The sequence below is a fragment of the Mobula birostris genome, chromosome 11, assembly GCF_030028105.1.
Source record: "Mobula birostris isolate sMobBir1 chromosome 11, sMobBir1.hap1, whole genome shotgun sequence".
NCBI classification, from domain to species: Eukaryota; Metazoa; Chordata; class Chondrichthyes; order Myliobatiformes; family Myliobatidae; genus Mobula; species Mobula birostris.
The window spans coordinates 78,746,260-79,022,149 of record NC_092380.1 but is presented as its reverse complement, the minus strand read 5'-3'; the positions used below and the strand labels follow the sequence as shown (position 1 = coordinate 79,022,149).

The 275,890-nt window shown below is 39.9% G+C and overlaps 2 protein-coding genes and 2 non-coding genes across 4 annotated transcripts; 2 read left to right on the top strand and 2 right to left on the bottom strand.

Annotated features, from left to right (window-relative positions):
- The first annotated feature begins 5,318 nt into the window (after window positions 1–5,318).
- On the top strand, window positions 5,319–5,391 carry trnav-aac (transfer RNA valine (anticodon AAC)). The gene has a single exon. It is a non-coding gene; the product is annotated as a tRNA-Val (tRNA).
- A 29,286-nt stretch (window positions 5,392–34,677) lies between these two features.
- trnaa-agc (transfer RNA alanine (anticodon AGC)) lies at window positions 34,678–34,750 on the bottom strand. Its single transcript has one exon. It is a non-coding gene; the product is annotated as a tRNA-Ala (tRNA).
- A 621-nt stretch (window positions 34,751–35,371) lies between these two features.
- LOC140205539 (uncharacterized) lies at window positions 35,372–216,703 on the top strand. The gene is made up of 14 exons (XM_072273156.1): window positions 35,372–35,531; window positions 106,120–106,193; window positions 119,909–119,985; window positions 120,128–120,167; window positions 121,882–121,962; window positions 133,140–133,247; window positions 133,899–134,008; window positions 160,857–160,905; window positions 161,297–161,417; window positions 168,762–168,856; window positions 173,626–173,691; window positions 174,938–175,037; window positions 192,549–192,701; window positions 213,366–216,703. Exons 2-14 carry the CDS (start codon window positions 106,128–106,130, stop codon window positions 215,168–215,170), a joined length of 2,871 nt encoding a protein of 956 aa, XP_072129257.1. The 5' UTR covers window positions 35,372–35,531; window positions 106,120–106,127; the 3' UTR covers window positions 215,171–216,703.
- A 42,590-nt stretch (window positions 216,704–259,293) lies between these two features.
- adma (adrenomedullin a) lies at window positions 259,294–261,932 on the bottom strand. The gene is made up of 4 exons (XM_072273155.1): window positions 261,794–261,932; window positions 261,203–261,312; window positions 260,946–261,080; window positions 259,294–260,258 (listed from the first exon to the last, which is right to left on the bottom strand). The coding sequence occupies exons 2-4, from the start codon at window positions 261,301–261,303 to the stop codon at window positions 259,988–259,990; spliced, it is 507 nt and encodes a 168-aa protein (XP_072129256.1). The 5' UTR covers window positions 261,304–261,312; window positions 261,794–261,932; the 3' UTR covers window positions 259,294–259,987.
- Window positions 261,933–275,890: the final 13,958 nt, after the last annotated feature.

Genomic DNA, 275,890 nt, shown 5'->3' with positions numbered 1-275,890 from the left:
GTTTGCAGAGAATATGAAGATAGGTAGAGGGGCAGGTAGTTTTGAGGAGGTGGAGGGCTTACAGAAGTACTTGGACAGATTAGGAGAATGGGCAAAAAAAATGACAGATGGAATACAGTGTTGGAAAGTGTACGATCATGCACTTTAGAAGAATTGAAAGGGTTGACTATTTTCTAAATGGAGAGAAAATACAAAAAAAGTGAGGTGCAAAGGAACTTGAGAGTCCTTGTGCAGGATTCCCTAAAGGTTAATTTGCAGGCTGAGTCTGTGGTGAGGAAAACAAATGCAATGTTAGAATTCATTTCAAGAGGACTACAATATAAAAGCAAGGATGTAATGTTGAAACTTTATAAAACACTGGTGAGGCCTCATTTGGAGTATTGTGAACAGGTTTGGACCCCTTATCTTAAAAAGGATGTGTTGAAACTGGAGAGGGTTCAAAGGAGATTCACAAAAATGATTCCAGGAATGAATGGCTTATCATATGAAGAGCATTTGATGGCTCTGGGCCTGTATTCACTAGAATTCACAAGATTGAAGAGTGACCTCTTTGAAACCTATTGAATGGTGAAAGGCCTTGATGGAATGGATGTGGAGAGGATATTACCTATGGTGGGAGAGTGTAAGACCCGAGGATACAGCCTCAGAATAGAGTGGAGTGATTTTAGAAAGAAAATGAGGAGGAATTTCTTTAGCCACAGAGTGGTGAATCTATGGAATTTGTTGCCACAGACCACTGTGGAGGCCAAACCTTTATGTATATTTAAGGCAGAGGTTGATAGATTCTCCTTTGGTCAAGGTATGAAGGGATACAGGGAGAAGGCAGGAGACTGGGACTGAGAGGAAAATTGGATTGGCCATGATGAAATTGCAGAGCAGACTCGATGAGCGAAATGGCCTAATTCTGCTCCTATGTTTCGTGGTCTTATAATGGAGTTACAGGCATCATTTGCAGTTACAGTTGAATATCACTTATTTAACACTGTATACCTACTTACTGCATATGTACAATTCTATAGTACATTTAAGTATAATAAAATTTTAAAATATATAAATAAAAATATATAATTAAATTGTATAAATGGGCATAATCAGGATTTTGCTGCTATCTGATGACTGCATCATGTAAATACTTATTTCTTCACCTAACAAGTGTCACAAAATGAGTAATATAAATCACTCACAAGGAATTCTGCAGATGCTGGAAATTCAAGCAACACACATCAAAGTTGCTGGTGAACGCAGCAGGCCAGGCAGCATCTCTAGGAAAAGGTACAGTCGACGTTTCGGGCCGAGACCCTTCGTCAGGACTAACTGAAGGAAGAGCTAGTAAGAGATTTGAAAGTGGGAGGGGGAGGGGGAGATCCAAAATGATAGGAGAAGACAGGAGAGGGAGGGATGGAGCCAAGAGCTGGACAGGTGATTGGCAAAAGGGATATGAGAGGGTCATGGGACAGGAGGCCTAGGGAGAAAGAAAAGGGGGAGGGGAACCCCAGAGGATGGGCAAGGGGTACAGTCAGAGGGAGAAAAAGGAGAGAGAATAAATAAATAAATAAATAACGGATGGGGTACGAGGGGGAGGTGGGGCATTAGTGGAAATTTGAGAAGTCAATGTTCATGCCATCAGGTTGGAGGCTACCCAGACGGAATATAAGGTGCTGTTCCTCCAACCTGAGTGTGGCTTCATCTTGACAGTAGAGGAGGCCGTGGATAGACATATCAGAATGGGAATGGGTGGTGGAATTAAAATGTGTGGCCACTGGGAGATCCTGCTTTCTCTGGCGGACAGAGCATAGGTGTTCAGCGAAACGATCTCCCAGTCTGCGTCAGCTCTCGCCAATACATAGAAGGCCACATCGGGACGAGGGAGATGTCCTTTTTTAAAGAAAGGGGCTTCCCTTCCTCCACCATCAACTCTGCTCTCAAACGCATCTCCCCCATTTCACGCACATCTGCTCTCACTCCATCCTCCCACCACCCCAGTAGGAATAGGGTTCCCCTTGTCCTCACCTACCACCCCACCAGTCTCTGGGACCAACATATTATTCTCCATAACTTCCGCCACCTCCAACGGGATCCCACCACTAAGCACATCTTTCCTTCCCCTCTCTCTTTCTGCTTTCTGCAGGGATTGCTCCCTACGCGATTCCCTTGTCCATTCGTCCCCCCCCATCCCTCCCCACCGATCTCCCTCCTGGCACTTATCCTTGTAAGCGGAACAAGTGCTACACATGCCCTTACACTTCCTCCCTTACCACCACTCAGGGCCCCAGACAGTCCTTCCAGGTGAGGCGACACTTCACCTGTGAGTCGGCTGGGGTGATATACCGCATCCAGTGCTCCCGGTATGGCCTTCTATATATTGGCGAGACCCGATGCAGACTGGGAGACTGTTTCGCTGAACACCTACGCTCTGTCCGCCAGAGAAAGCAGGATCTCCCAGTGGCCACACATTTTAATTCCACGTCCCATTCCCATTCTGATATGTCTATCCACAGCCTCCTCTACTGTAAAGGTGAAGCCACACTCAGGTTGGAGGAACAACACCTTATATTCTGTCTGGGTAGCCTCCAACCTGATGGCATGAACATTGACTTCTCAAATTTCCACTAATGCCCCACCTCCCCCTCGTACCCCATCTGTTATTTATTTATATACACACATTCTTTTTCTCTCTCTCTCCTTTTCCTCCCTCTGTCCCTGTCACTATACCCCTTGTCCATCCTCTGGGTTTCCCCCCCTCCCCCTTTTCCTTCTCCCTGGGCCTCCTGTCCCATGATCCTCTCGTATCCCTTTTGCCAATCACCTGTCCAGCTCTTGGCTCTATCCCTCCCCCTCCTGTCTTCTCCTATCATTTTGGATCTCCCCCTCCCCCTCCAACTTTCAAATCCCTTACTCACTCTTCCTTCAGTTAGTCCTGACGAAGGGTCTCAGCCTGAAACGTCGACTGTACCTCTTCCTAGAGATGCTGCCTGGCCTGCTGCGTTCACCAGCAACTTTGATGAATATAAAGCCCTCACTCAGCAAATAAGAAACTTGTAGATGGTAAACTATAAGACAGTTGTAGCTGCAGTTCTAGTAGACAATTATGAGTTTTGGTAAGCTTTGAATGCGAAGTATAATGATGGCATAGAGAAGTTACATAAAACATACAGAAAAACATGCCTAGACTTCAAAGTCAAAGTAAATTCATTATCAAAGTACAATATGTCACCATATACAACCCTAAGATTCATTTCCTGAGGGTATTTATAGGGGAAAAATGCAACAGAATTTATGAAAATACTACATAAATAAAATCCGACTAACAATGTGCAAAAGAAGACACATTAAGCAAATAATTAAAAATAAATAATACAGAGAACATGAGTTGCAGAGTGTTCGAACGTGAGTTTCAGTTCGGAGGAGGTGAGTGAAGTTACGCTCACTGGTTCAGTAGCTTGATGGTTGTAGGGTAAACAACTGCTCCTGAACCTGATTATGTGGTACCTAAGGATCCTGTACTTCTTGCCGTATGGTACTGTATTAGCGAGAAGAGAGAATGGAGTGGATGGTGGGGATGTTTGATAATGGATTCTAGTTGCTTGTGGTCAACGGTGGGGAGCGCTTTGCTTGAGATGGTGCCATCTGGTGCCTCAAGGAGAAACTGGGAGAATCAGCAGTGCACGCCTGCACTATAAGTTTAATTTTAAGTGATGTATCTCAATGTTGATCACTATTTTACATCAGCTGTGACTCACCTGGTAGAATCTCAATTTATCTACCTATCTCTCTCTCTCACTCTCTCACTCACAGTTGAATGAACCCTGCAATGTTATGTGAAGTGAAATATTAAATCAAAACCTGGTCGATTTGTTTGAATGGAACTGATAGCACTGGCACTGTTTTAAGGAAGAACAACAGGGCGAATGTCTGTCTGTCTCTATCTTGTTTTACGGCGGTTGGCATCCAGCTTAATGGTGCATTACTGCCACCCTCTGCTCCAGAATGTGCACTAGACATACATTCTAAATCCCTTCACCCAATCACACACACACACACACACACACACACACACACACACACACACACACACACACACACACACACACACACACACCCCTACACTTCACCCTCCCACCTTTGACCATCCTAGTATCCTATTCCTGTTTATTCGTCATATTCTATAAAAAACCCCTGTACCCCTTAAAAATGCTAAAAATACCCGGACGTGCTCTCTCACCCATGCCCAGCAACCCTTTTAATGTGAATTCCTGCATCCCCAACTCCCTTAATTTATTTCTCATCATCTCTCTCTGTATCCCATACTTCCTGCAACTCAGAACTACATGTTCTACTGACTCCTCTTCCTGACATTCCTCACACAATCCTGTCTGGTGTTTCCCTATCATTTTCAATGTTTTAACAGGGCGAATGTCATTTTCCAGACCAAAATTTATCTCTCACAAAACACTAGAAGAGCAGATTAACTGGTTATTTTCACGGGCTGCATGGACAAATTGTCATGTTTCCTCCACTGCAATGGTAAAACACTTCAAATTAATTAATTAATAATAAAATAGTTTGGTAAATCTCAGTCAGCTGACCTATTCATACACCTGCTCGCAACAGAGGCATTCAGAGATTATAACCCAGGAAGTACTACATTTTCATCAGTTATTTAGCTCCTCAAATTTAATGTACAGGACCTCATTCCTCGTTTCCTGTGTCATTTGTACCTGTATGAACAATGACCCCTTATTGTTTGCCTTCCTCTTCAGAAGGTCCTGCAATTGTCCTGTCTTGACCCTGTAGGATTTTGTTAATAAAACGTGCGATAGTTGTTTTATGACCTTAAAGCCGCAGCACTTCCATTGCGAACAAACCAAAAGCCTTGCACTGATGTCATTACATCAGACACCGTCTCTTAAAGTGAACACAACTTAATGACGGTGTTTGTGAATTATGTAGAACCGTTTATTTTTTGAACAATGTGTGTCATCTGTCACCCATTAAATTACACTACAGTCCTGGCACCGAGGAGGCTATTTTATCAGCCTGTATTCAAATCCAAGACAAGAAAAGAACGTGTTCCCTCCTCTGCGGTGTCTCCTAAACACAAGACCAAGGCAGGAGGAACTCGGTAGGTCTGGCAACGTCTATGGAAATGAATAAATAGGCGAAGTTTCAGGCCGAGACATAAAACGGGGGTGAGCGTGGAGTTTTCGCTCCACTCGCGGGAGATTGCCGGAGTGACCCCGCTCGTACCGGAGCCAGCGGCTCGCTTGCGCGATGTCCTTTTGAATTGTGGGCTTGTGGCGCGAAGTGCCGGTAGGGTGGTTTCCGTAGTGTAGTGGTTATCACGTTCGCCTAACACGCGAAAGGTCCCCGGTTCGAAACCGGGCGGAAACAGTTTTTAATTTTCAAATCATCAGTTACGAGAAGTATAAATATAAATTTTCATCAGTTTTAATTAAATATGTCATCTATTCAACATGAATGGATAATTTCACACAAACACAATACATTTTGCAGATGCTGGAAATCTGGAGGAACTCGGCTGGTCAGACATCCATGAAAAATGAACAGACGACGTTTCGAGCCGAGACCCTTCTGGAAGGAAAGGGGGAAAGACGTCAGAATAAAAAGGTGGAGGGAGGGGAAGAAGAATATCTAGAGAGTGATAGGTGAAGCCGGGTGGGAAAGGTGAAGGGCTGGCGATGAAGGAATCTGATAGAAGAGGAGCGTGGACCATGGGAGGAAGGGAAAGAGGAGGAGACGGGGGTGGGTGGAACAGGCAAGTGAGAAGAAGAAAGAGGCCAGAGTGGGGAATAGAGGATGAGGGGAGGGGGAGGGATTTGAGAAATTGGTATTTATGCCATCAAGTTGGAGGCTACCCAGACGGAATATAAGATGCTGCTCCTCCACCCTCAGGGTGACCTCACCGTGGCACAAGAGAAGGTCGTGGACTGACATGTCGGAATGGGAATCAGAATTAAAATGTTGGGCCACCGGGAAGTTCCGCTTTTGGCATATGGAGCATAGGTGCCCGACGAAGTGGACTCCCAAGTTATGTGGAGTCTCACCAATGGTGAGGAGGGCGCACCTAGAGCAGCGGATACAATGGGTGACCCAAGCAAATTCGCAGGTGAAGTGTTACCTGACCTGGAAGGACTGTTTGGGGCACTGAGTGGAGGTGAACGGACAAGTATAGCACTTTGGCCGCTTCCGGGGACAAGTGCTGGGAGAGACGCATGGACAAGGAAATCGTGAAGGGAGAATTTCACATTGTGACTAGATGTGAATAGATAATTTAACAATAATTTCACAACAATAATTTTGGGGCATCCTAAGTTGACATATTTCAAAGAATTCAATTATCGGTTAAGTACGTTTCAATGATATGTTAGGTAGACAAATTATAATAAAATGCATTGTTTCTGTCCCTTTGTACTTATATAGTCCTTGTGAAACTGAGATTAAATAGTTATTAAATATCCTAATGATTATTTAATGCAGTGATGTTTGTCTCACTGAAGAAACTAAATTAATTTTTCAAAACCACCTGCAGAGACTGCACAAGAACTAAAGGATGTGAGAACTATTATTAGCCGTACGAGATGGGAAAGCAAAATATATGTGGCAACTATTTAAAAATCACAATTTGTTTCAATTTTGCTTGTTGTGATCAATGAGTTTCTTATAATGTCATGGTCTGGTCCGTGAAGTCTGCATTCCGGTTCACGGTCCGGTCCATCGATCCGTATTCCAGGTTTTCTGGTTTTCCATTGTTCTATTGGGTGCTCTAATTGAGGCACACGATTCTCGTTTGGACAGACACATAAATACCTCTGGACACCAGGGCTTGGATGCTGGATTGTTCCTGTCAAAACACCTTGTCCGAATCCCTTTTGTGCCCTTTCCTCCTGAAGCCTTGCCCTGCAACCAGTGTCTGTAACATTGCCTCGTCTCGCCTCACCTGAAGACTTGCCTCGCCTTGCCTGCACCGTTGTCAAGTTCAACTGCCAGATCAAGACCAGAGCCTTGCTGTGTCTAGATAAGGAACTGTCTATTGTTGTTTGGAACTGTCCCTGTGTCCACACCTTTGCTAGGTAGATCGGGCCGTTTGCCGCTACCTTGTGTTGGGGATCTGTCTCTGTGTCCACGCCTTTGCTGGGTAAGTCCAGCCATTTGCCACCACCTTGTGTTGGGAACTGTCTCTGTGTCCATGCCTTTGCTAGGTAGGTCCGGCCATTTGCCGCTACCTTGTGTTGGGATCCGTCTCGTTGCTTTCAGCATTCTGTGTATGAGTCCTGGCCCTACATCTTGTTCCCAAGGAGGGGTCCTGGCTCTGTGTTCTGCATTCCTGTCTCTCCCTCGACCAAGTCAAGGCTTCCTGTTCTCGTCCTGTCCTTGTGCCTTGTCCAGCCCAGGAGTACCTCACCCAGCCCGGTGCTGGAGATTCCTCGTCCTGGGATGGAGTTTTCTCGTCCTGCCCAGGAGTCCTGCATCCTGCCCCCATGTCCAGTCCTGTTGCCTTGCCACATCTTGTCCTCGCCTGGATCCGGAGTCTGAGCCCAAGTCAAGATCCAGGTTCTGGGTCCCTGTCCAGTCTCTGGCTCAGAGTCCTTGTCCAGGTTTCAAGTTCCTAGTTCCTCGTCCAGGTCCCGCTTTCTTAGTCTAATCCTAGCCCAGGACCTGTATCGTAGCCTCGTCCAGGGCCTGTGTCTTTTCTAGCATCGTTTCTTCCCCATTTCCCTTGCTTGCTTGACACACCTAGTCCTGTTCCTAGTACTTCAGTGTCTGTGTCTTGCATTTGGGTCCACCACCAGCACCTCCGTATGACATATAGTCCAAAATTCTGTTTTTTTGGAAACTTCAGTGTTCCCTCAATAAGGACACAGAGGTACCATTCAGTAAATTCAGTAGTTATGTTTTGAGTATTTACTCAAACTGTTCCAAATAAGCTGGAAAATCCAACGACTGGGTGAATGATGTGGCATATGTTAGCTGGTGCCAATATGAATGCGAATGGCATTAGACTGTTCATCATCAGATGAGCTAATGAAGTATTTATTATTTATTTTGAGATACAGCCCTTCCAGCCCACTGAGCTACCCACCAATTTATCCCATTTAATCACAGAACAATTTCCAATGATCAGTTAATCTACTAACCGATATGTCTTTGGATGGTGGGAGGAAACCAGAGCACCCGGAAGAAACTCACGCACACACGGGAAGATCATACAAAATGTCTTATAGAGGATGCCAAAGTTGAACTCTGAACTCCGATGCCCTGAGCTGTGATAGTGTCGTGCTCACTGCTGTGCGATCATAGCACCGTGTGTAGTAAAGTATTTTATTCCAATGTTGGATTTCTATGAAAATCAAAGTTTTTAATTGTCAGGATCTGTACTTGAAGAGTCGTAACATGCAGAACGATGAACTCAGAGTGAAAGGTGAAATAAAGTTTTGGGGATCTTTTTTTGATCTCCTTCTGCATAGTATAAACACAAGAGATTCTGCAGAAGCTGAAAATCTACAGTTACACACAAAATACTGGAGGAAATCAGCAGATCAGACTGGGTCCAAAGAAGGGTCTCAGCCCGCAATGTCAACTGCTTACAGTACTCCTCTCTGTAGATGTTGCTTTTACCTGCTGAGTTCCTCCAGCATTTTGTGTGTGTTGCTCCATCCGCATAGTGGATTTTCTGTTGAGATAAGGGCTCAGAAGAGATGTTTCCATAGACGAACCTGATCAGAGAAGCCTAGAACAAAAACATTTCAGAAACAAATAAGAAATTAGAGTAACACACACAAAATGCTGGTAGAATGCAGCAGGCCAGGCAGCATCTATAGGAAGAAGTACAGTCGATGTTTTGGGCCAAGACCTTCCGTCAGGACAGAAATTAGAGTAGTTCTTCTACACAGAATAGTTGTACGCGTAAATTAATTCTATTTTTCTTACATCAGTGATGTAAGATTTTACCAGTGATTGCTATTGCTATTATTTGTTGATTTTTTGTTGTTTCAATACAAAATTAATGTAAACAAAATGCTGAAAATCTGAAACATGTGTGTCTACCAGTAGATGGCACCATTGGCTCACTAAACTTGTTAACATTTTTCCTTCTCATCCTGAAACGTGGAAAGAAAGAACGAACTAATTGTAAACAGAAAATCATCAGATGCTGGAAATCTAAGCCAACCACACAAAATGCTGGAGGAACTCAGCAGATCAGGCAGCATCTATGGAAAAATGTACAGTTGACGTTTCAAGCCGAGACCTTTCAGCGGGACTGGAGAAAAATTATAAGCAGTAGAGTTAAAAGGTGGGGGGAGGGAAGGAGAAACAGAAGGTGAAACCGGGAGGGGGAGGGGTGAAGTAAGGAGCTGAGTAGTTGGTTGGTGAAAGGAATACAGGGCTGGAGAAGGGGGTCTGATAGGAGAGGAACAGAAGGTGCTCCAAAGCAGTCTCCCATTCCACGTCAGGTCTCGCCACACTGGGAGCACTGGACGCAGTAGGTGATCCCAACAGACTCACAGGTGAAGTGTCGCCTCACTTGGAAGGACTGTTTGGGGCCCTGATTGGTAGTAAAGGAGGAGGTGTAGGGGCAGGTGTAGCACTTGTTCCGCTTGCAAGGATAAGTGCCAGGAGAGAGATCAATGGGGAGGGATGTATGGACAAGGGAGTCACGTAGGGGGTGATCCCTGTGGAAAGTGGGTGGGAGGGAAAGATGTGCTTGTGGTGGGATCCCATTGGAGATGCTGGAAGTTGTGGAGAATTATGTGCTGGATGTGCATGCTGGTGGAGTGGTAGGTGAGGACAAGATGAACCATATTCCTGGTGGGGTGGCGGGAGGATGGCGTAAGAGCAGACATACATGAATTGGAGGAGATGCAGTTGAGGGCAGCGTTGATGGTGGAGGAAGGGAAGCCCCTTTCATTGAAGAAGAAGGACATCTCCTTCGTTCTGGAATTAAAAGCCTCATCCTAAGAGCAGATGTGGTGGAGATGGGGGAGTTGAGAGAAGGGGATGGCGTTTTTACAAGTAACAGGTTGGGAAGAGGTATGGTTCAGGTAGCTGAGAGAGTCTGTAGACATCAGTAGATAAGCTGTCTCCAGAGACAGAGAGATCGAGAAAGGGGAGGGAGATGTCGGAAATGGACCAGGTAAATTTGAGGGCAGGGTGGAAGTTGGAGGCAAAGGTGATGAAGTTGACAAGCTCAGCATGCGTGCAGGAAGTAGCACCAATGCAGTCGTTGATGTAGCGTCAGAGAAGTAGGAGACAGCCACCAGAGTAGGCCAGGAACATGGACTGTTCCACACAGCTGACAAAAAGCCAAGCATAGCTGGGACCCATGCGAGTGCCCATGGCTACACCTTTTGCTTGAAGGGAGTGGAAGGAGCCAAAGGAGAAATTATTAAGAGTGAGGACAAGTTCTGCTAGACGGAGGAGAGTGGTGGTGGAGGGGAACTGGTTGGGTCTGGTGTCCAGAAAGAAACGGAGAGCTTTGAGACCTTCCTGGTTGGGGGATGGAGGTGTACAGGGACTGGACATCCAGACTAAAAATAAGATGATGGGAGCCAGGGAGCTTGAGATCACTGAAGAGATCCAGAAAAGTGTCACGGATGTAGGTAGGAAGGGACTGAACTTGGGCGGATAAAACAGAGTCGAGGTATGCAGATATGAGTTCAGTGGGGCAGGAACAAGCTGAAGCAATGGGTCTACCTGGACAAGCAGGTTTGTGGATCTTGGGTAGAAGGCAGAAGCGGGAGATGTGGGTGCAGGAACTATGAGGTTGGTGGCAGTGGATGGGAAATCCCCAGAGTTAATAAGGTGGGTGATGTTGTGGGAGATTGTGGCCTGGTGCTCCTTAGTGAGGTCCTTTTCGAGGGGTAGGTAAGAGGAGGTGTCTGAGAGTTGACACTGAGTTCCAGCAAGATAGAAGTCAGTACACCAGACTACTACAGCACCCCTCTTCCCCCCCCCCCATGGATAACTAATTGTTATCTTTCGTAACTCCAAAACTTAAAAACTAATTGAAAGGAAAATCAGGGAGCGGGAAGTAACTGGTTTATGATGTGGTAGTGTCTGATGTATGCAATTCATGTATTTTGTACACACAACCATAGTTAATTATTTAAACAACAAAGGATTCTTAATCAAACAATATATTTACATATTACTGATATATAAATTACACAACACCCCTCCCTCCTTAGCTATTAACTCTAACTGAATATAGAATGCATCTCAACTAGATACACAAAATACTATATAATACAACTACTCTACGGACATCCACAGAAAGTTTTAAATTGTCTCATTCAGGCCTGAAGATTTAATCACTTTGGAGGCTTTCTTACTGTGCCATAACTTCTTTCCTGGCAATGGAGGTTGCTCTGCCTGGCAGGTGAGATTTGTGGCTGTGAAGACAATCTCAAGTTCTGGGGCCTCCTCCGTGATGGTTGTAAGAGTTGACTCTAAGACTGCAAGATGTGGTTCTGACAGCTCTGGACGCTTTTCTTCTCCTTCCTTTTGCTTCTGGTTTGTGCATCTTGATCTTGGGAAGGTCCCTGTAGTTCACTGGAGTTTTCAAATTAATCCTTCTATTGCTTTCTTTACGATCTGGTCTCTCCTCTGGATTTCCTCATCTCATTCTTTTTGGCCTTCGATTTATCCAGCTTGGCGTTGGTCTTTGCATCCCTTTTTACAAGCAGCTTTTTGTCTCCCACTTAAAGTTCCTGCAATAACCTTAATGCAAACAGAGTAATTTCTGGTTCTTAATACTCACAAAAGCCAAATGTCTGCAACTTTCCTGAAGCTCCCTGAACTCTCTTCCAGCTTAAAACCAAACCACATTTCACCTGATTAACATATCAGAAGCTTTGTCAAATATGTGGCCTACAAGAACTATTGTAGTCAGAACTCTACTTTTGTCACTTTCATGGTTCCTCTGAGCTACATGGTCTTTCCTTCGTCCAATATGCTTTCCAACCAGAGGCACACAGGCTGGCACCAACACCTGTTTGCCTTCTATTGGGTAATGGCTCACACGGTTATGGCATCATCCAGTACCTTTCTTAGTTCACTTTCAGTTGACTCCATTACAGGGGATGCAACTTGCAAATGGTGAGTGGATCGCCAATCAATTTTTTAATTGTCTCAGCCAATCAAACCCCCACAATGTTATTTTTTTTACCATTTACAATCCCAATGTGTCTTGTTGACTGTTGTATTTCACTGTTATGAATGTCATTCCCACAGGAGTTATCCTTTCTCCAGTATAAGTTCTGAGTTGGATATTTGCAAGCTACAGTTTAGTATCTTTGAAATGTGGTTCAAACTAATTTTGTGGAAAGATTAAAACAGCTGAGCCAATGTCCAATTCTATTTTAATTAATTTGCTATTCACTTCTGATGTAAGTCACAGTGTATATCTTAAGGCTAGTCAGTCCTGTGTCATTCTCATTATTAACAGATTTTTCATCAACAGCATGCAGATTAGCGTTCTACTTGAAATTGCTACTTGACTTTTTATCTTTTACTTTTCCCTATGCAGTGCATTTACTTTTGTCTGCTCAACATGCTCTTTGTATGTGTTCTACTTGGTTGCATTTTCTGCAAGTTTCACCTTTAAACATGCATTGGTCTGGTATATGTGAGCCTCTGCCACAGCGGTAATACAATTTGTCTGGCCAAGCCAATTTCTGTTTAGATGTTGCAATTTTGTACACACTCTGTTTTATTCCTGACTGCAACTCAACTGCGTCTCTGAGTGCTGTTTTCATTTATACCACCATTTCAACTGCTCTTTTAAATGTACATTGTGCTTCAGTTAGGAGATGTTTTTGAATTGAATCTTGTAAGATTCCACAAACTAAACAATCTCTCAGTTCATCATTAAGACCATTACCAAACTGACACGGCTCATTTTCTTCAGCTCAGCTATGTATGCTGAAATGGACTCCCTTTCCTTTTGATTCTGCTTATGAAACCGAAAGTGTTTTGCAATCAACAATGGTTTCGGTTCGAAATGTTCCAGTATTACTTCGCTAGGTAGGTCTGGCTGTTTGATAAATCATGTACGTTCATTTTCACTTTAAGCAAGATATGCGCTTATGACTTGGTGGCTTCATGGCGTATGCAGTTCATATATTTTGTATAAATAACTATAATGAACAATTTAAACAGCAAAGAATGCTTAAACAATATTTTTAAATATTACTCAAATATTACCGATACATTAAATATACAACAATAATCAGAACATTAGGGATAACAGTAAAAGGTAGCATAGGAAAAACACAACGTATAACAGTATGTTTGGCTAATTTACTTTTTTTAACTAGATTTCTTAAAACATTTAAAATGTGGAAAAATTTATTGAATTTACTAAATTACATTAAAATTAATGAAATATAATAGTTTAATTTGGTACAGATGTGCTAAAATGCCTAATTTTGAATTCCCACATGTCTTGGCTTTTCACAAGATCTCATTTACTTGTTTATTTATCAACATTCAGTAATTACAAACGTTCTGGAAAGCTGCGGGTGTCATGGTCCGGTCCATGAAGTCTGCAGTCCTGTTCAAGGTCCAGTCCGTCGATTCCTTATTCTGGGTTTTCCTGTTTTCCCTTGTTCCATTGGGTGCCTTAATTGAGGCACCTGATTCTCATTTTGGGCTGGCATACAAGTACCTCTCAAACTAAGGATTCCTGGCTGGACTGTTCCCTTCCCCCTTCCTCCTGAAACCTCGCCTGCATCCCCGTCAAGTTCAACTGCCGGAGTGAGACCAGAGCCTTGCCACGCCAAGATAAGGAACTATCTATCGTTGAGTCTGGAGCTGTCTATTTGTGTCCCTGTCTTTACTGTCTGTGTCAAAGAAGAGTTCTGGCCCTAGGTCCTGTTCCCAAGGAGGGGTCCTGGCTCTGTGTTCTGTGTTCCTGTGTTCCAAGGTCCAGGTGCCGTGTTCCAGTCCTGTCCAAGTCAAGGCTTCGTGTTCGCGTCCAGTCCAGGAGTCCCTCGGCAGTTTACCTCGGCAAGTGTCCTTGGCAGTCATCCCGGCCCTGCGTCCTAGAAAGGGTCCCAGCCCTGCGCTCCAAGGAGGAGTCCTGGCTCCATACCCAAGAGCTGAGCCAAACCTAGTCCTAGAGCCTCGTCCTGCTCTGGAGTACCTCGTCCAGTCCACGTCCAAGGCTCTGAGCGTCCAGTCCACAGTCAAGGCTCTGTGTTCCTGTGTCCCAAGGCCAAGTCCAGGTGCTGTGTTCCAGCCCGGTCCAAATCTGAGCTTCGTGTCCTCATCTAGTTCCGGTACCTCTCCCAGCACTGGAGATTTCTCACCTATCCCAGGAGTACCTCGCCCAGCCCGGTGCTAGAGATTCCTCGTCCTGTGCTGGGGTACCTCATCCTGTCCTGTAGCTCTGTCCTGTCCTTGCCAAGATCCTAGTCCCAGTTCCAAGTCAAGACCCAGGTTCTGAGTCCCAAACAAGACCCAGGTTATGGGGCCTTGTCCAGGCTCTGGTTCCAGAGTTCCGAGTTTCTAGTCCAGGCTCCTTGTTCCCTGTTCCATGTCCGGGTCCCGTGCTTCTAGTCCAAGTCCTAGCCCAGGCCCTGAATCCTGTGTCAATGTCCAGCGTTGTTTCTTCCCTAGCTTTCTTGATAATCCTAGTCCTGTTCCTAGTACTTCAGTGTATGTGTCTTGCATTTGGGTCCGCCTTCCATTACCCCCCTTATGTCAGAGGGCAGGTGAGTGAAAGAGACAAAAGTAAAGACTGCAGAATTCTGCAGACCTTTCGAGTTAACTCTGGGTTAGGTACAAATGAAAATTAAATACACCCTCATTTTGCTTTAAAACACCCCAGGCAGTATCTATGGAATGAAAAACAGAACATAGAACATTACAGCACATTGCAGGCCCTTCAGCCCACAAATGTTGTGCTAACCTTTTAACTTCCTTTAAGTTCAGTCTAAATCTCACCTCCATTTTTCTATCATCCATGTGCCTATCTAAGAGTCTCTTAAATGTTCTTAGTGTATTTGCTTCTACCACTATCCCTAGCAGCATGTTCCATCCACCCACCACTTTCTGTGTAAAGCCTTATCTCTGACATCTCCCTGTACTTTCCTCTAATCACCTTAAAATTGTGCTCCTTCATGTTAGCTGTTTCCACCCTGGGAAAAACAGATTAATATTTCATATGAAAGACCCTTCGTCCAGTTCTTTAGAAAGATCCTTAACCTTAAACATTAACTCTGTATTTTTATTCCAAAGATGCTGCTTGACTTGCTGGTATTTCCAGGAATTTCTCTTTTTATTTCAGCATGCCAGCATCTGCAGCTTTTTCTTGATTTTCATTTCCTGTTTCCCAACACTATTGCTTGACAGAACATTTATAATCACTTCACATCCAGCCTGCTAGTTTCCAGTTGAGCTTTGATGATATCATTGAGCCCCGACATGCTTTTAGGTTAATTAAAAAGAAATCCAATGACTCTGTGCAAGCATCCTTGGTACTGGCTCTTTGGCTAAGACAGCAGCAGACTGACTCCAGGGAAATAAGTGACCCAGTCACTTCTAAATGACCGCTTGCCAGATTTCACAAGGAATAGATGCACCACAAAAACATTAAGAATTCCCCATCATGTCTGACTAAATCTGATTTACAGGGTGGCTAGAAGTTGAGCTACAAATTAAATTAAATTTAAACAAAACACGTTGTCAACTTGAGAAAATTCACATTTGAAGAAGCTCTGCAAGAAATGCTGGATAGTCTTTACTCATTCCTGAAGCCAGAATGAAAAAAACAGGAATATCCCATTACTGAGCACTGAAGAAAAAGCTGGGATTCAACTGTATAGTGGCATCAACATAAGCTTTACTGACAATTAGTGAAAGAACAACCAGAGGAGGCAATGAATTTAAAGCTGGGCACAGTCCCACTTCTCATCTCCACTACCTTTCATAGACTTCCTTAAAAGGAATTTATCTCAGAGAGGGGTTGCAAGTTTGAAATCTGCCACCTGTTCTTAAAGTCTCCTGGGAAGAAATGAAAAGTTACAATCGCTAAAATAACAGGGTATTAAATTCATTCTCGACATACGTCTGATGGTTGAAGTGCTAGATAATAAATGCAATGGTCAGTGAGATTAAATTGAAATATTCATTATGATTTAGTACTCAAATGAAGAATCTTATTAGGACGAAAGACAGAGTTGACTCTGTTCTGAATCAGTTACCTGCCCGTTATGAAACAGCTGTGCTTTAGCATTTAGAACGTTATATAACATTTACTCTGAATTGTGCACCTTTTTTGATTACTATTACAAAACCTTCCTTGTTTCACTGTGAGATAACCAGTAATATTCATGCAAGAGAAAGCTTCTCTGTTCATTTCTGTCATTACTGGGGTACTGCTTTCAAATTTCCATCTTCTTATAAATAAAGGATTCTACTCCCGACCAAGACAGATACACCGTTTTGGTGATCTACCGACTTAAGATAATTTTGTACTTGCAATGACAATTAATGTTAAAAGTTAAAATTTAACAGGTTGTTGCTATTTGCTAATATTTAGAAAACCATTTTGGAAGGATGAATTGGAAATGGAATACGAATTAGTTCAAATTGCTTTGGACAGTTTCTAGAGTCATAGAGCCATAGAACAGCATAGAAATAGGATCCTTGGCCCATCTATTCCATGCCAAACTAATAACCTGCCTAGTTCTATCAACCTGCCACTGGCAGCTCAATCCACACTCTCACCATCTTCTGAGGGAGGAAGTTCCTGCTTTAAAAAAATTGTTTAAAGACAATTAAAATTTCACTAAACTTATGCAAATACACAATGAGATACAGAGTGAGAGTACAATAGGAAGAACAAAATAACGAAAGAAAACTAAGACAGCTCTTAGGCGGAGAATATATAGATGGGAAAAATGAAAAATGGGCTGGATTTCATATATTTTAATAGTGTCTAACAAGCATGATGACGCTGATTAACACATGCCAAAATAATATTGTTATAACTTAGATGTGGTGAATGATGGACACAACTTTGAACTCAATAATTCAAGGTACAACATCTTCAGGGGGCATGTAAAAGAGATAGCATTCAATATTGACCTATTACTGCAGGATTTTTAAAATGTGCCCGTAAAATTGAAGTTTAGAAATTGGAAGGGCCCATCACTTTGTTGGGAATCTACTACAATCCTCCAGACAGTTTGCAGGTGTCAGAGGAGCAGATACATGGACAAATCACAGAGAAAATGTAGTTGTCTGGGATTTCACCTTCCTCTTTGCTAACCAGGATCATCTTGGTGTGCAAGATTTAGAAGGGAGAGAATTTTTAAAGTGTGTACAGAAGAGCTGTGAGCCAGTACATGGACAGTTCAGTCCTACCAGAAAAGAGACAAACAGGGATCTATCTTTTGGGAATGTAACCAGGGATCTTCTCATAACTACGTGCTGTATGTGACAATACAGTATGTACTGTGTTTTGCGCCTCAGCGCCAGAGGAACAATGTTTCCATATACATGCATATGGTTGAATGGAAATAAACTTGAATGTGAACTTGAAGTGTCAGTGAGAGAACATTAGTGACATAACTCAGCAGGTTGACAGGTCATATTGCAGAAAGATGGCACAGCTATATATAACATCAGGCTAAGGCTGGAGCACTATGTACGCTTCAGATCCATTAAAACATGCATGTGATTGCACAGAGGAAAGAGCAGAGAAAATCACAAAGGTGAAGTGGAGAACCTGATTGAGATAGATATAATCATGAGTATGGATGATAGTGAGGAACTCTTTTCCTTAACAAAGGTATAACTAGAAACCATAGATTTAACATCAGGTGTAGGAGATTTAGAGGTGATCTGAAGAAATCTGAAATGCACAGCTGTAAGGATGGTGGAGGTAGGTGCTTTCACAACTTTTAAGGACTATTTGGAAAAGCATTTGCAGATCTATATTGTTACAAATATAGTTGAAGGTTGAATGACAATAGTGATTATTTGAAAACAAACCAAACCGCTGAGTCTGAGTGAGGGAATTGACATTGTCTGATGCACTTCCAAATAACTGAGTTCCATGTTTAAAAAAAAAAGTATGTTTGATCCTTTATTATGAAACCAGCAAGGATGGAACAATCTTATAGCTATAAAAAAAACTCATAAAACTTAATTAGCAATACAGCAAAATAAGAGTATCGTTCAAATTAGCGTAATTAAGTGGGAAACAAAAAAATCTACTCAGTCCCTAGCTATTTCTAACTAAACTAACTAACTAGGACAAAGTGTGAATACATAACTATACTCATTTGCTTCTAACACGCCCCAACCCAAGTGACAAATTACCAAAGCCCGTAATAAACACGCAACACAAAATACAATACAGACAGAAAATAGATGTGTGGCTCTTACATCCCAGCCTCTAAATATTACATTACAATAACTACAGCTACATACTGTACTACAAAAAATAGGAGACATGAAACCTTCAAGGATAATCATCTTAACATTTATGCAAATGTCCGTAAGATCATAAGACATAGGAGCAGAATTGGGCCATTCAGCCCATCAAGTCTGCTCCATCATTCCTTCATAGCTGATCCCGGATCCCACTCAATCCCATACAGTTGCCTTCTCACCATATCCTTTGATGCCCCAACCGAACAGGAAACTATCAACTTTTGCCTTAAATATACCCTCGGACTTGGCTCCCACCACAAAATGTCCTCTTTCTTAAGCAGTCAACAAAAAAAAATCACCCCTGTCTCTGGCTGCCTCTAACTAAACTAACTAGGACAAAGTGTGAACCTGTAACTATACCCATTTGCTTCTACCAAATCCCAATCCTCGTGACAAATTATCTAAGCCCATAATAAATGCACAACACAAAATACAATACAGATAGAAAATAGATACACGGCTCCTACATGGAATTAGTGCAGACAAGAACTTAATGGCCAGCATGGACATGGTGCCATTTCCTATGTTTCTATTGGCCAAGAACAAATGGTTCCTGGTATTTTAATTGATGATACAAACAAGCAAAAGAATGTGTGACTTTTACCCACTTTTCAGTATAGTACATTTTGCAATTATTACTTTTTGTTTTCCAACTTATTTCATGTGGCTGAAAACGGAAAGGAACTCTTTGTAAAGTATATTCCATATTGCTATTGCTCTTTATTGAAATATTGATATCAAATCACAATCCCAGTCCAGTCAAACAGGCTATATCCCAGATATTTATTAAAGAAGAAAGCTGTCCACTGAAGTTTAATAAATCCATTCAAAACATTTTTAGACTAACTCTCAGTACCAACCATTCATGCCAATCTACTAGTGCACCACAAAACTATTTCCAAAAGGACTCCAGGGGTTCATCCCCACTACTCTGACCAGAACTCCATTTCACAACTTTTCACCCTTTTCAAGAATAAGAGACTGCTGATAACACTCTCATAATTACTCTTCAGTTAGACTGGAATTATTTTCCCTGTGGGTAAATTTCAAAGCGAGAGGACATAGCCATAATGTTTCAGCTAAACTACTTAGGATCAAAATATATAATACTTCTTCACTCATAATCCAATGGAAATGTAGAATCTCTATAGATCTGGTCAGAAAAAAATCAAATGATAATTTAAAGAAAGGATTTTACAAAGGCAAAATAGTGTGCATGCTGGAACACTGAAATATAAATAGAAAATGTAGAAAATACTCTGGAGGTTAGGCAGCACATCCAAGGGATTTAATGTTGTAAACATTTGTTATAAATGGAAAAAAGCCTAGAGGTGACAAGTTATAAGTAAGCACAGATCTGAGGAAAATGAAGTGATCTGAAAGAAAAAATGAAATATAAATGAGATGAGATTGAAGACAGGAACAATTTAAATGGCAAACTTAATGAACTACTCTACAAATGAAGTGACAATGGGATAAGCATGGAGAAAAACTAATCTATTTTTAAACATAGGAATATTATTATCTGTGTGTCATTGTGTGAGTTCATACTGTGATCCATATTGGACAAGGGAATCATATGATGTACCTGTTTTGTAATAGTGTCTGTTTTGCAGACAATCAGTCTGTAAGCACAGCTTGAGGATTCAGCATGTGTTCAATAAAAGTTCTGCATTACAAATAAACTGTTACAGTACTACATTTGACATGCATTCTGTGCAAGTACATTACAAAAAAGGTGAGGCGTAGGGTGCTGTGAATGGCAATAACAGCATCACTACTAGAGCTGGCAGTTTGAAAACATGAGAGTAACATTTAACACCTTGAACTGTTGGACTCATTCATAAATCTCATAATTGCATAACTGAAAACTTCACTGAAACAGTGTGAGCGTTCTAGAGTGGTGAAGTCTGAATGGGAGAACTAAGATGGTAAGTCATCTAAAAGTGACAAGGATAAAGTCATAAAGTCTAGCAAGCATCCTAACCTTGCCCTTTTCAATGCATCAATAGTATTGAAGAAAGTGGAAAAAATGCAAGGAAATTGCTTTTTCTCTTCAAAGGGACACATGGAGTCATTGACTGTGAGAGGGAAATAGTTGTACAGAACATATCACAGTACACTACAGGAATAGGCCCTTTAGCTCACCGTATCTGTGCTGACTATGATGCCAATTTAAACTGCACATCCATCAACACATGGTCCATATCCTTTCATTCTCTACCTGTTCCCTTTGTTTGTCTAAGTGTCTCTTAAACATACAGTAGCTACTATTTTGCCTTTTAAAAGTTGTTATTGTAATGCAGTTGAAAGGGTAAGTTTTGTTGTTCCTGTGCTTGCTTGGGAATGTGGAAGGGATGCGGTTACTGGAGGTGATGGATATTGCTCAGGGAACCGTCTCTTCAGAGTGTTATACAAGGAAAGGATGATATGTTTGGTGGTGTCATTTCCGTGATGGTGGTGGAAAACGCTGAAAAATATTGGTAATGGTTGGAGTCACTCATCTTGTAAAGACACTGCCCAGAAGAAGGCAAAGACAAACCACTTCTGTAGAAATATTTGCCAAGAACAATCATGATCATGGAAAGACCATCATCGCCCACATCATTCAACATGACTCGTAGCGTAGTGGTTAGCACAACACCTTACAGTACCAGCAAACCAGGTTCAGTTCCTGAGCTGCCTGTAAGGAGTTTGGATGCTCTCCCTGTTACTGAGTGCTTTTCCTCCGGGTGCTCTGGCTTCCTCCCACAGTCCAAAGACAGCTGGTAGGTTAACTGGTCATTGTAAACTGTCCCGTGATCAGGCTAGGGTTAAATTGGTGGTTGGCTGAGCAGCATGGCTTGAAGGGCAGGAAGGGCCTACTTCATGCTGCAGCTCAATAAATAAATAAATGAAATGTGAACAAACAAATGATCTACAGATTTCACTATTTTTGAAGGAGTCAACAGGCAAAGCAGGTACAGCAAGTGTATGAAGTTTCATCGCTGTCAGTTCTAATTACCAAGGGAGTTCTCCATAATCCTGTCTGCAGTTTACATACCATCTGTGGCAGAATATAATCAAGCACCTGTTATACTGCATGATGCCATCTCCAAGCAAGAAACAGTTCATCTCAACACATTTCAAATCGTAGGCAGTGACTTCAACCAGATTTATTTGAAGAAAATCCTGCTCAATTACCAGAAGCGTATAACATGCAACACCAGAGGTCCCAATACACTAGACCATGTTATATACTAAGATAAGGAACGCCTGCTGTTCCACGCTCAGACTGCATTTCAGTAAATCAGATCACTTGGCCGTCCTTCCCATACCTGCATATAGCCAGAGGCTAAGAAGCAAGGAACCAAAGGTTAGGAAAACAAGGAGGCAGTCGCAGGAGGCAGAAGAGCGGCTATGAGGTTGCTTCAGATCAGTGCACTGGGCCATGTTCGAGGACTCATCTGTGGACCTGAATGAATACACTATGGTTGTAGATGAGTGTGTCCCCACAAAATCATTCAGAATCTTCCCCATTCAGAAACCCTGATTAAACCATGAGATCCACAATCAAGTCTGGAGACCAAGAAAGTTGCTAGAGGTCCAGGTACAATTTTTGGAAAGCCATCTCATGGGCGAAGTGCCAATTACAAACTAAGCTTGTATCAGTGAAGGATGTTTGACAGTTGGGGCAGGGCTCGAATCTTATCACCTCTATGGCACAGGCAACAACAGGGCTTCACTACCAGATGAGCTCAATGCCTTCTATGCACGCTTTGACCATCAAAGATGGAGGATCTATCACCAGCTCCCGTAGCTCCCAATGATCTTCTGATTTCAGTCTCTGAAGCCGAGTTGGAGCAGCCTTCAGGAGGGTGAATCTACGAAAAGCATTTGGTCCAGATGGGGTACCTGCCCTCGTACTAAAGATCTGTGCTGATTAACTGGCTGGAGCGTTCACTAAGATCTTTAACCTTTCACTTCAGCACTGAGTTACCCAACTGCTTCAAGCAGGCTTCAGTTATACCGGTGTCTAAGAAGAACATGGTAATCTGCTTCAGTGACTAACATCCTGTAGCACTTACATCCACAGTGTTTAAGCGTTTTGGGAGCTTGGTGATAAAACATATCAACTCCTGCCGGAGAAGTGACTTGGATCTGATCCCATTTGCTTACCAAAGCAACAGCTCCACAGCAGATGCCATCTCGTTGTCTATTCAATCAACCCTGGGACACCTGGACAACAAAGATGCATACATCAGGATACTCTTTATTAACTACACCTTGGCATTCAATACTATCATCCCCTCAAAAATAATTAATAAACTCCAAGATCTTGGCCTCACTACCTCCTTCTGCAATTGGATTCTCGATTTCATCACTTGCAAACCTCCATCAGTTCAGATTGACAACAACATCTACTTCATGATCTCCATCAGCACAGGTGCACCACAATCCCAGCTGCTTAGCCCCTGCTCTACTTGCTTAACACGTACGACTGTGTGGCTAAGCACAGATCCAATGCCACATTCAAGTTTGCTGGTGACACCACTGTGGTAGGCCAAATCAAAGGTGGTGATGAATCGGCAGATAGGAGGGATATGAAAAGTCTGGCTGAATGGTCCCATAACAACAACCTCTTACTCAATGTCAGCAACACCAAGGAGCTGATTATTGCCTTCAGAAGGAAACCAGAGGCCCGTGAGCCAGTCTTCATCAGGGGATAGGAGGTGGTGAGAATCAACAACTTTAAATTTCTTGGTGTTATTACTTCAGAGGACTGTCCTGGCCCAGCATGCGTGCAATTACAAAGAAAGCGCGGTAGTGCCTCTACCTAGGAGTTTTCAAAGATTCATCATGACATATAAAACTTTGACTAACTTCTATAGATGTGCGGTGGAGAGTATATTGACTGGTTGCATCACAGCCTGGTATGGAAACACCACTGCCCTTGAACAGGAAGTCCTAGAAAAAGTAGTGGATACGGCCCAGTCCATCATGGATAAGTCCTTCCCACCACTGAGTGCATCTACTGTCGCAGGAAAGCAGCATCCATCATCAGGGACCCCCACCACCCTGCAAGTTTCTTGCTGCTCCCATCAGGAAGATAGTACAGCCACCTCAGGACTCATATCACCTGGTTCAGGAACAGCAATTACCTCTCGACCATCAGGCTCTTAATCCAAAGGGGATAACTTCACTTGCCCCATCATTGCAATGTTCCCATAACCTATGGATTCACTTTCAAGGACTCTTCACCTCATGTTCTTGATCTTTATTGCTTATTTATTTATTTATTCTTTCTTTCTTTCTGTATCTTTCATAGTTTCTTGTCTTTTGCACACTGGTTGAACACACAAGTTGGTGTTCTTTCACTGATTCTGTTTTGGTTATTATTTACTGAGTATGCCCGTAAGAAAATGAATCTCAAGGTTGTGTATGGTGATATGCTTTGACCATAAATTTACTTTGAACTTTTGATAGGGGCTCATCTCTTGAGCTCTTCGAAAGCGTGGTCCAGACAGCAGACCAGGTTATCCATCAGTTAGTTGATTTGGTGAGGAGTAGCGATTTAGCTGTAATTCCTGAAGAATTGGCAGTAGAAGTTGGAGAAGACTAAGAAGCACTGTAGCTACATGAGGAAGCAAGGTTGAGCCATTCAATGATGGCGGGCACTTTCTTTAGGTCCATGGTTATGCTGTAGGGTAAAAGGATGTAATACAGACTGGGGTGTGGAACTGGCATTTTTCTAACTTGCTGTACAGCTGGTTTTAGAATAGACACTGAAGGACTGAACAGATGTGGCAGATGTGGTATAGGGGTCCTTAGAGAAGATAAGTATGTTATTGAGGTAGATGAACACATACCTGTGCAGCACGTCTTGGAGAATCTTCTCGATGAAGACTTGAAAAATGGCTGGACTGTTCGAAAGTCTGAAAGGCATCACTTAGTACTTGTAGCAACACACATAAAAGTTGCTGGTGAACACAGCAGGCCAGGCAGCATCTATAGGAAGAGGTACAGTTGACGTTTCGGGCCAAGACCCTTCGTTAGGACACTTAGCACTTGTAGTGGCCAGTGAGTGTTATGAATACCGTCTTCCACTTATATCCCTGGCGGATGCAGGTCAGGTTGTACACGCTCCACATATCCAGTTTGGTGAAGATCTGGGCTCTGCAGAGTGTTTTGAATGCACTATCCATCCAGGGGAGAGGGTAGCAGTTCTTAATGGTGATTTTGCTGAGTTCACGGTAATCAGGGACAAAGACTCACATCCTTCTTTTTGACAAAGGAGAATCCTGCACCAGCCGGAGACTGGGATTGTTCAATGAAGCAGTGCTGTGGCTTTTCGACGATGTAGTCATTCACAGTTTGGGTCTCAGGAGGGGAGATGGAGAACAGGCGTCCTGGACTTGGTCAATCACGCTGACGTGTGGTCTGTGAGGCAGCAGGATGCTGGCTTTCCTTACACTGAAGGCGGTGGCTAAGTTATGGCATCCCTGCGGGTTCAGGGCGAGGTCGACAGTGTCCTCCGTTCCCATGGATTTACTGGGTGAAGTCAATTGAGGTTGCAGGCAGGTGGAGCCCCCACTGAGCAGTGAACTGATTGACCAGTTGAAGTGAGAGTTGTGAGTGGAGAGCCAGTGGTAGCCAAAGATGAGAGGAGTATTGGGTGAGTCAATAAGGAGGAATTGTACGGCCTCACATTTCTCTCCGATGCTCATGTGCAAAGGCAGGGGTGTGTGCTTTGATCGCCTCAGACTTCAAGGGATGTCCATCAGTGGCTGTGATGCAGAAAGGATAAAAGATAGGCTCGGTAGGGAGTCTAAGCTGCACACACAGTCCGGTCCAGAAAGCTGCCTGCTGTGCCGGAAGCCACTGGAGCCTCCTACGTGTGTAGAGCTGTAGGGGCATATGGAGGAGGACAGAGAGAGTGAGTCAGACTAGTGTCCTCAGACAAGAGGTCGGGGCAGCTTACCAGATAGAATGCCCCTTGTCTCTCCAAGGTGGTGCTGTTCACCCGGATACAGTGGGCCTTTGATGTGTGGGTGATTGCTGGCCCCACAGTAAGCGCACGAGCTGTTTCTCCACCGACAATCAGAAAATGGCAGACAGGAAGCAAAGATTGGGAATAAACGGGACCTTTTCAGAATGGCAGGCAGTGACTATAGTGGGGTACCGCAAGGCTCAGTGCTGGGTCTCCAGTTGTTTACAATATGTATTAATGACTTAGATGAGGGAATTAAATGCAGCATCTCCAAGTTTGCGGATGACACGAAGCTGGGCGGCAGTGTTAGCTGTGAGGAGGATGCTAAGAGGATGCAGCATGACTTGGATAGGTTAGGTGAGTGGGCAAATTCATGGCAGATGCAATTTAATGTGGATAAATGTGAGGTTATCCACTTTGGTGGCAAGAACAGGAAAACAGATTATTATCTGAATGGTGGCCGATTAGGAAAAGGGGAGGTGCAACGAGACCTGGGTGTCATTATACACCAGTCATTGAAAGTGGGCATGCAGGTACAGCAGGCGGTGAAAAAGGCGAATGGTACGCTGGCATTCATAGCAAGAGGATTCGAGTACAGGAGCAGGGAAGTACCACTGCAGTTGTACAAGGCCTTGGTGAGACCACACCTGGAGTATTGTGTGCAGTTTTGGCCCCCTAATCTAAGGAAAGACATTTTTGCCGTAGAGGGAGTACAAAGAAGGTTCACCAGATTGATTCCTGGAATGGCAGGACTTTCATATGATGAAAGACTGGATCGACTAGGCTTATATTCTCTGGACTTTAGAAGATTGAGGGGGGATCTTATTGAAACGTATAAAATCCTAAAGGGATTGGACAGGCTAGATGCAGGAAAATTGTTCCCAATGTTGGGGAAGTCCAGAACGAGGGGTCACAGTCTGAGGATAAAGGGGAAGCCTTTTAGGACCAAGATGAGGAAAAACTTCTTCACACAGAGAGTGGTGAATCTGTGGAATTCTCTGCCACAGGAAACAGTTGAGGCCAGTTCATTGGCTATATTTAAGAGGGAGTTAGATAAGGCCCTTGTGACTAAAGGGATCAGGGGGTATGGAGAGAAGGCAGGTGCAGGGTTCTGAGTTGGATGATCAGCCATGATCATACTGAATGGTGGTGCGGGCTCGAAGGGCCGAATGGCCTACTCCTGCACCTATTTTCTATGTTTCTATGTTTCTATGTTCTTGAGGGGTTAAGGGACCTCTCCCTACCAGTATGGGTTCTGGAGGTGTTGATGATGATGAGGGTCCTGCGGCCTGAAATTGTTCTGGGAACAGAACAAGGGATCTGGCTGATGACTTGGAGGGTCAGTCCATAAGACACTTGTCAATGATGAGACTTTCAAGGTCAGTGGGCATCTCCCAAGCAGACAGCTTGTCTTTCAAGCACTCCAAGAGGCTGTGATGGTAGTAGGCCAGCAGCGCTTCTGCACTCCAGCTGCAGTCTACTGCAAAGGTCCTGAACTCCGTGGTGTAATCCAGCACAGAGTGTGAGCCTTGATATAGGCAAAGTATCTGATCCATTGACCACCACCCTTCCACTTCCCAGAACATGTCAGCATATTTATTATAAATGGTGGGTTTATTGTCCCACTTAGCAGTGGCCCAGGTCAGAGCTCGCCCAGTCAGAAGAGAGATGAGGAAGGCAACCTTGGCTCTCTCCATAGAATACACCGATGGCTGGAGCTCAAAGTATAAGGTGCACTGGGACAGGAAGTTGCAGTATTAGGTTGGAGATCCATCAACGTGTTTGGGCAGTAGAACCTGGGGCTCCGAGGCAGGAAGTTGTCTGGTGCAGGGTTGCTGTCTTGAGACAGAGAGTTGGTTGAGAGTGGTGAGCATGTGGTCAACGGTTTTTTGCTGCTTCAGGATTGCATGCCCCTGTCGATGGATGACTTCCCAGTGAGCGTACTCTGCTGGGTTCACCCATTCTGTCAGGAGATGCAGGGAGGCTTGGCCCAAAAGCACAGCAAAAAAAGCTATTTAGAAAAATGATATTTTACCAATAAACTGCAAATTAACAAGCCACAAAACAAGAGACAACAGATAACTTAACACAAGGTAACTGAAGGCTAGGAGAACCGGTTGAGTCAGGCTGGTTCGATGGTAAACAAAAGACTGTGGATGAGAGCTGGGTTTAAAGAGGCTGCAGGTGATGAGTTGGAAACAAGCAGGAGGTGACTGCTGTTAGCTGGGTGGAGACCGGAAGGTACTTGCCTGTGCAGGCCTGACAGCAATTGCAAAATGAAATTAGCACTTCATACCAACTGATTTAGGCCACTATTTAATCACCCGATGAACCACTCCCATCTGATGCTTCAACCAGCCTGATTGTATACCCTTATATTACAATTTTCTCTCACATATTTATCTAACTTATTCAATGCACCCATGGTACTTGTGGATGTTATATTGTGCAGTGGTTTAGATCTTCGCCATAGTATTGAACTGCAAAATAGTTAATAGTGAGTTGTCAGCATGTTTCACATTGTTTTCATTTTCAGTGTTATTGTTGTCCATTTTACTTTACAAAATCAATGTCTGTAAAATATGTTTAGTCCTTCTTTACAGCAGAATCATTTTCCTTTAAGACTATCTTTTAAAATATCCAAAAAAGGGTTTAATATATGTTAAAATTCTTTATTTTGTTTTTGTATGAGAAAGCTCAGTTTTCAATACTGTCGAAGGAGGAGTGCATGAATGAACTTTCACATTGTAAATGAAAAAGATTTCATAATCTTAAATAGAAATGACTTTCTTAATTTTAAAATATAATTGAAAACCAACATAAAAACCATGTACTGTCACGTTTAAAAGTATAGCGATTTAGATTAAAAATCCAAACATAGATTAGTTTGCTTTGTTAAAATTGTGCAGTAAAAGGCAGGACTTTCTAGCCATTGTTATCTGAATTTGGAAATCAATATTAAAAATGATGGAAATGCTAATTAATCTTCAGCATTGGCTCTGAAATAGGTTCAGCAGGGAATAAAGTCAGGTGATCTTAGGGCTCCTTTCCATATTCTGAACAGTCAATCACTGCTTGTTTTCACAAAATGTTTTAAATTATTTAAAGAGATTTGATATTAAAAATATTGCATTATTTGATATATTCAAAAATTCCATTCATACTCCTCGTTTAGAATTTGTCTGTTCAATTAGCTATTCAACCAGGCAGTAAATCTACCATTTTCTTTTACACACAGCCATCTGCAAGCAATGGTTCTTACACCCCTTCCCCCATTTCACAACTGGCCATGTGTCAATTGGTTGTCAGCAAAGGAAGCAGCATGACTAATATAAACTGAATAATGGAAATTAAAACGTCAGGCTATCCAATTTTCTGCCACTTCACTGTGTTGCATGATTAAATCTCATCTCCGTTCACTAACGAGTTCTATCATTATTGCTTACCTCCACATAGCAGGCAGAATAAAAATTAAAAATCAAAGTTTTAACTATGAAGGCGCAGCTGATAATCATTACACAGCTTTGTGGAAACAGCGATGCTAGGACTGGATAAAAAATGATTCCTGTCTCTGAAGCTGGAGAATATATTCCTGTATGGGGCTGCTTCAAATTAAACCATCTCACTGACAGCCTTGGGGTCTGGAAGTTGTGTGGTTGTAAAGGATACTGAGTTTGGGGGAAGAGGAGAAGAAGGGCAGGCAAGAGCCATGAAATATGAACTCAAGACTTCTTATTTCTTTTTTTATTGCTCTTTTAGAAGAATTTTTCACAGCTTTAACCCACCAAATCATCTGTATATTGCAATAAATCATTTCTTATGGCACCAGTCCTAAATCTCAATTTGTGATTAAAAGAAAAGTCTAAACTTAAAAGTTTTGGTCTATAATTTCCCTTGCAGATTCAGACATGCTATGCATTTTTATGATTTTTCTGCATTTATTTAACCGCAGGTATTTTCCATTCAATTGTAACATTCTATACTTCTGAAAATAAACATACCTATTTGATCAAATGTGCTTGGAGCCAACATCAATCTTTTAAGTCATAAATCTCATGTCTATTCTCAAAAGCACAGTCCTCTGTTTTACAGCTCAAAAATGAAAGAAATAGGGGAGAGGAAACCTCAGTGTGGTTCCTTGAGCTGCATCCACTGTTCAATAACCCCAGTTACAATTTTCTGTCCTGTTCCCACAAGCTTTGTGTAAAATTTAAAGTTCCTTAATCTGATCAAAGCACGTGAAATTCCTGAGCAGCCACGACCCAATGGGGTAGAGACCTTTGATAATTCACAGAGCTCTGGGAAAAGAATTTTTTTGTCATCTTAGTTCTCAATGGGCTTTCCACAAATATTTGGCAAAATAAACCAGGCAGTCCTTCTAGTTAGACTAAGTTTAGAGCTGCACCCAAACCATTTATTTATGTAAAATTAAGCTTTACCAAAGGTAAATGAATGACTCAGTGCTTAACACAGATACTCCAATATGTTTTACAGTGCTGCTCCCTACTGCTCATCAGAATGCCTACTATGTATAACGTACTGTATTCCAGTTACATGGAGATGAGCAAGATTGCTCGTGTTCCAGATAGGTCAATCAGAATAAGGTTTATTAGTACTGATATATGTCATGAAATTTGTCGTTTTGTAGCAACAGTGCAGTGCAAAACAAATAAAATTACTATAAGATACAAAAATAAATAAATGGTGCTTAAGATTAATCTGAAAAAAAGCATCCAATTGAAATATGATTAGAGATCCACAAAAGAAACAGGAAGCTAACATTCAGGAATACAGAATCTGTGAAAATATAATGACTTGCAAGTAAATTGATAGAAAAACACTTCTGCAGTTGTGTGTGGAACTATGAGCCCTCAGCAGTGCTGGCAATGCACGTTCTGAAGAATTGCAATCTTCATTGTGACAACACTACTGGAGCTACACCTTGTGTGAAGGACCTACATGAATCAGAATCCAGTTTATTATCATCGGCATGTCGTGAAATTTGTTAACTTAGCGGCAGCAGTACAATGCAATACATGATAAATATGGAAAAAAATTACAGTAAGCATACATAAATGTATATATATTAAACAGTTAAATTAAAAATAGTAGTGCAAAAACAGAAGCAATAAAAAAGTGAGGTCATGTTCATGGGTACAATGTCTAGTTAGAAATTGTATGGCAGAGGGGAAGAAGCTGTTTCTGAATTGCTGAGTGCGTGCCTTCAGGCTTCTGTACCTCCTACCTGATGGTAACAGTGAGAAGAAGGCATGTCCTGGGTGATGGGAGTCGTTAATAATAGGCGCCCCCTTTCTGGGGCACTGCTCCTGGAAGATGTTTTGGATACTACAGAGGCTGGGACGCATGATGGAGATGACTAATTTTACAACTTTCTGTAGCTTCTTTTGATCTTGTGTAGTTCCCTCCCCCAATACCAGACAGTGACTCAGTCTGTCAGAATACTCTCCACAGTACATCTATAGAAGTTTTTGAGTGCTTTAGATGACAAACCAAATCTCCTCAAGCTCCTCATGAAATATAGCTGCTGTCTTGCCTTCTTTATAGCTGTATCAATGTTAGATCCTCACAGATACTGATTCCCAGGAACTTAAAACTGCTTGCTTTGTCCACTCCTGATCCCTGCATGAGGATTGGTTTATGTTTCCTCATCATACCCTTTCTGAAGTCCACAATCAGCTCTTTGGTCTTACTGAATTTGAGTGCAAGGTTGTTGCTGTGACAGCGCTTAACTAGCTGGTATACCTTGCCTGTAAGCCCACTGGTTCTATGTACGTACCGTATACATCAATTACTCTGCATTTTTCTATGCCACTGGGCCTCTTCAATATTTATTTCATGTGAAGCAGACCAAAAAGATTGAGTTTGTTTCCATGATTACCTCACTTTAAAATGTATGTCACTGCATCTTCAGAAACTGCAGCATTTTAAAATTCCAGTTAAAAGAGTCAACAGGAGACAAAACAGCACTTTTCTCAAAACAACATTGACACATATTCCAAAATATAGATAACAATCTTTCATCTCAGGATCCCAGTGCATGAAATACAGTACTTCTTTGGAGTCAGTCCAAATCAAATAAAAAGCCTAATTTGAAAAAGTGACCAAATAAGTCCCTTGTGCCGCTAGCAAGGAAGTAGACTATAGATACGTACAAGTTTGACAGGATAAAGTATTCTGGCCGGAATGTTTTAAATGCAATGTATCAGAATTACTTTTGCCTTGACAAGAAAGTGAATCTATCTGTTATTTTTGTCACATGCAATTGAAACAATATGCTCTTGTAGTAATTTCATTACATCATGTTTGTTTAAACAAGTGTTGCCCAAGCAAATCTTCATGAAGACAACGCTATATTCAAAAGGGATTTTGAAGACTTGAAAGCAATCACTCCCCCTTAAACATGAAGTAGCAAATAGCAACAAAGCCCTTTTCTCACTAAAGTATATGTCTGGTGGACTAAAGAACGCAGCTTGCTGGTTGCAGTACCACAATGCTTGGGCTTGAACTCTGACAAGAAACTGAGGATGTATATAGTGATGAGCATGCAAAATGGTTTCAATGGCCCATGGGCAAGTGTAGTGGGCAAGAGTGCAATAGGTGGAATAGACAAGCGGCGGCTGGTGGCGCAGTGACATCAGCGCTGGACTCCGGAGCAAAGGTTCCAGAGTTCGAATCCAGTCGGGCCGCTCCCGGGCACACTTTCCATCCATGCCGGGTTGAGTGTCCAGCTCGCTACTCGGCCCTGCGTTGTGAGAAGGACCACTCACAGAATCTTTCCTCCAAGACAACCACTTGAAAAAGTGGTCTCCGAGGCTCTGGCAGAGTATGGCACACACACAAAAAAAGTCATTTACTTCAGCAGAACAAATTGAAATGGGTGTTTATTTTCTAAATTTGGAAATTTTGATGCCTGTAAGTCACTGACAGTACAGTACAGTGGAAGGCAGAAAAGACACTGAGATCATGGAAATCTGGAGCAACATATACAAAATGCGGAGATCTCAGAAGGTCAGACTGCCAATATTTCAGGCCAAGATCTTTTATAATTACTGACCTGCTGAGTTCCTCCAGCACTGTTGTATGTACAGTATGTTCAAAATACAATTAGGAAGACAAGTGTCAGTTCGCTTTTATTGTAAGCAGTGTTTGAGTATAAGTGTAAAGGTGTCTTATTACAATGATACACAATAACTCTTGCAGATACCACATTTGAAGGATTTTATTCAGATTTTGTTTTAAAAAAAGGCATTCTTACTACTCAGGGAGCACAATAACATATTGTAGACCAATCTCTTGGATGTCAGGTCTGTCATATAAAATAAATCAGGTTTATAATCTCTAGTATTTATAGGGTAGCTTCATAGACACATACAAAGTTATTACAAGGCTTGACAGTATAGATATGGGGAAAATGTTTCTCCTACCCAAGTACTCTAGAACTTGAGATCACAGTAAGAAAATAAAGAAGAGACAACATAAAGCTGAAATGAAGATACTGTACATTTCTTCACTGAGAGGGTTCTGAATCCTTGGCATACTTTAGCCTGTAGGGTTGTGGAAACTCATTTATTGATCATTCAAAATGAAGATTAATAGATTCCAGGACATTATAGTGATCAATGAATATGGAGATAAGGAAAGAAAATTATGCTGATGTAGAAGATCAATCATGGACTTGTTGAAAGTTGGAGCAGGCTCAAGGAACCAAATAGCCCCAACTCATTTGGAGTTGCTACTTTTTCTTATGCTCTTATCTGGTTGCAGGTTCAGAAAAAGACCCTTGAGATTCAGCTCCCCCCCATGAAATTATGGGCTACACTGTGTCTAGGACTTACTGAGAGACAGATGCTATTCCTTGTGGGATGAAGAACTGGATTTGTTGCACCAATTTGTCATTAGATTCCACATGGAGTCCAGCTATGTAATTCATTCTTGCTGTGATTCTTACCCTGGAAAATTGCTGTTCCATCTCTAAGCCAGAGCAAAGCTGGTGTGGTGTTGGAGACCAGATTTGAATAGAGAATTTTGGTGTGAAGAATAGCAAAGTTAAATGATTTCTCTTTTTTAAAATTTCTATGTGTCAAGTGATTTGTAAGTATTTGATACTATTTTACATTGTTTTAAATTAATTATACCATTCTTAATCATTGTATATGTTCCTGAATATCAATAAGTATAAAAGTGAGGGAAAAAAATCTCATAGATATGCTAGGTCGTTAAGATATGCACCCAGCTTTGCCTGCTGTCCAAAACTGTTAAGGCTGCTAACCTGCAGCCAATCTCACAGTACAATATCTACGGGCAAACAGTCCACTGAGATTGATGTAGACAAATGTACAATCCATAACGGACACTTGCTGCAAGCATCTGAGTTCGATCTTGCCGTAGAGCAATACAGCAAGGATGCAGGTCTTTTGGCCCAATGACAACATCAAGCTGATCCCAATTTCCTGCATTCAGTCCAAAAGCCTCTCCCCTCCTTGTACCTATCAAAGTGCTTCTTAAATGCTACTATCGCACCTGCCACACAACCACTTTCTCTGGCAGCTCATTCATATAGTTATCTTCCTCTATGTGAAGAGGTTACCTCTCAGATTCCTTTTATATCTTCCCTTCTCATCCCAAATCTATCGCCCCTAGTTTTAGTCTCCCCTAGTCTATTATCATCCACTTTATCTATGCCTCTCAAAATTAAAAAAAAATTATATAACATCACCTGGAATTCTCCTATGTTCCAAGGAGCAAAGGAATACTTGGTTTGCTGACCTGGCTAACCTCAACCCTATAACCAGACCTGCTATCCTGGCAACACCCTAGTAAATCTTTTCTGTACTCTTACCAGTTTAACAACATCTTTCCTAAAGTATTCCAAACGTCAACGACTTACACCACGGCAACATTATGTCCCAACTCCTGAATTCAGTGGCTGATGAAGTCGAGCATGCTTAATGCCTTTTCACCACCCTGTCTACCTGTCTTTGGAGCAGTTAGGTTAACATTGACATATATTGCTGGAGGAAAGCTTATCAAGCAAAATTTCTAACAAATTTCTAAATTTGCAATTAATACCAATTGTACATTATAATAAATTTTAAAAATAATGATTATTAATGTTATTTGGAAACTAACAGTTATCTATAACAGGTCATTGAATATTTGTTAATTATTAATTTATAAACAAATAATAGAAAATTGTAGGGAAATGCAACCAAAAGATTAGCTGGAGAATGCGGGCATCGATCCCGCTACCTCTCGCATGCTAAGCGAGCGCTCTACCATTTGAGCTAATTCCCCACGTTAAATTGCTACATCTACCCACGTTTCTCTCTTTGATTTCGTATATGAACTGCACTAGATCATTTTATGATAGTTATCTATTATTGAAGTCATTTTGTAGTATCAGGTCATAGCTTCCTGAAGATTGAATTGATAAATTAGCCTTCAACTCGAAACTTTCTGCACTCTTTAACCTAACATCAAATCAGACACACATGCCTCTCATCTTATCAATATGGTGAATGTGCTGCTTTCAGCAAAAGACAGTGTAATGGCTGGGTTAACCTATTTTAAATATGACGCAAACCGAAGTTTTGTTGTGATATATGGTGCATTTTCTTCCAACTGGCATGCATTCTCATTTTTATCGGAAGACAGGAAGGCAATTGGAGAAAAACAACAACCGGGACAACGGATGGGGCAGAAATATTCAAACGAAATCGCAACTCGCTCCCAAACTTGCACCCTGCAAATGCAGCTCGCGACCTCCATGGGCCGCCGCCGATCATCAGCACGAGCCGCCCGTGATTGGCGAGGCGGCGGAAGGAAGGCGGGCCACGCTCGGTGTGTCAGCCGGGGGAAAGCGCGCGGGCGGGGAGCGCCCTTTGCGACGTCGCATGAACGCGGGCTGCGATAGCGCGTGAACGCGGCCGAGGAGCGCGGGCTGCGATAGCGCATGGACGCGGGCGAGCGCGCGGGGAAACGGGCAGAGGCAGCGCAGCATCTCGGTGTCAGGAAGAATGAAGAGAGAGCCGCACCAGCGAACTGTCAGCGACCAGCGAATCAGACCCTACACAAGGTAACAAAGCGGTCGAGCTTGTCTGCCTTTGTCGATCGAACAGTCCGTGGACTCTCACTTACGGTGCCGCTTTTTGAACTGAAGGCAAGGGGTAGTAACGTCGGAGGGATCGGTATCTGAGTGTGGCTGGCTCGCAGTTACTTGGTCTGCTGGTTGTTTTTGTTCTGACAGACATCAAGCTGTAGCCGCAGTCTTTTATTTAACGAGACGACAAATCATTGTCGATGTGGATTAATCTTGTAGTATTCGTTAAAACTGGATGAATGTTAAGGCTGTTTGGGAGAGGGGGTGTCGCTAATAATTTTAATGGTTTTGATTCTCGGGCTGAGAGGTTGGACCGCCCTGCTATGATAATTGGAAACTGTTAGTGGTACACATTTCAAAGCGTTGAGCTAAAAGAAGAACGCGCTACACGGAATGATTTGAAACTGCCTGTATAGTACAACATAGCAATGCATCCGGCGCAGTACTTTAAACTAAGGTAACAGAAATTGAGAACGGTGATCGTCGACACTAATCTCGGGAGAATTGCTGTTTTTTCCCCCTCAATTGGAAATCGGATATTGTGTTGCTTAGAAACCCCATTTTATTTCACGTCACTTTATAAATAATGAACAACTGAAATATTTTAAAGCTCTCACGTGTTCTCTTGTGGATGTAATCAAACGTATATAAATTGCTCAGAAAATATTTCAATATATCTTGTCCTGAAGAGGAACATCCTAATCTGACAGTATAGTACGTGTGTATTGTAGCAATAATAGTAGCAAATAGTAGCAATAATACAACAACGGAGTGTGTATTTACTTAAATATTGCAGCTAATAGTTGATTTAACAAATTTATGGGAAAATTTGTTTAATACTCAGAATATAAGACTTTTTTGCAACAATTCATAATGAGCTTAAGTCTATCATCATAAGCAAGGTGTAGAGAACATTTAACTGTTGAAAGAAATACCAGAAATGGAACTGAAGAAACACATTGCAGCAATTGGCTAGCTAGCTGATCCATATTTTTATTATAGTACTCTCTACTCAAACCTCTTCTGATGGAATCTTCCTAATTTTCTCATAATCACATTTTCCCCTTTTCCTCTTTCATCAATACAACTGCTTTGACCTTTCAGTGCAGAAACTCACTCCTCTATATCTAAGGAAATTTGCCACAATTTGATGTGCTAGTGGCATTCTGATTATTATGTGCCATTGTTTCATTTCCTTCACACAGGTAAAAATTGTATGTGCACTTAAGAGCCTTGGCCTGCAGTGACAGAGTACAGATGTTGTGTCTGCACATGGTTTAAGTAGCTAATTTTCAACTCATTTACAGATGTAGTTTATTGCAATCCTTCTTTGTCAGAAATGTTCTGTGATTTTATTTGATAGCATCCCCCCAAAAAACATGTGTTATTTCAGAATATGATAACATCCAGCTATTAACCATTTGTATTAAAGGAGGAAAAAATTTAGGATGGAACAAGTTCACATTGAATGTTGGTTTTAATTGGGTTCAAATTTTGACAGTTTTTGAATCATGATTGATCTTGTTACTTTTTTTGCTATCTAATTCACTATCAGAGAAAGAATGTCTCTCCCCCCCCCCCTTATAAATCAAAAGGGTATCTATGTGTGGAGCTTGGGGATGTGGGTGGAGGATAGTGAGTTCAGGGAAGATCAGTCGATGGAATGAAATATATCAATATTAGAAAGATAGGAGTGTTAGATTCTTGGAATGCTTGGTTGATAAGTCCCTAGGGCCAGATGAGATCTATCCCAGAATCCTAACCCTACTGTACCTGTGTACACTCGTGGCCAGTTTCCTTTCTAATTCCATCTTCAAGTTTGCATACCATACCAGTGTAGTGGGCCTATATCAAGTAAAGATGAGTCAGAGTACAAGAAGGAAATACAGAGTTTAGTAATTCGGTGTCATGACAACAACTTTTCCTCATTGTCAGCGAACAAAAGAGTTGCTCATTAGTTTCACCCGAAGTGGGGCAGTGCACCTGCCCCCATTTTCATCAGCGGTGCTCAGGTCGAGAGAGTTGAGAGCTTCATGTTCTGAGGAGTGAACATCACCAGTCTCTTGTCCTGGTTCAACCACGTAGATGCCATGCCAAGAAAGCTCACCAACACCTCTACTTCCTCAGCAGGCTAAAGAACTTTCGCATGTACCCATCAACCCATACCAATTTTTATCGATGCATTATAGAAAACATTCTATCTGGATGTATCTTGGCCTGGTGTGGCAATTGGTCTGCCTGTGACCACAAGAAACTGCAGAGAGTTGTGGACACAGTTCAGCATTCATGGAAACCACCCCGCCCAACCTCTTCCCCCTCCCCCCCGCCGTGGATTCTGTCTGTATTTCTTACTGCCTCAGTAAAGTTGCCAGCATAAGCAAAGACCTTGCTCACCCCAGACTCTCTTTTCTCTTCTTTCCTATTGGGCAGAAGGTACAAAAGCTTGAAAATCATACCGCCAGGCTCCAGGACAGCTTCTATCCTGTTGTTATAAGACCATTGAATGGTTCCCTAGTACAATAAGATAGATTTTTGACCTCACAGTCTACCTCATTATGATTTTGCACCTTACTGTTTATCTGCACTGCACTTTCTCTGTAGCTGTTACACTTTAATATGCATTCTCCTGTTATTTTACTTTGTACTGCAGTACCTCAACTCACTGTGTAATGAATTGATCTATAAAGACAGTGTGCAAAACAGGCTTTTCTCTGTACTTTGGTACATGTGACAATAATTTTCCAATTTCAATTCTATGGAAGAGACTTCCGTAGACAAGAGATTGCTGGGGCCCTAACAAATTTTTGCATCTTTGTTAGCCCAAGGAGAGATACCAAAAGACTGGGGGAGTAGCTAATGTTGTTTCTTTACTTAAAAAGGACAGTGGGCAAATAATACAGGCAATGAGTCTTCTGTTAGTGGTAAACAAATTATTGAAGAAAATTCTCAGAGACAAGATTTATGTGAATTAGGAAAGTCAGGGACTGATTAGGAAAGTCAGTATTGCTTTGTACAAGGGGATTTCAGTCTCACTAATTTGATTGTATCTTTTGAGGAGGAAACAAAGGGAATTGATCAGGGCAGAATGGTGATTCTTATCTATGTAGACTTCAGTAAGGTATTTGACAAAATCCTGCCAGACAGTTGAAGCACTTGGGATCCAAGACAAACTGGGTACTTGGATCCAAAAATTAGCATGGTGATAGGAGGCAAAGAGTGGAAGGGTGCTTTTCTGATTGAAAGCCTGTGACAGATGGTGTACCATGGGATCAGTGCTGTTACCTTTGCTGTTTGTGATGTATATTAATTACCTGGATGTGAATGTGGGAGGCATGATTAGTATGTATGTGGATGACACAAAAATAATGGCATTATGGATAGCAAGGAATGTTGTTTAAGGCTACAGTGTGATACAGTTCAGATGGAAAGTTAGGTGGAGTATTTTACAGATGGAGTTTAATCTTGACGATGATAGTGTGATGTGTTTGGAGATGGAAAGGATAGGATAGGTAGTAAATTTTTTCCCCATGACTGGAGCACTGAAAGCAAAAGGAAATAGATTCAAGGTGAGAGGGAGGAATTTTAAAGGAGATTTAAGGGGTACGTTTTTTAACGAATTGTAATTGATATCTGGAATGCTGCCGGAGGATGTATTAGTATCATATACAATTGCAATGTTTAATGAATATTAAGGTGGACGTCTAAATAGACAAGGCATGGAAGGATACAAACCTGATGTAGGCAATTGGGATTAGTGTAGGTGGGTAGAAAGGCTGGCATGGATATGATGGGCCCTAGACCCAAATTTGTACTGTACAACTTAAGGACTCTGTGTTGTGATTCATTTAACTTTCAATTTGGAGTGTCTGAAAATGTACTCAATTGCTTTTCTTCCTGTGATAGTTTAGTGCAGTCTAAATGTTATATGATTTTGATAAGTTGTGATGATAATGCAAACAGGTGATTCCAGGAACTGGAACATTTTTTATCTAAACTTAATGAGATCAGTAGTAAAATGTTGTTTTCTTAGAAACCCCCTCAAACTAGAATAGCTTGTTGCAGTGATGAGACCGTAGAGGTACGCCATACATGCAACAGAGGCTTCTCCTTCATACTGCACATAGTGAAAACATTGGTTCCATTCTTAACATTGGAACATTTGTTTTCTGTTTTACTGACTGGGGTATTGTTTTACAAATGCATAAACAAAAGTTAAAACACTATGTTATAATGAGTTCATTCATTTTACTGGACACAAAATATCCTGTTAAAATTCATACATTGTAATGTAAGCCAAAAGAGCATAGACAATCAAATTACTTTGTCTTGTTCTTTGTTCCATTGCCAGTGATATAATACACCCTTCACCAAGGTGAAGAATTAGTTTCATGTCTAGAATGAACTTGATTCAGTCATGATGAGCCAGTCATGAAGATCAAGTTTCTTCATGGTTTGATATCATACAGTTGTGTGAATGTGAAATCATTGGGTGGAAAACAATTGAATCATTTTAAAGAAAAAGAAAAGAAAAACCTGGGATCTATAGGCCAGTAATCCTAACATCTCTGATAGGTAAGTTCCTTGAGATTCTGACGGGTAAGATATATATGCTTTTGGAAAGACATGAGTTGATTAGGAATAGACAGCGTGGTTTTGTGAATGGGAAATCGTGTCTCAAAAATTTGACTGAGTTTTTTGAAGAGTTAGCTGAGAAGTTGACGAGGGCAGGGCTGTAATCTATATGGACTTCATTAAGAACTTTGATAAGGTTCTGTGTGGTAGGGTGCCAAGGAAAGTTAGATAGTATGAAGTCCAGGGAGAGCTAGCTAATTGGATACACAATTGGATTGGTGATAGGAAGTTGAGGGTGATGATGGAAGATTGTTTTTCTGGAGGTCTGTACCTAATGGGGTTCCCCAGGGATCAGTGATAAGCCTATTGCCAGTTGTCATCTATATCAGTGATCTGGTTGGGAAATACAATGGTTAGTATGTTTGAAGATGACAATGAAATAGGTGGTATCGTAGCAAGTGAAGATAATTACCAAGATTTGCAGAGGGATCTGATCAGCTGGGTAAATGGGCTTAGAATACGCAAAAAAGGACCATAATTTGGGTAAGTGTGAGGTGTTGCATTTTGGGAAGACAAATTAGCCAAGGACTCTCACAATGAACAGTAGGGGCCTAAGAAGTTTTATAGAACAGTGGGATCTAGGTGTACAAGTACATTGTTCCCAAAAAATTACATTCCAGGTAGACATGATGGTGAAGAAGGCATTTGGCACACTAATCTTCATTAATCAGGACACTGAGTAGAGGAATTAGAATGTTCTGTTGTAGCTGGTGAGGTTGCAGTTGGAATATTGTGTTCTGTTTTGGTCACCCTGCTGTAGAAAATACACCATTAAGCTAGAAAGAATGCAGAGGAGATTTAGGAGGATGTCATCAATACTCAAGGGACTGAGGTGTGTAGAGAGGATGAGCAGGTTGGAGTATTATTCATTGGAGTGTACAAGAATGATAGGTGATATAGAGGTATATAAAATCATGAGGTGCATAGACAGCACAAATATGCACAATCATATGTTTAAGTAAGTGGGGAAAGATTTTATGCGAACCTGAAAGGCACATTTTCATCCGGGGGTGGTCAGTGTATTGAACGAGCTACCAGGGGATGTAGTTGAGGCAGGTACATTAATAATATTTAAAATGCACTTGGTCAAGTACATGGATAGGAAATATTTAGAGGGATACGAGCCAAACACAAGTTAAAATGAGAATCTTGATTAGCATGAACCATTTGTGGTGAAGGGACTGTTTCTGTTCTGTATGACTCCACACTTTAAGAAACATTATAAGGGATTACTTTATATAAGTTCTATATCTAAAGTTTCTTCTCAGCTCCCTTGAAATTCAAGTGATTGTTATTTGTTTTGAGATGTACTCGTATTCTATTATTTGCCTAAAATCCATTTTCCACTTTTTAACTGATTTGCTTATTTCTACCCTCCCCCTCCCTCCTACCCCACTCTCCTTTCCTACTGTCCATGTACATACTACATCAAGTTTTTATCAAAATATTCTCAGCTATTTTATCTTTGGCTTCAACCTCTTTGACTTATTAAACTCCATTATTTTGTGTTTATTGTCTTTCTAATCAATTTCAATTTTGTTACCTATTGTGGTATAGTGATTAGTGCAATGCTCTTGGAGTTCAATTCTGGCACTATCTGTAAGGAGCTTCTACATTCTCCCTGTCACTATGTGGGTTTCCTCTGGGTCTTCCAGTTTTTTCCCACAGTCCAAAGATGGACCGGTTAGTAGTTTAATTGGTTATTGTAAATTGCCTTGTGATTAGGCTAGTGTTAAATAGGTGAGATGCTGGGAAGTGTGGTTCATTGGGCTGGAAGATTCTGTTCTGTGCTGTATCTCTAAATAAAAAAAAAATAAAAAATTCACATCTTGTTAATTGCAAACAAGACCTTCCCTGATTCTACTCTGCATTCCCTCTCCTAAAGCCTCATTTGCTTATGTAAAAAAACAATGTCCTCTTTGTCATTTACATGGTGCCTTCAAACTACTATTTTTCAGACAGTCAATGCTAATAACAGTGCTTTACAGTGTCAGCGATCGAAAGATCTTTGTTCAATTTCTGCCGCTGTTCTCCCTTTGACCATGTGAGATTCTTCTGGGTGCTCCAGTTTCCTCCCACATTCCAAAAGACGTACGGGCTAGGGTTAGTAAGTTGTGGGCATACCATGTTAGCGCTGGAAGCATGTAGACACTTGAGGGCTGCTCCCTCAAGTGTTGGTTGTTGATGCAGAACAGCACAGTATGTATGTTTTGATGCACATGTGACGTACAGTATAAAGCCAATCTCTTTATCTCTGTTGCCATTTATAACTCCTGAAGGTCCATTTTTTTTCTTTGTGCACACATGCATTCATTATTCTCTTTGGCCTCACCCCATTATGCTTTTATGCTTTTAATGGTTTAATCACTTCTCATCACCCCGTGGCAACTCTTTTCTATGACCCAAAACTTGACAAAAAATGGTCATATCCAGTATTATGATACGTCAGTGAACTGAAGCATTAACTCTACTGTTTAAATTGCAAATTTCCAATTGCTATGTTTTTGATGATTCATTTGCATAGATATTTTTGTACTCCTTATCTTCTCAATTACACCTTGTCTCTGCCTTCGATAAACTTTTTCCTTAAGGTATGAGCTATTCATCCACTTGTCCTTACAGTTTTCCCTAACCCAGCAAGCCAAGTAATCTGGAAAATTTTCCTATCTCCAGCTTTGAATTGTCATCTTTAATTTTCCACTTATCTCCTCTTATAACATTCTGAGCTCATCTTGATCTTGAGACTCACTTCCTTCATCCTTCTATTCTTATTAACATTTAATCATTAAATTTCTCTTCTTGATCTTCATGTTAGTGAATACTGTTAATAGGTTCTTCGCCTCAGGTACTATTTCTATCCCAATTAAACGCCATGCTTGACTTCCTATGTCCTTGCAAACTACTACTACATCATCAACTTTTCTCTCCCATTCTTTTTGATATTAATGAATACATTGTCCCTTCCCAAATCCATGTAATTCTTTTCTGTGTTTGATGTGTGTTTGAACACCCAGCTTCATTGCCCTCCCTGGCCTCACCACTGGCTGTAACAGGCACATATAAAAATCAATGTAAACTACCTTCCACATCCCTTTCATCCTCTCTGCACCTCACATAACTACTGGGATATCTTCCCATTTCAACTAAGTTGGATTTGATACTTCTAGGGAATTCATAACAAAAGATTTAGAAAATCACATTTGGTGATATAAACGTATTTTATGAAAAGCAAATTGTGCTTGACAAAGGTATTAACAGCATGACGAATAAAGTAAAACCTGTGGATGTAGTGTATTTAATTTACAAAAAAGATTAAATAGGGTGAAGCTCAAAGGATTATTACACAAGTTGCAGACTCATTGTTTTAAAGGTAGTATATTGATTAGCATTGAATTGGTAACTGATTGAAACCAGAAAGTAGAGGCAAACAAACAATTTTTAATTAGCAGACTATATCTAACGGGGTGCCTCAGCTATTTATGAAGTGACCGGATGTCATGTAACCATGTTTGCTAAAGATGGTTGGGAAGGTGGGGAAAGTAAATTGTGAGGAGAGCATAAGACTATAAACAAGCTTAAAAAAAGTATATGAAGGAAAGTATAATGTCACCTGCTTTATTGGGAAGAACAGAAAAGTAGGATATTATTTAAAATTATGGGACGAATAAGTACAACGCAGAGAATTCTGGGTGTCATTTAACAAGATATATAAAGTGTGCACAAAGGTACAGTTAGTAATTGGAATGTTTGACTTTACAGAGGTGATGGAATACAAAACTTGGAAGATCTCACTACAGCTGTATAGAACCTTGTGCCTACAGTTGTTTACGGCTACAACTGTCCTGATGAAGTGTCTCAGTTCCTTTCCATAGATGCTGCCTGACTTGCTGAATTATTCCAGCATCTTGCAATTGTAACTCTGGATTTCCAGCATCTGCAGAATCTCTTGATTATATTAATGTTAGAAAAAAGTAAAATAAGTAAAACACCATTGTATACCTAAACATGAGAAAATCTGCATCCTGCTGGCGCAAAACTGATGGTCAGATGCACAGTACACCCAAACTTACTTTTGAACGAATCACTGTTTTACCACTGGACCAAGTGGTAAGTCTGTCAATAGAGTTGATGGTTTAAAGTGCAGTCACATGAATTTGAGGAAATTTCTACTGCTCTGTTCCACTTTGAATGCCCCAAATCCCAAGTTTTCCTTCTGAATTGTTCTCTGAGCCACCAGGATTGAGTCCATTAATTTGTGGATTTTAATATGTCCATCTGTCTTGTGGAGAATATGGTATTAGAAGTACAGCACAAGTTCACATAAGATGCTTAAATTGGCAAGGGTCAGAAAACAGCTGACAATAAACTCGTCTTTGACTTTAGCTTTGGACCAATAACTAGAGAATAGAGTTTTTGGTAGTGAAAATAAATGATAATTTAAGTTTTCCCATTTGAAGGAAATGTTTGCTTATTTATCACTGGAAATCTGAGAAACAATTTAATAAAACAGAGCAAGTAGTTGATAAGAGAGGTAATGGTGAGCTAGAGGTGGGAATTGTCCAAATAAATGAGTCATGCCATGTGTACTTGATTTATGGTAATGGAACCAATCCTTAAATTTTAAGTACTGTTTCTAACAATATTTTTATCTTTTGTCCTTCTCCTAATTCTGAAACAGTCTACAAATATACAAGTGTGCAATTTAATTGAAATATTACACTGAAATTAGGGAGAGTTAATTGAGAACAACATTTTTGGGCAAGTTCATATCTGACATGTGGAGGGTGTTTAAAGTACAGGACAGGCATTTTCCAGTAAAAAGGAAGGACAAGGTAAGGGAATCTTGGGTGCTGAAAGAGATGGTGGATTTAGTCTGTCATCAATTATACCAGTGCCCAAAAAGGATGAGCTGCTTCAACCACTATTGTTTGGTAGTCCTCACATCTTTGGGCACCACGGTAGTGTAGTGGTTAGCGCAATGCTATTACAGCATGGTGTGTTGGAGTTTGGAGTTCAGTACTGGTGTCCTCTGTAAGGAGTTTGCATATCCTCTCTGTGGAATGTGTAGCTTTTCTCCAGGTGCTCTGCTTTCCTCCCACACTCCAAAGAAGAAATGGTTCATAGGCCATTGTAAATTGTCCTGTGATTAGTCTGGAGTTAAATGGGGGGAGGTGGTTCGCTGGGTGTCATAGCTCAAAGGGCCAGAAGGGCTTATTCCACACTGTATTTCTAAATAAATAGTCTTTTTTCCCAGGGTTGAAATGCTGTAGTAGCAAAGGGCATGCATTTTCGGGAAAGGGAGGTATAGTTCAAAGGAGATGAATGGGGCAAGTTTTTTCACACAGAGAGTGGTGAATGCTTGGAATGCACTGCCTGGGGTGGTGCTAGAGGTAGAAACAGACTTTTGGAGAGGCACATGAAAGTGAAGAAAATGGAAGGATATGGCCGTTGTATGGGCAGAAGGAACTAGTTTAGCTGAGTTCTAATTTAATTAGTTTAGCACACTATTATGGGCTGAAGGGCCTGTTCCTGTGCTGTACTGTTTTCTGTTTGCTGAAATCATTGACACTGTACTGTTTCCAAAATACCTTTTACATAATGATTTCCAGTCATTTGCTAAGCATCATCATCAACCAGAGAAGCTTAAGTGTGAAGTTAACTGTGAAAATAATCAAAATATCTGGTAATTTAAATATTAGATACAGCTAATTATCAATTATCTATCTATCAATTGCAAAAAGACAGAATGTATGGTGATATCCAAAAAGAAGGAGAATCCTATCTGCAGGCTGAGAATAAATGGGGAAGACATAAAACAAGTACAGAACTTTTGCTACTTAGGAAGCTGGGTGACATCAGATGGCAGGTGCGACATGGACATCAAAAGAAGAATAGGAATGACAAAAGATACCTTAATGAGATTGAAGAGTATACTGACCAATACTAAACTAGGCATGACAACCCGCCTCAGAGTACTGAAGTGTTACGTTTATCCAGTTATGTTATATGGCTCAGAATGTTGGACAATATCTAGTAACATGAGGAAACGAATTGAAGCAGCAGAGATGTGGTTTTTGAGGAGGATGCAAAGAATATCATGAATGAAATGAGTAACTAATGAGGATGTCATGAACAGAGCAAGCACAAAAAGAGAAATAATGTATGAGATCATGAAAAAGCAACGTAACTTCATTGGACATGTGATTAGGAAAGAGGAGTTAGAATGCACGGTAATTATGGGAAAGATTGAAGGGAAGAAAGCAAGAGGAAGACAAAGACAAATGATGATGGAGACAGCAGCCAGAGAACTGGAAATGGATACCAATGATTTGATCTACTTGACCCGAAACAGGAGTGTGTGGGCCATTGGCAGTCAAAGCTCAAACTGGGCGTGGTACCTGATGATGATGAATTATTTAATTTTAGATAGTATGATTAGAGGATGAATGTGAATTGGACATAGTTGGTAATGAAGAAACTCATGCAAATATTTGAAGTGAATTTCTGTATTTAATCACTAGTAGTCAATTCAATAGTTCTCAATTCAGACACAACTCAAATTTGGTATCCAATTTTAATGTATTGTGTTTGAAAAAGAAGCTTGAAAATGTACTTTCTACCTTATGAGTCATATAGGTGAATTCCAAGAGCACAGATCTATAGTTGTGAGACAGTTAACTAATGATTGCCATTCAAAAAATTGCAAATATTCTAATTACAGTGCAGCTTAACCCTGCCCTGCTGAGGTTAGAGTAGGCCTGTATCCCTTAAAGCAGCATTGAAATTGCATGCATTGCATGAAATTGCATGACAGAATTGCAACTGATAAGAGTACCATCAGTTACAATAAATGCTGTCAGTGAAATCAAACAGTTAAAAACATGTTCAGAAATTCTTAGTACAGTTTCATTCACCAGCTGTGTTTGCAGGATTTTCTTCCTGACAGTGCCACTGTCACATGTACGTGTGAGCCATATGCTTTCATCCAGTCAACAGATCTGGTCAACAGTTCCGTGATCATTACAATTGCTCCTTTGAAGTTTTTCCTTCCTTTCTTAGCTAGCTGCAGCAAAGAACTTGCTTCAAGTATGTTCGTACTTTTGCACCTGACCAATGTGTGAACATGGTATGGTTTCGTTCTCTGCTGTCCCACTTCCTCCCACACTTTTTCAGTGCTATCTTCATTTTATAACCTGAAAATAGTAAAATACGAATTAACTTTAAGATGAGAGACACTGTCCTTCTCTACCAGTGTTTGTCCACTGAGTGGAGGATTCTTACTTTAATAATATTGTGCTAGATTGATTGAAGTCCTGAACTTAAAATCATTTTAAAAGAACTGCATATCACCAGCTACTTCCTTTTCCACAGACTAATCTGATTAGAATACATTCAACTGATACATTCAAGATGGTGAAATAAGTTGTGAATTTTGCAAATTTTGCAAATGTGGCAATTGGATCAATAGTTAACAAAATGAAAACTTGCTTGTCTTGCTAATTACCTAGCCATGAATTTGAATTCCAGTTATTGTGTATAAATAATAACAATGGAAATTGTTTGCAATACTCAGCAGATCAGACAATAATGTTGGCAAAAGAAACTAAGCTGACTTTTAATGACTCGTATCTTTGAGTTGGGCAGAGAAAGGTGAAAAGTTAAAGACATATTTATTACAGGGTGGAGATCCAGAGAGGTTGACTTATGCAAGTGATGGTGGTGCTGAGAGTGTAAAAGAGGTAATATAAAGAGCTAGTATAAAGAGATAAGCAGGAATGTGAGGCAAGAACTGGTGAGCGCTCCTGGTGCCAGCACCTGCAATCTCTTGCATCGACAAGTCGTGATGGTGTTGGCTAACAGAATGAATAACAATAAATAAATCTGAAGAAATTAAAGGAATATGGATGTGGCTACCCAGGTTTAATCAAAAATCAAATGCTGGAAATGTGAAATATTAAACTGGAATGGCTGTTATCAGAAATTATTGAACTAGTAATTAAATCCAGAAGTTTCTAAGGTGTCAACTTGGACGATGAGATGCTTTTCCTCAAGTACATGTTGAGTTTTGTTTGAACAGTTTAGGAGGCCAGAAACAGGAAGTCAAACATGAGTAGGAGATTTATTGGAAGGCTAGGGCCAACTTGCTGACTAAACAGGAGTGTTTTCCAAAAAGGCCACTCAATCTGTGTTTGGTGTCTCCAGACAGCAGAGGAGACCATACTTTGCTTTGAGCACCAAACACATTACACTAAATTTGAGGGAATGCATTTGCTACTTTACCTGGAAAGAGAGTTTGAGACCTGGTCATTGAGAAGGAAGAAGGCAATAGGATAGGTGTTGCAACTATCCTTTGGCATGGGAAGGTCCCACATAAAGTGAAGCAAGTATTGGTGAAGAAAGAATGAAGAATTGGAGAACCTAGGAGGAAAGAATTCCTTTTGAATGCTTGAAGGAGAAGGAAAGGGAAAGGAAATGGAGGGAGGAGACTCCCTGACAGTTTTTCCCAGCTAGACTGAGAAAAGATGAATAGTTATCAACTGAAACATTAATTCTGTTTCTCTAACCACAGATGCTGCCTGACTTGCTGAGTAATTTCAACATTTTCCATTTTATTTCATGGAGATGTTGTATTTCAAACTTCCATGAATTGGTGATCAGAATGTGTTTGAGGGAACTAGAGCACAAGTGTTAAAGGAAGTCAGGAGTGAGTTATATGAGTGACTACTATTAGGCTTTTTATCTGAAGAAAATCTCTAGGTTGAGGAATGCTGTCCAGCCAAAGAGGGAAGCAGACAGCAGCTTCCTTTACATCTATCAGGAGGCGTAGAGAGAAACTATAGGATCCAACAGACTGCAGCTATTCCATGTGTTCATAGTCATTTCACAGCAGGGGCCTGCACTCATCATACCTTCCCGGGTGAACTCTGAGTCTCATACCTCAGCAGAAAGTGGCTCCACTGCTTGCCCCAGCCCAACCCAATACCAGTATATCCATGCAGCCTTCCCCATGCTGAGTCATAAATTAGTTGTTGCTGTGAGATTACTAGTAGTAGTCAGTTTTTGCACCAGCTCTCTGGCACAGCTGAGTGGAATAGCAGGGATGCACAGCAAGAAACTGACATAGCCACACATAGCCCAAGGAGATATCTTTTCTAAAGTACAATGGGTTTCATACCTGTGGTGTTTGAACTACAGGACAAGAGTGCTATAGCAGTGTTTTCTGGAATAGCATCAAATGGGATACTAGTGTGTTTGAAGGAAGTGGCAATTACATGGAGAATATTGCTGTCATTCTCAAATTATTTTTCATTACTCATAATTAGTATCGTCACCATAAAATATATTGTTACCATATGTAGCCAAAGAAGCATTACCTTCATGCCGTTTGATACTTAATATATGTTTGTAGATTGATCAAGTCAGCAGTTTGTTATAACACTTATGTAATGCAGACTAATTTGAATGTAGCCTTGATTTAGAGAAAAGAGACTACAAGTTAAACTTCCCATAAATTTCCCAAAACCCATCAGTTTACCATTGCTTTGTCATTAGACTTGTCATGAAGAAAGTGTTGAGCAGTTTCAACATCCTGGGAGTCAACATCTCCAAAGGTCCATATTGAGCCCAACGTATTGATGTAATTACAAAGTGGGCATGCCATATGAATAGTTTCTCCTTATTTAATATCAAGACTACTAATAAGCAAAACAAATCAACACTTTTGTTCTTTTAGCTTTCTTGAACATGGAAACTCCACTTTCAATTGTTTTCTTCTGTTAATCAAATGCTGTCATGGGAGCAAGCCAGAAAGGTCTGGCTTGTCTTTCTGGGTCAGATAGAAAGATGTATCGTTCTGGGTCAGATAAAAAGATTCCTCTTTTTTTCACTGTTACAAGTTTCTTGAAATTAATTATTAGAGATCTTTCAATCATGAGATGGATGGATCTGAATCTGGAATCATTCCATTCTGTTCATGCGCATGCATGTTTTTAGAAGAATGAATGTAAATAAACAGGCTTCAGTTGTAAAATGGATTTTGTTCCATGTGATGGATGGTAATCAATATATGATTGTTACTGGCAAAATAAAAAGATAAATAAATTTGTAATGTCAAACTGATTTAACATAAATACCAGTGAATGGAGAAAAAATCATCCTAGACCAAGATAGTTGCTGTGAAAATAGTCAGGAATAGATTCGTAATACTACCTCAGATTTGAATTCACAGTTGGAAATTCCCTCTTCCCCCCTTCCCCATGTAACTTGATAGAGTAACAATTTGTCCCAGATCACCTTACCAGATGGTAGTTAAAAGTGGGGGTGAAAGTTTCAATTGCTTATACCCATCAACAGGGTAAAAATTCTAAATAAGTATGTGAATTGTCATGATTGTGTTCATTGTTAAATTCATCCCCTTAGTAAAAAATGTGAAAGGGGATATTCCATCTTCTGCTGTGGTGGTGAGATGAAAAGAGAAATCTACTTGAGAAAATAACAGTTGCAAGTGTAATTAAAGGAATGATCGTGGTTCTAATTATCAAAAGATTTGGATGTAAGTTTGTGGTGAATTTAATTAATGAGAGTTACTATCGGACATTTCAACATTTATCTTGATTTCAAAAAATACTTGAAGCGTTATGTGCTATGTTTACCAGATGCTGATATGCCTTGCTGTTTATTGTTCACAGGTTACAAATACCTGCGTGGTGTGTGTTAAATCAGCTGCTCTCTCATGGGAGAGCTTACACATATTTAGATCATTCTCAAAATTGAGATCAATTGATGCTTTTTATTCTCATTGAAGATGGATATAATTGTGAATTACTTTTTCATTTTTTTTAGCTGTGGAAACAGAAGCTCCATCATGAAATATTGGTACTGTCTATATATGGATCATTATCAGTGGTTAAAAATGCCTGATAGCACTTTGGCTCTTTGACCACACCTCTGATATCTTGCATTTCCGTTCTCAATTGCAGAGCAGCAAAGCTATTCTCTTTGGATGATCTTATGATGGTTTTAATGTAAATCTAATTTGTTGATTATAGAGTCTGTCTGACCCTTTTATCTCTTGTCTTTCTCTTCTCCCACCCTCAAGACCTGCTCATCACCCAATCCTTCCTTCCTTACGTTCCCTACCTCTTCCTTTTATTCTATGGTCTACTGTCCTTTCCATTTAGACTCCCACCTGTTTAGCCTTTTGCCTCTTCCAACTATCACTTTTCAGCTTCTCACAACATTCCAGCTCTTCTCTCTCTCCTCCCCACCTACCTATCTTCTTCTGCATACGTGGATTCACCTATCACTCACCAGCTCATGCTTCTCCCCCTTCCTCCCACCCATTCTTTCCAGTCCTAATGAAGGGTCTTAGCCCAAAGTGTCAACTGTTTTTTTCCATCTATCGATGCTGCCTAACCTAAATTTACTTTGAACTTCAATACGTTGTGTCTCTCCAGCATTGTGTGTGTTGCTGCAGCTAATTAAAGCCTTTTATCTGAGAGTCTATCGTTCTATAAAACCACAAGACATAGGAGTAGAAGTAGACTATTTCGCCCATTGAGTTTGTTCCACCAACTCATAATGGCTGATTTTATTACCCCTTTCAACCCCATTCTCCCTATAACCTTTGATGCTCTTACTAATCAAGAATCTATCAACCTCCATTTTGAATATACCCAATAACTTGATCTTCACAGTTGTCTGTGGCAGTGAATTCCACAGGTTCACCATACTCTGTCTAAAGAAATTCCTCCTCAGCTCTGTTCAAAAGGGACGTCCTTCTATTCTGAGATCGCCTTCTGATCCTTGACACCACCACTTATGGAAACATCCTTTCCAAGTCCACTCCATCTCCCCAACATCAAGGAAATCTTCAAGAGGCAATGCCTCAAAAAGATGGCATTATGGACCCCTATCACCCAGGACATGCTCCCTTCTCTTTGCTACCATCAAGGAAGAGGCACAGGAGCCTGAAGATACACGTTCAATGTTTTAGGAACAGTTTCTTCCCGCCCACCATTAGATTTCTGAACAGGCAAGGAGTCCAATACCTCACTTTTTTTCTCTTTCTGCACTAATTTAATACATATATAATATGTTTTATTTATTTATTAGAATGTATAGTTATTAAAATTGTGTTGCACTGTCCTGTTGCTGCAAAAGCACTGATTTCATGACGTTTACCTGTGATATTAAACCTGATCTAATTTTGATTCTGATTTTGTTACGTAACCGGCAACAATGAATATCAATCGAGACAGGTTGTATAAAAACAACCAAACATTTATTAAACACTTATAAACAATACAAAAACAAATGAAAACCTTAACCGGAAGTTAACCGCTATGCAGCCGTTCAACAAATCATCACTCGGCACTGGTGCTTAAAGCGTTAAATGCGAAAACAGTTCTTAAAGCGGTAAGGTCAAATACAGTTCTTAAAATGGTAAATTTGAACAGATTTATACGTTCAATTGGGAGAGACTTCTCTGGAGAAGGATTTCTTCATAGACACGACTTTCCTGTTGGTTCTATCCAAAGGATTCACGATGCAGGAACTAAATGGTTTAAAATAACTGACCTTAGTTTCTAGAGAGCAAATCCCGCATGAACTTCGTTTCTCTTTTGGTAAGAGTTATCTTTGATGCAGGTTGCTACTTCTTCAACGAAGACTCAATAAGGTCGATCCTTTGTTAAACTGCTGAACGATACCAACTTCTCTTAATCCTTCAGGTCCTGTACTTCGATAAAGTCTTCACTCTCCCATACTTCGATTAAGTCTTCACTCTCCCATACTACTGGAAAAAGGTACATCAACAAATCTAGCAAAAATTGCCAATCCAGCATTATTGTACCTTGCAACAGAATGTAACACTCCATTTTAAAAATGAAGCTGCATCATAAAATAAATACACAACAGAAATGGGGACACAGACGCACGTTCTAGCTTGAAAACTAAAAACTAAAAACTAACTGCGTCATCTGAGGTCTTCCCTTATATACCCGTGGTGCATATGTCATCACGTGACCTCACATCGGCGGGAAAATTACATCAGGTGACCTCCAAAAGACCATTACATCACTCTCACAAAAAAAAAAATCAGGGATCTCTTTGAGGTATGTAACAATATCTAGGCCTCTCAATATTTGATAGGTTTCTGTCTAATGTGAGTTTTTTTATTGGACTCATTTGCAGCCTCAAATCTTTTGTTGTCACTCTATAGATGTTGAAAGTTCAAACGAGTGTAAGAATATAGGGTACCACAATTTATATTTTCCCTATGCTTTTTAATGAAAAGTGTGAATAATGAAAGTGAAATAAACATGAATAAGAGCAGCACTGAAATTATATTATTAAAAATTTGAATTAGATAAGAATAAGATTTTTGTCACAGTTGTTTGATGTTAACCCAGAGAGAATTGCATAATACTACTATATTTTGCAAATTGCATTAAGTATCACATATTCTGAAAGTAATTCAGAGAGTTTGATGTACCTGCAAAACACCGCGGAAATAGAAAAACCTTCTCAATTAAAATTTCAGTTTTTAAACACAGTTCTCAAGGATTACTCAAACACGAGGAAATCTGCAGATGCTGGAATTTCAAGCAACACACATAAAAGTTGCTGGTGAACGCAGCAGGCCAGGCAGCATCTATAGGAAGAGGTACAGTCGACGTTTGGGGCTGAAACCCTTCGTCAGGACTAACTGAAAGAAGAGCTAGTAAGGGATTTGAAAGTGGGAGGGGGAGCGGGAGATCCAAAATGATAGGAGAAGACAGGAGGGGGAGGGATGAAGCCAAGAGCTGGACAGGTGATTGGCAAAAGGGATATGAGAGGATCATGAGACAGGAGGCCTTAGGGAGAAGGAAAGGGGGAGGGGGGATGGGCAAGGGGTATAGTGAGAGGGACAGAAGGAGAAAAAGGAGAGAGAGAGAGAGAAAGAATATATATATATATAAAATAAATAATGGATGTGGTATGAGGGGGAGGTGGGGCATTAACAGAAGTTGGAGAAGTCAATGTTCGTGCCATCAGGTTGGAGGCTACCCAGACGGAATATAAGGTGTTGTTACTGCGTCCAGTGCTCCCGGTGTGGCCTTCTATGTATTGGCGAGACCCGACACAGACTGGGAGACCGTTTTGCTGAACACCTACGCTGTGTCCGCCAGTGGCCACACATTTTAATTCCACGTTCCATTCCCATTCTGATATGTCTATCCACGATATCCTCTACTGTCAAGATGAAGCCACACTCTGGCTGGAGGAACAACACCTTATATTCCGTCTGGGTAGTTTCCAACCTGATGGCATAAACATTGACTTCTCTAACTTCTGTTAATGCCCCACCTCCCCCTCGTACCCCATCTGTTATTTATTTATTTATATATATATATATATATATATATATATATATATATATACACACACACATATTTATTCTCTCTCTCTCTCTCTCTCTCTCCTTTTTCTCCCTCTGTCTCTCTCATTATACCCCTTGCCCATCCTCTGGTCTTCCCCCTCCCCCTTTCCTTCTCCCTAGGCCTCCCGTCCCATGATCCTCTCATATCCCTTTTGCCAATCAACTGTCCAGCTCTTGGCTCCATTCTTTCCCCTCCTGTCTTCTCCTATCATTTTGGATCCCCCCCACCCCTCCCACTTCCAAATCTCTTACTAGCTCTTATTTCAGTTAGTCCTGGCGAAGGGTCTCGGCCCAAAACGTCGACTGTACCTCTTACTAGCTCTTATTTCAGTTAGTCCTGACGAAGGGTCTCGGCCCAAAACGTCGACTGTACCTGGCCTGCTGCGTTCATCAGCAACTCTCAAAGATTACTGATACAATTGGTCTTGGTGAAATATGCGTCAAGTTCTGATTACACCTGTACCCCACTTAGTGCTGCCCCACAGAACATTGACTTGTTATAGCTCTTAGTTGTCCAGTCTATACACTCACAGTTATATATGTAGTGTAATTAAGAAAGACAGCTGCTCAGGTTTCTGGATGTTGTACAGAAACTTGGCAAGAATCCTTGCCTTCTATTGGTGCTTGTAGAATGATGAGTTGTCCACGGCTCGATGAAGGAGTTGATTGTGAGGGTGTTGGGTGGCTGGGCTGGGTGATTGGTGCAGCTCCTTAGCAATAAAAATATTTCAGCTGCAGCCTATGGGAAACAGGACCCGGGGGAGTCGAGTTGTGACTGGAAAATGGTGGAGAGAGAGGACATCAGGGAAAGAGCCAAGCTGTTCAAGGAAGTTTTTGGCGAGAGTGGAAGTGAACTAGAGATGGAGGTTGGCAGGAAAGAGGAACAGAATGGAAAGAGGAAGAAAAGAAAGCAGAGGTACGGGATATCAAACTCTGAGGAATCAGCAGATGATCAAAGCAGGACAGCAAAACAATGGAAAGAAGATGAGATTAAAGCAATTATAAAACTAAGTGAAGACGGGGCGTCATTTGGTGATTGGAACCCGATTCATTTGACGAAGGTGCTCAACAAAATTATAGGCGAGATTAAAGGAGCAAAGATTTTACAAAATGGATTGCTATTAGTGATTTGTCAGGATAGTGCTCAGCAAGGTAAAGTGATAAGGTTATGTAAAATAGATGGCAAAGAAGTACAATGCTCAATACCCAACAATAGAAAGTGGACCAGAGGAGTTATTTCGGGGATACCAACAAAAGTTACAATGGATGAGATTAAACAGAACATAAAAGGAGCAAAAATTATTGAGGCCAAACGTTTGAAAGTTACAAGAAACGAGAAAAAGTGTGATAGTTGATTGGTAATGATTAACTTTGATGAAGAGAGATTGCCGACTAACGTTTTCTTAGGGTATATGTGTTATGCGGTTAGAATATATATACCACCACCTTTAAGATGCTATAGATGTCAGAAATTCGGGCACATTGCGGCGGTCTGCAGAGGAAAACAAAGATGTGGGGGATGCACTGGAGAACATGAATATGGGAAATGTGAAGCGGGAGCTTGGCTGAAATGCTGCAGTTGTGGCGAGGAACACAGCATAGCTTATCGAGGGTGCATTTATAGCAAGAAGGCGGCTGAGATACAACATGTAAAAGTAACTCAAGGAATGAGTTATGCAGAGGCAGTGAAAGAATTTGATGAAAAAAAGGCTGTCAAGCAAAGAAATACAGGGAATAATAAAACTGTGAATTGTGAGAACTTAATATGAAAAATAAGGATACACTATTAATGAGTAGAAAGGATTTCGTGCTTTTTATGGTGGATGCAATTAATTGCTCAGCACAAACAAGTAAAAGAACTGAGAAAATTAAAATTATCGTCAAGTCTGCGGAAAAGTATCTTGGTATTAAAGGGATTAGATGGGAAGAAGTCAAAGAAACGCTGAATGGAGGATCCAACGGTTCACAGGCAGGGGAGATAGAATCTTAATGGCAGTATATTTATCGCAAATGGTCAAGAATTTAAGAAATGTTTCAGAACTTAAGGAAAATCCTCAGATTTTATAGTTGAAGCCCAGGGTAAATGTGCAGAACTCCAACAACAAATAGAAGTACCCGACAAGAACAACGGTGAGTTGGAAAGAGATTGGAAAATGGAGGAAATTATTACAAGTATACAAAAGGAAAAGGAATTTGTTGCAGTGTATTATCTACATTCAGATTATAAAATGAAAACATGGAAGCAAATGAAGAGGAACTCCGACGTCTCAGTGAACAACTGCAGGCTACGATCCAAGAAAAGGAAAACCTGAAAAAGCAGATAGACTTGGAAAAACAACAATTTTAAAAGTATAACGTGTGATAACTACTATCCTTTAACAAGACGATTTTAGTCTTACAAGTGATGTAGATGAAATCAATGTAATTGAGGTAATGCAACTACACGTAATCATGTGACAAAATTAGGGAAGAATAGCAGTTTACGGCATTATCTAATGAGTGCATTAAGCATTCACGAGGAATTGCAATTACAGAGTGATGCTAATCGAGAACTGCAGGCTGAACTAGATTGTCTAAAGTAGAGAACTCCAGGACATATTTGGTTGGAACACAAGAAGTCTAGCAGGTGGTGGTAATGCACTGAAAGCTGGTTGCCAACTGCCATAAAACAAAAAAAGAAGAAGAAGAAGCTGCAGTCTATTTTGGTATAATGAGTTCAGGCTATTGGTAGAGACTTAGCAGCACTAACCCGGTGTGTTGGGAGTCTGTTCAGATCCTAGCATCTCTTTGATTATCTCCTATTAAATGTTATGGAAGCTGCTGCTCCTCCTCCATTCTCCTCCCCATCCAACCCTTCTCAAACGCAAAGATCACTTTAAAGGTTGTCATCACTGAGGAATCTTGGGCTGGGGTGAATTGTCCAACCAAATAAAGAAATGGGCAGCTTCTATCACATCCAGCAGATAGTGCCAAGAGAAGCTTGAGAGGATCTAGCATTCTGTCAGTATTTGAAGGAGGTGCTGCCAGTCATTAGCTATGTCCACATCCCAGTGCTGAGCAGCTGCACCCCATGCTCTGGGCTGCCAACAGCAACACTCATAGACATGCTTTCTACTTCAAGCCAAGGGCAATTCATTTCTAGATTTGTGCCAGATTCCAAGTATCCTTGTTTCTGAAACAGCGATGAACCATGACAGGAAAGGCAGGCATTCATGCAAGGTCCTTTGCATTGCAACTCTTTCAGTAATGTATCTCTAAATGCACAATGTTAGAACAATCCACTTTATTTATTTATTTATCGATACAGTGCAGTTCGAAGAAGGCCCAATTTTGTCTCTTCGAGCAACGCCACCTCAGCAACCCCACAACTTCGATTAACTCTAACTTAATCACAGGACAATTTACAATGACCAGTTCACCTACCTGGTACACCCTTGGACTGTGGAAAGAAATCGGAGCACCTGGAGAAAACCCACACATTCCAAGGGGAGGATGTACAGAACAGTGCTGGAATTGAACTCTGAGCTCTAGAACACCCCAGTATCACACTAACCATTACACTACCATGACACCTATTTTAGTTTCAATTCTAATAGTACCCTCATCCCTCAGAATACATACATACTGCTTAAAGGGGTGAGTATATATTGAGGAAAAAGATGACAAAATGGTTGTTTTCATCTAGTTTCAATGGTGTTGAAAGAAGAATTCTCCATTTGTAATATCGAAGAACGTCAAATATAAATAAAAAGATAGATGAGAAAAAGAAGCAAAATTAAATGGCCAACAAATGTGATATAGATGGGAAAACTCTGAAAGCAATGTGGAGCAATGACATGTATTCACTGGATTAATGCCAGACCCTCTGTGGGCATGGTCAACCATGATGTTGCAGCCCAGCTGTCTACATGATACCCAAGCAAGGGCAATAGGATATGGAGAGCAAGCTGTGACCTATGTAGCAGGCTTTCCCTCTGCATGTAGCTGATGAATCCAAGGGAACTTTAGAGACCGATATAGCCATGTTGCATGAGCTGCCAATCAGCATTGAACTCAACATAATACTTAGGGACTCCAGTTCAAAATTTTTCTTTGGGGTGTACTCCCAACGTCTTCCCCATGAGTTGGTATAGCCGCAAAACACAGAGGTTAAAGATCAGAGTTTTCCTTCTCCTACATAAGCTGCCAACCACGGCAGACCAGCCCCATCTGTCTGAAGTGACTGCTTTTAAGGCATCAGTAACTCACATTTGCCCCATTCTCCTGTCAGTAGAAACAGTTCCATTGGGTTTAGTAGCTAAGCCACATATGAAGGCCGGAGCTAAATTTGATTGTCGAAGGCTACTTGAGAGCCATGCCTTTGGGAGCATTTAATAGATCGTGGGAACTTGTGCCCATTACCACCCATGACTATAACAACCTTAAAGAAGCAATTAGTACCATGATCCAATTAAATACGCAAACTGGAACTGATTATAATTAATATTGCAGATCTAAGACAAGTGCAGTCTCTCTTGAGTCTGAGGCTGCACACAAACTCCAATCCAGCACTTGAATATGCACTCTGCATTAAAAATTGATTGTAGTATTGTGATCCATCTTATTGGAGCAGAAAATGCACCATACAGTACAACATGCATTTAACACTATTCAGTTTAATGATGCTGAGCAATAGACAGTCTGCTGGAAGAACTAAGCAGATCAAGTAGCATCTGTGAGGGAAAAGAATTGTCAATGATTCAGGTTGAAACTCTGTATGACAACGTACACGTCACTAGCTGTTAAATGATGGATGCAGAATTACTCAGAAGTTTCAGAAAGGAATGAGATAGACAACTGTGGCAGAAGAGTGCTGAATTAATTACTGCAAAAGGAACTGATGTAAGCACAGTTTATGAATACAAACATGAGAAAATCTGCAGATGCTGGAAATCCAAAGCAAAATGCACAACTCCTTGGCTTGAAACATTGACTGTTTACTCTTTTCCATAGATGCTGCCTGGCCTGCTGAGTTCCTGCAGCATTCTGAGTGTGTTGCAATAGTTTTTGAATATCATCCTTCAGTGCTGTAACAGCTATTATTCCATTCATGGAATCCACACATACAGAGTGTTGTCCATTGGCAAGTAACATATGCCTGCTTGCTCCTACTGTCTTTTTGGCCCTTGCACACCTGGTCGTTCATGAGAAAGGAGCCCTTCATGTAAAGTCTTCATTGTTAGCTAAAGGGGATGCACATGACTAAGTCCCACATCATGGAATCTATCACTGGGATTCTGTCTCAGGTAGATCTTATTTTGAAATAATTGTTCATCAAAGCAGTCCTCCAATCTCCCACCGTATTTCACACACTTGATCTCCAGGTCTGCATCCCCAGTGCCTGTTTGTGACATTCCCAATCCCTGGGCATTTTCTCAGTAGTGATCTGTCAGGCAAAAACCTGAGGCTCAGTGTACATACTCCAATAATCATTAACGATCATGAGACACTTTTTCAAGTCCAGAAACATCCCTCAGCTAATACTGTGTACATAAGGTGAATTGGTAATGTGTTTCTTTGCAGTGTGAACATTAGTTGTCAGTTTTGCCTACAAGACAAGTTACAACAGTTCAAGCAATCTTCTTGAATTGAAGATATCTGGTACATTGTGAAAATATTTAATGTAAAGTTAAAACTGAAGGGATTCTGTAGGTGCTGCAAATCTTGAGCAACATACAGTACATTAAATGCTGGAGGAACTCTGCAAGTCAAGGTCTCAGCCTGAAACATTGACTATTTATTTCTCTCCATAGATGCTGCCTGACCTGCTGAATTTCTCCAGTATTTTGTGTGTGTTACATAAATATAAGTTCTCTTGTTTATGATTATTTATTTTGCCTCTTACTTACAGAGCCATGTTGGAAGTTTCCAGGCTGAATTTACAACACTTTTAGACAACATTAAATTCAGCTCTCAACCAGAAAGACATTTGTTCCTATCAGTAAAACAGCAGGACTGGCAGTCAAGTCAACATACAAATTTCAATAGACAATAGACAATAGGTGCAGGAGTAGGCCATTTGGCCCTTTAAGCCAGCACCGCCATTCACTGTGATCATGGCTGATCATCCACTATCAGTATCCAGTTCCTGTCTTATCTCCATAACCTTTGATTCCGCTATCTTTAAGAGCGCTATCCATCTCTTTTTTGAAAGCATCCAGAGACTTGGCCTCCACAGCCTTCTGGGGCAGAGCATTCCATATATCCACAACTCTCTGGGTGAAAAAGTTTTTCCTCAACTCCGTTCTAAATGGCCTACCCCTAATTCTTAAACTGTGGCCTCTGGTTCTGGACTCACCCATCAGCGGGAACATGCTTCTTGCCTGCAGCGTGTCCAATCCCTTAATAATCTTATATGTTTCAATAAGATCCCCTCTCAGCCTTCTAAATTCCAGAGTATACAAGCCCAGTCGCTCCAATCTTTCAACATATGACAGTCCCGCCATCCCAGGAATTAACCTTGTGAACCTACACTGCACTCCCTCAGTAGCAAGAATGTCCTTCCTCAAATTTGGAGACCAAAACTGCACACAGTACTCCAGGTGTGGTCTCACCAGGGCCTTGTACAGCTGCAGAAGGACCTGTTTGCTCTTATACTCAATTCCCCTTGTTATGAAGGCCAGCATGCCATTAGCTTTCTTCACTGTCTGCTGTACTTGCATGCTTGTTTTCAGTGACTGATGTACAAGAACACCTAGATCTCGTTGTGCTTCCCCTTTTCCTAACTTGACTCCATTTAGATAATAATCTGCCTTCCCGTTCTTACCATCGAAGTGGATACCCTCACAGTTACCCACATTAAACTGCATCTGCCATGCATCTGCCCAGTCACCCAGCCTGTCCAAGTCACCCTGCATTCTCATAACATCCTCCTCACATTTCACACTGCCACCCAGATTTGTGTCACCCATTTCACTCCAGACTATTTGGAAAACTGCAGGAAGAGTAAACATAACAGGTTGCTGTCTTGATTTCAGATTTTGTGGATTCATTGGAATGTTCTGCCTGTATGTAAGACTGCTGTAGGATAGATACTTGCTTAAGACATACGGAGATGATGAGAGCTGCCAGAATGCCAAAATAAATTCTACAGTTGCCTGGCTGTTTTCCACCATCGTTAAAACATTCCACTTTCCTGTCCCCAAAAAAGGTCCTTATTGCCACCTTGGAAATTTTTCCCAACTTGTACCCATACCTGAAATCCTCCTAAATACCAATTAGTCCTGGTCTTCCTGATCCTCTTACCCATCCCATTTCCCCATCAGAACTCCAACACATTTACTCAAAATTATCATTCCACAATTGCAAGAGGTCGCTGAGAAAACACCATGGTGTGAGTTTTGTTGTGCATGGCCTATTTTATTGCATATGACATTATGGATTCCCTAAAGGTTAATCTACAGGTTGGGTTGGTGGTAAGGAAGGCAAATGCGATGCTAACATTCATTTCGAGAGGACCAGAATATAAGAGGAAGGATGCAATGCTGAGGTTATATAAGGCATGGTTAGACTGCATTTGGAGTATTGTGAGCAGTTTTGGGCCCTTTATTTAAGAAAAGATGTGATGGCATTGGAGAGGGTCCAGAGGAGGTTCATAAGGATGATCCCAGGAATGAAAGGGTTAACATATGAGAAACATTTGACTCTGGGCCTGTATTCACTGGAGTTTAGAAGGATAAGGGGAGATCTCAATGAAACCTATTGAATATTAAAAGGCCTAGATAGAATGGATGTAGAGAGGGTGTTTCCTATAGTTGAGTTGTCTAAGACCAGAGGACACAGCTCGAGAACAGGGAGACATCCATTTAGAACAGAGATGAGAAGGAATTTCTTCAGCCATGGAGTAGTGAATCTTTTGAATTCATTGCCACAGATGGCTGTGGAGGCCAAGTCATTAGGAATATTTAAAGCAGATGTTGATATGTTCTTGATTAGTCAGGGCATCGAGCATTACAGGGCAAAGGCAGGAGAATTGGGTTGAGAGCAATAATTAAACAGCCATGGTGGAACGGCGGAGCAGAATCCAAATGACCTAATGCTGCTCCTTTTTTATGGTCTTATGGACCTGTGTGCAGCAGAATTTCACAAATTAGGCTTCCATAAAATTGCCATGATCTCTCTTGGAAGGTTGCTTATTAACCTCTCAGTTTTATTGATTAAGGGTATTGCCCTAATTTTCTTTATGTATTGAGATAATCAATGATCATTCAGCTTTTGAGTCCTAATAGTTTACAATTGCAGTAGATAACGTCATACAATGTAGACAGTAGACAAGTACAATTTTACCTTCAATTGTTTTCTTACAATAATTCTTAAGGCCATACATCCCACATTCATTAGTGTAGTGCACAAGTATTTTTATACATACTTTATTTTCTTGCTTATTTAAAAATTATTAAAATAAAAGCAAAAGTGGTTTGTTTTATTCTTGAAAAGAATAAATTGGTAAATTAGCTTATTGTCACAAGTATCAAAGTACAGTGAACAATTTGTCTCATATAGCGTCAATGTCAATCAATTCATTACAGTGGTGGATTGAGGCAGTACGAAGTAAAATAATAAGGATGCAGAATAAAATGTTACATACAGAGAAAGTTGTATGTGAGGTTAAAAGACCAGTTTATTGTACAAGGGAATCCTTCAATAGTCTGAATAGTAGGATAGAAGTTGTTCTTGAGCCTCGTGGTATGGGCTTTCAGGCTTTGGTATCTTCTGTGCTGGGGAGGCTAGTGCCCATGATGGAGCTGGCTGAGTTTACAACTTTATGCAGCTTTTTCTGATCCTGTGCAGTGGCCATTCCATTCCAGACATTAATGCAATCAGTTAGAATGCTCTCCATAGTACTTCTGTAGAAATTTGCAAATGTCTTTGGTGCTATACCATGTTTCCGCAACCTTTTAATAAAATATAGCCACTGTCTTGCCTTCTTTGTAATCAAATCAATATGTTGGGTGCAGGATAGATCCTCAGAGATGTTGACACCTAGGAATCAGAAACTGCTCACCCTTTCCACTGCTGATCCTCGTGAGGACTGGTGTATGTTCTTTTGACTTCCCCTTCCTGAATTCCACAATCAGTTCCCTAGTCTTACTGACATTGAGTGCAAAGTTGTTGTCCCGGCACCACTCAAACTATCTCGTTCCTGTATGCCTCCTTGGCACCATCTGAAATTCTGCCAAGCTTTTTTTTTCCACCAAGTTCTGGTTGAAGCAGATGATTCACAATCTGTTGAAGACTAGGATTGTGGTATTTAAGATCAGCGATCCAATATCTTACAAGGAATCCAGGTATAGCCTACGGAAAATTATTGTGAAAGCAAAAAGTTGGAGAAACAATCAGATGAATGACAGGGTTTGCATGCTATTTACTGCTATAAGGCAAAACCTAATAGAATAAATGGCTGTGATATATTATTCCCTGATGAGCTCAGTGAACACTTTGAAAGGGAGAATAATATTTCAAGAGGGTGAACCTTTGCAAGGCGTGAGGTACCAATGGTGTATCTGGCAAAGTACTGAAAGACGGTGCTGACAAACTGGCTGTAATGTTCAAGGACATTTTCAACCTGCCACTGATGCAGTCGGAGGTTCTCACCTGTTCCAAAAGGGCATCAGTTATACTAGTGCCCAAGAACATCAGGGTGAGCTGTCCTAACGATATAGAGCAATAGCACTCACCTGTACTATAATTAAGTGCTTTGAGAGGTTGGTTATGACTAGGAATAACTTCCTCCAGAGCAAGGACCTGGAACTGTTATAATTTACCTAAAACCACAACAGTTCAACTGCTGATGCAGTTTCACTGGCTCTCCACTCAGCTTTAGAACAACAGCAATATATATGTCAGGATGCTGCTTATTGATTACAGTTTGGCATTCAACATCATTATCCCTTCATTACTGATCAACAAGCTTTAAAAGCTGGGCCTCTGTGCGTCCCTCTGAGACTGGATCCTTGACTTCCTTATCAGGAGACTGCAGTCAGTGCAGTTAGGTAGTAACATCTCCTCCTCACTGACCATCAGCACAAGTGCACCTCAGGGATGTGTGCTCAGTCTTCTGCTTTCCTCTGTGTATTTATAGTTGTGTGGTTAGGTGCAGCTCAAATGCCACCTATAATTTCTCCAATGACTGTACTGTTTGTAGAATCTCAGATAGGGATGAGGGCGCATACAGGGGTGAGATAGACAGGCTGTTGAATATGGCTGTGACACAATCTCACACTCAACGTCAGCAAGACCAGGGAATTGATTGTGGACTTCAAGAAGGGGAAGCCAGGAGAAGACATACCAGACCTCATTGAGGGAGTTAGTGTGGAAAGGATGAGCAGCTCCAAGTTCCTGGGTGTCAGTATCTCAGACGATAAATCCTGAGTTCAAAACATTGATGCAGTCTCCAAAAATATGCCGGTGGCATAACGTCATTGGGAGTTGAGGAGATTTTGTATGCCACCAAAGACTTTTGCAGGTTTCTGCAGATGCATGATGGAGAGCATTTACACAGGTTGCATTGCTGCCTGGTATAGAGCCTCCAATGCACAGGATTGCAAAAGGTTACGGAGTGTTATAGAGTCGGCCAGCTCCATCATGGATATAATTCCCCCCTGCCGTCATGGTCATTTTCTAGAGGTGGTGCCTCAGGAAGGCAGTATCCATAATTTCAAAGACCTCATCATCCAGGGAATGCCCTATTCTCATTAGAACTATAGGGGAACAGGTACAGCAGTCTGAAGACCCACACTCAACGTTTTCAGAACAACTTATTCCCTTCTGCCATCAGACTTCTGAACAGTCCATGAACTATGCCTTGATAGTTGTCCTTTGCACTATTTATTTTGTAACTTATAATAACATTCATGCTTCACATGGTACTGCTGCTACTACAAAACAACATATTTCACAACATATGTCAGTGATAATAAACCTGATTCTGATTCTAGAGCAGAATCTACCCATACATTTGTGAGTGTACAGGGATTTGAGTATGGGGCTGAGAACTTAGCCTTATTGGCTACCAATGTTGAGGATAATCATGGTGGAGGTATTGCTGCCCATCCTTACTTTGTAAAGAGAGAGCTATTGTGCTCCAGGTTTAGGAGCTTGGAAATGAGTTTGCTTGGAATTATAGTATTGAAGGCTGAGCTGTAGTGTTGAGGGAACAGGTGAGATTCTCCGCCAGGTGAACACCAAGAAATTTGGAAATTGTTAAGAGCACCAAAATTCTTCGTGTTCACCTGGCGGAGAATCTCATCTGGTCCCTCAACACCAGCTCCGTAGCAAAGAAAGCCCAACAGTGGCTCTACTTTCTGCGAAGGCTGAGAAAAGTCCATCTCCCACCCCCCATCCTCACCAGATTCTACAGAGGTCGTATTGAGAGCATCCTGAGCATCTGCATCACTGCCTGGTTCGGAAATTGCACCATCTCGGATCGCAAGACCTGCAGCAGATAGTGAGATCAGCTGAGAAGAACTTTGGGGTCTCTCTTCTTGCCATTACAGACATTTGCACCACATGCTGCATCCGTAAAGCAAACAGCATTATGAAGGACCCCACGCACCCCTCATACAAACTTTTCTCCCTCCTGCCATCTGGCAATAGGCACCAATGCATTCGGGCTGTCATGACCAGACTATGAAACAGTTTCTTCCCCCAAGCTGTCAGACTCCTCAATACCCAGAGCCTGGACTGACACCAACCTACTGCCCTCTACTGTGCCTATTGTCTTGTTCATTATTTATTATAATGCCTGTACTGTTTTGTGCACTTTATGCAGTCCTGGGTAGGTCTCTAGTCTAGTGTAGTTTTTGTGTTGTTTTATGTAGTTCAGTGTATTTTTTGTGTTGTTCTGTACACCATGGTCCTGAAAAATGTTGTCTCGTTTTTACTGTGTACTGTACCAGCAGTTATGGTTGAAATAACATTAAAAAGTGACTTGACTTGATTTAAACAATAGGAGAAATGCTGTAACTGATGCTTGGGGATGCAGAGGACCATGTGTGGTCACTTGTTAATTCTGTCAGCCAAATAGAAAACACAATAAGTTTAATTACAATTGTTAACTATATGTTGTTTTGTCTTGGCTTTGTTTCTAACAACTATTATGCAGATTGCTATTTGAAAATTTTCTCTCTGTTAGCCTCCCTCTTTTGTACTGCATTGCTTTCACTGTCCAGAATGTGTACAATAAATTTAATTTCCCATCTGTTCAAAATAAATTGATGTATCATATTGCTCATACATGTGAACAGAGTTGATATTGGCTGTTAGGTTTTTTGAACGTATAATGATACAAAGAAGGTCGTTACAATTGGCACAAGTGTCACCAGGAGCCTTGTCCTTAGTGGGTGAAGTAAAGATCTTAAATAATGTACAATCAGTCCTCAAATTACGTAAGAATTCTGTTCCTGAGATCTATCTGTAAGCTGATTTCTCCGTGTCAGAATTGTCCGATTTCGATGATAATCCATATTATATCACTCTGCATGCACGTACTATAATTCCTGAACACTTTCCCTAATTAAACAATATATATTTTATCCAGTATTTAATTATTCTTCTTGTTTGTCTTCTACTTCTTTTTATCATTACTATTATCAGCTTTAAAGTGCTTCAAAAATATGCGGGAGAATTTTCGTAAAATGGGATTTCCATAAATCAGGTCATTTGTAATCTGGGAATCCTGATATTTCACTTTGGCCTCTAGTCTCTTTGTTTGGAGATGACAAGTTTTTGTATGCTTAATCGTAATTTGTTAAATTGAAAATAGTTGAACCATAGCAAACATTACAAAAAATATTGCAAGAATGGTTACGTGTTTGTAGTAATATCTCAAGCACAGAATCTTGAAGTAATGAGCAATCTTAAGGATTAGTAATGTTGGATTGTCTCAGCAGTGGATGAAATTAAAGTGTTATCATCCCTCTTTATGTTTAGTCGGGAAGTACAACTGATTGGAAAAACAAGCAAATTGTTAGAATAATAGAATAATTTAGCATGCTGCTAAAATGCTTTTCAGAGGAATATTAGCCAAGAAATTGGATTTATTTACTTCCATTTCTATTGTCAAATTGTGTAGAAAGCAATTTAACCTAAGTTAAGTAATGCCAGCAATCATTTCTGCATGCAGTTCACCTCAGTCTATGTGATCCTTTACCAGTATCAGACATTACAACTAATAATATCGCTATTTACAAAATGTTCATTTCCATCCTTGCTAGTATAAATTGAAGCCTTTTGGTGCAACCTGTGTTTGTCATTGAACGGTAGAACCTGTCCTACAAGTAAAACATCACACTGTCCTGTTGTTTATTTTTTCATTATTTTACAGAGAGCTCTTTCGACATTGGGGACCTGGATTGTATATACATGTCAGCGAATCTTTCCCTGATCCTATACAGTGCCTTGAAAATATATTCATCCCCTTTGTAATTATTATACAGTACTAACTTTCCTCAGGTGCAGTACTGTATATTACCTTACCAACTCACCCAATTTGTTGATGTAGAAAATTGGAGGACAAAAGAGCAAGAGCTTTCAAGACATAGCAGGGTAATAATAATAGAGAAGCACAAATCTGGAGAAGGGTACAAGGCAATCTCAAAGGCACTGAACATACCTCGAAGCTCAGTGCAGTCCATTATGAAAAGGTGGAAAAAATGCAAGAGAGGTCAACAATCATTCTGAAATCAGTGACTGCAACTGGAGATGAAGTTCATGGCTCCACAATCTCTAAGGCCATGCACAAAATGGGTGGTTATGGAAGAGTGCCAAGGAAGAAGTCCTGGCAGAGAAAAAGCATAGACTTGCCCATAAAGTGTCACGAAGAAGATACTGTAAAGATATGGAAGATGGTCTTGTGGTCGAATGAGACTAAGGTAGCTCTTTTTGGCCTCAACACTAAGTGATGTGTGGCGTAATTCTAATACTGCACAATGGTCAGGTAACACAATTTTACTGTAAAGCATAGTGGAGGTAGCATCATGCTATGAGAACGCCTTTCATCAGCAGGGACTGAAAACCTGGTCAGGATATATGGGAAGATGGATGTTGCTAAATACAGAGAGATCCTGGATAAAAACTTGCTAGCCTTAGGAAGCTTAAACTGGTTAGGAAGTTTGTCTTTCAGCAAGTCAGCAACCCAAAGCACACTGCCAGAGCAGCCATGGAGTGGCTTCAAATGAATAAAATTGATGTACTTAATTGGCCCAGTTAGAGTCCTGACATTAACCCAATCAAACATGTCTGGCAAGGCCTCAAGATTGCTGTCCAATGCCACTCCCCAACTAACCTGACACAGCTTGAGCAATTTTGCAAGGAGGAATGGAAAAATCTTGCTGTCCATCACGTTGTGCAAAGCTAGTAGAGAAGTATCCAAAAAGACTGCTGTCTGTAATAGCTGTGAGAGGTAGTTCAACTAAGTACTGAATAAAGGGGGATGAATACTTTTGAACTGCTGACATTTCAGTTTTTGAGTTTTTAGTTATTAAGTTTTTTGGGCTGTACTATGAAAAATGGAGCATGTAATTCACAAATAAAACTTCTCAGTTAAATTGATCAATATCCCTGGTTGTAATACTCGTTTATGTTAACAAAGGGTTGTGGGCTGAATACTTATAAGGCATTGTATTGTAAGTTTTGTCAAAAAGAAAAAGGAAGCAGGAAAGCACTTAAGAAATTAGGAGAACCAAAAAGGGCTATAAAAGAGAGTTACTTACTAGGACTGAGTTTCTTGGACACAGCAAGAGGAATAAACCCTAAAGTGGAGTAACTACTGAACAATATACAAGAACAGCGGAAAACTGAAGAATTCAAATATAAAATGAAGCATCATGCTTCCATCTGCCATTTTTGCTCCATGGAATTTGTCTGCTCCCATGCAGAAATCAGAAATTACCCTAGGTTTGTGCTCTCAATCTCCAGTAACATCTCATTAAAAGAAAGGTCTCCAGCAAAAGCATGGAAAACTAGAACCACTATCACAGTCAACGAAACTGAAGTAGAAAACTCTTTTATGAACCCCGATAGATAATGCCCTGTCCATAAGAAACTTCACCCCTGAAGGAAATACAGAGGCTTGTAGTTCAGAGATGCTTTCCAAAAAAGCATTCAATATGTTTCAAATGTTGTGCTTCAACAGCACACGAAGTAAAAGACTGTAAAACTATCACACTGAATGCAACAGTGACCAACACATATCTGCACTTCATTCAGGGCCAGTAGCTTGGGCTGCTTCTAGTTTCAGCACACCCACAACAGAGCACGGCAGGGAACCAGCTGAGCATGCATCAGATGTAGCTACTTCCTCATGCACAGAGATATGTGGGAAAGGCTTCTAAGGTATTGTAAATCCTTCTCTAAAATATACCCAAAAGGACATCCTGAGCAAAAAATAAAGGCATATGTGATTTGAATGACCAGAGCAATGTGTTATTGGCAAAATTAACATTCTTTGATACATTCAGTATTCAAAGTTCTCTTTTCCCATACACTCTAAAGACATGTTCAGTCAAATCAGAATTGGCCGGAAGAAGAGCCAGTGAATTTGACATAGAGTCAATTTGGGGGGGCGGGGATTCTGCTTACTCTTGCCAACCCTCATTGAGCATGGCCATATTCCCAACAATAGGGATGAAATCCCAAATCCTAAAGCTGCAGTGGTCATTCAAATCTTAAGACCTTTGCTGACAAGTTTCCCTACATGATTCTTCAGTTGAGATTCTTCTATTGCTTGGCAGAGACAACATTTCTACAGATAAGGTTCATGAACAGCGCAATGGTCAGCACAATGCACCTTATGCCCAATGACTGGATCTGGGTTTGATCATAGTGTTTGAAGTATGCCTCGATGGTGCTCAACAGCCCACTTTCAGCACATTTTAAACTAATAACCCAGAGAATGAGTGACCAAGTACTTTCAGACCCTGTGAAAGTAAAATCTGTAAGAAAGAGAAGATTGTAGGTAAGTAAACCAAGCCCCCGACGTACTTACTGTACCTCTGCAACAAGGTTTAGGCAAGCTGATCTTCTGTCACTTGGAAAATGATTATAAGTTGGCACATTCTATTGAAGATGAGGTCTTCCTTCAAATCATGAACAAAGAGTTTAGCACAGATGAGGTAAACAGTTGGGTAGCTCCTCCACCAAATCCCAACAAAGAAAACTGGTATTTGCTCAGCTTTGGTGTTTACCACCCTCAGAAACCTGCACAAATATGAATTGCCTTTGATTCAATTGCACAGTTCAAAGACATATCACTGTATAACGCTCTCCTTGCAGGGTCCAAACCTCAATAACAGTCTGCTGAGGATCCGCATTTGTTTTGGAACTGAGTCCTTCGCAATGATGATGGACATCAAACAAATGTTCCATAGCTTCCTAGTGAGAGAAGATCATCAAGGCTACCTCATATTCTTCTGGTTTCATGACTACCAACTGTACAATGAGACTCGAGAGTACTGCATGAAAGTTCCTGTATTTAGTTACTGTCCCTCATCAGCTGTGACAATCCTTGACCTTAAGAGGGCAGCTATCGAGGGAGAGAAGGAGTTCAGGACTGAAGCTCAGAAGTACATAGAAAGACCTTTCTATGCTGATGATGGTCTTGAATCATTTTTAGTGTATATGAAGCAGTCGTCGTGCGGAAAGACTTGTTGGCGCAGTCTAATTTCATTCTGCATAAGACCGTATCCAACAGTGCTGAGGTCATGCAACATTTCTCATTGAAGATCTGGCCAGAGGTCTACAGAATCTTGATCTTGGACAGTACCTACCTTTTCAGTGTAGTCTTAGCTTTGGATGGGACCTTGTTACTGACACCCTTACTTTCCAGGGCGCTGATACTGAAATACCCTTTACTGTAGAGGTGTGCTATTGACTATCAACAGCCTGTTTGACCTTCTTGGATTTACTGCTGCAGTCAATATCCAGGGACTCTTCATATTAAGAGAGTTGACCTCTGACACCTGTGGATGTACTTCCCTTCAGGATCTTATAGGCTTGAAAATTCTTCGAACCAACATAACAATTTCACTATCTACAGCTCAAAAGAAGGAGGTCTGCATCTTCTAATGCATCAATTAAAGCTATTCCTGCTGTTGCATACTTGAAGGTCACTTCAAATAGTGAAGTTGGATTCATCCTGGGCAAGGCAAAACTTACTCTGAAACCAGATCTCACCTTACCAAGGCTTGAACTAGGTGCTGCTTTTCTAGCATTTGAAGTGACAGAGATGATAAACAACAAGCTGGACACAGAATTAAATGATATCAAGTTTATTTATTGACAGCAAAGTTGTGCTTGGTTATATATTTTGTGAAACAAGGAGATTTTGTTTCTGTAGATGATTTGATCCAATGTAACAGGCAATCAACTCAGAGAGGCCAGTGGAACTATGTTCCTATTGATCTCAACCTGGCTGATCATGCCAAAGGGGACTCTAAGCTATCACCTTACCCTCTTCTTACGGTTAACTGTTCCAACATTTCTTGCTGATCCTCAACAGGAGCATAGTCAGCAGGAAACTTTTGACTGAGCTGACTTTGAGGCAGATGTAGAAATATGTCCTCAAGTGTCGACCAACATCACTTATTTATCACCGCTCCAACTCGGCAGTGCATACTTTGAGCATTTTTCCAACTGGAAGACATTTACCAGAACAATTGCCCAGCTTTCACATATTACCCATTCCATTATAGGAGTAGACAAAGGCAGTATTTGCAGTGGTTGGCATATCTCTAAGCAACCTCAGTACAGAACAACCGAATTGGAATCTTCCTTGTTGGCCAAAGGAATGTTTCTTGTTCAAACTGTAAGGAAGTGCAGTACATCTCAAAGCAAGAATCTTTACCAAAACAATGTTCCCTTAGTAAATTGTCTTTTTCTTGGCTCTGAGGAGCTACTGCAAGTTTGAGAATGTATTAAGAAGCCACAACTTGCTTCAAAGGAAAATCACGCGATTATCATTCCGGGTAAGCATCATGTCACCTCTGTGTTCATTAGACATTACCACAAGCAAGTATGTCATTAAGGATGGAATTTTCAATGTGAGAATGGTTAAATACTATGTAGTAAGACTGCCTTCAAGACCAGTGTCTGATACTGTCCTTCTTTTACCAAAGCCTTTGTGGAGTGTTTACTTGACTTTTAGTTTCAGTTGTTAAGTTTGACATTCTGTGTATGCCAGGCTGGGAATGTTTTGGCCTCGAGAGACACGGTTCATTTTCTATGAACATTGCTTTCTATGTAAGCTGTTTTTTTATATAATTTCCTGTGCAGGTCAGTTTTGATTCAGTTTGAAGCACACAGTGAAAAGACTCATATCTCCACCCTCTCTTTATTTGCCCTTGAAATAGCAATTTTTTTTGACAAGTAAAAAATCTCATTAAAAACCTTGAAGGCGTCTGTCTTGGGTGATTTTTGAGAATTTGTTTAACTTCTCTACAGAGCTGTGTAGATGCTCACTGCAAGGGCAGTAGAAATAGGTTTAAATATTTCAAAATTATTTGTTGTCCTGTAGCAAGTCTTTGATTTTTCAAGGGGAAAAAGCATCACTAGATGTGTCAAAACAGTTAAGATTCTTCTTCAGCATGTTTACATGACTTGCATGATATTAGAAACATTTTTAAGTGAAAAATGGTATGGTGTACATGATAGCATTTGCCTCACTAGTGAGATTTATATATTTTCAATAAACATGTTATTGACAGTAAATGACAATAGTTTTCAAAAATGGAAGTGTATTTTTTAGCAATGTCAAATCAATATGAACAATCATAGAAAATGTATGACAGATCCTGGTGTTTTTTTCTTTTTCTATACATTGATTTATGTGTCAAGTACTATATGTCAGTGTCCTTTGCACTATGACCGCTGGAATGCTTTTTTGTTTCACTTTTGTGTCTGAACAGATGTCCTAAACTGTGTCACCATAGAAATATGATCTGTTCATGCATGCCGTTTCTTTGTTCATGCAAGGAAAACCATCTGTTGACGTGTGCTTGTGTAGAATAGCTAGCTGTTTTGCTCATGCATATATTTGCTCCAGAGTTTCTTGTATGTAGTTTTGCTATATACACAATGAGGTGCAATTTACTTGTAAACATTGACCTGCTAGTCAATGTGGCTAATATGCTCATGTCAGGTACCTCTTTACTTATACGTATGTATGTGTATTTTTCCCTCCATCTCAGCCTGGGAGTTTGAGGGTTCAGCGCAGTTTCTGCGCTGTTCCTGGTAGTGCACTCTTCTGGACCGAGATCTCAGATATTGTTACTGGGATTTGTTGGAACCACTCTACCAGCCCAGGTGTCACATCTCCAAGTGCTCCTATCACCACCGGGTTTTCTTTGCCTTTAACCTTCCACGGCCTTTCTATCTGCTCTTTCAAGCCTTGGTATTTCTCCAGTTTCTCATATTCTTTCTTCTAATGTTACTGTCATTCAGGATTACCACATCTATTACTATCGCTTTCTTCTGTTCCTTGTCTAATATTACTATGTCTGTTGGTTGACCGGTACCTGCTTATCAGCCTATATTTGGAAACTCCACAGGATCTTATCTCCGTCATTCTCCACTATCTTCTAAGGTATTTCCTATTTGGACATGGGAGTGTCCAATCCATACAGCACAGATTTCCTGTAACAGTTTCTGCAACTTGGTTGTGCCATTGTATATATATTTTAAATAGTCCTATTCAGGCATAAAGATTTAATCTCTGTGGAGGCTTTCTTATTCTTGTTGGATAATGTCTTCCTGATTTTTGGGGGGGGTGGTCACTCTGCTTGGTAGGAGAGGCTTGTGGCTGTGAAACAATCTCAGGTTCTGGAGTCTCCTCCATGGTGGTTGTAGGAGTTGACCCTGGGACTGCAGGAAGTGGTTTTAAAGCTCTGGACAGCTGTGTTCCGGATCTTTCGGCATCTCAAACAGTACATGGGAAGCTTCAGTGAACAATGTGAATGATAATGTGTACGTACAGTGTCTGAAGTCATCATTTCCTTTGTCTTTTGGAAAGCCACTTCACACTGCTTTGTCCATTGCCTTTTTTTCCCTATCAATAGTAATGAGTTCAAGGGGTGGAGTACAGTAGCCAGGTTTGGCGGGAACTCATTACAGTATTTGACAATTCCTGAGCAGGACCATGACTATGGCATATCTTTTGCCCTTGAGAAATCCGCCACTGCTTGAATTTTCTCACTTGTGTAATCTTGTGCATCAGTGGATGTAACCACAGTAAGTGATGCTTGGTTTAAATAAATTATACTTGTTGCGTAGTGCTCTGAGCTCATGATCTTCCAATCACTTCTAACACTGTCGTGAGATTTTGAAGATGTTCATTTTCATCCACACAGGTAACAATAATGTCATCCAGGTAACACTGAGAGCCTGGGCAGCCTTGCAGCACCTATTCCATAGCTTTCTGCCAGAGTGCAGGTGCAGCTGCTACTCCAAAAATAAGCCTATGATAGCGATAAAGCCCTTTAAGAGTATTTATGGTGAGAAACGCTTTGGAATTTTCTTCCATCTCCATCTGTAGTTAGACCTCAGCTAAGTGAACGTTGCTGAAGTGTTCCCTCCAGAAAGGTTTACAAAGATATCCTATATCCTGGGCAGACGGTGCTGATCTACTTTCGATACTGGGTTAATGGTGACTTTAGTGTCACCACAGAGCCTAATAGACCCAATCTTCTTTGCTACTGGGATTCAGTAGCATTGCCTATGAGCTCCAATCAACCTTGCAAAAAATTCCTTCAGCCTCCATGTGATCTAACTCACTGGCTACAGTACTTTATCATGGATGGTATAAGGAACCAGATGAGCTTTGCAAAACTTGGGTGTGGCATTGTCATTTAATACTATTTTACTCTTGGCAGCAGTGACAGGAGAACATGGCCTGGATGGTGGGGGTCCTTGATGATGGATCTAGCTTTCCTGTGACAGCCCTCCATGTATATCTGTTCAATGGTGGGGAAGACTCCACCTGTGATGGACTGGGCCACATCCACAACTTTTTATAGGATCTTCCATTCAAGAGATTTGGTGTTTCCATACCAGGCGATGGTGCAACCGGAAAATATACTCTCCACCAAACACCTATAGAAATTTGTCAATATTTTAGGTGTCATGCCAAATCTTTGCAAACTTCTAAAGTAGTAAAGGCACTGCCATGCTTTCATTGTAATTCCACTTGTATGCTGAGCCCAGGCAGATCCTCTGAAATGATAACACTGAGAAATTTAAAGGATTACATCTGCAGCTTGCTACCAGCCAAACTGGACCCCTACATTTTGCCTACCGACACAACTGATCAACAGATGACACAATAGCCACTGCTCTACATACCGTCCTTGCACATCTAGAGAAGAATGATGCTTATGTGAGAATGCTGTTCTTGGACTACAGTTCAGCATTCAACACTATAGTTCCATCCAGACTCGACAAGAAGCTCAGAGACCTTGGCCTTGACCCTGCCTTGTGCAGCTGGATCCTGGACTTCCTGTCAGATCGCCAGCAGGTTGTAAGAGTGGGCTCCCTCACTTCCAACCCTCTGACTCTCAATACAGGAGCCCCTCAGGGCTGTGTACTGAGTCCCCTCCTTTACTCCCTGTATAACCATGACTGTATCGCCACCCACAGTTCGAATCTGCTAATTAAATTTGCCGATGACACTACATTGATTGGCCTTACCTCAAACAATAATGAGGTGGCCTATAGGGAAGAAGTCATCTCTCTGACAAGGTGGTGTCAAGAAAACAACCTCTCCCTCAATGTCGCAAATACAAAGGAGCTGGTTGTGGATTATAGGAGGAATGGAGACGGGTTAACCCCTATTGACATCAATAGATCTGGGGTTGAGGGTAAACAGCTTCAAGCTCCTTGGTATCCACATCACCAAGGACCTCACGTAGTCTGTACACACCAGTTGTGTGGTGAAAAAGGCAAAACAGTGCCTCTTTCACCTCAGACGGTTGAGGAAGTTTAGTATGGGCCCCCAAATCCTAACAACTTTCTACAGGGGCACAACTGAGAGTATCCTGACTGGCTGCATCACTGCCTGGTATTGGAAACTCTACCTCCCTTAATCGCAGGACTCTGCAGAGAGTGGTGCAGACAGCCCAGCGCATCTGTTGTTGTGAACTTCCCAGGACTCAGGACAGGTTTGTGAAAAGGGCCCATAGGATCACTGGGGACTCAAGCCATCCCAACCACAACCTGTTCCAGCTGCTACCATCCAGGAAGCGGTACCGCAGCATAAAAGCCAAGACCAACAGGCTCCAGGACAGCTTCTTCCACCAGGCCGATGAACTCAAGCTGACTTGAGTGTACTCTATAGTACATTGACTGTTCTATTTATTATGTTATTATTAATTGATTGCACATTGCACATTTAGATGTAGGCCTAACATAAATTTTTTTACTCCTCATGTATGTGAAGGATGTAAGAAATAAAGTCAATTCAATTCAATGAAGTTGCTGATCCTGTCCATCTCTGATCTCCCAATGAGGACTGGCTTATAGTCATCTGGTTTCCTCCTCCTCTTCCAGTCAATAATCAACTCCTTGGTCTACTCAGTCAGATTTTCACTCTCTCTCCTATATGCTGATTCGTTACGACAGTGCTGTTGTCAGCAAACTTAAATATGGCATTGGATTTGGGTTTAGGCCCTTAGTCATAAGTATAAAGCAAGTAGAGCAGGGAGCTATGCACGCACCCTTGTGGTGCACCTGTGCTGATGGAGATTGAGAAGGAGATGTTATTGCCAATCTAAATAGACTGGGGTCTGCAAGTGAGAAAGATCAAAGATCAAGTTGCACAAGGAAGCTTATGGATTAGCTTATCATTGTTGGCAAAATTTCAGATGATGACGAAGCGGCATACTGGAGTGAGACAGATCAGCTGGTTGAGCGGTGTTGTAACAACAATCTTGCACTCGACGTCAATTAGACTAAGGAATTGATTATGGACTTTAGGAAAGGCAAGTCAAGGGAACACACACTAATCCTCATTGAGGTGTGGACAAGGTAAACAGTTTCAAGTTCCAGGGCGTCAACATCTCTGAAGATCTATCGTGGGCCCAACATATTAATGCAATTACATATTGATACAGCAGCTATATTTCATTTGAACCTTGAACCTTTGGAGTTTGAAGAGACTTAGTATGCTACCAAATATCAGCAAATTTCTACAGATGTACCATGGAGAGCATTCTAACTGGTTGCATCACCTTTGGGTATGGAGGGGCAACTGCAAAGGATCAGAAAAAGCTGCAGAAAGTTGAAACATCATAGGCATTACCTTCCCCAGCATTCAGGAAATCTTCAAAAGGTGATAACTCAAGAAGGCTCCATTGATCGTTAAGGATCATCATCACACAGTTCATGCCCTCTTCTCATTGCTACAGTCAAGGATGAGATACAGAAGTCTGAAGACATATTGCTTCGTCCCCTCCCCCATCAGATGTCTCAATGGACAGTGATCCCATGTACACTACCTCACTATTGTTTTCTTCTTTTGATCTCTTTTTGCACTACTTAATTTTTTCAAAGATAGAATGGATTCTGGTTAATTGGGCCATCAGTTAATCAGGGCAGCCACTCATTTGGGTCAACTTTTAAAGAATAAAAACTAATGGAGAAAATAGCTTAGAATTCCTTAGTTTATGTGAGATACCGTGCCACTTAATTGGGACAGGAAATTTACCAAAGTTTCTAACTAGCATCAGTCAAGTACACTTGTGTGGCTGCTAGACACTATGCTGTGCTTAGAACAAGCAGTTTTTAAATACCGTCAGTTGTGTGTGCTTGTGTTCAAATTTCAGTGATTTTTGTCACTAATAATTGGCAAGAAATAAGCAGTAAGACAATTCATAACTGTTTTACTCACTGCAGTTTCAAGCATTCAGGCTTGGAGATGTCAGAAACAGCCGGGAATGAAAATGAAACAATTCCACTACTTTAAGTTAGGAACTATGAAGAATTTGAAGGTATCGACAATCATCTTGAATGTTACAATGAAAATGAAGATTTGGAAGATGCAGTCATTGACAGCATTGTATGAATATAGTCTATTATCTACATTAGATGTCTGCGCTGATTTTTTTTCATTTACAGTTAATCAAAAGCACACATCAGCATCAACTGGATGAACTCCACTGCCAATAACTATTAAGAAATAATACACAGTATTATTGTACTGTAGTAATATTGATAGTGTTCTAATTTGTTCTGCATTTCATTTAACTACATAATGTCAAAGTAAATGTATTATCAAAAAACACCTAAAAAAAACTAAGTCTGATCACGAATCAGGATGGAATTATCACAACACAGTACTTTCTTGACTGGATAAATTGTTAGATCACATGGATTCGTAGAAACAGGATTTATGAGCATTTGGAGAAGCATAATCTGATTAGGAATAGTCAGCATGGCTTTGTGACATGGAGGTCGTGCCTCACAAGCCTTATTGAATTCTTTGAAGAAGTGAGAACAAATTGAAGGTAGAGCAGTGGATGTAGTGTATATGGATTTTAATAAGCATTTAATTCGGTTCTCCATAGTAGGCTCATTCAGAAAGTTAAGAGGCATAGATTCAGAATTGGCTTGCTCACAGAAGGCAGAGGGTGGTAGGAGATGGGAGTGTATTCTGCCTGGAGGTTGGTGACTAGTGATGTTCTCCAGAAATCTAATCTTGGAACGCTGCTATTTGTGAATTTAATAAATGACTTGGATGAGGAAGTGGAAGAGTGGGTTAGTACATTTGCAGATTACATGAAGGTTGCTGGATTTTTGGATAGTATAGAAGGTCATTGTGGATTACAAAGGAACATTGATAGGATGCTGAGTTGGACATCTTCCTTCGGTATGTTAGTTGTGAAGCTAAGCCAGAAGGACAAGTTCAATTGATAATATTGTAATTCTTCAGTCTGTTGCCAGAGAGATTAAATAATGCAACATTCGTTCAGTATATATAGCCAAATGTGAAGTTGAAAGCCAGAGTAACATAATGACCAATTTCTTGGATCACATCTACATTCAAAACTTAGCCACAGGTTTGGCCCATTCTTGTTTTCTAAGAACGTCAATAAAACTACATTTATGCCTTTTTATGCCCTGCATTTTGCTTGTAGTTTTCTTCCATTTACACAAAGGAAGTTGCTGTGGTAGCTTAATGTAGTGTAGTGTTGTTCCTATGACATGAATTAAGCTACCACATTTGACTTCCATTGTGTAAAATTGTCACCTTATAGCCTTAATAAAGTGTTTGCTATGCCAAACTACATTGAATTTTATATTTTTGGAGTTACTGGCATTTTATGGATACAGATTTGACCATTAATTTTATGTATTTACAAAAGCTTTGACAGGGTTATTGGCATTATTTTGATGATAATATGGAAAAAGTCTCCTCAACTTTGCAGTGTTAGTTTGTAGATATCCTTACTGAATACAGCCTGCTGATTGGCTTATGAATTTACCCATACCAATTGTGCTTGATATTCCCAGAAAATATCCGCTTAAAATACAAAGCAAGCAGGAGTTTGTTTAATTAAGAACTCAAGGGGAATGTGATGAGAATGTTGATTTAATGATTGCTCCATTTGTCTTTGTTAAGAATGTATAAATACAATGCCCAGAAATATATAGAAGTTAATGAAGTATAGTTTTCCTCCTGTGAATGCTGTCTCCTTAGCTTCTTGCTCTACTCACTTTATGCCTATCATTCTATGTATGTATAGCCCCAATGCCATATTTGCTGATAACTCCCTTGTTGTTCACTGAATCAAAGGTGGTGACAAATCAGCACATAGGAGAGAGATTGAAAATCTGTTTGAGTAGTGCCACCACAACAACCTCACATTCAATGTCAGCAAAACCAGAGAGCTGATTACCAATTACAGATCCTGGCCTCCATCAGTGCAGAACGCTTCACAATTTTATGCCATTTCCAATCCTGAACCTCGAACACTCCCTTCGATACCATGCTGACCACTATCCCAGTCCTACCAGCACATCACAAAATATAATGCAAGTCCTTGTGGTGGGGGTGGCAAGGGAAAGTAGGATTGAGATCAGACTGGGACTGAAAATAGCAAAGACAATGCAAGAGTGTGGAGTTAATGTGGAAAGGAGGGAGGGCAAGGCAAAGGTTGAATATAAGTAATTAATTACTGGTAGGTGTCCTCAATAGTTGTTTAAGGAGTGCGCAATGATAGGTGCCTCCAGGACTAGTTTGTCCAAGTTCCCCTATAATAAACAAAAGGGGTATATAGTTTGAGTAATGATGAAAAATATGTCAGGGAACATGATAATCATGCCCAGGATACCAGGTGAATTTCTGGGGCAATGCAAAATGGACTGTGTTTCACTCTCTTAAAAACAGCTCCGTACAGTTCAGATTCTTGTTACTAAGTTTCAGAGGTTTCAAGGTACATTTAATGTCAGAGAAACATATACAATATACATTCCGAAATTCTTTTTCTTCACAATCATCCACAAAAACAGAGGCGTGGCCCAAAGAATGAATGACAGATAAATGTTAGAACCCCGAAGCCCTCCCCAGCTCCCCCCTCACACATGTAAGCAGCAGCAAAGTTACAATCCCCCCTTCCCCACCAGCTAAAAAAAAAGCATCGGCACCAACCCTCCCCCCCACCAAACACTCAAGTGTACAGCAAAGCAACAGTAAAGACACAGACTTGCAGTACCCCAAAGACCACTCAGTCACCCGGTAATTCAACATACCACGGGCTCTCTCTCTCCCTAATAAGGGAAAAAGAGAAATCTCTGTTTCACAGTGAGAGGGGAGACATAACAAACAACTCGCTGATTTACGATGTTAGAAGTCCGTTGCGTCGCCATTTCCGAGCTCTGTGCCCAAAGAACTTGGGTCTCTGGGCACACGGCCAGAGATCTTCCGTCTCCCACAACACGTTGGATTCCTGCAGAGGAATCAACCTCAAGTCTGCCCGGCTCCAGAGCCACAAAATCCCGTAACTCCAAAGGGAAGCTAATCTTCTAGGCAACTTCCTTGTTATATTGAATAACAGCCAGTCATGAGACCCTGAGAGCGGGTCCCATTCCCACAAAGAACTGAAGTCAGCTTGTAACTCCAGGTCAGGGTCTTCAAAAGAACCCTGAAAGGGAAAAATAGAGCTATTAGAGATAGAAATAGAGCTATTTCCAAAGATACAAGCAAAGGAGTTGCCGTTAGTGCAATACTAACCAAAATGGTGCTTCCACGTTGAATGTATTTTTCCTATATTTTTGCTCTGTTCATTCTTGGTATCATTCTGGCTAATGATAATTCACAATAAATTTATTTATTCTCTGAAATCAGCTACAATCTTTTACAAATTTCTGGATCATAGAAGGCATTGGGATAGAAGAAGTCTATTTATTCCCTTAAGTAAATTTCTCCTCTCAATTAGATCTTTGTTAAACTGTTACTTAATTCCATATTCTATATAAAATATAGAAGGGGACCGAAGGTCTAGTGAGATGGAGGAACTGAGGGAAATACATGTTAGGAGGGAAGTGGTGTTAGATAAACTGAAGGGATTAAAGGCAGATAAATCACCAGGGCCAGATGGTCTGCACCCCAGAGTGCTTAAGGAAGTAGCCCAAGAAATAGAGGACGCATTAGTGATAATTTTTCAAAACTCTTTAGATTCTGGATTAGTTCCTGAGGATTGGAGGGTGGCTAATGTAACCCCGCTTTTTAAAAAAGGAGGGAGAGAGAAACTGGGGAATTATAGACCGGTTAGCCTGACATCAGTGGTGGGGAAAATGCTAGAGTCAGTTATCAAAGATGTGATAACAGCACATTTGGAAAGCGGTGAAATCATTGGACAAAGTCAGCATGGATTTGTGAAAGGAATATCATGTCTTACGAATCTTATAGAATTTTTTGAGGATGTAACTAGTAGAGTGGATAGGGGAAAACCAGTGGATATATTTGGATTTTCAAAAGGCTTTTGACAAGGTCCCACACAGGAGATTAGTGTGCAAACTTAAAGCACACAGTATTGGGGGTATGGTATTGATGTGGATAGAGAATTGGTTGGCGGACAGGAAGCAAAGAGTGGGAATAAACGGGACCTTTTCAGAATGGCAGGCATTCACTAGTGGGGTACTGCAAGGCTCAGGGCTGGGACCCCAGTTGCTTACAATATACAAACCCCATTTCCAGAAAAGTTGGGATATTTTCCAAAATGCAATAAAAACAAAAATCTGTGCTATATTAATTCCCGTGAACCTTTATTTAACTGACAAAAGGACAAAGAAAAGATTTTCAATAGTTTTACTGACCAACTTAATTGTATTTTGCAAACATACACAAATTTAGAATTTGATGGCTGCAACACACTCAACAAAAGTTGGGACAGAGTTAAAATAAGATTGAAAAGTGCACAGAATATTTAAGTAACACCGTTTTGGAAGACTCCACATTAAGCAGGCTAATTGGTAGCAGGTGAGGTATCATGACTGGGTATAAAAGTAGTGTCCATCAAAGGCTCAGTCTTTGCAAGCAAGGATGGGTCGTGGCTCACCCCTTTGTGCCAAAATTCGTGACAGAATTGTTAGTCAGTCAAAAGGAACATTTCTCAACGCAAGATTGCAGAGAATTTAGGTCTTTCAACATCTACAGTACATAATATTCTGAAAAGATTCAGAGAATTCAGAGACATCTCAGTGCGTAAAGGACAAAGTCGGAAACCACTGTTGAATGCGCGTGATCATCGAGCCCTCAGGCGGCACTACCTGAGAAACCGTCATGCTACTGTGACAATTATAACTACCTGGGCTCGGGAGTACTTCGGAAAACCATCGTCACTCAACACAGTCCGTTGCTGCATCCAGAAATACAACTTGAAACTGTATTACGCAAGGAGGAAGCCATACATCAACCCTATGTAGAAATGCCGGTGGGTTCTCTGGGCCCGAGCTCATCTCAGAGGGACTGAAAGACTGTGGGACCGTGTGCTGTGGTCAGATGAGTCCACATTTCAGCTAGTTTTCGGAAAAAACGGGTGTCGAGTTCTCCGTGCCAAAGATGAAAATGACCATCCAGATTGTTATCAGCGAAAGGTGCAAAAGCACCTGTGATGGTATGAGGGTGCATCAGTGCCCACGACATGGGTGAGTTGCATGTATGTGAAGGTACCATTGACTCTGAGGTGTATATTAGGATTTTAGAGAGACATGTGTTGCCATCAAGGCGATGTCTCTTCCCGGGACACCCATACTTATTTCAGCAGGACAATGCCAGACCACATTCTGCACGGGCTACAACAGCGTGGCTTTGTAGACACAGAGTGCGTGTGCTTGACTGGCCTGCTGCCGGTCCAGATCTACCTCCTATTGAAAATGTATGGCGCATCATGAAGAGGAGAATCAGACAACGGAGACCACGGACTGTTGAGCAGCTGGAGTCTTATATCAAGCAAGAATGGACAAAATTTCCAATTGCAAATCTACTACAATTAGTATCCTCAGTTCCAAAATGATTAAAAAGTGTTATTAAAAGGAAAGGTGATGTAACACAATGGTAAATATGCTTCTGTCCCAACTTTTGCTGAGTGTGTTGCAGCCATCAAATTCTAAATTTGTGTATGTTTACAGAATACAATTAAGTTGGTCAGTAAAACTATTGAAAGTCTTTTCTTTGTACTTTTGTCAGTTAGATAAAGGTTCACGTGAATTAACATATCACAGATTTTTGTTTTTATTGCATTTTGGAAAATATCCCAACTTTTCTGGAAATGGGGTTTGTATATTAATGATTTAGATGAGGGAATTAAATGTAGCATCTCCAAGATTGCAGATGACACGAAGCTGGGCGGCAGTGTTGGCTGTGAGGAGGATGCTAAGAAGATGCAGGGTGACTTGGATAGGTTGGGTGAGTGGGCAGTTTCATGGCAGACGCAATTTAATGTGGATAAATGTGAGGTTATCCACTTTGGTGGCAAGAACAGGAAAACAGATTATTATCTGAATGGTGGCCGATTAGGAAAAGGGGAGGTGCAACGAGACCTGGGTGTCATTGTACACCAGTCATTGAAAGTGGGCATGCAGGTACAGCAGGCGGTGAAAAAGGCAAATGGTATGTTGGCATTCATAGCAAGAGGATTCAGGTACAGGAGCAAGGAGGTTCTACTGCAGTTGTACAAGGGCTTAGTGAGACCACGCCTGGAGTATTGTGTGCAGTTTTGGTCCCCTAGTCTGAGGAAAGACATTCTTGCCATAGAGGGAGTACAAAGAAGGTTCACCAGATTGATTCCTGCGATGACGCTACTTTCATATGGTGAAAGACTGGATCGACTAGGCTTATACTCGCTGGAATTTAGAAGATTGAGGGGGGATCTTATTGAAACATATAAAATTCTAAAGGGATTAGACAAGCTAGATGCAGGAAGATTGTTCCGGATGTTGGGAAAGTCCAGAATGAGGGGTCACAGTTTAAGGATAAAGGGGAAGCCTTTTAAGACCGAGATGAGGAAAAACTTCTTCACACAGAGAGTGGTGAATCTGTGGAATTCTCTGCCACAGGAAACAGTTGAGGCCAGTTCATTGGCTATATTTAAGAGGGAGTTAGATATGGCCCTTGTGGCTAAAGGGATCAGGGGGTATGTAGAGAAAGCCAGTACAGGGTTCTGAGTTGGATGATCAGCCATGATCATACTGAATGGCGGTGCAGGCTTGAAGGGCCGAATGGCCTGCTCCTGCACCTATTTTCTATTTTTCTATGTTTATCAGCATTGTTGTGCACACTTTAATATCTTCTGCCAATAAGTCTATCAATTTCAAATTTCTGAATAATAATTATATATAATTGAGTAACTTTAGAAAGCTATTATTTAAATTATGTTGTTCAAATATCCCACCCCATGACATCAACACGCCCCTTCTCCATTATCTGTGGACTTCTCTCACCACCCCCCACCCCCCGCCTGATCACCAGCCATGATCCCTGATCACCCTAGGCCCTGACAATTTAGGATCCCAGTGACTTTACTGCTATTAATGATAGTACCAAATCTCTGATTGAACCAAACCAGCACGCTATTAACCTACCTCCTACCTACAGCTCTCAGTGGTTCACCAACTTTCCATCTGTAATATCGGCCACCTCCCCAGTTCTAGCCTTAGTCATGGATGATGCATTTACTTTGCATAAGAGTTGTCTGGGATTTGCATCATCCTTTGATTTTTATCTGATTTCAAAAGATCTAGCATCAGCAAAGCAACATCCTTTCATATCAGACTAAAGATCAGCTTTAATGTTATAAACACAAGAGGTTCTGCAGATGCTGGAAATTCTGTGCAACACACAATGCTGGAGGAACTCAGCAGGTCAGGCAGCAACTATGGAGAGGAATAAAAAAATCAACATTTCGCACTGAGACCTTGCGATTGGTTATTTAAAAAGGTGCAAATGATCTTGAAGCAATACCAAACTCTATAAAGATGCTCTTCATGTCCTGACCACTACAATACCTCTCACAAAACAGACACCCACATAACTTCATAGAAGATGCCTACGAGGTTGACAATGCACCAACCAAGAAGTGACCAAACGGGTTGTCCTTCCTTGCATTTAAAATAGCTCAGAAATGGCAGCCTGACTGTTTCAAGAACATAGAATTTTGGTTGCGCATAAACCAACAGCAACATAGAGGAGAGTACTCTGCAGACCTAAAGAACAAACCAAGCTATTGGACAAGACCAATGGTCTACAGAATCCAATGCAGGGACTGCAGCAAATGCTGCATCGGCCAAGCTGGGAGAAAACTATCCACAAGGACCTATGAGCATCAACTGGCTGTTAAGAAGCATGACCAACTGTTTATCAACGGAACTAGGTTAGGAAACTCACTATGCAGCTTTTATTAATCAAGGCACACTTTTTTTTGTCTCTGCACAGACAACAATGTAACTATCTATGGAAAAGAGTACAGTTGACATTTTGGGTCAAAACCCTTTGGCAGAACGTTTCAGCCCAAAATGTCAACTGTACTCTCTTCCATAGATGCTGCTTGGTCTGCTGAGTTCCTCCAGCATTTTGTGTGTGTTGCTCGGATTTCCAGAGTCTGCAGATTTCTCTTGTTAACGGTGTAACTCTGTTGAACCTGGGCCAACAGTTAAAGCATGAATTCTACTGTTCCTTTTGTACCAATATTCATTCAGAACATTTTTCCAATTTATAACACTGAAATAGGGCATCTCCATTCGCCAGACAATCGATTTTTTCTTCTCCCTGCTCCTGGCATGGAGGTTCTTCTTTAAGGTGGTGGATATCTTGGGAGAGTTATTGCTGCTAGCGCATTCAAAGTGTCACTTTTATGTTCAGTCCCTATTAATTCAAATGTTGCATTCCAGTGCCATTGGCTATATATCACCTGATTGAACCTTAACCTTAACACCTCTTTTTTTATTGACTCTGGTCCAGGGCTACAACCAACATTGTTCCATGGTTTCTGATCCTTGATCCTTGCCCCCTCCCCCCACCATCACCCCCTTCCCCAGCCTCATGCCTTTCTTTGTTCCTTTCAACTCTGAATGGTTAAACTAAGTGACCCAGACACTGAGTCTAATGAGATTACAGATTGCTTCTCCGGTAGGTCTTCACATAATGAATAGCTACTTGTCTGAGAATGGTCTCAGGTTTAGCAGGTCATTAGTTGAAGCTCCTTGTGTCCACATTCAATTTCTCTGATTAATTTATCCCAAAGCAAGCATCATTTCAGAGTCCACAAAATCAGGGGGTGGGGGGAGTGGGGGGAGAACAATCAGGAGAGTCTCACAAAATGAGAGTCTCCATCTCCCTCAAGCATATGGGCAAGAACAAAGAAAATTGATTTGTCTTCTTCCACTGTCCTTGACCCAATTGAGTTCAATGTGTTGTTCTGTATTTTAAATTCGCCATAGTCAACACCACTCTCCCTAGTCTCTACCCGTGAAGATTGAGAGGGGCACAAATTCAAATGGGCATCAGTGAAAGTAATGGTGCAAGCAGACACTCGGCATGCAAGAGAATTCCTAGAAGCCTGGTTTTCTGCAAACATTTCTATAAACATGTAGACCTCCATCCCAGTTATAAGCCAATGTGGGCAAAATTCCGGACAGCGCACAGCGTTCGCCACGCAACCAATTAGTGACGAGACCCCCTCCCTATGTTACAATTGAGATTCTATAATGATGACCAATCAACTGATAGAAAGGTATATAAAAGCCAAACATTCAGAGGACACACCACATGAACAGCACACTAATAATGTTTGCTCATATGGTGACATTGATTGGCTTTATCTCAAACAATAATGAGGTGGTCTACAGGGAAGAAGTCGTCTCTCTGACACAGTGGTGTCAAGAAGACAACCTCTCCCTCAATGTCACAAAAATAAAGGAGCTGGTTGTGGATTACAGGAGGAATGGAGACTGGCTAACCCCTAGTGACATCAATGGATCTGGGGTTGAGAGGATAAGCAGCTTCGTTCCTCAGCATTCACATCACCGAAGACCTCAGATGGTCTGTACATACCCATCTGTGTGGTGAAAAAGGCACAACAGCGCCTCTTTCACCTCAGACAGTTGAGGAAGTTTGGTATGGGCCCCCAAATCCTAAGAATCTTCTACAGGGGCACAATTGAGAGCATCCTGACTGGCTGCATCACTGCCTGGTATGGGAACTGTACCTCCCTTAATCGCAGGACTCTACAGAGAGTGGTGCGGACAGTCCAGCGCATCTGTAGTTGTGAACTTCCCAGGACTCAGGACATTTGCAAGGACAAGTGTGTAAAAAGAGCCCGTAGGATCATTGGAGACCCAAGCCATCCCAACCATAACCTATTCTAGCTGCTACCATCCAGGGAGTGATACCGCAGCATAAAAGCCAGGACCAACTGGCTCGAGACAGCTTCTTCTGCCAGGCCATCAGACTGATAAAGGCATGTTGATTTGACTGTACTCTATAATATTGACTGTTCTATTTATTATAAGTTTTTAATTGATTGCACATTGCACATTTAGATGGAGACGTAACCTAAAGATTCTTACTCCTCATGTATGTGAAGGATGTAAGAAATAATGTCAATTCAATTCTCTTCAAAATGTTTGCAAATGGATTGCCAAGATCCGAGAACAAAAAAACCCAACTGTAGTTGTTACTGCTTGTACAAAGATTCAATTTTCTGAGCAACATTTCGTCACTCAGTAGGTTTACATTCAATCCATGAGTTGTGTCAATCCCATGATATATGTCCTTGAAATCACATTACATTATTTGACATATATTTTGTCATTTAAAGTGATAAAAAAATAGATTACTCAGATTTAATGCAATTGAAGGACATGGTTGATGCAGTTCCTACACCAAGACATGATTATGTAATAGCTGGCCTTTTGCCAATACACTGACTGCTTTTGCACATCATGATGTGTACGAAAATTTATAGTTTGGTTAATGAGTTACAATAAAACCCTTTCAGGAAGGTTTTAATCTGTGAACTTCAAACAGTTTAACTGTTGACTGAAAATTTGAAATGTTGAGTGAATTCATAATTTAATCTCAGTAGATCAAGTTTTAGCTTGAATAAGATAGGCAATAGCCATAATTCAAACCAGTCTGGAATTGTTTTAAAGTTGTATAGTCCTATTTGTTTAAGGACTGACTGGTATAAGCAATTTCTCTTGTCACAGTACACCTCTGACAATCTGCCATCTGACTATTCAGAAAATTAATAGTTCTGCAACTGGCTCACCGAGTGACGTTTGCCATGTTCCTTGTCAACTCACTAGGCTCCAATTCCCTTGTTTCCCATCTACTCACACAGCCTTAGTCTCCATTCATTGGGGCCTATTTTCCATGTTTTCTTTCCAACCAGCTCTGGTTCCCGTGCTCCCTTTAACCATAGCACGGTCTGTTTCCTGCGCACCCTTTAAATTACCAGAACCTTGTTTCCACAGTCTTTTTAAATTTACTACATTCACTAAAAAGTTATTCATTCTACCAGATTACATCTGAACAAAATTGAATAAAATGTGTGTTAGAGTAGTAAAAGAACAATTTCTGGTAGCCCAGAAAGCTTTCTAGTCTAGCATAATGAAAATTCCAAGCATGCTTGATTGGCAGAGCTTTACGGTAAATATTTACCATGCCTTATGTAAAGTGCACATTACTGAAGAGATTACTCTGTTTCAGGTATTACCATTTTGTCTTCATGACTTTATTTTTGGAATGCTTTGTTTAGTGGGGTCCATTTTAGTTTTATTTTTAATAGATGTAGTTCCTGATTGAGTGGTTACTTAATGTTCAGTCACAAATTATTTTTCATTTATTCGATATACCATGATTATAACATATTTCAAATATTGTTCATCAAGTAATCAGGAAGAAATGTTGAAAATTAATCTTGCATCAGAAATGGATTGGAAAAAGTTTCAGTGTCTAAAAATGTATTAGAGCCCTACCTAAGATCCACTATTTTCTGAAGCAAAAGGAGAAGTAAACTGTTTACTGATAAAAGTTCTCGCCAATCACAACAGATCACACCAGTATGGTTGCCATTTATCTTCTACTTTCATTTTATACTTTAATGCTGAATTTCATACTATATTTAGAAGATTGTTAAATATTCGTACAACATCGGTATTTTTCCCAAGCCAAGTACATAACAAAGGAAATAAGCTGTTCGTATGCAAGTGTGGAATTCATTCAAGTGTTTCTTCTTTTGGTGGAATTTATTATTTTAAAAAAATTGTATTTAGTGACACAGCACAGAGACCCTTCAAGCCACACCACCCAAACGGCCCCCGACAAACAAGGGCTGTCGGGGCTGTTGTGGAGCGAGCTTCCAGTATAAGTGGTAGAGGCAGGTTCGATTTTGTCAATTAAAGCAAATTGGATATGTATATGGACAGGAAAGGAATAGACAGTTATGGGCTGAGTGCAGGTCGATGGGACTAGGTGAGAGTAGGTGTTCGGCACGGACTAGAAGGGCCGAGATGGCCTGTTTCCATGCTGTAATTGTTATATGGTTAACCCAATTTAACCCTAATCTAATCACAAGAGAATTTACAATGACCAATTTACCTACTGACCAGTACGTCTTTGAACTGTGGAAAGAAACCAGAGCACCCAAGGAAAACCCATGCGTTCCAGTTGAACTCCAAACTCCAGAATGCCTTGAACTGTAATAGTGCCCTGCTAACTGCCGTGCCAATTTAAGCAGGAAGCTTTCATCAATTTTCACTTAAATTGATGAAAACAGTTTCTATTCAAGTCACTGAAATGCTTCATCTTCACAACTACTTTGAAATATTTGTTATGGTTCGAATAGTATTCGCATATAGTGAATGTGAGGAAATTTATTAAGGTTGTTTGACTAAAGGAATGTAACCATTCTCCATTAGATCACTGTGCTTATCAAACTTATCTTATCATCTGTATGAATATGCGAGTGGATTCTTTAACATGTGAGTGGATTGGGAAAATCAGGTTGGCACTGGATCTCAAGAGAGAGAATTTGTAGAATGTCTGTGAGATGGCTTTTTAGAACAGCTTGTTGTTGAGCCCACTAGTGGATCGGCTGTACTGGATTGGGTATTGTGTAATGAACCGGAGGTGATTAGAGAGATTGAGGTGTAGGAACCCTTAGGAGACAGTGATCATAACGTGATTGAGTTCACTGTGAAATTTGAAAAAGAGAAACCGCAATCTGATGTGTCGGTATTTCAATGGAGTAAAGGAAATTACAGTGGCATGAGAGAGGAACTGGCCAAATTTGACTGGAAAGGGACACTGGCGGGAAAGACGGCAGAGCAGAAATGGCTGGAGTTTATGCGAGAAGTGAGGAAGGTGCGAGACAGGTATATTCCAAAAAAGAAGAAATTTTCGAATGAAAAAAGGATGCAACCGTGGTTGACGAGAGAAGTCAAAGTCAAAGTTAAAGCAAAGGAGAGGGCATACAAGGAAGCAAGAATTAGTGGGAAGACAGAGGATTAGGAAGTTTTTAAAACCTTACAAAAGGAAACTAAGAAGGTCATTAAGAGGGAAAAGATTAACTATGAAAGGAAGCTAGCAAATAATATCAAAGAGGATATTAAAAGCTTTTTCAAGTATATAAAGAGTGAAAGACAGGTGAGAGTACCGATAGAAAATGATGCTGGAGAAATTGTAAAGGGAGATAAGGAGATGGCAGAGGAACTGAATGAGTATTTTCACTGAGGAAGACATCAGCAGTATACCGGACACTTAAGGGTGGCAGGGAAGAGAAGTGTGCGCAGTCACAATTACGACAGAGAAAGTACTCAGGAAGCTGAATAGTCTAAAGGCAGATAAATCTCCTGGACCAGGTGGAATGCACCCGCGTGTTCTGAAGGAAGTAGCTGTGGAGATTGCGGAGGCATTAGCAATGATCTTTCAAAAGTCGATAGATTCTTGCATGGTTCCGGAGGACTGGAAGATTGCAAATGTCACTCCACTATTTAAGAAGGGGGCAAGGAAGCAAAAAGGAAATTATAGACCTGTTAGCTTGACATCGGTGGTTGGGAAGTTGTTGGAGTCGATAGTCAAGGATGAGGTTACAGAGTACCTGGAGGCATATGACAAGATAGGTAGAACTCAGCATGGATTCCTTAAAGGAAAATCCTGCCTGACAAACCTATTTGAGGAAATTACCAATAGACTAGACAAGGGAGATGCAGTGGATGTTGTATATTTGGCTTTTCAGAAGGCCTTTGACAAGGTGCCACACATGAGGCTACATAACAAGATAAGAGCCCATGGAATTACGGGAAAGTTACATACATGGATAGAGTGTTGGCTGATTGGCAGGAAACAGAGAGTGGGAATAAAGGGATCCTATTCTGGTTGGCTGCCGGTTACCAGTGGTGTTCCACAGGGGTCCATGTTGGGGCCGCTTCTTTTTACATTGTACATCAACGATTTGGATTATGGAATAGATGGCTTTGTGGCTAAGTTTGCTGACGATACGAAGATAGGTGGAGGGGCCGGTAGTGCTGAGGAAATGGAGAATCTGCAGAGAGACTTGGATAGATTGGAAGAATAGGCAAAGAAGTGGCAAATGAAATACAATATTGGAAAGTGTATGGTTATGCATTTTGGCAGAAGAAATAAACGGGCAGACTATTATCTAAATGGGGAAAGAATTCAAAGTTCGGAGATGCAACGGGACTTGGGAGTCTTCGTACAGGATACCCTTAAGGTTAACCTCCAGGTTGAGTCGGTAGTGAAGAAGGCGAATGCAATGTTGGCATTCATTTCTAGAGGAATAGAGTATAGGAGCAGGGATGTGATGTTGAGGCTCTATAAGGCGCTGGTGAGACTTCACTTGGAGTACTGTGGGCAGTTTTGGTCTCCTTATTTAATAAAGGATGTGCTGATGTTGGAGAGGGTGCAGAGAAGATTCACTAGAATGATTCCGGGAATGAGAGGGTTAACATATGAGGAACGTTTGTCCACTCTTGGACCGTATTCCTTGGAGTTTAGAAGAATGAAGGGAGACCGCATAGAAACGTTTCGAATGTTGAAAGGCATGGACAGAGTGGATGTGGCAAAGTTGTTTCCCACGATGGGGGAGTCTAGTATGAGAGGGCATGATTTAAGGACTGAAGGGCGCCCGTTCAGAACAGAAATGCGGAGAAACTTTTTTAGTCAGAGGGTGGTGAATCTATGGAATTTGTTGCCATGGGCAGCAGTGGAGGCCAAGTCATTGGGTGTATTTAAGGCAGAGATTGATAGGTATCTGAGTAGTCAGGGCATCAAAGGTTATGGTGAGAAGGTGGGGGAGTGGGACTAAATAGGAGAATGGATCAGCTCATGATAAAATGGCGGAGCAGACTCGATGGGCCGAATGGCCAACTTCTGCTTCTTTATCGTATGGTCTTTACGGCCTGTATTTCTGTTTTTGCACATTTTTAAGTCTTTTCAATATACAGGTGTCCCCCGCTTTTCGAACGTTCGCTTTATGAAACCTCACTGTTACGAAAGACCTACATTAGTTACCTGTTTTCGCTAACAGAAGATGTTTTCACTATTACGATAAAAAGGCAGCGCACGGAAAAAACAACGCGTGAAAAAAAAGGCAGCGCGCCGCGCACCCTGATGAGCCGCTTTCCCCGGGACAGCCCCGGGAACAGCATTCTAGCCGGCATTGCTTAAACACTTGCCTGCGAGCAGTGGTTTGCAAGATGAGTTCTAAGGTATCGGAAAAGCCTGAAAGAGCTTGTAAGGGTGTTACACTTAGCGTAAAACTAGACATAATTAAGCGTTTCGATCGTGGTGAACAAAGTAAGAACTAAGTGAGTTTGGCTTATGGAAGTTGACGAAGATGATGTTGAAGAGGTTTTGGCATCCCATGACCAAGAACTGATAGATGAAGAGCTGATGCAATTGGAAGAGGAAAGGATAACAATCAAAACCGAATGCAGTGACGAAAGTGAAGTCGTCCAGGAACTGAACGTGAGGCAACTACGTGAGATTTCCACTGCAATGATAAAGTACGACTTTAATTTTGAAAGGGTACGTCGGTTTAGGGCATATTTGCAGGATGATTTGAGTGCTTACAAAGAACTGTATGATCTAAGAATGCGTGAGGCTAAGCAGTCAAGCAAGCCTTCCACATCAGCCACAGCAGACGATGAACCCCGACTTTTGACATCGAGGCAGGCAGACATAGAAGATGACCTGCCTACCCTCATGAAAACAGACGATGAGATGACACCCCAGTGTTCCACTAGCCTAACCCCCAGGCCGCGGACAGATACCAATCCGTGGAGAATGCAGCAGTAACCGGGACGCACCCAGCACATCTTTAAGAAAAAAGCCAAAATAAACAAGCTAATTAATTAGGTGCCGCCTGGCACATAAATGTCGGCTCAGATCAGAGATGATTGCCGATCGCATAAATCCAAAAGGCATAAAGTTAAAGATGACATATTTCTTTAATATTTGCGGCATTGTCCACAGGACTTGTTTCCAAAATGCATCAGGCTTGTTTAGATGTTCCTTTGAACCTTTTGAATGGAACTTTTTGGCTGCAGTGAGCAAAGGTATGTTTGGAGAAAAAAGGGTGCAGAATTTCATGAAAGGAACCCCTCTCCAACTGTTAAGCACGGGGGGGGGTGGATTGATCATGCTTTGGTCTTATGTTGCAGCCAGTGGCACGGGGAACATTTACTGGTAGAAGGAAGAATGAATTCAATTAAATACCAGCAAATTTTGGAAGCAAACATCACACCGTCTGTAAAAAAGCCGAAGATGAAAAGAGGATGGCTTCTACAACAGGATAATGATCGTAAACACACCTCAAAATCCACAGTGGACTACCTCAAAAGGTGCAAGCTGAAGGTTTTGCCATGGCCCTCATAGTCTCCTGACCTAAACATCATCGAGAATCTGTGGATAGACCTCGAAAGAGCACTGCATGTAAGACAGCCCAAGAATCTTACAGAACTAGAATCCTTTTGCAAGGAAGAATGGGTGAAAATCCCCCAAACAAGAATTAAAAGACTCTTAGCTGGCTACAAAAAGCGTTTACAAGCTGTGATACTTGCCAAAGGGGGTGTTACTAAGTACTGACCATGCAGGGTGCCCAAACTTTTGCTTCGGGCCCTTTTCCTTTTTTGTTATTTTGAAACTGTAAATGGTGGAAATAAAAGAAGTTTTTTTGCTTAAAATATTAAAGAAATGTGTCATCTTTAACTTTATGCCTTTTGGAAATCAGTTCAACTTTTACTCGCTTAGCTATTCACAGTAACAGAAATTTTAACCAGTGATGCCCAAACTTTTGCATGCCACTGTATGCCTGCAGACATCCCACCTCTCCCGGAAGTTCTGGGAGTCTCCCGCATATTGATAGCAGCTCCCTGACACCAGCAAATTATATACAATATCCTGGAAATTGATTTTTTTGAGAGGGAGAGCAGGAGCTGGAGCGAGATCGAGAGCGAGAGCGAGCATCCTGATTGGTTCTCTTTGTGCTAAGTAGACCTATCAGTTTTCTCTGTGGGCAGGCTTTACAGTCAACCTCTGTCTCTCCATCAGTTCAGTTTCGTGTCCTGCACCGCCATGGCAGAGTGTTTCAAAAAAGTATATAAAACACAATTCACCCCAGACTACACTAAAGTGTACCCCTGCCTAATAGGGGTCAAAAATAATGACAGTGTTGCTTGCTGCACTGTTTGCAACAGTGACTTTTCTATTGCCCAGATGACTGTAAAAGACAAGTTGAGGTGAGCTTAACAGGTGTCAGTCGTTCATTAGCGTCTCTAACGTTATTTAAACTAGCTGGCTGGCTGCTAAGGAGCTACTCTATTGATGTCCTGTGTGATGAGGCCAAACTCCCCGTAGGCTTGCTTAAAGTTGTAATACAATAAACATGATAATATAATGTAAGTACATATTTTAATGTCACATTTTCTGCATATACCCAACTTGGTTTACAGATTAGACAAAATCACTAAACAAAGTATTACATACACCCTTGGAGGTTGACCGGGGGTAGGTGGGGGGGGGGCGGGGGTGCTACCTTCCTGAAATGGTGGTTCTACCTCCCTGAAATGAGTTTTTGCAGGGTGGGATGTCTGTGTCTGTGACGCGCCAACCTATTTCCTTTCTTGGAAAGATGGTATACCTTTTTCTATCAGCCATTCCTTGCTGCTGCCTATTAACCAGTCACCATGAAATTCTGTCTTTCATGCAGAGACATTTAGGTTCAAAGCCAGCAACTATTCTAGGCCAAGAGCTAATAGAGGTCATCCTCTTTTGATGTTTTTGTCTGTTTTCTGTGGCTATTCAATTTTCTTAACTTCATTGTTTCGTTGCATAGTTTTTCTTCTGATCTCAGAATTAGTAGTTTAATTAAAGAAGCCTGTTAGAGTTTAAGTAATGTTTAGTTAATATATTTTAAAACTTTTTTGTCATTGCCATATGAGAGCCCAAGGACTATATAAGTAGTATTAAATCTTGTTTGACTTGCTGCTGAGGGATTACTTTGTGGCAATTTGTATTGAGGAACTATTGTAACTGTTGTTTATTTAAACACATTTGGCTTTTAAAATCAGAAAGTGGAGTTTAGAAATAAATTATATTAAATAAACTTCTGATGTTTAACTCATATGTAGAATTTGAAGCAATATAGTCTTATGATAGAGTGCATTCTTCAGAAGAAATTGCATCAACTGGTGCTAATGTGATACTGCACAAGTACCATTATACAAAATGGGAGACTTCACATTGACATATACTGGCATTTTCCACAAATCTACCAAAAAATATTCTGTAAAAATAAAGCCATAATGTTTCATGCAAAATTCACAGCATTTGCCTCTCTTAATATGAGAAAGTTAGTCGCTCCTCTGTAAGTCTCTACTGAAACCAAAGATCAATTTTCTATGTAGCTGATTTCCATTTGTCAAATACATTTTGTTCTGACATAGGACTCCTGGAATCTGGAGACAAGATGCAAACTTTCTTCAAGTTGTGAATTTTATTTTGGTTCATTTAATTCCTTATTATAAACTTCTTTTAAATGTAAGAATTAAGTAAATGAAGTATACTTCACTGTGACTTATCAGTAGCAAGATAATACATAACTTGACACCCATTTGGCATAATAAGGAGTAATATTTTGCAAACCCAAGTGTTAAATAAAAGTTGCTCACCACTGGACCAGCTTTTTTTGGTTCTGATAGTCTAAAGATTCACTTTTTTTTGTTCAGTCCATCTACGAACAGGATTTTCTTAATGATAAATAATTATTTGCTTTTTGTAAATGTACAAGAACTGCATTTAAAAACAGCTATCCTATAAGTGGAGCCTCCATTTCCTGTGTGCAAAAAAAAGTCAGACATTTAAATTTAAGTAGATCACTTCTCTCAAATAACTCAGAGACCATCACATGCTTACTCAACAGAAGTAATGTCATTTCTAAGAAGGTTACTTTTGCCATCTCAGTCCAGTCCAGAAGCTTATACACCTATTCCAGAATGACAACACTGGAGAGCTATATTGCCTAATCGCTGTCTCACAGGTTGTAGTTAAACCTTGAATGTGTGTATGTGTGAGACTTCTCTAACAATTCTGATGTGTATATATACATATATATTTGTAAATAATCACATAGCACAGACAGCATTGTGTTTCATGGAAAATTACTGGTGAATCACATTAGACAAGGGAATTCAAAGTCCTGGTTTAAATTACTACCGGATTTTAACTCTGGTCCTAATGTAGCCAGCATTTTAAACATGATCATTAAATCTTCAATGGGCTGTAGCAAGCATCAAAAACTAATAAAAATAGAAACAATGGAAATACTCGAATCAAGCAGCAACTGTAAAGAGAGCGAAACATAATTAACTGTGAATCAACAACTGCTGTACTCTCATTACTGTTGTGAGAAAACCATCCGATAAGAATGCATCTCCGCTTGTAATACATGATTCAATGAGAAAAAAGTTTTTTTTAACCAAAAATCAAGTTATAGACAGTTTTCTAGGAACATATTCCCTCTGTAATGTAGAGTTTGCCATGATTTGCAGAAGAGGGAGTTTAATGAAGGTTTAAGTCCTGGGATGGTGGGTTGATTATATGAAGACAGATTAAGCCTACACCCACCTAAGGAATGATTGTGGTGGTATGGACACCGAGATGATGAAGATGACACAAATGCTGTTCGTACTCTCTGAGAGGAATGCTTGTTAATCACAACTGGTCTGTCCAAAGGAGATATAAATATAAGTAGATGAACAAGGATGGAGAGGAGGAGAAAAATCAGAATATGCAGAACACAGTGGGTGCTAGAAATCTGAAATATCTTCACTCAGGTCCTAACAAATCTTTGGAGTTCTCAGCTTTAAGATGGCTATGGAGCCATCACATTTGGAAAGTCAGACCAACATATGACTTGGTAGGACATTAGGGTGTGTAATGGAATACAGGCATATAGGAATACAAATAAATAATATGTTGAAAGCAGCATTACAGGTTGACAGGATAGTGAAAAAAAGGTCTTAAGCATACTGGCCTTCATATGTCACAGCAGTAAGTATATGAGTTGGGACATTGTGATGCAATTGTATTATGTAGTTGGTGAGACCGCACTTGGAGTACTGTGTACTGTTCTGATCACCCTATTATAGGAAATACATGGTTAGACTGGAAAGAATGCAGAGAAGGTTTACAAGGATGTTGCAAGGACTAAAGGGCTTGAGTTATAGGGATAAGTTGGCCAGGTAGGTTTTTATTCCTTGGAAAATAGAAGAATGTGGGGTGACCTTATAGAAATGTTTAAAATTATGAGTCATAGATAAAGTGGATGGTAACAATTTTTGCCCCAGAGGAAAGGAGTCCAAAACTAAGGGGCATAATTTTAGTGTGAGATGGGAAAGATTATTAAGGGGTAACTTTTATCAAGCAGAAGGTGGTGAATATATGGAACAAGCTGCCAGAGAAAGTGGTTGAGGCAGATAAAAATAATATCAGTTAAGAGGCACTTGGCCAGGTACATGGGGACAGGGTTGTAAGGCTTAGAGGGATATGGTCCAAACACAGCAAATTGCGACTAGTTTGGTGGACACCATGTTCAGTATGGACTTGTTGAGCAGAAGGGCCTGTATCCATGCTAAATTGCTCTATGCTCTGTACTCTAGAACCTTTCAAGTCAATAACCTTTCATCAGAATAGGAAAAGTGAGAACATGAGCTGGTTTCAAGTTCCAGAAAACGGTGGCAAGACCAAGGGGAATAACTGTTGTAGGATGGAGACCGAGATTATCAAGATGACATAAGTGCTGTTGGTACTGCCTGAAGAGAAATGCTCATAGCTGGATCTTCAGATATAAATAGATTGAGATGAACTAGGATGGAGGAGGGGGGATAAATCAGGATGTGAGTGTGAAATTGTTCAATTCACCATTGAGTCCCAAGGCCTGCGAGTTTCCTCGAAGATAGATGAGGTGCTGTTCCTCAAGTGTATATTAGACTGCAATAGACAGCGCAGAAGGCCAAGAGCAGAGAAGTCATAATGGGATTGGGATGAAGAATTGAAGTGACAGGCAATTAGAAGCTCAAGATCATCTTTCTCGATTGAAAGGAGGTGTTACTGCAAAGTAATCCAACCATTTCCTTCAAAAATCAGATCCTTTATCAAGGCACCCTCCCATACAATCACAGGAGATGCAACCCTTGACCTTTTACTTTTTCCTGTGCACTATTTAGCAACTCAAACAGTACTTCCAGGTGAAGTAGAAATTCACATGTATGTTTGTACTTCCAAATTAATGTATTTCATTCAGTGTTCATGATATGGTATTCTTTGCTTTGAAGAAAACAAATATAGATTACTATCTGATAATTTCAACTCTCCAAAGCCTTTATGGCCCTGATTTTCTGAGAGTGAAGGGGGAAAGATCACACAGTACTGTAGTAGTTAGCGTAACGCTATTGCAGTGCCAGTAACATCAGTTTAACTCCACCACTGCAGGGAGTTTGTACGTTCTCACAGTAATGGTGTGAGTTTCCTCTGAGTGCTCCAGTTTCCACTTTTCAAAGATGCATAGATTGGTATGTTAATTGGTCACATATGTAATGGGCAGCATGGGATCTTTAGGCTGGAAGGGCCTGTTAACATATTGTATCTCCAAATAAATAAGAGAAAGAAAAAAACTCATCCCCTTTCCAATTCCACTGTTTGTTGTTACTAAGAGCTTTTCTGCCCAGGGTACAGCAGGTGTGTGACAGAATGTCATTGGAAACTAACCTTCATTTTTATTTTACAGTTTAATTTTTGTTAAATTCCACTGGACTCCTGTTTAATTAGAAAATGCAGTTGCAATGGTTTCTTACCTTAAAATCTTGCATGGATTTTGCCCTATGCACTACTGAACTAATCATTGAATTCACTTTATTTTTTACATCCTTCACATACATGAGGAGTAAAAATCCTGGATGGTAGCTGCTTGAACAGTTTGTGGTTGGAGTGACTCGGGTCCTCAATGATCCTTCGGGTTCTTTTTACGCACCTGTCTCGATATAGGTCCTGAATAGTGGGAAGTTCACATCTACAGATGTGCTGGGCTGCCTGCACCACTCTCTGCAGAGTCCTGCAATTGAAGGAAGTACAGTTCCCCTACCAGGCAGTTGTAGAAAGTCCATAGCACATGGGGACTCGTGTCAAACTTCTTCAACTATCTGAGATAAAAGACACACAACCAGAATGTACAGACTACGTGAGATCCTCGGTGATGAATATGCTGAGGAACTTAAAGCTGTTCACCCTCTCAACCTGAGATCCATTGGTATTAATAAGAGTTAGCCTATCTCCATTCCTCCTGTAGTCCACAACCAGTTCCTTTGTTTTTGTGACATTGATGGAGAGGTTGTCTTCTTGGCACACTGTGTCAAGGTGATGACTTCTTCCTCGTTATTATTTCAGATAAGGCCAATCAACGTAGTATCGTCAGCAAATTTACTTTGCAGATTGGAGCTGTGGATGGCGACACAGTCATGGTATACTGAGAGTAAAGAAGGGGGCTTAGGACACAGCCCTGAGGGGCTCCTGTTTTGAGGGTCAGAAAGGCAGAGGTGTCTGATTCATAATACAATCTGCATTTGTTTTAATGGGCAAAAAATTGAATAGCATACTGCCATATTCTCGTACACTACACCTTTCAATTGTAATTGAAACACTATTTCATAACTGAATTAAACCTCTTTTGGACGTTATGTATAGTCTTGCAAACTTCCTCACATTTTTTAGAATCTTGAATTATGAAAACACCTTTCTTTACTGTGTATTTTGTTTTTTTAATGTAAGGGTGAGAAATACATATCTTTATCTCTTAATTTTTAGCACATATTTAACTCTAAACATATTTAGCACTAAAGATTCTGGTCATCTCAAGAAAATTAATTGTGCAACATGTGGGGTATCAATAGAAGGAATGAAGAGTAAATATGAGGTGAAAGCTCGGCTATTTAAAAATATTGGGCTCTATACATTGTTGTAGTTCAGATCTACTGGTATTTAGACCAGTCACTCTGAACTAAGTACTGGGCTTGTACATGCAGTATGTGCAATAAGTCCAGGGCTTATGAACAAATCTCCCACTAGGATCCAATGGTGAGCACATGATAGATAAAACTTACTGCAGGATCTGAAACCCCATTTATTTCAGTGAGATTCAGGACCTAAGTATTAGGAAGATTTAGGTAAACTAAGTTGTTTTTCAATTATTTTGCATTAGCTTAATGTTTATAATAATTTCTAAGTAATTTTGTGTGTTTACATTAATTTTATTTTAAATATTTTTATCATTCTAATTTTCCCATTAGTTATTTTTACTTTAATAATTTGTAAAAGTCTCTGTAGGTCAGAGACATTTAAAGTTATTGACAACTTTGACAGAAGACAAAACTGTGCCCTCATCTTTTGTCTTCTGTCGGCGTTGGAATTCTGTAATTGATTGCCCATGGCTATGCCAGTGATATACGTTAGGTTGTCCATCATCCACCCCAGGTAAACCAAGCAAGTGGGTGGTTACAAATAGTAACTCTGGGCAGCAGGCCCAATCCCACAAATTAATCTCACAGATAAATCCCAGCCTTTTTGCTATGACTTCAAAACCCCACATAGTTAAATTTGTGATATTTTCAATATAAAAACAAAAACATGATCTTTCAAAGCAAGTTGATTCAATGCTGAATGCCATGAAATCAGGTTCATTTTGAAAGCATTTTAATCTTTAATAAAAATTTATATAAATTAAACACATCCAGTTGGCGTTGGATGTCAGGACCAGTTATGTCATGGTCTTATAGTCTTATGGTTATGAAGTACAATACATGAAAGTTCAGCTTAACAGCTTTTGAGACTACAATTCACTAAGCTAACTTGAAACACTTCAACCTAGTTAGCATTAGAATGTGAAAGTAGTTAGTGTGTTGAATCATTAATGCAAGTGTAAAGAGAAAGGTGGATAAGAATTTTAAGGTGAAGGGAATATGAGGTCATGCTATCGAAGTAGATATGTAAAGGTGGGAAGAGGTTTGTATGGAGCACAGCTCTCTATATGAACTGTACTGTATGTTTCTTTTTGACTTTTAAGTAGCCACTGTTGCAGCTATTCATAACTGATGACTAATTTAATGTTAGCTATAGCTGAATATATTACTGTAGAATTATGTCATAGGAATTGATTCAAGGCTGTCCTAGACATTAGAGTTCAAGAACTTGGTACAGGGATATCACTGGCAAAATCACATTGTCCTTATGATGCAAATGTATGACAATATAAGCCAAAATCCAGAAATTATGTTTATGATTACTGATTAATTTACTCCTGATCGGTAGCACAAAGACCCACAAAACTAGAGAGGAAACATGTCATCCTCCATTCTGAGGAACCATTGAAGAAGAAAGAAGTACATCGTGGCAATATATTTTCAAAATACCACCACAGAATTTAATTTTGAATGCAAAATGTCATGTGCCGCTGGTTTTGGGAATTACATTTCTCGACAGTATTAATTTATATCCTCAATACAATCTAAAGAACTGTATTGTCAGTGGGCTACTTTCGAGGGGATCTCACCTTTGTTACAGTGAGATCCCTTCAAAGCCACGAGCTTCTCAGACAATAAAAGAATGAATAGCAAGATGATCACTTCACTGAATTTGGTTGAGTAATTAATTTTGTCTTAGATTCGGCCACCTAAATTAGCAGAAGGTGAGACCTCCAATACCGCTTAATTCCCCTATTAGTACACTAATTAACCCAGAATACATATTAAGATCTAAAATTGCACTTGAACACACATTTTCCAAATGACAGTTCATCTTCCAAACCAGTTTGCTCAAAAGCACAGTTTATTGAAATTGAAAGAAAACTGCAAACCTTTGGAGTAGAAACTGGCTGATTAGTAATATATGATACATATTAATAGACTTGGTAGTGCAACTGAGCAGAACTTGGCAGTGTAGATTTGGGGCTTGTAGTTTTCTGTTTCAATAGCTCACAGAATTCAGATCCTGGTCAAGAACAATGATTAAATTGTTTCCTCAGGAGACACAGATTTTTTGATGTAGATACATCAGACTGCTGCTCTGCTCAATTACAGACTGTTAAAGGCCTGAAAGAAGTCAGACTGGTCTATAAATGATTCATGGCTCAAGTATGTGGTATGAATGGGCCACAAAGTATCTTTTTTAAAAGGAATTGAGTCTGAAAATCAGCTAGTTTATACGACGAGTGACCAAAATCATAACAGGTGAAACAAGAGGGCTTACATAAATGATGTGTCTAACATAGTCTGCAACAGAATGGAAATGAATAAAATGAGAGGGGGACAGAGAAGGTATTTGTAAAGGATTTTATTCGGAAGCCCCAAGCAATTTGATGAAATTACTATGGTGATGAATTTTATGTAACTAATGATGGTTCTGTCTTATCAGTAACATTTTAAAAATATGAAAGTAATGTTAGAGTATATTATGTATTAAAGCAAAAAGAGCACTTGTGCTTACCATGAGTATAATATTATTACATCTTTCAGAAAAGTTTACGCTTTTTGTGGGCTTATTGTTTACTTCATTGCTTATTGGTATCTGTGTACCGCAAAATAATAAACACCAAATAATCAAAATCATTGTAATAATTTAAATAATTAATGCAGAATCCTTATCAACTAGTTTGCTATGATAGCACTGATAATTTAAAGGTTATCTCATTGTCCATTGTTTGCAATTAATATTGTATTTTAAAGACTTATTTGAAGTACATTGCAGTGGGGAATAATACAGTACCTTGTAAAAGTACTCAGCCACAAAATTATTTTCACATTTTATTGTCTCATTTTCTAAATTTAAAATATATTGAAGTAGGATTTTTTGAGCTAATCTACAAAACATTGTGCATCATATCAAATCAAAAGAAAAAAATCCAAAACCTGTCAAAAATTGTGAGGCTGAAAAAGTATTCATCTCCTTTGTAATTACTATCCTACCCTTTCTCAGGTGCAATGTATTACCTTACCAACTCACCCAATTTGTTGATGTAGAAAATTGGCAGATAACCTGTTTTCAATGAATTCATAGAATAAATATGAATTCATAGAATAAATATCCCCTCTCTCAGTAAGGCTTAACAGTATAGTAGATTTCCAACAATTCAAACCAAAATTAAGACAAAAGAGCATTCAAGACAGGTCAGGGAAAATATAATAGAGGAACACAAATCTGGGGAAGGGTATAAGTCCATTTCAAAAGCACCGAACATAGCTTGGAGTTCAGTATAGTCCATTTTGAAAGTGGAAAAAAAAATGAAACCACAGCCATGCTGCCTAGGTCAGGCTGCCCTTCTAAACTTGGTCACAGGAGAACAATGGTACTCGTAAGAGAGGCTACTGTGACACCAGTAGTCACTCTGAGTGAGTTGCAGAAGTCAGTGCCTGTAACTGGAGATGAAGTTCATGGCTACACAATCTTTAAGGCCTTGACAAAAAGGGTATTTATGGAAGAGTAGGAAGGAAGCATCCCTTGTTAAAAAAAAAATGCATATCCTTGCCTGTAAAGGCATTGCAAAGCATCACTTAGAAGATACTGTAAAGATGTGGAAGAAGGTCTTGTGGAACCTTTTGCCCTCAACACTAAACAGTATTTGTGGCATAAATCTAATACTATGCATTAGCCAGGTTACACTGTCCTAACTGTAAAGTGTGGTGGAGATGGGGACTGGAAATTTGGAAGGATTGATGGGAAGGTGGATGCTACTTAATACCAAGAGATCCTGGATAAAAACCTGCTACCCTCTGCCAGAAAGCATAACTTGCGGAGAAAGTTCATCTCTCATCAGGACAACGACCCAAAGCACACTGCCAGAGCAATCATGGAGTGGCTTCAAATGAAGAAGATTGATGTCCTTGAGTAGCCTAGTCAGAGTCCTGGCCACTTCTCCTCAGACATGCAATGCTCCGACAAGGAGGAACAAGTAAATCTTGCTCCATCATGTTGTGCAAAGCTAAAAGAGACATATCCAAAAAGCCTACTGGCTCTAATAATTGTGAGAGGTGGTTCTACTAAGTACTGAGCAAGGGGCAATGAATACTTTTGAACCGCTGAATTTTGAATTCCTAGTTTTTCATGCTTTATAATTTTCCCTGTTTTTGGGGTCTGTTGTGGGGGGGGGGGGAAGGAACATGTGATTCCCAAATAAAACTTCTTAGTTAAATTGAGCAATCCCTGGTTTAATATTCATTTATGTGAATCAAGGGTTGGGAGGCTGAATACTTTTACAAGGCACTCTTTCCCCATAACAGAAATAATCTAGAACTTTGAGGTTAGTGTACATTTGATCTGTCCATTTATATGATTTCTCTTATGACAAATGAAAGAACTAGAATAAGTAGTTGCATATTGATAAACATGCAAGTTACTAAGAGTTTTTAATTTCTTTACAGCTTTTGACATGAAGAAAGATTTGGAGGCATTAATTGCAGAAGAACGGGCTGAAATCATTTCTAATTATAACAAGGTACTGTACAATTCAGATATTTGGACAAAGGAAATTGCTCCTCTACAAGTTAATATTGTCTTTATGTAAAACAGATATTTGCAAATTGGTATATGTTTAATATCAGGAAAATCACAGTTATTTGAATCTCCTGTATTTTAAGTTCCTTAAAATCAGAAAAAAATGTATTATAGAGTGCTTATTCACTTCCACCCATCTTACTGTCAATATACCATGTCAGCATTCAACAGTGGGAATTGTTGGGAGCTGTGCTTGATGTGGATGTGCAGGGACAAATGAGTCTTGATGTAAACCTCAAAGAGATGAAAGACATTGTCAGGGAGAAATTAAATGATGTAGAAAAATAAGGCGTGTACTTGCCTGAAGTCCACCTGTTTTTACAATTCCAGAGCTCTGTTAGCAAGGCCAGTGCTCCCTTGGCACTGTGCGTTTGCTGTGAAAGGAGAAGTACATGTAACCAGGTGATGGTTGAATATCATTTTTAATAGTTAATGTGCACTATGTATTCATCTTGGAAATGCTAAAATAGCTGCCTGTGCCTTTAAGAGAAAACGGTGATGTCATTTTACATGGGTGGAATAGAACGAAGAGTTGCCATGTTCTAGAAAGGACGATGTTCAAATGTTTTTCCCAGGTTTGGGGAGGAAAGATTTTTGCGAGTATATTGATCAGCACTGGATTGTGTGATTGCGAAGCTCCTTAATCGGCCTACTGGTGTGAGTGAGGAGAACTCAATTCAAGGTCTAGCCTATATGTGTTTGGAAGTTAAACACGTGTGTGCCAAATAATTGCCACTACAGTATTGGTTTTGTATACTTTGTTTTAATTATTTTCATACTGCATACGTAATAAGGGTGTGTTCCAAACTTAAACTGAGATTGTAATAGCAGGAACTGTTTTTAAAATTTATTTTGATACCCTCTTTCTGCAACAAAATACCTAAAACAGATAAAGGAATGTAAGACCCAAAGAAGTATTTGTTCTCCTACGTGTGTTTTTCCCCCAGGCTACAAATTATAATACTTGCAAATATTTTAAGTTTTAAAGTGTAACCACTGTGTTTAGTTGATAAATGAACAGCCCATTTGTATATTGCACATAAAAGCAAATTGCTGATTTAATTTCATATGTATGCATGTGGCCTCCGTTGGTCATGGTCGACCATGGGTACTGCGCCTCTGGTAGTCACTGGTTTGTCGAGCAGCGTTGACTGTGGCTATTGAGCCTAATCTTGGAACGACAGGGTCTGCCATAGTTGCCGCATGTGTTCGGCGTCATGGAATTGTTGCCCACTGTCTGCTGTGCTCTCTGCTCCTCAAACTGACTCAGGATCACTCTTTCACCTTGCTCTAGGTGTTGCTGAAGAGTACCTCACCATTTGTTGCAGTCATCTACTGTATCCTCCCAGCACTCTGTGTTGATTTTTAAGGCTTTCATGTCACGCTTGCAGAGGTTCTTGAAGCGAAGCTGGGGTCTACCAATGTTCCTCTTGCCTGTTGCTAGTTCTCCGTAGAGGATGTCCTTTGGCAGTCTACCATGAAGGAATTCCATAATGATATTACTTTTAAATAATCATTTGGTGTTTGTAACATAGGCTGGCCTCCCTGATCTTAGGGAATAAGAATGTTTGCAACATACTTATAAAATTTAGTTTGGGATGAAGTGGTCCTTTCAGGCATTCCTTTTTTTGAAGACAGCAAGTGCAGCTTATTTGGAGCCATTTAAAAGACAAACAGAATGCAAGCTCATTGTGACTAAATAGAAAAAAAGATTACTGGTTTTTATAAAGTTGCTATCATACTGCGTTCGCAGTTTGCTTAAATCCACAATGTTCTCTTGTTTTGCCAATTAAACATAAGAATGCTTTACTGCAGTGATGCCAAGTCCACCTATAATAGGCAGAAGTGAGCTAGGTGTTCTTAAAGGTGCTTTCATTTTTTGAGTTGCATTCAGAGCCTGCATATCATTGCAGTTTAAGTGTCATCACATCACAGGTTTATCTTGTTGATTTGATGCAGGTCTCAGTGTGTCCACTTATATGGCTGCTACAGTTGTGGACTGCCCTCTTGAGTAGGCTTTCACCGAGTTGGCCATGTTCTGTACTTAATGTTGCTCCACATTTTAAACTCAAATTAATACCCAAATTCTGTGAATTGATAGATCTTCCAGCTGGGATTTTAAAACCAGATGTTCGTTGAGGCCAAAATTGATTTTCTTATGATATAAACCAATAATTGATATGTTATCACTATGTTACAATGCACCTGTGGAGAGAGAATCAATATTTAAGTATCAAATCAATGGCCTCTCAGAAAAAAATAGAAATAAAATGAAGTTTTAGATGCAGGGAAAGAAGCAGACGGAATCTAAAGAAATGGCGAGTACAGGGTGCATGGCAGGAGTGATTAACTAACAGAAAAAGTGATGAAACAAGATGAAAAATAGTGGTGTAGACATTGGTATATAATCTGTGATACAGTAGGTCTGGCAGACTATTTTTTGTCTGAAATTACCAGTAGAGATAAAAAAAAACTGAATGCCGAAAATGTGGCTTACAAAGTATGACAAAGAGGCTCTTTGAAACTGGTCATCTTCATGTTACGAAGGCTGTATCGTGCTTTGTTCTTCTTTGTAACAGAGTCTATGGTTTGTAAGGTGATGTAATTTTCTTCAAACCCACTTTAGGTAATGTTGGAATGGTTTCTGAGAACAAAAATGGAGCATGATCGCTGGATAGGAAATTAAAGTGGTGCACATATAGAAGTTTGGAATCATGCCTGAAGATAAACAGTGTTGTTCGTCTGCAAAACAGTCGTCCAGTCTGTAATTGGTTTTCATTAATATGAACTTCACAAAACCAATTTATCAATATCCTGGAAGTTACCATTGATCAGAAATTCAGCAGGACCAGCCACATAAATACTATGATGACTTCAAGAGTATATCAATGATTAGATATCCTGTAAGTGATGCACATCCTGACACATCAGAGCTTTTCTGGCATCTGCAAGTTAGGAGCATGATGGAATATTCTTCATATACCTGGATCCATGCAGCTCAAACAACACTGAAGAAGCTCAGTACTATTCAAGATAAAGCAACCCATTTGACTGGAACACCATCCACCTTAAATATTTACTCACTCCACCATTAAAGACTGATTGAAATGCAGAATACACCAGGGAAAATATGGTGGAAGAAGTTACTGTCATAACATTTAAGAAGTATTTAGATGAACACCTAGAACAACATGGATAGAAGGCTGAGTGCAAGAAAGAGGAATTAGTATTCATAGGTACTGAATAAGCCAGTATGATCAAGGGTGTGGGGGACAGGGGTGAAAGGCCAGTTTCTGAGTTCTGTTGTTTGATCATTTGTAGGAGCCAGTGCCTTCACTTGGACATCCTGCAGGCCTCTGCATAGTTAAATGCAGATGAATAGAATCAGCATTACTTCACCCTAAATGTGCATAAAATATTTATTTTTACATAAGATTACTGCATGTGGTTAATTCCTCATCAACATTTTTTCCAGTTGACATCTGGCAAGATTCCACAAACATGAGTCATTGCCTTGTTACTACTACTACTACTACTACTACTACATGATAGAGAGAGTTTTTGAATTTTGATTTTCTCAAATGAATAAGTTATTGCAATATGAATCAAATAAGGTAAATGTGCTTTTGTGCAAGCAAATAATTTCTTTTTCAAAGTGGGTGGCAGCAAATTGTCAAGAACAAAACCCAAGTAAGTACAAAGATAAAGAGACCAAATTTAGCATATCTATGATCCCTATTGCTAATCAACTAGCAGGAATATTCAAGGGCATTTTCAACCTTTCACTGCTACGGGTGGAAGTTCCCACTTGCCTCAAAAAGGCAACATTTTTCCAGTGCCTAAGAAGAATAATGTGAGCTGCCTTAATAACTTTTGCCCAGCAGCACTCACATCTACAGTGATGAGATGCTTTGAGAGGTTGGTCAACCTCAGCAAGGACCTAGACACACTGCAATTTGCCTATTGCCATAATAGGTCAATGGCAGACGCAATCTCAGTTGCTCTTCACACGGCCTTAGACCACCTGGACAATACAAACACCTAAGTCAGGATGCTGTTCATCGACTATAGCTCAGCATTTAATACTATCATTCCCACAATTCAGATTGATAAGTTACAGAACCTGGAGCTCTGTACCTCCCTCTGCAATTGGATCCTTGACTTCCTAACCGGAAGACCACAATCTGTGTGGATTGTTGATAATATTTCCTCGCTGATGATCAACACTGGTGCATCTCAGGGGTGTGTGGTTAGCCCACTGCTCTACTCTCTCTATACCTGTGACTTTGTGGCTACGCATAGCTCAAGTACCATCTATAAATTTGCTGATGATACAACCATTGTTGGTAGAATCTCAGGTGGTGACGAGAGTGCATACAGGAATGAGATATACCAACTAGTGGAGTGGTGTCACAGCAACAACCTTGCACTCGATGTCATTAAGACGAAAGTGCTGAGTGTGGACTTCAGGAAGATTAAGACAAAGGAACACACACCAATCCTCATAGAGGGATCAGAAGTGGAGAGAGTGAGCAGTTTCAAGTTCCTAGGTGTCAAGATCTCTGAGGACCTAACCTGGTCCCAACATATCAATGCAACTATAAAGAAGGCGAAATAGTGATTATACTTCATGGAGTTTGGAGAGATTTGGTATGTCAACAAAAACACTCAAAAACTTCTGTAGATGTACTGTGGAGAGCATTCTGACAGGCTGCATTACTGTCTGGTATGGGGGAGGGGCTTCTGTACAGGACTGAAAGAAGCTGCAGAGGGTTGTAAATTTAGTTAGCTCCATCTTGGGTACTAGCCTACAAAGTACCCATGACACCTACAAGGAGCGGTGTTTCAGAAAGGCAGCGTCCATTGTTAAGAATCCCCAACACCCAGGGCTTGCCCTTTTCTCATTGTTACCATCAGGCAGGAGGTACAGAAGCCTGAAGGCACACCCTCAACAATTCAGGAACAGCTTCTTCCCCTCTGCCATCCAATTCCTAAATGGACATTGAACCCCTGAACACTACCTCACTTTTTAAAATATATATCATTTCTGTTTTTGCGTGATTTTTAATATATTCAATATACATATACTGTATTTGACTTGCTTATTTATTTTTACTTTTTTCTATATTATGTATTGCATTGAACTGGTGATGATAAACCTGATTCTGATCACTATTGTGTTTGCTTCAGTATTTCTCATGATTTTTATCAGATTTAACAATGATGCTTACACCATTGTATCAGGTACTTAAAAAAAAATATCCAGTAGATGGGAAGAGGATAACATGGACCATATGAATTGCACAGGTAGAGCATAAGCATGAAAATATCATTGGTGAAATTTGACACAAGCAGGACATTGAATCTTATTTTTGACACCTCAAATTAGGTGCACATGTTAGTCAAATCACATCCAAGATAAGCCAATAGCATTTGTATTGCAGATTTTAAATAAAAGTGCACATATATAAAATAAAAATCCTCAAGGCATCAGTTTTAAAATAAATTAATGTTTCATTAGTTTCCACTAGAAAGATATTTCATTTAATCAGAGATCACAAACTCTTATTAACAATTCCAAATCTAAAATTAGTAAGTCCTTCTGTTTCCAGAATGTTTAGAAGTGATTTTATTGTGTCAGTAAACCACAACATTGGATATTGTTCTCCCATAAAAATATTAATCACTGATTTTTTTATCCAGAATATGAAATGGTGACTCTGACATGGGCACTGAGAAAAGAATATTTACCTTACACTTAATAGTAAATTATGAGTTTTCTAGTCATGGCTACCAAAACAGGTGATACAGCAAAGAAAGGTAGTTGAAAGTTAGTAAAGCGGCATTTGCTAGAAATCCAGAATAAAAACAGAAAATACTTGAGATACTCAGCAGGTCAGCTAAATCTGTGGTTTGCGAAACTGTTAATATTTAAGGTCAGAGACGAATCCGAAGAAGAGTATCAGACTTGAAACTTTAATTTTGTTTCTCCTGCCCAGATGCCGTCAGACCTATTGAATGTTCCCAACATATTCTGTTTGTATAGAAATAATACTCTTCAGAGATTGAACTAATTTAGATAAATGTCTAAATATGGATAGACAATAATTTTAAGTACATTTGACTTGTCTAGGGATGTATGAAGTTACAGCATGGAATACTTATACCCAAAGTCTGAGAAATCAAATCTTTGAAGAATCACACTCCTAACTTACTGCATAGTGATTATGTAGGTAATTGCCAGAAACTTCAATAGCTGCACTGTTGTTGATGTACTGCTGAAATATTTAGCGTTGGTACATATAATCTATCAAGAGTGCAAGCAGAACCATCCATCACTGTCCTACAAGCATGGGGGTTGCTTGCATGATCATTTCAGAGAAATCATGTCAAGTTTCTGATGGAAAAGTCATGATTATTTCTTAGTCCTATTTGATGCTATTTGAATCACATCATCAAGTTCGCCAATGACACGACTGTGGTGGGTCTCATCAGTAAGAACGACGAGTCAGCATACAGAGAGGAGGTGCAGCCACTAACGAACGGTGCAGAGCCAACAACCTGTCTCTGAATGTGAACAAAACAAAAGAGATGGTTGTTGACCAGGAGAGCATGGAGTGACCACTCTCTGCTAAACATTAACGGCTCTGCCGTTGAGATCGTTAAGAGCACCAAATTTCTTGGTGTTCACCTGGCAGAGAATCTCAGCTGGTCCCTCAACATCAGCTCCATAGCCAAGAAAGCACAGCAGCGTCTCTGCTTTCTGCGAAGGCTGAGAAAAGTCCATCTCCCACCCCCCATCCTCACCACATTCTACAGAGGATGTATCGAAAACATCTTGAGCAGCTGCATCACTCCCTGGTTCGGAAATTGCACCGTCTTGGATCGCAAGATCCTGCAGCGGATAGTGAGGTCAGCTGAGTAGATCATCGGGGTCTCTCTTCCCACTATTACAGACATTTACACTACACCCTGCACCTGTAAAGCCAACAGCATTGTGAAGGACCCCACGCACCCCTCATACAAACTCTTCTCCCTCCTGCCATCTGGCAAAAGGTACTGAAGCATTTGGGCTCTCACGACCAGACTGTGCAACAGTTTCTTCCCCCAAGCCATCAGACTCCTTAATACCCAGAGTCTAGACTGACATCTACATCATTTATTATTATATTGTAATTTATCCTCTACTGTGCCTGTTGTCTTGTTTATTATTTATTGTACTGCCCTGCACTGTTTTGTGCACTTTATGTAGTCCTGTGTAGGTCTGTAGTCTAGTGTAGTTTTTGTGTTGTCTTGCGTAGTTTAGTGTAGCCTTGTGTTGTCTCACTTAGACTAGTGTAGTTTTGTGTTGTTTCATGTAGCACCAGGGTCCTGGAGGAACGTTATTTCGTTTTTACTGTGTACTGTACCAGCAGTTTATGGTCAAAATGACAATAAAAAGCAACTTGACTTGACTTGATGCTCATTCTAAATTTGACCCATGGGATCGCAAACTACACAAAATGTATATTGGAAAGTTGAGGTTGATTTTGCAATTCATGATCGATCAAATGAATTAGTGTCTGATGATTGGCTTCTTCAGAATATATCTGTTTGAAAGCTTTATGCAGAGAACAATATTAATATGTTAACTCCTGCATACCATCCAGCCCCTTGCAGTGTAGCTAATCCATTCATCCTGAGAAAAAACTTTGAGTTAAGTTTTCCAAGGTTGTTTGAATTTTGCATGAATCATTGTTTAGTTAATTTCCAATTATTGTATAAAACCACAGGATACATGTCAGCAGAGCTGAAGCTACATCACAGACTCCAAATATGTTTCAGTTTACTGCATCTCAACTTAGAAAAGGATGAAGGGACAACATCTGAAACAAAAGCAAAATCGTGACTCTCATGCTAACAACTCATTGGGAAGAGGCAAAGGAATATGACACCGCCGAGAATGACAAGCAAGCATGACATGCAGAATGTCAATTAAATGGCATTAGTGTGCAGCACTAAGTGACATCCTGCACAAATCCGAAGAAAGGTCAGGATACCCATGTTATTGAAATATTTGCAGCAAGAGGCATACCAGGGTATATTGAAGACATTAGTGTCGATAAGTATATTCTAGAAGACTAATCACTGAAGAGGAAACACACGTCAAAAGCAATTGACATACACAAAATGCTGGAGGAACACAGCAGGTCAGGCAGCATCTATGGAAAGGAATAAACAGGCAATGTTTTGGGCTGAGACCCTTCATCGGGACTGGAAAAAAAGATGACAAGTCAGGATAAGAAGGGGGGGGGAACGGGAGGAAAAAGTACAAGGTGGTAGGTGGTAGGTGAAACTGGGAGAGGGGAGGAGGGTGAAGCAAAGAGCTGGTAAGTTAGTTGGTGAAAGAGATATTGGGCTGGAGGAGGGAGAATCTGATAGGAGAGGGTAGAAGACCATGTAAGGGAAGGAGGAGGAGCACCAGAGAGGGGTGATGGGTAAGTAAGGAAAAAGTTGAGAGAGGGAAATAGGAATGTGTAATGATGAAGGGGGGGGGGGTTCAATTATCTACCACCTTGTACTTCCAGCCTTCTTGTATTTGTGATTCAAAATCAAGTTGAGTCGGGATGTCACACATTTATTCAGATCAAGAAATGACTAGAATACCTAAGACTCAACATAATTAAGAAGTCCAAAGAGTCAGAGAAGGTCAATTAACTAAGCCTCGCTTACACAAATTGTTCTTCAAAGATGGAAAATACAGTAGAATATCTCTGTGTAACTACATGTGCATCTGAGGTAAAGATGTAAATACTTGCCTCAGTGAATACATGTGAAAGTTATTGCTTGTCTTCAGTGAAGAATTAACACAAGCTGTAAAACATCTGGGGTCTTCTAAAGTTTATTTAGTTCAGTTTTCACCATCTCTACAATAATTGACAAGACTACTTTCCAGTGCACTGTATAATCACATGAAGCAATTGAAAAATGTTCATCAATGTGAAGCTGTTGTCCAAAACATTTGTGGGCATGGTTAGATTACTTCAGTGACAAGCATATAGTATTTTTATTAATATAAAAGCTATTGTATTCTCAAATTTGTTGAAATGTATTAGCTAAAACAGCTGCCATGAATGATTTAAGTCCTGCATTCCACAGTCAGTACTGAAGCATAAAAAGACAGAATCTAATTTGCTATCCTCACACAGATCATCATTCCAAAAATTAATGCTTAAAAAAATCTTATTAAAGCAAAATATGAGTAATCTTGTTTAAAGGAATTTTCTAATAAAATACTGAATGGTATATGGAAGCAGTATAAGTTATATTTAAAAGTTGAAATCAAGCTTGCTGCAAATAGAAGTTGGACCAATCCAAATATTTCATACCAGTGTTGTATACACTTACTTCCAAATAGGGTATGATTAAAGCACATGAATAAACTGTACAGTCCTTTCAGAAATTCACTTCTTCCAGCTGGTTCATATCTTGCTTTTCAATATTTTCATTACCATTTGACAGGTTGTTCCATTGATGTGAATTTTTTGCACTGAACATTTCTATATTAACAAAATTTACAGGCTTTAACAATTCAGAGCATCAGAGTCTTTATCAAATTCAGGCCCACTTGTAAAAAAAATATTAATTGTATTAAATTAGATTCTTTTTAGAATGTTAAATTTGAATCTGTTGTTCTAAACTATACTCTTAGAACCCATCAGATCAAGACATTGGACCAATTTAATCCACAAGTCCACTGGCTAAATTACTGGTGTTGTAGTCATTACTGGAATTTTGATTTAGCAATATGAGCTCAAATCATGTGAGAGCAGCTGGTGAACTTGTATTCGGCTAATTAAATACATGTGAATTTTAAAATGTCCTTATCAGTAATGATATGGATGTAAACATTAGATGGTTTTAAAAGCTCATCTGATAGACAAATATCGTTTAGGGAATGAGATCTGCGTATCTAAGATTCATTAGGTATCTAAGCTTACCTAATATAGTTTAGGTATAATGCCATATGTGGTTAACTTTTAGTTCCCATTTGAAATGCCTTTCCAAACTAAGTTCAAAGGCAATGAATTCACAGCTCACAAATAAATGAATAAGAACTAAGCCCAAGAACTGAGAATGAGAACTGGGAAACTGATATGCTTTAATTTTATACTGTATTCCATGATTAAAAAAACTAATTTTTGCATACTTTTGTGAGGTCATAACCTAAGTAATCTCTCTTTGTTGAATTATTGGAGTTTAACTGTAACAGGGTAACAATGGAAATACTCCAACATGTGAAGATAAGATTTTGTTGCCTGGATCAATCCAGAGCAGCTTGTAGTTCATGCAGTGTAGATGTAGAGACTTACTTGTCTTGAGCTGCAGAAAACACAACCTTGCTAGTTGAAGGCAAACAGAGACATTAGCAACCACAGAATGTTGAGGCTGAGAAGCAGAGCTCAAAAACCTCCAGTTGTAAGAGGATCAGGAGGAAGAATGCTACCAGGAAATGTCCCTGTTCAGCATCCACTCTTCTATCCCAGCTGCATGGAGGAAGCAGGCACTGAATGCATAATATACAATCAACTTTAAAACCAGCCTTCTAATAATAGTTCCCAATGCACACCACCTTCCTCTCATCTACAGCTTTTGTGGCATCTAATGCAGTCATAACATGAATTAGTTCTGTATGACTACCAGAGACCCTTATGTGAATAGTACACAGCAAAGTGTTAGACATTACAGTGAATCTTTTAGACTTTTTTTTATTGGGTTTTGGATGTAAAACACCCTAATTAAGTTTCATACTGGATTTTGGTCTATTTTTGGATTTTTATTTTGAAAAGGAACCATATTAGCATTAGCTGAAATATTTTAACATATGGGTGCAATCCAAATTGTGGTCAAATGTATGTTGTCAGCGGTACACTGCGCCGTTAGAATTCACATGCTTCTCTGTCAAGGGAGGTGAGGAACTTTGCTAGATTCATTCCTAGATGGGACATCATCTGTATGCTTCTTAAATACAGGAACGGGTTGCAGATTCAGCAATTTGCAGATGCCCGAACAACAGCCTATAAAATTTTAGGAGCTTAGACTTTGATAGTTATCATGACTCCTATAATCTCTGGAAATGTGCTCATATGTTGCATTAATTGCAGCTAAATAAAGCATATATTCCTCAAGGAGGAACATAAGTTAAATGTTCTGAAGCATCCTCAGTGTATGTGGCTTATGCCCTTCCACCTGCTTCTGCTCTCTTGTCAAGTAGATTGTCTCTCTGTACACACTCCTCATGCTCTCGGATCTGCTGTGCTGCTGTAGAATTATCGTCAGGCCACTCAAATATGAGAGCCCCAGACTTTCACTGGTTTGAAACTGAAACATTTTTTACATAATCAGTGTAGGCCATCAAAAGATGTCAGTCATGAAAAGAAGTAAATAAAAACTTTCTCCAATCAACATTCCCTAATCTAATCAGCAATAAGCCTGCAGGCAGTTGATACTTTCTTTGAATAGCTCCGGCTGATGGGGTCCTTCCTGTTACTGAATGCAAGCTCCATTGTATGAATTTAGCACATAGCTCTAACTTCATCGTTGAGTTCAAATTTAGTAACAGTGATGCTAAATCATGTTTGTACTCTGAGGTTATTATCTGCTTATCCAACATACTTAAGTATGTCTGGATACTGTACTTCGCTGCATCCTTTTCAAACTGTTTCAGGCAGAAATTACACTACAGATGTTCATGGGTACATAATGTAACAATCTGCCAGAAAGTTGGTACTCATAACTCCCAAGCAAGAGCACGACACTGTCAACAGGTTTATAAATATATTAATTGACCTTGAGCATAGTGCTCATTCATAGAATTTTTTTTAAACTTTGCATCCATATCCTAGAGACCTGAGTATTCATGAATACACTTTTACTTTAGCGTGTGCAGGTAATCATTTCTCCAGCTCCCCAACCCTTCGATGTTGTCAGTACAGTGGATTCAGTTAAATGGGCCATTGGTTAATCGAGGCAGCTGTTTATTTGGGACAACTCTTAAAGAACAAAAGCTAATTGAGAAAATAGCCAGGATTCCCTTCCTTTATTTGGGAGACTATGTTGTTTAAAGACACTGTTGCTGAACAGTTTCTAACTAGTGTCAGTCACGTGCACTTGTGTGCTTAAAGCAAACAGTTTTTAAATAGCATCACTTGTGTGTGTTTGTGTTCAAAAACCAGTGAATTTTTTGTCACTGAATATTGCAAGAAGTACGCAGTAAGACAATTCAGAACTGTTTTGCTCACTTCAGTTTCAAGCATTCAGGCTTGGAGATGCCAGAATGAAAATGAAATGTTTTCACTCCTTCAGCAAGTTTGGAACTGTGAAGATTTGGATGAGGCAATTGTCAAAAGCATTTTATGAAGGCAGTCTATTATCTGCACTAGGTGTCTGCACAGATTTTGTTCACTTACAGTCAATCAAAAGAACATGCCGGTACACTGGATGAATTCCGCTGTTGATAACTGTTAGGAAATAATGCACAGTTTTTTAAAACTATGGTAGTTTTAATAGTGTTCTAATTTGTTCTGTGGTTCATTTAAATGGATAATTTCAAAGTTCAAAGTAAATTCGTCACTCGGTTTGTCTTTTTTTTTATACCTTTTTAACTATTTCCATGAAACTTCAGCTAGTTGGGGTAGCCACTTAATTGGGTCAGAATGTACTGGTCCTGATGTGTCCCAAGTAACTGGAATCCACTCTATATGGGTGCTGTTTTCAGCCATGCTTCCAACAGCTGCTAACCTCCACACCAGTTCTAGTCACAAGGCATCTCACTTTTACAAAAGAACAGATAGATAGCACAATTCACTACAATTTTTAAGTTAATAAATAAAATTGACACGGAAGTAATATGTGTATACCCGTAAATGGGAAGAAATGACTGCAAAACTCTACATTTGAGAGCAGCTATTGGCCTGGATGAACACCTAAAACTAGAAAAAGTCTAAATTTCTCAAAGTTCATGGATGCAAATATCTATCTTGAGTTGAATCTGAAGGCTCATGTTGAATAACTTCTCTGTTTATATTTATGCTGTCTTTAATTGAATTAAGTATCCAAGAATGTTCAGACTTCCGGGAACACCAAGGTGAAACAGGAAAATTAAATTGAGAAGGCTGTTCGTGCATGCTTTATTTTTTATTTATTTAGATTTACTGTGGACCAGGACCTTCTTGTCCAATGAGCTGCACCACCCAGCAACCCACCTATTTAACACCAGCCTAATCACAGGACAATTTACAATGTCCAGTTAACCTACTAACTGGTATGTCTTTGGACCCGTGGGAGGAAATTGGATCATCTGGAGGACACCAATACAGTCACGAGGAGAACATACAAACTCCTTGCAGAGTGTACTGGAGTTGAAGTCCAATGCCCCAAGCTGTCATAGCGTTGTGCTTACCACTATGCTATCGTGGCGCCCCCAAGGGGGTCTTCCAGGGTACTGGATTGAGATTCAGTAATTACTTTGCACCATCTGCTAAAGAAGGATTTCATTCCATTGGTCTGTTCTGAATTGGAAGCAGCTACAATTCCTTTCATTATTTGTTATTTTTATCAGCCTTGTTATGCCTCTGATAGTTTCTGTGACTAAATATATTTTATTGCTTTTCACAGGGCAGGCAAGATGGAGCAGCAATTGATTCAGAAGACTTCAATATATATAAAGCTGTAGACAGATTTGGCTTTCTGCAGTAAGTTGTAGAGTTTTTTTCCATTACAAACTGATTATTTGAAGATAGGTTTGTGTTTTAGAAATGTCAGATACATCTTACATGTTAATTGTTTCTGTTTCACTATTATTAAAAGAATGACAATGTTATTGTATATTTTCAGTGAATATGAACTACCCACGCCAACTGCACTGGAGGAGAAGGTAAGATATGTAGCACAGTTGCAGCACAATTAGTTAACTATTACTGCTCAAATCTGCATTGATCCATTAATAAAACTGCTCCTTTTGCCACATAGGGAAAGACATTTCTGCCCAGTTTTGTTCCCATTTAGTAGAATTAAATGTGCTATGCAGTAATAAAAGTATATTGTGCTCTTCCACAAATTAATTGCTGAAATACTGTAAACAAAGCTTGGTTGAAAATTGTGATTTATTGATCAGTTCTTTGGAATAGTAAATTAACTTTTCCCATAACTTGGATTTTTGCTTTCTGCTGTTATTTCAAAATTTTCTAAATAAGAACTAAGTACCTTGCTGCAGGTATGGAAGGGAAAATTAGAAGTTGATTGAACTTGAACAACCCTTTGGCATGTACCTAACAACTAGTTACAGGGTATTCAGGAACATGTATTCTACCCATTTTATCATAAGCTACAGGAAGCATGTCTATACAAGTTTGCACAATGTCTCCAGAACAAGCAAGATGATCTATTGACTAATGCTGCATAAAGATAGTCAAGAATGTTGAATGGAACAATGGAGCATGGAGGGGAGATTTCATTTAAATATAAAATTTGGTAGTAGTTTGTAAATTTTAAAACCCATGCTAGGATCAACTATGGATATTTCTCTAAATGCATCTTCGCTCGCAGAATGTTGAAGTGATCTAAGTTTTAAAAAATGTTTCAAAACATTCCTTTTTAATTTCTTCTGAATTTCAATAGTTTTTGTCCAGATCAAGACAAAAAAGGATTAAACAATTATGACATGTCTTTAATAGCATTAGAATAAATTCTGATGTACTGCTTTAATACATCGATATATTAGTCACTGCAAACTTTGTTTCTACTATGTTATTTTTCTTATACACAATTAGAAAAATAAATAAATGTGCTGCAGTTTTCTTCTAATCATATTTGTATTGTAGTGGTGTTTTTGATTTTTTTTGCAGCTTAGGAGGTAAGTAGACAACGTGGCTCTTGATATATACAGTTACTGTACGTGGTTTTGAAAAAGCTTTTGATGAACTTAAAAGATACTGATATTTTATTAAACATAACATATTCAATCAATGCATAGCAGTTACAAAGCTATGAAAATGTCAAAACATATAGCTGAAGTTGTGTATATGTATAAAGAAGAGACTTAAAAACAGAAAATCATGAGAAAAACTCCAGTCGAGTTGAATATATATTGACATGTGATTACCGGGATATAGCATGATGCTCACATGATGGAAGTAATGTAGAGAGAAGCCATAGGCAATTAAAAGTATGAATTATGAGTGTTTATTTTTCAGCCTGGTAAGCTGCTTTATGGGAGGTATAAGTTTTGGAAATGGTAAAGAGAAATCTAAAAAGTAGTTGCAGAACTAGTTAATATACTGTATGCTTTAGAAGAGTAAGATATAGATTTTCATAGTAACTGATGCATAAATTGGATGTATGAATCTGGAATATTTTATTAAACTTTTGATACTGTAAGGAAAAAGCACAATTTTGTGAAGGGATGAAATGAACTAAATGGTTTTTGTTATTCATAACAACATTGCCCAGAAAGTTGAACCCAGTATTATTTGGCATTGATTATTGCAATGATTTAAAATACAAAAAATATATAGCCACTGCCCTGAAAGCTAATTGTAACTAAACCATGCACACATTTGTTGTGTAACACTTTTACTTTTGTCTTACAGCAAAAACATGTGGAAATTGAGAGAATACCCAAATGGGTAAAAATGGTTAAGAAGTGGGACAAATACAGAAACAGTGACAAGGTAAGATTAATAACTTGAAGGTCAGGAGCAATAAATCAGAATTTGCATTTTTATGAGACAGTGAATTTTGAAATCAAAATTGCCAAATTTATCCAAAATTCACTGACTTATATTGCAATAAAGTAAGCAATAATTCAAATATATCTGGTAAAGTACTATCACTATTTAGAGTCCAGATTTCATGCTTTAAAATGCACATACTGATTTAATCTCATATATCATAAGACTCCTGCCTCTGGTCAGTTTCTGATCATAACAAAATATAATATTGATTCATGTAAACAATCTATGCTTATTTATTAAACACATGTCTCCCAAGATCAGTTGTAATCAGTATGTCTTTTATAGCCATCACATTTCCCCTATGTCCACTTATGTTCAACAGACTTGTCACCCCTCCCTGGAAATTACATTGTGAAAAAGTTTATGGCTTGCTTTTTTTATCCCTTCATCTTGAGATAGATGGGCAATGGACAGGTCACAACGAGCCATTTTTTTTCCTGGTATACCTCCATCTGATTTGTACTACTTGAATGTCCTTGTATTGCTTTCGGCTCTGATTGAAATGGAATTACGACAAAGTCTGCTATAATTCTGTGACCTCCACTGAGGAGAGAGTGACTTAAAAACTCTCTAATAGGCTTTCTTTTTCTTATTTGCATTACTGAGCCTTCTAGTACAGTTGCAGAACCAAAAACCTAACTGGTCTACCACACTCCTCAGTGCCCTACCATTCACTGTGTAAGACCTACCTTGGTTGATCCTCCCAAAGTGCAACACCTCACACTCGCCTGCATTAAATTCCGTCTGCCATTTTTTAGCCCATTTTTCCAGCTGATCCAGATTCCGCTGTAAGCTCTGATAGTCTTCCTCGCTGTCTGCCACACCCAGAGTTTTCGTGTCTGTAAATTTGCTGATACAGTTAACCACATTATCATCTAGATCATTGATGTAGATAACAAACAACAATAGACCCAACACCTAACCCTGTGACACCCAAAAGCAAATGGTCACAGGCCTTCAGACAGAGAGGCCACATTTAGATGGAGATGTAACGTAAAGAATTTTACTCCTCGTGTATGTGAAGGATGTAAGAAATAAAGTCAATTCAATTCAATTCAATTTACTACCATTCTCTGGCTTCTCCCACAAATCCAATGTCTTTGCTTTTCAATCTCTGTCCTTAATGCTGATTTGTCACCATTTTTGATTCTGCCCATGACAGTGATGTTGTCTGCAAACTTAAATATGGCTTTGGAGTAGAGGAGGGGACTAAGTGCACAGGCTTGTGGTTCATCTGTGCTGATGAAGATTGTGGAGGAGATGTTTTTGCAAATCTGAACTGACTGCGGTCTGCAAATGAGGAAATTGAGGATCCAGTTGCACAATGATGTATTAAGGGCAAGGTCTTGAAGCTTGTTGACTGGTTTGGAGGAGATGATAGTATTAAGTGCTGTGCTATAGTCGACAACAAATATCCTGATGTATCCTTCATTATCCAGATGTTTCAGGCTGGGTGAAGAGCCAGTGAAATGGCGTCTGCTGTTGATCTGTGGTGACAGTAGGCAAATTGGAATGGATCCATGTCAATTCTCCGGCAGGAGTTGATATGTTTAATCACCCACCTCTCAAAGCACTTTATGACAGTGGATGTAAGTGCTACTGGGTGATAGTCATTGAGGCAGGTTACAATGTTCTTCTTAGGCACTGGCATAATTGAAACAACCTTAAAGCAGCTGGATATCTCAGACTGCCAAAGTGAGTGGTTAAAGATGTCAGTGAACACTCCATCCAATGATTAGTACAGGTCTTTAGTACTTGGCCAGGTACCCCATCAGGGACAGATGCTTTACGTGGCTTCACCCTCCTGGAGCATCCTCTCTTGTCAGCGTCAAAGACTGAAATCACAAAATCATCAGGGGCTATGGGAGTTTATGAAGCTTTCTCCACGTTTTGATGGCCAAAAAGAGCATAGAGGTCATTGAGTTCATCTGGGAGTTGTCACCTAAGTCGCTTGGTTTCACTTTGACCTTGTGATTACTCAGGTGTTTGGTCGTGCATTCAAGCCCTTCCACAGTTGTTGAGCATCCTTCAGTCCTTCAAATCTGGTCCAAAATTGCCACTTTGTATGTGAGATGGATTTCCAGAGATCATACCTAGACCTCTTGTATCTATCTTGTTCGCCAGACATGAATACCACTGATCTGGTCCTCAGCTAGTTGTGGATTTCATCATTCATTAAGGGCTTCTGGTTGGGGAAGACCAAATAATTTTGTGGGGAGAGGCTTGTCTATGACTGTATTTATAAACTTGGTGACACCATGGTTTATTCATTTATATACTCTGGGAGTCCTTGAACACGGCCCTGTCCACCAACTCAAAACATTCCTGAAACCACCCCTTTCCCTCCCGCGTCCACTTCTTAAGTTACCCCAACATGCCATTTCACTGCACCCAAATGCCCCTTTCAACAACCAGAGTCAATAGCTGTACATTTTGGGCCTATGTTGCTAGTTTAGGAAGGTGCTTAAACCATTGAAGGCTTTGGGCTATTTAAAAATCATTATTAGGGCAGATGTGTAGTCTCAGTTTCCAGCATTCAACTTGCAATGTATTCTTGGCTGCTTTTTATACTCTACTGTGAAATTTCTTTCTATTTCTGTTAATAGAACCAAATTTCAAAGGTGAGGTACATCAAACAGAAGCTGTGTCTTTGCATGTGGATCTTAAGTGACTAATGGCATATTTCTGCACTGTGTTCTCCTTGAGTCCCAAATATAATGGAGGAAATTTTATCTTTGAATAAGATACAGAGATTCATGACCAGGGTAAAACCAAATTTCAAACCCATTGAGAACAATTGAGACTAATATTACATATATTGAAGAAATGAGAAATAGTAACTGAAAATGTTGGAAAAAATGAGTGGATCAGGTTACATCTGTGGAAAGAGAATGAGAGTTATCATTTTAGGTCAAAGACCTTTCATCAGAACTGAGATAATTAGAAAAAAGTTAGTTTTAATGTGCCAAGAAGTTGGACAATGGAGGTGTCCCTTATGGGGCGAGGCCAGGGTTACTAAAGGTCTCCTGTTTTATACAGGCCTATTTGGTTGATAGGCTAATGAGAGAACTGAGAGAGAAAATATACAAAGGATCATATTAAAGTTATGAAATGCATTTTGGGACTTTTACACAAAATTAAAACCAAAAGGAAGATGCTGAAAGCACTTATCAGATCTGACAATGTCTGTGGAGAGAAAAAAAAACTTAATTGATATTACAGTTAGATAATCTTACTGAAGAACTGGCCAGTTTTGATATGAGCAGAAAAAGCAAGCTGACTGAATTGTTGTATTTGTTATTGAACCCCAGAGGACTCAATTACAAATTAAATGGAAGATGAGATGCTGTTACATTGCACCTCAGTAGAACATTGCAAGAGACCACACTGAGATAAGTCAGAATGTGAGTGGGATGGAGAATTAAAGAGGCAGGCAACTGGAAGCACAATGTTGTTCCTATAGACTGAATGTAGCTGCACTGCAAAGTGGGCACCCAGTCTGAATTTGTTTTCTCTGGTGCAGAGGAGAACAAGTTGTGAGCAATGCTCTCATCTGAAGAAGCACGAATGAATTACTGTTTTACTTGGAAGGACTATTTTGGTCCTGATGGGGATGGGTGAGATAAAAGAGAAAGTGTTGATGTCATGTGTTTAGGGAAGGTGGAAGAGTTAACTAGTGAGTCAAGAATGGATCAGTACCTTCCAAATGCCAAAAAGAAAAGGGAAAGTAATTCTGGGAGCTGAACTTGTTGAAGGTGACAGAAGTGCCTTCATCCAAGTCATTATATAAATTGTAAAATGTTGAGGTTCTGGGACTGACTTTAATGGCATTGCTTGTTATACCTCACCAACAGCAAAACACTACTCTTTGTTTTCTATTAGCCAGCCAATCTTCTATCCATGCTTTTATGTTTCTTTGTATATCATGAACTTTTATTTTACAACAACCTTTGACATAACACCTAATCCAATCTAAATATGATTATGAAGACACGTAGTCCTCTTTTATTGTCATTTAGTAATGCATGCATTAAGAAATGATACATTATTTCCTCCGGTGTGATATCACAAAACACAGGACAAACCAAGACTGAAAAAAACTGACAAAACCACATAATTATAACATATAGTTACAAATAGTGTAACAATACCATAACTTGATGAAGAAGTCCGTGAGCACTGTAAAGTTCAAGGTTTCTCAAATGTCCCACATCTAATGCAGACGGGAGAAGGAAGAAGAAACTCTCCCTGCCATGCCGACCACAATCCGACTCTGAGTCATCCGAAAACTTCGAGCTCTGATCAGCTCTCCGACACCAAGTACTGAGTGCCATCTCTGTCGGAACGATTCAACCTCCTTCTCGGTCGCCAAAAGCAGGCAAGGCCGGGGATTTTGAGGCCTACCCTCCGAAAGATTCCTGACCATACAATAACGACAGCAGCGGACGGACGTTTCAGAAATTTCTCCAGATGTTCCTCTGTGCTTTCACGTCCATTCTCTGTCAAATCAGAATTGTCCACGGCCGCTATTTAACAGATACAATATTATTTTTCACCAGAGGGCTGCACACACGCAGGCGCGCTGCCATCTTCTCCTCCCGCTGAGCCGCGGAGGAGAAATATGGTATCTCCACTGATTCCTCCTTACTTTTTTAAGGAACTGTAGTAAATAGGTCCTATCCCCTAAATCATGTTGCTTGATTACCTTGTATTTTCCTAAAAACCCTGCTACAATATCTTTAATGATGTTAAGCTAACTAGCTTGTAATGTCATGCTTTGTGCAGTCTCCTTGCCCTTTAAGAACAAAGTGTTTGCTACTTTGCAATCTCTGATGGAACCATTCTCAAGCCTTCCTTGAATCCAGGGATCTTTGGAAAATCAAATCAATGTGTTACCTATCTCGAACAAGCACCAAAAATATTGGATGCACTCAGCAAGTCAGGGCATATCCACAAAGAGAGAAAAAAACAGTAAATGTTTCAGGTCGATGATCCTTCAACAAAACTGTTGAAATATGAGAAAACAAGCATATTTCAAATTGCAGTAGAGCAAAGGGAATACTTACGATGAGGTGCAGATCAGAGCAGTCAATTTAATTGTAATATTAAATACCAGCAGTTAGAGATCGAAGAGAAAGGAAACATAGAAACATAGAAAATAGGTGCAGGAGTAGGCCATTCGGCCCTTCAAGCCTGCACTGCCATTCAGTATGATCGTGGCTGATCATCCAACTCAGAACCCTGTACCAGCCTTCCCTCCATACCCCCGATCCCTTTCGCCACAAGGGCCATATCTAGCTCCCTCTTAAATATAGCCAATGAACTGGTGTCAACTGTTTCCTGTGGCAGAGAATTCCACAGATTCTCCACTCTCTGTGTGAAGAAGTTTTTCCTAATCTCGGTCCTAAAAGGCTTCCCCTTTATCCTCAGACTGTGACCCCTCGTTCTGGACTTCCCCAACATTGGGAACAATCTTCCTGCATCTAGCCTGTCCAATCCCTTTAGGATTTTATACGTTTCAATAAGATCCCCCCTCAAATCTTCTAAATTCCAGAGAGTATAAGCCTAGTCGATCCAGTCTTTCATCATATGAAAGTCCTGCCATCCCAGGAATCAATCTGGTGAACCTTCTTTGTACTCCCTCTATGGCAAGATTGTCTTTCCTTAGATTAGGGGACCAAAACTGCACACAGTACTCCAGGTGTGGTCTCACCAAGGCCTTGTACAACTGCAGTAGAACCTCCCTGCTCCTGTTTATTTCAGGAAATAAAAGGACTATTTAAGACTGTAATTCCCAATGAAAATATACAGCCTTAACAATTGGCAACATGATCAGTTAACAAACAAGGGAAAATCTGTAGATGCTGGAAATCCAAGCAACACACACAAAATGCTGAAGGAACTTAGCAGGCCAGGGAGCATCTATAGAAAAGAGTACAGTTGATGTTTTAGCCTGAGACCCTTCATCAGGAGTACAAAAAAAGGTGAGTGGTCAGAGTAAGAAAGTGGGGAGATGGGGAGGAAGAACCGCAAGATGATGGGTGAAACCAGGAGGGGTGAACCAAAGAGCTGGGAAGTTGATTTGTGAAAGAGGTACAGGGCCGGGGAAGGGGGAATCTGATAGGAGAGAACAGAATTCCATGGATGAATGAAGTGAGTAGGAGCACCAAATGGAGATGATAAGCAGCTAAGGAGATAAGGTGAGAAAGAGAAATGGGAATGGGGAATGGTGAAAGAGGCAAGGGGGTATGACTGAAAGTTCGAGAAATTGATGTTCATGTCTTCAGGTTGGAGGCTATCCAAACAGAATATAAGGTGTTACTCCTCCAACCTGAGTGTGGCCTTAGTGCAAGGGTAGAGGAGGCCATGGACTGACATGTCAGAATGGGAATGGGAAGTGGAATTAAAATGGGTGGCCACTGGGAGATTCTGCTTTTTCTGGCGAGTGGAGCATAGGTGCTCAGCAAAGCAGTCTCCCAATCTGCGTTGAGTCTCATCGATATACAGGAGGCCACGCTGGGAGCACTCGATACAGTACATGACTCGAACAGACTCACAGGTGGAGTGTCGCCTCACCTGGAAGGACTGTTTGAGGCCCTGAAAGGAAGGGTGGGAGGAGGTATAGGACAGGATTTGTTCCACTTGCAAGGATAACTGCCAGGAAGGACGAACGAACAGGGGAGTTGTGTAGGGAGTGATCCCTGCGTGCTGGAGCGGAAGTTACAGAGAATCCTGTACTGGATGTGGAGGCTGGTGGTGTGGTAGATAAGGACAAGAGGAACCTTATCCCTGGTGGGGTGGTGGAAGGATGGGTTGAGGTCGGACATGCGTGAAATGGAAGAGATGCGGTTGAGGGCAGTGTTGATGGTGGAAGAAGGGAAGCCTCTTTTTTGAAGATGGAAGACATCTCTTTAGTTCTAGACTATTCCTTAAGCCTGTTTTTGGCATTGTAGGAACCATTCAGGAATATTCCCAAAACAGGAACAGTTATCTCACTGGCCACTTCTTACACAAACACCCCCCCCCCATGCTCCAGATTTAACAATTTGCACAGTTGTATTTCCCTAGTGATGGTATGCTATAGTTTTAAAAGTGCTGAATGAATTTGATGCAGATGATTAAATACAATTTTGAAATAGTTTGTGGAAAAAGTCAAAGTAGAGATTATGCTTGAAAAGACATAAGCAAGAGTTAAAATGGCATGCAAATTAATTTTTTTAAAAGATTTATCAACATCAGGGGTAAAATTTGTGATGAGTAGGAGTTACCATTGTCCTTTAAATCGGACTAGTTTTAAGTAGTTATTGACTCTTATGCATTGTTCTGGAGACTTCTAGAATTAAAAGTTAAATAAAAGAAGATTTTTCCAATATTATCCATTAGTTGTGCCTCAGGTACTATTAGTTCTGTTAGATCCTGAAAATGTACTGAACTTCCCTTTGCACTGGATTAAAATACAGATGACCACAAGGGATGTCAGGCTTCTGTTCCTAGAAAACAGAGTAACACACATAAAATGCTGGAGGAACTGAGCAGGCCAAGCAGTATCTGTGGAAAAAAAAGTACAGTCGACGTATTGGACCAAAACCCTCCAGCAGGATCCTAGAAAACAGACAGTATTGAGAATTCCTGCAACATAAGCTGTATTGTAAATTGTAAATTGCAATTCAAAAAATAAATTTTGTTTTTACTTTTTCCACACAAGTTCTATGAGAGCAAGTTTTATACTATATCTCAAATTTTTGAATAGTATTTTTTGAATTCTGTAAGAGCAAATTCCTATCAAATGTGTGCTGCTTTACATATGCAAAAATGGTATACAAGAGATATTTCCAAATATCACCTGTATACCATTTTTACATTAATAATCTGTTGTGGAAGAAGTGTGCATTGACAGGACCTGAACCATTTTTTTATTTGGAACACTATGCTGCTTAATTGGGGCAGGAGACTTGTTAAACAGTTTTTAAGTAGCATCAGTCACGTGTTATTAGAAATAACACCGTGCTTCAAAGTTCAAAGTAAATTTAATATCGAAGTGCATATATGTCACCATATACAATGCTGAGATTAATTTTCTGTGGGCATTCACTGTAAATACAAGAAACACAATAGAATCGATGGAAAACTGCCCGCAACTGGACAGATAAACAACCAATATGCAAAAGACATCAAACTGTGAAAATATAAAAAGAAAAAAAAATTAAATAACCAATAAATATTGAGAACATGAGCTGAGGAGTCTTTACAGTGTCTTGAAAAAGTATTCAGCCCTCACAACTATTTTCACATTTTACTGTTCCATTTTTAAAATTTGAAATATATTAAAGTAGGATTTTTTGAGGTAACCTACAAAACGATGTACATCATGGTTAATCAAAAGAAAAAATCCAAAGCCTGTCAACAGTTTGCTAAAAAATTAAAAACCAAACTTGTGAGGCTGAAAAAGAATTCATCCCCTTTGTGATTACTACACTAACTTCCCACAGATGCAATATTACATATCTCCTTACAAACTCAACCAATTTGTTGAAGTAGAAAATTGGAGGATCACCTCATTTTCAATGTATTAATAAGAATAAATGCCCTCTCTCTCTGTAAGGACCAACAGTAGGATAGATTTTCAACTGACCAAACAAAATGAAGACAAAAGAGCATTCTGGGCAGGTCAGGGAAATAATAATAGAAGCACAAATCTGGTGAAGAGTACAAGACCATCTCAAAGGCACTGAACATACCTTGGATCTCAGTGCAGTCCATCATGAAAAAGTGGGAAAAATCTGAAACCTCACGGCCTAGGTCAGGTTGCACCTCCAAACTTGTTGCCGGAGAAGAGGCTGCCGTGACACTAATAGTCACTCTGAGCTGCAGAAGTCAGTGGCTGTAACTGGAGACGAAGTTCATGGCTCAACAATCTTTATGACCTTGAAGGGCTTGTTTGTGGTTGGATAAGACTGAAGTGGAAATTTTTGGCTCCAATACTAAGCAGTACATGTAACATTAATCTAATAGGGTGCATCAACCACCCCTACTATAAAGTCTGGTAGAGGTAGCATCATGCTATGGAGATGTTTGTCATTTGCAGGGACTGAAAATCTGGTCAGAATTGATGGGAAGATGAATGCTGCTAAATAGAGAGATCCTGGATTAAAAACCTGCTAGCCTCTGTCAGAAAGCATAAACTGGAGAGGAAGTTAATCTTTCAGGAGGACAACAACCCAAGGCACACTGCCAGAACAATCATGGAGTGGCTTCAAATGAAGAAAATTGATGTCCTTGAGTAGCCCAGTCTGAGTCCTGACCTTAACCCGATCGAACATTTCTGGCAAGACCTCAGGATTGCTGTCCACCGCCACTCCCCAGCTAACCTGGCACAGTTTGAGCAATTTTGTCTGAAGGATTGGGCAAGTTTGCTCCATCACATTGTGCCAAATTAATAGAGATTTGTCAAAAAACACTACTGGCTGCAATAGCTGCAAGAGGTGGTTCAACTAAGTACTGAGCAAAGGGGGATAAATACTTTTGAACTGCTGATATTTTGGTTTTGAAGTCTTTAGTTTTTCATGCTTTACAATTTTCCCTGTTTTTTGGGCTCTACTGTGGGGAAAAAGGGGAGCATATGATCCACAAATAAAAATTCTCAGTTAAATTGATCAAAATCCCTTCAGTAAAACTCATTTATATAAACAAAGGTTTGGTAACAAACGTTTGGGCTGAATACTTTTACAAGGCACTGCTAAAGTGAGTCCATTGGTTGTGAGAACAGTTCAGTGATGGGGTGAGTGATCTTGAGTGAAGTTATCCCCTAGGGCTCAAGAGCCTGTTGATTGAGAGGTAATATCTGTTCCTGAACCTGATGGTGTGTGTCATGAGGCTCCTGTACCACCTTCTTGATGGCAGTAGCAAGAAGAGAGCATGGCCTGGGTGATGGGGGTCCTTGATGATGGATGCTACTTTCCTACAACAGCACTTCGTATAAATGTGTTCATTGATGGACTAGTGTATATCCATTACTTTTTGTAGAATTTTCCATACAAGGGTGTTTCCATACCAAGCTGTGATGCAGCAAGTCAATATAGCGTTCACCACACATCCATAGCAGTTTGTCAGTGCTTTAAATGACATGCCAAATCTTGCAAAGATTTGGCATGTCGTCTGAAACACTGACAAACTTCTATGAATGTGTAGTGAAGAGTATATTGACTTTGTAATAGTACTTGCGTGCTAGACCCAAGACAAATCCTCTGAAGTGGTAACACTGAGGAATTTAAAGTTGCTGACCCTCTCCACGTCTGATCCTCAGTGAGCTCATGGACCTCCATTTTCCTCCTCCTGAAGTCAAAAATCAGCTCCTTGGTCTTGCTGACATTGAGTGAGAGGTTGTTGTTGTGGCACCACTCAGCCAGATTTTTCATCTCCCTCCTATATGCTGATTTGTCATCACCTCTGATTCGATCAGCAACAGTGGCGTCTTCATCAAACTTAAATATGCCACAGGAGTCGTGCTTAGCCTCACAGTATAAAGTGAGTGGACCATGGCTAAACACACAGCTTTATTGTGCACCTGTGCTGATGGAGATTATGCAAGAGATGTTGTTGCCAATCCAAACTGACGGGTCTGCAAGTGAGGAAATTGAGGATCCAGTTGCACAGGGATGTATTGAGGCTAAGGTCTTGAAACTTATTGATGTTTTTTGCACCCTTTTAACTATTTCCATGAAACTTCAGCTATTTAGGGGGCAGCCACTTAATTGGGCCAAAATGTATTGGTGCCGAAGTGTCTGAATTAATGGAATCCACTCTATTTCTAATCAAAAATATGCAATTAGAACAGAACGACCTAGAAATATTTCATACATCTGGCAGCACTTGTGAAATGAAAACAGAATTAACTTTTGAGATCTTCAACCTGAAAGATGTGGATTTGAAATATTAACTCTGTTTTGGCGCTATAGATGTTGCCCATCCTGCTGAGTTTTTCCTTCATTTCAGATTTCTAGCATGTGTAGCATTCTTTGAAAAATTAAGTACACGATTAGGTTTTCTATAAAACTTGGTATTCAAGCAAGTTATGCATTCATGGATAAGATTAACTGCCCTGTGTTCTATTTCAGATGATCCGTCGAGTTTACAAAGGAATCCCACTGCAGCTTCGTGGTCAGATTTGGTCACTACTGTTAGATTTGGAAAAGTTAAAATCTGAAAATGAAGGGAAATATGAGGTAAATCATTTAAGACATTTACTGAGTTGGAAATAGGCATAATGTTTATCATTTTTATGTTTTTGTCTTCATTCATTTTTCAGCTCTCAACATATGGGGGCTTTGCAATGACAAACAGTGCCTTTGGCCATTGAGTTTCTTGTAACAGATAAATCTCCAGGAGAGATCTCCATTAGGCAATTCATGTGAAACAGCTGACAAGAATTTACTGATGGGTAGATGATAAAACGGAGGGTGTTTAAATATTTTAAAAGGCATAAACTCAGGCCAGTGGTGTGTTTGAGATTTAGATAGTTTATATGGGTGCCATGGTAGCATAGCAGTTAACGCAACACTATTACAGCTCAGGACGTCAGAGGTTGGAGTTCAGTCCGGGTGTGCTCTGTAAGGAGTCTCCCCACCGAATGCATGAGTTTTCTCTGGGTGTTTCGGTTTCCTCCAGCAGTCCAAAGATCCACAGGTTAATTTGTCATTGTAAATTATCCTGCGAGTAGGTTAGGGTTAAATTCAGGTTGTCAATGGGGGGGGGTGGGGGGAGGTTCCTGGCTCGGATGGCTTGAAGGGCCTGAAAGGCCTATTCCATGTTATATCTCAAAATGAAATAAAAACTATTTTGTGAAACTTCAACATTGTTGTCCATTTCTATTGCAGAAAATGAAAATACAAGGACAGAAGTTTTCATCAGAAATTAAACAAATAGATCTTGATGTAAATCGCACTTTTAGAAACCATATCATGTTTCGAGATCGATATGGTGTGAAGTAAGTGATTTAATTTTTCATCGAATGCAGCTGTGCCTCTTTTATCCATTATTTTCTTCTAGTCTTCCTTCTTGCATGGCTGCTGACTTTACTTCATCTACCCAGCAAGATTTTAGAGGAAGAACCCATATGATAGAATCATTAGATGGAAGTGTCTTAGTTCTTCTCCTCAACTTGTATCTCAGAATTATGTTACAGAATGTTAATGTAAAAGCATTTGGGCATGTGTTACTATTTTAACAGTATTGTCACTACCACCCAGCCCATTTCCAGTTAAGCATTTTCATGTCGTTCTTCAGATGTAATTTTTGGGGCATAATTTATCACAGTAAACATGGTAATCTTAAAGACGTGCAACACAGAAGAAAGCCATTCAAACATATCTGCCCCCACTAGCTCTTTAAACCAGCAGTCATAGGTGGTTTATACAGTTATGTTTAAATCCCTGTCCAACTCGCATCTGAAATCAGATTCCATCGCCTTTTCAGATAATTCTACAGATGCTGATGTCTTCCTGATTGAAACTGTATGGCTTCATTTCTTGCTATTTTGCTCGAGGTTATGAATGTATAACCTTTAATTGTTGAATCATGTTAATGAGAACAGTTGTTCTCCCGACCCGATCAAAACATTTCATCGATTGAAAGACTTTACTGAATCACCCTTTACTTCCTATGGTGCAAGGACAACAGACCACCCTGAATCAATGTAACCATTCAGGAATAATATTGTATCTGAGACTCAATCAGTGATTTATAATGTTCCAGGCTGATTTATTTAATATTTTATATTTATAAATTTAAATAGCCTATTTGTCTTTCAAATCACTTCAATAACATGTTTCCCCAACTTTACTTTCTGAAAATGCATACTAAGGTCTCACTTCATCCTTTCATGGCTGTGGCTAGAAATTGATTGGTTTTGGTAAAAACCCATTAATTTGTTGGTGCATGATGTCTGTAAAATTGAGTTGTACACAAGGTGACAAGCATTGGAGAAGAGTTGTATTTGGTGGAAGATTAATAGTGTTAGTGGATGATAATTGAGTCACTATTTGGTGGTGAAGATCATGATGGGGTGAGAGGAATAAATAGGCAGATTGATGGTAGGTGGATGGTCATGTTTGGTTGCGAGTCAGATTGGGTTGCCAGCAGAATGTCATCACAATGAGTTACCTAAAAAAAGATCCATTTATTTGGTCACTTAGCACCACACTCTATGGTATGAAAGTTGCTCACTACTTCACAAAATTGAGAACAAGATTGCTTCTGACCTCACCCGCAATCTTTGACACTGTATGCATGCTTTCTGATATAACAGATATTTCATTGTGCATATGTTTCAACATTATCTGTTAGTTTTACAGCAGAATTTTTGCACATTCTTGCTTGCCCCTCATTACAGTAGATTTGTGGCTATGGGTTCTTCTATATTGAATACAGTCTGCAGATGCACAGTGACTCACCACAAGTAGATATCAGCTCTAATCTGGCCTCTGTGGTATGCAAAGGTCATTTTCAATGCTTTTAACAGTTAATGCCGGATTTAGTGAAGCAACATTTTCATCTTAAGAACATAAGACCATATGATATAGAAGCAGTATTAGAACATTCAGCCCATCAGATCTGTTCTGCCATTTCATCATGACTGATCCATTTACTCCCAACTCCAGTCAGCTGCCTTCTCCCCTTAACCTTTCACGCAATGATTAATAAAGAACTTGTCAATTTCTGCCTTAAGTGCATCCAGTGACCTGGCCTCCAAAAATGCCTGTGGCAATGAATTCCACAGATTCACCACCCTCTGGCTAAAGAAATTCCTCCTCATCTCTATTTTGAGGCTGTGCCCTCTGACCCTAGATTACCCCACCATAGTAAAAATCCTCTCCACATCCACCTATTGAGGCCTTTCACCATTTGATAGGTTTCAATGAGGTCACCCCTCAATCTTCTGAATTCAAGTGAATACAAGCCCAGAGTGATCAAACGCTCTTCATATGACAAGCCCTTCAATCCTGGAATCATTTTTGTGAACTTCCTTTGAACCATCTGCAGTTTCAGAACATACTTTCTAAGATAAGGTGCCCAAAACTGCTCATAATACTCCATGTAAGGCCTCACCTGTGCTTTATAAAGTCAAAACATTACATCCTTGCTTTTAAATTCTAGTCTTCTTGAAATGAACGCTAACATCAGAGTTTTCTTCCTTACCACAGATTCAACCTACAAATTAACCTTTAGGGAATCCTGCACAAGGACTCCCAAGTCCCTTTGTGCCTCAGTTTTTTGTATTTTCTCTCCATTTAGAAAATAGTCAACCCTTTCATTTCTTCTGTTAAGGTGCACTTCCCGACACTATATTCCATCTGACCTTTCTATGCCCATTCTCCTAATCTGTCTGAGTCCTTCTGTAGTCTCTCTACTTCCTCAGAGCTACCTGCCTCTCCAGATATTTTCATATCACCTGCGAACTTTGTAACAAAGCCATCAATTCCATCAGCCAAATCATTGACATATCATGTAAAAAGAATTGGTCCCAGCACAGACCCCTGTGGAACAATGTGAGTCACCAGCAGTCAGTCAGAAAAAGCTCCCTTTATTCCTACTCTTTGCCTCCCGCCAATCAACCACTGTTTTATCCATGCTAGGATCTTTCCTGTAATACCATGAGCTCGTAGCTTGTTAAGCAGCCTCATGTGTGGCACCTTGTCAAAGGCCTTCTGAAAATCCAAGTACACAACATCAACCAATTCCTCTTTGTCTATCTTGCTTGTTATTTCTTCAAGAATTCCAACAGAATTGTCAAGCAAGATATTCCCTTGAGGAAACCATGCTGACTACAGCCTATGTTGTCATGTGCCTCCAAGTACCTTGAGACCTCGTCCTTAATAATCAACTCTAACATTTTCCCAACCACTGAGGTCAAACTAACTGGCCTATTGTTTCCTTTCTTCTGCCTCTCTCCCTTCTTGAAGAGTGGAGTGGCACTTGCAATTTTCCAGTCTTGCAGAATCTAGTGATTCTTAAAAGATTGTTTCTAATGCCTCCACAATCTCTTCAGCCACCTCTTTCAGAATTCTGAGATGTACACCATCTGATCTTATCTTCCTTCCGACCTTTCAGTTTCCCAAGAACCTTTTCTTTAGTAATGGTAACTTCACTCACTTCATGACCCCTGACACTCTCGAACTTCAGGCTACTACTGGTATCTTCCACAGTGAAGACTGATGTAAAATACTTATTCAATTCATCCACCATTTCTTTGATCCCATTACTATCTCTCCAGCATTGTTTTCCAGTGGTTCAGTATCCACTTTCACCTCTCTTTTACACCTTATGCATCTGGGGAAACTTTTGGGTTAATATTAAAAATTATTGGCTAGCTTACTTTCATATTCCATCTTTTCCTTAATTAGTTTTTAGTTGAATCGTGTTGGTTTTTAAAAGCTTCCCAATGCTCTAACTTCCCAATAATTTTTGTTTTCTTATATGCCCTATCTTGGGTTTTTGTGTTGGCTTGACTTGTTAGCCACGGTTGCGTCAACTTGCCCTTAGAATACTTCTTCCTCTTTGGGATGTATATATCCTGTGCCATCCAAGTTACTTCCAGAAATTCCCACCATTGCTACTCTGCTGTCATCCCTGCTAGTGTTCTTTTCCTATCAATTCTGGCCAACTCCTCTCTCCTGCCTCAATAATTCCCTTTACTCCACTGAAATAATGATACATTTGACTTTAGCTTCTCCTTCTGAAATTACAGAGTGAAATTGCTCATATTATGATCTCACCTTAAGCTCCCTAATCAAATCCAGTTCATTACACAACACCCAATCCAAACTTGCTTTCTCCTAGTGGACTCAACCACAAGCTGCTGTAAAACGCCATCTTGTAGGCATTCTACAAATTCTTTCTCTCTTGAAGTCTAGCACCAACCTGATTTTCCCTACCTACCTGCATATTGAAATCCCCAATGACTATCATAACATTGCCCTTTTGACAAGATCCTGGCCACTGTTAGGACAATAGACAATAGACAGTAGGTGCAGGAGTAGGCCATTCAGCCCTTCGAGCCAGCACCGCCATTCACTGTGATAATGGCTGATCATCTACAATCAGTATCCAATTCCTTCCTTATCCCCATAACCTTTGATTCCGCTATCTTTAAGAGCTCTATCCATCTCTTTCTTGAAGGCATCCAGAGACTTAGCCTCCACTGCCTACTGGGGCAGAGCATTCCACATATCCACCACTCTCTGGATGAAAAAGTTTTTCCTCAGAGCCGTTCTAAATAGCCTACCCCTTATTCTTAAACTGTGGCCTCTGGTTCTGGACTCACCCATCAGTGGGAACATGCGTCCTGCCTCCAGCGTGTTCAATCCCTTAATAATCTTATATGTTTCAATCAGATCCCCTCTCATCCTTCTAAATTCCAGTGTATACAAGCCCAGTCACTCCAATCTTTCAACATATGACAGTCCCGCCATCCCATGAATTAACCTTGTGAACCTACGCTGCACTCCCTCAATAGCAAGAATGTCCTTCCTCAAATTTGGAGACCAAAACTGCACACAATACTCCAGGTGTGGTCTCACCAGGGCCCTGTACAGCTGCAGAAGGACCTCTTTGCTCCTATACTCAATTCCCCTTGTTATGAAGGCCAGCATGCCATTAGCTTTCTTCACTGCCTGCTGTACCTGCATGCTTGCTTTCAGTGACTGATGTATAAGAACACCTAGATCTCGTTGTACTTCCCCTTTTCCTAACTTGACTCCATTTAGATAATCTGCCTTCCTGTTCTTACCACCAAAGTGGATAACCTCACATTTATCCACATTAAACTGCATCTGCCATGCATCCGCCCACTCACCCAGTCTGTCCAGATCACCCTGCATTCTCATAACATCCTCCTCACATTTCACACTGCCACCCAGCTTTGTGTCATCTTCAAATTTGCAAACGTTACCTTTAATCCCTTCATCTAAATCATTAATGTATATTGTAAACAGCTGCGGTCCCAGCACTGAACCCTGAGGTACCCCACTGGTCACCGCCTACCATTCCGAAAGGGACCTATTAATCGCTGCTCTTTGTTTCCTGTCAGCCAGCCAATTTTCAATCCATGTCAGTACTTTGCCCCCAATACCATGTGCCCTAATATTGCCCACTGATCTCCTATGTGGAACTTTATCAAAGACTTTATGAAAGTCCAGGTACACTACATCCACTGGCTCTCCCTTGTCCATTTTCATAGTTACATCCTCAAAAAATTCCAGAAGATTAGTCAAGTACGATTTCCCCTTCGTAAATCCATGCTGACTCAGACCTATCCTGTTACTGCTATCCAAATATGTTGTAATTTCATCTTTTATAATTGACTCCAGCATCTTTCCCACCACTGACGTCAGACTAACTGGTCTATAGTTCCCTGTTTTCTCTCCCTCCTTTCTTGAAAAGTGGGACAACGTTAGCCACCCTCCAATCCACAGGAACTGATCCTGAATCTATAGAACATTGGAAAATGATTACCAATCTGCCCACGATTTTTAAAGCCACCTCCTTAAGTACCCTGGGATGCAGACCATCAGGTTCCGGGGACTTATCAGCCTTCAGACCCAACAGTCTATCCAACACCATTTCCTGCCTAATATAAATTTCCTTCAGTTCATCCATTATCCTAGGTCCTTTGGCCACTATTATATCTGGGAGACTGTTTGTGCCTTAGCTAGTGAAGACAGATCCAAAGTACCTGTTCAACTCGTCTGCCATTTCCTTGTTCCCCATAATAAATTCACCCGTTTCTGTCTTCAAGGGCCCAATTTTGGTCTTAACTATTTTTTTCCTTTTCGCATACCTAAGGAAGCTTTTACTATTCTCCTTTATATTCTTGGCTAGTTTATCTTCGTACCTCACTTCTTCTCCGCGTGTTGCCTTTTTAGTTATCTTCTGTTGCTCTTTAAAGGAGGCCTGTATATAACTCCAATCGGGATCTTTTAATCCTTGCAGTTTCTTAACTCTACCCACAAGGATTATATATCTTCTGATCCTGTGTCACCATTTTCAAATTATTTGATTTCAATTTTAACCAAGAGAGCCACCTCACCCCCTCTGCCTACCTGGCTGTCCTTTCAATATAATGTGTAAAATTGGAAATTAAGCTCTCAATTATAATCTTCTTCAAGCCACGACTTGGTGTTGCCCACAACGTCATACCTGTCAATCTCTACCTGTGCTACAAGATCATTGACTTTATTCTGTATACTGCATGCATTCAAATATAAAACTTTCAGTCCTGTGTACTACACCCTTTTCGATATTGTCTCCCTTTTACTTTATACTTTATACTTTATTGTCGCCAAACAGTTGGTACTGGAACGTACAATCTTCACAGCGATATTTGATTCTGCGCTTCCCACTCCCTGGATTATAAATATTAAATATTAAAAATAGTAAAAATTAGTAAATATTAAAATTTTAAATTATAAATCATAAATAGAAAATAGAAAAATGGAAAGTAAGGTAGTGCAAAAAAACCGAGAGGCAGGTCCGAATATTTGGAGGGTACGGCCCAGATCCGGGTCAGGATCTGTTCAGCAGTCTTATCACAGTTGGAAAGAAGCTGTTCCCAAATCTGGCCATACGAGTCTTTAAGCTCCTGAGCCTCCTCCCGGAGGGAATTGGGACGAAAAGTGTGTTGGCTGGGTGGGTCATGTCCTTGATTATCCTGGCAGCACTGCTCCGACAGTGTGCGGTGTAAAGTGAGTCCACGGACTGAAGGTTAGTTTGTGTGATGTGCTGTGCCGTGTTCACGATCCCACTGACTGCAATTTTGCACTGTCATCTGCCTGTCCTTCCTGACAGTCTCACTGCACACTGCCTCTCCTTGTAATCATATCACTTCGTTCCCATCCCCTACCAAACCCTCCCCAACAACTCTAGAAAACCTCCCTTCAGTGATACTCATCACCCTCAGGTTCAGGTGTAACTCATCCCTTTTGAACAGATGATACGTTGTCCAGAAGAGATCCCAATGATCCAGAAATCTGAAACCCTACTCCTTGCACCAGGTTCTCAGCTATGCATTCATCTGCCAAATCATCCTATTCTTACCCTCACTGGTGTGAAATTGCTACCCTAGGTGTCCTGCTTTTCAGCTTTCTACCTCACTCTCTAAATCCCTTCCTCAGGACCTCCGTGCTTTTCCTACCTATGTTATTGCTGCCAATATGTACCAAGGCCTCTGGCTGCTTACCCTCCACTTTAAGAATGCTGTGGACCAGATTCGGTATGTCCCTGACCCTGCCACTTAGGAGGCAACATACCATTCGAGTGTCTCTATTGTGTCCATAGAATCTTGTGTCTGCTCCTCTAATTATGGATTCCCCTATCACTTAAATATCCTCCCCCCCCCCCTTCCCTTCTGAGCCACAGCACTAGCAGCTCCAGTTCCTTAAGATGTTCTCTGTGGACCTCCAGCTCTGTGCGCCTGGTGCAAATGTGGTTATCTGGGATGCTTGAGGTCTTCCAGAATTCCCACGTCTCACACAAAGAACACAACACAGCCCCTACAGCCAATCTCTAATTATGAATTTACAGGCGAAGAATGAAGAAGATACTTACCTCACCCAAGCCTGATGATCCAAAGCCTCCTCACTCTTAACACTGGCCCACTTCAACAATGTCCACTCCACTTGTCCCTGCCTTATTTTTATTTGCCTTTGCTAAGGCATGAGGCCTCCTGTACTGATTTGACTATACAAAGAAATTTGGACTTGGATATATGAAAGCAAAAAGACATGACAATTGGTTAAGATTGTGTAAGAACAGGGAGGAGAAAAGTATGTACTCTTGAAGTTTCTCTTCATCTTCCTCACCACCTGCATGGGCACTCAGCTTTGTATTATCAATAAACTTTCATATATTCCCTTTGTTCTGTTCATTAAAATCATTGATATATATTATAAACAACAGTGGCACCATTCCCAGCAGCAGCACACTAAACACAACCTGCACACCTGAAAATGATTTGTTTATTTCTACTCCATTTTCTACCTATTTACATTAATGCCAATGTATAGCCCCATTCTTTTGGTCCAAGTATAAAAGGTGGTTAAGAGGTTATTGAAGGATTATTGGAAGTCCAGATACAACACATAGATTGGTTCATCATCAGCTAATCTGCTTTCTGCAACTTTAGTAATTGTACTCTAACAAATTTAATTTCATTAATCCACAATGACTCTTCCCAATCCTGTTGTATTTTGTAAATGCTTATCTAGCGATTCCTTAATAATAATGCATAGGTTCTCCACAACTGATGTCAGGCTAACACTAGTTTCCATTTTTCTTTCTTCCTCTCTTAAAACTTGGGTTATATTTGCTACCACCCAATTAGTGCAATAATTCTGGAAACTAAGGAATTTTGCAAGATGATAATCAGTGCTAACTCTTTAAAATGCAGGTCAACAGATAATAGGGTTCTCAGTCTCTTTAATTCCAGCAATGCTTTTTTCCCCACACATTACAAATTTCTTTCATCTTCATTCATTTTAAACCACAGAATCAGAATCAGGTTTAATATCACTGGCATATTCCTGTTTTGCAGCAGGAATATATTAATAAAAACTATAAATTACAATAAGAACAAATATACTGCATATAAAATTGAATTAGTGCAAAAAGAGAGCAAAACAAGGAAAAAAATAGTGAGGTAATGGACATTGGCAGAGACCCTTCATCAGGACTGATGCTGCCTGACCCACTGAATTCCTTCAACATTTTGCGTGTGTTGATCCAGATTTCCTGCATCAGGAGTCTCTCTTGTCACCCTATTGAGATGTAAGAAGGGGAGAAAACACAAAAGAATGTGGTTCTCTTGCAGGCAAACAGCAGAATACATCTTGTGAATTAAGGAAAGATACAGAAATTAAATACCTTACAGCTGTCTTCAAGGAACAATTTACAGAAAACTGTTGAAATCACGTTTCAGAGGGTACAGGAGTGAGGTAGGTCAGTTGGTAGAGTGGTCTCACAACAACAACCTTGCACTCAACGTCAGTAAGACTAAGGAATTGTGGACTTCGGAAGGGGGAAGTTGAGGGAACATGCAGCAGTTCTCATTGAGGGATCAACTGTGGAAAGGGTGAGCAGTTTCAAGTACCGGGTGTCAACTTCTTTGAAGATCTATCCTGGGCCCAACATATTGATGCAATTATAAAGGTGGCATGACTGCATTATATTTCATTAGGCATCTGAAGAAACCAAAGACTCCAGCAGATTTCTACAGATGTACTGTAGAGAGCATCCTAACAGGTTGCATCACCATCTAGTATGGAGGGGCAACTGCACAGGATCTGAAAATGCTGCAGAAAGTTGCAAACTCAGCCAGCTCCATCTTGCTCACTAGCCTCCCCAGCATTAAGGGCATCTTCTAAAAGTGATGCCTCAAGAACTCTGCATCCTTTATTATGGATCCCCATTACCTAGGATATGCCCTTTTCTCACTACTACTATCAAGGAGCTGGTACAACAGCCTGAAGATGAAAAACACTCAATGGTTTAGGTACATCTTCTTCTCCCTCTGCCAACAGATTTATGAATGGGTAATGAACAGATTCACAATCCACAAGATGTATTCTGCTGTTTGCCTGCAAGAGAACCACATTCTTTTGTCTTTTCTCCCCTATTACATCTCAATAGGGTGACAAGAGAGACTCCTGATGCTGGAAATCTGGATCAACACACACAAAATGTTGAAGGTATTCAGCGGGTCAGGCAGCATCAGTCCTGATGAAGGGTCTCTGCCAGAAACGTCAACTGTTCATTTTCCTCCATAGATGCTGCCTGAACCACTGAGCTCCTTTGGCATTTTGTGTCTTTTGTTACTTATCAATAGAACTGTTTAAAGGCTATTAATTCAATCAATCATTTGTGAGTAGTTCAAAGTAAATTTATTATCAAAGTACATATTTGTCACGATATACTACCCTGAGATACATATTCTTGCAGTCATTCACAGAAAATACAAAGGAAAACAATAGAATCATTGAAAAACCACACACAACAAAGATGGACGAACAGCCAATGTACAAAAGACAATAAATTGTGCAAATACATACTAGTAATATTATAATTAATAAATGCATAAATAAACACTAAATATTGAGAAGACAAGTTATAGAGTCCTTAAAAGTGTGTCCATAGGTTGTGTAATCAGTTCCGTGTTGGGGTGAGTGAAGTTATCCCCTCTAATTCCTAATGGTTGTGGGGTAATAACTGTTCCTGAACCTGGTGGTGTGGGACTTGAAGCTCCTGTACCTTTTGCCTGATTGTAACAGTGAGAAGAGAGCATGGGCTGGATGGTGGGGGTCCTTGATGATGGATGCTGCTTTCTTGCAATAGCACTCCTAGTAAATGTGCTCAGTGGTGGGGAGGGCTTTATCTGAGATGGACTGGGTGTATCCACTACTTTTTGTAGGTTTTTCAGTTCAAGGGCATTGGTGTTCCCATGGTCACGATACAACCAGTCAGTATACTCTCCACCACGAATGTATATAAGTTTGTCAAAGTTTTAGATGACATGTCAAATCTGTGCAAATTTCTAAGGAATTAGAGGCGTGCTGTGCCTTATATACAATGGCACTTACCTGCTGGACCCAGGACAGATCCTTTGAAATGATAACATCGAGGAATTCTACGTTGCTGGACCCTCTTCACCTCTTAACCCCTGATGAAGACTGACTCATGGACCTCTAATTTCTTCCTCGTGTAGTTAATAATACGCCAGATTTTCAACCTCCCTCCAATACGTTGATTCATCACCAGCTTTGATTCGGTCCACAACAGTCAGCAAACTTAAATATGGCATTTCAAATTCATGATCAATTGTGATGGTTAAACAAATTCAGTTAGAACAGACAAGGCAGGGCAAGTGATGTGTTCCAACTGTGGTATTATAGGAACTGATGAAAATTTTATGATCCATGATAAACATATTTATATTGAATATACAACATTGAGTATGTTGTTCAAGGAATTTCAGTTGAGATTTGGAATTCCTGACTAATATATGCAATTCAACAAGGAGACGAAAAATTACCAAGTTATTTTGTTCCAGGAGAATTTCAAACCCCTCAATCATGACCCCACTAAGGAGCACCAGGCCATTGTCTCCCACACCATCACCAACCTTATTAGCTCTGGGGATCTCCCATCCACTGCCACCAACCTCATAGTTCCCACACCCCGCACTTCCCGTTTCTACCTCCTCCCCAAGCTCCACAAACCTGCCTGTCCGGGTAGACCCATTGTCTCAGCTTGCTCCTGCCCCACCGAACTCATTTCTGCATACCTCGAAACTGTTTTATCCCTCCTTCTTCAATCCCTTCCTACCTATGTTTGTGACACTTCTCACGCTCTGAATTTTTTCGATGATTTTAAGTTCCCTGGCCCCCTCTGCTTTATTTTCACCATCGATGTCCAGTCCCTATACACCTCCATCCCCCACCAGGAAGGTCTCAAAGCTCTCCGCTTCTTTTTGGATTCCAGACCTACCCAGTTCCCCTCTACCACCACTCTCCTCCGTCTAGCGGAATTAGTCCTTTCTCTTAATAATTTCTCCTTTGGCTTCTGCCACTTCCTCCAAACTAAAGGTATAGCCATGGGCACCCGTATGGGTCCCAGCTATGCCTGCCTTTTTGTTGGCTTTGTGGAACAATCCATGTTCCAAGCCTATACTGGTATCCGCTCCCCTCTTTTCCTTCACTACATCGACGACTGCATTGGCTCTGCTTCCTGCACGCGTGCTGAGCTCGTTGACTTCATTAACTTTGCCTCCAACCCTGCCTTCAAATTGCCTGGTCCATTTCCAACACCTCCCTCCCCTTTCTTGATCTTTCTCTCTCTATCTCTGGAGACAGCTTATCTACTGATGTTTATTATAAGCCTACGGACTCTCACAGCTACCTGGACTATTCCTCTTCCCACCCTGTCTCTTGCAAAAATGCCATCCCCTTCTCGCAAGTCATCCATCTCCGCCGCATCTGCTCTCAGAATGAGGCTTTTCATTCCAGAATGAAGGAGATGTCTTCCTTTTTTAAAGAAAGGGACTTCCCTTCCTCCACCATCAACTCTGCTCTCAAATGCATCTCTCTGTTTCACGCACATCTGCTCTCACCCCATCCTCCTGCCACCCCACTAGAGATAGGATTCCCCTTGTCCTCACCTACCTCCCCACCAGCCTCCGGGTCCAACATATAATTCTCCGTAACTTCCGCCACCTCCAATGGGATCCCACCACCAAGCACATCTTTCTCTCCCCCCACCCCGCTTTCCTCAGGGATCGCTCCCTACGCAATTCCCTTGTCCATTCGTCCCCCCCATCTCTTCCCACCGATCTCCCTCCCGGCACTTATCCCTGTAAGCGGAACAAGTGCTACACCTTGCCCTTACACTTCCTCCTTCACCACCATTCAGGGCCCCAGACAGTCCTTCCAGGTGAGGCGAAACTTCACCTGTGAGTCAGCTGGTGTGATATACTGCATCCAGTGCTCCTGGTGCGGCCTTCTATGTATTGGTGAGACCCGATGCAGACTGGGAGACCATTTCGCTGAACACCTATGCACTGTTCGCCAGAGAAAGCTGGATCTCCCAGTGCCCACACATTTTAATTCCACGTCCCATTCCCATTCTGATATGTCAATCCATGGCCTCCTCTACTGTCAAGATGAAGCCACACTCAGGTTGGAGGAACAACACCTTATATTCCGCCTGGGTAGCCTCCAACCTAATGACATGAACACTGATTTCTCTAACTTCCATTAATGCCCCTCCTCCCCTTCTTACCCCATCCCTTATTTATTTATTTATTTACCCACCCACCCTTTTTTTTCTCTCTCTGTCCCTCTCACATAGGGTTGCCAACTGTTCCATATTAGCCAGGACATCCTGTATATTGGACTAAATTGGCTTGTCCCATACGGAACCGCCCTTGTCCCGTATTTCCCCTGCTAAGGTAGAGTGTTCCTATGAAACCTTTCGTGCCGAAATGACATGAAGTGAAGAAGCAATTACCATTAATTTATATGGGAAAAATTTTTGAACATTCCCAGACCCAAAAAATAACCTACCAAATCATACCAAATAACACATAAAACCTAAAATAACACTAACATATAGTAAAAGCAGGAATGATATGATAAATACACAGCCTTATATAAAGTAGAAATAATGTATGTACTGTGTAGTTTCACTGAACGGAATCTCCAAAACCGATTTATAGAAAAAAAACCGGCACATCATGTATGCACACGTCATGCATGCGAACATAGGTGCCCGTGCAAGGCTTCATGGTCATGGTAGTCTTTCTCGGGGTAAACACAAGTGTCCCGTATTAGACTGCTACTTTTGACCCTCATTTGGGAGTGAGAAAGTTGGCAACCCTATTCTCACAATAACTCCTTGCCTTCCCTCCATTTCCTCTGATGCTCCCTTCCCCCTTTCTTCTCCCCAGGGCTCCCATCCCATGATCCTCCCCCTTCTCCAGCTCTGTATCCCTTTTGCCAATCAACTTTCCAGCTCTTAGCTTCATCCCTCCCCCTTCTGTCTTCTATCAATTCGGATCTCCCCCTCCCCCTCCCACTTTCAAATCTCTTACTATCTCTTCTTTCAGTTAGTCCTGATGAAGGGTCTCGGCCCGAAACATCGACTGTACTTCTTCGTATAGATGCTGCCTGGCCTGCTGCGTTCCACCAGCATTTTGTGTGTGTTGCTTGAATTTCCAGCATCTGCAGATTTCCTCATGTTTGCGACAATAAAGATAAAGAACACAATAATAATAATAAACACAATAAGCTCATATACATAGATTTTTGTATGTTCTTAAAGTGATGCTATGCACAGGTTTTTCTGTACGTAGGTTCTGAGATCATGAAAGTTTGTGAAAATGTGCACTCCAAGGAGACTGAAACTGCTCACAACTTCCACTGCTGTGGCATTGGTGCAAAGAGTTTTCCTGAAGTCAATAACTATCTCCTTTGTCTTTTTGACATTGAGGAAGAAGTTATTTGCCTCGCACCAGGCCTCGAGCTCTTCCACTTCTCTGTCGATCATCTCATTGTTGTTGGTGATGAGCTGCAATCCAGAAAAAGCATTCTGATGTTTGCTAGTTCTGTTCACTGAAACTTGCATCCAGAATTTCTCAGTGTCAAGGCTAAGGACATTTTGTCAGAGCTAGAGACGGAGTGGAAGAAGAAAGACCATTTGTTGTCATCTGTTGTCAAAACCAGCAACATAGATACAGTGAAGAAGGTGATGCTGAGGGAGTATGAAAACTAAGGTACTAATTAAAAAGAACACAAAAACTAATATCCTCTGGATTTCAACCTAAGCTATGTGCATTTGGCATTGACCAGGTCAATATGATTAGAGGGTTGGATGAGTAGTTCAGAGATTTATCTGGGTGCAATGGTTTTAGTATATGGGATACTGGCACCAGTATTGGGAAAACAGAAAGCTGTTTCATGAGAATGAATTTCATTTGAGTTTCGATGGCACCAGCAAATTGAATACCTGGTTCTGTAGGAAAAAATTTGAAACTAAATAGTTAGGGAAGAGATTCCAGTGAGAGGCAATCTAAAAATATCAAGCATAGGAGAATGATAACAGAAATAACAGAAATATGTCAAGAATGAAGATAAGGCAGCATTGAAAAAGGATAATAAATAAGAGGCAGGACTGGCTAATTGTTACTTTGAACCTCTTCTGCCATTCCACAAGATCCTGGCTGATCTTTTGTCTCAATATCATTTTCCTACAGAACTCCCCTATTAAAACAGCAAAGTACCTGTATATAAATGTAAGGGTATACCTCCAGGTAGAGTGAAATTAAGTAAAATAGTAAGAAGACAAAACTGAAAACTTCTTATCTGAATACATACAGCATTTGTAACAAGACAGATGAATTATGAATATGATTGAATTGCTTTTACAGATTAACTAAGTTAATATGGGTCTCTTACAGATAAAGACAGAAAAAATCAGATTAAGGTATATAATGGCAGAAAAACAAAATTAAAATAACAGAATAAATTTGTGAAGATCTAAGAGTGAACCATAAAAAACCTAAATGCTCTTTCACATCTCAAGAATTGTATGAAGGTTTACAAATAGCACTAACTTTTAAAGGAAATGAATTTTTCTTTGTTCTAATTACAGTTCCAGTTTACTGTCTTGAGTATGTGGTGTACTCTGCTGTGTTACTAAGACTGATCTACAAATTAAGTTAAATCTTTGTGGTTTGTAAGTTGCTGATAATACAACCTTAACCATTTCAATACCAATTATCTAAAGGAGAAAAACTTTTAAAGACATTTTAAATTAATGAAGTAATGTGTTTAATTGTAAAATATCACAGAAATATTCCAATCATTGGTCACAAAGATCAGACAAAATGCTGGAAGAACTCAGCAGGCCAGGCAACATCTATAGAAAAAAGCACAACTGACATTTCAGCCCAAAACATCGACTTTACTTTTTTCTATAGGTGCTGCCTGGCCTGCTGAGTTCCTCCATCATTTTGTGTCTGTTGCTTGGATTTCCAGCATCTGCAGATTTTCTCTTGTTTGTGATACAGACAAAGGGATTCCTTTTTAATAATTTGCTAATATAGAAGATGCAGGCAAAAGTTCATAAGCTACCACTGTTATTCTTGCTTCAGTGCAGCAGAACTCAAGCAGTGTAGGTAAAAACGAAGTACATTTGATATCAGTGCAAAGTGAACCAGTTAGTGGTGTACTGGCATCCACACCAGACTTGGAGGCAAGTTGTCTTGGGTTCGAATCCAGCTGGCTCCTTGCAAGCTTTGCATCCATGCTGGGTTTAGCATCAAGCTAGCAACTCAGCCTCGTGAAAAAACAGACAAAAATGCTAAAGAAACGGCAAGGTTGCTGCCCGCTGCACCACAAGTAGTTGTTTAGGAACTATCAAATGAAAGTGCAAGAGTAAATTATAAAAGACAAAAGCTTAGGAAGTCTTTTACATCAGCAAAGCTTCATTGGAGCAGCAGTGTGTGATTGACAAATACATGTTTTGCGTGAGGGAATGCCATTACAAAAATGCATACATCATTACCGTAGATTGGGGGAGAAGCTGGGTAATACATGGATAATGACTTGCAAAGATGCACACGAGTGAACAGTGTGAGGGCATCAAGGAGGATGGATCAAGAACTCAAGGGTTGAGTTCAGGTCATGGGACAGTGAATGGCTGTGAGGAGTAGGAGGAGCATCAGGATCCTGTTTGAGTTGATAAATGATTGAGGTCAAGACGTAGTGGTTGTAGATGTAATTAGCTTTAGGGGATGTTGATCATAGTCATATGGTTATGATGCATAAACCTTTGGTCCTTCAGCCCAACTGGCCCATGCTGACCAAGCTCGTCTATATAAGCTAGTCTGATTTCCCTGCAATTGGCCCATATCACTGTGCACCTTTCCTATCCATGTACCTGCACAAGTGCCTTTAGATGTTGTGAACTACTCTCTATGACAGATTATTCCATGTACAGGCTACCTTCTGGATGAGAAAATTGCCCCCTCATTTGTATTAAGTCTCTCTCTTTGCAATCTAAATCTATCCCCACCAGTTCATAATACCCCACCCTGGGTGAAAGTGTGTGTGTTCATCCTATTTATACCCCTCGTGATCTTTTTGCACCTCTATAATATCACCCTTTATTCTCCATGTTCCCAACCTGCTTAACCTCTCTCCTTAATGAAAAATGTTACAGTAATAGAGAGGTATTAGGTAATGGAAATATTCCAATGAAAATTTTAAGAGTGATTTTGGTGGCAGACAAAGACAAGATAGGTCATCAGGCACATTGTTAACCAGGACTTGGGATGTAATTTAGGATATGAACAGTAATATTTCAGAGCCAGAAGAGATTTATAATCACCAACATAGGATGTTGAATTTGTTTTTTGTAGCAGCAGTACAGTGCAAAAATATACAAATCTATAAATTACAAAAATAAATCATGCAAAAATGGAATAATTAGGTGATATTCATAACTATTCAGAAATCTGATTGTGGTGGGGCAGAAGCTGTTCCTAATTCTTGGACTATGGATCTTCGTTCTTGTACTTCCTCCCTGATGGTAGTAACAAGAAAAGGGTTTGTCCCAGATAGTTTTGATCCTTAATAATGGATATGGCCTTCTTGGAGCATTGCCTCTTGAAATGTCCTCGATGATGGAAAGTGTTGTGCTCATGAGGGAACTGGCTAACTCCATAACCCTCTGCAGCCTCCTGCAATATAGGCCACTTTGTGATTGTATTGATGTGTTAGACCCAGGGTAGATCCCCTGAGATGTTAACATCCAGGAACTTACAGCTTTTCACCCATTTCACTGCTGACCCCACAATGAGGATTAGCATGTGTTCCCCTGACTTCCCCTTTCTGAAGTTCACAATTAGTTCCTTGGTCTTGTTGAGTGTGAGGTTGTTGTTGCAGAACCACTCAACTAGCCAATCAGTCTCACTGCTGTAAGCCTCCTTGCCAATGGTGTCATTGTAAAATTTATAGATAGCTTAGTGTTATAACAAGCTCAGCAAAATCTATGAAGTTTGTGGATCAATGTAAATGAAAAGTTGACAGTTGATTTGTTTGTTAACTTAAAATTTGAATTGTAAGTAAAATTTTATTCTTAAAATCTGCAATTTTTGGAATGAAATCTACAATTTTTATTGACTGACTAGAATAAAATCGCAAATATAATTTTTATATATCATGACCATAACTACCAACTACTGAGGGAGAATCATATAATAAATTAAAAAGAGCTTACACCTTGAACTCATAAACCAACGATAAGCACTTCTCTCACAATGTCATTGGAATCCCTTTTTTGAATTACAGCTTTGAATGTAACCACAACATCCGTTATTTGTATTGGTTAAAGTGCACACGTCTACCACAATACTTGCTGCAAAATGCAAAATGTGTGTACACTTGAAGCCATTAATAAGTACACAGCGTGTGGGAAAAGAATGACTCAAAGAGTATATTAAATGGACGAAAGTCATACTCAATACTTTCTGAGCAAATGAAAGAGCTTAGACTGGTAATGAAAGGTAGTATTTGTGGATTTTACTATTACATCATGTAAAAGTTCATGAAGTTACTTCAGGAATCCTTTGTACCAGAGGGGAAAAATATGAAGTAATGCTAACATTACCCTTCAGTGGCACAGTACTCTTGCTATAATACAATTAAAAAATTTGGAGCAGACTTGATGGGCCACATGGCTTAATTCTGCTCCTATATCTTATGGTCTAGGACTTAAGCTGAACTCAGACTTCCAGATATAGGTTAATTGTTTCTGAATACATATTAATTATTTCCCAAATGCTTGTTCATATGTACAGCCTGTACATAAGATGGGTGTTTGTAAGCTGGTGTATAATAACATCAGTAAATGGATATTAAAGACAAAACATTGACCAAATGTTGTGACTGCTTTGAGATTGGCATCTTTCTGCACCGTGAACTCTGGTTGCTATTGCTATTATGCCTGCTTATATTTTCCATCAACAGAATGAGAAATGATACATGGCTGTGTATCTTAAATATTTATAAATGAGAAATAATGAATGACTAGGCACTTTAAATATTTTGCCATCCTGGAGCATTTTCTGCACAGAAGCAACAGCCAGTCTGCTAAGCAGGAAGTAGCTGCATGAGTCAATTCAGTCTCAGACGTCAAAAGATCAAAACGAGGGTAATCACCTCAGCAAATTGGCCAAGATCAGCCTATCTAGAATTTCACTACATCAAATAAATGGACAAAGTATGTACGTCTATAAAACAGTTTCCTTTTATTTTGTTGCTCGAACTGAATCTGGATGAATGATTAGCCCTAGAAATCATGGGAAAGTAGCCTGTATTCTGGCAAGAGGTGGTAATAAGAGAGTGACACATTTTTACATGTTTTTACTTAGTTCTCACCTGATAATCATAGTATTGTTTCTCTATTTTTATTTTTAGCATTTCTGTCCTCTAAACTTTTGCAGAAAAAAACACTCAAAACCACCAGTGATGTGGTAACTGGAAACTCAATTTGGTTCAATTTGTTTTTCAGAAAGATTTGTCAAAATTGCGGGTGAATTGAGACTGGCCTTTTAGGTGCTAAGGAGCATTCAATATTAATAAAGACTGGTTCCTAAGAGAGTGAACAATGCCAGTTATTGCTTAGATCCGTATAGTTAAAAGTACAGGAAAATTTCACACCAAAACTGAATAACTTTCTCAAAATCATGCCCAAATTTGTTAAATTGATATAATTCCCAAATAATCAAAGAATTGCAATGAACATATTAACCTAATGAATAAGGCTCTGCACAGGGCTCTTGTACACCCCAACCCTCCCAACAGCTCCCTCTAGACTGTTACAGTAGAATAATTTTTTAGTATTAAATTTGATCTACCACCTATCTGCTCATTCCACTACCCTCTCTATATCTCCTTAAATTTATTACTGTCCTCCTCATATCGACAGATTTGGAAATTGAGCCTGTTCAACGAAGTCTAGAATAACATTGTATATTTGGTAGGGGTAGATTGGGGTTGAATGACAGTGGTGTAGTGAGAGATGATTCTCACAGCACGAGAGATTTCTATTCAGTCTTGACCGCAGATGCATCCTGTGTGGAGTTTGCACATTCTCACTGTAGTCATGTGGATTTCCTCCCGGTGCTTGAGTTTCATTCCACATCCAAAAGATGTCTGGATTGGTAGCTTCATTAGGTACTGTAAGTTGCCCTTACTGTGTAGAAGAGTGGGAGAACTTCATAAGAGTTAATTAACCTCCAGTTTTTGAAGGCTAATCCAGAGGTAACACACATAGTTACAGAGAGATAATTTATTTTGGTGATGAAAACAGGAAGATAACATTATTTGAACAGTAGTATATTAAGAACTGTATATTAGTCCATATACAATTGATGAAAATAAACTTACAGGTGCAGTGGGCTGCTGAGAAGGCAAATTATTTTCTTAGTGAGAGGATTTGAGTACAGGAACAAAGTCTAACTGGAATTGTACAAGGGCTTGTAAGACCACATATTGGATATTTTGTGTAGTGTTTCTTGCCTCATTTAGGAACAAATGCATTTGCTATGGATGGAGTGTATCAAATTTTCACAACTTCCTGGGTTAGCAGGCCCAAAAAAGGAAGAGAAATTGGGATGATTGGCCAATTGAAGCTTACAGAATCCTGACTGGAATGGACAAACTGGAGGCAGGAAAAATGTTCCTGGTGGTAGCAAAGTTGAGAATTAGGATGTAGATTTGGGCATTTGAAACTAAGATGAGAAATTTCTTCATACAAAGAGTAATAAACCTGTGGAATTTTCAGCCACAGAGGCGAATTGAGACAAAATTATGAATTATATTCAAGTTTAAATTAATATGATTCTAATGGCTTGCGTTTTACTGCTTACTCAATTTATATAATCAGCCGTGATCATATTGAGTGGTGGAGCTGGCTCAAAATCCTGAATAGCCTACTGCTACTGCTACTCTTCTTTCTGTCTATAACTATTTTAAACTTTATTATTGCTGTTGCACCGGTGAACTTCCAGGCTCTCCTCTTTACAGGCTTTATTTTCACATACAAAAGCAAACAACTCTTTCTTACTCTTACGTCAAATTAAATCTATTTGTGTAATCCAATTGGAATGCACATATAGTATGATTATACATTGTTAACAATGTATAATATGGCTCTTGGATGCTACATTTTGATGCAGTTTTCAAACTTACAAGTATTTTATAACCACCTAGACAATATGAGCAGACCAGAAATGCAGAAATTCTAAGTCTTAATTTTTGTAGCTTGCATGCCAGCTTATTGTAAAGCCAAAACCAAGTATTAAATCTGTGGCTGCTTTAATCATGTGCATGTGGGGATTTCTATAGCACAGGTCTCATGCTAGTCAAGTGTTACAGAAATCTTGCAAGAAATTTTAGCATGATTCAAAAATGACAGAACTAGATAGTTCAATGTTCAAAGTAAATTTATTATCAAAGTCACCATATACAACCTTAAGATTCAAATTCTTGCAGACATACTCAATAAATCCATAGAATAATAACCATAACAGAATCAATGAAAGACCACACCAACTTGGGTGGGCATTCAACCAGTGTGCAAAAGACAATGAACTGTGCAAATACAAAAAGAAAGAAATAATACTAATATATAACTAACCAATAAATATCAAGAACATGAGATACAAAGTCCTTGAAATTCAGTCCATAGGTTATGGGAACATTTTAATGATGGGGCAAGTGAAGTTGAATGGAGTTATCCTCTTTGGTTCCAGAGCCTGATGGTTGAGGGGTAGTTGCTGTCCCTGAACTTGGTGGTGTGAGTCCTAAGTCTCCTCTACTTTCTTACTTATGGCAGCAGAAAGGTCACCACATTCTTCTTGGGCAGCAGTATAATTGAAGCCTGCTTGAAAGCTGCTAGATACCTCAAATTGCCAAAGTGAGAGGTTAAAGATCTCAGCAAACACTCCAGCCAGGTGATCAACACAGGTCTTGAGTACTTGTTCAATTATCCAGTCTGGGTTACATGCCTTTCCTGGGTTCACCCTCTTGAAGTCTGCATGCACATCAGCCTCAGAGACTGAAATCGAGGATGTGGGAGTTTGATGATTCCTCCATGTTTTGACCGTCAAGGTGAACATAAAAAGCATTGAAATAAATTGCATGATTTACGTTTTTGAAGTGTTAACTGTGTGACTGAAATTCAAGGCGGGACTAGCTTCAAGTCTGCTGATTTGACCATGTTTGCCAAAGCAATAAGTCTACTGTTTGTTGCATATCCAAGTTGTGGCCTGTTCAAGTGCTAATCAGGCTTGAGTGGACTAAACTGGGAATACAAAGGGAGCACAGAACACAGATTCAACTAGTCAATAGAAAGTAAATTTTGATGGTGGGAAACCGGGAATATAAAATTGGCAGCCCATTAATTTTGTACCAGCTAGGCCAAGTTAAAATCTTACCCATTTCAATATACTGGACAGCCATATATAGGCACAAGAACCTGCAGATGCTGGAGTCTGGAGAAAAAAATAACCTATTGGAAAAAACCTCAACAGCTCAAGCAGCATATGTGGAAGCAAAAGAAGGAATGGGCATCATTTTAGGTCAAGTTCCTGCATCAGAAATGGGAATGTAGAGAAAAGAATGTTAGTATGTAGAAGTGAGGAGAGATGAAACATCAGCTGGTAGACAATAGGAATACCATAGGAAGTGAGGGAGAGATGGAGAGGATAATGGGCAGATGGAGCTATGGAGAAGAGAGAAGGGGGTGGGGCTCTGGTTGAAAGACATACAAGGTTGCCATAAAGTAAGAATTTAAATATTTAATTCCATTTTCAATGTCGTTTAATTGGAATAGTTTAGAATTAAGTCGAAGTAGATAAAAAAAAATGAGGCTCATGGTAAATGAGTTAATATCAGGGTCAGTTTTATGATTAGGCATTGCTCTCAGGACTGTGAACATCAGAGGAATGAATTATTGAAGATAAGTGAAATACTTGAAATGCCATAAAGTGCATCGCCGTTAGTTCTTGTTGAGTGCAGTTATAGTTATGTGGAAACATCAGAGTCTTTGTCATTGCTTTAATTCTTGAATATGGATTGATACTTTTTCTAGTTGCTATTACTAAGGAGAAAGTACTTGAGAAACTGAAAGAACTGAAGATGAATAAGGTGATAAGTAGGGTTCTGAAAGATATAATATAAGAGGTCACGATATGGATGGTTCCAGAGGACCTCCTCTCTTTAAAAAGTGAGGCAGGAAAAAGAAAGGAAATTATTGGCCAGTTAGCCTAACTTAAGTGCTTGGGAAGATGTTGGAATCCATTATTAAGGATGAGGTTTTTGGGTACTTGGAAACACATGGTAAAATATCCTAAAGTCAGCTTTGTTTCCTTAAGGGGTGTGCTCGCCTGATAGTTGTAGCAATTTTTTTAGGAAATAGCAAGCAAAATAGACAGTCAACAAATGTTGTTAAATTGGATTTTCATGCCTTTAACAAGATGCCACGTATGATGCTGCTGAACAAGACAGGAGCCCATAAGACAGGTATCAGCATGGATAGGCTGACTAGCAGCAGGCAAAGAGTAGGAATAAAGGAAGCCTCTTCTAGTTGGCTGCCTGGACTAGTGTTGTCTATAGGGATTGGTGTTGGGACTGTTACTTTTCATGTTATATGCTAAATAATTTGGATAATTGAATTATTGACTTTGTGGCCAATTATGTGGACAACACAAAGATGAGTGGAGGTGCTGCTAGGAACCAAGATAGCTGTAGAAAGTACTTGGACAGATTGGGAGAATGGGCAAACATTTTGCAGATGAAATATAGTGAATATGTTTGGTCAAGCATCCGGTAGAAGGAATAAAGGCATAGCTTATTTTCTAAATGAAGAGAGAATTCAAAAATCAGAAGTGCAAAGGGACTTAGGAGTCCTTGTGCAGGGTTCCCCAAAGGTTATTAGTAGTAAGCAAGGCAAATGCAATGTCAGCATTCATTTTGGGAGGCCTAGAATATAAGAGCAAAGATGGAATACTGAGGCTTTATAAGACATTGGTCAGACTATATTGGGAACAGTATCTAAGGAAAGATATGCTGGCATTGAACAAGATCCAGAAGAGGTTTATGAGTATTCCAGGGATAAGAGGATTAATGTATGAGGAACATTTGATGGCTCTTGGCCAGTACTCACTGAAGTTTAGTGGAATGAGAGGGAATCTCATTGAAACCTACCAAATATTCATATGCCTAAATGGAGAGGAGTTGGAGAGGATGCTTCCAATTGTGGGGGTCTGGGATCAGAGGGCACAGCTTTAGAATAAAATGACATCACTTTAGAGCAGAGATGAGGATAAGTGAGAACATAAATAAATAATAAATAGATAAGGAGGAATTTCTTTAACTAGCGGAATCAATTGCCACAGACAGCTGTGGAGGCCAAATTATTGGGTGTGTTTAAAACAGAGGTTGATAGGTTTTTGATCAGTAAGAACGTCAGTGGTTTTGGAGAGACTGAGGGAGAATGGGGTGAGAGGGAAAACTAAATCGGTCAAGACTGAATGACAGAGCAGACTCAATTGGCCAAATGGTCTAATTCCACTTTTGCCTTATAGTCTTGTGGTCTATGCTTATAGTATTTTTCCTTTAGTAAATCATTCTGGCTCAATCAGTTACTTTAAAATAGGGTATCATTATTACTGCCTGAAACCTGGTATGTACTTGCCAATCTTTCTTTATGTCCACGAATGAACCGCACGTTGTTTGAGTAATTGGTTTTGGAAAATATGAGTCCACAGCATTTTGTGCAACTACCCTTAGGCCCACATACAAAGTATCTTATCATAAACATGATGGATTTAGGGAAAGTACAGAATCTTAAGAAATGGTACAATCTTCCACTGAGAAAGTAATGAGTAATTCACCAACTATATAAACAATCCCTCTCCTCTCTCTCCACTCCCTCTCCCCCCTCCACTCCCTCTCCCCTCTCTCCACTCCCTCTCCCCGTCTCCACTCCCTCTCTCCCTCCCTTTCCCCCATCCACTCCCTCTCCCCTTTCTCCACTCCCTCTCCCACTGTCTCCACTCCCTCTCCACGTCTCCACTCCCTCTCCCCGTCTCCCCTCCCTCTCCCCCTCCACTCCCTCTCCCCGTCTCCCCTCCCTCTCCCCTCTCTCCCTCTCTCCCTGTCTCCATTCCCTCTCCCTGTCTCCCCTCCGTCTCCCCCTCTCCCCTCCCTTTCCCCTCTCTCCACTCCCTCTCCCCTCTCTCCACTCCCTCTCCCCTCTCTCCCTCTCCCCGTTTCCACTCCCTCTCCCCCTCTCTCCACCTCCCTCTCCCCGTTTCCACTCCCTCTTCCCTCTCTCCACCTCCCTCTCCCCGTTTCCACTCCCTCTCCCCATCTCCACTCCCTCTCCCCCTCTCTCTACTCTGCGCTCCTTGCTTTTTTTCTCTTGTCTAAAATCTGATTCCTCCCACCACCCCCCCTTCATCTCCTTTGTACTGACCATCAATATAGGAGGGCAAACGTGCACTCCTGAGCCCAGCACATAGATATGATCATATATGATCATAATGGAACTGTACCAGCATCTTTGCTTTCTCAGGAGGTGAAGGAGATGTACTGTCGAGATTATTGTGACTGGTTGCATTGTGTTCAGGTACAACAATTCAAATTGTATGTAAGAAGCTCCAGAGAGTAGTAGACTCTACCCCGTACATAATGGGCACATCCCTCCTCACCATTGGTCATATCTTCAGGAGGCACTGCATCAAGAAGGCAAGATTTATCATCGAAGAGCCCCACAATCTGGGCCATGCCATCTTTTCATAGTTACAATAGGGCAGGAGGTACAGAAGCCTGAAGTCACAAATCACAAGGTTCAAGTACAGCTACTTCCCTTCAGATTTCTGGTTTTTGAACCAACTAGCAAAATGGCAGTCACTACAGTTTAGCAACATTATGACCACTTTGACCACATTGCACTTAAATGGATTTTTTTGCTCTAATGGTTTTCTGTTAAAAATTGTATATTATTTATGATTGTTTTTCTTGTGAATGTTGCCTATATATTGCTGCCTGTGAAGATGCTGCAAGCAGATTTTTAATTGCACCTGTACATGCTTGTACTTGTGCATATGACAATAAGCTTGACTTTGACTCTTTATCTGATTTTCATGGCTGTTCTTTTTGCTTTGGCCTGTGTCTTTTCACATAGCAAAACTTGCAGTGCATCATGGCTCTGCTACTAACAACCAAGCACTGGCTAAATTCCAGACCGGAGAGTTCATCAGGCTTCTCAAGTTTCTCAACTTCCATTTTCAAGTCAGACTAAAGAAACTGCTGTGCAAGCATCATATGTTTGCAGTGTTTTAATTTTTCTGCTGCTCGTTGATTCTCATCTGAAATTTGGCAATTTGCAATTTCAATCAAATTCATATTTAAAGAGTGTCCATTTTCAGCAGTGAGTACAATGTTCAGAACCGTTAACAAAGGTCAGAGCAGTGGAACCTAATATTCAGCCTACCACTTTTTCAGGGTCATCAAGGTCAAAGGTTTCAAATTCTCTAGTATCATAGCACATTCTCTGCATTTAAAAAATTTTGTTCAGATTGCTACTTCCTTTCTTTTGAAATCTTATAGGTATCTAAATTAAGCCTTGCTAAGTCCCTATATGGCTAAAATCAATTCTTTATTGAATACAACCTTTATTGCACACTGTTTAACAAACATTTTAACAGCACATAAAATAATCAAAAACAAATGTAACTTCCTATAAATAATAGTATAATATGCAGTCTATAGATACATAGAATAATATGTGCGGTTCATCCATAGTATTCCTTATCTCCTCTGCTGTGCTAGGGTAAGAATAAGAATGTTGAGTTGGACTGGTTGATGTTTGGTGTATGTTAGAAAAAAGTTCCAGGATTTCTGTGCACAAGTTAATTGCAATATTTGTATTCAAATGTCTCATTTGATATGCTCAAACAACATCCCTGATCCATTGCTTTGGAAGAACACATATACTGTACCATTGTTAATATTTTTCATGTTCCAGTCATCTTTTCTGTGTAATAGTGACCATTCTGCCAAACTAGTGGGATTCAGCTTTGATTTGGGACTTACTTGCAATCGTACAACAGTGGTTTAATGTAATAGAGACAAATAATCAAGAACAGAGAATGTTGTTCAGCTGTATCATCTAAATTGCATCACTTCTAATTATAGTTAATTTTCTTTAAACAGACAGCAAGCTTTATTTCATGTACTCATCGCCTATTCTGTATACAATACGGTAAGAATATTTAGTTTACAGATTCTTTATAGTAATGTTATACAAATAATCCAATGTTACAAAGCTCATTCTGTGTTAGAGGCTGGGACTCTTCATCAGGACTGGAAGGGAGAGGGGAAGAAGCCAGATTAAGAAGTTGGGTGAGGGGAAGGAGTACAAGCTAGAAGGTGAACAGGAAACAAAAAACAGCTAAAGCCATAACTATGTAACGTAATCTAAAACAATGAAGCAGTATTCCTTTTCTGAGTAAAACAGTACACATTAAATATTTGTGATAAATTCCAAGGCAATTTTTCTGTAAGGGATAGTGTTATTAAATTCTTTACGGTCCAATTTATTACAAATTCTTTTCTTCTTTCTGTTATATTTAAAAATGAACATGTTTTTCAAGGAGGTGAGCTATTGTCAAGGTATGAGCCAGCTTGCAGCCATTCTGCTAATGTATTTGAATGAAGAAGATGCATTCTGGGCTCTTTCTCAACTACTGACTGATCAGAAGCATGCAATGCATGGTAAGTGCCTCAGCATCCAGAGAGGATGTTAAATATTTATCAGTGCCTGAACTTCCTGATCAAGTATTAATTTATGCAAACTCACATTTTCATTTGTTTATCACAGTATTATTGTAAATTGTAAGAATCCTAAGTGTACATCATGAGATGTTTTTAGTGTAAGGTTAGATTGGAAATGCTATGGTTGTTTATTTCAAGCAAATAAAATTAAATCATGATTGATTTATATGAATCAGAGAAACTATTCCTGAAGAAGGATCTCAGCCTAGTTGTTTACTCTTTTCCGTAGATGTTTCCTGACCTGCTGAGTTCCTCCAGCATTTTGTGTGTGTTTCTCTGGATCTCTGGCAACTGCAGACTTTCTCATGTTAACTGTTCCTATTAACGGGTGATTCAAGGATCAACAAGAATATATTTAAAATCTGAGACAGAAGTACTGGCGATGTGAGGAAAAGCTTTTATGCAGGGTGCAATTATGAACTGGAACTAGCTGCCTGTAGGTGTGGTAGAAACATGTTTCCCAGAGGAGAATAGTGTGTATGACCATTGGAAAAGAATGAGGGAACGAGATGAACAAGATTGTTCTGTTTAGAATTGGCATAATATCAAGTGGCCATAAGAGTTCCATGATTTTGAAACAAAGAGCAATTTGAAACAAAGAGTTTGCTAAATTTAAGTCATGACAGAAAATCACAAGTTGCATTGTCAAACAGGGATGGTAGCTAAAGCATAGCTTGCACAACATACAAAAGCAGAGATGTTGGAGAGTAAAATGGTAGAAATAGAATCAAAATTAAATACAGATATTTGGTGGAAGTAAAACACTGAAATTTGCAAAAGTATAAAATAACTATTGTTAAAGGAATGAGTATTAAGAATAAATAATAAGAAAAAACAATAATGAGGAAATCTGTTTCTTTTTTCTATTCATCCTCAATTTTTACAATTCTATTATGTGCATTACCATGCATTGGGTGGCGGGGTAGAGATAAGTCTTTACCAAAGGAGGTGTAAGGCGCTCCTTCCCTCTGCTAGCCTGTAGGTCACCCTTGGGCAAGGTGTAGCACTTGCTTAGCCTCCTGACCAGGGTCACGTGAAGCCATGGGAGCAGGTGATGGATAGTCATATGAGCAACTGATGCATATCACATCCTGATAATGCAATCACTGACACCAGGTAGACAATCTCTGAAGAATGTTGGTAATAGCTGGGGTCATCTGTCTTGTAGAGACACTGCCTAGAAGAATTTGTCAAGAGCAATCATGGTTATGATTGTCCTACGACACAGCACATAACAAACGAACAATTATGTGCATGTTTCATTTCAGTTGCCAGCTTTTCTCTAGAACACTTAATTTATAATACCGCTCAAAAAGGAACATTCTTTGATTTAATGTGAGTATTGGAAATTTGGGGAGAAGAAAAGCATGATGATTAGTTGTTTAAAGATGCTTATCAGGCGATTTTAGAGATTTAAACTGTAGCGTCAATTCAGCAAAATAAGTTAAGCCAAGAGGACTACTTTGAAGTGTGCCTGTTTTCCAACATTGGTGCCAACATTAGCTGTTTCCATTCTTTACCATGTTTGGTGTTGCAGTAAAGGGATAATGTGGAAAATAATTCCACTAATCATGGTAACATTGTTGTTCAAAGTAACCATTCTACAATGAGCTGTAAATGAGTATTTTATCAATTGACCGATGTGTGATAAATATCCAAAAGGTACAACAAATTGGTCTTATAAAATGTAGACTATTGAATGCCCTTCTGCTAATAAAACCTAGGTGATAACGAGTTACAGTCTTAGCCAATAATAAAGGACGTGAAGAGGAAATTACTATTAAACAGCAGCATGATATGATCTCAAGTTGGAGTAAAATTATGGCATTAAATTTGTCCTTGCTGATGAAGTAGAGATAAACATTAAAATACTCTCAGCTGTTAACACCAGGGATTTAGCAAGTCTTAATCTGTTTCTTAGATTTTCCAGTATTTGTTATTCCTCAGTGCTGACAATGTATTTGAATAAAATGGGTGGGAAAACTTTTTATAATATTACTCTTTATTAAGAACATCCTCAGTGATTTATAGTCAATGTCAGCTTTTTTCAACTTGACAGAAAAATGAAGATGGTTTTTGCATGTAGTGTAAAATATATTCTGTGACCATAGCATTTATATAGATCATCATACTAATGTGTATGGAGTAAACTTGTCTCAGCATTTTCTTTTGAAAATTTAGTATCAGGTGTGATTAAGATACATTTTTATGGGTGATCTTACATCTATGTTAGAGTGTAAGGGTAACAGCAACTAGAGACCACAATGATTATATCGTAATCAGCATGCAAAAAGAGACTCTTATTATCCACTCTTAAGACTCTTAACAGTTATTACCTCTCAAAAATCAGGCTCTTGAACCAGATGGGATAATTTCACTCATCTTCACTCACCCCATCACTGAACTGCTCTCACAACCTATGGACTCACTTTCATGGACTCCTCATCTCATATTCTCAATATTTATTGTTTATTTACTATTATTATTATTTCCTTTTTAATTTATTTTTGTATTTGCACAGCTTGTTGACCTTTGCACATTGAGTGTTTGTCCATCCTGCTGAGTGCGGTCTTTCATCGGTTCTATTGTGTTTCTGGTATTTACTGTGAATGCCTGCAAGAAGATAAATCTCAGGGTTGTATATGGTGACATATATGTACTTTGATAATAAATTTACTTTGAACTCTGAAAGCATGTTTACTTTTACATGCTGAAATGTAGACTCATGTCAAGGAAGGCTGAAGCTTTGCCAGTAATTTTTCTCCACACAATGCTGCATCTCACTTTCAACAAGCTTTCTACTGGAACTAATTTACAAGACAAATAGAAAACTGTTCAAACTGTGTTGTCTCCAACCCAGCCAGACACTTAGGGTACGTCCACACTATTCTGGATAATTTCAAAAACGAAGCTTTTTCTCTTCGTTTTGACCTTCTGTCCACACTGAAACAGCATTTTCATCCCCTGAAAACGGAGATTTTTAGAAACGGTCTCCAGAGTGAATAAATCTGAAAATGCCTAATATCTGTTGCAGTGTGTACGGGGTAACCAGAGCTTTTTAAAACCACTGTCATGACGTGCCGGAACAGATGGCGGCAGCGCGGCATTTCATTGTTTTCTTATTATTATTATTACCACTTTATTGTCGCCAAACAATTGATACTAGAGCGTACAATCGTCACAGCGATATTTGATTCTGCGCTTCGCAGAATCTAACAATTTCAGAACAGACGGCAACGAGACTGAAGCCAGAAGAGTTAGAAATGTATTCACCAAATACTTTGACCCATAGCTTACTGAATAAATAAGTATACTCACTTTGCGCTGTTTTCTGTCCTTGCTTATATGAAGGTGGGCTACCTATTTATGCAAGTACTTCTCTGACAATAGATGTGTAACAGGCTAATGTAACGTTGTATGGAAATACAAGATAACACTGGCAGACATGTTTTATACATTTAACAAAGTGCTTTATTAATGCAACAGAGTTAGTCAGTTTTTCAATGCTCATCGTCAGCCGGGTCATACTGTCCATGAACTCCCTGTCAGTTGCCTCCATATGCTCCAGTATTTGCTGTTGCTTTAGTTTTAAGTCCTCCTGCGTGAGAGCCAAGAGCAATTCCTTTTAAGTTTTTCTACTCTGTAACTGGACAAACGCGCACTAAGTATACCGTTCCCTCTTCGCTTGTTTTTTGTGTGTCTTGCGCATGCCCAGTAGGAGGAGATTCGCCCAAATATCCGTGTTAGTGTGGACAGAGATATTTTGAAAAACGCTTAGTGTGTACGCCTGTCATTTTTACTCGAAACCAGTGTTTTCGGAATTATCCGGCATAGTGTGGACATAGCCTTAATGTTGCTGCGACTACAATCATCAAGTTGCATTACCCCTTTGAGACTTGTGCACGTACATTGTCAGAGGCTAAACACGAAGTCATCAACCATAGAGTGCCCCAAACACTAAACGTTCAATTGAACAGAGGTCCTTTACCAAATGTCTCCCACTGCACATCATTGCTCCAACAATAAACATGGATGATGATACCCTCAAATCTGGGCTATTTTGCATATGTCAAGAACTACCTCTCAGCAAAGTAGGCATTAATTATGAAATTAACCAATGCCTTCTGCATGCTGGCATATCTCAGAAAATAATGACTGTGCAATACACATCCCCATTTGTGACTCTTCAGATAATGAAGCAGCCTACAACCAAATACAGAGCACCTGATAATATCCAGGCCTGGGATGGTAGATGGCAAGTAACATATGCACCACACATAAGGCCACGGCAATAACCAACAACAGAAAATCCAGCTATTACTTCTGGACGTTACCATTGCTATCAATAAATATCCCCCCCTCCCCACCACTATGGGGTGAGGGGAGGGTATTGACCAGAAACTGAAGTGGAGTAGCCGTATATATACATGACTACAAAAGCAAGTCAGAGGCTAGGAATCCTGCAGCAAGTAACTCATCACCTAATCCCTCAAAGCTTGTCCACCATCCACATGGCTGAAGTCAGGAGGATAATGGAATACTCTCCACTTGCCTGGGTATATGCAGCTTCAGCAGCACTTAGGAAGCTTGACACCATTAGACATAGCGGCCTATTTGATAAGGCACCCTATCCACAACCATTCATTCACTCACTCCACCCTAACACACAGTCACAGCAACTTCTCCATCTACAAGGTGCATTGCAGCAACTCAGCCAACAACTTCTGCAAGCTAGAAGGACAAAGGTATGACCCTTGGGTATGCTACCCTCCAAGCACACACCATTCTGACAAAATGTTGTTCTTTCATAGTTGCTGCATCAAAATCCTATTGGCGTACCCACTCCACAAGAACTTCAAAACTTCAAAAAGGCAGTTCACCATCATCTTTTCATGCATAACCTAAGATAGGTAATGAAATGCTGTCTCAGCAATAATGCCCACATCCCATAAATTAATATAACTGGCACAAAATTCCAGAGCAGGAGTGATTCCTACTGTTGCGTATGCTTCTGAGACATGGGCAGTCTACACCAGGCATCTCAAAGAACTAGAGTGTTACTCCAGCGCTGCCTCCGCAAAATTCTCTAAAGTGAGACTGCAAACAAGTTTCAGCATTCACTCTCAGGCCACCATTCCCAGCATTGAGTTTCTGGTGCTCTGCGGTATGGGTCACGCTCTTTGTGGGCCTACCACTGGACTCCTGAATCAGGCACTCTGTTTCCACCTCCAGCGCAGCAAAGCTTCGAAAAAATAATTCAAGTATGTTCTCAAAACTTCCTTAATAAAGTGTAACATCACCAAGTCTTAGAAATCTCACGCCCAATGACATTCAAAATAGGGAAGAAGTTGTCTGAAGCATTTGAAAGTCCAATGAAAGCAGCCAAAGTGCACACCACTGTCCAAATACCAACCCTGCTTATTAAGCACCTCCTGCTCCACCTGTGACAGAGTCTGTAGACCCCACATCAGCCACTTCAGCCACCAAAGAGCCCACAGAATTGGAGATGAAGTAAGTCATCCTCAGCTTGGACTTAGAAGAAGAATATTATTTCTGCACCAACAAGAATGTTAGTTCTCCTTCTTATTTGCATCACCGTACCCCAAATTAAGAGAAGTGCTTTATTAATCATGTAAACAAAAGCAGCAGTTAGCATAAAGCAATTATGGCACCAGTGACCTGGGTTCAATTCTAGTGCTATCAGTAAAGAGTTTGTACATTTGCCCTGGAGCCACTTGGGTTTCCTCCGACATTCCAAAGACGTATAAATTAGTTAGTTAATTGGTCACAAAGGTGTAACTGGGAAGTGTGGGCTCATTGGCCCAGAAGGGTCTGTTACTGTGCTATATCTCTAAATAAAGATAAATAAATGAATAAATAAAATATTCTTCCCCTTCTTGTGTTTTACATGAGATGTACCACTCCATTTTTAAAAAATAAGTTTTAAAATATTTAATCACATTTGCTTTTCAGTGTACTGTGCATTCCATTTGAATCATTTCTCTGTTGGTTTATATGGAGGATATTGACCATCCAGAACAGTATTTACCAATTGTTTATTTCATTTAATTATCTTGATGTTTCTCATGATAATCACGTATTCCATTTTAGTTTAAAACAATCTATGAGCAATGAATAAAGGTTAACTTAGTTGCATCAAATTAATTACCTGGCTGTCCAAATAAACCAACGAAAGATAATTACTGGTCAAAAATTATACACCAGTTGTCAGATATTTTCCAAATAATGAATTAATGTAGCTTTTAAAGTGGGGACTGATCTTCAAGATTCCTTAATATCATCCCCAGTATACAAGTGTAGAGGAGGACAAAGTGATTGTTACTCCGGATCTGATGTAGCACAAATAAAAACCCAATTACATAAAGAACACAATAATAAAAAACACAATAAATATAAATACATGATATAGCTTATATGCAGTACGTTAATTGTATGTCCATAGAGTGACATTAGGCACAGGAATGTCTACATAAGATGACTATCAGGAAATGATAAAGTAGTGGTGTTGGGGTGGGTTAGTTGGGTGGAGGTGTTGATTAGCCTTACTGCTTCGGGAAAGTAACTGTTTTTGAGTCTGGTGGTCCTGGCACATGGACGCTACGTAGCCTATTCCCTGTTGGGAGTGGGACAAACAGTCCATGAGCAGGTTCCTTCATGCTGTTACTGGCCCTTTTCCGGTACTGTACCTTTCTGTATACATGCCCTTGATTTGGCAGGGGGATGGGCATAGTCTAGTGCTAGGGATGTTTTGGGGAGTTTTGACTACCCATTGTAGAGCCTTCCTGTCCACCTCAGTGCAGTTTCTCTACCACGCAGTGGTGCAACATGTTAGGATGCTCTCTATTGCACATCTGTAGAAGGATATGAGTATAGATGTGCATAGTCCAGCTCTATTCAATTCTCTTTGTTCATGGCATGAATTCATATGATATGGAAATTGAGACTGGGTGCTGATTTACCTGTGTGTGCCTAAGCCAAGATTACCAAGGTCTTTCTGAAATAGAACCAATGCATACAGATAATGTGGAGCTGCTGTTGATATTGTGAGCTCCTTGTTCTTTTCAGAGAAACAGGTAAGGGGCTACTAACCTTGCCAGTAATGTTTCTTGGGTAAATAGCAGAGGATAGTAGACTGTCTTTTTTGGAAGTGGGTTGGGTAATGTTTGGGATCAAGTTCGTTGCAGGTCAAGTGAGCTGCAAATGAGTGCATTCTTGTTCATATAGACCTACTTTGTTTCAGAATCTATCTTTTTTTATCTACAGGTTTTTTCATTCCTGGATTTCCAAAGCTCCAGAGGTTTCAAGGACACCATGATCAGATTTTAAGTAAACTTATGCCAAAGCTCAAAAAACATTTGGTAAGGAGATCTATTATTACCTCAATTATCTACATAAATGCATGCCTCTCAGTTCATTCTTTTATTCTTTATTGTTTTTCTCTCTATTTGGCTTACTACTTTCTTAAGGAATTAGTGGAACATGAAAATCCAATGCCTTTCCAGTCTAATTCTACATGTCCAGCATGGCAAAATATGTAATCTGTATCTGGATATGTTGGTTCAAAATGAAGTTCAATGTTAAGAGGGATCTGGGAATTTGCCAGAATGACTCAAGGAATACTGAAACTATCAACATTGAAATTTAAGCTGGTACATTAGGTTGTGCTGTGGTAATGGTACATTCACATGTGCCAGGAACGTGAAGAAGGTTTACATATTCTGTGCTTCAGGAAACTACTGCCATTCCTCTGTGATGCTGACTCGGGATCCTTCAGATATTGGAGACAGACTGCAAGCCTGCTGCAGTATCCCCCTTGAATATTGATAGCCACAGCCAAGATGACAATGATCTGAGCTTACGTGCAATAAGATGAACTTTCAGATTACTGACCTTTCATTATAGCACTCAACATTATTGGCCTCTGCTGCAGTATCAGCCATATGATCCAGCATTATGGTTCAATTTAAGAGTGTGACAATAGATTTACCTATCATTTCCATAGCTGCATACTCAGTATGAAGCCCTCTATTGGGTCAGTGCTGGATTTCTCTATATTCCTGAACATTGCATGGGTATGTTCTGGGTGGCCAACAAAGGTATCATCACATTCTTGACATGTGCCTTGCTGTTGTTTGAAAAGATTGAGGGAATATATTTGATGCAGGATACTAGTCCCTGATTATCTTTTCAGATTGGAAGGTGAGTAGGTCAGAGTTGTTCTTTGGCAATTGCTGAACCATTGACCTTCTACCCACCTGGTCACCAGATACCAAGGGCCCTCATTGATTCCTCACTAGTTCACTGGGAGCTGAATCTTCTGGCAGCTGCAGTGGAGAGCGGCCTCCTATACAGATAATCCAAGATTTCACTAAGAAACCTTTTGGTACACTGAATATCAGAAAGCCTGAGATTGAGTCAAATTGCAAAAAGGCATAAAATCTCAGGCTTAGTCTGGAGTTCTAGGGATTGAGTGCTGGCAATGAGATAATGGTTGATGAGAGAACCAATTTAAGCCCATCTGAGAATATACATTATGTGAATAATATGCATGAACTGCCTTAAATTCATTTTACACTTGCCATTTTTATAGTTTTCACTACCAATGGTACATCACAAACGTACACAGTTCCTCCTCAGGTTACAACAGAATTAGAATCAAATTTATTATCACTGACTTATATGACATGAAATTTATTGTCTTGCGGCAGCAATATGGTGCAAAATCATAAAATTACTATAACTTACAAAAATAGATAAATAACACACAAAAGGAATAAAGAGGCAAGAATGGGTTCATGGATGTTCAGAAATCCGATGGCAAAGTGGAAGAAGCTGCTTCTGAATTGTTGAGTGCGGGTCTTCAGGCTCTTATACTTCCTGAAGGCTGTTACAACCTGAATAGTTTGAAAGTCAGAAATGTGTCCATAAAGATTCCTGCTGCCCCACAGCAGCCAACAAATCCATTCTGCTAGTCTCCCAGATTCATATGCATGAAGTGTGCATAAATGAGGTATTTGTTAGCTGGGGAGGACCTGTTAGCACATCTTGGTTGCTTGTGGAATGTTCCAACAGTTTTCACCTGAAGGGAAGTGAGCTCTCAAAGAAAGTTAGAATTAAGGCACGTGATCTTCCAATACTGAGATGTTCAAATGCTTTTAATATAAGCATTTCTATTTACCAGGTCACAAATCTTTGTAATCTGCTAAATGTAATGGGCAATTGCTGAAAGTGATTTTAACAACCAAAGGCAGTGGGCAAGTATAATTTCATATTCTCTAGATACTGTACATTCATAATGATCAATTGAAAGGGTGAAAATATCTTGAAGGCTGTTAACTACTAGAATGTAAAGAGAAAAGCTAGCAAGATTAAGATTAAATTAGTGTAAAGTGGCTGGTTGATAGTTGATGTGAATGTGGTTGGTTTAAGGGTCTTTTTCCATGTCATAGCACTCTGACTCAAACATTAATTTCATGTGCTTGTTGCTAGAGCAGATCTGTGATCTTTTCACATAAGCTTTGGATGACTGAAGAAATAGGCTTTTGTAGGATTGCTTTAATGCTGACATCATTAACACTCATGAGAAATTGTCAGTGGCATTTTCCATGTACCAATAATTGCCAAGTTGTGGAAGATCCACGATGGAGATCATTGTGCCCAACTCAGCCAGGAGCTGGCCAGATCATTAAAGAATGCCAAGCAGTACCTATTGCAACTTCAACTTACTATTGCCACTTCAACTTATCATTGCCAAGTAGATGTCAACCTGGAAGATCTGAGCCATTGATGAAGCAGCTGAAGATGGTTGAACTTTGGACACAGACCTGCATAGCTGCAGCAATGTCCTTTTGGGCTGAGATAACTAACTTGCAATACCAATTATTAACGTCCTTCATGAAACGATTGAAGAGTATTCCCGTGATCCTTGTTATCATCAATTTCATTAATGTACATTAATGTAAAATACTGCTTTAATGTCAGAGGCAGTCAATCTCACCTCTGGAGTTAACTGTTCATTGTTGTACAAAAGCCAAAATGAAGTCTATTCCAGGATATACTCTAGTAAGCTTCAGTGAGCAGGTTATTGATGAGTAAGTCCTGTTTGTAAGCCCCTACAATTCTTTTAATGATGATGAAAGTTAACACTTTGGTGGTGGCAATTAGTTAAATTGGAATTGTCTTGTTTTTTTCTGGATGGGATGAATCTGGGAGATTTTCCACATTATTGAGGTGGTTGCCAACACTGCAACAGCTGGTACATTGCCAACACTGTAACAGCTAATGCACTGGAATAGCTTGGCCAGAGGCCCAGTAGATGCATATCAATGTTATAGATGCAATTTATATTTTATTAATTTATCATTTTCATATTCATAAAATTTGAAAAGGAGTATGCTTTCTAATGTAGTTCAATATTCTATTGAATATCAGATTGTAAGAGATAGTTTGTAAACAAATGTATTTAGTTGCTAATTTGAAACATCATATCACATGAGAAATGATAGGTCAACGGGAAGGAATAGAGTAAAAATAGACATTGGCTTGATCATAACATAGTTGCAATTCATTAAGATCCAGACAGTTATACTTGTCCTGAACTAGAAGAGCTTTGCAACTCTCTTGCCCTAGATAAGAATACATACTAGCTCAGAGTTAAATCAGTATTTAAAGAAAAAGGAATACATACTTTGAGGAGCACAGGCAAGGCAGCCTTGAAATGTTGATACACTGTAGGGATAGGGTTTCACCTAACTTTGTGCAAGAAAAGTAATAGAGTAATGCACGAAATTCTGGAGGATCTCAGCAGGACAGGCAGCGTATATGGAGAGGAATTTGGCCAAGATCCTTCATCAGGACTGGACAGAAAAGGGGAAGAAGTCAGAATAAGAAGGCGCGGGGAGGGGAAGGAGTACATTGACAGATGACAGGTGAACCCAGGTGAGGGAGAAGAGTATTGAGGAAGAAAGAAGCTGGGAGATGATGGCTGGAAAAGGTAAATGTTTAAAGAAGAAGGAATCTGATAGGAGAGGGGAATAGACTACTAGAGAAAAATTAGGAAGAGGGATGCCAGATGGGGGTGATATGTAGGTGAGGAGAAGAGAAGAGATAAGAAGGGTGCCAGAATGAGATATAGAAAAAGATAGAAGGGAAAGGAGGGGAGAAATTACTGGAAATTAGAGAAATCGATGTTCATGATGTCAGATTGGAGGCTACTCAAATGTAGTATGCGGGGTTGCTCCTCCAAGCTTAGAGTGGCCTCCTCATGGCAGTAGAGGAGGCCATGAATTGACATGTCGGAATGGGAATGGGGAGGTAGAATTAAAATTGTCAGCCACCGGGAAATCCCATCCTCTTCTATATTGGTGAGACCCGACAGAGACTGGGGTCATTTCATTTCTCCTAAAATAAAAGCAAGTATACTAGAGCACCTTCACTCTATTCACAGTAGGTAGGGTTTCTCAGTGGTTGAACATTTCACTTCTTTCAATCTTTCGAACATATGTGTCTTGGATTGCTAGTCTAGTCCCTTAGCCTTGAACCACTGTGCAGTTTATCTTAGTACAAAATACTGAACAGTTTCACTTAATTCCAATTCAAAATTTACTGTTTGTAAAAAAAATGCATGAAATTTGGAATTGTTCAAATAACTTATTTATTAATATGGATGTGTCATATTTTCCCTTTGCTGTCTGTAAGGAGTTTCTACATTCTCCCTGTGACTGTGTGAGTTTCCTCTGGGTTCCTCCCTCAGTCCAAAGACGTACTGGTTGATAGGTTAATTGGACTTTGTAAAATGTCCTCTGATTAGGCTAGGGTTAAATCGGGGTTGCTGAATAGAATAGTTTGAAGGGCTGGAAGGGCCTATTCTGCACTGTATATCAATAAATAAACCAATCATCATTTGGAGGCATTTTATCGTTATATGTATGAGTATACGTACTAATCAGCACAATGTTATCATTTCAAAGACTAATTCATATGTTAATGTTACTTGTAGTTTTTTTTTCATTTCTCCTAAAATAAAAGCAAATTTTGTTAATTAATTGAGAACTGTTTTCCATTTGTTCCAACATAGAGTAGCAGGTATACTAGTTTTCTAGTTTATGTTGTAACTTTTATATTACAGGATAAAGAACAGATGTCTACAGGAATATACACCACCAAATGGTTTCTGCAGTGCTTTATAGAAAGAGTAAGTTTTTTTATAACACGAGCATAGAACAATGCTTCAGAGCTTCATAATATGTGGGAGAGAGTCGACTGAAACCAGGAGCAAGACTTAAATTGCAAATGTAAGAGATTTACATAGCTTTGTTAAATGCCTCAGTATCTGATGAAAGAAGGTAAACAGGTTAACTGGTAAAACTATTATGCGATCATACGAAAATTATACAAATCAGTAGCCTTCAAAGTCCAATATATATTTGATAAATTTATCAGATTATTTGTGAAGACACCAGATGTGAGGTAAAAGCAAAGGAAATGTTTGGTTATATGGAAATTGTGGACCAGATCTGGAACACTGTACATTCTTGATCTCCTTACTTAAGGTAGAAGGTAAATGTATTGAAACCCACTCAGAGAAGGTTGCCAGGATTGATAGCTAAAATGGATGGGTTGTCTTATGAAAAAAATTGAACCAGCTATACTTGTAGCTTGAGTTTAGAAAAGTGAAAGAAGACATGATTGAAATAAATCCAGTCCTGAGGGATTTTGACAGAATGGATGAGAAGAGAATGTTCCTCTTATGGCAAAATCTAAAACTAGGGGTGACTATTAAAAAGTAGTCACCATTTCAGATAAGCAAAATTCCTTCTCCCAAAAATTTGTGAGTCTTTAGAGTAAGGAATATGAAAGTGAGATCAACCATAAACTTATTAGAAGATAGGACAGGCTCAAGGGGCCATGCTGTCTACTTCTGCTCCTGATTTGAATGGTCAAATTGTTTAATAGTCTAAACTGCATTTCTAAAATTTGTCCTAAATAATTCCCAAGTAAAAGTATAGAAGCTGAAGTAGTACGATAGTTGAGTGGATCACAAGGTATCATTTCCAGAAGTCACATTTTGGTAATGGCATTGAGAAACTGGATTTATTGAATGGACATATATGGACAGACTTATTGTGCAAATTTCTGAAACTATATTTGAATAGGATGTCAAATTTTCATAACAGATCATAACAAACAAATTTGTGTGATAGGCTTAAGTTATACAATTAGCTGTGACAGTGATTCAAATCACATTATACACAATACATACCAGTTTCAGTTCTTCAAAATGCACATTTGGTTTATTTATAATGATCTATAATTTTCTCAGCTAAGTAGCTTGCTTAAATCTGCAGTTTAAGTGATTGTATCTCTCAGTCAACAGTAGAACATTGTTTCAGAATGATTATGTTTTTGGAGATTGTTGATTATTTTTGTTTAATTGTCAGACACCATTTACACTCACACTCCGATTATGGGATATCTACATTCTGGAGGGAGAGAAAGTACTTTCTGCAATGGCATATACCATCATGAAACTGCACAAAAGTAAGATTTTACTATTGAAATTTTCACATAAATAAATTAAAGTAGAATTAAATGGGATGCACGCCAGAAATAGAGCGCATCAATTATTTGATATTTAGATCCAGGCTGCACAGCTTTTGTCTAGTGAAAGAAAACAGGTATTACAACCTTTGGTTCAGTGGAAAATAACTGAATGCTGAATTTATACGTGCACCAAAATGTTTAATAATTAGCCCCTTTCCTAGAATTATAAATATCACTGTGCATTTGTTCATTTATTTATTTAGAGATACAGCGCGGATTCAGCCCTTCCGGCACTTTGACACATGCCACTAGCAACCCACTGATTTAACCCTTAGCCTGATCACAGGACAATTTACAATAACCACTTAACCTACTAACTGGAACATCTTTGGAATGAAGGAGGAAACCAGAGTATCCAGAAGAAACACACAAAGATTGGTTAGACATGACTTACCACACACAAAGCCATATTGGCTATTCTTAATCAGTCTCTATCAATCCAAATACTTATATAACTGGTCCCTTCAAAAATCTCTCAGTAATTTTCCCATTACTGATGTCAGGGTCCGAGGTAACATTGCGTCAGGCCCCACGGTTTTATCCATCGTAATTTTACTCAAGACAGCAAACACCTCCTCCTTTGTAATCTGTGTATGATCCATGACCTTAAAAATTCAAACACAAGAAAATCTGCAGATGCTGGAAACTCAAGCAACACACACAAAATGCTGGTAGAACACAGCAGGCCAGGCAGCATCTATAGGGAGAGGTACAGTCGACGTTTCGGGCCTACCTACAAACAACCCTGCTGTATTAAAGGTATAATTACAATACTTGGCCAGAACCTCTTGTCAGTGATGGGCCACTATGCTTGTTGCTGACCTATGAGCTAAGTGCACACTTGCATTTACCAGATTTGTCATTTTTGATTTACTGCCTTAATCTAAAATGATGACAGGGCCTTGCATAAAGCTACCAACAATCTGGAACTAAACCTGCCCAGGAGGTAGCAGCAAAGAACTTTGATAGATAGCAAAGCCTCAACACCTAACCAGACATCCCACCTCTCCCGGAAGTTCCGGGAGTCTCCCGCATATCGATAGTGGCTCCCTGAAGCCCGGAAATTATATACAATAATTGAGAGGGAGAGGGAGAGCGAGCATCCTGATTGGTCTCTCTTCATGCTAAGAGTGGTCCCCAACCACCGGGCCGCGAGGAAACAATATGATTTGGCAATATGAGTCAGCTGCACCTTTCCTCATTCACTGTCACACACTGTTGAATTTTAATGCACACGAGGTCATCAGTGACCCAAGAGGTGCAAAGGAATGGGTCTGTGACCCATTTGTGAATCATCCATGTCAGTGCGGGAAAAAGATCAACTCCTCGAGCTTGCTAATGATGGTGGGCTGAAAAGTATGTTTGACATAACATCTCTACTGGCAATCTGGATCAAAGTCAAGGCTGAATATCCTGAGATAGCCACGAAAGCACTGAAAACGCTTCCATTTCCAACATATTTCTGCGAAGTGGAGTTTTCTGCAATGAATGCAACGAAAACTAAATTGCGGAATAGACTGGACATAAGGAACCCCCTTCGAGCATTGCTGTCTCCCATCACCCCTCGATAGGACCATGTTGTTGCAGGAAAACAAGCCCAGGGCTCCCACTGATTCAGCGATATTGGTGTGTTGCACTGACTTTATATGTTCATACGAGGAAAATATGCGCTGTGTTTAATATCCAAACGTTACTTAAAATGTTATGATGCTATTGACTTATCAGTGGTCCCCAACCTCTGGGCCGCGAAGAATACAGCGGTGGCCGGAACGCACCCAGCCCATGTTTAAGAAAAATGCCGAAATAAACAAGCTAATTAATTAGGTGCCGCCCAGCACGTAAATGTGGGCCCGGATCAGAGATGATTGCCGATTGCATCACCTCTGATCTGGGCCGACAGTTACGTGCCGGGCGGCACCTAATCAATTAGCTTGTTTATTTCGGCTTTTTTCTTAAAGATGCGCTGGGTGCGTTCCGGCTACTGCTGTACCGCTGCATTCTTCGTGGCCCGGAGGTTTGGGACCACTGTTATAATTGACTTGTCACTACATTCATGCGAGAAAAACATGCGCTGTGTGTTTAATATTAAATTTGTTAGATAAACCCCTTTAGAAATTAAATTGAGTGTATTAGCCACTTGCAAGTGACTTGTAGTTGACTTATCACTTATATTCCGGTTGTGTTTAACACGCGCCCCCCCCCCCCCCCATCGGCCGGTCTGCAAGAATTTTGTCAATATTAAACCGTTGCGCGGTGCAAAAATGGTTGGGGACCCCTGATTTAAACTAGCTGGCTAGCTGCCAAGGAGCTGTGCTATTGATGTCCTACGTGATGAGTCCAAACTCCTTGTAGACTTGCTTAAAGTTGTAATAGAATAAACATGATAATATAAGTACATATTTTAATGTCACATTTGCTGCATATACCCAACTTGGTTTACAGATTAGACAAAATCACTAAACAAAGTATTACATACACCCTTGGAGGTCGACGGTGTAGGGGGGGGGTATACGGGGAGGCGGGGGTGCTACCTCCCTGAAATGGTGGTGCTACCTCCCTGAAATGAGTTTTTGCAGGGTGGGATGTCTGCCTAACGTTGTCATGGACTTTGACTATGACATTATAAAATATCCAAGCCTATTTTTAAAAATATATCTAATTTTGATTTACCTTTTTAAAGAAAGTGAAATGCATAATCTTTTAATTGAAAATTAAATTAAATTTCAGTGAATTCAAAAAATACAAATGCATTAAGACTCTCTTCCTTTCCTCATACCCATTCCCCTCTCTTGAAATATATTGCCTTATTTTCCCTATGCCACAAAGGCATTTATTTTACTAAATGCAGAGTAATACTTCATGATATATTCTGGAAGTAGGAGTTGACAGCTCAAGCACTTTATAACTGCTCCATAGATTTTGCCTCATTTGAATTATCAGCCTAGAGCAATAAATGTCAGTAGCTAACACTAGATTTTTAATGAATATTTACTGTTTTTAATGAATGTTTAATAAATGGTTTGAGACATTTACCTAATTACAATTTAAAATATGTAACATCATAATGTGACATTTTCTGAATAAAATTTACTAAATTGATTTTTCAAAAGAAGTATTGAATAAAGTAAGCCACCCACCCCTAAACCACTTTATATAATTAAAATAATTTTGAAGTGTTAGATTGTTTCAACACACATTTCTGATAAATTGAAGGATCATTCCACTGAATTGCTTTAGGAATATGTTTGTTTTAAAGTCAAAAGCACTTTTTCATAACGCAGAACTACACTCAGTGGTCATTATTTTAGGTATACCTGTACGTCTGCTCATTAATGCAAATATTTAATCAGCCCATTATGTAGCAGTAACCCAATGCAGACATGGGCAAGAGGTTCAGTTGTTATTCATACCAGACATCAGACTGGGGGAGAAGTGTGATCTAAGTGACTTTGGCAGTAGAATGATTTTTGGTGCCAGATGGGCTGGTTTGAGTATCTCAGCAACTGCTGATCTCTTGGGATTTTCACGCACAACAGTCTGTAGAGTTGACAGAGAATGATGTGAAAAACATAGAATATCCAGTGAGGCAACAGTAATTCAAATAACCACACAGTGTAACAGCTGTGCGCAGAAGAGCACCTCGGAATGCACAACTCATCGATTCTTGAAGTGGATGTGCTACAGCAGTAGGAGCCCATGAACGTACACTCAGTGCCAACTTTATTAGGTACAGGATGTATCTAATAAAATGACCACTGTGAGTAAGTACTGCCTTTAAATCTACCCATCTTTTCTTATTTTCACAAAACTAACACAGGTATGATAAACCAGTGGGAGCCTTTTCAAATGTCAAAAATAAAGCAAATTAGCTGCTGCCAGTATGGATTTAAAGTGCCAGCTGGTTTCCTGTGCTTGAATTGGCTACAACTCCATAAAAGACAACAGTTAGATTAAAACTGCATTCTTATCGCAATCAGGATTCTTCATTTCCCACAAATAACAACCCAAGCCAGATTATCAGCATATTAAGATTCATTCCTTTTATCTATTTATCTTGTGCAATCATTTCATTGCTTTAATTATGTTAGTTTATCCCTCAGATATCTAAATCCAAGAGAATCCAGACCAAATTTGTGCAACCTGGCATCTTAGTTTACCCCTTTAATTCCTTGTACATGCAGTCCTCAGGTTATGTCAGGGCACTGTTCATGAGAATGTTAGGAATATGATATAGCTGCCTATATCATATTATTCTACATACACTTACTTAATTCTTTCATTTCATTGAAATATTATCTTAACACTACTCATCAATCAACTAATAGAATTAATGAATACCCTTGAAACATTTTGTTATTCCCAGTTTGAAAAATGTTTTAAAACTACATGGGTAAAGTTACCAAGTAAAGGTGAACTTTCATAAATCAAGTCATTCGTGAGTGAGGGAGCCTCTGCATAGTTAGTTAACTTGATGCTAATGAGGTTTGAAATCCAAAACTAAATACCGCACTGCATAGCTGCTCAGTGGGAGCATCACCCTCATTCTTGAACTTTAGTCCTCGACATGAAGACAAAAGAGCATTTTATCCCTTAAGAACGTGTGGGTTGGATTTGAGTGATGTACTAAGTTACTGAAAGTCACAAACAGAAATATGCCTCCTTTCAGTTTCAACAGTTATTGCACAGGTGTCAAGTAATCAACTTGCTCCCACACGTTTAATTTCTACTATAATATTTTGCTGAAGTTATCAAATGTTGTCTCTTGTCCACTTTAATGCTAGACTTCTGGGACTTTTGAATAGCTTTTGACAATGTCCATCATGGTAGGGTTAACTAGAAGATTAAGTTACATGGGTCCCTGGAGACTTAGTAGATTGGATTAAAAATTAATTTGACCCTGGAAGACAGAGGGTAGTGGTGGATAGATGTTCTTCTGATTGGAAGTCTGTGACCAGTGTTGTTCTACAAGGATTCGTGCTGGGACCTCTATTATTATTGATGTATATAAATGATCTGGACAAAAGTGTAGGTGGGATGATTATTATGTTTGCAGGCAACGTGAAAATAGGCAGACTTATGGGGAGGCTGGAAAACTGTCAAAGGATTCAGTGCGATATACACTGATCAAAAATTGGGCAGATAGATTTTAATCTAGAAAAATGTAAGGTGTTTCACTTTGGGAGGTCAAATTTAAGAGGAAATTATATAGTAAATGGTAAGATCCTGAGGAGAATTGATGTACAGAGAGATCTTGATGTACAAGTCATTAAAAGTGGCAATGTAAGTAGATAAGGAGGTAAGAAAGGTATAAAGCATACTTGGGTGTTGAGTATAAAACTCAGGAAGTCATATTGCAGGTGTATAAAACCTTAGTCAGACCACATTTAAATATTGTATGCAATTCTGTTTGCCATGTTTCAGGAAGGATGTGGTAGCTTTGCAAAGTGTGCAGAAGGGGTTTGCCAGGGGAGTCAGAGGCTGACAGATGATCTAATTGAGATATATAAAATTATGTCAGGCATGGAAGGGAAAGGTATCAGACGTTTTTACCAAGGGTGCATATGTCAAACACAAGAAGGCATAGGTTTAAAGTAAGAGAGGAGATTTCTAAAGGAGAATTTTCTACACGGAAAGTGATAGGTGTCTGGAACATGCTTCTAGGGGAGTTGGTGAAACAAGAAATAAGTAGTTTTAAGAGGCATTCAGAGAAAAATATGTATAAGCAGGTAGGGAATTGATAGTTTTGGATTACGTGCTGGCAGATATGCGTTTTCAATTGGTAAAGTGGTTGGCGCAGCCATATATTTTATATTCTTTGGGTAAGCTGACAACTGAAGGCTTTAGAGAAGGTGCAGAGGAGATTTACCAGGATGCTGCCTTGATTAGAGAATATGTCTTGTGAGGTTGAGCAAGTTTGTGTTTTTCTCTTTGGAGTGAAGGAGAATTAAGACAACTTGATAGAGGTGTGTAAGATTATGAGAGGCATAGTTGGAGTGGGCATCCTGTTCATTTTTCCCAGGGTATCAATAGCCAATACTAGAGGACATCTGTTTAAGGTGAGTGGAGGAAAGTTTAGGGGATTTGTCAGAGGTAGGTTTTTCACACAGAAAGTGGTTTGTGTTTGGAGCACACTGCTGGGTGGTGGTAGAGGCAAAAACAACAGGGACACTTTAGAGACTCTTCAATAGGCACATGGAAGTAAGAAAAATGCAGGTTTATGGGCCGTATAGATGGGAAGGGTTAGAGTGATGATTGTGTAGTAGGTTTATATAGGTCAGCACAACATCATGGGCAAAGGACTGCGCTGTACTTTTCGTACATGTTCTATAAAGAGAGGTTAGAACTTATGGAAAACTAAATATCTTTCCATTTGTACTTGAGGCACTTGAGGAACTGGAAGCCATGGACTAAACTTTCATCTCCCCTGTGTGACATTATTTGTAATACAAGTCTTAGATCTGAATTATGAATAACAAAAATACTTCTTCCTACAGGAAATCTGACAAATAAGCTGTATTATTTGAATAGCAGGAAACTTCTGTTAGAAAGCATTTGGCAGTCTGGGGTTTCAAGTTACAATAATAATATATTTGTTGTCTGCAGTAGTCTCTAAGTTAGTCTGTTAAATCATACTTTCCCTTTCACATTAACTTAAAATATATTGTGTAAATTCAATATTATTAACACAGTGCTTAAAGTCTGAGTAACAGACTGTCAAATGCAGTCAGAGTCAAAAGGAGTTGATTGTGAGGAAAATAGTTTATGCAGGGCATTGATAAGCATCCAGTGCATGCTGTGGGGGTTCTCAATAGCATCCTAAATCCCTTTTTCCCATTTTGAGCAGTCAGGCACCAGAGATTTCCAGGAGTCAGTGGAAAAGCTGCAATTCTTCAAGAAGGCTTTGAGAACATTACTTAATATTTTCCTCTGTTTGCCCAGTAATCTTTTTGAATGATAGGGATTGGAACAGTGCATTTCTTTCAGGAGATTCGTGTTAGGTATGTAAACCTGGTCTGCTCAATGTAGTTGACTGAGTATATCTTGTTCCTGGGAATGCTGAACAGGGAAAGGACAATGACTTTGGTATCTTTATCTTCACAATGAATTTGGAAGACTTGAGGTTCTATTCGTGGTATTTTTCCAGTGTCCTTATGTGTCTGTTGAAGGTAATCCAGGTGTTAGAAGCAGAGAAAAGGACAAAAATCACCACTGCTCATCAGAGCATGAGTTTTTTGCCAGGTCTCACAACTTGTTTTTCAAATCCCTTTTCCTCAATTGATCAAAGGTGTTGATGGTACAATCAAGGCAGCAATCAACTTTATCAAAATATCTGCCTTCATCATGAGATGGGGCCATTCATATGGAAAGAAGTCCATGTTTTACAAGTCCCCTCCCCCCATGGCCTCACTTGTCAAGGAAAATGTGATGCAGTAGGGGTAGATTGGTAGAAGATTGTGGATGTTGAGGGTGACCTCGTAAATTAAGATGTTTGTGGTATTGAAGAAAGTGTGTCAGCAAGAAATGGACACCGGCTATCACATAGAAACAAAGAATTGGAATAAATGGTATTCTTGCAGGTTGGAAAATGAAATCATTGGAATAGACCAGGGATCAATTCTTGGTGCTCAATTATTTACTATTAATATTAATGACTTCAAGGAGGGGCATAATGTGAAGTATCTAATTTTGCCAATTACATAAAAATAGGTGAAATGGTATATGATGATGAGGAAAGTGTAATCCTTCAATGGAATCTAGATAGATTGAGTGATTAGACAAAGACTTCAGAAAAGGAATTCAATCTGGGAGAGTGAGGTTGTTAGGGAGTATTCTGGAGTTATGTGAATATAGCAGACATTAACTCAAGCAAGAACCAGTCTTCAGTTTTTTATTGTAAATTGCAAACAGTAAATTGAAATTAAAAGCACAAGCAATCCACAGATCAAGAGATTGAATATGCATCAGCCAAACATTAAAACAATAGGGTTGGGTTAATTGATCGCAACAAATGTGCGTTTAAGGAAATTGCACTATTGTAAATATAAATAGGTGCTTGTCCCTGCAACGCTATTTGTAAATTCAGAGGTGCCTCCCACTCTAGATATGTATGTAATTCAAAGGAAGCATTGTCGACCCAAATTATTGAAGTAATCAATGTCATTGTAACTATTGATACTATATTGAATCACCTATTGATCTTAAGGGTATAAAAATATGATGTAATTTGATTTTATGAGATTCTTTTATGAGACGGTCTCCAGAAGAATGTCTGATTGTTGTGATGAATAAAGGTTTTTACATCACCAGCTTCAATGCTTGTCTGGTGACTTCATTCACAGCCACTGTAGGAGCCATGCATCTATTTTCTGTCTGTATGTTGTGGCGCATTTATTATGGTAATCTGTCACGTGGGTTAGAGCATGGTAAAACAAATGAGTATAGTTATGTATTCAACCATATAGGTAGTTAGTTTTGTTTAGTCTAATGGAGAGGGGTTGAGCCATGGAGAATGATATTTTTTGTTGACCGCTAATTGGAATGCTACTCAACCATTTAGATATGTTTATAACACTTATTCTGATTATCTCTTAAATACTTATAGAATGCTAATTCTGATATCGCTAATTAGAATGCTTAAATATGCTAACTTTTTCTAATGAGACTTATCTATGCTGATTTGAAAGCTAAGATCACTATATTGCTAATTTAGCTTTGTTAGTTTTATATCATTATGAGATCATTCGTCTTTGCTGGTTTCATAATAAAGAATCGAAAGTACCTTCCTCGACTTTGGAACTTCGTTATTTGGAAGAGTTTCATACAGTGTCGATCTCCTATCTTAGTCTCTCAGTGGTTTTGGTTTGTTTTAAAGTAACCTATACATTTTGTCAACAAAAATAAAATAGTTTTACCAAGCGAACACCAGTCTACAACCAAGGATTGCCTCGGACCCGTTGGCAAAATTGGAATTGCTACACTGAGAACAACCTGTCAGAAACTCCAGCAGGTTGTGGTAGGGTTATCAGTGACCTTTTGGTGATTCACGCTGTGTATTTGTGGTTTGAACATAGCTTTGAATGGTCAGTGCTGCCTGTCCTTTGGGGACCATTGCTTGATCATGTGGGGTTTGCCTGAGGGTTTGTTGCTTTGTTTTATTGAAGTACTAAATATTCTGGTTGTTGACATTTGAATTGAAGACTGTTTGTTCACTCTGTTTTAAGCGCTGCGGATAAGTGGACAGTTTGTTGACTACTTTTATTGAATCAAATACTGCCAATGATGCAGGCAAACAAAGAGTTAGTTGCAAGTTGCGCTACAAGGGAAAATACCATGAGTGTATTGAAGCATGGAATTTGTGCCAACGACCCTGCAGTTGGGGGCTTGCAAAAAAGAAATTAAAGCTGAAACCAAAGCTAAGGCTAATCTATTCAAAAGTCTTCAAAAAGAGTATGAAACAAATCTCACAAAATTAAAGGTTTAATACCATTAATGAATGATCTTATGAAAATTAAATACCTTACAAGTGCTATCTCATCTTGAGGACTTGACTAATCTCTGTGAAGCTGTTGCTAAGCAACATCACATGCTAATCTCATCACTTCCCAAGGCTGAACTAGAAAAACAGAACAATTTTTTTTCAAATATTGATTACTAATCCAATACATTCATAGAGGATATGAAACAATGGTTGACCCAAACATGTTATATTGAATGGTCATGTAGCTGCAACAAGTGAATATATGTCTCACCTTCCATCAGACAATGTTTCTCAAATTTCAAGGCATATTTTGACTGTGAATAGAATAGGTGACCCACAGGTTGGTGTGAAACTGAATGACGGTGTGTCTAATGTCAGTAAAAAAATCTCCTGTATCTACTATCTTCTCTGCATTCATTAAAACAGAGACTGATTTTGCTGCCTTAATGGCATATCAACAATTATTGAAAGACAAATGTGTGCTGGAAGAGCAAGAGGAAGAGCCTCAAGAAAGGAAGGAACAGTTTAAGTTGGGGGAAGAAATACCCGCACATATGGCTGGAGTTATTGTGCTTAGGGCTTCAAGTGTAGTGAGTGCTAAAAGTGCCCTTGCAGGACAGTTCTATGGTATGAATTCTTATATTGACAAGCACAAAGAAAAACTGAAGCACTCCGTATCAAAGTTGATTAATTTGTTTCTCAAGTGTTTGGGATGCGTGAACAAAACGCCCAAGAGGTAGTTCAGGGTGTTTACTCTCAGCCTGCATTATTGAGGCACTTTGAACCTATGTCATATCCTACAGTTCAACGTGCTCATGGAGACACTAACTTACAGCATGGAAACACTCTTGTTTTAGATGATAGAGGTCAAAATAGTACTATTGATATTATGAGGAAGCAAAATGAAATAACATCCTTATTGGTACAAAAGCAATGCGTTTTATCTTTGCCTAAAAGAGAGATTCAAATCTTCGATGGCGATCCATAGCATTATCATGTATTCATGAAAGGTTTTTGAAAACAGTGTTGAAGGCAAGACTGACAGCTGTAGTGAGTGCTTCTTATTTCCTTGAACAGTACACTAGAGGTCGTCCTAGAGAATTTGTCAGAAGTTACCAACATGTTGACCCTAAAAAAAGATATCTAAAGCTAAGGCTTTGCTACAGGAACACTTTGGTAATGAACAGAAAATTGTATCTGCCTACATGCAAAAAGCTCTTTCTTCGGTACCTATCAAATCTGAAGACATGAAAGCTCTTCATGCTTTCAGTCTGTTGTAATACCATGGAAGAACTGCAGTAGAGCACTTGCGTGAACTGGATGTGCCTGCTAATATGTAGATTGCCGTAAAGAAATTGCCCTATATGCGTAAGGATAAATGAAGAACAGTGGTCTGTAAACTGCAAGAAAGGCACAACCATAAGATTACTTCCACTGGTGTTGTTAATTTTATAGAAAGGCAAGTAAAGATTGTTACATGCCCAGTGTTTGGGAATATACAAGATGTTACATCACTAGCAATAAGGAAAGATGTAAACAAAATTAAGTGACAATTTTGTCCTGAGGCAAATGGAAGCAGCTGTGCCACTGCTGTGGCCGCTGTGAGAAGTACAGCTAAATCTGAACCTGGAACTACTAATGGAAGGGAAATGGTCTTGTAATCCTCAGGTTCTGTCAACTGTGTAAGTCTGGGAAGACAATCTTTAGCCCTGCCAAATGGATGAGATTGAGATGCGAGTCCACCCCTAAACCCTTCCTGCTTGTGTGGATGCTGCGTGATTTGTTACCCTGTTACAAATCAGTACCATGAGATAACAGATAGTGCACTGCATACAACTAAATGCTTTAGCTTTATTATTCTTAATTTGACTTAAGGGTTAGTGAAGAAAAAGCGAAAAAAGAAGAGCCCATTTTAATGAAATAGTCTAATGTGCATATGTTACATTGGAGCTCATGGAGCCCTTCATCAATCCTCCTTCGATCTCCCTGGCTTTCATCAGATCATGGCATCTTCTCGCTTCATCCCCCGCCGAACAAAAGACCCAGATCACTGTGGTGTCAGGCACACGGCACAAAACAGCCTCCCATCATTGGATGGCTCGCATTCCAAAACACCCATTATCTCTAACCATAACCCAAACGTTGCTTCTACAGAAAGACCATTACGTTAGCAGTGAAACCTTTCCCAGGGTGTTGCAGTCTTGTCAGCCAAAAAGGTTTTTCTGTTCTGCGAGGGTGATCATCAATTGGATTCGTGCCCTCTGCTGGAGAAAAGGGCTTATGGTGAGAAGATTGCCTTCCTAAAAGAATATGGTGTCTGCTCTGGCTGTTTGTGTACAGGATACATTAGCAAGGTTTGCAGGAAGCATCTTTTGTGCAAGGCATTCAGTGACAAGCATCCCAGCCCCCTTCATATTTACTCTAACAAAAAGAGCACAGATTCAAAACAAGCTGTGAAAGAATCAGACACAGCAATGAGTAGTGACCTGGTATCTAATGGCCTTACAGGGGCTAGTGATCATGATTGTAATCTTTCTATTGTTCCAATACAAGTGAAGTCTAAGAAGGGCAACAATACACTGGTTACTTATGCCTTCCTAGATCAAGTGTTCCGTATAATGGGCCTCATGAACAAGCTCAGAGGGAAAAGGACGTGTATTCTCTTACACACCATGGGTTAAGAGAAGACCATGAGTAGCTATATTGTTTCAGGATTGGAAGTGGCTGGCTCAGATAGTGAAAACTATTGTGAACTACCTAACATCTATACACAGAAAAATGTGCCTGTCCACAAATGGAACATACCACGACAGAGGGATTTCCAGGGATGGTCTCACCTGAGACATGTCCATTTGCCAGAGATTGCTTCAGAAATTGAGCTTTTGATAGAGACAAGTATGCCTAAGGCATTGGAGCTCTTGCAAATGGTGGATCTTATGCAATTAGAACAATATTGGGCTGGACTATGAATGGACCACTGAAAGGGGACTATGGTGATGGGTGAGACTGTGTACAGCCAGAGCTGACAGTTAACAGGATCTCAGTTTTGAACTTGGGTGAGCTTTGACAGCAGCAGTTCAAGGCAGACTTCTCTGAATGCAGTCAAGGTGAACAACCTGGTTTGTCAAGAGAAAACCACGTTTATGGAGCTGGTTACAAATTCCACAAAACTGATAGATGGCCACAACAAGATTAGTTTACTCTTGAGAAAGACAGAGGTCAACATGCCAAATAATAGAAAGATTGCTGAACAGCATGCTCTAAATCTAAGGAAGAGGTTTAAGAAGGATTTGTCATTTCACACTGACTACACAGCTTTCATGAAGTATGTCAGCTCCAAAGATTATGCCAAAAGAGTGTCAGCAGAGGATCTGAAACACAGTGATGGGAAAGTGGTATATTCCACGCCATGGTGTTTATCACCCTAGAAGAAGGGATCTTCATGTTGTGATTGCTTGTGGTGCAATTTTTCAGAGAAAACCACTTAATGCTCAGCTTTTATAGGGGCCAGATCTACTTAGCTCACTGATTGGAGTCATAACCAGATTCAGAAAAGAACCAGTGGTGATCATAGAAGATATTGAATCAATGTTTCATCAGGTTAAGGTACCAGTAGAAGATGCAGATCTGCTGAGGTTACTCTGGTGGCCTGATGGTGACCTCGGCCAAGATATGGTGTGCCAAATTCACAACAGAACACAATGAAGAACAGTTCAGCTATGAGACTGGACAAGGTTTTGCATTGTTTCTATGTTGATGACTGCCTTATGTCAATGCCCTGTGAGGAAGAAGTGGTGTCTCTGTATCATGACCTTGTTTCCATTTGTGCTAAAGGTGGCTTTCAACTTACAAAGTGGATAAGCAACAGACATAGCGAGCTAGCTGATATCAGAAGAGCAAAGAGCAAAAGACATGAAAGATTTGGATTTGGATCAAGATATACCTTCAGTGGAAAGAGTACTGGATGTGTAATAGTGCATTCAGTCTGCTACTTTCAAGTTTAAGATCATGATCGAAGATAGGCCACTCACCAGAAAGGGGATCTTCTCCATGGTTAGTTCCATCTATGATACTTTAGGAATCCTAAGTCCAATAGTGCTGTCTGCTAAGAAGATCCTACAAGATCCACTGTATGTAAGAAGGTTGTTAAATGTTTGAAACCCTTGGATTTAGGAGAAGTTACTGCTGCACAGTTACACCACTTTACAGATGCACGCAAAGGCGGCTATGAAGCAGTGACCTACCTAATGTTGCACAACTCATCCTGTCAGATGTAGCAGTTTTATCATGGGAAAATCTAGGGTAGCCCTGTTGAAGTCATTTTCCATTGCTCATATGGAACTCACTGCTGCTACAATGGCAAGCCATATGGACACATTGTGGAAGAAAGGGTTGCACATGCAGCTTCATGATTCAGTGTTTTGGACTGATACTGATAGGACTTCTGTGCTGAAGTATTTCAAGAATGAAACTTCCCAGGTTCCAAACCTTCATTGTAAGCAGAGTTTCAGAAACTCTTAAGGTCTCGCAAGCCTCTCAATAGAGGTATCAAAATACTTCAAGCTACCTGGCAGATGTGATCTCTAGAGTGTTGAAGGTGAAAGCATTTCTGAGGAATGAGGCATGGGTGTCAAGTGCTCAGTACCTTCTTCAGCATGAAATTCCAGAATTTCCAGCTTGTGTGCTCCAAGAAGAATGCCATGCTGGTTGACGAGGAGGTGGACGCGGTAACATTTATAATTCATCGCATCTTGTCTTGGGCCCATTTGAGGAAGATAGTAACCTGGATTTTTAGATTTAAGAACCTGCTCTTGTTTCTTAGTCAGAAGAGAAGGCAATTGAACTTGGGTCTTACTCAGTCTGACTTGGATGAAGAACAGTAAGGGTATTCTTTGGAGAGAGGGAGAGATTGAGAAGGCTAAAGGTCAGATCAGTTGAGATTGTCTCTCAGGGGAGGAATCAAAAAGGCTGAAATGGAGATCATTGGGTTTTGCCAAAGAAAGACATTTCCAAATGATTTCTCAAGTTTGTAAACGGGAGAAAGTATGAAAAGGAACAGCCATATTTCAAGCTCATCTCAGTACTTGAAGATGGTGTCTTGAGAGTGATGGTGAACAGCTTAGTAGGGCAGCCATGCCTGAAGAGTCTGAACATCCTGCTGTACTGTCAAAGGATCTTCATATCTCAGACTTCATTCTGATTCATGTACATCAAGAGTTGGGACAAGGTGGCCGTAACCACATGCTATCCATTTTGTACCAAAACAACTGGATTCCCAGTACTAGTACAGCTATAAGAAGAATTCTGTATAAGGGTGTTGTTTTCAATAGTTGCACACAGCTCCAGTATGCTAGCATATGGCGGATCTGCCTCTTGAACAGAGTCTCTCTATATGAACCTCTGTTTACACATGTAGGAGTGGACTACCTTTTACCTTTTGAGGTGAAGTGCTGAAGGAACACAGTGAAGAGGTATGGGGTCATACTTACATGTCTAGCTACTTGAACTGTTCACATTGAAGTAGCATCTTCTTGAGACATGGGTTCCTTTTGTTAATGCACTTAGACACTTTATAACAAGATGAGGACAGGTTCGTGAACAGTGCTGTCATAATGCAACATATTTATTGGAGCTGAGCGCGAATTGCGGGAAGCCACTGAGAAGTGGAATCATTCTTGGATCAGTGATGTCCTTCTTCAAAAAGGAATTAAATGGATTTTAATCCCCCAGCTAGTTTACAAAGGCGGGAGAAGATGGCGGCGCAACGCAGCTCGCATGGCCACTCCAGTGGTGATATCTGTTATCTGTCAAGTAGAGTCAATCTTGATTTGATGGAAACAGATGTGAGAGCACGGAGGAACATCTGGTGAAACTTCTGAAATGCCTGCTTCGCTGCTGCTGGCTACTGTGTGATCCAGAATCTCTGGAGGGGAAGGCCCTGAGTCCTCGGGTTTGCTTGTTGCTCGGCGGATGGGGCAGGGTCGAAGAGTTCGGCAGAGGATGGTGCTCGGTGCTCGGTGTCGGAGGGCTGGTTCGAGGCTCGAAGTTTTCAGACCGACTCAGAGTCCGCTGCGCTCGGATGCTTCCAATAGTGCGGCATCGGCAAGTTTGCGGCGCTTGGAGGTTCATGGCAGAGAGGGTTTCTCCCTTCTACGGTCTGTGTGAGATGATGGGGCTATCGGGTCTTGAGACTTTTTTTTACCGTGCCCATGGTCTGCTCTTTATCAAATTACGGTATTGCTTTGCACAGTTGTAACTATATGTTATAATTATGTGGTTTTGTCAGTTTTAGTCTTGGTTTGTCCTGTGTTTCTGTGATATCACTCTGGAGGAACATTTTATCATTTTTAATGCATGCATTTCTAAATGACAATAAACGAGGACTGAGTGTCCTCATAATCTAATCATAGAGGAACATGGGAGAGATTGATCAGGTCTGTACAAAAGGTTCTCAGCTCCACCATGAAGGTGAAGTAGAGGCTATTATCAATAGTCATCCAATTACTAAAGCATCCTCTGATCCCAATGATTTGGAATCACTGACACCCAACCATCTGTTGCTTCTGAAGACCTCGCCATCCTTACCACCAGGAAAGTTCCAGAAGGAAGACATTTATGCTCATTGTAGATGAAAGCAGGTCCAATACATATCAAACTTGTTTTGGAAATGGTGAGTCAAGTAGTATTTACCACAGTTACAGGAACATAAGGTATGGTCAGGTATAAAACACAATTTCCTCCCAAGATACATTGTGCTTATAGTTGATAATACAGTGCCTCGGAGCTTATTCATAGTGGGAATAGTCATTCAGGTCTTTCCAGACAGAAGAACATTTGTGGGGTAGGTGTGCATCAAGACCAAAACCAGCTGTCTGGACGGGTCTACAACCAAGATCTGTCTTCTACTCGAGACAGGGGTTTGAGGACCTGCTTAGCCCCCTAATCAGGGTTACATGAAGCCATGGGTAGAAAAATTTGCCAAGAACAATCAAGGTCATGGTTAAGACCACAATTGCGCACGTCAGTACGACACAGCACACGATGACGATGTTGATGATGGTTGTAGATGAGAAAGCCAAGAAAATGAGTAAATCAGTGCTGGAAAAATTTATAAAACTGTGTATCTATACGTAAACACGCTCTAAAAAAATGAAGATATTTGCATGAGTATTTTTTTCGGTGGAAGCAATGAAGTTTGCATGAGTCAAATGTACCAGATGTGATGAGTATAATTAAGAACCAAGGGTATCACATGGAGTGACCTTGATAATTATGCCAGAGACAGAGATATAGTTTGTAAAAAAAAAACTGCATTGAATAAAGTATGTTCCAATCTTGGGCCAATCTAGAAAAAGTGTCAGAGCAGCAAGAACACCAATGTACTTCACTACACACACATTTTAAGAATTGGTTGCATATGTGCAAGTTTACTTGCATTGAGCTATTAGATACAAGAACAATTAAGTTATGATTAAGTACTGCAGCCACATGCTACCTGAATTTGGCATAGGCTGAAGGCATAGGGATTTTAAAATATTGAGATGAAAGGTGAAATTTTCAAACTGTTAAAATATTTCTTAAAACAAAACCAAAATATAAAATCGAAGTGGGATCAACAGAGATAAGAAAGGCAAGGCCCTAGCCATAATGTTATAATTTTCCTGGTATTAATATTTTATTTTGACCATAAACCTTGCCTGTCTGAGAGATGCCTGTACAAATTCATAATTGAATACTTGACAATTAAAGTGGATTAAACTACTTTTATTAGGATGATGATAAAGTGTTTGATATCATTCTTTTTAATTAAAATGACGCTTTAATCCATTTTTAAAATGACTCTTTAATCCATTTTTTAATTAAAAACAAAATAATGTAGCATTTCACTGGTATTTCTCATATATAAAATCACAATTGTTGACTTAGAATTAAAATAGTAGCATGTATTAATGAGTGTGTTTTCGAATCAGAGCACCTTGTGAAGATGTCATTGGAAGACCTCCGAGAATTTCTTCAAGAAATTATGTCCAAAAACTTTCATTATGAAGATGATTTTGTTATTGATCAACTGGAAAAGTCAATAAATGAGCTTAGAAAACTGAAGCTTGAACTTCCTCCACCAGGTATGTAGCAAATCCAAACAGGCATCTTTTAACAACTCTTGTTGAATGTTATTGAATGCAGAAATATATTTTTCAATAACTAGTATATTTTAATTTCCATTATTTTAAATAACTTCACTATTCTGCTCCTTCCTACCTGTTATGAGCTTTTTGTCACCACCCATCTTCCCCTGTCTTCACTCTGCCATACCCATCTTGTAAGCCGCAGAGGAATGTTCATATTGTAAAGGTTTGAACTTTTGGCCAGTAGTGAATTTCCAACATTGGTTTATTCTCTGAAATAGAAGAAAAAGCCTTCAATTATCATCATGTCTGTGAATTGCCAAAGTAAAGGTATTAATATAAGTAAGTGGTTGCTTTGATATTGACATGTTTTATAATTTGTGTGTTGAGTTTTGGGGAATAGTACTCTGTAATTTAGTCCATGTAACCACGATTTCTACATAGCACTTCAGCAAATATAGATTTTTGTTTGGTACAAACCAGTACCAACCATAATTTCTAAAGACAAATCCTGGACTGTTTAATGTCTTTTTCTCAGTTAGTGGATAAATATGATTTACCTAATGTACACTTTTTTAGATATTTACAAATTAGGAATTTTTTACGTGGTTTGTTGCCAAATTACCCTTCTGCTTATCCACCTAATATGACAGGCGCTCTCTTTCAGTTTAAACCATTTCAAAAAGGGTTGATAGCTATAATCTATAAACGGTTATTGAACTCATGAATGATGTCTAATGATAAAATTAAATGCGCTTGGGAATCGGAATTTCAAGAGTCATTTTCAGATCATCAATGGAGTAAAGTTTTTCATTTGGTTAACAACTCATCTGTTTGTGCCCACCATTCCTTGGTACAGTTCAAGGTAGAGCATCGGGCCCATATGTCAAAGGATAAACTAGTGCGTATTTTCTCCAATATCAATCCTACTTGTGACAGATGTAATACTGAGCTGGCCACTTTAACTCATATGTATTGGTCTTGTATAAAGCTAGATAAATTTTGGAGAGATGTTTTTAAAATACTATCAAAAGTTTTGGATCTGGATCTACAACCTAATTTACTTACGGCAATTTTTGAGATTATCCCATTGGAAGCAGGAAATATTTCTGTTTTCGCTCAACGTATGATAGCCTTTTCGACATTACTGGCTAGGAGAGCCATTTCATTGAAGTGGAAGGATTCTAATCCACCTTTTATTGGCTCTCCTCCATTATATCCTGTTTAAGTTTAAAGAAAATAAGAAGTCGGACATTTAATACATCCTTTAAATTTGAGCAAATCTGGTGATCTTTTATCCAATATTTTCATTTAATTTGATTTATTACTCTTTCAATTTTTTTTTCTGAAGTTTTAGATTTGGTCAGAAAGTCTTCCTTTTTTTTGTTTGTATCCTCAGTCCCTTTTGGTGTTTTTTTTTTTGGTTTTTTTCCTATAGTGTAGTGGGTTTTTTTTCTCTTTTCATTTAAAACCCAATTTTTTTTCTTTTCTCTTCATAAACTGATAAGAGGAGAATTGCTATTTTCATTTTTTTATTATATATTTTATACTAGTTTAACAATATCTATGCAACACACATCAAAGTTGCTGGTGAATGCAGCAGGCCAGGCAGCATCTCTAGGAAGAGGTGCAGTCGACGTTTCAGGCCGAGACCCTTCGTCAGGACTAACTGAAGGAAGAGTGAGTAAGAGATTTGAAAGTTGGAGGGGGAGGGGGAGATCCAAAATGATAGAAGAAGACAGGAGGGGGAGGGGGAGATCCAAAATGATAGAAGAAGACAGGAGGGGGAGGGTCATCCTTCCCCCTCCTGTCTTCTATCATTTTGGATCTCCCCCTCCCCCTCCAACTTTCAAATCTCTTACTCACTCTTCCTTCAGTTAGTCCTGACGAATGGTCTCGGCCTGAAACGTCGACTGCACCTCTTCCTAGAGATGCTGCCTGGCCTGCTGCATTCACCAGCAACTTTGATGTGTGTTGCTTGAATTTCCAGCATCTACAGAATTCCTGTTGTTTGCATAACAATATCTATGATTTTGATTTTGACAAATCCCTATTTGTACAGAGTCGCCAGCTCTGGTTGGACATTATTCATGACATTTAATCGCATGATCTTGATTTTCAAATGCCATCTCACTTCTCAGTTGGAAGTTTTTTTCTCTTCCACCTTCTATTTACGCTGACAAAATTATCGCTTAATAAAATAAAATTACCTGATTATTTTTCTCCAGGATAATTAAGTTTTATTTTGTGAAAAACAATTAATACTAATGGGTTGAAAATATCAGGTGGTAACAGTTTTTATATTTCTGTTTGTCAAATAGCAGAAGTCACTTTAGACTTTTGATCCATTTCCTGTTAGTTCACCATCTGATTTTTAGGTTTTATGTGCCACCTTGTGTCCATTTGAAGTATTGCATTTCAAATGTAACCAGGAATGTAAACAAAATGCTGGTGGAATGCAGCCGGCCAGGCAGCATCAATAGGAAGAAGTACAGTCGACGTTTTGGGGTCTCCTCCTTCCCCCCCCCCCCACTTTCAAATCTCTTACTATCTCTTTTTTCCGTTAGTCCTGACGAGGGATCTCGACCCGAAACATCGACTGTACTTCTTCCTATAGACGTTGCCTGGCCTGCTGCGTTCCACCAGCATTTTGTGTGTGTTGCTTGAATTTCCAGCATCTGCAGATAGTCTCGTGTTTGCGTTTTTAAATTCACTACTGTGAAGCCTCTTCCAGGGATGCCTACACTGAAGAAGTTTAAATCTTCTCTTCGACAGGAGTTTAGTGAAACCCTCTGTCACTGCTCCCCATCTGTAATTTCTTCCGCCCTTCAACTTTTCGCATTTTGGGTCTCCCCCTCCTCCTCCTACTTTCAAATCTCTTACTATCTATTTTATCCATTAGTCCTGACGAAGGGTGTCGACCCAAAACATCAACTGTACTTCTTCCTATAGATGTTGCCTGGCCTGCTGCATTCCACCAGCATTTTATGTGTGTTGCTTGAATTTCCAGCACCTGCAGATTGTCTCGTGTTTGCACCAGTAACGTAAAGTTGAGACCATGTAATTGAAGGATATTTGTTAATCTGCATTGTGTGGTTACACAGCATGGCAATGGCAATTTGAGTAATAGACAAGATGCTAGGACTAAAGCCAAGGCAGTTGTGGAGAGAACCCCAAATCATTATAGATTCAATCAGTGTCTTGGAGAAGGATGTTGGTTCACAGTGAATGGGTCAGGCTCAGGGGAAAGAAGGAAAATTAGATTGGAGCCTGGATGGAGCTGAGTCAGGACATTCAGACATTTAGAGTTTAGATCTTAGGGTGATCAGAAATTTGCTGGTCTGGACTATCAGGTCCTGAGAAAATAGAAAAATAGCACCAGGGCTGAATGAGAAGTTGGAAGAGGGGCATTCAGGAAGTCAGGAGACAGGAGATGACATTGGTGACAGGTTCAGCTGATATTGTGTGTGTGTGTGTGTGTGTGTGTGTGTGTGTGTGTGTGTGTGTGTGTGCACCAAATCATATTTCCAGCATAAGGTGAGATAAGTAGTGATTTTTCATCAGATTGGTATGACAGATAATTTAAATCACAGAAGCAAGCCATTCAGTCCAGTTGAACCTTATTTCATTTGCTACACCCTCACCCCATCCCCCTCCTTTATAGCTCCTTTCTTGCTAACTTCTCTCTTCTGTGCCATTGGGTTAAACTATTCAAGTAGTAGCAAATTCCACATTTAAATCTCACACTGATCATTCTGGTCATTTGATTATGCACTCAAAAACACATTCGTTATTTTGTAAAGTGTCCTACTTAGTTACAAGCAAACTGCAACATATTTAGGAGCTTTAAACATTGATAAAGATCATCAGAGCTGACTGAGTGGAGAACACAGTTTTGGGAATATTGGGTAGAAAAGGGGTACTAACATTGGTTTACATATTCTGCTAGTAGATTTGGAGGATTTTGGGGAGATGCCGTTGAAATTCTCTGGTGCTTTGAGATGCCTAGGTAATGACTCAAAAAAGTACAGGTGAGCAGTGTTCACTAATCTCTGGTACACCATCAGTTTTGTGCTAGTTTTTGAGGTGGTGCTCTTCATACCTTTCCTTAAATGGCCAAAGGATTACAACTATCTGGTATACCATAAACTTTGTGCTGGGATTTGACCTGTTGGCCTGTTGATCCTCATTGCAGTAATTATTTTCCCCAGGCCCTCTGCACAAACATCTGTTGAAGATTCACAGCATTTAATGATAGTTTTTCAAGTAATCTCTACATTGATTTACATTGATTAACTCTGGCTTCAAAGACTGGAAGAATCAGGATAATTGATAATTAATTAGAAAGACAGATATGTGCAGTACAAATTGCTTTGATCTTTTTGAATGAAATTGGCTGTTGTCTGTTGAGCTTCTTCAGTAAATTATATTAGAAAAAATGCATTGGTCCACAAATTGGATCTGAAGTACAAATTCTTTTAAAATTACTTCAAGAACATTTTTGATTTTAATAGACCTAAGAAGTTAGCAGGAACATTGGCTTCAGCTTGCCTTAACACAAAATGAGGTTTGCCGCTCCATGTTCCTTGATTCCATACACCAGACCAGCAAAACAACAGAACAAACATTCCATTGGCATCAGGGGTAACTGCACTATTTTTCCATAGCATAATGTATGGAGGTGGTTAAACACTTGAAAATAGTATTTCTAAAATTTCTACACATAAAGCAATTGAAAACGTACTATGATGATTTAACTCTTGTGTGTGCCAATTACTAGAAATCAAACAATTTCTGTACTTCCTTATAATTTTTTCATTAATTTTTGTTATTGGTTTTGGCACGTTCCTCAAAACTGTGTTCTCCAATTTAAGATAAAGAGAAACTATTCCTGAGGAGTTAGTTTATCGTGGAAGTGCCATCCCGACCCAAGGAGCAGAATTTACTTTCGATTTCAATTTGACTTTCCATTCCCATTCTGACACGTCTGTCTTCAGCCTTCTTTACTGACTTGATGAAACAAACTCAGGTTGGAAGAATAACATCTCATATAATTTCTCAATTTCTCAATTTCTGCTTCACATTCCCATTCGGATATGTCCATACATGGCCTCCTCTACTGCCATGATGAGGCTAAACTCAGGTTGGAGGAGCAACACCTCATATACCGTCTAGGTAGTCTCCAGCCCCGTGGTATGAACATAGAATTCTCCAACTTCCGGTAATTTCCTCCCCCTCCCTTCCCCTATTCCTATTTCACTCTGCCCCTCCCCCAGCTGCCTATCACCTCCCTCATGGTTCCACCTCCTTCTACTACCCATTGTGTTTTCCTCTATTCCTTCTTCACCTTTCCTGCCTATCACCTCCCCCACCCCTTTATCTTTCCCCTTACTGGTTTTTCACCTGGAACCTACCAGCCTTCTCCTTCCCACCCTCCCCCCACCTTCTTTATAGGGCCTCTGCCCCTTCCCTCTTCAGTCCTGATGAAGGGTTCCAGCCTGAAACGTTGACTGATCATTTCCACAGATGCTGCCCGACCTGCTGAGTTCCTCCAGCGTGTTGTGAATGTTGCTTTGACCCCAGCACCTGCAGAGTATTTTGTGTTAACATCTCATATTCCATCTGCATAGCCTCCAACCTGTTGATATGAACATCAATTTCTCTAATTTCTGGTAACTTCTCTCCCCTCCCTCCTCCCTCCTTCTCTTTTTCCATTCCCCTTTCTGGTTACCTTCTCACCATTCTCTCCTCCTCACTTGCCCATCACTTCCTCTGGTTCCCCTTTTCCTTCCATTTCTCCCCACCCCGTCACACACCCACCTGGTATCCTGGTAACACCTATCACTTGTCAACTTTTGCTCTTCCTTACTCCCACCTTCTTATTCTGGCATCAGCAGCCGTACTTTCCAGTCCTGATGAAGGATCTATTCCTCTCCATAGATGCTGCCTACTTGCTGATTTCCTCCAGCAATTTGTGCATGTTGCTTCAGATTTCTAGCATCCATAAAATTTCTTGTGTTTTTGATTAGAATTTACTTCCCTTGGGTCTCCAATACGGATAGTTTGTGGGTCATGCCGATAGTCCTTAATAAAAATGGCAGGATTACACAGTTTCTGTGGTGGTTAGATTTTGTAATCTTCACAAACTACTCAGCCTTATTGGCAAGTAAACAAAATTCCTGGGGCAATACATAGGACAATATTTTGAATAAGATTTTAAAGAGAACACAAAAAATCATATAGTGATGCTATAAATGGAATATTAAATCACCCACAATGTAAATTTGCAGGGTAAGGTGTGAGGGTAGTGGATTAACCTATCAAAAGTATGATATTTGCCAGTTTTGAAGCTGAATGCGTCTGATTCCATACCAAACCTATCAGGTATGAAAATCTATTCTGGAATGATTGGTTCCATAACCCTAATACTCTCACAGCACTTAAAATGAACACCTTCTGGTAGCTAGAAGGACTTGGGCAGCTGAAATATAATATACCCTGTCCCAATCTCTCATGAGGAATTTAGTATAAGGAGAATGAGAAGACATAATGGATTCAGAAGTCAAACATCCAAATCAATTTATCTCTAATAAAGAATTAAAGTAATTTGGATGTGTTTTGCTTCTAAATCCATTATGTCTCCTCACTCTGCTTTTTCCAGTTGTATTCTGCTGCTCATTACCAAGACCTTTAGTATTCTTAGTTCAACCTAGTTGCCTGTGTAATATTTCCCCCACCATCCTAATACTTGCCATTTGATAGAGACCAACATTCCTTTTACTGTAATGCTTCTCCCTCTAACCAGGTGGCCAGTTGTTGAGCAAATTGAATAAAAATCAATAAAGTAGCCATGTTATTAAATCTGACCTGAAATTTCACATTATTTTCTCTCAAAATGACATCACATCTCATTTCCCATGGGTAAAGCTGGCAGCATTTTGGCTGCATTAATTGCAAATCATCCAAATTATCCAAGTATAATTTATCTAACTATGAATAAAAGGAGAGAATATAATGGACAAAAGTAGAAAGTGCTGGGAGCACTCAGTAGGTCATCTGTGGACACGTTAGTTTCAGATTGAAAACACTTTGTCAGAAAAAGTGGAAAAAGAATTGCATTGCAGACATGGGAGAGGGATGGATAAAGCAAACAAGATAAATCTGGTAGGAGAAGGCCAGAGTTGCTGTACGGATAAGTGGTAGAAATCGCATGGTTAGTGGAGCAACCAGGAAAAAAAGTGAGGATAGTTAGAGAGTGAGAATACAAAGGAACACACAGAGGTATAAGATGCAAGGCTATAGGTCATGCCCAGGAAATTGGGCTATGAGAAGAGTTGAACCAACTGATGGATGACTTATAGTAGAAATGGGCAGTTCTGAGACAGATTTGGAAGGTAAATTACCCAAAGTTATAGACTTTGTTTCTGAGCTATAATATGTCCAAATGGAAAATTGCCATTCTGCAAGCTTAAATTGGGCATCATTATTACAGCGTAGGAGACCACAGGAATAATACTGAGTTGGTATGGCATGCAGAATTAAAGTAGCAAGCAACCGGGTGTTCCAAGTCACTCCTTTAGATTGAATGTGGTTTTCAGTAGTCACCCAATCTGCATTTGATTTCTCCAGTGTAGAGGAAACCTCATGATGAGCACCAAATGCAGTACACTGGATTAGTGAATTGCTCATTTACTTGGAAGGAATTTTTAGGTCCTTTTATGGTTGGAACGAAAGTGTTAAAAGGACAGATATAGCATCTCCTGTGGTTGAATATGAAAGTGCTGTAGGGAAGTAGTTGGTACAGTGGGTACAGAAAAGCTGAACAGGGAGTTCCTTTGGAATATTGAATGGGGAGGAGATGGGAAGATGTGCATGAAGTTATTGAAGCTGATGGAAATTGCATGGCATGCATATAGATGCAGTGGATTAGAAGATGAAGTCAATGGAATTCTATCCTTCCTCTGTTCAGGAGAGAAGAGATGAGAACTGAGATATGTTCAAGGGCTCCATCAACAATGGGAGAAGTGCAGCCACGGTTCAGGAAGAAGGAAGACATCTTAAAGGCACCTGTGTGGAAATTATTATCTTTGGAGAAAATACGATAAAGACAGAGGAGCTGAGACAATGAAGTCTTTACAGGAGGCAGGACAAGAGAAAGCATAGTCCAGTAGGCAATATGGAGTGTTTCTGGAATTTTCTGTTTTCATTTCCGATATCAGCACCTGCTGTTTTCGTTTTAATTACCTTATCATGAGTTTCACCTCTCAATTTTACCTTGAGGAAATAAGCAGTTCCAAGTGGCAATTAAGCAATTTTTAAATTGGCTTGAATATTATGATAATTAAATCTGTAATTGTGCTCGACTTTCAAACTATGCATTTATTACTTAAAGTTGTTCTTATAGAACCCAAACCGAAGATATGGCCTTTGCACACTCCCTCTTGAAGAATAATGTTTTCATTAAATGAAAATTTAACAAGAGAGGAAAACAAATAGATGAGAGTTATGGTGACTTAATGATTTATTGTACAGATTAGTTGTCTTTACATTTGAAGGAAGGAGGCAATAAAGTTCAATTGAAGTTCAATTTTACATTCCTGCTTCATGCACTTTTTCCAAGCTTATAGGAGCACTGCTGATGCAAACTGATCTGGCTTTATGTCATGTAAAAGATTATCCCATACAATATACTGTGCAATGTGGTATGAAAGGGTGAAAACATTGTTTCTATCATAGAACTAATTTAATCCTAATTGCAGCATGAAAAATAAGCACTTAAAGACGAAAATGACGTCATAGAGAAAGTTGCACTTTGCTGTTGAGATGCTTAGCAAGCATAAAACTTTGTTATTCTGTGCATCCAGTAAAGATGACCAGTTTGCTCTTTGCAGTAAATAAACTTTCTTCCTTGTTGATCATTGATTTTGGAAAGTTGTATTTACTTTTCCTAAAATATTAAAAGGGAATAGTTGACAAATTGACTTAATAAGTCCAACCAAGTTGCAAAATATCATGTTTGATTTAAGCCAGTAAATAAATAATGTAAATTTCTTCTTCTTATTTTATTCTAATTCAGGTTAATCATTTTCATTCCAATGTGCAATATTAAAACCAGGTTCAGTTTGCTAGGAAGAAAATAATGATGTTAAACACGTTTTATTGTAAAAGACGTGAAAACCATCATCATCAGTCTAAATAAAACTGAAGTCAATAACATCAAGGAGAAAACACTCCGATGGTTAGATTTGTACCTCAAGTTGAGAAGTAGGACTGTCAATTTGCCATTCCCAGGTCATCACCAAAGCAGTTCCTCAGTCCCTAAAGAACCACCTTCAGATGTTTCATTAATGCCTATCCTTTCATCATAGTGAGAACTGTCAATGATTGCAGAGTTCAAATCCATTTGGAACTCCTCCATAAAAAAGAAAAGTCTGTATCTTTCCACATCAAGACCTAGCCAACATTCAGGCATGGGCTGTTAAGTTGCAACCGACATTTGCCCCATGCAGGAGCCAAGGAATAACCAACTCCAACAAGGAGTCAATCCGTCTATTCTTTAAACAGTGTGACCGTAGGTGAGTCCTAAATCATAACATCCTGCAGGGGGAGCTAGTTGATCAGGAACACAGCTGATCAGAACCTAAAACATAGAACAGTACAGCAAAGAAATTGGCCCATTGGTCCACAATGTCTGCAATGAACATGATGCCAAATTAAACTAAATCTCTTCTGTCTGTACATGATCCATATCCATCCATTCCCTGCGTATTCAGCATCTGCCTCTATCAGCTACATACAGGACAAGTCAATAGATGAATATCCTACAGTGACTGATTTATTTTTTGACATATCAAAGCCCTCTCTGCCTTTGGAAGGCACAAGTCAGGAACTTAATGCCTGATGAGTACATCTCCAACAACAGTGAGGAATATCAACATTATCCAGAACAAAGCAACCCGCTTGATTGGTACCCAATCAACCACTCTAGACCTCCACCACGGACATACTGTTCTATAATACGAAGGGTGATTGATAAGTTCGTGGCCTAAGGTAGAAGGAGTCAATTTTAGAAAACCTAGCACATTTATTTTTCAACATAGTCCCCTCCTACGTTTACACACTTAGTCCAGCGGTCGTGGAGCATACAGATCTTGGACATCCAGAAAGAGTCCACAGCAGGGGTGATTGATAAGTTCGTGGCCTAAGGTAGAAGGAGATGAGTTATACAGCTGTCATTTCATGCACATGCAGTTCAATTCTTTGAATGATTATGCAGAAAGTTTGAAGTTAATACTGTAACTCATCAATTAATAACTCATCAAGGGTGATTGATAAGTTTGTGGCCTAAGGTAGAAGGGGATGAGTTATACAGCTCTCGTTACATGTACATGCAGTTCAACTCTTTGAGTGATTATGCAGAAAGTTTGGTTAATAACTCATCAATTAATAACTCGTCAGGGGTGATTGATAAGTTCGTGGCCTAAGGTAGAAGGAGATGAGTTATTAACTTCAAACTTTCTGCATAATCACTCAAAGAGTTGAACAGTATGCGCATGTAACGACAGCTGTATAACTCATCTCCTTCTACCTTAGGCCACAAACTTATCAATCACCCAACTGTGGACACTTTCTGGAGGTCCAAGATCCATATGCTCCACGACCGCCGGACTAAGTGTATAAATGTAGGAGGAGACTATTTAGAAAAATAAATGTGCTAAGTTTTCTAAAATTAACTCCTCCTACCTTAGGCTATGAACATATCAATCACCCCTCGTATGTGTATCTTTAAAATGCACTGCAGTTACTTGCTTAGAACACCTTCCAAAATCAAAATCTCTAGCATCAGGGGAGAAAGGGTATCAGATGCAGGAGAATGCCACCTTCCTCATGTTCTCCTCCAACTTAACACTCTGTCTAAACCCTGGAGCTTGCTACCTAACTGCATTTCAAGAGCATCTTTGCCAGATGGATTGCAATAGTTCATAAAGGTGAATTATAACCACCTTTTCAATACTTTCTGTCCAGATACCATAGAATGAATTAACTAAGTTAATCAAAGAGAACATTCACACAAAAGTTAGTTTTCCAGTATGTAACTATATTATCAAAATTATGAAAATGGGGCCTGAAACCATCCAACAGTTGTAAATGGGAATAGAATTTTATTTTGTGTACCAACTAACAGTTAACTGTGGAATTAGAAGGGAAGAAAAATGGTTTTAAATAGTACTGTGGATTGAAATCATAAAAAAGAAACTTAAAGGAATTTAGTCTTCTACAGGTTATCTTAACAAAAATAAGTGACATTATAATGAATGGCTCCTGAAGAAAAGTAACCATAAAAAGTAAGAGAAATTGAAGGAAAATATTTTCAGTTCACATTACTGCGCACTCTTAAATCTTTGAATTGTCTCACATGCAAATGTAGATTTACGGTGCACCACTATACCACCAACAACAGCCCACAATGCCTTTAAAATCATTCAAGTTATTCCAAGCTGCTTTTGAAAGTAACTACTTAACCAGAAAGTCAGTACAGGAGAGATCCATAATCCTGGATCACCCTTTAACAAACTTAAATGTCTTCATCTTTTTTTGTGTTCTTGTATTATCAGAGATACACATCAAGTTAAATATAATTATCTGGAATTTTGAATTGCTCTTGTAGGGAATATTTTGGTAGTTCCAGTTGTTGGCTTTATTATGACTATGTTATTAGTAATATGGAACAAGAGGTTGCAGCAATTTGCTTGATCCTCCTGATTTCCTATGTGTCTGTTCTCTCCTGCTTCCTTTATATTCTTCAAAGACCTTAACCAGTCTCAGCTTCCTAAATGCTATATTTGCTTCTTTTTTTGTTTTGACTAAATTTGCAACATCTCTTCAATAATTCAGTAGTTCAATAGTTACATTTACTATCAGAGGATGTATACAATACACAACCTGAAATTCTTGGTCTTCAAAAACAGAAGAGTCACCCAAAGAATGCGTGACAGTAAAAATGTTAGAACCCCAAAGCCCCAAAATCCTCTCTCCCACGTACAAGCAGCAGCAAGCATCAACCCTTCCCCACTTACTATAACAAAAGCATCACCCAGCACACACCAAGGAAGCAATAGCCAAGTCCCTGAGAGAGAGACCATGATCAGCAGTACAACAAAAGCTAATAATTCACCTGACAATTTGACATGCCACAGGCTAGAGGTGTCGCAGAGTGAGAGGGGAGACTAACAAAACAAAAAAGATCAACTCACTGATTACGATGTTAAAATCTGCTATGTCACTATTTTTTTCTGAGTTCTCTGGTTTGAGAACCAGCAGCAAACTCTCCCCCACCAAGAAATTGATTTGCCGAGTACAGAGAACGCCAACAGCCAATCCACTGTTCACCATATTCCATTTTCTTCCACAACACTTCAGCCAACGACACCGGCCAAGAATCGGCTCACTCACAGGGCCGCAAAGCCTCAGCACCCCAGAGGGGCGCTCGTTTCCCAGGTTGCGCCCTTGGGATATTGAAAAACAGCCAGTCAGTGGGAACCGTCATCATAAAGAACCGCAGTTTAAATGCAGCTGCAGGTCAAGGACACTGACAGAACCCATCCACCTTGAAAAGAAAAAAAAAGAGACATTGTAGGTAGAAATTAAGCTGTTTCTGTAGATGAGCTTGAAGAAGCTGCCTTCAGGCATCATTTAATATGCCTGAACTTTGCCATCCTTGGCTTTCTTCCTGACATGAATATGCTGGTCCTGAATTCTCACCAGCTGGCCTTTAAATGACTCCCACATGTCAGATGTGGACTTACCTAATAACAGCTGCTCCCTATCTACTCTCCTTAGTGTGTATTATGTCTTATAACAGCGTAGGAAGCCACAGTCAGAGTCAGAGAAGGATGGAGAGTTAAAGTGGCATTTCTAATTTGAGATCTTTCATTAGAACTGGGAAAGAGATTCATCACAAAAAGCCAGTAAGGGGACATAAAGGGCATGTGTCTATTTTAACATGTTTACAATTTCAGTCTTGTTCATCTGTTTTATTATAATATCATCAGTCATTTGTTTCCAAAGATCCTGTTGAGTTATTTGCTGTTGGTGGTTTCCCCCTTCTCTCTTCTCTTCAGCTGGAAAAGCCTCTCAAGTTTCATTTTCTCTTCAGCTGGAAAGGTAATGAGTTTGTTAAGGCTGAATTGTTCCAAAGGCAATTAGACCCCTCTGATTTCAACACAATTGCATGCATGTCGCTATCTAGCAAGTATTAACCGATATTTTGGCTATGGAACATCAAGGAGTCGCTCTTTCCTGATCTGCACATGTGCACTTCCTAAAACAGTTCACAAGATACAAGTTAGGAGTTGCAGCTCATATTTTGTTCTTTTTATAACTTAAGAATATTGAGGCTCTGACTGCTACATTGATAGAGGTGAGTTAACATAAATGTGAAATTGAACCCAAGGTCTCTCTAGAGTGTTTAGCCAAGTTTGTCAATATTCTATAGATTAATCACGAAACCATAAATGTAAGAATCTACATTTGTCTTATAGCCCTTCAGAGCTTTAGCATGATGGAACAATTTGCAATACTATTTGGACATTTCTATGCCACATTCTACTTTTTGACTTTGCAAAAATAACAACATATTAAATGAATCAAACTGCTTCCAGAGCATTTTGCAATCTCATGAGTTTGTGAAATGCTTTACATAAGACAAATCTTCCTTTCTTCTATCTTTTTATGTACTTACTTTGCAGTGATTCTTCAATATCACATCTTCAGTTTTTTCCTTTGCCATCCTCCCCCTTGCTGCACTTTTTCTTTTATACCTCCTTGTTCTCACCAGTATCCATTACAGATTTACCTTATGTAACCTGCCCACTACGAAAAATGGATGATATAATTTAAAAATTAAAACCTGCATCATTGGTACTATTCATGTTAAGCATTCTAATTTCAGACAATGTAGAATAAAATGCAATTCCTAACTTAAACCACTGTCAAGTCAGTAATGTACCTTAGCCTTGCCATTATTAGGATTCAAGAGGAAGAACAAAGCTTTTCTCCATTGGGAAGAAAGTGCACCATAAAGGAGAGAAACCCAAGCCTGCTGTACATTATTTTCTCTTGTTCAGAAGTCTGGATTTATTATCTGTCTGTTCGCTTTCTATGTAGGGCTAAAGGTCCATGTAATGATAAATGATGCATTGGTAATACTAAATTGAATTTCAAAGATTGAGTAAGACAATGTGGCACAATTATGTTGTGCAGGTAGGGTCACCTACCAGGTATGAATCTCTCAGCAAACAGAGCAGATTTCAAATGGACTAAAGTTGAGGCTTATACAGTTGAAATCAGAAGTTTACATACACCTTAGCCAAATATATTTAAGCTCAGTTTTTCACAATTCCTGACATTTAATCCAAGAAAACATTCCCTGTCTTAGGTCAGTTAGGATCACTACTTTATTTTAAGAATGTGAAATGTCAGAATAATAGTAGAGAGAATGATTTATTTCAGCTTTTATTTCTTTCATCACTTTCCCCGTGGGTCAGAAGTTTACATACACTTTGTTAGTATTTGGTAGCATTGCCTTTAAATTGTTTAACTTGGGTCAAATGTTTTGGGTAGCCTTCTATAAGCTTCTCACAGTAAGTTGCTGGAATTTTGTTCCATTCCTCCAGACAGAACTGGTGTAACTGAGTCAGGTTTGTAGGCCTCCATGCTTGCACACGCCTTTTCACTTCTGCCCACAAATTTTCTATCAGATTGAGGTCAGAAAATGATGTCAAGTCTATTTCATCCTTGGGAGCAATTTCCAAATGCCTGAAGGTACCACGTTCATCTGTACAAACAATAGTATGCAAGTATAAACACCATGGGACCGCGCAGCCGTCATACCACTCAGGAAGGAGATGCATTCTGTCTCCTAGAGATGAACGTACTTTGGTGCGAAAAGTGCAAATCAATCCCAGAACAACAGCAGAGGACCTTGTGAAGATGCTGGAGGAAACAGGTAGACAAGTATCTATATCCATAGTAAAACCAGTCCTACACCGACATAACCTGAAAGGCTGCTCAGCAAGGAAGAAGCCACTGCTCCAAAACCACCATAAAAAAGCCAGACTACAGTTTGCAAGTGCACATGGGGACAAAGATCTTACTTTTTGGAGAAATGTCCTCTGGTCTGATAAAACAAAAATTGAACTGTTTGGCTATAATGATCATCGTTATGTTTGGAGGAAAAAGAGTGAGGCTTGCAACCGAATAATACCATCCCAACTGTGAAGCATGGGGTTGGCAGCATCATGTAGTGGGGGTGCTTTGCTGCAGGAGGGACTGGTGCACTTCACAAAATAGATGGCATCATGAGGAAGGAAAATTATGTGGATATATTGAAGCAACATCTCAAGACATCAGCCAGGAAGTTCAAGCTCGGTCGCAAATGGGTCTTCCAAATGGACAATGACCAAGTATACCTCCAAAGTTGTGGCAAAATTGCTTAAGGACAACAAAGTCAAGGTATTGGAGTAGCCATCACAAAGTCCTGACCTCAATCCGATAGAAAATTTGTGGGCAGAACTGAAAAAGCGTGTGCGAGCAAGGAGGCCTACAAACCTGACTCAGTTACACTAGTTCTGTCTGGAGGAATGGAACAAAATTCCAGCAATTTACTGTGAGAAGCTTGTGGAAGGCTACCCAAAACGTTTGACCCAAGTTAAACAATTTAAAGGCAATGCTACCAAATACGTACTAACAAGGTGTATATAAACTTCTGACCCACTGGGAAAGTGATGAAAGAAATAAAAGCTGAAATAAATCATTCTCTCTACTGTTATTCTGACATTTCACATTCTTAAAATAAAGTAGTGATCCTAACTGACCTAAGACAAGGAATGTATACTAGGATTAAATGTCAGGAATTGTGGAAAAACTGAGTTTAAATGTATTTGGCTGAGGTGTATATAAACTTCTGACTTCAACTGTATATAGGGCAGGCTTAATGCTCAATGTTCAACTCCATTTCAGCTTTCTGGATCTATGCCAGGTCACAGAACAATCATATTCTCCACTAATTTTTCAGATAAAATACTCTCCCACATTCCTAACAGCCCCCTACCTACAGGATTCTCCCACTGACACAATAAGAGTAATTTACAGGTGCCAGTTAACCTATCTCAGTAGTTTACTTTCCTATTGATCACATTACCCTTTAGAGAACAGGAGAGTAATGTTTTTTTTCTGCTAGTCTACGGCATGCTGCAAGAATTATTTTGCAACTGAGGTCATAGCTCAATCAAAATTTGCAATAGAAAATTCACTTCCGTTGGAATCTTTAGAAGGCCTATTTCTGTTGCTATTGTCATTTATTATACAGAATGAGTGCATTGTTATAAATTATATTTCTTTGTAATGCTTCGAAAGTTTAGTAAATGTCCATGAAATAACAGTGTTCCAATTGTTTTAACAAATTAACAATAATATATAAATCATGGAATGGAAATATGTCTTTGACTGCTAGCAAAGTGAAAAGAATAAAAGATTAATGGCATAACCATAAGCAGCTGTTAATTTAGCAAAGAGAAATTGATTTTGATCCCATGGTACCCAAAAGAGTTTAATATTATTACTTCATTGATAATTAAAATGAATTCTAAATATGAGAACATATTGTATATTATAGTTATTTGAAACCCCAAAAAACAGTTAAAATCAAAGAATGTGGAAATATATCAAGAATTTTTTGTTACTGTAGTCCACAAACGACCAAATTGGATGTGTGTATGTGTGTGTTATTGCAAGTCTCAGAATCTCTCAGATATTACTGCATTTTTACCTCAGAATGCTGAAACAAGGTTGCTGGGGCAGTTAGGGCCTGCAGCTAAAGACTGAGAACTGAGGTTGAGGAATAAGATGAGAATTTGAGCTCTGTAAGTAGAATGAATCCACAAACGAGTGCATGGGCTTCTGCAAGCTAAATTCAGGGTGGATGTACAGGGGAATATGTTTACAGAAGTGATTTGGATTGCACATGAATCTCCAATTCGAAGCTGGATTTTCCCCGCAAGTAAAATTAGCATGGGGAGTGGACCTGCAAGCAAAACTCATGCTGGTGGATGGGTCAGTTTCATTAAAATCACGTAAGTAGCTAGAGGGATAGACAGATGGGGCTGGAGACTGCATGAGTGTAAGAGACCTGGAGGTCATTTGTTCAACCCCATTTCTATTGCATTTTCCTTTATTCAGATAACAGGCTCTTTTGCTGATCTGTGTTTTAGTGCCAGATATTAGTCATTTTGTGAAACTTGGAAATATTTACAGTGAGAGGATTCTTAAATTTAGTCACATATCCTACCATTCTTTGATGCTTACTACCAACCATTCCATTCCTTTAAACCATTAAAGGAAAAACAAGACAACAACTTTTTTTTTATAGCAAGAATCCTGCCTGGATTTGAGTAAGGTTGGCTGCTACCATGTGCCTAAGTAACATCCAGAACAATTGACTATTTTTATTGAAGATAAATCTTCACTCCTCTTTTAATCCTTGGATTGTATACCAAGGGGAAAAAAACTTAGAGAAGTGAAAACTACTTCCCTAAATATCTTTTCTATAATATACTTCTTCTAATCGTCTATAAACTATAATTAATGGTTACATAACTAATATCTCAACAGGAACTAGTTTACTTTGTATCCCAAGTTCTTCACTGGAGAACTGAAAATTGCGGTGCAAATGGATAAAAGGTACATAAGTGAATAAAAAGCAATCTTATGACCAAATGAGGGAAGATGTGTTAATCAGAGAATAGTACAATATAAAGATGCTGCTTCAGAGTGTTCGGTGAAAAACTACAACTTGGGGCATATTCTAAACCCTATCTGCCTCAGCAATGTCTGATTTTGTGAATTCTACTTTATTTGCTGAATTTTTTTCTTTTATTTGTAATCCTGTTTAGTAGTTAATCACATAACACTTAAAGAGTCAATAGGTCAATCAACCCATTCCTGATTTTTAGAATTGAATGTCTGATCCTTTCACTTCTAATCTTGGTAATCAATTGAGGCAGAAGTTTACAAAGGACATTACATCCTTTCCAAAGGATGTTTTGAGAAAATCATTTGTACTTTCAGAGATTAAGTACACGGAATATAATACTGATTTCTGTTCGGTGGAAATCGTATCTCATTTCAGCTAATCTTGCTATACTTAAATATACAGAGTGTCATCTGCAGCATTATATTTTTAGAGTACAAATACTGGATTGGTCCAGATAGGCATATATTTAGGAAATCAATCAAGTGACTATTGAGCTGTTTAGAATTTATAATTGGACTCATGGATTACTCTATCGTTTGAACAAATGCAACTCAAACAATACTCTGCAAGCTTGATGCTAATCTGATGTCACTTACTCTTCAGACCTGCAAAGCTATTGTCATCCCTTTATCATTGCTGAATTTAGTATAGTGGATTCTGGTTAATTGGGATACATCAGGGCCGGTACCTTTTAGCTCAATTATGTAGCTGCCCCAATTAGCCAGAATTTCATGGAAATAGTCAAAAAGGTATAAAATAGACAAACTAAGCAAGAACTTATATATTTAAATGATATACATAATAAATTCAAACACACCAATGCTACTATAGTGCTTTAAAACTATGTATTAGTTCCTTCTAGTTATTGATGGAATAATTCATCCAATATACACTGTTGTGTTCTTTTGATGGACTGTAAACGAACAAAATCAGCGTAGACACTTTGTGCAGATAATGGATAATCTTCATTTTCATTGTAACATTCAAGATAATTGATGATAGCTTCAAATTCTTTGTAGTACCTAACTTGTTGAAGTAGTGAAATAGTTTCATTTTTACTCCCAGCTATTTCTGCAAAATGACATCATACTTAAAATTACGAGAATTCATTCACTGTGACAGGCAACTCTAATTTTGGTGTGCACATCATTAGAAAAAAATATTGCAGTGTCTTGAACCTTTTTTAAATAAAGAAAATCACTGATAGCTGAAGATTTAAACTTAGATTGTCCTGTTTGTTTTAAAATAGTAAATGTGATCTCTTTCATCGTATTAGTAAAGGTGTAAAATCACTAACACATCCATGGCAGGATGGTAAGAGACAGGTTTACTCCAATAATTTCCTGTTTGATATAGTCAGATATTTTATGAACCTCTGTGCAGTTGTTTAAATTATAAGCAATTGCTAACATATAGTGAAGAATCTTACACAGGTTAATATCTTTTGAGGAAATAATATGGTCTATAATTTATCAGTTGTAATTTTAATGAGTTAATTGGAGAATTGTTTCATTTTGGTTGTTCAGTATTTGAACATTTAAACCTGAATTGAATTCCAAATGCTTCTAATGATGAATAGCTATCTTTTTCTATTAAGTTCTCCACCTCTGACTAAGAGTTAAACACACTGATTATCAGTCTGAAACCGTTCTGCAAGTGATGGACGGACCTGCATCTATTCACAATCTCTCAAATTATCGATATGCATTTTACCTTCCCTTATTTTCCTTCCACTTAGCGGATACTCAGATTATGTCAGATGCCTTCATCAAACAGGAAATTATTGGAGTAAACCTCCCTCTTACCATTTTGTACCTCAACATCCTGGTGCCCATTTCTGAACTGGCATATTTTAATTTTCTGGTATTTCTAGTTTACTTTCCAAATTTCTACCTTGTGCTTCAATTAATAGGAAGGGTATTTGTTCCAGATTTGCCCAAAACACGTTTCTTTCCTTCTTGTGCTACTTTAATGTTTTCTTCATGACCCAGATGTTCTTCACTGAAAGGCTCAAAGATCCAAACAAAAATCATGCAGTATTTAACTAATTTTATGAATGCTTCTTTGTGAGTTGATTTCAGTAATTAAAAATAATAAAGTTTTAGGTGCAAGAGATTCATAAATCCTAGTACCAGGTCACCTAAACAAATTCAATAGCAGCATCTCACACAGAATTCATTTCTGGCAATATTTTTAATAGCACAGAATGAAAGGTTAATAGGCAATTTGGTCATTCACTACAATCATGGCTGATGTTTTATATCAGTGCCACTTTCCTGTTTTGCCTTTATTCCTACAGTATCTAATACACTCTTGATTTCTGTCATAAACCTTCTGAGCACTGCAACTCCATATCCCTCTTGGGTAGGGAATCCCAAAGATTCACTCCTCTAGGTGAAGTAATTTCTCCTCCACTTTTGACTAAACAGCCAGCCACTCAAGACTGTAAACTCATGGTCCAGACATTTGAGCTTGGAGAAACATTGACTTTGCATGTATCGTATCAAGCCTAATTATAGACTTGTATGTTTCGATAATATTATTTCTCAATTTTCTAAATTCAGGAGGGTATAGATCCACTGCTTAATCTTTCCAGATCAATGTTGTTAACTGTGAAATATGACTCCACAGTTCTCTCACAGAAAAGAGCAAATGTTTAGCATTAGCTAATGCAAGTTGGCTAGCTGACTGAGAAGCAATTACAAGGATTCATAATCACACCAATGTTATTAAATGTGCCAGCCTAAGAAAATAAGGCAGACTCATACTCTTTGCTTTTGTTCCTGTTGCTTTTTTTGTAATATACTTCAAGCTTCAGATTAAATGGTATCTTTTTTTATCCATTTTAGCAAAACCTGATGAGTTTCCCTGCAAACCATTAGGACAGGAAGTTTCTGTTACCTTAGCACCAGAGAAGACTAACATCATGGCCAATGGCAAGAATGAAAATATTAATGCTCCACCCAGTGCCTTTGAGTGTGATGATGAGGTAAATGGAAAATCACCAGAAGAAAATTACCTGCAGCCTCCTCTCTCTGAGACCGAGATTCCTTCTCCAGAAGAATGTCAAACTGCTGTGGAGAAAAGCATTACTGATTTGGAAATAGGTAAATCTCAAGCTCCAGTTCATGACAGTTCCAAATCTTCCTCAGAAGACCAAACTCAATTACCAAAAGAAAGTGAAGCACAGCTTTCAGAAGCGAGTCAACCATCCAGTCTAGAGGTTACAGAACAATCACCAAAGAAGGAAAATATTTTACCTGTTGAAAGTATTGAGACTTGTACTGCAGAAGATAATGCAGTCCCAGGTTTAGAAGTTAACCTTATAGTTCCAGAAAAAGAGACCACCAACTCTCCAGAAGAAACTACAATAAATTGTCAAGATATGAGCAAAGCAGAACGTACAGGAACTAATGAAGTAATTGTAACTGAACCTTTGCAAGAACAATCTGCATGCTCTTTAGAACTCATAAACACAGCTACTGAGTTCCCACAGAGATTCGAGACATTTGCTTCAGAGTCAGTGAATGAGGAGTCACTAGATAAAGAATATAGCAGTACTGAGCCGGCTCTGCAGAGAAATAATGAACTTAAGGAAACAGAAAACAGTGAGAATATTCCTTTACTTTTAGGAGAGTCTTCATCAGCAGTGCTGTTGTCTCAAGAAACACATTTATTGGTTCAATATCCACAACAAACTCTTTCTGATATGAATGTCCCTCATCAGCTGGAAGTACATAACCTTATTGAAGAGCCACATTCTATATCGACAATGAAACTTTCATCTCCAGAGGAAGAGGAATTATTCTTTAGCTTAACGCATGAAACTGCAGTTGATTTGAGCAGCAGAACAATAGAAGATATGAGTGAGTTGCAAAGTGGGAAAAGAGTTTCAAATGTTTCTCTGTATGACAATTCCAGTGTTTCGCAATATGAATATCAGTATGATCAGATTATTTCAGAACCAGTTATTCATTATGATGAAGTATGTGCACTTCCTCAGAAGGAACTAGTGGGATCAGAATCAATGGACGTGACTGCGACAGTAGCTAATTCATCATTGACATTAGATTTGTTAGATAAGCCACAACCTGTTGAACAATCCTCAACATTTTACCAATGGTCTTGCAACACTTATGAGCCTGAAAGCTATGTCATCTCTTCTGCTCACCAGAGTCCTTCCAAATATTCACCACCAGTGCACAAGCAGGATCCTATAAGAAATCAGAATGTACAGAGTCCGGAGCAACTGACAGCTAACACTCAGACCTCACCTATCAGGCAGTGTTTAAGTAGCTCTTGTAAAGTAGTAAGGTCAATGACTTCAGTTCACATGGCACATGCAGCTGAGCAGAATCTTATAAATTTCAGGCATATGGCACTGCCTCCACACGATGACTTGCAGTTGATTGCAACATGTGATGAAAAAGGGACTTGCACAGTAAAAGAGATTGACTTCCCTGAAGTTATTATTCCAGTTAGCAACTTAAACTTGGATGAAACTGTAAGTCTGTTAAAAATACCAGCTCATCCTTCCTATACTGATACAACTATACAGCAAGAAAATGCCACAGACGAAACTTCAAGTGTAGGCTCAGAGGAGTGTTTAGCAGTATCTCCAGAGTACCAAGATCATGACGTTGTTACATTATGACAAGTCATTCAATTTTACTATTATGCACTTCACATTGATCAAATGTTTAATGTATTGCAAGCATTTTATATGATAAAGGCAGCCATACATTTTCCACTCATTTAAATAATTGTTTAACTATGCTTTAAGGAGACCTGTATGGTGATTAATTGATACAAAAAAATCTATGCAAATTGTCTCATTTCATAAATTTACATATCTAACAAAGATATTGTAAGGTCCTTCATTCTGCAAATCACATAGAAAAGATGGATACAGATAAATACACTTAAACATTTCATTAAATGTTTATTGTATTGTGGTCTATATAATTGTAAGTCACACCACATTTTGTTTATCCCAGTGCATAATCACCTTCAAATGCATGAAACAAGTGAGCAGGCTCACAAAATGGCAAATACTGTAGCACACTTTCACACAAGGAAGTTTGACATTGTTTTCCCAGGTGGACTGATATTTTACCATCATATTAATAGCAGCCAATGCTAATTGGATTTTTCATGCAATTTTTCTGCCTTATTTGATTTTGATATGTATAATACAGGAATTGCAATGAAACTAATTCTTCAGTAAAAAATGATAACATTGCACACAAATGAATTTTTTTAAGTCTTTGGAGTATTCCTTGTACAATATGTACTTAAAAGAGTACATAATTTGCATATGTTACAACACTGTTTGTGTAAATAAGTGCTGGGAATTTCTGACATGATTTTTAGTCTGCTGTAACTACAGTTTTTAATGATGTGGAAAAATAATATAAATATCTGTGTTGTAATGTTCAAGGGTCAGAGAAGTAGTTGTTGATGTTTACTATAACTTTTAGAAAGAAACTTTGGCAAAACAGTGTTGAAACTAAGCCTGTAATCACTTTTTTTTGTGAGGGGAAAATATTTGAAGCCATTCCCTGGCACTTGCCTTGCCTGTAGCGATGATCAATGTAACTTTTTGGTCAGAATTGAGAAGCTATTATTATATGACATCAACTCAGGAATACAGTATTCTTGCTTGGTGACCACCTGCAAGTAGTAAGTATTTGCAGCAACCAAAAGAGGACAAAAATGGTGCTCAGCACAAAAATTGTTAGTTGTGTAAAATGTGTTCTAATGGAAGAAATAATAACCCTGAGAACTGAATGGGAATATTTAACTGATGTGTGATGTACATAGTATTTTTTTTGTATAGTCTGTTCTTAATTTTGCACTTTCTGTATTGGTTATGGACAGGCACGCCACATTTTCTTTAAAAAGTTTTACAGTTTCAATGATGGATTGATAACATGAACATAATATTGCTCTACTTGTTTAATATTGTAAATTTACTTCTGCAGGGCTTTTACATTAGCCACATTTTCTGTTCTTTCATTAGGAACAGGCAAATTAATTTGAATAGTATGGAAACATTATTTTGTGTCATGATTTACATTGTTTCTAAGCACCAACAATATTGTAAACAAAGCTTTATGAACATTTTGATGTGTTGCATTGTAATTTGTATCCTAAATTTAATGTGGTGAAAATATGATTTCATAAAAATATACTCCTGTCTTGTGTACATTTTAGTTAAAAGTCAAGCTATGCACATAGACAAAAGGGTATGGTTTTAACTACCCACCTGGCAGAAACCAGGATAGTGGCTAGTTAAAAAATTACCACTCAAATCCCAACTATTTCCAATTCCAAATTGTATGGCATTGCAGGCAAATGAGTAATCCACTTAAATCTTGAGCAATTAGACTCCAAATAATTTTAAGTAACATTGGAACGGAATAACTAACTAACCTCCTTTTTCACGAAGCAGGAGCAGATCTGAAGACAGAAAGGCCATGTGTGGTAGGTTTCAAAGTTTTCTTTGTAGGCTGAGTTGAAGCACATTATTTGTTGGCACCAGGAAGTTCGATTGTCTGCTATGTGATGGAACTTCTTTAAAACCAGGTATTATCAAGTATGTTTTGCACTGAGAGTGCACTTCCTGATACGGGCTCATAAGAACAGAGATTACAGGGTACACATAGTGGCCTTATACTGTGTAGCATAATGATATTGATGTCATTGGCCTGCACTTAGTCTGTGCAGATCTGGCCTGCCTATAACATAGGCATCAAGCATTGGACTATTAAAATGTATATCCGCATTATTACTAACTTTAACTGAACTATTGCAGGGAATCTACAGAATCCATCTTCTTCCTAATAGGAGCTTCCTTTAAATTTTAACAGCTGCTTATAACCCTCAATCAATCCTCCTTGGATGCTGCCTTACCCGCTCTTTACTTTCTTTAGTCAACTTCCCAGACTGTACCTCCAAATTATCTCCTCACCCTATCCCTAGGTACCTTCTCTCAACCTTCCACAGCCCTTTGCCTATTTTACCTCTTCCCTGCATTCTCTTCCCATCTGCCTTTGATTTTCATTCCACTGCTGAAGATCATAGAGGAAAAATTATGGAAGCACACCTTTGGTCTCATACATAATGGCACACCTAAGCTGGGAACTTCATACAAAGGTGTCACAGGCACCTTAGTACTGCACCACTTCAAAATGTGTATTTTAGATGTGTTCCAGCCTGCCAGGCAGTTTACACCTCTGCTGCTTCCAGTTATGCTGAAAAATCAGTGGAGAAAGGCTACCAAACTTTGGCTCCACTAATTTGTTTTTCTTTATTGTTTGCACTGGGGAAAAAGAAATTTCCCTCAAGTCATATCTCTATTTAATCCTTCATCTATTTCATTTTTATGACAAAAATGGTTTCAAAATAATTGTCAAGTAATCTAATCTACTTCTCAAAAGAAATCATTTTATCAACCTGTGATTTAGAGAAATGAATTTACTAGAATTTAATAGAAAACAATAATTGAAAATCAAGAATACATTTGAAAGCTACAAAAGGACATCAATTTCCCTCGGGATCAATAAAGTATGACTATGACTATGACTGTATAGGGAAAAAGCGGGGAATGTTAAAGAAAGACAAAATGCAGTATAAAAACATTAAGACAATGTTCATGCAGTTATGTATTCATAATGCAGATTCAGATTGAAGTGAACCAATTCATTTAAATAATTTAATGTGAGTTGCGTTTAGTTGCAATATGTGGTACAGTCTCCTCAGTGAATTTTACGCATCGTTGTTGTAATCCAACCAACCAAATTATTACTGTTTCACTTTATAAATATAAAGCACTTATTTCTCTTATTATTTTATGTAATGTGATCACAAGATCCAGAAATCTTGTCAGAGATGCTCAGAAAAATAGTTAAATAATTTCAACAATGTAATGATTCAGTAACATTTGAACAGGCCAAGATTGCAGAATTCTTATATTACATGGCCTTATCCTTTTCCTGTTTGTTTTTTTGGAATGTGCCACTTAATGACAGTGTGCATTGAAACCAACATACAGTTCTAAACCTGCTTCAAAGTTCTTGTTGAATAGACAGAAACAGGAAGCCAAGTACCAAAGGAAATCCCCTTCATCTACAGCTCAAGGTATGTAGTAGGGAGGGGGGGGGAGGGGAGAAGGAACTGAATGACTGGTGTGAAGAAATTGAAGAAAATGTTACACCACATACTGTATACGGTACTCTTTTATGTTTGGTATATTGTTACCTTTTATTTCCAGGATTTGTTTAAATTCATATTTAATTACTCTGGTGACTTCGGATAATTAAATAAATATTTCAAACAAAAAAATTCAAAGTATTAAAAAGACTAGACAAAGAGATGAAAGAAAGGATGTGACTCAGCTCTTGATCAGTCTTAAAGTAAAATAGAACTAAGTTTAGTCTTAGAAGGTAATAGAACATTTGCCTCTTGTAACCTATTGTTGGGTGACAATAGAATCAAATTCCTTTCTGATGACCATCACAATTAATTTTTTTTGCAATATCTATTGTCTGCGTTTAAAAAGGAAGAGAGGACACTGAGCTAAAACAATTATAAGGCCACAGGAATTCAAGGAGCTGTGTCCAAATATGTCAGAATTTTATCAATGTTAGGAAATGTGCTTTTTTAATCTATTAACTTTGATTAGGCTGTTAAGATTTGTAAGTGACTACACTGCATAGCAGTGAAAAACACATTTCTAGTAGTACCATCCATTATTAAATTCCATCCTTGTGGCACAGCACCAGATGCACTTTGACTTTTTGTTACAACTTCATTAACACAATTTTGGTGACCAGCCAATGCTAACTGTTCACCTTCTAGTATCATTAGCAGACCCTGTTTCTTGTGGGGCTAAATTCATTTCAGACCAATTTATGTTGATTTAAAAACAGCCTGCACATATTAAAGAAGTCCTTTATTGATGCAATAGTCTTTGGAATCTGCTAGAAGTAAAGAGTGAGGACACCCAGATTTTCCTAACCAGAAATGGAGGCTTTGCTAAACTTAAGAAATTGAGGGTTTGGAAGTCTGCCTGGCTTACATTGATTATCATATGGTGCACAGTGATTGACTTAGGGAAGTAAGCAACAACTGAACCAAAAACATCACGTTTCAAGGACATGGATACTATGCAGGAAATATTTCATGGACCTCACATCCATGGTCAGGCTCAAGAAATACATCTTCAGATCTCATCTCACATTTGCTCTCCAACCTCATATTTTGCTCACTTCAGTGCATCCCTTTCATTCAAATACCTGCAATCTCTATAAATTGGATTCTTTGCCTCCATTCTCCAATATTTATATGCAATTCCAAACCATTTATCTAACCTCCAAAGCACTACCTTGCATCTTAGTCAAACTTCCATCTATTCAAACATGACAAGTTCATTACTCAAATACATTCTCACTGACATACTTCAAGTTTTGTTTTGCAGAAGATGATCCCTCTAAAAGCTCCACTGTATCCAGAACAAAGCAGCTCCTGTGATTGTCATTCCATCCATTACCCCAAACATTCTTTCTCTGTGGTATCAATTCACACTAGCTCAGCATATGCAAAAGTTGCTTCCAGGCTACTAAATTGCCTAAATTACTCCAGCAAGAAGAATGGAAACATAAATTGAAGCTTCTCTTCCAAGTCACACAACATCCTGAATTGTAAATATATCTCAGCTCCTTTATTACTGGGTCTAAATCCTGGAACTCCCTATGCATAACTCCAACAGTACACTCCTTTAGAAGAATTCTTGCCATAATTGGAACAACCAAAACAAAATCTATGACCAACAACAATGAAAAGATCTTTGAAGATAGTAGTGCGTTCATACTTAACTCATCTGACAGACTACTTCATCCCACTGTTTTTTTTTGATAAATAGCTCCCTGACATCAATAGCAAGAATAGCAAGATGATGGCAGCTCAGAAACAAGAAAATAATGATAAAGCCTCCTGCATTAGCTGATCTGAATATTACAGGCTCAAGATAAGATATTGACATAGTGTCTTGTAAAGGTTTCTTGCAGGAATGATGTACAAATGGAGGCACCAGCAGTCAGGCAGAAGAATTAAAGTGTCTTCTTGGAAGATAAGGTTTCACACAAGCTTCACTACAGAGGGCTTTGCCGTGGACTATCTTAATGCAATCAACAGAAAGGGATAATGGTTATGCACAATAAAATGTTTCTTCAGAATTCTCAATCTGAACTACTTCTCTTTCCTTGTACATCTTCTAATCTTTTTATTGCAAACTACTATCATAATATCAACCATTTTGTGTTTTTTCTGTTCATGACACTTGCTCTAGCCAATCCTTTCAACAATTTATTCAATAAAGTCCAACACAGACATTGTCATGATACTTACTGACAAATATAATGTTGTTTATGCAAACCAGCTTCTACCTTGGAGGTTAAACATTGATTCTCTTGCACTTACTCATAACTCCTGGATAATGATTACACCACCAAACACCAGGCATCATTCCCCATGCTGTCACTAAACAAATCTCCTCTGAAGGTTTTTGTGGACAGTAACTTCATGATCTCCCAACTACAAATACATCTTTCCTTCCCAAGATTGCCCTGATAAACTTATCACTTAGCCTTTATGCCCCACAAAATTTATAATTTTCTCTGATTAATACAATGCCTTTCCATTTTCATCCAGAACTGATCTAACAATTTTCCTGATCCTAAGCATCTTCAGATTTTCAAACTGCTCCAAAAATGCATTCCCCATAAATCTTCTGGAGAGTCACGGAGTCTCAGTTTACAACCACCGTTTTCCATCTGATTGAACATTGATCATCCATTCAATTCCTCCAAATAAAAGGAGTGATTATGGGAATGTTTGTCAATTGTTACTGTATATCTTTTCACACGATGTTTAGTATACCCTTTGTTTCCACCAGCAGTTGAAAACTCAGTGGCAAAGTCCAGTCATCTCCACATTGACAAATTTCAAGGTTATTATTACCTTTTTTGAGGTAAACCCATATGAGACTTGAACATGCCTTGGCATATCTTGAGTATCTCAAGAAAATAACCAAGAGGTTACAGTGAACAGTCAGAACTGAGGTGCCCTGCCATTTGTTAGCCACCTGTCATTGTTTGTATGTCTATTTTATGCAATTTAATTCTCATATTATGATAATGGTCCTTGCTTTGTGAACTAATAAAATTTCTTTGTTGTTCAACCATTTTGATGAAGTGGAATCTTTGAAAATGACTGAAATCTCACACACTATTATCTTTGTCAATCTGTAAACATAATAATTTGTATTATTCTGATTGCCACCTTGGTCAATGTCTCCCATCCACTACATAATGTACTGGGTGGGCACAGGAGTACATTCAGCCAGAGACTCATTCCTCCAAGATGCAGCACAGGGTGTCATAGGAAGTCATTCCTGCCTGTGGCCATCAAACTTTACAACTCCTCCCTTGGAGGGTCAGACACCCTGTGCCGATAGGCTGGTCCTGGACTTATTTCATAATTTACTGGCATAATTTACATATTACTATTTAACTATTTATGGTTCTATTACTATTTATTATTTATGGTGCAACTGTAATGAAAACCAATTTCCCCCTGGGATCAATAAAGTATGACGATGACTATGACTATAACAAGATAAAGAGTCCTTAAAGTGAAATCATTGATTGTGGAAACATCTCAATGGATAGGCTACATGAGGGTCGTTATCCCCTTTTGTTCAAGAGCCTGATGATTGAGGGTAGTAACTGTTCTCGAACCTAGTGGTGTGAGCCCTAAGGCTTTTGTACCTTCTACCTGATGGCAGCAGCAAGAAAAGGGTATTACCTAGGTGGTTGATTTCTGATGATGGATGCTATTTTCCTATGACGAGAGTTTCATGTAGATGTGTTCAATGGTTGGGAGGGTTTTACCTGTGATGTACTGAGCCAAATCCACTACTTTTTATAGGATTTTCTATTCAAAGGTATTGGTGTTTCCAAACCAGGCGGTGATGCAGCCAGTTGATGCACTCGCCACTACACATCTATATAAGTTTGTCAAAGTTTTTGATGTCATGCCAAATCTCCAAAGACTCCTAAGGAAGTAGAGGCACTGCTGTGCTTTCTTCGCAATTGTATTCATTTGCTGGGTCCAGGACAGATCATCTGAGATAGTAACACCCAGTAATTTGAAAGTTGCTAACCCTCTCCATCTTTGATCCTCCAATGAGAACTGGCTCATGGACCTCTGGTTTCCTTCTTTGAAGTCTACAGTTAGTTCCTTGGTCTTGCTGACATTGAGTGAGAGGTGGTTGTTATAACACCACTCAGCCAAATTTTTATTCTCCCTGCTGTATGCTCCGTGATGATAGTCACTACTTTTCTGAGAGAGTACTCCATACAGATGTGCTCAATTGTGGGAAGGCTTTACCAGTGATGGACTGGGCAGTATCCACCACTTTTTGTAAGATTTTCCATTCAAAGGCATTGGTGTTTCCATGCCAAGCTATGATGCAACCAGTCAATATACTCTATAGAAGCTTGTCAAAATTGTAGATGTGATGCCAAATTTTAACAAACTTCTAAGGAAGTAGAGGTGCTGCTATGCTTTCTTTGTAATTGCACATACGTGCTGGGCCCAGGACTGATCCAATGAAATGAAAACACTGAGGAATTTGAAGTTGCTAACCCTCTCCACCTCTGATCCCCCAAAGAGGACTGGCTCATGAACCTCCAGTTTCCTCCTCCCGAGGTCAATAATCAGCTGCTTGGTCTTGCTGACATTGAAAGAGAGGTTGTTATTGTTACACCACTCAGTCAGTTGTCACATTTCTGAAAGCTAACAGCTTTTAAAATTATGACTGATTTTGAAAACAATTTGAAATGCTGTCATGGAGATTTTCTGTCACACTTTTCTGTAACCAAAGCCAGTCAAAGCCCACATGTTGAAATACCGATTTCCCTTAAAGACTGTGACCTTTTGAGCCATTGCTGATAATGATTTTGTAATTTTGTTGATGCGGAGGTGATCTGGACTTTGCCACTGAGTTTTCAACTGTTGTATATTTTGGATAGATTTTGCTGTGTTTACCTATGAGTAGGATACCTAGCATTCAAACACTTTTTCAATAAATAACTCTTCGATCACTAAACAAAAGGTGTTTTACATTAGCCATAGAATGACATTCTGTATCTACCATCACTCAATTGTCTGTGCCATTTCCTTCACCTAGAACAAAACCAGAAAATAGCAGAAATTCTCAACAGATCAGGCAGCATCTGTGAAGAGAAACAAATAAACATTTAAAAAATTTTATTTTCTTACGTCTCCAATTTTGATAAAGGATTATTGACCAAAAGCTTTTTCTCTCCTCCACAGATGCTGCTGGATCTGCTGAATGCTTCTGACGCTTTCCATTCTTATTTCAGATTACCAGATTTGGCTTTATTTTTTGTGATGCCTTCATGGGGATCTGGACTTTTGTGTTTGGCAAGTCTCTTGCCACCCAGTTCCAAAATTCCAACTCTTAGGTATCTTCTCCTATTGCACTTCATTTTTCATTTATTTCCAGTTTGGAAATGAAGTGGAGCTTGACCCAAAAGCAGAGCAATGGAGACAATGTAACAGTGAACAATAACTTTAATAATAGACCACAAAATAACAAATCAAGAGGGGCCACAAGACAGGAGAGAACAGAAACTAAACAAAACAGGCAACAAGCTAAACCTTAGGCAGGGAGAGTGAAGGCGATGAGCAACTGGTTGAGACCAGCTGATTCGATGAGTGAACCAGGACAGTGGATAAGCACTGGAGTTAATAGTCTACAGATGATGGATCTGGAAACAGGTGAATCCTGTTAGCTGGATAGAGACTGGGAGGTGTCAGCAGGAGAAGGTCTAACATTTCCTGCCTCCCTTCTCAACAATGAGCATATTATAAAGTGTTTTCAAAAACATAAATTGTCAATTTCCACATACCTTTTGTAGCACAGTTGGAATGAGAAGAGGGAAAAAACCTACCAAGAATGCAATCCATTCAAGTTCTGGAAAACTGCCGTAAACTGGTGAATGTGAATGGATATCAGTCGCATCAAGTCAAAACCAATTCATAGCTGTGAGGCAATACCATTTTAATTGCATTATAGAGAAATCTGCAAGTTAAGTTGGTACTCCTGGAAGTATTCAAGGATATCCTTATCATCTGCATCAGCCTCTACTAGAAGGCCTCCAAAGAGTCAAAGATTCATACAGTGGCCACTTTAATAGGTACACCTGTACACCTGCTCTTTAGTGCAAATATCTAATCCAACATTAATATGGCAGCAAGCCAATACATGCCTTTGTCTGGGGAGACCACTGCTATTGGCTGTATTAAAGGTGGCAATGGCGCATATAGGAGGGAGATTGAAATTTTGCCTGAATTATGCCACAACAATCTCTTACTCAATATCAGAAAAAACAAAAGAACTGATTATTAACTATAGGAGGAGGTAATCAGAGGTCCATGAGCCAGTCCTCATTATCATTAGAGGATCAGAGCATCGGCAACCTTAAATTCCTCAGCATTATCATTTCAGAGGAACTATCCCTTATCCAGCATATAGGAGCTATTACAGAGAAGGCACAACAGTGCCCCTACTGTCTTAGAAGTTTGCATAGATTTGACATGTCATCTAAAACTTTGACAAACCTCTATAGGTCTACTGTGGAGAGTATACTGACTGGTTGCATTATGACCTGGTATGGAAATGCCAATGCCCTTGAATGAAAAAGCCTACAAAAAATAGTGGATACAGCCCAGTCCATTAAAAGTAAAGCCCTCCCTATCATTGAGCACATCTACAAGGAGCACTGCACATCCATCATCAAAAACCCCTACAATCCAGGCCATGCTGTCTTCTCACTGCTTCTCAGGAAGGAGGTACCAAAGCTTTAGATCCCACAACCCCAGGTTCAGGAATAGTTATTGCCCTTCAACCGTCAGGCTCTGGACCAGACTGGATAACTTAACTCACCCCAACACTGAACTGATTCCACATCCGACAGACTCACTTTCTAAGACTCTACAACTCGTTCTCAATATTATTTACTTATTTACTTATGATTATTAGTTTTATTTTTGCATTTGCGCATTTGGTTGTCTTTTGCACATCGGTGGTCAGTCCTTGTTGGGTGCAGTTTTTCATTCATTTTATTGCGTTTACTGTGAATGCCCACAAGAAAATGAATCTGAGGGTAGTATATAGTGATTGTACTTTGATAATAAACTTAATTTGAACTTTAAACTTTGACATGGTCAAGAAGTTCAGTTGCTGTTCAGACTAATCGTCAGAATGGGGAAGAAATTACTTTGATCGGGGAATGTTGTGTATGCCTGCTGGGGTGGTTTAAGTATCTCAGGAACTGCTGATCTGGAGGTTTCACACACAACAGTCAGTAGAGTTTACAGAGAATGGTGCAATAAACAAAAAAAAAAAATCCAGTGAGTGGCAATTCTGTTGGCGATGGTACCTTGTTAATGAGAGAGGTCAAAGGAGAGTCGCCAGACAGGGTCAGTCTGGTAGGAAGGTGATAGTAACTCAACAAGTCATGTGTTGCAACAGTAGTGTGCCAAAGAGCAACTCTGAATGCAGAACACGTCAAAACTTGAAATGGATGGACACTCAGTGAGGTACAGGAGGAATCTAATAAACTTGGCACTGAGTGTATGTGGATTATGTAACTACTTTTAGATCTAAAATACAGTACTTTGACACTTGTTGATTCTTCATTGCTTAGGGCTGGAAGCTTGTTAGAATATCATTCAGCAACAGGTGTCAGCAGCATTCTGTGCCATCTGGGATATTGTCTTCACAAGTTTATCTTTTGAGTTATTATCAAATAAAATATAATGTCATATAAGAGGTTTACATATGAGGAGCATTTAGCAGAACTAGAGGGCACAGCCTCAAAATTGAGGGGCAACCATTTATAACAGAGGTAAGGAGGTATTTTTTTAGCCAGAGAATAGTAAATCTGTGAAATGCTCTGCCACAGATTGCGATGGAGGTCAAGTCCGTGCATATATTTAAGGCGGAAATTGTTCATTTCCTGATCAGTCAGGGCATCAAAGGATATGGCGAGAAGGCAGGTATATAGGGTTGAGTGGGATCTGGGATCAGCAATGATGGAATGTCAGAGCAGACTCGATGGGCTGAATAGCCTAATTCTGCTCCTATGTCTTATGGTCTTATTATGTTAGACTTTGGTAGAATGTAACTTCTTAATGAATGTCTTTTCCCTTAATTTGGCCATATCTCATTGTTTCTTTCCCTTCAGTTCCTATTCTGTCTCCATTATATGGATTGAGATGGACTTGCTTTAAATGAAACCTTTATTGCAGAACAGGGAAATGGGAGGCAAAAAATTTATATACCTGAAACTATTGAAACATTATTGGAGATAGTTATTACAGATACATGCAAAGAGGCTATGAGCTTGCATTAATTATCTTAGTTAATGAATCTTAAAATTGTGCAGAGTCAAATTTTGTTAAAAATGTAAGATTGCTTTGTGTGGTGATTTATTCCCATTGGGGCACTTAATAACTCTCCCAGAATGGGTAAGAGAAGGAACTAAATACTAACATTTATGTAATGCAACCACAATCTATCATTTTGTGTGCCTTCCATAATTTTCAGAGCAGAATGTCCATGTTCTTCTCATGAGAGGCAGACTTTTCCACTGTAATAACTAAAACAGAGCCACACACTCCCCCACCAAGTCAATAGCCTATCTTCAACTTCACTTTCATCTGCAAAGTCATAATTCTTGTTAACCAGGGCTCAGGAAGCCTGGCCTCAGTGTGAAGACAGACTGAGACTTACAGTGCCACTCTGTGTTTCTCTATCATTTGTGTGACCAGGTGGAAGACGAATGCTCTATGTGGCCACCATCAAGCCTTTTCCACTGTGATCAGCTGACCATGTATTCTTTTCTGTAACTTCTCTCCATGCTAATTCTATCCCACTATCTTTTCCTTCCTGGCTGTTGCCCCAACTACAGCTTGCATCTTACTGTCTGTCCTTCTTCCCAATTGTCTGCTTTTCACACTTACAGTACTTTCATCTCCAGTCAAGAAATAAAATTTTAAAAAGATATGAAAATCTTGCTGTTCAATTCTCCATTTCAAAATTTATCACCCACTTGGGCCTCCTCCCTATACCCTATAATTACTTGGACAAAAGAGTTTTCCATCCACATATAAAACAGAAATCTCTGGAGGAACTCAGTAGGTCAGGCAGCATCCATGGAAGGAAATGGACAGTTCACATTTCTAGTCAACTGTCCATTCCCCTCCATAAATGCCGCCTGACCCACTAAGTTCCTTCAACTGTTGCTTTTTGCTCCAGATTCCATTTACATGATTCACATCGACACTTCAGATTTGTATGATTATAAGTTTCTAATAGTGGAAAAATTACTTGAAGTTTTAATCTAATCATAATGCTGGTCACACATCAGAAAGGATGTGTCTAAGGTTCATTAACAAGTCAACAATTAGAAGATACAGTGCAGCAGCCTGTTATTCTCAGATATTTACTTTCCCTTTGCAAAGCATATATTTTCACCTGTTACTGCAGGCAGAATCACAGACATTTTGTACCAGTGATCAAATGCATAGTATTTTACCATTGACTAACTATTTTTCATCTTGCATCTGCTCAGAACTGCACTTTGGCAAATTATGTGCAATCTGGCTAAACTTTCAATAACAGAAATAGAAATAAGCAGAAATGTCACTGATATCAAGAGTTATGAGAAAAAAAATAATAATTATTAATATTGAAGAAGGGATTTTTTTGAATTATTTCCTTGAATATGATGCTTTTATGCTTTTAAGACGTCAATGGATCTTGGCAAGGAAATACGTGAATTACTATGAGTGAGATTGATTTGGTACATTTAGAATTGTGTATTCAGAATACTTAAATGATCTGTCAATCTAACTAAATTTACTACTGGTCCTCCTATGCAACCTGTGTCAGGCTCAGAAACGAAAGTAAGCCAGCTTACTGATCAGTACTAGGGTTCAATAATTTTAAAGATTATCCTTGTCAAGTCACAACCAACAATAACAACAAAGAGAGCTGAAGCAGTCTATAAATTCGAAGGGAATTTTAGTTTAAGATAATGCAGACAGCCTGTAAAATCTGCTTCTAATCTCCTCAGGGAACAATTATTTTTTTCTCTTACAGCTTCTTCAATTTAAATGATATTTTAATGCTCTCTTCCAATAAGTGGTCAGTCATTAATTCTGACAATTGTCGTCAGTAACACATTCCAAAATGAGACAGTTAGTCTTTTTTTGATATATTGATTTCTTAAGCCTATTAAATAATCCTTTTTTTTCAAATCTGCATGGAGGCCATAATGCAGTAAGATAAGTATCCTTTATGTTCCTGAAGTTCAATGGCAATGTTATCTACCTGCAAATTAACCTTCAATCTGATCTGGCACTGAAGGGAATTATATAGAATTTACAGCAGGGAAATATCCGTTTCAATCTAACCCACTTGTATCAGTGCTTATACTCCATATGAGCCTCTCTTCTAGTCATTCAGTCTACAGATTGTGTCAGGTATGCTTCCTGGATGCACCAAACAAATTCTGCCCCATCTAAACATTTTGCACCAGGAGGTGCAAGCACTATTAGGGAAGTTGAAGTCACCCATGACAACAACTCTGTTATTTTTGCACCTTACCAAAATATGCCTCCCGGTCTGTTTCTCAGTGTCTCTGTTGCTATCGAGGGCCTGTGGAATAGTCCCAAAAAAGTGATTGCTCCCTTCCTGTTTTTGACTTCCACCCACACAGACTCAGTAAATAATCCCTCCACAACATTCCCCCTTCTGCAGCTGTGCTACTATCCCTGATTATCAGTGCTACTCCCCCACCTCTTTGGCCTCACTTTCTGTCCCTTTTGAAACATCTAAAGGCTGGAACATTCAGCAGTCTTTCCTCCCCTTGTGTCAGTCATAGTTTCATATACGACACATGCTCTAAGTTCATCATCTTTGTTCCTGATACTTCTTGCATTAAAATAGACACACTTCAACACATTACAATGAATGCAATTTTGCTTTATCAACTGCCTTTTATTCCTCACATTCTCACTACATGCTGCATCTATTTATATACCAATTGCTCCATCCTCTGCCCTGTCACTCTGGTACCCATCCACCTGCCAAACTATTTTATACCCTCTCCAACAGGTCTGGCAAACTGTCCAGCAAGAATATTGGTCCCCCTTGAATTCAGGTGAATTCTGCCCTTTTTGTATGGATTATACCTTCCCCAGAAAAGATCCCACTGGTCCAGAAATATGAAACCCTGTCTCCTGCACTAATCTTTCAGCCACACATTCATTTGCCAAATCATCCTATTCTTATCCTGACTGGTGTGTGACACAGGCAGCAGTCCTGAGATTATTATTCTTGAGGTTCTGTTTTTTAGCTTCCAGCTTTCCCTTTTAGAATGCTGTGCACCCAAACCAAGACAACCCTGACCCTGGCACCTGGGTGGCAACATACCATCTGGGTACTTCTTTCACATCCACAGAATCTCCTGTGTACTCCACTAACGATTGAATCCCCTATCACCAATGCACACCTCTTCTTCCCCCTTCTTTTATGAACCACAGAGCCAGACTCAATGCCAGAGACCTGGTCACTGCAGTTTTCCCCGGTACCTCTCCCTCCTCAACAGCATTCAAAGCTGTATTCCCGTTTTTTGAGAGGAAATGACCACAGGGATATTGTGCACAATCATATCCATCTCCTGACAGCCACCCAACTACATGCATTCCATAACTTAGGTGTAACCACTTCCCTGTGGCTCCCATCAAGTACCTCCTCATTCTCCCATATGAGACGGTGTGAAGGATATTCAATTACTAGGCCCCTTAATCATGTTTGATAATCTTATTTTCTAAACACAGCAGCTGCCACTAATAAGACCACAAGCAGCTATAAGTAAACTTCCATTTTCATTTCATTTTTAAATCTTTTTTATTGATTATTATTGAGATCAACAAAAAAATACATTAAAGTATTCAAGTCAACATGTCAATATGTACAATGAGGAATTAAATTACCAAATAACTGATTTACAAAGCTAAATAATATATTAATAATAAGAAGAAAAAATGAAGTGTTAAGAATATTTTTTTTGGAAAAAAGAAAGAAGGAAAAAGAGAACCCCTACTAACTAAAACAAAAAAAAACACTGCTAACAAAAAAAAACCGAAAAGAGAGAAAAAAAAACAATTGGGAGCACAATCCGGGAGCTATATGCCATATAAGCTTCCATAAAAGAAAAACATCAATCCCCCACTCAAATCCATTTAAACAAGAATCAGAAGGAAACCATCGTAATTAACTCAAATCAGATGATGGTAGTGGGGAAAAGAACCCCACCTTTTCTCAAAGTCAAATCAAGGATCAAAAGTTCAACTTCTGATTTTCTCCAAACTAAGACATAAAATCACCAGAGAGAACCATTGTATCGAAGTGGGAGCAGAGACATCTTTCCATTTCAATAAAATAGCCCTTCTGGCCAATAATGTAACAAATGCATAGAAACATAGAAAATAGGTGCAAGAGTAAGCCATTCAGCCCTTCAAGCCTGCACCACCATTCAGCATGATCATGGCTGATCATCCAACTCAGAACCCTGTACCAGCCTTCCCTCCATACCCCCGATCCCTTCAGCCACAAAGGTCATTTCTAACTCCCTCTTAAATATAGCCAATGAACTGGCCTCAACTGTTTCCTGTGGCAGAGAATTCCACAGATTCACCACTCTCTGTGTGAAGAAGTTTTTCCTAATCTCGGTCCTAAAAAGCTTCCCCTTTATCCTCAAACTGTGACCCCTCGTTCTGGACTTCCCCAACATCGGGAACAACCTTCCTGCATCTAGCCTGTCCAATCCCTTTAGGACCTTATATGTTTCAATAAGATCCCCCCTCAATCTTCTAAATTCCAATGAGTATAAGCCTAGTCGATCCAGTCTTTCATCATATGAAAGTCCTGCCATCCCAGGAATCAATCTGGTGAACCTTCTTTGTACTCCCTCTATGGCGTGGATGTCTTTCCTCAGATTAGGGGACCAAAACTGCACACAATACTCCAGGTGTGGTCTCACCAAGGCCTTGTACAACTGCAGTAGTACCTCCCTGCTCCTGTACTCAAATCCTCTTGCTATGAATGCAGCATACCATTCACCTTTTTCACCACCTGCTGTACCTGCTTGCCCACTTTCAAAGACTGGTGTACAATGACACCCAGGTCTCATTGCACCTCCCCTTTTCTTAATCAGCCACCATTCAGATAATAATCTGTTTTCCTGTTTTTGCCACCAAAGTGGATAACCTCACATTTATCCACATTAAATTGCATCTGCCATGAATTTGCCCACTCACCTAATCTATCCAAGTTACCCTGCATCCTCTTAGCATCCTCCTCAACAATTACATGTTGGTCTGATATAGAAATACCATGAATATATTGAGGGATTATACTGAACAAAACTGTCAATTTATTAAGTTGTAAATTAATTTTTAAAGCTTTAGAAATTGTAGAGAAAATAGATTTCCAAAACTGTTTCAATACAGAACACGACCAAAACATATATGTCAATATTGCTGTCTCGGTTTTACATCTATCACACTGACTATCAACATTAGGAAACATTTTAGACAGTCTCTCCTTTGTCAAATAGTAATGATGTACAATTTTAAATTGAATTAAAGAGTGACTGGCACAAATTGAAGAAGAGTTAACCAACTTCAAAATTCACAACCAATCCTCTGTTATCAAGGTCATGTTAAGCTCTCTTTCCCAATCTTGCTTAATCTTAAGTGAAGGGTAATTCTAACTCTATGTATTGTTTAACCTCTAGTCATAAGTGCAAGACAATCTTCAGTTCTTTAAATGTCAGTGGCATGCAGTAATCAGTTTGAAGTTAAAACAAAGTGCTCTCCATAGAGCAACTCTGAAGAAGCTCTTTCTATAGAAGCAGATGTTAGGTCACTGCACCTGCTTTATTGCTGCTTGAGAGATGCAGTATAAGTTAATTTGACTTGTTTAAAACTGACAAAGCTGACTCTTAAGTTGCTTGGTTCAAGGAAGCTTACAGATCAGATTGAAAATATCATTAGCATATCAAATAATTGATCTATTAATGTTGGAAGTTTTTATGCACTCAAAGAAGTTAGCTTCACAGCATAAGTTGTCCCCAGTGTGCTTTTAGACCTTTTGTGTTTAAAGGGTATCTGAGGAAATATCACATACTTGTGAAGTCACACTAGTGGTAGAAAAAGTTTATGAATGTATAGAGCTGTTCAAGCTTATTTGGGATGATTAAAGAACACCTGGTATGTCATTTATTAGTTTATAGGGATTATACCTATGTTTTGGAAATCCTTTGACCTATGTGTACTAGAAATGCTTTGTTTTTAGAAATGGTTTGAAATGTGTAAATGTTTTATAAGACAGAAATCCTCCAAGTTTTAATTGTATTTTAAGAGTGGTGTTTGGATTTAAACATGTATCACCAAAAATAAATTAACTGTGTTCATTTGTTAGATGGAATTACCTTCTTTTTGGTAGGGTAGAAGGGACCCACCATTCGAATAGTGTGAAGCAGACAGACAAATGGCTGAAGAAGATCGACAAATCCAGACTTCTGGGTAAATTCAAGACCTGGCTGTACCAATACGGCATTCTGCCCAGGCTTCTCTGGCTCTTCACACTTTATGAGTTCCCCATGACTGCTGTAGAGGGCATCAAGAGGAAAACTGACAAGCACCTGCGAAGATGGTTGGGGGTTCCCCCAAGCTTCTCTTCAGTGGGCCTCTACATCCGTTCTGGGCAACTGCAGCTTCCCCTGTCATCTGTTGTGGAGGAATTCAAGGTGGCAAAATGCAGAGCCTTATTAAGCTTGAGAGATTCCAATGATGTCTTGGTAAAGCAAGCAGGCGTTACAACCAGATCTGGGTGCAAGTGGGCAGCCAACGCAGCTGTGGAGGAGGCAGTGTGTTCTCTGAAGCTGCGAGATATCATTGGCAACCCCTGCATCGGGCAGCAAAGTCTCGGCTCAGTTCACTTCCAGAAGTGGGGAAACGCAAGCATAAGGAATGGGCAAGACATGATACAGGCAGAAGTATGGATCTGTGAGGAAGAGAAGCGGATTTCAAAAGCAGTGGAACAAGGGTCCCAGGGTGCCTGGACAAGATGGGATCTGCCTAAGCACAAGATCTCATGGGCAGAGTTATGGAGACTGGAGCCCTTCCGTATTTCCTTCGTCTTGCGATCCGTGTATGACACCCTTCCTTCGCCATTACATCTGTACACATGGGGGATGAGAGAGGACCTGTACTGTAAGCTCTGTGGTCAAAAGGGGACACTGGCTCATATACTGTCTGGGTGTAAAACAGCTCTAACTCAAGGACGGTATAGGTGGCACCATGATAAGGTGCTTCTGGCTCTTGCTGACACACTAGAGCGGGAGAGATGCAAGAAGAGAACAGCTGGCACAGATTTGAGGAAGGCCAAAGAGGGAGCTAGGCCTTTCATAACCAAACAACCAAAGCCCAATCTTCTGCTAATGGCCAGGTCCTGGGAGATGAGGGCCGATGTGGGAAGGAGGATGCAGTTCCCGGATGTGGTGCACACAACCCTACGCCCGGACATTGCACTGTGGTCAACCGAAGACAAGAAAATAATTCTGGTTGAGCTGACTGTGCCGTGGGAGGAGGGATGGGAAGAGGCCCATGAGAGAAAGGCCTTGAAGTACCAGCCCTTAGTGCAGGAGTGTAAAGACAAGGGATGGCAGGCATGGTTGTTCCCTGTGGAGATTGGCTGGAGAGGTTTCCCAGCCAAATCAGCATGGTGGTTGTTGTCAGATCTGGGCCTGGATGAAAGGAGCAAAAAACAAGCAGCTCGTAGGATGGGGGAAGAGGCAGAACGAGCCTCTTGTTGGATTTGGAGTAGGCGAGAGGAGGAGAGCTGGAAGCCAGGAGCAGATGGGCAGTGATTTGGCCACCACTGCCAGCCCACCAACTGCAGAGTGTCATGGTTAAGGGTCGAAACACTCGGTGAAGGTTGGGAACCACCTGATGATGTCTGCTCCTGGCTGAAGGCTATGGTTACCTTATAAGGTAACTGGAGAATGCACCCTAACAGGTGTTGTAACAAGGCAGCTAAGCTCACTATGGAGAATAAACAGGGAAGTGAACCAAGAGACCCAACCAGAGCACTTCGAGGAAGTTACTCACAGGTCGGCGAAGCTTGTATTAAAGGAGAGTTTTGCGGGCGTTCGGACATTGCAGAGGTCCAATCAGCAGCAGGAACAGAGCACTGCAAAGTAAATAAAAGTACAGAAGGGACAGCCATTGTTAGGAGTATGCCAGTGGTGAGATTAGAAGCATCAGGCTTTGACTCAAGATGCTTCAACAAGAAGAGGCTGAGGCCAAAGAAACAGATTAGAAGAATTGATCTTGGTTGCCCACTGTACAGTGCAGGCAGGATGGCAGATTTGGCAGTGGAATGCTTCTGTAGGATGTGGGAATTCATGGAACCTGATAGTCTCCCCGATGTCTACACCTGCGGGAAGTGCAGCCAACTCCAGCTCATGAAAGACCACATTAAGGAGCTGGAGTTGGATGAACTTAGGATCATCCAGGAGGCAGAGCAGTTGATAGATACAACTTTTGAGCAGATGGTTACGCCCAGAGTGCGGAATTCAGGGAGTAGATGGGTGAACACCGAGAGAGGTAAAGGGAAAAAGAAGTCAGTGCAGGGTCACCCTGTGGCCATTCCCCTCAGCAACAGGTATACCCAGTTGGATACTGCTGAGTGGAATGACCTATCTGAACAAGGCAGCAGCAACCAGATCAATAGCACTGTGGTCCACTCTGAGCCTCAGAAGGGTAGGGTGAAGTCAGGCAGAGCAATAGTCAATAGTTAGGGGGACAGATAGGAGATTCTGTGGCAGCAAAAGAGATGCCAGGATACTGTGTTGCCTCCTGAGTGCTAGGGTTCAGGACGTCTCTGAGCAGTTGCAGGAGGGTGAGCAGCTGGAGGTCATGGTACATGTTGGTACCAATGACATAGGCAGGAGAGGGGTAGAGGTCTTGCACAGTAAGTTTAGGGAGTTAGGAAGGAGGCTGAAGAGCAGACTCTCCAAGGCATTCATCTCTGGATTACTCCCGGTGCCACAAGCCAGGGAAGGTCAGAACAGGAAGATAGTGCAGATGAGTGAGTGGCTGAGGAGATGGTGCAGAGAGGGCAGGGTTTCCAGGTTTTTGAACCATTGGAACCTTTTCTGGGGAAGGGATGACCTGTACAAGTGGGACGGGTTGCACCTGGACTAGAGGGGAACCAATATCCGGGGAGGGAGATTTGCTAATGCGGGGTTTAAACTAGATTTGCAGGGGGTGGGAACCAAAGTGAAGAAGTGGAGGATGGAGAGGTTGGAGCACGAGTAGAGACAACCTGTAGGGAGTTTGTGAAGAAGGGTAAGCAGATGATAGAGCAAAGGTGCACTCAGCTAAGTGGTTTGGGATGTGTCTATTTTAATGCAAGGAGTATCATAAGCAAGGTGGATGAACTTAGAGCGTGGATCAATGCATGGAACTATGATATTGTGGCCATTACAGAGACTTGGATATCTCAGGGGCAGGAATGGCTGCTGAGTGTGCTAGGCATTTAGATGTTTCAAAAAGGACAGGGAAGGAGGCAAAAGAGGTTGGTGGGGGGTGTAGCATTGCTAGTCAGGGATAGTATCACAGCTGCAGAAAAGGAGGAAGTCATGGAAGGATTGTCTACTCAGTCTTTGTGGGTGGAAGTCAGAAACAGGAAGGGGGCAATAACTCTACTGGGTGTTTTTTATAGACCCCCAAATAGTAAGAGAGACATCAAGGAGCAGATAAGGAGGCAGGTTCTGGAGCGGTGCCATAATAATAATAGGGTTGTGATGGGTAATTATAATTTTTCTAATATTGACTGGCATCTCCTTAGAGCAAGGGGTTTAGATAGGGTGGAGTTTGTTAGGTGTGTTCAGGAAGGTTTCCTGACGCAATATATAGATAAGCCAACTAGAGGAGAGGCTGTACTTGATCTGGTATTGGGAAATGAACCCGGTCAGGTGTCTGATCTCGGTGGGAGACCATTTTGGAGGTGGTGATCACAACTCTATCTCCTTTACCACAGCGCTGGAGAGGGATAGGAGCAGATAATTTGGGAAAACATTTAATTGGGTAGAGGAAAATATGATGCTATTAGGCAGGAACTTGAGAACATAAATTGTGAGCAGATGTTCTCAGGGAAATGCAGGGCAGAAATATGGCAAATGTTCAGGGAACATTTGCATGGCATTCTGCATAGCTATGTTCAATTGAGGCAGGGAAAGGACGGTAGGGTAAAAGAACCATGATGTACAAAAGATGTAGAAAATCTAGTTAAGAAGAAAAGAAAAGTTTATGAAAAGTTCAAGAAACTAGGAGCTTTAGAAAATTACAAGCATGCCAGGAAGGAACTCAAGAATGAAAGTAGAAGAGCTAGAAGGGGCCACGAGAAGGCCTTGGTGAGCAGGATTAAGGAAAACCCCTAGGCATTCTACAAGTATGTGAAATGCAAGAGGATGAGCTGTGTGAGAATAGGACCAATCAGGTGTAATAGTGGAAACATGAGCATGGAGCCAGAGGAGGTAACAGAGGCACGTATTGAATATTTTGCTTCAGTATTCACTAGTGAAAAGGACCTGGGCAATTCTGGGAATGACTTACAGTTGACTGAAATGCTTGAGTGTATAGACATTAAGAAAGAGGATGTGCTGGAGCTGTTGAAAGATATTAAGTTAGATAAGTCACCCAGACTGGATGAGGTATACCCCAGGCAACTGTGAGAAGCAAGGGAGGAGATTTCTGAGCCTCTGGTGATGATCTTTGCATCATCAATAGGGATGAGAGAAGTACCAGAGTACTGGAAGGTTGCAAATGTTCTTCCTTTATTCTAGAAAGGGAGTAGAGATAACCCAGGAAATTATAGACCAGTGAGTCTCACTTCAGTGGTGGGCAGGTTGTTGGAGAAGATCCTGAGAGGTAGGATTTATGAGCATTTGGAGAGACATAATCTGATTATGGATTGCAGCATGGCTTTGTCAAGGGCAGGTTGTGCCTTACGAGCCTGATTAAATTCTTTGAGGATGTAACAAAACACATTGATGGTGGTAGAGCAGTAGATGTAGTGTATATGGATTTCAGTAAGGCATTTGGTAAGGCTTATTCAGAAAGGAATGAGACTTGGGATCCAAGGAGACCTTGATTTGTGGATCCTGAATTGGCTTGCCCACAGAAGGCAAAGAGTGGTTGTAGATGGTTCGCATTCGGCATGGAGGCCGGTGACCAGTGGTGTTCCACAGGGATCTGTTCTGGGACCCCTCCTCTTCGTGATTTTTATAAATGACCTCGATGAGCAAATAGAAGGGTGGGTTAGTAAGTTTTCTGGTGACACAAAATTGGGGGTGTTATGGATAGTCTGGAGGGTAGTCAGAGGTTACAGCGGGGCATCAGTAGGATGCAGAACTGGGCTGAGAAGTGGTAAATGGAGTTCAACCCAGATAAGTCTGAAGTAGTTCATTTCGCTAGGTCAAATTTGAAGACAGAATGTAATATTAGTGGAAGATGCTTGGCAGTGTGGAGGATCAGTGAGATCTTGGAGTCTGTGTCCATGGGACACTCAAAGCTGCTATGCAGGTTGACAGTGTTGTTATGAAGCCATATGATGTGATGGCCTTCATCAACTGTGGGATTGAGTTCAAGAGCCATGAGGTAATGTTTAAAGCTATACAAGACCTCAGTTAGACCCCATTTCCAGTACTGTGCTCAGTTCTGGTCACCTCACTACAGGAAGGATGTGGATACCATAGAGAGAGTGCAGAGGAGATTTACAAGGATGTTGCCTGGATTGGAGAGCATGCCTCATGTGAATAGGTTGAGTGAACTTGTCCTTTTCTCCCTGGACTAACAGAGGATGAGGCTTTTTCCCAGGGCTAAAATGGCTAACATGAGGGGGCATAGTCTTAAGGTGCTTGGAAGTAGGTACAGGGGGATGTCAGAGGTAAGTTTTTCACACAGAGAGTGGTGGATGCATGGAATGCACTGCCATTGAAGGTGGTAGAGTCAGATACAATAGGGTCTTTTAAGAGCCTCTTAGTTAGGTACATGGAGCTTTAAAAAAAATAGAGGGCTATGTGGTGGGGGAATTCTAGGCAGTTTCTAGAGTAGGTTACATTGTCAGCTCAACATTGTGAGTTGAAGGGCCTGTAATGTGTTGTAGATTTCTATGAACTAATCTTTGAAGTTTGGATAATTACAGTGTAACTCCCTTTAGTGAAAGTACTCATGGCTATTTATATTAATAAGGCTTAAGGTCTTTATTTGAGTTTAGAACTTCTTGGTCAGCAAAGCCAATGCCATCATTGGTCATCAAGCTGCAGCTCCAATTCTGATAGTTACCGTCTCAAAGAATTCTTACCAATTTGTCAAATATAATTTTCCTTTCAGAAGCCCATGCTAACTCAACAAAATTACATCATTTTATGTTACTACTTCCCAGAATAGCTTCTAGCATTTTGATTTTAGGTCTATTGCTGACCTGCTATGGAATTTTGAAATATGTTAAGTGTTGCTATTTTCATAGCTCTCTGCTTCAAAACAGTAGAATACAGTTTGTGAAGTCTTGGAAATCTATTGGCTTTCAGTACCGTTCATTTCTCTGAATAATTTTTTCATTAATGCTAATTTGTTTTACCTTCTCAGTTGCTCCAGACCTATAATTTTTCATTATTTCCAAGAAGGCTTCTGTTTCTTCTTTGGTGAAGACAGAAAATATTTGTTATATTTCCCTCGCAAACACAAGGAAATCTGCAGATGCTGGAATTTCAAGCAACACACATAAAAGTTGCTGGTGAACACAGCAGGCTAGGCAGCATCTCTAGGAAGAGGTACAGTCGACGTTTCAGGACTGACGAAGGGTGCTGCCTGGCCTGATGCGTTCACCAGCAACTTTTATGTGTGTTGTTATATTTCCCTGCTATTTCTTTATTCTTCAGCATAATTTAGCATATCTCAATCTATAATAGATGCATGTTATTTTTCCAATCTTTTTCAGTTTACATATCTATACAATGTTTGCTTTTATGTTTCTTGCGAGATTACTCTCATAAATTAATCACTCTTGTATCAAGTTTTTAGTTGTCCTTTGCTGAATTCTAAACTTTTCCCAATCTCCTGGCTTTCTGCTGTTTTTGGCTGCATTATAAGCCTTATTCTTTAAACCCTACTACCTCTAACTTGTTAGCCACAGCCGAGCTACTATTCCTGTTTAATTCTGCCTCAAGAGTATATATTATTTGTTATATACTATGTATTACTTCTTTAAATGCTGGCCATGGCCTAGTCACTATCATGCCATTTATTGCAGTTCCCAAACTGGCATACTCTACGTATATCATATACATTTTTATTTTGATTTGTTTAGATTTAAGACCCTGGTTTCAAATTTAACTAAATCTCTATCGGTGTTTATATAAAAGTGTGATTTCTCCTCTTTAAGGGCCCCTTATCTGCCACATTATTAATAAGCTCATCCTTGTTTTATTATACTGGATGTGTAATCGTTTGTTTCCTTGTTGACTGCAGAATCTATAGATAGATTAATCTCCCCCATGATTCCTTTGTTACTCTTGATACATCTACCTCTAATTTCCAGATGTTTCTCTGCCCCTCATTACACTGCAGGTTGGGTCCTATATACAGGTTCTTCCTGTGTGAAATTTGCATACACCTGCTGAGACATGTCAGTGACTCTGGTTTCCTCCCAAATCCTGAAATTGTGCTGATAGGTTAATTGGCTGCCATAAATTGCCTCTTAGTGCAATTAAAATAACAGGAGAAGCAAAGGTGAGAGAATATCAGGTATGGGAATAAATTGCAGGGCTACAGGGCAATCAGAAGAGATTAGAATTTCTCTTTTGGTAGCTAACATAAAAATCATGGACTCTCTAGCTTTCTTCTATATTGTAATGTGTAAATGGCTCTATCAGAGCCAGGAAGGAGGCATCAAAGCACGTGATGCTGTACATACTTACCCAATGTAAGGTCATAACTGAAAGGCCTATTCTTAATAAACCCTTTGACCAAAAGTTGTACACAACGTGTGGAAGAACATTTTCAAGACATGCATGATTAAGAAGTGCATGAACAAAGCAACACTTCAGCAGCAAAAGCTTTCATTTATACTGTAGGTGCTTCACATGAATATTATGAAATGAAATTTACATCTAGATCCAAAAATCAAGATTATGACAGGAAAGCACTGAAGTAAGCTCACCTGAGCAGTTCAGTGGTGGATGAACTGAAAACAATAGCATTTACTGGTACTCTGTGTGACTGCACTCTAGTCTGGCCAGTATTCATTTGTATCCATGTAAAGCAATACAACATTTTGTTTTCTAGTAATGGTGGAGATATGCCGTTATGCATTATATTGTCCAAGAATGTAACTAAACTTTAATCAAGGCTTTTGCTGAATAAACAAGTAGCTGTGGGGACATCTCATGGCCAACTTACACTGTTCTTCAGCTTGCTCTATGTTACCGTTTATTTACAAGGTAAGACATAGCAGGTTACAATACCTTCCCTCATTTATTTTTCTAGTATGTTGATAGTTAACTTGATTGCTCTTATTCTGAAATTGCCAACTTGATTTTAAAATTTCACCCATTCCTCACCCTCACATGGTAATCTTTTCACTGTATTTTCTTAATATTTTCATACCTGGGGAAATACTGTCAACCAATGTGTACTATAATCCCACAGATTCCTACAACTGTCTTGGTTATACCTCCAGCCAGTGCACTTCTTCTTGGAATTCTACGGTAAAACTTTCTACCCATTGTTTCTATCTTGATGGTGTCACTTTCCAGACCAATGTCTTCCCTTGTCCTTAAGTGAAGATTCCTCTTCACCATGTTGGCAGGACTTCTAATCACACCTGTTACAACTTTCAACTTCTAATCTCACCCATCCTTTTTTTTTCGGAAATGTGATCAGCTTTCTTGTGTTAGCACCTTCCATCCTATCGTCTTCTACAGTCACCATAGTATGCTTCACCTTTATGGTTGACTTCAGCAGAAATCCACAGCCAAGCACATATTCCCTTATATTGTCTATCTGTTATGTAAAGGGATCATTCCTCTTAGGTCCTGTTGCAAATATCCCACCTTCCCATGTGAGCGAAAGCAATGCAACAGCTACCTTTGTTCCATTTTCCTTCACAAATACTTCCTCTAGTCGAGGTGAAACAGAAATCTAACCTTTCCTTTTTTTTTGTTTTGTATTCTGCAGTTGTTACCTTAAGATGGGGTCTCCTCAGTACTTGGCTTATCAAGTGTTAGTCAACTAGTATGTTGAAGGACTGAGAAATATCATATGCATAGTGGAGACACACACAAGGGGGAGTAAGATAGCACATCCTTCCCCAATAAATCCCAACAAAAAAAATCCCAAAAAATAATCAGCCATGAGATTATGGATACATGTACTATAATTATTCGTCCCATAAAACTGAACATGTCTACGTGTTTCCCTCCACATCCTAGCAAACTTGAAATCCTCTATAATCAGATACTTTGCTGTTGAATGTTTGCTGTATTCTGAAATTTATGCCATTAGATCCAAATGCCACCTTTCCAGTTCTAATGGACTTTCTTGTAATATTATCTAGTTAGTACATTTATTACCCCACCATTTATTCCCCTATCATTCATTCATAGTAGGTTGGGTCTTCAACCACAATCGAATTTTTAGGAACACTTATGAATTCTTTTCAGGGTGACCAAGAAGAGAAAGAAAAACAGTTTTTACATATAACTAGATATATATTTTATATTTATCATTCACTAGAAGAGGCATCAAGTCAACCAGCAGGGCTGTAGCTGAGGCAGCAGAGAAAGGATCAGCATGGGTGTGGACCAAGTATGTCTAGAGGGGCTGATAGTCAGACAGTGTATACATCTTTTGCAAACCCTTCAGTAGTTGCAAAGACATCTGAACAGCAGACTATCTGTTGGATGGAAGTGACCAAGTGATAGGGGCAGATGCCAAGTTTTTAAGCTCACCAGTGGGAGGTGGTGCTTTAGCACTGCTGGCCCACCACCTCGAGGGAGTCTTGATCATAAGCGGGCAGAAACTCCTGAAGACAGGTGGCAGATCAACTGATGATCCCACTGGTGATAGCACAGGACAGTTAACCTCTTAGTCCACGTGTATTTTGTAACTCCACCAATCTCCTTTATAAAAATAAACAACTTATTCAGTACTTCTATTGTTTCTGCAACCTCGATTCTGGTATTTTTTTTAGAAGTCAACTATACTCTCTGAAAAAAATATTTTACACTTTAATGTCTTTGTGAAATAGTTTGGTCATGTTGCCTTTCTTTCTCAAGTTAAGAGCTATGTTTAATTGTTATGGCTTCTAATGCCTAACCTAGGCCTACAGCAGCAAAACCATTTTTTTGCTCTAAAAAATACATTAGTGTTGCATATTGCAGGAATTAAGCCAATCTCAAAAATGGGGGAAAAGGCAGGCAAGCTTCCAAGGAATGTTCTCTCCCAAGTTGCTTATGGTCTTATAAAACAGAAGCTCATAAAGGTCAGAGTATATAAACTTCCAAGAGAATCAATAGCCGCTTCGGAGGAGCTGCAGCTGTTTTCTCTGTGGAGCTTCACTCTGACCAGGTTGATGGAATTCATGTATGTGTGAATTTTACAAACTTGCCCTGGAAGAGGTAAGATTTTCAAAAAAAAAGAAGAGTGGAGTTAGAAAGTTGGGTCTTCAACTACAATCGAACTTTTAGGGACTCTTATGAATTATTTTCAAGGTGACCAAGGAGAGAAAGAAAAACAGTTTTTACATATAACTGGATATTTATTTTATATTTATCTTATTATCTTTTCACCACCTCTATTTATTTCACCCCTTTCATCTGTTTTTTGACTTTTGCATCCCCTTACTTCTTCTTACCCCATTGAATGGCTAGAATTAGACTTTCAGAATGTTCTTCTAGTACAAGCTCCCCAAGTACACACAAAAAAACTCGGGTTTTACAGGATTTGATTCATTTAATGTATTCATACATATTTAGTGATGTATAGCAGATCTTTTAATATTTTTTCTTTTGGACTGACTAGTACTGCTTTTATGATACTGTTCTAGTGGTCAGAAGAGTTTCAGGATTTTGTGTGTATATTTATTCAAAAAGAATTTGAATTAATTGCAATGTCTGTATATGTTTTTAAATTATGATATGAAATGCAGCTGTTTTACAAAGAGCCTCTCTGGTAATTTTAGTGATATGATTAGTTATAAATCTTGGGATTCCTGAAATACTTTAGTAATAATTTTTTCCCATTTATGGAATGTGAGAATAATTCAGGCCATGATTTATGACCCATCCCAACTTATCTTTAGACCATAAGACCATACAATATAGAAGCAAAATTAGGATGTTCAGTCCATCAAGACTACTCTGCCATTCAGTGATGGCAGTTATTTTCTTAGCCTTATTCTCCAGCCACCTTCTCACAACCCTTAACCTCCTTACCAATCAAGCTCTGCCTCAATCACACATAGTGACATACCCTCCACAGCTTTCTGTGACAACAATTTCTAAAGTTGTGCCCAAGTGAATGTGTTATGCAGATTTTAAAGTTTGAGTTCTTCTGGTGAAAGTATGCTGAAGTTTGTTTAGTAGAGAGATTCAGGGATTTAAAATCAGTGATGATGAAGAAATGACAACATATTTTTGACATAAGAATGGTTTGAATTGGAAGGGGACTACAGGTATTGGTTATTCCCATTTTTTTTTTTGCTACCCTTGTTTTTCTTGGTGTTTAGAGATCAAATACTTTGGGAGGTATTGTCAGAGTAGTCTAGATGAGTAAGCACTTACAATCTCCACCCCTGGGACAATATTTAGGGTGAAGAATTGGGTATTAGTCAAATAAGCAGTGATTCCTGAATGGTATTTTGATTTATGAGTTCTGTTGGAGCTCACGGTTTCTACCTTGTAAACACAGCTTGAAGAGTTTCTAAAGTGAATCATTTGCTATAGGATACCCTGATTCTGGTTTATGTGGCTAGACCAATTAAGTTTCTTGTCATAAGTGCCTCCAAGAATGTTTTTGTTCAAGGGCTTATTGAGGGCAAGGTTTACTTTTGTTGGGGATGGTTATTGCATTTTGTGTCACTAATCTTAGTTTCAGCCTTGTCTGAATGTGATTTAGAATTTGCTACATGAAGACTTGCATTACTTTATTTTCTAAAGAACTGGAAGTGGAGTTAAAACTTGTGCAATTATCTCCCATGCTTTTGACATAATGATGAAAGAGAGGTCACTGATAAACCATTTTAATATGGATGACCTTGACTAATAAACAATGCACCAAAGAATTTCTGCAATAATATTCTGGGCAACACACACAAAAGTGCTGGAGGAATTCAGCAGGTCAGACAACATCTATGGAAATGAATAGATAATCAACATTTTGGGCCAAGACCCCTCTTCAGGACTTAGTAATATTCTGGATTTGGAATAACAGATTTTCAACAACAAAAATCATCCTTCTTTGTGTGAGGTATGACTATAATCATTGGAGAGCTTCCTTCTTTATAGACATTGACATAATTTTACTGAGGTTCCTTGAGGTCACATTTGGTCAAATGTTACCTTGATGTTAAGCAGTCACTTTCATCTCACCTCTGAAATCTGCTTCTTTGGTCCACATTTTGTCCAACAAGATCTGGAGCTGCGGAGTCATGACAGAGCTTAAACTGGGTATTATTGGAAAGTGGTGCTTCACTGCATTGGCAAAGATACTTCCTGTCACTTTGCAGATGAATGAGTGTAGGGTGATACAGTAGTCCTAGTTAAAGTCAGAATAACATTTATTATGCATATGTTACCATATGCTATTGTCATGGTCCGGTCTGTGAAGTCCACATTCTGGTTCACGGTCCAGTCCATCGTTCCTTATACCAGGTTTTCCCGTTTTCCCTTGTCCTGTTGTGTGCCTTAATTGAGGCACATGATTCTCATTTTGGGCTGGCTACATAAACAGCACCTTGGTCAGCTTCAGTTGCTGGACTGTTTTCTCCCCTTCCCCTTTCTTCTGAAGCCTCGCCTGCTACCTTTGCCTGAAGCCTGGCCTGCTACCTTCACCTGAAGCCTCGCCTGCTACCTTCGCCTGTGTCCTTGCCTGTAACGCTGTCAGGTTCAACTGCCAGGGCAAGATCGGGGCCTTGCTGTGTCTAAATAAGAAATTGTCTTTTGTAGTCTGGAACTGTCTCTTTGTGTCCTCACCTTTGCTCGGTAGGTCCGGCCGTTTGCCGCTACCTTGAGTTGGGAACTGTCTCTGTGTCCACACCTTCGCTAGGTAGGTCCGGCCGTTTGCCGCTACCTTGTGTTGGGAACCGTCTCTTTGTGCCCTTGCCTCCGCTGGGTAGGTCCAGCCATTTGCTGCTACCTTGAGTGGAGATCTGTCTCTCAGTGTTCTGTGTATGAGTCCCAGCAGTGCATCCTGCTCCCTAGAAGGGGTCCTGACTCTGTGTAGAGTCCCGGCCCTAAGTCCTGTTCCCAAGGAGGGGTCCCGGCTCTGTGTCCCATGTTCCTGTTCTCCCTCGACCAAGGCTCTGCGTTCCTGTCCTCCCTCGACCAAGTCAAGGATTCGTGTTCTCGTCCTGTCCATGTGCCTCATCCCGCCCAGGAGTACCTCGCCCAGCCCAGTGCTGGGGTTCCCTCATCCTGTCCAGGAGTCTCATGTCCAGTCCTGTAGCCACATCCTGTCCTCACCTAGATCTAGGGTCTGAGTCCGAGTCAAGACCCAGGTTCCAGGTCTCTGTCCAGCCTCTGGCTTGGAGTCCTTGTCCAGGTTCCAAGTTCCTAGTTCCTCGTCCAGGTCCCGCTTTCCTAGTCTAGTCCTAGCCCAGGCCCTGTATCCTAGACCCGTCCAGGGCGTGTGTCTTGTCCAGCGTCGTTTCTTCTCCACTTACTTGCTTGCTTGATTCACCTAGTCCTGTTCCTAGTACTTTAGTGTCTGTGTCTTGCATTTGGGTCCACTCCCAGTGCCCTCGTATGACAGCTATCTTGAGATTCATTTTCTTGCAGGCATTTACAGGAAAATAAAGAGATAAACAAAGACTGACAAATAACCAATGTGCAAAAGAAACTGGAATGGATTTGTCAAACTTTCTATATATCAGACATACCTAGCAATTTTCACATTGTTTGGTTCCTGCTGATTACATTATTACATCAAGTTGCAGGCTTGAAGGAGTTGCTAGACTTGAAGGATTTCTATGTTTGCACGATGGTAATTCCAGGAAGATTCTTTAAAGATTTTTTCTGTGCCTTGAATCATAATGAATAACAGTGGGTCATTAGGTGTTGAGTCACCTCTACCACTCAGTTAGATCTCTCTTAACTCTTTTTACCTGTTTTGTTTCTTAACTGCCTTTTATTCTTACCAGGTCAAAATTTACTGACCTCACCGAGGAAAACCATAATAGACTCAGCATCTGCTGCCTCTTGTGAGATAGAGGAACAAATTTGCATGGGTTTTGTGTATTGAACCAAATTTTATTAGGGAGCTTAAGGTAAAGGAATCCTTAGGAGGTAATGATCATAAAATGATAAAATTCACCCTACATTTTGAGGGGGAGAAGCTAAAATCAGATGTATTGGTATTAGAGTGGAGTATAAAGAACTACAGAGGCATGAGAGAGAATCTTGCTAAAATTAATTGGAAGGGCGCACCAGCAGAATGACAGCAGAGCAGCAATAGCTGCATTTTCTGAGAGTAATTCGGAAAACAAAGGATCAGTTCATCCCAAAAAAGAGGTAGTATTCCAAAGGAAGGATGAGGCAATGGTGGCTGACAAGGAAAGTCAAAGACAGCATAAAAGTAAAAGAAAGGGCATACAATACAGTCAAAATTAGCGGTAAACTGGAGGACTAGCAAGCTTTTAAAAACTAATAGAAGGCAATTAAAAACACTATCATGGGAGAATAGATGAAATGTTAAGGTAAGTTAGCCAATAATATAAAAGAGGATATCAAAGGTTTTTTGGTATATAAAGAGTAAAAGAGAGGCAAGAGAGGGTATCAAATGTCATGGTCTGGTCCATGAAATCCACACTCGGGTTCACGGTCCGTTCCATCGATTCCTTATTCTGGGTTTTCCTGTTTTCCCTTGTTCCATTGGGTGCCTTAATTGAGGCACCTGATTCTCGTTTTGCGCTGGCACATAAGTACCTCTCAAACCAAGGATTCCCTGCTGGACTGTTCCCTTCCCCTCCCTTCTGAATCCCCAACGGTTACCTCGCCTGCAACCTTCGTCTGCCTCTTTGTCAGAATCCTCATCAAGTATCCTCGGCAGTTAACTCGGCAAATATCCTTGGCAGTCATCCCGGCCCTGCGTCCTAAAAAGGGTCCCAGACCTGTGTCCTGGAAGGGTCCCAGTGGCTCCGAGCCCAAGTAGGAGTCCTGGCTCCGTATCCCAGAGCTTAACCCAGCCAAGTCCGAGAGCCAAGCCAAATCTAGTTCAAGAGCCACATTCGGCCCTGGAGTTCCTTCGCCCGGCCCTTGTCTTGTCTAAGCCTAGTCCAAGAACCTCATCCTGTCCAAATCAAGGCTTTGTGTTCTCGTCCTGTCCATGTGCCTTGTCCTGTGTAGGAGTTCCACGTCCAGTCCTGTAGCCATGTCTTGTCCTTGCCTAGATCCGGGGTCCAAGCCCATGTCAAGACCCAGGTTCTGGGTCCTTGTCCAGTCTCTGGTTCAGAGTCCTAGCCCAGGCCCCTAGTTCCAAGTTCCTTGTCCTGGTCCCGCTTTCCTAGTCTTAGGCCTAGCCCAGGCTCGGTGTCCTTGTCTCGACCAGGGCCTGTCTCCATGTCCAGTGTCGTTTCTTCCTGACGCCCCTTGCTTTCTTGATAAGCCTTGTCCTGTTCCTAGTACTTCAGTGTCTGTGTCTTGCATTTGGGTCCACTCCCAGCACCCCCTGGTAGTATCAAACTGCTGGAAAATAAAACCAGAGAGATAGTATTGGGGTGCAAAGAAATAGTGGATGAACTCAGTAAGTATTTTACATCAGTCATCACTGTGGAAGACACTAACATTATGTCAGAAACAGATGAGTGACATCAGCAGTGAGTTCATTTGCTATTACTAAAGAATAGGTGCTTGGGAAGCTAAAAGGTCTGAAGGTGGATGTCACCTGGACCAGATAGGCTGCTACCCAAGGTTCTGAAAGAAGTAGATGAAGAAATTGTGGAAACATTAGTAATGATCTTTCAAGAAACATTCGATTCTTAATGCTTCTGGAGCACTAGAAAATTACAATGTAGCTCCATTCTTTAAGAAGGGAGGGAGGCAAAAGACAGGCAATTATAGGCCAGTTAGCCAGAATTAAGTGGTTGGCTAAATATTAGAGTCCATTATTAAGGATGAAGCTTTGGTGTACTTGGTGCACATAAAAATAATAGGCCAAAGTCAGCATGGTTTCCTTAAGGGGAAATCTCGCCTGACAAATCTGTTGGAATTCTTTTTGGGAATGGCAGGCAAGATACAGTAGATAATGTTGACTTGGATTTTCAGAAGGCCATTAACAAGGTACCACACATCGGGATGCTAAACAAAATTAGAACTCATGTATTGCAAGAAAGATACTAGCATGGACAGAAGATTGGCTGACTGGCAGGAAGACAAGTGAGAATAAAGGGGGCCTTTTTTGATTGGTTACCATTGGCTAGATGTTTTCCTCAGGGGTCGGTTTTGGGACCACTTCTTTTTATATTATATGTTAATGATCTGAATGATGGAGTTGGTGGTTTTGTGGTCAAGATGACAGACGATACAAAGATGGGTAGAAAGGCAGGCAGCGTTGAAGAAGCAGAAAGCCGTGGACAGATTAGAGGAATAGGCAAAGAAATGGTGGAGGGAATATAGTTTAGGGAAGTGTATGGTCATGCACTTTGATAGAAGAATAAAGGTATACACTGCTTTCCAGACAGGGAGCAAATTCAGAAATCAGAGCTGCAAACAGACTTGGGAGTCCCAGTGCTGGATTCCCTAAACATTAACTTGCAGATTGAGTCAGTAGTAAGGAACGCTAAAGCAATGTTAGCATTCATTTCAGGAGGACTAAAATATAATAACAAAGATGTAATACTGAGGGATCAGACCACATTTGGAATATGGTGAGCAGTTTTGGGCTCCTTATCTTAAAAAGTACATGCTGGTATTGGGGAGGGTCCAGAGTAGTTTCACAAGAATGATCCTAGGAATGAAAGGACTAATGTATGAGGACCATTTTGTAGCTCTGGACCTATACTCAGCTGTTTAGAAAAATGCAGAAGATCTCATTGAAATCTACTGAATATTGAAATGGCCTATATAGAGTAGACATGGAGAGGATATCTCCCATGGTTGGGGTTATGCAGAACCAGAGGGCATAGTCTCAGAATACAAGACATCCCTTTAGAACAGAGATGAGGATGTATTTCTTTAGCTAGGGTGTGGTGAGTCTGTGGAATTCATTGCCACAGATAGTGGTGGAGGCTAAATCATTGGGTATATTTAAAACGGAGGTTGCTATGTTCTTGATTAGTAAGGGCATTGAAGATAATGAGGAAGTGAATAGGGTTGAGAGGGATAATAAATTGGCTATGATGAAATTGAGGAGCAGGCTTGCTGGGCCAAATAGCCTAATTCTGCTCACATGTCTTATGGCCTTATTATGAAAAATTATTGCACCAACTTTCCAGTGACTCAGCATTGCATATCTGCAAAAACCACTTGCATCTTCTGAGATGTAGTGCCCAAAAGTAAGTCGGGGTTCCAAATCTTTGTACAGCTGAATTGTTGAAATGCCTTCCTTTGCATTCCTAACAAGAAATGTAGACAAATACTTCATTCATCTTTTTCAAAAAATGCTGGTGAACTCAGCAGGCCAGGCAGCATCTCTAGGAAGAGGTACAGTCGACTTATCGGACCAAGACCCTTCGTCAGGACTAACTGAAAGAAGAGATAGTAAGAGATTTGAAAGTGGGAGGGGGAGGGGGAGATCCAAAATGATAGGAGAAGACAGGAGGGGGAGGGATGGAACTAAGAACTGGACAGTTGATTGGCAAAAGGGATATGAGGCTGGAGAAGGGAGAGGATCATGGGATGGGAGGCCTAGAGAGAAGGAAAGGGGGAGGGGGGAAGCCCAGAGAATGGGCAATGAGTATAGTGAGAGGGACAGAGAGAGAAAAAGGTGAGAGAAAATAAATAAATAAATGATGGGGTACGAAGGGGAGGTGGGGCATTAACGGAAGTTAGAGAAGTCAGTGTTCATGCTATTAGGTTGAAGGCTACCCAGATGGAATAAAAAGTGTTGTTCCTCCAACCTGAGTGTGGCTTCATCTTTACAGTAGAGGAGGCTGTGGATAGACATATCAGAATGGGAATGGGACGTGGAATTAAAATATGTGGCCACTGGGAGATCCTGCTTTCTCTGGCGGACAGAGCGTAGGTGTTTAGTGAAACAGTCTCCCAGCCTGTGTTGGGTCTTGCCAATATATAGAAGGCCGCATTAGGAGCACCAGACGCAGTATATCACACCAGCCGACTTACAGGTGAAGTGTCACCTCACCTGGAAGGACTGTCTGGGGCCCTGACCTAACCAGTTCCCCTCTACCACCTCTCTGCTCCATCTAGCGGAATTAGTCCTTACTCTTAATAATTTCTCCTTTGGCTCTTCCCACTTCCTCCAAACTAAAGGTGTAGCCATGGGCACCCGTATGGGTTCCAGCTATGCCTGCCTTTTTGTTGGCTTTGTGGAACAGTCCATGTTCCAAGCCTATTCTGGTATCTGTCCCCCACTTTTCCTTCGCTACATCGACGACTGCATTGGTGCTGCTTCCTGCACACATGCTGAGCTCATTGACTTCATTAACTTTGCCTCCAACTTTAACCCTGCCCTCAAGTTTACCTGGTCCATTTCCGACACCTCCCTCCCCTTTCTTGATCTTTCTGTCTCTGTCTCTGGAGACAGCTTATCTACTGATGTCTACTATAAGCCTACTGACTCTCACAGCTATCTGGACTATTCCTCTTCCCACCCTGTCTCTTGCAAAAATGCCATCTATTTCTCACAATTCCTCCGTCACCGCCGCATCTGCTCTCAGGATGAGGCTTTTCATTCCAGGACGAAGGAGGTGTCCTCCTTTTTTAAAGAAAGGGGCTTCCCTTCCTCCACCATCAACTCTGCTCTCAAACGCATCTCCCCCATTTCACACACATCTGCTCTCACTCCATCCTCCCGCTACCCCACTAGGAATAGGGTTCCCCTTGTCCTCACCTACCAACCCACCAGCCTCCGGGTCCAACATATAATTCTCCGTAATTTCCGCCAACTCCAATGGAATCCCACCACTAAGCACATCTTTCCCTCCCCCACCCCCCGCTTTCCACAGGGATCGCTCCCTATGCAACTCCCTTGTCCATTCGTCCTCCCCATCCCTTCCCACCGATCTCCCTCCCGGCATTTATCCTTGTAAGCGGAACAAGTGCTATACATGCCCTTATACTTCCGCCCTCACCACCATTCAGGGCCCCAGACAGTCCTTCCAGGTGAGGTGACACTTCACCTGTGAGTCAGCTGGGGTGATATACCGCGTCCGGTGCTCCCGATATGGCCTTCTATATATTGGCGAGACCCGATGCAGGCTGGGAGACCGTTTCGCTGAACACCTACGCTCTGTCTGCCAGAGAAAGCAGGATATCCCAGTGGCCACACATTTTAATTCCATGTCCCATTCCCATTCTGATATGTCTATCCACGGCCTCTTCTGAAGCCACACTCAGGTTGGAGGAACAACACCTTATATTCCGTCTGGGTAGCCTCCAACCTGATGGCATGAACATTGCCTTCTCAAACTTCCGTTAATGCCCCAGCTCTCCTTCGGACCCCATCCATTATTCATTTATTTTTTATTAATTTTCCTCTCTCTCCTTTTTCTCCCTCTGTCCCTCTCACTATACTCATTGCCCATTCTCTGGGCTTCCCCCCTCCCCCTTTCCTTCTCCCTAGGCCTCCCATCCCATGATCCCCTCCCTTCTCCAGCCTCATATCCCTTTTGCCTATCACCTGTCCAGCTCTTGGCTCCATCCCTCCCCCTCCTGTCTTCTCCTATCATTTTGGATCTCCTCCTCCCCCTCCCACTTTCAAATCTCTTACTAGCTCTTCTTTCAGTTAGTCGTGACAAAAGGTCTCGGCCCAAAACGTTCACTGTATCTCTTCCTATAGGTGCTGCCTGGCCTGCTGCGTTCACCAGCATTTTATGTGTGTGTTGCTTGAAATCCCAGCATCTGCAGATTTCCTCGTGTTTTCATCTTTTTCGCTGTTTTTTGTACCTGTGTACTAGTTTATAGGTGCTTGTAAATGTGGACTTCTGAATCTTTCTCTTCTTCAAGTTTTTTACTATTAAGACAGTACTTTGATTTGTCCTTCTTGTAACAAAAGGAAACAATTTCAGACATCCCTGATAAAATTACGTCTGCATAGTTTTAACAATCCACTTATATTTAATCCCCTGAGCTCTTTTCCTTGAGTTATTTATGCCCCGTGTGCCACTGGTGTTCTGGTCTCTCACCACCATGAAAGAGGATACCAAGTCCATATTCAACAAGAATACTTCCTTATTGATCATTCTAACTTCATCTAGATTTGTTTTTGATAAAACTGCTTTCCTTTCATCAAACTAAATTAATATATTTATAAAATATTTAATAATTTGATATTCCCTGCAATTTTTATTTATATACTTTTTTTTGCAAACTTCATAATTGTTTGTATCTTATTGTTGGTTTTATATAGCATTTTTTTAAAGTGCGCTTGTGTAGGGCACTTCTTTACACTTGGTATTGTCACTAACCAACAATGGAGCTCATTTATTATAAATCAGTATATCTTACTGCATTAAAGATGACACAAGAATGAACTTCCTGTTTGGGTAGCTATGCAGTTTTACAACTCCTTCGTGTTCTTAACATTTGTCAACTAGTTTTATAAAGTACTTAATGACTTTTTAAAATGCCTTTTGTGCTCTTTGTCAGCACAAAACAATCCTAGGTCAAATTTAGGGCAGCTAGATATGTTGCTTTTTGCACTGTTAAGTTATAAATATTTTTCAGAGTGTTATTAGTCTCTCGAACAGATTATCTGAACGTGTAGGATTCGCTGCTCTCCTTTAAAAGAGAATTTGCAGTTGCAATGAATATGTTACTGGTTGCATTTCTAAAGATTTATGGCAACCACAGACTTCTGGAGCTTTGCTGAATGCCTTAGGGAGTCAGAGGAATTTTGCTCTATCGACATTTTTTTTCCTCTGTTGTTTTGTTTTGTCACAGGAGACTTCACTGTTGAGGATGTTACATTGCTATACATAGTTATTCAAAAGCTGGAACGGTTGAGCTTGATGGCCATTGTGGTCACAGCCTATACTTGATTTCATATAGTTGTAAATTTGCAGGTTATTATCAGCTTCAACTACATCGTTTATGAGAAATAAACACATTTTTAAGTACTCCGTAAACTGGAGGTTAAAATCATCCCAGTGATCTTGCTCTTGGTAAGATTTAATTTTGAAATTGAGTTAATTCCAACAATTCTATGATCAAAATCTATGCAAGAGAATTTAAAAAATCAGGAAATATCACAAAATGTTGTGAATAACCTATCTGTAAACATGAGAAATTTTGTAAGTCTGTATAGTCTACGTTTTGTATAATTACAAGTAATTTAAAACTTCTTAACCAATTTAGGATGCAGTTCTTGCACAACAGGATGACTCCCAGCACACACAGACTCAAACAAGACTCCATGTTGGATGTTCCTTATCTCCTTGTTGACCAACAGATTAAAGTAGAGGATAGTTTTGATCATTAGGTTAATCACCATATCTCATTCATATATTTAAAAATGCAAACACGAGGAAATCTGCAGATGCTGGAGTTTCAAACAACACACGTAAACGTTGCTGGTGAACGCAGCAGGCCAGGCAGCATCTCTAGGAAGAGGTACAGTCGACGTTTCAGGCCAAGACCCTTCGTCAGGTCTAACTGAAAGAAGAGCTAGTAAGAGATTTGAAAGTGGAAAGGGGTGGGGGAGATCCGAAATGATAGGAGAAGACAGGAGGGGGAGGGATGGAGCCAAGAGCTGGACAGTTGATTGGCAAAAGGGATATGAGAGGATCATGGGACAGGAGGTCTAGGGAGAAAGAAAAAGGGGGGGGAGCCCAGAGGATGGGCAAGGAGTATAGTGAGAGGGACAGAGGGAGAAAAAGGAGCGAGAGAAAGAATGTTTGTATATAAATAAATAAATAACGAATGGGGTACGAGGGGAAGGTGGGGCATTAGCAGAAGTTTGAGAAGTCAATGTTCATGCCATCAGGTTGGAGGCTACCCAGACAGAATATAAGGAGTTGTTCCTCCAACCTGAGTGTAGCTTCATCTTTACAGTAGAGGAGGCCGTGGATAGACATATCAGAATGGGAGTGGGACGTGGAATTAAAATGTGGGGCCACTGGGAGATGCTGCTTGATAGACATAGCAAGGAAGGCAAGTCAGTCCTTCCAGGTGAGGTGACACTTCACCTGTGAGTTGGCTTGGGTGGTATACTGCATCCGGTGCTCCCAATGCGGACTTCTATATAATGGCGGGACCCGACGCAGACTGGGAGATCATTTCGCTGAACACCTATGCTCTGTCCGCCAGGGAAACCAGGATCTCCCAGTGGCCACACATTTTAATTCCATGTCCCATTCCCATTCTGATAAGTCTATCCACGGCCTCCTCTACTGTAAAGATGAAGCCACACTCAGGTTGGAGGAACAAGACCTTATATTCTGTCTGGGTAGCCTTCAACCTGATGGCATGAACGTCGACTTCTCAAACTTCCGCTAATGCCCCACCTCCCCCTCGTACCCCATCCGTTATTTATTTATATACACACATTCTTTTTTTCTCTCTCTCCTTTTTCTCCCTCTGTCCCTCTCACTATACCCCTTGCCCATCCTCTGGGCTTCCCCCCTCCCCCTTTTCTTTCTCCCTAGGCCTCCTGTCCCATGATCCTCTCATATTCCTTTTGACAATCACCTGTCCAGCTCTTGGCTCCATCCCTCCCCCTCCCGTCTTCTCCTATCATTTCAGATCTCCCCCTCCCCCTCCCACTTTCAAATTTCTTACTAGCTGTTCTTTCAGTTAGTCCTGACGAAGGGTCTTGGCCTGAAGCGTCGACTGTACCTCTTCCTACAGATGCTGCCTGGCCTGCTGCGTTCACCAGCAACTTTTATGTGTCATTCATATATTTATTTATTTCACTTTAGATTCAAGTGAACCTCGCTCTTTGATGCCAAATTTGCCTAATAACCATGAAAATCACTATCCTAATGTTCTTTCATAGAATATTTAGCATCTTTAAAGGCAGCTGTGATTGATTGTTCATTTCAGTGCATGTACAAAGCTTTTGTTTTTGAAGACGTGAATAGGATGCAAATCCTTATGCAATCATTCTGGACTATGCCATTAACACAGTGACATTTGAGTTGAAAGAGAAATTTAAACCCCAACTGAACTCGTGCTGTCCTACAGCAAAACCAGGTAATGCTGGAAAAATTCAGCAGGTTGGGCAGCATGTTTGGAGTTACTCAGAAATCGATTTCCTTTTCCACAACTGCTGATTTGCCTGGAAAAACATTCCCATCATTATCTGTTTTTGATCCACAGTTTATTTTTTGGATTGTTATTTAGAGTTATTGTGTCATGTGAGACAGAAACAGATTCTTTGGTCCAACTCATCTATGCCAACCAAAGTTCCCATCTAAGCTGATCCCATTTGCCCATGTTTGACCCTTATCTCTCTAAACCTTTCCTATCTATTTACCTGTCCACTTTCATTTTAGATGTTGTTAATGTATCCTTCCTCTGGCAGCTCATTTCATATGCAACACCCTTTGGATGAAAAAGTTGCCCCTCAGGTTCCTATTAAATCTCTCCCCTCTCACCCTAAAGCCTCTAGTTCTTGATTCCCCATCCCTGGAAATTCACCTGAACTATGCCTCTCCTTTACTATTCCTCATTGAATTATCTTAAATGAGTCAGGTAAATTAAAGAACTTTAATTTATAATGAGGCCCTCCATCGGTCAGGGTCATCCATGGACTTTGCATCCTTGTTGTTTATGTGATATGCAATCCACTATACGAGCTAGGGCAGTGGAGCTATGGAGAGCGAGCTGTTGCCCAGATAGCAGGCTGCAACCCCCCCCCCCCCCCCACTTCCCCCATGCAACTGATGAATCCAAAGGAACAGCAGAGACCCAACCAGTTTGGAGCCAGTGGTATCGCAGGAGTTGCTAGTCAGCATCGAAGTTAATGTAGAGCTACCTTAGGGACTCCAGCTCTGCATTTTTCATCTGGGTTTACTCCCGAAGTCTTCTTGCATATAGCTGCAAGGCAGTGGAGGTTTGAGATCAGAGTTTTCCTTTTCCTAGATGAACTGCCAACCATGGCTGACAAGCCCCATCTGTCCAAAGCAATTAGTTTTAAGGCACCAGTAGCCCAATTTCCCCTTCTCCTGTCAGTAGAAATGGTTCCACCCAGATTAGTAGCTAATCAACATGTGAAGGCCAGGAGCTGGGCTTGGTTGTCAGAGGCTATTTAGGATGCATGCTATTGGGAGCATGTAATAGGTAATGGGACCTTATCCCCACTACCACCCCAACTATAACAACTTTAAGGAACAGTATATAATGTGCTATCATAATCTCTATAAAGCAATAAGAATTCTAATTTTTAATTCAGATTTTCTAATTGCTCTGCAAGCTTGAAAAATAAGTGAGAAAAATGAAGGCCACTCTTAAGCATTGGCTTTCATGTTTTTGCTAGCTTTAGTCAAATGTTGATATATGTTGGTGATAAACTATGACAAAGCACAATCAGATTTGGCCAATTGCTTGGAAGATGAAGGTTTGCTTAGATTTAAGAACCTGACTTTCTTGTTATGAGAATATGCAGCATTTCTTTCAACCTGAAATAATGGATTATTTGATTATATCTGGAAATGTATTTCAACTTCCAGATTTCCAATAACATGGGTTTTACTTTATAAGTTTTCTAATACTATATGTAGTAACCCACTTCATTGACATCCAAGATAATGATTGAGGTCTCTGATTTTTGAGAGTGAATCTTGAGTTCATTGTTGTTTAATGGAATTTCAGAACATTTAGTCAATATAGTCATTTTATGGAATATTTAAAAGTTCCATTCTCTTCCTCCATCTTATACTTTTTGTAACTATAAAGAATGTTTCACTTTTGAGAAGTGTGGAGACACCATTGAACAAAACATTGGAATTTTGTTGAGTCCTCTTCTCAGCCCATGTGATAAATTCATACTTCATGTTTGTAGACTCTAGATGGCAGAATAACTCCATCCATGATCTGTGAATTATCCATAAACTGTACCAGCCTATGATTATATCGCATCCATAGAGTCCTCATATTTTTGTTCCAAATGTTTATAGTTGTTTTATTTCTGAATTTTGCTGCTTTGAAATCAAAAAAGAATAGAATACGATTAATGTATGAAGCATTTAATTAAAAAGTTATCAAAATAAAATCTTGCATTTTGGAAATAGTTTAATTAAGTCTATGCAAACTTAAATTCAAACCAATGGGAAGCATTTTAACAAACCCAAGTGCTTGGTCTGTACAAATTAGTTATGAAGGATTGGTGTGTTACGCGACTTTGATCATTGACCGATTTTCATTGACGTTAATATGGTTGACCGAAAGTATTGTTTCAGTGCTGTAGCACTCTATGCACTCCGTGACTCAGTGACCTTTGCGGGTGATCATTTTTCAGTACAGGGCTAATTGTAAAATAATATGCATCAGTGATTTTATTTTAAACATTAAGTTTAATTTCACTGTTGAGAACAATGCTCCAATGCATAGACTGACAGAAGGTGTAAAACCATTAGAGAGTTCGGGTGGAAGTCGGGGGCTCTTTATTTTCTCTTGTCATGCCTGAATTTTGTCTCAGGCGGCGCTGCACGATTAAAAAAATAACGGACTTGACCACATTCCTGGTTTCTGATCCATGCTCCCACCTCTGAGGAAAAAAGTTGTCCTATTTACTGCCCGCTCCCAGTCTCAAAGGGCTGTTCCGTTTATTTTAATCCCTAAACATTAATCTTGATTAAGTAGTTAATCTAGTGCAAGGTTGTTAATATTTACGGTATTTAGGATGAATTAGATTACTTGGAATATCCCAGAAGGAATTTGTATTACGTTCACGCTGTTCGTTTTCGGAAAGGAGTTTGGGGACATTCTGTGCACTGGCCATGACTGTACGTGATATGTAACATCCTTGCAGGTGTGATGCTCCGCGGCTGAATGCTCAATATATACTGTATATTCGTTAAATGATGCGCTTGGACTTCTTAAGGATCACCTATCGCACACAAAACTGTAAACAGAAAAAAAGAACTCGCTAAGAACCTCATTCTATCTTTTCTTAAGAATGGTGCATACAATAACCACAAACATCTTCATTAAGACAGGTATTTATTGTTTTCAATAATTATGATAAAAAATAAATTGTACTACATATACAATCATTGTAAGTCTGAAACGTACAAGAGAAGTCGGGTAACTAGTGAACATTTTAATCTCCAAGATATGGACAGACGATTCAAAGATTGTTGATACTACAATGCCCTTATACATTTTTATCACGTATAAAAATAATTCAATTTCCAGATGTACAAGTACAGGACATAAAAAGTTACATTTAAATAGTTTAATCCATTTTATATACAATGCAGTTCATACATTAAACATCAATTGCACTTTCTGTATTAGAAGTTGCTTTCAAGTATGATGCAATCTTTTTTCTACTAGCAGGATTTTAGACTCCCTGTAATCCAAACAGAAAAGAAAAACAACGGTTCAAATGCAGACTTCAGATTATGGGCTGGAATTTGGCGCTATGAAGGTATGAACCCTTAATTCCCAGGCGTATGCTCCGAGATGGCGCCCTTTTCTTCCATTCAGTTCACTCTGAAACTTCGCCAAACAGAAATCTGGTAAATTTGGCAGCTTATAAGAGTTATGAAGGTAAGGCGGAATTTACGATCGGACCTCCTATGTCCAACTACATCCAACATTTATTGTAGCCGATGGCAGTAGTTCCGCAGTTGTAAGTCCTGCATGTCTGTGTGCGCCTGTCAGAGGACAACCCATTACGTCCTTGCCAGTGAGTCCTGCTGTCGAGGCAGAGTTAGCGCTATTTTGGATCGCACGGACCGCCGTTTCCTGCCGTAGCCGTTGGGACTCCACGTGCTCCACCGAGCCATGCTGTCCTTCTCCGGGTTATTGAGGAGTTGATTTAAGCGGTGGCTTAGTTGCTGGACCTGGCATGTCCCGAGTTGGCAGCTGGGCCGGTTCAGCTGGAGCTGTGAAAAATGTGGCAACGCGTGTCGGTTGCGCTTCATCCGAATATGCACATCTGAGCTGGTGAAAGGAGAAAAACAATCATGATAAGAGCAAAATCCCACAAACAGGTTTAGAAATCCGCACTATACACGATTGGGTCTCTAAAATCTACGTAATAGACTCCATTCTTCAGCTAACGTGATGTACGTTGTATGAATCGCTTTATCTGTTAAGTTTGCAAATGTTTGCGTTTAAGCAAAACATGGACATGAAATCAACCTAAGTTGTAAATAATAACGTAAAAATTATACTGCACATTGTGACAATAAAATTCAAATATTCGGCAGAGCTTACTTGGGGCTTTGATCACAGCTATCAAAATTTATCGCAAGTACTTTAGGAGCCTGCCCAAGTTCGAAGTCACTCTACAGTGATTGTCATGAATCCCGAACCCCGGTCTTGCAATAGGACACATTAGCATTGCTGTGAAGTCCCTATAATTTTGTATCAATTAACAAGCAAAAGCGAGTCGTGTCCATCTGGATTGAAATTTCTTCCAATTCTTCAACCCAACAAACCTATATCTCAAACTTGATAAACTCTTCTCATCTTTCATATTTATTGAGCGTAATGGAGCAGAATCTAATCCAAAAATCATTTGACTATGGTATATCGTACACTGAGACCGCTCCCGTTTACTTCCATAAAGAAACACTTACATGATCTCATTTTTCAGGTCTGCAATGCGAGTATTTGCTTAATTACCTGGAGTGTGCGTGAAAGTTTTCTTTCACGTCTTCTGTCCTCACAAACTGTTGGCTACTCGCTGGCACCCCCTGAGTTTTCAGCTTGGAATTTTTCAAATCCCTTTTCGCTCGGCTTAAAGTCCACGCGTTCAACCTGCGAACAAATGCACAAGCCCGATAAATTAAATGTACACGCACAGACACACTTGGTATAGACCTGATCGTATTATCAATGAACTCGCTTAATACTGGCGAAAGGCGTCCTGTTATACTTGCCTCTTTTTAAATTCCGATGCTACGTCCAATTTGGCATCCACGTTGACGAAGGTAGAGTAGACGAAGCAGCAATACAGAAGAGCTACCTGAAGCAGCCTCATTGTGAAGCCCTGCCAGACAAAACAAAATCCACGCCGGCATTAGGCTCTATTTTCTGACAAGTGCTGTTTGTTTTGAAATGGTGGCCATGCCGCTGACGCGTTTTTCTGCCCTGGCTCTGTGTCAGCAGTGCGTTAACGGTTAATTTTCCCCTCACATGCGAGATGTATATATTATTATTATTTTTTAATCTCCGTTCGGCAGAAACCGCCGTCGAGTTAGTATGTTTCTACATGTGGCAATTTCCTTTCTGAGGATGTTTCTACAGTGATGGACATCACAAAATCGCTTTCTAATCTAGCCAGTTATTTCAAGTAAGTAATTAAAAGCATGACATATAAACCACGGCGAGTGCAACCTGCTGAGTGCCTGTTGTTATCCCGAGTCTCATTTAATTTCGGTAACTTCGCAAATTACTAGAAATATTTACAACCATAGTAGTACACTTAATAAACGTTACGATGTTTCACGGTCATACCAATTTACACATACCTAGAAACCCTACTGAAAGGAGTTTCCCAAAATTCTTCAATTCTGTATCTCTGTGTTGTATCCTTATAGAGCTTTTCGCAGAGAGATCCAGCCGAAACTGTTATTCTCGATTCGCATTGACGGACTCACAGCGGAGCCTCTCTTTATAGGATTCCATATGGGGCGGAGATTCGATTGATGGACAGCTCTTAGACAAGACGTGACACTTGTACATCCTGTAAAACTAATACAGTCATTTGATGGGTATGATAAATGCAATCAACTGCCAATATGTTTTCAGTCCATAAATCTACCAAATATGGGAATTTTCCCACCAAAATTTATAACTTAACCCATATAAAACTCAGATTAAGCATGCAAAACAGGATTCATCATATAGTTCAATATTGCAGTTTACGGTATACCATACCTTAGGAAAAATGCATTTCTTAGGCAACCTATGTTGCTTTTAAAATTCTACTTGTGAGGGGTATTTTATATTTGAAGGAGCTGCGATTTATTAAATGATATAAATATCTCAAGATAAGAATAATGAATTATGTCAGAAGAATGTGATATTAATGATAGGGCAATAAGCACGCTTTATTCTGTAATAGAAAGTGAATTAATTCTAGAAAAATAATTACATTTTCTGAATACATATGAGGTGAATTGGCCGTGTGTAATCAAGTGATGACTATTTTAGCTTCTCTGTCCCTCAGAGACTCTACACAGCCGCTTGTAGTGCTTAGACAATGCCTCTGGTATCTCTAGCCATCATTCATTACTCAATCATTGGAATGCATGGGGGGTGATTGTCACGTACATCCTTCATAGTTTTGAAATGGACAACTTGATAAACATTTCCCCGACTACTTCAAGGAAGTTTTTTTTGTTGAAGCCTTTGTAACGCCGCGGTTCCTTCATTGAATGCCGCGTTGTTCTGAAACAATTCCAAGCTTCAGTACAATCTTTTCCCAAAATAAATGATACTTTCTGTTTTGAACTGTCATCATTAACAGTTGCAGTCACCTGCTAATTATCTGCTGGCTTTTACTATCTGATTATGATCCGATTTCTTCTGGGCTGTCAGTCCAGTACCGGCTTCGAGTAGATTATTGTCCTTTGAGCCGTGAGTAGTAATGACTAAACTAGCACTTCTTTGTTGACTTAACGATTGATTAACTCGTTGCAATAACTTGCATTTTGAAATTATTTGCTCTCATAAATAAAGATCGTCACCTGTCAGGAATCTCTCTGTCCGGGTATCACTGATCGAGAGGGAGAGTTACAGAACGATACAGTGTGGATAAAGGTCATTCCGCCCAACCAGCCCATCCTGCTGGGACCAATTTCATGTGTTAGGTCCATATAAGCCCTACCCATCCATGTACCTATCCAAGTGCTCCTTGAATCATACTATTGCACCCGCTCCAACCACTTCCCCAGCAGCTTATTCTGCTGTTTTTTAATCTTTATTTTTGAAATCTTTCTCTTTTCACCCTAAACCGGCGCCCTCTAGTTTTGGACTCTCTCATCCCGGGGAATATACTTTTACTGTCTACCTTATCTATTCCTCTCAGAAATTTAAACGTTTGATGATTATTCCTCGAACTGATTATTCATTTCCCCACAGAAATTCTAGTCCCCAGCACCAATAGTGATGGAGCTATCGCTATTAATGCAACTAGGTTCCTCCTAAATTTGGCGTTATATTTGACTCAAAGATAACTATGCCATGATGAACTCTATCTGTCCCTATCTCTGTGAAGCTATTTAAGCCCACTGCGGGTGCTGGAAATCGCAACCGTGCTTCATTGATTTCTGAACCTCTCTATTTAGATTCACTCTTGACTGACTTTCTCTGCTCTGCCTTCAGTAAATCCGGAGCGTTTCTTCTCCGGTCCTAACCTGCATCAAGCCCAATCTACCCATCATCTAATGATGACCTGTGTTTGAGGACCATAAGTAAATGGAATTGAGGACCACAGGGACGAGGTGAGCTTGGGGCAGGTCAGTCACAATCACACCAATTTGCGAGCTTTTTGATCCTGTTTTATTAAACTCTTGTTCTCCAATGATATTATCCACCATTGGCGGAGTTGCGTTCGGGGTCAACGCACTTAATTATGGAATCCTCTCTACTTTCCAATCCTTCTTTGGCTGTATAAAATGCTTACTACAAGTTTCGTTTTGAGCAAACTATTAAACATACGGCTTAATACGCGTGACTACAGTCGCATTTTTGTTTAATACAAGGTTATTGGAGTATTTTCTGCAGCCACAATATAACTTCAGTCTGGTACTATTGCAAGAATTCAATTTTAATGCAAAGGGAACGTTTCAAACTACTAACAATTTGAGTTTGCGTTGGGCCCTTCCACTTTAACCGAATGGGTAACTGTGTCCGAAGTGGAATACTTTGCACACTACATATTTGTTTAAATAAATACACGAAAAAATAAAGAAGCGGCATTATTGTTGAACACAAAAGATTCTGTAGATGCTGGAAAAGCAGACCAACACACATACAAAATACAGGAGGAACTCAGCAGGTAGGGCAGCGTCTATGGAGAGGAATTAAAATTTGACGTTTCGGGCCGAGATGCCCCCCCCCCGCGTACCCCGTGTGTCACGACTCTATGATATGGATTAAAGCCATTTAAAATGATAACGGTTTAAGAAAGAGTTGTGTAATTCTGCGTTTAGACCATTAAATCTGGTCAACTGAGTCAACATCGATTGCCAAATAGCATGGATTAGTAATGTTCAAGATATGCACTATTGTAGTATGCATCATTATAACATACTACAGTGTTTACTGAATATTCTGTTAATCAGCGAGAACGGATTACAGTTGCCCCCAAAGCCTTCCGATCTATTCAGCGGAAAGACTGGGTTCCGTGATCATCGTGCACAGAGACACGTCCTTGTCATTACTTATTTCACTAAAGTAAATAAAACCTTTATAGACATAATAACGCGAAAATTCCAAACGTTCCGCGGCTGGAGTACATTAGTACTTTACCAGCGTTTCTGTTAAAGTTGCGGTGAAATAGGTAGTGGGGGTATGGGACTGAAGGAGTAGCGCCCCTGGAAGCAGGTATGGGTCCGATGGGCCGAATATCCGCTTTCTCTGTCGTCATAAGTCGGTGAAGTTTCTACTGATCATCAGGTGAAGAGAATTGCTGAAAATTTCACACAATACAGTGCTTCTCCTCCCCCGCATTTCCACTGATATTTCGCTGTTTAATCATTCCGTTAACCAATGCTTACTGATAAGTGACACTGACATGTAACATGGTGTTAAGTTTTTGGCAACACGTTTTCACCTGCTGCGTTTCACTTTCACCATCCCCATAACTCTGTAAGATCCACTGCCCCACCAATTCATTTAATTTTATTCTGACAATTCAGAATTCTTCTCAGCTGACTGCCGTAGTGTTTTACTTGCCCTTAGCTGTTAACTCCCCCGACCCCCGTCAGATTTCTCTTCATCAACTTAGTCTTCAGTTTCCCAATATGGTTGACAATTCTGTTCATAAACTATTTTCCCACATTTCCTGTTCTGTCTCCTGCTGTTCAGTCAATTTCCTTACCTTCAAATTCACCAGCTTTACTACTAGTTCAGTTTTTGCGATAGAACTTTATCAAATACTTTCCAGGAAGCCATGAAAATAAAATCCTAACCCCTACTTTAGAAGTCCCTCCAAAATTCAATTAGTTATGTCAGATATGATCTACCCTTCACAAATCTGAGTTGGTACTTTCTGATAACCTAAAAATGTTCAGGATTCAGTTCATAATTTTGCATTCCTTTATTTCCCAATAACAGATGTTAGAATAGCTGGTCCATTACTTTCCTGTTTCCCCTCATTAGTTATCTATGATTGGGTATTGGGTTGTTATCACCTAACATAAAAATTGATGGAAAGCAATAATTCAGAACATTAATCTCACATTCCTCAAAAATTAAAGATCATTGTTCCCTTTTGCAAATTATCCCAGTTTAGTATATAGTCTCTGCTTCATAGTAACATAGAAAACCTACAGCACAATACAGGCCTTTCAGCCCACAATGCTGTGCCAAACATGTACTTACTTTAGAATTTACCTCTGGTTACCCATAGCCCTCTATTTTTCTAAGCTCCATGTACCTATCCAGGAGTATCTTAAAAGACCCTATTGTTGCATCCATAGGTATTTACCCTGGACAATTTACCAAACTGTACATTGGTTGTTATTTTGCATTTTCACCTCTTTAAAAAAAATATTTAACTTCTCACATGAAACATGTGCTCATTGCGGTTGGGGTAATACTTAGCACAATTAGATAGAGAGCCACACAACATGAAAATAAGCACTTTTGGCTGATCTGTTGTGAACTGAGCATCAAGCACCAATTGACAATAATCCCATTTTATTACCCACACATTCCTGTGAATTCCCTGAGATTCTATCACTCATCTGCACACTAAGGATTACTTACCAGCCTGCACATTTTGGGATGTGAGAGGAAACAAAAGCACTTAGAGAAAACCCACCATGGAACCACCAGAAAATGTTTAAACATTATGTATTCTGCATTGGAGGTCAGGGTTGAAAATAGATCTCTGATACTGGGGCAGTAGTCCTACTCATTTCACCACTGTGATTGAAGGAAAGGAAGTTGGAATAAATGGATCATTTTAAAATTGGCAGACCACTTCCACTATAAAGATCAATACTAGGTCCACAGCAATTTACAATTACTATTACTAAAAGATAAAAATGCAGACTCTAATACATTCAAGTTTGCTGCAATGTGTGTTGGCAAAATGATTAGATTATGAGAACACTCAGTCCTCTTTTTATTGTCATTTAAAAATGTATGCATGCATTAAGAAATGACACAATGTTTCTCCGGAGTGATATCACAGATAACAGGACAAACCAAAGACTAGCACTGACAGAACCACATAATTATAACATATAGTTACAGCAGTGCAAAGCAATACCATAATTTGATGAAGAACAAACCATGGGCACGGTAAATAAAGTCTCAAAAGTCCCCGAGTCCCCGATAGCAGGCGGCAAAGGGAGAACTTGCCAATGCCTTGGAAGCAGCCGACACTGAGTCCAACCGTCCGAAAACTTCAAGCTTCCGACCAGCCTCTCCGATACAGCCTCCTGAGCTCCATCCTCTGCCGAGCACCTTCGACCTCGCCCCCGCCGCTGAAACATGCAAAGCCGAGGATTTCGGGGCCTTCAGCTCCGGAGATTCCGGTTACCACGCAGTGGCAGCAAAGCAGACATTTCAGAAGTTTTCTTGATGTTCCTCCATACTCTCACGTCTGTCTCCATCAAATCAGAATTGAGAAGGGATGCAGAGAGTCACCAAAGGCAACCTAGTTGGTCAGGCAAGAAGTTGGCATTAGAATATAGACTAAGTATACTTTTCAATGTTGGAAAGAAGTATGTGTTTATTATGATACTCTTGTTGCTATCGTATGGGCTTTTCTTGAGTCTACAGTTGGAGAATTGTTTGCCCTTTGGGGTCCTGTCCCACGAAAAGACAAAGCACAAAATATTTGAAAGAGAAACTCATCAAGTCATGCAGCATCTGTGAGAAAGAGAAACTGAGCTAATGCTTCATATTGAAGACCCTTGAACAGAATTGAGAAAGTGGAAAAACAAGGTAGTCTTAAATTGCAGAGTTAAACAGGCATGTTAAAAGCTGTGAGATGCAGGTCAAAGATGTTGCTAAGTTATGAAACCAAAAGATAAATACTGGAAATACCCAGCACAAAAGGGCTGTGTTCATAGAGAGAGAAAAACCTTATAGATGTATAATCATTACAGCAGAACTGGCCAGTTATGAACAAACGAGATAGTGAGTTGTCTTATTCATTCAGTATTGAGTCTTGAATGTTGCAACATGTCTAGACATTGGATGAAGTGCTGCTCCTCAAGCGTACAGCATGCTTCACTGGAGCAAGATAGGAGGCCACATTCAAAAAAGCCACAGTGGATGTGGGAAGGAGAATTAAAATGACAGGTAACTGTGAGTTCAGGTCAGCCTTGCAGAGTGAATTAATGTGTTCTACAATGCAGTCATCCAATCTCATGTATTAAATTTTCATATTGCTCATGACATAGAAAAACTATTTGGCCTATTGAGTGTATGCCTGCTCTCAAAGCAATCCCATTTGTCCATTTTTACCTGTAACCAATTTGGACCAATATAGAAGGGGAAAATTTTTTAAGGGTAGGATGTACAACCACTTAAACTAACTTGGCAGGGGGATGGGAACCAGAATGATAGGGCCCAGGATGTTGTGTTTGGTTTACAAACCGAGGCAGTGTGTGGTGAGACTGCTAGGACAGAAAGGAGGATGAGAGAGTAAAATTACAGTCAACAGAATGTGTTACAATGTAAAAGGGAGACACAATTGAAAAGGATAATGAATACAGGACTGATGGAGTTATAAAAAGCATAAAATATAGGAGCAGAATTAGGCCATTTGGCCCATTGAGTCTGCTCCACCATTTCATCATGGCTGATCCAATTTTCCTCCTAGCCTCCATCTCCTGCCTTCTCCCTGTATCCCTTCATTCCCTGACCAACCAAGAATATATTAATCCTTATACTTGAGTACATGCAGTATGTGGAATAAGGTAGATGAACTTACAGTTACAGATTGGCATGTATGACATTGTGGGCATCACTGAATTGTGGCTGAAAGAAAATTATAGGATACAATACATTGTATTGGTAGGACAGGCAGGTAGGCAGAGGAGGTGGGGTGGCTCTGTTGGTAAAAAATTAAATCAAACCATTAAAAAGAGGTGATATAGGATCGGAAGGTGTAGAAATGTTGTGGGTAGAACTAAGGAACTGCAAGGGTAAAAACACCCTGTTGGGAATTATATTCAAACCACTAAACAGTAGTAAGGATGTGGTCTACAAATTACAATGGGAAGTAGAAAACACATGTCAAAAGGGCAATGTTACAATAATCATGGGGGATTTCAATATGCAGGTATATTGGGAAAATCAGTTTGGTGCTGGATCCCAAGAGAGAGAGGATTTGTAGAATTCCAATGAGATGGCTTTTTCAGCAGCTTGTATTTGAATCCATAAGGGAATCAGCTATTCTGGATTGGGTGTTGTGCAATGAACTGGAATTGATTAGAAAGCTTAAGGTAAAGGAACCCTTAGTGATCATAATATGATAGAATTCACTCTGAAAATTGAGAAGTTAAAGTTGAATGTTTCAGCATTACAGTGGAGTAAAGGGAATTACAGAGGCATGGGAGAGGATCTGGTCAAAATTGATTGGAAGATATCACAAGTAGCAATGATGGCCGAGGAGCAATGGCTTGAGATTCTGGGAGCAATTCAGAAGGCACAGGAAAGATACGTCTGAAAGAAGGAGTATTCTAAAGGCAAGATGACACAACTGTGATTAACAAGAGAAGTCAAAGCCAACATAAAAGCCAAACAGAGGGCATATAATAGAGCAAAAATTAGTGGGAAGTTAGTGGATTGGGAAGCTTTTAAGCACTGACAGAAGGCAAAAAATAAAGTCATACACAAGGTTTCGGCCCAAAACATCAAATATATTTTTTTTCTGTAGATGCTGCCTGGCCTGCTGAGTTGCTCCAGCATTTTGTGTGTTACTCGGATTCTGAGCATCTGCAGATTTTCTCTTGTTTGTAAAAAAAAGTCATAAAGAGGGAAAAGATGGGCTATGAAGATAAGTTGGCCAATAATATTAAAGAAGGTACCAAAAATTTCACATATATACAGTGTAAAATAGAGGCGAGAGTAGATATTGGAATACTGGAAAATGATGCTGGAGACGTAGTAATGGAGGAAAGGAAATAGCGGATAGACTAAATAAATATTCCGCATCTTTTTTCACTGTGGAAGACACTAGCAGTATAATAGAAGTTCTAGGTGTCGGGGGCATGAAGTGTGTGAAGTTACCATAATTAGAGAGAAGTTCTTGGGAAACTGAAAGTTCTGAAGGTAGATAAGTCATCTGGACCAGATGGTCTACACCCCAGGGTTCCGAAAGAGGTGGCTGAAAAGATTGTGGAGGCATTAGTAATGATCTTTCAAGAATCACGAGAGGCAGAAGAAAGAAAACTATAGGACAGTTAGTCTGACCTCTGTGGTTGGGAAGATGTTGGAGTCAATTATTAAGGATTAGGTCTGAGGGTACTTGGAGGCATATGATAAAATAGGCAGTAGTCAGCGTGGTTTCCTCAAGGGAAAATCTTGCCTGGCAAATCTGTTGGAATTTTTTTGGAGAAATAAGAAGCAGGATGGACAAAGGAAAATCAGTGGATGTTGTGTACTTGGATTTTCAGAAGGCCTTTGACAAGATGCCATACGTGAGGCTACTTAACAGAAGCATTCCTATGCAGGTCTGGCAAAGAACTTTAAAAACCCAGTCTCTATAAATAAGAGGTACCACCTTGCAGAGCAGTCATCATGGGAGCAGTCTGAGGCAGAGTAGTAAGGCTTGGCTCAACAGAGCTTCGGTGAGAAAAGATGGAGGCAAGGTAGGTAGGTGAACTCATTCCTTATTTCTTTTTTTCTTGAGAGTATAGGGAGCATGTCTAAAGAGCCAGTATTCTGGTCTGGGTGTCAGATGTGGGAATTGATGGCTTTGTGGCCAAGATTGTGGACCATTCGAAGATATTTGGTGGGGCAGTTAGTGCTGAGGAAGTCGAGAGTCTATAGAAGGATTGAGACAGATTAAGAGAATGGGCAAAGAAGTGACAGATGGAATATAGTGCTGGGAAAAGTATGGTCATGCACTTTGGTAGAAGAAATAAAATTGTAGACTATCTTCTAAATGGAGGGAAAATGATAAAATCAGAGTTGCAAAGGGACTTGGGAGACCATGTGCAGGATTTCCTAAAGGTTAATTTGCAGGTTGGGTGGGTGGACAGGAAGGTAAATGGAATGTTAGCATTCATTTCAAGATTACTAGAATATGAAAGCAAGGATGTAATGTTGAAGCTTTTTAAGCCACTGGCAAGACCTCACTTGGAGTATGGTGAGTGGTTTTGGGCTGACATTGGCGATGTTCAAAGGAGGTTCATGTAAATGGTTCCAGGATTGAAAGGCTTATCATACGAGGAGCACTTGAAGGCTTTGTACTCACTGGAATTTAGAGGAATGGGGTGGTGGTGGTGGATCTCATTGAAATCTATCAAATGTTGAAAGGCCTCTTTCGAAAGGATGTGGACTGGATATTTCCTGTGGTGGGTATTCTAAGACCAGAGGACATAGCCTCAGAGTAGAGCGGCATCCACTGGAATGGAGATGAAGAAGAAGCCAGAGAGAGGTGAATCCATGGACTTCATTACCACAGGCAGCTGTGCAAGCCAAGTCATTAGGCATATTTAAAGCAGAAGTTGATAGATTCTTGATTAGTCAGGACATGAGGGATAACGGGGAGAAGGTAGAAGATTGGGGCTGAGAGGGAAATGGATCAGCCACGATGAAATGGTGGAGCAGACTCAATGGGCCAAATGGCCTAATTCTGTTCCTATGTCTTATGGTTTTTGTTGTTACATTCAGGACTAAGATCAGCATTTTGTACTCTGAGGGAATCAAGGGATGTTGGAATCAACTGAGAAGATGAAAAACACACAGACAACTGAAAATGCTGACAATATTCAGCAGGTCAGGTCACATCTCGAGTGAGAGGTCTCCAAAAACATTGACTGCTTCCCTCTCCAAAGATGTTGCCTGAACTGCTGACTACAATCAGCATTTTGTTTCCACACTGGAGATGGGGTAAAGAAGGAGAAGAAGAGATTTAATGGAGGTGACTGGTTTAGAAAGAATAAAGTAAGGGAAATTGTTTCCATTATTGAATGGTTCAGGGACCAATAGAAACAAGTTGAAAGTTTTGGATAAAAGGGACAAGGTTGATGTAAAGATTTTTTTTAACTCTGTGAGTTGTTAGTATTGAGAATTTGCTGACCAAGGGAGCTGTAGAAAGAGAATTAATCAGAGTCCTCAAATGGAAATTCGATTGTCAATTGTAGATTGCAAAGAAAGCAGTGGTGTTGTTATTAGTGAGGAGGATATAGAGTCATTAGCTTCGGGATGATATTAATAATTGTTAAACTAGGCAGAATGATGACAGATGGAACTTAATCCCGATAGGTATAAAGTTTCTATAACACATTTCTATGACAACAAGGCTTCGTCTACTAAAATGTTACATCTGGTCAATCTTGCTGTATGCTTCCAAAACATGGACTATAACACCAGAACTCCATAGAAACTTAGAAGCAACAGAAATGTGGTTTCTTAGAAGAATGCTGAAAATATCATATAGATATAGGGTAACTAATGAGACGGTACTCCAACGTGCCCATACAAAGAGATCTTTAATGAGAACATTAAATGAGAGGAAACGTAAATTCCTGGGCCATGTCATCAGAAAGGGAGAAATAAAATGCCTTACATTACAAGGCCCTATGACTGGGAAACACGGAAGAGGAAGACAAAGAAGAAAATATATGGACACCGTTAAAGAACTAACAGATCTAAGTGTGGGAGATATCATTGACGCTGCGTGGGATCGTTCGATGTGGAAAGCCATGATCACCCAAGCATGTAACGCGCAAGGCACATGAAGAAGAAGAAGGTATAAAGTGAAGCACTTTGCGAGGACAGATAAGGGTGAGACATATAATGGCCCCAGAGAGTATTGAGGAGCAGAAGGTCCTTGGTGTGCGAGCCAAAGGATCCCTGCAGGTGGCAGCACTGGTAGACGAAGACATTGGGAGTTGGCCTTCATTCATGATGGTATAGCACGTAAGAGCAAGGAAGTCATGGTACAGTTTTAGAAAGCATTGGATAGGCCATAGCTTTAATAATGTGGATGACTCTGTTAGCCACACTATAGGAAAGGCATGATTCCTCCAGTGAAGGTACACAGAAGATTCACCAGGATATTGTCTATGATGGAACATTTCAGTTATAAGAATAAATTGGACTTTCCTTGGAGCAGAGAGGCTGAAGCAAGACCGAAGAGATGTATACAAAATTGTGAGGGACACAGATAGGATAAATGGTAGGAAACTTCTCATGAGGGGATACATTAAACTAAGGTTTAGATGAGTAGATTTTAAAGCTTATTTGAAGAGAAGCTTTTTCGTAAGGACTCTGCAGTGCTGACTACAATGCTATCATAGACAGATGCATCTGTTGTGGATAGTGGGCTGTAGTACAACAGGAAGGCAAATCAGAATGGAGAAGCTAGTGTTACAATTACAGAGAAAGTGCAGTGCCAATTAACAAATAGAAACCAAGCACAATGATTTAGTTTTATTTCATCTAGAGATATATCATGGAACAGGCCCTTCTTTTTTAATGAGCCGCATCACCCTGCAACCACCCCTATTTAACCCTAGCATAACTACAGGACAGTTTACAATGATCAATTGGCTTACTAAACAGTACGTCTTTGGAATGTGGGAGGAAACCAGAGCATCCAGAGGAAACCCACACGTTCATGGGGGAATGTACAAATTCCTAAAAATGGGTGCCAGAATTGAACTCTGAACTCCGATGCCCTGAGCTGTAATAGCATCGCACAAACCATTATGCTACCATGGTGATGAGGTAAGCTGAGAGATCAAGAATTGATCTTTTTCATTTAAAATGTGCATTCAAGGGTCTTATAACAGCAGGATAGAAGTTGCCCTTTAGCCTGGTGGTACACGTTCTCAAACTCTTGTGTCATCTGATCGATGAAAGAGGGGAGAAGGGAAAATGGCTGGGGTGGAAGGAGGTCCTTTATTGTATGCTTTCCTGAGGCAGTGGAAAGTATAGACAGAGTCAAGGGAAGAGGAGCATATTTTTATGATAGATTGATCAGTGTTCACAACTCACTGCAATTTCTTATGATCTTTGGCAGACCAGTAGCCATAACAGGCTGTGATACACCTAGATAGGATGCTTTTTATGCTGCATCTGTAAAAGTGGATGATGGTCATTGGAGTTATTCTTAATTTTGTTTGCTTTCTGAGAAAGTAGAAGTACTGGTGTGCTTTCTTGGCCACAGCATCTATTGGCTGGGCCAGGACAAATTGTTGGCATTATTTACACCCAAAAATTCAAACTCTCAAATATTTCCACCTCAGAACTACTGATACAGACAGGGTGTGTATTCTACCCCACTGCATGATGCTAAAATGATCAGCTCTTCTGCTTATGTTGAGGGAAAGGTTGTTGTCTTGACATCATGTCACCAGGTTCTCTATTTCCATAAGACCATAAGATCATAAGACAAAGGAGCAGAAGACAGCCATTTGGCCCATCAAGTCTGCTCCGTGATTATATCATGAGCTGATCCATTCTCCCATTTAGTCCCACTCCTCCGCCTTCTCACCATAACCTTTGATGTCCTGGCTACTCAGATACCTATCAATCTCTGCCTTAAATACACCTAATGACTTGGCCTCCACCACCACCCGTGGCAACAAATTCCATAGATTCACCACCCTCTGGCTAAAAAAATTTCTTCGCATCTCTGTTCCGAATGGGCGCCCTTCAATCCTTAAGTCATGCCCTCTCGTACTAGACTCCCCCATCATGGGAAACAACTTTGCCACATCCACTCTGTCCATGCATTTCCTTCCTGTACTCAGTCCCATTGTTGTTTCAGTTATGATGTTAACTTGATAGATGTAATTTTCTCAGCAGGCGTTTAAATTTATAATAATTAAATTTGAAGAATTATTTAAACCAGTGGTCCCCAACCACCGGGCTGCGAGGAAACAATATGATTTGGCGATATGAGTCAGCTGCACCTTTTCTCATTCCCTGTCACGCCCACTGTTGAGCTTGAACGCACGTGAGGACATTACACGCGCATCATCCATGTCAGCGCGGGAAGGAGATCAACTCCTTGAGCTTGCAAATGACGGTGGGCTGACAACTATGTTTGACATAACATCTCTGCCAGCATTCTGGATCAAAGTCAAGGCTGAATATCCTGAGGTAGCCACAAAAGCACTGAAAACGTTGCTTCCATTTCCAACATCATATCTCTGCGAAGCAAACTTTTCTGCAATGAATGCAATGAAAACTAAATTGCAGAATAGACTGGACATAAGGAACCCCCTTCGAGTATCGTTGTCTCCCATCACCGTCTTGTTGCAGGGAAACAAGCCCAGGGCTCCCACTGATTCAGTGATATTGGTGTGTTGCTATGATTTTATATGTTCATACGGGGAAAATAAGTGCTGTGTGTTTAATATCCAAACATTACTTAATATGTTATGATGCTATTGACTTATAAGTGACTATTTATAATCATATAACAATTACAGCACGGAAACAGGCCATCTCTGCCCTTCTAGTCCATGCCGAACGCTGCTCTCACCTAGTCCCACCAACCTGCACTCAGCCCATAACCCTCCATTCCTTTCCTGTCCATATACTTATCCAATTTTTCTTTAAATGATATTATCGAACCTGCATCTACCACTTCTTCTGGAAGTTCGTTCAATACTTACTTCAAGCTCCCCTGTCCTCCTCTGATAATTGACTTATCACTATATTCATGCGAGGAAAATATGCGCTGTGTGTTTAATATTAAATTCATTAGATAAACTCTTTTAGAAATGAAATTGAGTGTATTAGCCACTTATCACCTATATTCTGGTCATGAGTAACACCCCCCCTCCCGAACAGAATTGCCAAAAACAATTTGTAGAGAGGGAAAAAAATTGGCACATACACGCATGCGCACAGGTGCCCGCACAAGGCTTCGTGGTCATGGTAGTCCTTCTCGGGGTAAACACAACGTATTTGACTGCTACTCTTGTCCATTGGCAACCCTACCCTCCACCACCACCCCCCACCCCCCCCGGGTCGGCTGGTCTGCAGTGCAAAAAACGGTTGGGGACCCCTGATTTAAACCATTGAAAACTTCAAAAAAAAATTTTAAAATTAAACCAATACAGAATTATTTTTAATAAAGTGAACTTCCTTCCTCCTTGCTATCTAATCTGCAGCTATACTACTCCCGGTAAAATCATGGAGTGTGTGAGATCTAAACTAGATCCAAGAAGGAATTCCCGTGCTGGAAAGTT

Coding starts and splice junctions, on each gene's coding strand:
- adma (XM_072273155.1), bottom strand. CDS start 261,303: ATGAGGCTGCTTCAGGTAGCTCTTCTGTATTGCTGCTTCGTCTACTCT. Junction 261,081..261,202: donor GCATCGGAATTTAAAAAGAG/GCAAGTATAACA, acceptor ATTTGTTCGCAG/GTTGAACGCGTGGACTTTAA. Junction 260,259..260,945: donor AACTTTCACGCACACTCCAG/GTAATTAAGCAA, acceptor TCCTTTCACCAG/CTCAGATGTGCATATTCGGA.
- LOC140205539 (XM_072273156.1), top strand. CDS start 106,128: ATGAAGAAAGATTTGGAGGCATTAATTGCAGAAGAACGGGCTGAAATC. Junction 119,986..120,127: donor GACAGATTTGGCTTTCTGCA/GTAAGTTGTAGA, acceptor GTATATTTTCAG/TGAATATGAACTACCCACGC. Junction 173,692..174,937: donor TGCAGTGCTTTATAGAAAGA/GTAAGTTTTTTT, acceptor TTTAATTGTCAG/ACACCATTTACACTCACACT.